The sequence below is a fragment of the Acipenser ruthenus genome, chromosome 1, assembly GCF_902713425.1.
Source record: "Acipenser ruthenus chromosome 1, fAciRut3.2 maternal haplotype, whole genome shotgun sequence".
Taxonomy (NCBI): Eukaryota; Metazoa; Chordata; class Actinopteri; order Acipenseriformes; family Acipenseridae; genus Acipenser; species Acipenser ruthenus.
In genome coordinates this window covers 8,672,365-8,924,765 of record NC_081189.1, presented here as the reverse complement: position 1 = coordinate 8,924,765, position 252,401 = coordinate 8,672,365, and the positions used below count along the sequence as shown (strand labels likewise).

The 252,401-nt window shown below is 39.9% G+C and overlaps 10 protein-coding genes and 2 non-coding genes across 16 annotated transcripts; 5 read left to right on the top strand and 7 right to left on the bottom strand.

Annotated features, from left to right (window-relative positions):
• The first annotated feature begins 25,084 nt into the window (after positions 1-25,084).
• LOC117404064 (WD repeat-containing protein 41-like) lies at positions 25,085-47,221 on the top strand. 2 transcript variants are annotated; one of them, XM_058993994.1, is made up of 14 exons: positions 25,085-25,260; positions 25,642-25,691; positions 26,279-26,394; positions 27,283-27,331; positions 28,731-28,859; positions 29,389-29,451; positions 30,673-30,784; positions 32,947-33,009; positions 34,988-35,098; positions 35,925-36,109; positions 36,401-36,522; positions 36,898-36,983; positions 46,239-46,375; positions 47,076-47,221. In XM_058993994.1, exons 2-14 carry the CDS (start codon positions 25,644-25,646, stop codon positions 47,214-47,216), a joined length of 1,362 nt encoding a protein of 453 aa, XP_058849977.1. In that variant the 5' UTR covers positions 25,085-25,260; positions 25,642-25,643; the 3' UTR covers positions 47,217-47,221. The 2 variants fall into 2 exon arrangements, with proteins under 2 accessions (XP_058849977.1, XP_058849923.1); XM_058993940.1 differs by lacking the exons at positions 46,239-46,375; positions 47,076-47,221 and adding an exon at positions 38,643-39,189.
• Positions 39,204-43,840, bottom strand: LOC131698945 (uncharacterized). Its single transcript, XM_058994065.1, has 2 exons — positions 43,237-43,840; positions 39,204-39,399 (listed from the first exon to the last, which is right to left on the bottom strand). The coding sequence occupies exons 1-2, from the start codon at positions 43,766-43,768 to the stop codon at positions 39,392-39,394; spliced, it is 540 nt and encodes a 179-aa protein (XP_058850048.1). The 5' UTR covers positions 43,769-43,840; the 3' UTR covers positions 39,204-39,391.
• Positions 47,222-48,664: 1,443 nt separating the features above from the next.
• Positions 48,665-123,805, bottom strand: LOC117973415 (high affinity cAMP-specific and IBMX-insensitive 3',5'-cyclic phosphodiesterase 8B-like). 3 transcript variants are annotated; one of them, XM_058993725.1, is made up of 23 exons: positions 117,822-117,976; positions 116,951-117,382; positions 88,920-88,976; positions 72,395-72,585; positions 70,654-70,713; positions 70,005-70,062; positions 69,035-69,123; positions 66,116-66,194; positions 64,965-65,105; positions 63,779-63,867; positions 63,298-63,352; positions 62,319-62,370; positions 60,967-61,044; positions 59,884-59,960; positions 58,735-58,899; positions 58,038-58,080; positions 57,712-57,847; positions 57,143-57,341; positions 56,232-56,449; positions 55,761-55,899; positions 55,314-55,481; positions 54,178-54,307; positions 48,665-52,756 (listed from the first exon to the last, which is right to left on the bottom strand). In XM_058993725.1, the coding sequence occupies exons 2-23, from the start codon at positions 117,230-117,232 to the stop codon at positions 52,647-52,649; spliced, it is 2,616 nt and encodes an 871-aa protein (XP_058849708.1). In that variant the 5' UTR covers positions 117,233-117,382; positions 117,822-117,976; the 3' UTR covers positions 48,665-52,646. The 3 variants fall into 3 exon arrangements, with proteins under 3 accessions (XP_058849708.1, XP_058849746.1, XP_058849674.1); XM_058993763.1 differs by lacking the exons at positions 116,951-117,382; positions 117,822-117,976 and adding an exon at positions 123,595-123,805; XM_058993691.1 differs by lacking the exon at positions 117,822-117,976 and having other exon boundaries at positions 116,951-117,759.
• A 2,993-nt stretch (positions 123,806-126,798) lies between these two features.
• Positions 126,799-126,878, top strand: LOC117973576 (small nucleolar RNA SNORA47). Its single transcript, XR_004664059.1, has one exon. It is a non-coding gene; the product is annotated as a small nucleolar RNA SNORA47 (small nucleolar RNA).
• A 440-nt stretch (positions 126,879-127,318) lies between these two features.
• On the top strand, positions 127,319-127,454 carry LOC117973575 (small nucleolar RNA SNORA47). Its single transcript, XR_004664058.2, has one exon. It is a non-coding gene; the product is annotated as a small nucleolar RNA SNORA47 (small nucleolar RNA).
• A 1,746-nt stretch (positions 127,455-129,200) lies between these two features.
• On the bottom strand, positions 129,201-146,211 carry LOC117973422 (angiogenic factor with G patch and FHA domains 1-like). 2 transcript variants are annotated; one of them, XM_058993835.1, is made up of 16 exons: positions 146,127-146,211; positions 145,940-146,015; positions 144,714-144,904; positions 143,082-143,184; positions 142,011-142,204; positions 141,055-141,186; positions 140,373-140,558; positions 134,960-135,281; positions 133,598-133,706; positions 133,076-133,163; positions 132,472-132,573; positions 131,382-131,547; positions 130,880-130,959; positions 130,635-130,762; positions 130,350-130,449; positions 129,201-129,702 (listed from the first exon to the last, which is right to left on the bottom strand). In XM_058993835.1, exons 3-16 carry the CDS (start codon positions 144,888-144,890, stop codon positions 129,496-129,498), a joined length of 2,094 nt encoding a protein of 697 aa, XP_058849818.1. In that variant the 5' UTR covers positions 144,891-144,904; positions 145,940-146,015; positions 146,127-146,211; the 3' UTR covers positions 129,201-129,495. The 2 variants fall into 2 exon arrangements, with proteins under 2 accessions (XP_058849818.1, XP_034781586.2); XM_034925695.2 differs by having other exon boundaries at positions 133,076-133,127; positions 145,940-146,185.
• Positions 146,212-178,449: 32,238 nt separating this feature from the next.
• On the bottom strand, positions 178,450-186,519 carry LOC117404114 (corticotropin-releasing factor-binding protein-like). Its single transcript, XM_058993638.1, has 7 exons — positions 186,371-186,519; positions 185,676-185,769; positions 183,527-183,684; positions 182,773-182,983; positions 181,102-181,250; positions 180,699-180,816; positions 178,450-179,356 (listed from the first exon to the last, which is right to left on the bottom strand). Exons 1-7 carry the CDS (start codon positions 186,449-186,451, stop codon positions 179,199-179,201), a joined length of 969 nt encoding a protein of 322 aa, XP_058849621.1. The 5' UTR covers positions 186,452-186,519; the 3' UTR covers positions 178,450-179,198.
• Positions 186,520-196,270: 9,751 nt separating this feature from the next.
• On the bottom strand, positions 196,271-199,572 carry LOC117403760 (protein S100-Z-like). Its single transcript, XM_058993591.1, has 3 exons — positions 199,444-199,572; positions 198,339-198,504; positions 196,271-196,523 (listed from the first exon to the last, which is right to left on the bottom strand). The coding sequence occupies exons 2-3, from the start codon at positions 198,477-198,479 to the stop codon at positions 196,371-196,373; spliced, it is 294 nt and encodes a 97-aa protein (XP_058849574.1). The 5' UTR covers positions 198,480-198,504; positions 199,444-199,572; the 3' UTR covers positions 196,271-196,370.
• A 4,829-nt stretch (positions 199,573-204,401) lies between these two features.
• LOC131740206 (cholesterol 25-hydroxylase-like protein 2) lies at positions 204,402-206,184 on the top strand. The gene has a single exon (XM_059035698.1). It carries the CDS (start codon positions 204,444-204,446, stop codon positions 205,335-205,337), a length of 894 nt encoding a protein of 297 aa, XP_058891681.1. The 5' UTR covers positions 204,402-204,443; the 3' UTR covers positions 205,338-206,184.
• Positions 206,185-211,344: 5,160 nt separating this feature from the next.
• LOC131698875 (cholesterol 25-hydroxylase-like protein 2) lies at positions 211,345-212,334 on the top strand. Its single transcript, XM_058993536.1, has one exon. The coding sequence runs from the start codon at positions 211,385-211,387 to the stop codon at positions 212,195-212,197; it is 813 nt and encodes a 270-aa protein (XP_058849519.1). The 5' UTR covers positions 211,345-211,384; the 3' UTR covers positions 212,198-212,334.
• Positions 212,335-218,204: 5,870 nt separating this feature from the next.
• LOC117403826 (proteinase-activated receptor 2-like) lies at positions 218,205-222,593 on the bottom strand. The gene is made up of 2 exons (XM_058993463.1): positions 222,286-222,593; positions 218,205-219,901 (listed from the first exon to the last, which is right to left on the bottom strand). Exons 1-2 carry the CDS (start codon positions 222,356-222,358, stop codon positions 218,820-218,822), a joined length of 1,155 nt encoding a protein of 384 aa, XP_058849446.1. The 5' UTR covers positions 222,359-222,593; the 3' UTR covers positions 218,205-218,819.
• A 15,123-nt stretch (positions 222,594-237,716) lies between these two features.
• On the bottom strand, positions 237,717-242,054 carry LOC117403757 (proteinase-activated receptor 2-like). The gene is made up of 2 exons (XM_058993367.1): positions 241,824-242,054; positions 237,717-239,310 (listed from the first exon to the last, which is right to left on the bottom strand). The coding sequence occupies exons 1-2, from the start codon at positions 241,894-241,896 to the stop codon at positions 238,241-238,243; spliced, it is 1,143 nt and encodes a 380-aa protein (XP_058849350.1). The 5' UTR covers positions 241,897-242,054; the 3' UTR covers positions 237,717-238,240.
• Between the last annotated feature and the right edge of the window lie 10,347 nt (positions 242,055-252,401).

Below are 252,401 nucleotides of genomic sequence, written 5' to 3'. Positions count from 1 at the left end.
TCAGGGTAGTTCAGCTCATATCTTGTGCGATCCTTAAAAAGGAGCTATGTATATCGCATCATTAAAAAAACTCAAGGTATAGAGACAGATATATTTGTATCACTTAAATGGGCAAAACAATACCATCACGAATTGAAACTAGAGATATACTTTCAATGTTATTTGTTTGTCAGTAAAACAATGCAATTAAAAAAAACTGGTTTAGTCAGTTTCCCATACAAACAAAGAAATCTGCAATCCCCAGTCAGACTCTAATTCAAAGCTGTCACAAATGCACCTGGATACATAATGAAAAAAGTGGGACCCCAATGCAGAAACATGTGGGAGCTGTACTTGATGAACAAGACAGTTTATTCCCAATCCAAGCCCCACACAACATGCCAAACAAGGTCTAAGAATGCTGTTCCCAGCAGAAACCCCTGCAAGCCAGACCTTAATATTAAAATAAAGAGATAGACAATTATCACATGTAAGTAAAGAATGTACCTAGGACAACCTACAGCACAGTACCTCAGAGAGACAGGGCATAGAGCTGCTAGTTCTGATCATCAAGACAGACATGCATTACAGCTTTACAAACCTAGTTTTAAATAGGCAGATTTGTACTGCTACTTTAGAAGACGCCGTTCTGTTAAACTAAATGCAATTACATGATTACCACCATCACTAAAAGTAATTCAGTTGTCTGAAAATAGTATTTAGACCATTTTGAGAGTACACCCCCCTACTTATCTTAACTAAAATTCCCATGATGCAACAGTTGCCTAGTAATACTACCACAATTACCTAATCATTACAGTTTAATAACCCTGTAATTAAACCGCTGTTTCCAATCAGCTGTTCAGTCATTATTATATACTACCCAGGTGAAAGTGTTACCCACATTTTTGCTTGACTTGGAAAGGCAACGCAATTCTCGATATTTTAAAAAGTTATTTTTAAGATAAAGCTGGACTAAATGAAAAATAAGCAATTTCAATTGCTAATTCTGTAGGTATCGGTGTCTTACATCTGCTTGGCAGGTTATTCCTGGTTTCCAATGGTAACGCAGTTAACGCAGTGCATCGCCGCATTATTAATGTGATGTTGTAGCAAAGTGGTTTGCAGTGCGCAGGTGTATGCAGTGTGTAAACAGATGACAAACAACAAAGTTCACGGTCCAAACAACCCTGTATTTGTTTTATTTGTAATGCAGGTTGTGTTGGCGACCGCAAATAATAATCCCAGGCAACACACCGCAATGTGTATTACACAGTTTAAACCACAGGGTTACAGTCCCCAAATAATAAACACAGTATAAACACACACACACAACACAAACATGATCACAAGTCCAGAGTGAGTTGTGAAATACAATTTATTAGTGAACAGTAGTGCAGTGCTGTCCGGGTTGGTGCTGGCCTTTAGCGGCAGCTCCCGGTACATGTCAGCCGTCCGTCTAACAAGAACAAACAAGTACAATTCGAAACGACAAAACAAACAAACACTGCACACTCACAGTTCTTTTATTACTCTCCTTCAGCGATTCTCTCGCAACCATAACAAAGGAGCAGTTCACTTGGCAACATCCCCTGTTGTACCTTCAGCCACGCCCCCTTGGTTAGCGAGTGCAATTGCTTTTCCTCCAATCCGCGATTGCCACATCACTTCCCCTCTGGGGTGATGACTTGGTGTACTGTGGCTCTGCCGCCTTTCTAGATGGCCGACTTCCACCTTTCCCTGGAATGAATTGCCAGACCATCCAGTCCGGGGCACACTGTTCCCTTTACACAGCGCCCTCACGGGTCGGGAGGGAGATTTATAACCAAGATTCATTCTTTCTCTGTCACAGATACGTAAACACTTTTTTAAGGTTATGCATCCCTCATTTTAGATGTGCATTTCATTTAACTTCATAGCAGTCAATCATGTAAATGCAGAGTGGCTCTTGTCACATTGTCCAGTTTAAATATTGTAGCGTAACTTAATGACGATTAAGAACATCATAACAAGGGGCTCCCGAGTGGCGCATCTGGAAAAGGCGCTCCGCGTGGAGTGCAGGATGCGCCCTATAGCTTGGACATTGCTGGTTTGAGTCCAGGCTATTCCACTGCCGACCGTGGACGGGAGCTCCCAGGGGGTGGCGCACAATTGGCCGAGCACCGCCCGGGGGTGGGGAGGGTTTAGGTCGGCCAGGGTGTCCTCGGCTCATCACGGACCAGCGACCCCTATAGTCTGGCCGGGCGCCTGCAGGCTTGCCTTTAAGCTGCCCAGAGCTGCGTTGTTCTCCGGCGCTGTAGCTCTGGTTTGGCTGCATGGTGGGTCTGCAGAGTGAAAAGAAGCGTCAGAGGACAGCGTGTGTTCATCTTCTCCACTCCTGAGTCAGCACAGGGGTGGCAGCGGTGAGCTGAGCATAAATACAATTGGACATTCCAAATTGGGAGAAAATGGGGTGGAATTAATTGGTGCCTACTAATTTAAAAAGAAAAAAAGAACATCATAACATTAAAGAGTAAGTAGCAGGGTTTCCAAAAAATATAGCACTATATGTGTTGCTACAACTGTTTAAATAACGTACCTGTAATTTTTCTTTTCATTGTTAACATTCTGACAACTTTTACACTTATAACTTTAAAGTCTGTTTCAAAGCTGATTTCAAAATGTCTGCTGTAGTGCAGTGGGGTTTGAAATCTGTCCGCTAAATCACTGCAGGAAGAGCGATAACTTAAAATAAATAAATAAATAACAAGTGCTCTGGGTTTTCTGTTCCGTACCACATCATGGATCGTTATTGCTGTGTTACCTGTTTGACAATGTGGGTAATAATCCTTACACTATCAGACATTTTGAAAAGAGCTTTGAAGCAGACTTTAAACTTTATGTGTAAACTTATAAACTTATATGTTAACAATGAAAAGAAAAATGACAGGTACGTTATTTAAACAGCTGCAGCAGCATGTGGGGACGGGGAACGCTATATTTTTCAGACTTACTCTCTAAGTTAACAGCTTGCAATGCCAGATAAGGTTAATTAAAGTAAATTATTAAAATAAAAAATCTCTGCTTTTATACCACATACTTTGGGCGCGATAGGAAAATAAATTACTTTGCCATTTTCTTTTAGTTGCCTGAGCTGTTTCATGCAACCTTTTCTGAACTGTTTTCCTCCTGATCTGTGTTAGCATACAGCTGGTCTGCCTTTCCTAAGCCTCCTTTAATTGTGTTTTCTTTTCTCTCTATACCTGCTGCCTGAATGCTCCGAGTTATTGTTGTCAGCTATGATGGAAACTCCCATTGCTGCAATAATGTTCAATCTGCTTTAGCACAGGTGCTGAATGATCAGAATGTATTACTGTTGGAGCATGGAACATGGAGGCTTTTTATGGTGGTAAGAGAGAAAATAATCTAACAAGAAAGAAAGCTTTACTACTACCGCTCAGAACATTCCTCCAGGGAGCAATATAATAATAATAATAATAATAATAATAATAATAATAATAATAATAATAATAATAATAATAATAATAATAATAATAATAAAAGACAATTGGTTAGTACATCTGTTCTGTGAAAGTCAGCCTCATTTCTTACTGTGATAAACATGACTGGAAGTCTCTTGAGAACGCATGGGCATTCTAGGTAGTCCTGTTTTTTATTGTTGTTACTATCACCTCACTAACAAATTGGGCACTATTTTAATAATCTAAACAGTGGTTGATCTAAATACCACCACTTTTTAGCTCTGCATTAATCCTGCTGTTTTTTTTAAATGTGTTTTACCCCAAAGCTGATTTGTTGACCCACTTATTAACATGACTACAGTATATACAATAAACATACAGTGAAATTAGGCTCTCATAAAATACACATTTTAGGATGGCAGTATTAAGATCCGTCATTCTTTACCCCATTATCATCATACTTTGTGGTACTCATTCACAGTATATTGTTAGCACTACAAACCTTGAGAGTGAATCTGGATGTGAAGTTGGGTCTCTGCTTTGAAACCCTGTACTCTGTGCTGTGCTGTATCTTGTAAGAATTTTTTTAAAAACCTTTAGCAATCTGAAATCTCAAAATTTGATTTTGTTCTTGGAAACAAAGGGTGAAATAAATAACATGCAATCCTGAAAGAAAGAAAAAACGTTATTGATGTTTTTCACTCTCTGCAGTGGTTTAAGGACATCAAAGATGCATGAAGATAAAGATTTTCTGATTCCTGTAACAGATGTGAAATGATATTACATAAATATAGCAATTAGTTTCACTCTGGCCCTGGTTAATTAGTTTGTGGAAATGTGCAACCCATTCTTCATTAGATCATTTTTCACACACTGATTAGGGAGCCAAAGCAGATTGTGACCCAGCGTGCTCGGGATCATTTCTCTCCAAAGGCTGAGCCGGGGCCACAGCTCTGGAAATGGGGGACACACTGCTCTTTACCTCCACTTCATCTTGTGCCAATAATTGAAATCAGTCCGTAGTCACTCAAGTGTGAACAGGGTTTTCTCTGCAGTGGAATGGGGCTTGGGTCTCTCAGATCTAGGTTATCCATGGGAACATTGACATCAGAAGAATGAAAGACTACACAATGATATGTTCCTTTTGTACAACTATTATTATTATTATTATTATTATTATTATTATTATTATTATTATTATTATTATTATTATTATTATTATTACTTTGAACATGCATTAAAGCAGCGACTTGCACCACCCAGTAGCTGCTTTAATGGAGTGATAACCAAGGGTTATCCCCTTCAGGCCCTGGGGTGATGGAAACACAAAGAAGGTAGGCCACTGACAAGCAAACTAATAAATAGCCATCCTGATAACAACTTACAGTAGAAAACTGACATTTCACAAGCCTGAACGTTTCACACAAGTAAATGAATGTTTGTCGGCAAGCAGGGTATCCGTTATTCCTTATATGATGATAAAAGATTCAAATACTACAATTAAAATAACAAAAGGCTATTACTATGGGTGTTTCGGAAAGCTACAAAAGCAATCTGCCAGTAATTAGAAGCCCCTTCACCTCTTTACATCTTAGTTCTTCTGTGTCCATAGGTGTTGCCATAGGAGAAAGTAGGGTTCCGGAGCAGCTGTTTTGTCTGTTTGTGTGTGTTTTTGTGTGTTTATGTGGGTTTTTGTGTCTGTATGTGTAACTCAAGTGTAAGAGCACTCTGTGGATGAGGATAGAGAGGACACTGAGCACCACAGAAACTGTTACCCACTGGCTGGGAATGCCGTTTCCTCACTCAATTAAATCTTAGTTAGGGATGAAGAATTCTCTAATTAAATGGTAGGATTTAGACAGCCCGGGGAACATTGAAAATGAATTCAGTCCATTATGTATTATATTTGTAGCTTGCACCATGTCCAACCCGGATAAATGCTGGGCATTGATTAATCTCATCAAAGACAATCTAAAAACATATTCCCTGAACAACAGCACACTGTAAACACAAAGACCTGGCTCAACGTAACACCCATTTCCTGACAACTGAAAAGATTGATTTGATTATTTTTAAACACATTTTAGCAAAATGATACATTTTCAGTCTTTGGTTTTCCATTTAAAGAATAATGTGTAACATAAAGGTCTGATCTTAGTCATGTATTGTGTTCATTTCTAAGTCTATTTTCCATTTCAATGTATTTTATTTATATAGCACCTTTCACTCCACACTATCCCAGAGCGCTTCACATGGCGGAAATGCTGCATTTCAATAGTCTTCGGATACAGCTGTGGTTAAAGTTTTGCATCACCCAGAATTTCAGGATTGAAAAAAACTACATGAACATAATGCTGATATTTTATTGAACATCATGCAATCAAAAAAACTACAAAATGATATCGCAAAAGTCTACCAGAAGCCATAATAGTAGTACAATATTTCATGTTAGATTTCGAAATGTCAATTTTTTAAATTTTTGTCAGTCTTTCATTAAGTATATGGAAAACTACAAAGCGGTATGCAATTCAATATGTTAACGTAACATTATTCAACAGGTTTAATTCGACTTTATGAAGCAAAATTAGTTAATTCTATAGGGCGATTGTAACAGGGCGAGGTGACCTGTACATTGTTTTGTTTTATTTTATTTTAGATCGGGGTCTCCCCCTCCGCCCCTGTGCAGTGTATTGTGCATTTATTTTGTATTATTTTTATTGTTATTATATTTATGACGGCGAAGCGCCGCGGTGTTATTGTTTTGTTTATATTTAAAACGTGTCCTGGCAGAGGTGAGATCGGTGCTCGTCCTCTGCCAGGAGAAGTGGAAAAACTCGTGCAGAAGGTGGCCATCTCCCGAATTAATTAAGTGATTAATTTTGTTGCTAATCGGGAGATGGTCACCTGTTCTAAAAAACCTGCAGCTCTCCAGCTCAAGGTGGGGTGTTTTAGGAGCGGAGAGAGAGTGATGGAGAAAACAAGTGTAAAATTAACATAGGAACAGTGAAGGCAATCTGCCCAGCCTGACCTGTGTTTTATTTATTATTATTATTTATTTCTTAGCAGACGCCCTTATCCAGGGCGACTTACAATCGTAAGCAAATACATTTCAAGTGTTACAATACAAGTAATACAATAAGAGCAAGAAATACAATAACTTTTGTTCAAGCAAAGTACAAGTGTGACAAACCACAATTCAATAATACAGCAGATAATAGTGATAGTTACATCAGGATATGATTAAATAGTGATAGTTACATCAGGATATGATTAAATACAAAGTACTACAGGTTAAACACTTGGCAGATTACAGTATTCTGAAGTACAGGATTAAATGCAGTAAAATAGGGGGCAGATAAAAGCAAAATAAAGCACATTTACATGAAGGGTGATAGTGTCCCAGGATACAAACAGAGGAGTTCTACAGGTGCTGTTTGAAGAGGTGAGTCTTAAGGAGGTGCCGGAATGTGGTCAGGGACTGGGCAGTCCTGACATCTGTAGGAAGGTCATTCCACCACTGCGGAGCAAGGGTGGAGAAGGAGCGGGCTCTGGAGGCAGGGGAGCGTAGCGGAGGTAGAGCCAGTCTTCTAGTGCAGGCGGAGCGGAGAGGTCGAGTTGGGGTGTAGGGAGAGATGAGGGTCTGGAGGTAGCTGGGTGCAGTCTGGTCAAGGCATCTGTAGGCTAGTACAAGAGTCTTGAACTGGATGCGAGCGGTGATCGGGAGCCAGTGGAGCGAGCGGAGTAGTGGAGTAGCGTGGGCGAAGCGAGGCAGAGAGAACACCAGGCAGGCAGCAGAGTTCTGGATAAGCTGGAGCAGACGGGTGGCGGACGCAGGGAGGCCAGCCAGGAGGGAGTTGCAGTAGTCTAGGTGGGAGAGTACCAGGGCCTGGACCAGGAGCTGGGTAGCATAGTTGGTGAGGAAGGGTCGGATTCTTCGGATGTTGCTCAGGAAGAATCGGCAAGTGCGTGCCAGAGTGGAGATGTGCTGGGAATAAGAGAGGCAGGGGTCCAGGGTGACTCCAAGGTTCTTAGCTGAGGAAGAGGGAGAGAGTGTGGTAGATTCCAGAGGAACAGAGACAAAGAGATCAGAGGAGGGAAAGAAAAGGAGGTCAGATTTAGAGAGGTTGAGTTTGAGGTGATGCGAGTGCATCCAGGAGGAAATAGCAGACAGACAGGTAGAGATACGGGAGGAGAAGGTGGAGTCAGAGGTGGGGAAGGAGAGGAAAATCTGAGCATCATCAGCATAGAAATGGTATGAGAAACCATAGGATGCGATGAGGGGGCCCAGGGAGCGGGTGTAGAGAGAGAACAGGAGAGGACCCAAGACTGACCCTTGGGGGACTCCAGTTAAGAGAGGGTGAGGTGTGGAGGTTGCTCCACGCCAGGTTACCTGGTAAGTGCGGTTGGAGAGGTAGGAGGAGAACCAGGCCAGAGCAGTGCCAGAGATTTGTTTTTGTTAAACCTTTTATTTTTGCTCTGCGAGCAAGTGTTTTTTTGTTTAAATATTTTATTTATTTTTTTGTTTAATAAAACGCAGCCAGCCGATTCTTTCTTTAAAAACTGCAGTACTTACCCGGTGTCAGTTTGTTTTCGTGCCTGCTTCTGCCGTGACGTCACCACTCGTCCACCCTGTCACAGCGATGCTAAACTTTTAAAGTATTATTTGTATCAATAATAATAACATTACTACTACTACTACTACCAATAATAATAATAATAATAATAATAATACTATTACACAGAGAGATATAGCAGCACATAGCAGTATCATTTCATTGTTTTACAGTGGTTTTAAAGAGCAGTCGAGTTTAACTTCTTTACAATGACGCTCTCAAATGAACAGTTTAATGGGTCACACAATGTGCAGGTGGTTCACTTGAACTCTTTACATGGCTATTTGTCTGTCACCTCTGCATGACCTGAACTAACATGCCTACCAGGTGGCAATGCCCAGCAAATCACATGACGGTGCTCAAGCATAAGACTCACTTGGTTCTTGTGTGTCATCTAAGTGTAATTTACTTCATTACATGAACCAATCCTAATGAAAAAAACAAAAGGAGTGCGGGGAGCGAGCTTGTAGCATGTGCAATATACAGTACATAAGCAAATTATAACTACAGCATAACAGGATCCGAATGCTACTCACATTCACTCAAGTGCTGTCTCCTTTGTGAAAGTAACAGCATCAAGAGACATACACTTATTACTCCTTAGAAAAGTTTACCACGGTATCTTTGCACTTTTCCTCCATGCTTATCCCATAGTTATACTGTGCAGTACCCAGTTTACCCTGATTTGCCATGTTCATTAATATGCTTGACCACACCTCGCTATTCGTTATAATGCTTAACCATGCTTTAACTGGGCTTTATTACACTTTATTATCTTTCTACTATGGTCATTTTATTTATAAGGGACTGTCTGGTGCCACGCATATCAAAATCACTGAACACTATAATAAAAAGTGTAGGAAATGGGTGCACAGCTTTGTTTTAGGCAGTCATGAACAAATTATATATATCACGAATATAATGCAGATCAAATGATTTATGTTTGATGGATCAGTCTCGCTTGGATGTTGTTTTTTTTTCACAGAACAGATCATACATCACAGAAGCACACCTGAGACATTATAGGGTGAAGCTACTTTCTGAGGTATGGTCCAGAGTTCTCCCAGATGAGTCACCAGCACATCTTCCATCCAAACCAGCTTCTGAGCTGGTCAATGCTGTGGTTCTACATATGAATGCATGCTCATTTCCAGCCAGTTATCTCAGTACTTTAAAGTGTGTGGATATGGGTTTGATCCCTGAGCAGTGCAGACCTGTTCTAGGCTGGCCATCCATTTTCATGATGACATAAATCTTACAAGATCATCCATTTTTAGACCGGTTGATGCCATGGTCATCAGAATCACTCAACAATATAAAACAGTGTAGGTTAAGGACATAGAGTGGTATCATTTACAGGCAGATCAGACACATCATTGATATGTATTTACTCTGGGTTTGTCCCCGTATCAGAGATAGCAATATTTGTAACTATAGCAGTACAAAGCCCCCTCCCTGGATTTCCACAAACCTCTTTTTGAATGTCAACAGGTTTCTTTGATCAAAGTATTTAATAAAACAATCATTTTATTCATTGTTTTGACTGACAGATAACTGCATACAATTTCGGGGAATTTTCAGCCCATCCAGTACTTAAAGATTAGATTTCAATGCTTTACTAATTTAGTTAAAGTGGAATTTATCAGCAGAGCGTACATTGACACTGACTTCAATCTATTCTGATGAAACTGACTGGCATCTTTGTGTGCTCTTCATCAGTCATAATTTAAACCATTCTTAATTGCATTAAATGTAAATTAAGACATTCAATTTTAGCCATTATTTTTCATAAAACACGGTGAACTGAATTTGAGCGGGTCATGAGAGATTATGCAGAAGATAAATAGAGGAAATACTAATCATCTCATTATCGTTCAAGTTTTACCTTAACCCAGCCTGTGCTGGTTTCTTCAGCATGCTGGCACTAGAAAGGGAGGGACCTGACCGACACACACAGGGGCAAGCACTTTAGAGGAGTCCTCATAGGGATAAGTACACTGGAGTGCCTCTCTCAGAAATACATCTCATTTTAAATGTGTCGAGCCTCTTGTATAGTGTCTCTGGTATTGTCGGGTCACTGGGGTTGTCAAGCACAGCCACTGCTATAGTGTCACTTGTATAGTCAAGTCACTGGTATAGATGATTCACTGTCGAGGCCAGCCACTGGTATCGTCGAGTCACTGGTACAGTTCAGCACAAACACTGTGCTCACGTTGTAGTTCTAATCTGAACACCCCTTCTGTTCTCTACTAGTCCTCTCTTAACCAGAGGCCAGAAATTATGTTAAATTGTATGGTGGTTTTGTGATGTGGGGGCTAAGCTGAGGCCACCAAAGCTCATTTCATTTGAGACCTGACCCAGATTTTAACCCAACCCTCTCCAGGTAAAAGGTATGAGGCTACAGAGTGAGCCTGGTGCATCCCTCAGCTCCTCAGCATTGTGACGTACTGACAGTAGTTAAGCACATTTGGATTAGTGACACAAAGTTGGAGATATTACAGATATACTGGATGTGTTTTATTTGATTTGTATATTTATTACTTATCCTCCTTTTCTACCCACTTCGACATGCCCAATTCGACTGTTCCCACAGTCACAGCAAACGCCTTTCCATTCACGAGCTGAAGAAAATGATGTTACCCATGAACCCTGGAGGCAGGCCTTCATTCCACGTGGTGGTCCCTTCACTGTGTGAGCCATGGGGACCCAGTAACTGTATTTTAACGAGAAGAAGTCCTTCTTCTCTTTAGTTTCGGGGATTATGAATATAGTGCTTGTGACATGGAATGACACAGTTCAGCACAGCAGCAGCAGGTGCTATGAAAGCTTGAGCTGGGATCTCGGAGTTTCCTCAATCTTGATCTGAACACCTCCTGACATGCAGTCCTAGGCCTCTCTTAAACAAAGACTGACAACTGTGTCAAACGAGGCCTGCAGAGTCACATAGCGCCTCTGCACATTTTTGCATTGTGATGTACTGACAGCCATCAGACACATTTTGATCACTGGCGCACAGCTGTAGGCATTACAGATCTACTATGGACCTTTATGAAAAAGTCACATGTTCTAAGCTAAAAATGCTGCTGCAAAAAACTTCATATAGTGAAAGACAACCATTCCAAATTGTAACTAATGAATTTAAAGTTCAGATTTAACTTAATAAAGAAAGCTACCCTCCTTTATAATAATAATTTTGGCGAAGATAGTCTTATTGCAAGCATTAATAATATTAAACAATGTTACAAAGCCTCATTACTCACTTATTATTTTTCTAAACTGTATAACAATGACCAAGGGATTCTACTTCTCAGTAATTCAAAAATAATAGAATAATACATTCCTAATTAAAACTAAAGTGTTTTATACTGTAGACCGGAAATGCTTCCACAGATATAGTCAAATCTTCCTGTCCTGATTTCTTGAGCTTGCCACTTCTCAGAGAATTGTATCAGGGCTCAACTAGACAAACCAAGCCAGGTGCGTCACATTCTAGCCAATTCAGTGTAAGCGTTTTGTAATGGGACTTCGATAAATAAATACAATGGAAAACACAATAAATTGGAATGAAATTTAGGAAAGAAACATTTTATTCCTGGTAATTGTCAGCATAGCCCCCATTAAGGACGTGTCAGCAATGTACAGTAGATAAACCACTGCACATGCACACAAAATCCAGACAGTTCTCGTGTTCACCGGGCAGTATGACACAGAGACGTACGGGTGGACTGACGACATGATCCGCGCATAAGGGTCCCCATTTTCTGAATGCAAGAAAAATCATGCAAAAGTTAAATGTTGACTTTAGGAAATAAACATACTTTAGTTGCTATTCTGAGATTAGCCTCAATCATCGCCTGTCCTTTCTTTGTATCTTGTACCCTTGCTATTCACCACCCTGTGACTCCTCTTAATAGACTTGCTGGAGCCTTGGCCGGCTCTAACACTGGTGGCACAGGATGACAGTCATCGTCACATTCATCTTCAGTCCCATTAGTTTGTTCCCAGCAGTCTCTAGCATTGGGGGGAAACGTCAATACAAGGTGATCTAGTTCCTCTCGACTAATGCTTAATCCTGCGTGTACTACCTGTGAATATTATAGCCCTATCAGTTAAAACAGAATGGTGAGACACCCAGCTGGATTGCAAGTGAAATCGATGATACATTGCTTTATTCAAGCAAGTAAAAACTTCTCAAACACATCATCTTCATGAATGAAGTTTAATTTGAATGCCACCACCATGTTCACTACGATAACCTGGGATAGTGCAGGATGGTTCATATAAGCTCTCCTTACAGGGATGCTTAATGATGTCTCTCTCTCTCTCTCTCTCTCTCTCTCTCTCTCTCTCTCTCTCTCTCTCTCTCTCTCTCTCTCTCTCTCTCTCTCTCTCTCTCTCTCTCTCCCTCTCCCTCTCTCTCTCATTTGACTATGCCAGATATACTTTACTGTATTTATAAATAAATAATCACGTCACAAGTGAGGATTGTTAAGCAGAACGGTTTGGTATATTTCTGTAGGTTTTTTCAATCAATTGCTTGAAGATGAGAGAGACCAGGTAAATTATACAATGTATATAAATAGCCTCAATGCTATGTAAACCAACGGACTTGGTAACAGAAAAAGATGAGGCTGGTGACACAATCAGTGTGTAGTCACATCAGCTATGTTTAGAACGAGAAACATGTTTTTTAAAAATAATAATAATCTTTGTTGAGATCCAATGATTGTGTCTTCCCACCATTGTCATCATAATAGATTTTGGAGGAGGGGAACCCTACCTAAGCTCTCTGGGTAGCTTAGCTGATAAAGCCTCATTGTCCTCATGCTGATGGTCTCTGAGCTCATCACATTGAATCCTGCGGCCCAAATGGCTCTTTATTAAGGTGCTACTCATCTCATACAGTGGTGATAGCCTTTCTTTAATAATTGTAAATCTTGTACCTGAGTGAAGTAAAGCTGAGGGTTGCATTGGCTGAGGGGGAGCCCACATCTGGTGAGGTTTATCCAGCAACAACGCCAGGTCAATTAGTAAAAAGAGGTGCACTGCGTTTCATTGACACTATGATTGACGAAACGAATACAAAAAAATACAAATACACATGCTGATCATGCTGGTTAAGACAGTACAGAACGACGCAAGTAGAAAACCAGAAGGGTGAGAAAATGATCCAGAAATATCAGAGCTGTTTCTAAAGATCTCTTTCTAGAGAGAAACACAGACTTGGTTTTGATATCAGTCAGACAATAATCAGGATTAACAGCAATAAAGAACAAAATAAATCAACACTTATATTAAACAAGAAGCATAATTCAACAAAACAAACTGCAGTGCAGTGCTAATCTGGAGGGGCGGTCCGGTACGCTCACCATAAACATGCCCCCCGCTTACACATGTGGCCTGGAAGCTGTGCTGGAGAGACAGTACACCACACTCTCCTGCAGACCATTGCTTAATTCTCCTTCTATCACAGGAGCTCTTTGTTTTCCTTTCAGAGCGATCAGATGCTTTTACCTCCTCGGTTGTTCGTTTCTCGTACCTTTTGAATCCGCTGGTCTTGCCCTCTACTTTCTTCTTAATGAGTTGACAGGAACAGTAAACAGACTGTATAATTTAAGGCCATGTTCCTTATAGTTCCTTATAGTATCCATAAAATGAATAGCACTACTTTTGTACTAGGTGAATTTAAAGGTAAAAAAATGGTATCAAAAGGGAAAAAGGGAAAGGCATTCCCCGTGCTCACATACTAATACACATTTTATCTGCACGTGAAGTGACTGTGTAATCCCTGTGCCTAAATACATATAACAACACTCATGTTACATAGCCTAATTTATATACCATGCACCAATACATACACACCAACATTAACACACCCCACACAACATAACACACAAAAAATACACACAGGGGCAGGGGCACCCTGTCACATATCTCCCCCCTTGTGCACAGCACACATGGCCTCAACAGCCACTTCCCCCCTTAAAATCCAAAATGTCCAGCACAAAGTCTCAGGCTCAGAACAGGGACTTCAAGAGGTCCACGGCCAGTAATTCTGGCAGCGGAAAGGCTGCTCTCTCCAGTCGTGCAGCCCATAAGGGTAAGGCTGGCAGTGCCATTGCTACCAATGCTGCGTGGAAAGGCCCCGCTTGCAGACATGCTGACAGCGCCAAGGCTGGCTCCTCCAACCCTAGAAAATCCACGGAGTTGAGCAGGAAACAGCCTCCAGGGCAGGCATCTCCCGGGAATAGTGCATGGGCATCACCAGGCGATGGCAAGCTGGCCTCCCCATGGCGAAGGCGAACAGGCATCCCCAAGTGTTGCAGGCTCGGCAGCCCTAGGCATTGCGGGCACGGCAGCCCCAGGCGGTGCGGGACAGGAAACCCCAGGCGGTGCGGGACAGGCAACCCCAGGCGGTTTGGGTGGGAGCGACAGGTAGTCCTCCCATGGTGGTGGAGGTGGGAGCTGCAAGTAGTCTCCCCCTAGTGATGGAGGTGGGAGCAGCAGATTGTCTCCCTCTAACCCTAGAGACTGATGCGGCTCTCCCTCTGTCGCTGGGAACTGGTGTGGCTCTCCCTCGGTCACTGGGACGCATGCGGCTCTCCCTTGGCTGCTGGGAAGTGGTGCAGCTTTGGATGCTCGTGCTCCCCCCTTCTGGGCGCTGGATGCTTGTGCTCCCCCCTTCTGGACGCTGGACACTCATACTCCCCCCTTCTGGGCGCTGGATGCTCGTGCTCCCCCCTTCTGGATGCTGGACACTCATGCTCCCCCCTTCTGGACGCTGGACACTCGTGCTCCCCCCTTCTGGGCACTAGTTCTTCCTCCTGGTATTGGGGGGGGCAGATAGCCACTGTGTGCCCATATTCACCACAGCCGGGGCACAACTCTGCTGCGAGGCGCTTGACGAATTCGTCCCAACCGTCATCCCCGATCCCGTTCTCCAGTTTCTTTTCTTCACCAAAAAACCCACTCCCTTTTTTTCTGTTATCCCTCGTTCTGACACCACATGTGGCAAGCTGGCCACCGGTGACGTCAGACCCGGAAGAGAAACACTCAGAGTGGTGAGTGAAATGGTGAATGCGCTGGTTTGCGTGTTTTATTGTATAACAGAAAACAAAAGGTTTAAACAAAACACAAAACACTTAACAAAATGGCGCGGTGGCCAAAACAGACAGACAAACACAGTGGATGAACACTAAACGAGTAGCATTTGTTATTTTTATTATACAATCTCTCTCTCTCTCTCTCTCTCTCTCTCTCTCTCTCTCTCTCTCTCTCTCTCCTCGTTCTCCACTCTTGAACACACAACCCCGAGTGAGTAAAATGTGCACCTATATATACAGTTGTACCGGGATTTAATTACTAATTAATTATACACTTGAATCCCCGTGCCTAAATACATTTTACAACACTCGTGCTACATAGCCCAATTTACATCCTGTGCATCACTACATATACACCAACATTAACACACCACATGCAACATAACACACAAATACACACAGGGGCGGGGGCACCCTGCCACAATGGGTTAAGATGATTTCACATGACATCTCATGAGATGTCTCAACTACCCAACGAGAGCAAAACAGGCCTCCATGATGTAAACCATGTTTCTTTTTTGGTTGATTACAAACTTTTACAACACCTTTAAAAAAAAATTGTTTTTAACATAATTAAGATGGCATGCTATATATTGACAAGAGAAATGTTCACATGCACCGATAAGGTAACAAGCAGGAATAAAAAATATATTTATTTTTAAAATAAACCATGTATCTGTAGTTCATCTTTTAAAAAAAACCTTATAAGAAAACATTTATTTTATAATTTTCTTTAAAAAAAAAAAAAAAAAAAAAAAAAAAACCTCTTAATTTCCCAGGCTGACAAATTGTCAAGGAAAGGTGGACAGATGTGCTGGGTGAGGATTATTCAACAACTTCAAATCTGCCATTGAACTGCCAGTCATTATAAGGCCTCTTAGTCTACTGAGATACAGATACTGTTGGGCCAGCAGAATAACAGCAGACAATTGTGTGAACTGAAGATAAATCTTGTGATACATTTTCAGCCAATTGTCTTTTGGATTTCAGTATTGTACTAACCTACCTACCTATGCTATCCACATGAATGTATATAATGGCGTCACACAAGACCAGGATAAAGATATTTTTGAAACCGAGACAGGAGGTAGGATGCTTGACACGTAGGATCATTTTTTGCATTAAGTGTCTTGACAGATGTTGACAGATGATGTGAAATTCAACAAAAAACCAAAATTATTTACATTCGTCAACCAATGTCAGCCTCGTACAATATGTGAAAAATTGCAGCATCTCAATTTTTCCCAGGGTGTTTATTCTGAATAAAGCATTCATAGCCATCATGATGGATGAGACCTCCGCCCAAAGAGATTTTACTCCTTCAGCAGAAGACTGGACATTCCTCAACAACATGTATTTCATCTGTCAACGCAGATAGTTAATACCAGTTAAGCATTGTAAAGATTTTAGACCAAGCAACCACACACAATTCTGAAACGCAAACCTGTCATCTAATGCCAATTCAATACAGTCATGATTAAAATGATAAAAACCATAACATTAAAAATACCTTAACACTATTTATCTATCTATCTGATCTATTTAACAACAGCATTATCAAGCAAACCACAGACAGTAAATGACCTCAATTCCTGGCGTTACATGAATGATCAGATTCTTTTTATGTTTGTATTAGAGAAAGTCTTTAAAAATTGCCCTGTGCTTCTCAAGTCCACTTTTCTTGTTTCTTTTCTTTTTCTTTTTTTTTACATGTACTGTAGTAATAATGACTGTGTTGATGTGCTGACTGGCTTTTAACTAAAGCAGAGGGTGGCTGTAATGAATACCGCTGATGTTTCGACAGATTTGCTTTGTACGCAAAACACACATTCCACTTCACTCCCTCGTTCTCCCTTTGTGGGTTCTAAGTGTTTTCAAGACAGACACAGAAAGTGAAGCTCTCTATTGAAAGAGCTTAGCCGGTAGCAGACAGACAGTTACACAGGCCCCCATCTGCCCTTGAGCTATTCTGTTAGTGCATGGAAAGCACCTTGCAGCCCCTGACAAGCGCAGCAGATCAGCACTAAATCAAAAATCAGTGCCAGCCAGGGATCTAAGCCACCATGAAGGTCACAGCCATCAAATGCATGCCATCTCAATCCAAAGAAAAGGACACATGATACAACAGGGGATTTCACAACCGAGAGCAGGTTACAGATGTGTGATGTTATGGTAATCCCCAAACACTTACTGAAGAAAACCAGACAGACCATTATTCTCTCACTCCCTCTCTATAAATATATTTAAACATCTGGTACAATGCTTTGTTTAGGTAGGTACTGACATGCATGCATGTATATGGGTCACCTGCATTGAGGTGCGTTGAGCTGGATAGCTAATGTGAGCTAGTTTTTGTTCAAATTAAGATTTTAGGATAATATATAGGGAGCTATTCTATTCAATGAAAAAAAGGGTGGATGTAAATATCAGCACTGCTTAGATCAATAAAATAGAACCCTTTCCGTACCGATATCTAACAGTGTACCACTGTCATTTTAAAAAGGTTATTAATACATATTTATAACAACTGAACCAACAAACGCACAAAAAAGAGTATGTTAACTGACAAAATCAATCCTATTTTCAAAAACAAAGTTTAACATGATATGAACAACAATATCAACAATAATAATAATAATAATAATAATAATAATAATAATAATAATAATAATAATAATAATGAAAATGTCAGCAATTATGTTTTTTAAACCATACAGCAGTCAATGAGTTATTATTATTACATTATTAAAATGATTATGTAAATGTAACTTAATGCACAGTTTTAAAATTCTGACTCTGCTAAACATTCTATAGTCTTTAGAAATGTTCTATTATAATTATTATAACATGCTTGATTAACTGAAAATAAGCCAATCCCTTCTGTTCATATGGAAAATGAAAAGGGTTTTTTAAACATACAAAAAAACCCAACCTTAATGCCCTTTTGGGTATACATTTTTAAGTGTCACATAATTTTTCAAATAGCTATACAACATAAGTTATATTAATCAGCTGTAGATTGACAGTGACATTGTTTACCTAGCTTGTATAAAATAATAACAGGGATACTATGTGAAGCATACACCGCATATTACCGGCAGGGGAGGTGCAGAGTGCTGTGATATACTGCCACCTAGTGCTAAGAGATGCACCTACTAGGTTTGTGGAAATTATTAGGAATCTGTTATATTTAATTTTCAAGCGATTACCTTTTAAAACATTTCTTTGCTTTAAAATATTGTATTTGATATTAAGGTGTGTGATTGTTTATTAAGGAGGTGATATAAGTATAGTCGCAGTGCAAATAATTGTGGATGCAAATTACGCAACACGCACAAATAATAACCCGCAATTATGATAATGAGGGTATCAGTGAGCGCATCGGTCTATTTAGCGGCCGCACTTGCAGAGCACAGAGAGCAGTAGTCGCTGTATGACATTTGTGGAGCACGAAAATACAAACAAACCAAAAAATATCAGAGGAAGGGCAGCAAAGTCCTCTTGGCTCACAGAAAAGAAAAGTTTTCTGAGAAGGAGCTGAGAGTCGTTACGGATGTCACTCGGCATGAAACAGAGTTGTTTGAAAAAGCCTCAGCCAATATCAGTTACGTTAGTATTTTAACACGATATGTATGGGCCTACCCTTTTTAGCATGACATCCAGAAATTTGCCTAGCACTCTGGAAAAGGTGGATTGGGCTATACCTCCAGACATTCCGACTGTGGTCTGAAAGGAACCAGAGGCTAAGCAGTGCAGAGAACACAGCACTGTCACATGTGCAGGGATAGCGGTCCCTAGATTGACACTGGGGTCTAGCTCATCCCTCTGTTCAGCTATGAGGTCAAGGATGACCTGCGGAATGAAACGATAACGCTTAGTACTGCATCCTCTGGCATCCCAAACAAAGTGACCCGAAAGTGTTCCTGCCTCTCCTCAGCCAAGTGTCACCGCATCAGGAAATGTACAACAGCAGCCATCCTGAAGCCAATGACAGGTCTCTGCAGCTGTATGTTTTTACACAGCGTTTAGTTACTCGCTTCTACAATGGATTGAACCTTGTAAGAAGAGGTGTAAAGTTTCTGGAGCGTCCGCAGTTGCCCGAGTGCAAGGCAAAATCCGTACACCTTATTATAATGTGTGCGCCCGCTTAGTATCCAGATCCCGCCCAATTGCATGTTCTTTTCTTCATTTGAATACATTTCAATATCATTTAAATTGTTTAATGATGGAAAAGTACAAATTTGATAGCGGGTGCAGAACGCCATGTGAACACCATTCTTTACATACGCCGCATTTTTAGCGGCCGGTAAAATCAGACTTTACGGCTGCTAAACATGATTTACGGCAGCATTACGGGGGTTTTGCGCGTATCCTTACATCACCCCCTATATTCATACTTCATGTAGGATACTTTTTTTAATGTATTTCCCCGAGCAGGTGGAGTCTTTATACCAAAAGAAAAAGATTCAACAAGCATCAGTCAGTTTCGCCCTATTTCCCTATTTAACGTAGAAGGCAAGATTTTCTTCAGCATTATTGCTCAGAGATTGTCAACTTAACTGCTTCATTGACACTTCAGTACAGAAAGCGGGCATTCTAGGTTTCCCAGGATGCTTAGAACACATCAGTGTGATCTGGCAACAAATTCAATCAGCTAAAAAGGAGAGGAAGGAGCTCCATGTGACATTCCTAGATTTGGCTAATGCATATGGTTCAGTGCCACAAGAACTTCTTTGGGCAGCATTTGATTTTTTCAACATACTGATGACAATAACAAATTTAGTGAAAGCCTACTCTGGAGATTTGCAATTTAGATTTTCAACTTCAGAATTCAGCACTACAAAATGCCTAGAAGTTGGAATAATGGCAGGATGCACCATTTCTCCACTGGCTTTTACCATGGCAATGGAAGTAATCATTAGGGCATCAAAATGGGTAGTGGGAGGAGAGCGCTTGGCTTCAGGAATGCAACTACCACCAATTCGAGCATACATGGATGACATGACAACCATGACTACAACAGTAGCCTGCACTAATTGGTTATTGGGCAAATTAACCAATAACATTGAATGGGCACGAATGGAATTCAAGCCCACTAAATCAAGGAGCATCTCTATAATTAAAGGTAAAGTAGTAGATAAAAGGTTCTACATTAATGGTGAGGCAATACTAACAGTGTCTCAAGAGAGTGGGACTTTATGGTAAAGGAATACTGCAGCTACCAGTCTCCGCTCTAACCGAGGAGTTTAAGTGCGCCAAGGTCAGACTGGAAATGACATTAGTAGAGTCACACGGCAAATGCATTAGGGAGGCAGCACCTGTGTTGAAACTGGAAGAAAGTGGGCGGCAAAGAAAGCCGTGGAAGATGCAAAGGCTGCCCTTCGAATCGGTGATATCATGGGGCAAGTTCAGCATGGAAGAGAGGGTCTTGGTCTCAGTTCAGCTCCTCCAAATGGCACAAGGCAGCCCCAGCTCAAGTGAGGAAGCTGGTAGTCAACGAGGTACAAAAGCAGGAGGAGAGGATGAGGTGCGTAAAAGCCATTTCCCAGGCCAAGCAGGGAGAATGGATGAGATGGGAGTGTGGAACAACACAAGATCGGCTGGCAAGACCTATGGACAATGGAACAGAGCAGGATCAGTTTCCCCATCAGATCAACATATGATGTTCTCCCATCACCATAAAACCTAAACCTCTGGGTAGGAGAGGATCCCTCATGTCCTTTGTGTTCATCACTGGGGTTTCCATTTCAGCCATAGGTCGAGTATTGCATGGTGAAGGTCTCAATGGTCGCAGGCCAAGGAAAAAAGCCACTCTTAGGAAAATGTCACAAAGACAATCGCTTAAAGTTTGTAAACTGGCATTTGAATGATGAATATGAGTTCTGGTCAAAGGTTTTGTGGAGTGATGAAACAAAAATCGAGCTATTTGGTTATGCTGATAGTCGTTACGTTTGGTGAAAGTCTGGTGAGGCGTACAAAGAAAAGAACACCATGCCTACTGTCAAGCATGGAGGTGATAATATCCTTCTGTGGTGCTGTTTTTCCCCTAATAGCACAGGAAATTTAGTTCCAATACATGGCAAAATTGATTCCATAGCATACCAAAAGATATTGGCCAATCATCTGAAACCCTCCACTACAAAACTTGGTTTAAAGCGCAACTGGACATTCCAACATGACAACGATCCGAAGCACACATCAAAATCTACTACAGAATGGTTAAAGAAGAATAGAATCAATGTTCTGGAATGGCCTCGTCAAAGTCCCGATCTAAATCTGATTGAGAATCTTTGGTATGAGTTGAAGAAGGCTGTGCACAAGAGAAGTCCTTGGAATTTGAATGAACTGGAACAATTTTGCGTTGAAGAATGGTCAAAAATCACTAAAGAATCATACCAAAAGCTCATTGACAAATATCCTAATCGTTTATATATACAGGCTACATGAGATTATTATTATTATTATTTATTTCTTAGCAGACACCCTTATCCAGGGCGACTTACAATTGTTACAAGATATCACATTATTTTTTACATACAAATACCCATTTATACAGTTGGGTTTTTACTGGAGCAATCTAGGTAAAGTACCTTGCTCAAGGGTACAGCAGTAGTGTCCCCTACCTGGGATTGAACCCACGACCCTCCGGTCAAGAGTCCAGAGCCCTAACCACTACTTCACACTGCTGCCCTTATAGAGCAAGTTCTAGTATGACTCCATATTATTACACTTTGTAACATGTACACATACAGGTTCATGAGGGCGACACATTCATATGGCACTAACACATGGTAATATAATATTGGTGTCACCTTTCATCTAAACTATATGTCTTTCCTTTTTGTGGCTGCACTGTCTATGATTCACATGTGACAGCCAGGCGCTTCCCAGTGATCCCTGCTTTATTCTACATTCAAAATCTCTCTGACGTGTTCTTACCTTAACGTGATTCCAGCTCATATAATAATTCAATAGGTCTTACAATCAGTACATGCTGTAGGGCTCATGTGTAGAGCATTTTTCTTTTAAATAATGATGTCCGGTACTATGCTAGGTTAAAGAAATCTCTTTCAATCCTTGCTATTGTTCCTTTCCTTTATCGGATACACTCAGGTTTCTTTCAAAAGTGAACTGGCTTACAAAAACAGTGCACTTCAGAAAGGGGCAGTACCAGGAATACTCAGAGTATGGCTTATGTTTAGCCCCATTTCTGCACAACATCACATAGATAAGCCAGTGGTTATAGCTTAATTAAGGACCACCTGAGATGGTAGTGGGTGGGAGTGCAGAAAGCAATGGAATACTGCTCCCTCTGCTGGTCAAAGAAGAAACTGCACGAAAGCAACAGTGGCTTGTTTTATTCACGGACAGGTCAAATGATTGTGTAGCTCCCAGTGCGTTGTTTGAATGTGACTTGTGCAGTGTTATTGGTTACTGTAACTGTACTGTTGTACTTTCCAGTGCTGCTTTTCTGCAGACATTGCTGTTGCAGGAACAAATCCCAATAGAGGCACATTTAAAAGAAGTCTGTGTTATTACAGGAGTTCTAATTGTGATTGTGTTTCTTATTCTTCACCTGCAGCCCACTGTGATGGCCTATTTTGTTGTTACGTTTTCCTATTTTGATTTAAAAAATGTATCTCTTTGTATCCTGGTTTGTTCGGGTTTCTCATTCTGCTCCTGCGGTGCAACAGTTTAAGAAATGCTTCTCTTCCTACTGCGCGGGGTGGATAACAGGTGCATACGAGATTGAATCACTGTTTGCATCAAATTGAAGCCTGCTGATTAACCGATGGCTATGCATGACCTGGGATTTCATCATATGCTTAAGAAAAAAAGCATGGCAACATAAGAAAACTGCACAATGGCACTATTATTTAGTTGAGGCCACTTAACTATATAAAGCCACATATTTACAGTAAAAGCCAAGTGCATCAACCCCTAATGATATCGGATTAAGACACTTACTGATTGCATGCAGTTGTTTTTTCTAATTTGCTTTCTTTTTTGACCTGCATCACTAGCAATTAGTAATAGGGTAGAATTGGAAATGGGCAGGTCACACAGAAAATGGACAGAGTAGAAAAAAAAGTGCCTCTGGTCAAGAAGTATTTTAACACAGCTTTAGATTTTTGACCCCTCCCATCTTCAAAGAGACCACATCAAAAGGGAACACCTGACCAAAAACCATTGAGAATGGGAGCCATTTAATACAGCACTTCTACTGCTTAGTGAGGCAGTGATCATGTCAAAGCAATTTGAAACAGAACAGCTACAGCACAATGTGTAAAAGCTATTCATATTCAAGCAGGGAACACTCCATGAGCACTGCTTTACATTTAGTCTGAAATCACATTGAAATCCCACACAATGCTGTCTTACATCACAGCTACAACAATGCAATATCTTAGGGTCTGTTTTGTAATGAAAAAGCGAATACAACTCATTAAAAAGTATAAAATCCATTATTCCAGTATAAATTTTAAAAAAACAATCAAAGGAAAGGAATAGCAGAAAAAATCTATGGTTTCTAGCAAACAATCTCTCTCTGTCTATACAATCAAAAACTGGGAGGGACAGCTAATTACCGACTCTGCAGAGATTAATGATGCCTTCAGACCATCTGGCTAAACTGCACACCTCAGAGGTCACTCAGACTGTAGCTGAAATATACGAGTTTGCATAGGAAGCCAGGGAGCTCTTAGACAGGCAAATAAAGAGCGCTATGATACTGATGGTCCAATTCAGAGAATGACAGTTAAGAGGCGATCTAAACCTTCATGACATTTTGATATGTTTTTTTTTGTTATTGATTTATATATTTTTTTGTTATTTACTGGTTTATCTATAAGAATTCATGTGAAAATGTTATATCACAACATAATTAATTGTATATAGCAAAGTAATGATCACTATACTGTAAATGAGACCTCACAGTACAGTGTGCATTACCTTACCATAGTAAGGATATCATTTATTTATGAGATACCTTCACTATGTTAGCCCTATCATGGCCATCCAAGGAATGTCCCTTGATTTTCTGAAATCCGGAAGCAAACAGTGTCCAAAAAACGTGGTTTCATCTAACAAGCTGGAAGGCCTTTTAGTCAAGAAAGATTAAAGCTTAACATTGGAGCATACAGCCAAAAGAATTCACTCTGATAAAACAATACAGGTTTAATATGAAAAGTGAGCAAGGTTGAGCAAGAATGATATTGTATCTCATTATTACAGTGTAGAGGGTTGAGAATGATATTGTATCTCATTATTACAGTGTAGAGGGTGGATAATGATATTGTATCTCATTATTACAGTGTACAGGGTTGAGAATGATATTGTATCTCATTATTACAGTGTAGAGGGTTGAGAATGATATTGTACCTCATTATTACAGTGTACAGGGTTGAGAATGATATTGTATCTCATTATTACAGTGTAGAGGGTTGAGAATTATATTGTATCTCATTATTACAGTGTAGAGGGTTGAGAATGATATTGTATCTCATTATTACAGTGTAGAGGGGTTGGGGCAGCAACACAGGTGGGTCTTTGACATGCAGTAGCAAACAGGTCTACTCAAATAAACATACAAATAAATAAACAAATAATACTAAAATGTTTAATTTTTATGTTTACCTCAGGAAAAATAGGTTTCTATGTATAAATTAACTTATGAGTAGCTACTGCCAGGAACACTGTTACAAATATGCACTAAGGAAATACAACATGCTGTAGTTATTACAAGTATTAGGCCTCCATAAAGCACATTGTCTCGAAATGATAATGACACCACATGACATTTTAAAACGTACATTTTGTTACTGCAGCACACATTAGATTTAGCTTAAATACCTATAAGCATATAGTTAGTACAGTATAACTTATATAATGTGACCTATTTTGTCCGTGAAACGCTGCCGTACTCAACCCAGTCTTTGCATTGTCACGTGAGAGAGCCAGGAAGTGCAACACAGGTTGTGTTTATAAATGAGCATACAGCCGTAGCAATACGAATGATGATGTAAACACGTTATTATTGCAACATTAAATACGTGTCCTGGAGCGCACACTGTGGGGTTGCGGCGATAAACTACTTTGCAGAAAGTAAGTTAGTACTAGTATGTATGTATGTCATAGATTTCATATATAGATGCTTTTACGATCGGTCAGCTGATCTGTCGTGTTTTATTCTAATAATACGATACATGGATATTATGTGCATTACTTAAATGCTAATCATAATCACGCAAACCTTCTTTGTGTCGTCAAAGCAGTAAAGTAGCAGCACAAGAAATGCGTGTAGCTGATTGGTCTTTGCATTGAATTTTGTACTGAACAGGTTTTGATATTCTGTATTAAATGAACACCAGCTTAAATACTTGCCTAAATATTCTTTGGCCCTCCTGCTGCGCTGTGGCTGCACGGGAAGTGGCGTAATGTTGTTTCATGTTCATTCACTTGTTGTGTTGCATTCTCACAAACCAGGGATGTTGCGATGGCTTCTTGGCGGCCGAGAAGCACAGGGGCCTGTAGAGGTGAGTGAAGTACAGACCCTGACGGTGATGTAACACACCAGCATAAACAAAGTGTGATGTTATGCATGGTTGTGTGCGTTTAAAAGCTATGCTCCCTGTGAAAATTCCCTTTAGCACTCCATCTCAGTGGGACCAAACATTGGTGGCTCGACCAGTGTTTATAACATTATGAGAAGTGGGTGAATCCAGGATTTCACCTCTCTACCTACAACAGTTAATACAGTACAGACCGTTGGGGCCATATAGGTTATCGGTTAATCACAGGTTTTTACAATATCAGTTATTAGAGTTCCATTTTAAACAATTCCAATTCCTTCAAAAGATGAGAAATGTTTTAAATGACCTTGAATTGCAATTGAAAAAAAAAAAAAGGAATTGACCTCAGCCCTGCATGCCAGCAGTACATTCTTTAGTGAATGCCGTGTAATATCCGAAACAAATGTGACAGATGGTGGCAGCATTTGAGTTAAACATTTGTAAATTGACCTACGTATTCACAGGATTATAATTAAAAACTCTTCACCTAATATAACAATTTCTGTCTGAAAAAAAGTACCATTTACCTTGTGTTTCTGATTGGTCCACAGAAAACTACAGTGTTGTTCATCGGAGAAGAACAACCGAAAAACTCTTACACGGAACTACAGGTGCTTAAAGGCCACTTTGACATGGTTCGGTTTCTGGTGCGGATTGATGACTTCAGGTAAGCAGCAGCTTCTTGTGTGGCGAGCAATCTTGCTGTTCTTTTTTGATAAGAACATGTAGAGAGCATCACCTGTTTTTGGTACAGTGAAGTATGGATTTTCTTTTAAAAATAAACATTTTGTGCTGTTTTCAGAGTTATATACCAACCTCTACCTTTCATTTCTGAATGCTGTACAGTATCTGTGCTATTTTATTTAGCTGCATCAACAAAGGAGCACAGTGGGCTCCAGTAAGTCAGGTTTTACGCCTCACCTCCCCCAGTAATCCTTTGTTATTGAGGGTTTTGCAGAAGGCTGCTCTTGTCTTTACAGTGTCTCAGATGAAAGCAGATTGCGGACATGTTTTTTTTATTGGTTTTGAAGAAAGAAAGTGTATCCTTTATCAGCCTCCACGACAGTTACTTTTATTTCTTTCCTGCAAATCTGTTTTGGAACGAGCGCTGAGGGCTGGCAGTGTCAGAGGGCGCCAGGCACCGCTACCTTCCAGCATACACATGTTTAAAGCTGGGCTGTGAAAAAGAACTCCTATCTAATGCTCTCTCATTGCTGACACATCCAAATAAAACAAGAGTTCAGAAGACAATCTTAGGAAACGCTCTGCTCCACTGCCCACCAACCTTCACCACTAAATTCTGCAGGAAACTACACAGAGGTAGAGAGTTTACAACTGGGAAGGAAGTATGTCACCCATGAAAGATCAGGTTGATAAAAACCGAACATCCACTTCTGAGTGGCTGTGTATTTAAGAGTTTTAAATGAAAACAGGAATCTGCACACCATGGGAATGTATGGTGTATCTCTGTAAATCTACCACAGTGTCTGGTGGTTTGCTGGGGTAAACCTTTTAAAAATGAACTGATAAATGCTTGTGCCTTGTGTTCCCGCAGGTTTGCTTCAGCCGGGGATGATGGGATTGTGTTGCTCTGGAATGTTCAGGTTGGTATTTCAGGGAAAGAAAGTATTCCAGTTACGGAATCCGTTTAAATTGCTGTATAACGTATATGACAAGACAAACAGCACAGTATTATCTGGCAAAAAGCATACTCTCTTATTGTATCACATGACTACAGAACATTGCACTTACACTGTGCATGGCATGTATTTTACATGGTCCATGAGGCTTTGATAAACAACATTTATGTGTACGTGAGTCTCTTTAGTGGGTCTCTTTATTTGGCTTTAAAATGAAGTAAAACCAGCATTGTCGCAGAAGCAGCATGATCTGGATGCGCTGCCGTGTTTATATTCTCTTTCTCCAGGTGAACGCTACAGAGTGGAGAAATGTATTACTCAGGCGATTTATGGCCCATGATGTGTTCAAGGAAATGTTCTGCTGATACAGAGCAGACCAATAGAGGGCACTGTTGTTGTTTGTTTCCACTGCAGACAGTTTTTCCTCTCAGTGGACAGCAGTATATCCGAAAGACTCTGATGTAAATCATTATTTTAGGGTATGAATTCTGGAGTAATGTTTATATGATGATGTATTACCCCTTCCAGATATCATGCTTGTGAGTGTAAAACACGTCTCCACGTGTTGCTACAACTGTTTAAATAACATACCTGTAATTTTTCTTTTCATTGTTAACATCCTGACAACTGTTTACACTTATCCATGATGTGGTGCGGAACAGAAAAGCCAGAGCACTTGTTATGTTCCTGCAGTGATTTAGAGGACGGATCTCAAAGCCCAGTGCACTAGAGCGGCCATTTTGAAAAGAGCTTTGAAACAGATTTTAAAGTTATAAAAAGTTGTCAGGATGTTAACAATGAAAATAAATTACCGCTTCGTTATTTAAACAGTTGTAGCAACACATGGGGCTGTGTAACACTATTTTCTTCACAATGCCTGCATTTACAATTCTGTATTTTGACACATTCATTATACACCATACTTGTCAGCCTTGTGGTCACATGATCACCAAGCTTGACTCATGGAAATCAGGAGTGTGTGTTCAGTGCCTTTTTGACCATTGCATAATAACATGAAAAAGTCTCGGAAACTAAAAGATTTAAACATGGCAATGAAGGCTGAAATAGAAAAACAACTCTCGCTTACAAATTTTCTTCGCACCCGTCAACGACCTGAAAGATTGTTAAAAACTGGGATTGAACCTGGAACCTCCTGGTAACAAGCCCCTTTCTTTAACCACTGGACCACTAAGGCTCATAAGCTTTTTTGTATTCTGTTTTTAAAATGAAAGAAAGAGAAAATAAGGTTCTGCAGAAATGTCATGGATATGTGTAAAATTCATCATGATTGTGGGACACTGCTACTTTATGTAATTCCTTTGGGCCAGGGTGTATGAAGTTGACCGTGACTATGTGGTTTCAGACAGGAGAGAGGCTTCATGAGCTGCGAGGTCACAGCCAGCAGATAACCGCCATCACCCGGTTTCAGAAGCACAGTGCGGAATCGAGCTGCCCCATGATCCTCTCTGCCTCCTCGGACAGGTCCGTCAGTGTATCCTTCTTCTTAATGAAAGCGGACACTCTTTCGAGGTTTGGTTTGCCGCTGTAGTGAAAACCACTCAGAGTGATCTGCACACGTTCGTTCTGATCTCATGAAGTGCTGGAGTCATTTTCTATCGAGTGGGGAGTTGCAAAGGAAATATCTTTAGAGGTAATAGAATTCGTCTCGTTTTTGTTTTGATTTGATTTGAAAACTAAAACTTCAGCTGCATTACAGAAGAGAAAAGCATGGCTGCAGAATTGTGTGCAGATCCACTTATTACTTTGTGTACAAAAAAAAAATCAGAAAAAGAAAATATCAAATGAAAAACGGCATGTACTTCTTTGCTGTGTTTTCTAGTGCTGCTGTTCAATAAGCCCATTGTCAGCTTCACTTCTTTGTTTCATGCGTTCAGTTTCTATTTGCAGTTCTTTAACTTGCTGGTTTAGCTGTGGGATGCAGATAATGTTACACTTCTTTAACTTGCTGGTTTAGCTGTGGGATGCAGATAATGTTACACTTCTTTAACTTGCTGGTTTAGCTGTGGGATGCAGATACTGGGAGTCGTGTCCAGACTGTGACAGACTTGCACTCGTCTGTGAAGGTAAGTGTTCCTGACTAAGAAATCTTATTATAAAAAGCCGATCAAGCCATTTTTATTGGCAAAGCAGGGAGACATGGTTAGAAAGTTGCACTTCATGTTTCCTGATATTATGAATACTACATGATAAAATACTGAAGGACCCAGTCTCCTCCCACTGTGTGTGTTCATGTGAAATAAAGACTGATAATACCTGTTTTTTTTTAATTCAAAGTGTAACTAATATTTGAAACCTAAAAAGCAGTAAAATAGATAAATACAAATTTGACAATCAGAACTCTTTCTAGAACCCTCAATATCCTTTTAAAGCAGAGCCTTGTGAGTATTGGTGGGTAAAAACCATCCTGAGCACTTTCCTGAGTCACAGACCATTCTGTATGTCCTTACCCTTTCCTGAGGACATGTTGTTGACCAATGGGGTTGTGTTGATCTTACTGATGGCATTAAAAGAACTAGCAGTGCTGTCGCTTTATAAAAACACACACTGTGTCGTAAGATCATCTCAAACACCTGTGTATCTGTTGACCTATCTACACACACACACAAACACAGAAAAGCTTCTTTGTGTACAGAGTGTCCCAGATGGCCATTTTGGGTTCAGGTTCCCATATTCGCTGCATCGTGTGGAATTTACTAGTTGATGATATAGGATACCTTTTATAGAAATGAATAAGCTGTTCATAAAGATTGCAGGTTACCAGACACTGAACTGCCAGAAGCTCCAGTAATATTTATTTGTTCCCCTTGGAATGCCGTGTCTGTCTTGTTGATAAATGGTAGTTGGTTGCAATTTATTGGCTCTTGTTGAGACTTTACCATTCATGTGAAGAGAGACTTATAGTATTGGATAATGTTGAAAGAAAAGTAACCCATTTAATACATAGATGGAAAAAACATGCTGCAGGTTCGTCAACACTGATAAGCTTCTACACCTCACTTCACCTCACTTATTAGCAGCACGAAGTTAATATAAAGTATCCCATTGAACAATGCATCAATAATCATTAGGCACTATAGGTATGGATCGTTTGTCAGATCAAACATTCTAACAAGCAAACAGCAATAACCAGTTTCTTAAATAGTATTTATTGACCCCAAAACGTCTTGATGTTGATGAAGCTGAGATCAGCCCTACTGAAGCTTGTGATCTCAAGATGACTCAGAGAAGAGTTCTCTTCTTCACAGTCTTGTTTTTGTTACAGTCAATCTTGTTTCCATTTGCAGTGCCTGCTTGTTCTGGAAAGGCTTGATTTGTGGCTGTCTGGAGGGAATGTCCTGTGTGTCTGGAATAGGAACTTTGAGCTTCTTTGTAAAACAGAGGTCTTTAATGATGCAGGTACAGTAGCAATGTAAACTTTTCACGGGGGTAGATACATGCAACAAGTTCCAGGCATTCTGATTTATAGTATGAAATTAAGCCACCAGTGCATGCACATAAGTCCTACTTTTTTTAAGCAAGAAAATTCTCTTTCTGGCAGGTTGTGATTTGTACTGACCATATTTTACAAATGTTACAAGAGCTACAGTGTGCCATACACTGGATGCATGTAATGCAGCATATATAGAGCATGCAGTATACTTGAGTGCAGTTTACATGTGTGTCATAATAAGTCACAAGCTACATGAATACTAACAAAAGCTGATGTTACAGACGAGCCTTGATTTTCATTTGAGAAAAAAATGCAGCTGAATTCAAAGATTTTATATTGGGATTGTCTGACTTTGTGTACAGTTTGCACTTGTATAACACATAGGTAATATGGTATATGTAAGCACAGTTTAAAGGATGATTGATCGTACGAAGTATTATTCCAGACTTTACCCACCCTGCTTTTAGCATGCCAGAGGAGCGCTTTAAACAAGGCCTGTTAAATGAATCTGCTCGGTCCCGCTCGCAATGCATGGGGTGTGCACACTGGACATGGGGTGTGCACACTGGACATGGGGTGTGCGCTGTTTTCCAAAATGTAGGGTTCATTGAGTGTGCGAGGGGATCGTTTTTTGCAAGCACAGGAGACGGTAAGCGATAGTTACAGTGTACATTGAACACACAAGGAGATCAGAGACGGTTGGCACTGTACACTTTATGCATCCTTTAGGTATTGCTATTATGTGGCAAGTTCTTTGGGCTTTCCTTTATTAAGGTCCTGATCTAACAAAGTTAGTTATGTGCTGCTTCCACTCTTGAGTCTGAAAGTGGCACAGCAATGTCTCCCATTGTGCATTGTCAACAGGTTCTTGCTCTGACTAGGAACCAGGTACCGTATTACTTCGAATTAACGCCTCACTCAAATATCAGCTTTTTAGTAGACGCCGCCCTTGAATAAACGCCGCTCTCCATAAAGAAACGTAAAAGTATTTTTTTTCTACCCCTGCTCAAAAAAATAAAGAAACGCGCAACTCTGCCTATGCACATGACACCCCCGAAGAGACTGCAACCTCAATCCAGCATGTAATACAAACTAATGTACACCCACCTTAGTAAGCAAATATTATTTTATAGTACAGTCCCGACAGACAACCCAAGATTAACTACTTACAGTGTTCAGTGCCAACACAGCAGGGGATGAAACAAGGGCTGTCTGTCATCAGCTTGGATGGTGAAAACTTAATCTCAAAGGAACTTAGAGCTTTGCCGGTCACTCTAAGCGCTGTCCGAAAGCTGGCTGAAGATATCTTCTTGTAGGGGGTTTAGTTGTTTTGTTTTGTTTTTTATTCAATTGGAATTTCTCAGTCCTGTATATATGTGTATATATATGTATGTATGTATATGTGTGTGTGTGTGTATATATATATATATATATATATATATATATATATATATATATATATAGGGTATATATAGGATATATTTTAGTTTTAACAGAAATCTCTCCTCTTCTTGTCCCGCCCCATAGCAACCAATACACACTCCTGATTCGCTGGTACAGTACTCCCCTGACCTCCCAACTCCCACCTAATAGGTTCTTGTTAATGGTCAATAAATATACTGTATTCAAGCCCCAAAAACACACAAGAGTATAATGCTGCAGATCGGAGCCTCTCATGGCGCTGTTTCTAAAATGCCTTAAATCATGTAATAAAATATTGCAGCGTTTGTAAAGCATAGTATTATTATTAAAGGCCTCCCTCGTATAATCGCCGCCCTTGTTTAAGGGCTGCAGTCATTTTGATCAATTTAAAATAAACGCCGCGGCACCACATTGAAGTAATACGGAACATTATACATGAAACTTCTGTGCCTTCAGGTTAAAGCCACTTAACTGAGAGACACTGGTAACTCAAGATGACAAGTACATTCACTGATGGCTTCAATATAAGCTGCAAGATAAACAGTAGAATGGTTTTAACTTGTTTTTTCAGAAAGAAGCAGCTTTGTGGTTGTAAAAATATCAATATTGTGATAAAAGCGTAACATAAACATGTAACATCTAGCCATTAAACTGTCAACACAAATTCTATAGCTAAGGTCTGTTTTTTACATTTCCCATTAACCAGGAATCACTGCCATCATAGAGCTGCCTAAGAACTGCATTGCGGCGGCGATGGACAAAGAACTAAGTAAGCTTGCTGTTCCAAGAATGCATGAACTAAACATACTGGGTCAATTGCAGCGTACCACATTGAGTCCACTTGATGTGTCTAACTAGTGGATTAAGCAGGGTTAGTCTACTTGATTGGACTAAAGTTAGCACACCTTCAAATCCTGATTGCAGCGTACCAAGTCAGATTCGTGATGATCCTGTTCAAGCGGATTACCTTAGTACTGTGAAGGATACGACTAACTCAGTATGCTTGCTCGTGCTAAGCACTTAAAATACACTTTTTAATCATGTACCATTTAATACCATTTTCTACAGAGTCCGGGAGGGGACATGAGAGAAGAAATATATATCTCATGCACACGTCTTACTATCTGGTGGCCACGAGATTCCTATGTCGTGCGCACGAGATATTATCAGTTTAACTGGTTTTCAGTTTAACGCAATACAATTAAAGTTTTATATAGTTAATATCATGCAATTAAACGTTTCTGTGCCTATGCAGCAGTGTTGGCACCTTAAATGCAAGTACAGTATGATCTGCCGGTTTGAAATGTGCACAAAAAGACATGACATTTATTTTTACTTAAATATGTTTGATGTAATAAAAATGTGTCTTTCTTGATGTGGATTAGGTCACTGGTACACTGCATTTGACCCACTGGGCTCAATTCAGTAAAACATCTTGGTACGGGCCTCAGTACAATTCCTAAACGTGTCTTCAGGTACATCGGAGTGCAACCATTAACCCGTCCCTGTGCAACAAGCTGCCTCTAGTGGAGGAAAGAAATACCACATAGAACAGATGTGCTATTTGTACATCCACAGGGGGGCAGAGTGTTGCAGGAGAACAGGTTACTCTGGGGTACGGGCTGCACTTAGAGAGGTCTGCACAGGCGTGCTTTTAATATCTCAGTTTTAAAAAGTCACCAGGGAGTTAAAAAGATGTACATTTTAATCCTAAACATGCAAATAATACATTTGTTAATATATCTGATATTCCAGACCAGTAGCAAGGTGCTCTTGAATAAAATCATTTGAAATGGAATAAAATAAATGTGACTGCTGTACATATCTTAAAGACGCACCAGAACACCCTGCAGTGCTTACAAGTAATGCATGACTACCTTTGCTGTATCTCTTGTTGTACGTACTGGATTGCAGCCATATACTTTTAAACTCAATACCAATACAAGCATCACGAGTCATAAACTTTTTCCATCTGGAACAGGAGAATTCCTATCATGAGCATCATAGTGTATCCAGATCAGGCTGCCTCTTATAAACCATGCTGGGGCTCTGATTGGAATGAATGACTTGTGGGAATAGACCGCTCCCAAGTCATTTCTACATGGCTTATGACCTGTGATGTGTGAATAAAAACAAGGCAGTCAGGATTATGTTGAAAAATATATCACTGTGATTTGGACAACACTGGATACTTGAACGGTGCAGCAACGTGTTTCTTGTAAACACTGCAGGGTGTTCTGTAACCCCCAAAATGTCTTCGACACATTCTTATCTTACACTGAAAGCTGACTTTCCACACTCCTCTAAAGGCTTCAGCCAGTAAATCAGGTTTTGTAATAACTAGATAAGTGGAATTAAGCCTCAGTTGGCAATGCTAACTTAACAAGACATCTATAACAGCTAGCTTCCAGACCTGGAATTTCACAAGCTGGACACTAAAGTGCTAGAGTTCTTATTTTCTAATAAAAATACATAACGTGGATCTCCCACATGACTCGGCCAATGAGATCGCTCTATTGCGTTATGTAGCCAATCAGCAATTTGAATTCGCCCTTCACAGTAACTAAAAGGACAACAACATTTTCTTATGTGCAGATATGCTATTGAGGTACCATATAATAGAGGAATCAAGAAATCTCAATTGTATGACGGTCATACCTTGCATAGAAAAGGCTGTAAAATGACACTTTAACACATGTATGGTTGTGTGGTTTGTTTCAAACTTTTCTTTGTGTATTGGTTCGAAGTCATATACAGACTGAAGGTGCCAGCCTCTGAATCGGAAAGCTGGGAGATTCAGGAGGTCAAGAGACTTTCAGACCACCAGGACAGCGTCCGGGCTTTGATCAGCGTGAATGGTAAGGAGATGCTGCAGCTATACCAATACTGTTGAAAGCAGCAGTGAAAATACCTGACTTTACTACAGAATAAATAAATACATAACCGCTTTACAAACTAAATGAAAGCTTCGCTGATGCTTCATTTTCCAGATCTGTCACAGTTATTTAGGGAAATGTTGCCTTTTGTCAAAACTGGATTATAAATACAGACAATCCTGAAATGTATATTTCTGGTTTACTTGAGCATATACTTTTTAGAATGAGGAAATCATAATTGTTATGTATTATTTAGATTTTACCAGGAAAAACTAGTATAAAACCCATGGTAGTATAAAACCCACAATATTTAACCCTTTGCTGCCCAGTGTCCAATATATTTGGCATTGAGAAAATAGGTATGGGAGCATACCCAGGGCAGTAAAGGGTTAAACTATGTAAGAGACCAGGGACTCCTATTAAAGCTGTATTTTTAGGCAGAATGGCACAACTGAAACAGTCTGTTAATATCTAAATATGGGGATTACAAAAGAACATGGTTTTACAAATCTGGTCATTTTTTCCATACAGACCTGGCGTTAGGTAATACAGTATTATATATGCCAGTGATGAGTCTGAGCTTGATGATGTTGTATCTCCGGTTGTTGCTTATAGCATGGCAGGCCTCATGTGAATCTCAGAGTGACACGGAGTCAGTAGTTTTAGGGTTCAGATTGCAATGTAAATGTTGTGAACAGACACCAGGAATTACTGTATTTTCTAGTTCCGTATAACATGATGTTACCAAACTGGGTCCAGGAATGCAAAGGTGTATTTTGACTGATGATGGTGTTTTCATTTGTGACAGACCAGGCCTTTGCAAGCGGCTCTCATGTGGGTGAGTTGATAGTCTGGGATTCCCTGGACTGGACCATTCAGTCATATGAACGTGTTTTCGGGGACACTGCACAGGCGGACATTCAGTCAGAAATCAAACTACTATCACCCAAGCAGAATGAAATGTCTGTACAACACCTGACTTCCGATGGGGAGGTAAGAATGGGTTTTAATTTGTGACGTAAGACCGTTTAGGTAGAATGAAAGATGTGTCTCTCTGAGAAGGTGATGCTATCTGTATGCATTGTTCTGAAGGGCACGTTCTTACTAAGAACTTCTTTGCTTTTATTATGATCACAATTCAACATCATGGCATCAAATAACTAATCCTTAACAATAAAATACAAATACTAAAATGATACTTTTAAAAGACCGTTTGAGTATGAAGACATGGATAAAGACGTTGAGATGTTGTTGGTTTGTGATTCTGAATATTTTCCCTCACAGTACATTATTGCTGCCATTGGAAGTGGTATATACGTCTACAGCCTGCTGACAAAGAATGTGATTGCGTACAGGAAAACCGCGCATGACTCGGACGTGCTGCACACCTTGAAGCTACCCAATGGGTATGTGCATTTATTTAAAGGGTTGTCTTTTTACAGCTGTGGCTACCTGAGATTGTGTCCAAAATACTCCTTCAGTGGTTCCAGCTGGATTGCCTTTTGTACTGGAAGCATTTTAAATAACAGGCACTTGGGAAATATGTGTTCCCATCGCTATGAAATGCATCTATTAAAATCAAACACATGCCTGTGATTAAAACATATACATGTTGTATCATGAAAGATCAATAGCTGGTACTTATTTTAAAACTGTATTCTTTTTTTATTTATTAGTTTTTGTTATGGTTGCATGTTGAATTAAAAGCAGTCTTTGCTAATCTTGCTCTTGAGTTAAATTCAGACACATTGTAAGCCGTGTTCTCCCCTTTGGTCTGACAGTCAGCTGATTTCCTGTTCAGAAGATGGGAGTGTCCGTTTCTGGGTGCTGCAGGACCTCCCTCCCCCTGCTGAGCATGCATCCTCAGGTTAGAGACTCTGTTTAATGATCTCAAGAACACGGCCCTTTAACTTGACCTGCTTCCTGCTGGGGTGATTTTATTGACATTGAGAGGAAGAGTTTAAGGATGGTTGAATTCATATCTGCTGCTAGACCATTGTGCAGTACTGCAAGAAATTAGTGAAACCATTATACAGATCTCTTAATATTGCTCTGTCAAAGGGGGCTCCCGAGTGGCGCGTCCAGTAAAGGTGCTCCACGTGGAGTGCAGGATGCGCTCTATAGTTTGGACGTCGCGAGTTCGAGTCCAGGCTATTCCACAGCCGACCGTGGACGGGAGCTCCTAGGGGGGCGGCGCACAATTGGCCGAGCGTCGCCCGGGGGGAGGGAGGGTTAGGTCAGCCAGGGTGTCCTCGGCTCACCGCGCACCAGCGACCCCTGTAGTCTGGCCGGGCGCCTGCGGGCTTGCCTGTAAGCTGCCCGAGAGCTGTGTTGTCCTCCGACGCTGTGGCTCTTGGGTGGCTGCATCGTGAGCCTGCAGTGTGAAAAAAAGCGGTCGGCTGACGGCACACGCTTCGGAGGACAGTGTGTGTTCGTCTTCGCCCTCCCAAGTCAGCGCAGGGGTGGTAGCGGTCAGCTGAGTTTCAAATAATAATTGACCATTCCAAATTGGGAGAAAATAATAAAAATAATTGGCAACGACTAAATTTAAAAAAAATATATATATATATTGCTCTGTCAATGTACCTCTTCACAGGAAATAGCAAGTAATACCAAGTCTAGTGACGATGACACTGCTACTAGTACTTCATGTGCAGTTTCAGGCTGTGCTGTCTTCCTGCCCTCTGTCCACTCTGTCTGCAGCAGCCCTGTGTGAAAGGCTTTCCGTGTGCTGTAGTTTTCTAGGAGATTGTGAACTTGTATTAGTTGTCTCAGTTCAGGGGATTCCGTGCCTGTTTGCTTAAATCCACATTTGCGTTCGCGCTCTGTTATTAGGGGTCACATTTTAAAGATCATGCATGTCCACGGACCCCTTATTTGAATCCCTGCATATGTGTGTTCCTTTGCTTACAGAAACTGATTGTGTTGTGTTTTCTTAAGTAAGCGAAAACAGGGCTTAACTGAGTAAACAAAAACAGAATGGTTCTAACTTCTTATGAGAAGTTTATTTTTTTAGTGTTTGTAATTTTAACCAACAGAAATCACTTGATGCTTTTGCCTCGTTTTGGGTGACCCAATGGGACCAGTAATAATGTTGCTAATGATTAGGAATGAAAACAATGGATATAAAAGTCTTGGCTATCCTCAATCGAGAAAAGAATCATTAAAGGTGGTATTAAAGAAAATGATTTCACAGTGTACTGTTGGGAGAAATGAAAAGTGATTCATTTACCAAGAAAATAAGAATAGGAGCTTGCCTGTATGCAATTGTTAAGGGTAGCACTTGTGAAGAAGTGTTTCTTGATGGTAAGACATTTCTCTCCAGCATTGTGGGCTTGTCAGTTCAGCGGATGCAGATTTACATTAAAGCGGCAGTTCCTGAGCAGATTTTCACCGGAGAGACAGCCACTGTGAATTTGCACAGTCTGGATTCCATATTAGTTTCTAAAGCTTTAAACCCCGTTCAAGAATCATGTGCATTTCACCCATCCTCTCCCATTGATGGTATGCTTGTAATGCGATTCAGATATCCCTGCACAAATCAAAGCACCAGGAGATCCACCACATCACTGTCTGATGAGAAGGCTGATACCGGGCACAAATGAACCAGGAGATCCACCACATCACTGTCTGATGAGAAGGCTGATACCGGGCACACATGAACCAGGAGATCCACCACATCACTGTCTGATGAGAAGGCTGATACCGGGCACACATGAACCAGGAGATCCACCACATCACTGTCTGATGAGAAGGCTGATACCGGGCACACATGAACCAGGAGATCCACCACATCACTGTCTGATGAGAAGGCTGATACCGGGCACAAATGAACCAGGAGATCCACCACATCACTGTCTGATGAGAAGGCTGATACCGGGCACACATGAACCAGGAGATCCACCACATCACTGTCTGATGAGAAGGCTGATGCAAGACTGTGGCAAAGTGGTTAGTAAGGAGAACAGGTGTAGCGGTGATGCGGTGCAGGAGTGACAGGCAGACAACGGTAATCCAGTGACAAATGTTTTTATTTATTTTAAATCCTGGTCTAGCGACCGTAAATAATAAGCCCCGGCGATACACAACGATGTGTAGAGCGCGGGGATGAAAAACACAGGTTTACAGTCCTGAACAAAGTAAACAAAAACACGTTCACCCGTCCCGGGTGCGTGCAGTCGTGCTGGTGGTGAATGAATACACTTTTTATTCGGTGACAGTTGTGAGGTGGTGATCCGGTTTGTGCTGGCCCACGGCGACAGCTCCGGATGTGCTTTAGCTGTCTGGTGGTTTCAAAACACAGACAGTTATTGTACAGCAATAAACAAACAAAAAACACACACACACTCAACTCTTTACAGAGTAATACAGCACTTCACAATACCGTCCTTCTCGGTCCTTGGCTTAACCCAAACGAAGGAAAAGAACAGCGTTACCCTGGCCCCTATATGTAATCCCGCATGATATCTAGGTAAACGGTTGCAGCTGCCTTATTACTTGCAGCTGCCCCTTGTTTACCTGTCAAATCAATACGGTCTTACAACAGAGTCTCGCTTCCTTCCAGGCTGACCCACTTTCCGGTCCCGGAAACGAACTGTCAGGCCAGCCCTTCCAGATACTTCTCCTCCCGTTCTTTAGCGCCCTCACAGGTCGGGAGGAAGATTTATCACCAGAACTCATTGTATTTCTGTCACATATCCCACCGCTCAGAGTGGAGCCGAAGGAACACTCGGCTAAATCTACCTTTCCCATTGCTCCCCCCTCCCGGGAAAAATAATCCGCATTTTGGTGGTCTTTCCCCGCACGGTGTACCATGTGGTACATGAAGGGCTGCAATGCCAGATACCACCGAGTTATCCGAGCATTGCTGTCCTTCATGGTGCTTAACCACTGGAGTGGGGCGTGGTCTGTGACAAGATCAAATGAGTGTCCCAGCAGGTAGTATCGTAAAGAGTGAGTAGCCCATTTAATGGCCAAACACTCTTTTTCGACTACGGAGTAGTTACGCTCCCGAGGTAACATTTTTTTGCTCAGGTACAATATCGGGTGTTCTACTCCAGCTACTTTTTGGGACAAGACTGCACCCAAACCTACATCCGAGGCGTCGGTGTGGAGGATGAATCTCTTGGTGAAATCTGGGGTAATAAGAGTGGGGGCCTGGCAAAGTTTACGCTTAATCGTATCAAACGCCCCCTGACACTCAGCTGACCATTTAATTAAATTTGGAGCACTCTTTTTGGTGAGGTCGACTAACGGGTTAACCACTGTGGCGTACTCGGGGATGAAGCGGCGGTAATAACCGGCTAAGCCCAGTAGTGACCTCACCTGAGTCTTGGTTTTGGGGATCGCTGCATCAACCAAAGCCTGGATTTTGGTGACCACAGGTTTCACCCTTCCATTTCCCATTACAAATCCCAAATATTGAGTCTCTGTTTTGGCAAACGCACATTTTCTCAAGTTAGCTGTCAGCCGGGCTGCCCTTAGAGACTGAAGAACGGCTGCAACCCTAGCCAAATGCTCTCGCCAGGTGGAGCTGTAAATCACCACGTCATCAATATACGCTGCTGCATATTCATGATGTGGGCGTAAAACCTGGTCCATCAGTCTCTGAAAGGCAGCGGGCGCACCATGTAGCCCAAACGGCATGGTTTTAAAGTGGAACAGCCCCTCTGGTGTTGAAAATGCGATTTTCTCTCTGGAGCTGCGGGTTAGAGGGATTTGCCAGTATCCCTTCGTCAGGTCCAGAGTGGAAATAAACCTCGCTTTTCCCAGTCTGTCTAAAAGTTCGTCGACCCGAGGCATGGGATACGCATCGAACTTGGCAATAGCATTCACCTTTCTGAAATCTACGCAGAAGCGGTTGGTGCCGTCCTTCTTAGCCACTATTACAATAGGACTGCACCACTCGCTCCTGGAAGGTTCAATCACTCCAAGCTCGAGCATATCCCGTACCTCTTTGCGAACGCCACTTCGTCGACTTTCCGGGATCCGGTACGGTCTCTCTCGCACTGTGACACCTGGGGGAGAGATAATGTCATATTCAACTAAGTTCGTCCTGCCGGGCACATCAGAAAAAACATCGCTGAACTCCTCAATAAGCTTACGCAGCTCTCTTTGCTGATCCGGAACTAATTGTTCCCCCATTGAAATCGCTCTTGTGCTCGGGGTCTCTGGACAGGGACCTAAATCATCCTCCATATTGCCTGGGGCTATAAATAAGACCTCTCTTGCCTGCCAGGGCTTCAACAAAGTAATGTGGTAAATTTCACGTTCATTCCGGCGATCGGGCTGTCTAATTTCATAATTTACTTTCCCTGTAGCCCGAATCACCTCATACGGCCCCTGCCATTTAGCACACAGTTTTGACTCTGATGAGGGAAGTAGCAGCATTACCTTGTCCCCTGGTCGAAAGGTTCGAATCCGTGCATTTTTGTTATAATGCTGCTCTTGTCGGTGCTGAGCCGATCTGAGGTTGTCTTGGGCCAAACGACCGACCAAATCCAGGCGATCTCGGAGTAGGAGCACATACTTCACTACATTTTTAGACGAGCCTTTGTGCTCCTCCCACCCCTCTCTCAGCAGGTCGAGAATGCCGCGAGGCTGCCGGCCGTACAGGAGCTCAAAGGGGGAGAACCCCGTTGAACTCTGCGGCACTTCTCTCACTGCAAAAAGGAGGTAGGGGAGAAGTGATGCCCAATGTTTCTGCTCTTGTGTCACAAATCGCCTCAGCATCGACTTTAAGGTCTGATTAAAACGTTCCACCAGACCGTCCGATTGTGGATGATAAACGGACGTCCTGATGGGACGTATTTTTAATATTTTGTACACCTGCTGTAACGTATTGGACAAAAAGTTAGTTCCGTGATCGGTCAAAATCTCCTTGGGGATCCCTACTCTGGCCATAATCTGTGCTAACTCGGTGGCTATTGCAGCGGCACTAGTGGACCTCAATGGAACTGCCTCCGGGTATCGCGTTGCATAATCCACCACTACTAAAATGTGCGTATACCCGGAGTCAGAAGGTAGCAAAGGGCCGACTATGTCCATTGCAATGCGCTCGAAAGGAGTGGAAATAATCGGCAGTGGGACCAAAGGGGCGGGGCGCACTCGACCCGGCGCTACTCGCTGGCAGTCTGGGCAGGTGGCTACATATCTTGACACATCAGTATGAAGACCTACCCAATAGAATCGAGCCAATATCCGTTCCCTCGTCTTCTCGGCTCCGAGGTGCCCCGCAAAAGGGATATCATGCGCCAGCCTCATGACCTCGGTCCGACAAGACGGGGGAACCAACAATTGTGTTACAGGCTGTCCTGTGCCCGCGGCTAGGTTTACCCTATATAGTAATTGCCCCTTGATACTGAAATGTGGATATACTAGCGCCCCAGCGCCGTCAACATCCTTACCTTCAATGGACCGGACCTGCCCCCAAGCGTGCATCAGTGACGGGTCATTATGTTGGCCCCACACTAGGTCCGCGCTTGAGTACCACGGGTCCGGTACATTGAGAGGGGCTGGAATAACCTCTGCTCTAGTCGGTCCAGTAACCTCGCTCTCTCGGTCACACTGCGTTCCCACTCCCTTCGACTGGCGTTTGTTACCATTGCAGCACTCTCTCACCAGACCCCAGCCTTGTCTCACAAATGCTCCCTCCCATTTCGCGGTCCGTCTCTCCTTATTTGTTTTTCTAGGACGGAAAAGAGGGGAAAACATTTCAGTGTGAAAAGGAAACACATCACCAATTCGTTCCTCTTTTTTTTTTTTTTCTGCCACGTTTACGTGTGTGGCTGAGACTGCCATTGTTTGCATCAATTCTTTGAATTTTGGCCAGTCTCGACCCAGAATAACTGGGTGTGGCAACCTTTCCGCCACCCCGACTACAAGGTGACGTTTTATCGGTCCTACCGATAAATATACTTTTAATGTGGGGTATGCCGCCGTGTCTCCATGGATACAGGAGATGGCCACCTGACCTCGTGGCCGCCACGACACACCGCCCAGGAGAGCTGTCCTAATCAAGGTTTGCTCACACCCTGTGTCCACTAATGCGTGGGTTTTCACATTCCCTAACACAACATTAATCAAACAAGGCCCCTCCCGACCATTTTCCCCACGCTTACCAGTTTCAGGTGCCCAATTGCACGCGGCCACGTCACACTCCATGGCAGCGGGGCATGACCTGGCCAGATGTCCCGGCTGGTGGCACCTAAAACAGATAGGAGGGACAGAGGGGGCATAGGTCAGAAATCTGTCCCGCTGCTGGTATGGCAACGGGGCAGGGGCAGCACCTCTACCCCAGCTGGGGGCCAACCTTGGTCTCCATGGGGGGGAGGCAAGGGGGCCCAATGGGGTCGGTGCTCTGGGAGGTCTGGGTCCCTGGAACGTGGGGGGTGGTGGTGGTGGTGTTGGAGGAGAGGGAGGGAGAGGTCGGCTGCTCCGAAGGGCAGGGGCCGACAGGATCCCGATCCGGGCAGAGGTCAGGGAGTCCTCGAAGTCTTCGGCCAGTTTGACCGCCTCCTCCAGGGTGTCGGGGTTGTGGCGCCGTATCCACGCCTGGGTTTCGGCGCCGACCACATGGCAGAATTGCTCTACCACAATGGCTTCCCCCATCTGCTGGGCGGTCTTCTTCCCGGGGGTCAGCCAATGCACCATGTGGTCGCACAACCGCTCTGCAACCACCCTGGGGCGTGTCTCCGGGGCTCTCCGGTACTCCCTAAATCGCGCCCGGTGGGTGTCCGTGGTGATGTTCAGCCGGCGGAGGATAGCCTGCTTGACCAGGTCATAATCGGTGGCGTGATGGTCGCTCATGGCTTGGTAGGCTGCCTGAGCCTCCCCAATCAGGCAGGGTCCCAACTGGCTGGCCCAGAACTCCCGCGGCCAAGCCGCCGCGGTATCCAGCCGCTCGAACGCCACCAAATACGCCTCCGGGTCATCCTCCGCCGACATCTTCATTGCCCGTGCCTTCGGGGGCGACATCAGCGGTGTTGTGGTAGGGGTCGTCGCTGCAGCAACGGCCAGCCCTACCCGTTCAATGAGCGCCGTGTAGCGCTCCTCCCTCCTTCTCTCCTCTGCGTCGCGCCTGCTCTCCAGCGCCTGCAGCAGCTCCGCCAGTGCGTTGCGGTCCATGATCCCGTAGTCTGACACCACGTGTGGCAAAGTGGTTAGTAAGGAGAACAGGTGTAGCGGTGATGCGGTGCAGGAGTGACAGGCAGACAACGGTAATCCAGTGACAAATGTTTTTATTTATTTTAAATCCTGGTCTAGCGACCGTAAATAATAAGCCCCGGCAATACACAACGATGTGTAGAGCGCGGGGATGAAAAACACAGGTTTACAGTCCTGAACAAAGTAAACAAAAACACGTTCACCCGTCCCGGGTGCGTGCAGTCGTGCTGGTGGTGAATGAATACACTTTTTATTCGGTGACAGTTGTGAGGTGGTGATCCGGTTTGTGCTGGCCCACGGCGACAGCTCCGGATGTGCTTTAGCTGTCTGGTGGTTTCAAAACACAGACAGTTATTGTACAGCAATAAACAAACAAAAAACACACACACACTCAACTCTTTACAGAGTAATACAGCACTTCACAATACCGTCCTTCTCGGTCCTTGGCTTAACCCAAACGAAGGAAAAGAACAGCGTTACCCTGGCCCCTATATGTAATCCCGCATGATATCTAGGTAAACGGTTGCAGCTGCCTTATTACTTGCAGCTGCCCCTTGTTTACCTGTCAAATCAATACGGTCTTACAACAGAGTCTCGCTTCCTTCCAGGCTGACCCACTTTCCGGTCCCGGAAACGAACTGTCAGGCCAGCCCTTCCAGATACTTCTCCTCCCGTTCTTTAGCGCCCTCACAGGTCGGGAGGAAGATTTATCACCAGAACTCATTGTATTTCTGTCACAAAGACACACATGAACCAGGAGATTGAGCATATCACTGTCTGATGAGAAGGCTGATACCGGGCACACATGAACCAGGAGATCCACCACATCACTGTCTGATGAGAAGGCTGATACCAGGCACAAATGAACCAGGAGATTGAGCATATCACTGTCTGATGAGAAGGCTGATACCGGGCACACATGAACCAGGAGATCCACCACATCACTGTCTGATGAGAAGGCTGATACCAGGCACAAATGAACCAGGAGATCCACCACATCACTGTCTGATGAGAAGGCTGATACCGGGCACACATGAACCAGGAGATCCACCACATCACTGTCTGCTGAGAAGGCTGATAACGGGCACAAATGAAATGCATCATCGTGGATGCAGCCAAACAGCTGGCTTTTCCTGGGAGCTGTCCTTGTGTGTCTGGCTCGGATTCATACAGTAGAGAATTGGGGATGTCACTGAAAGAAATACTTCCCAGATGCTTGTCTGCTTTGAAGTGGGAATTACATTTCTGAGATTCATTCACCCTCTGATATAAGGTCTTGTTTTGCTACATTTCTGTATCATTCAGTTGGGTAAAGTCTTCCCTTATTAGAACATCGCTTGGCTCATGTAAACTTGTGAGCATGTATAATACATGATTTGAAGGTTTCTAGGACTGCAGGGTCAGATGTATTATAAATAATGGATGTTACATACTGCAGTTGAGGCGCATCGTATCTCCTGACCTGTGATTAATGTGTGGACGGTACTCTGCTAGCTGGAGTTGCTGGAATGAAGTTTTCCCACACAGAAGCTGCCTAACAGCAACGTCATTGATGTGGTTTGTAACAGGGATGACCGAATTTTGTGTTATTTAAATTTCTGTATTATTAACCACCTTTATCTGAAATCCTAGCAATAGTGTGTCACGCTGCTATATGAAAACAATAAAAAAAAAAAAATATATATATATATATATATAAATATACCTTGTGTGCATAGATTACAGTAGAAGCAGGATTGTATTGCGTCTATTGTATTTTTGTCTTTATTGTTGAAATAGGGACATTTTAATATGCACATGTGTGATATGAAAAAACAAAAACAACAACGAATTATTAGCTTAACATGTTACCCTCTGGGGTGAACTAAACTGTGCAACTATTATACCAGGCTGCAACCACTGTTGTGTTCTGTGTCTTTAAGTAATTTCAACCTGGTTTGTTGTGCATTTCTTTCAGCATTCTTTGGCATGTGGGGGTTTGGAAGAGCGAATAAACAGCCGCCCAATCAGGAAGTGAAGAAGGGGGCGGACTGCTTGGTCCTGCGCTCTCTGGAACTGACCGGGGACCTCATCGGGCACTCTGGAGCTGTGCAGGTACCAGGGGCGGGGCTGACACTGGGGTCATGTGTCTAAAAGGAAGGCTTGTAGCTTGCTTTGTAGGTCACGAAATAATCCAGTTCTCTGCTTTGGGTGTAAAATCCTTCTTCAGCAACAAGTAGGGTCTGAAGAGCAGATGAACTATATATACACGTAACAGTAACATTAAAACATACTGCTAGAAACAGGTCATAAATACATTTCTGTCAACGTGCATGCAGCAGGTAAACATTCATTTTTGATGTATCCTCATCTGCGGTATTTGGGTCGTTGCTACAAAAGGTTGATCCGTATGGCAGTTCTGTGCCATTTCTTCAGCAGTGGATTGAGATGATGATTCTGTACTTCTCTTCAGCACATGGACATTGAGTTTATACACCTGCGAGACCTTCCTGCACAATACAAAACTACAGGGCTTGTGTAGCAAGCGCCTCATGCAATAGCACCCTGCTCAATAAGAAAGCAGGTACTCGCTAGTGCAAACAAGGTAGACATTTGAGATGCTCAGTACCAAAAAGCCCTCTCTCGGTGGAACATGTGGGACAGCAAGAAGGTCTGGCATCCATTGAAATATTCTTGGGGTGGTTTTTGAGGTAGTGTGGTGTGACAGCTTCACATGCTACTGGTGTACACTGGTGGAAAGTTCTGCAATACTAACACAACGCTTTCCTTTTTTGTTTTTGATTTTTTTTTTTAGATGTTTCTGCCTTTTAATGACAGTGTCCTGGTGACTTGCTCTACTGACCATCTCATCATGTTGTGGAAGGATGGAGAACGGGAGTCAAGGCTGAGAAGCTTGGACTTATTTAACAAACTGGAGCAAAATAAAGGATTATGACTGTGTGTGTGTTGGTGTACTGGTCTGGTCTCCTTCATGATAAACGGAAGGCAAAGACTCAAATACAGTATTGCAGTGTGCAACTTTCATATGAAATACATTCTGTTTGGAATTATTTGAAATAATTACCACCGATGTGTGGTTTCATTCGCAGGTGTTCTTTTAAATGTAGAGAAAAGCATGTTAGCACTTCAGATTATGTATTGTGATTTTTACAGGAATACAGAAAACAGATGTTAGTGTTTGCTGTCTGTATTTTATTAGTAAAATCCACTGCTTTAAGAGTGCGCACAGTTGGCAGTCTAGCCGAGAGGGTGTATATTCAGTTAGGATTGTGCAGTACAGTAAAGAGTGAAAGAGTTTTCAGCCACACTCCCCTAAATACAAGTTACATGCAGTTCTTTTAAAAAAGGCTTCTGGAAAGCTCAACAGCACAACAGACAAATAATGTGTACAGTATCCTGATCCTCTACTTTTTAGGTATTTTCATAACTTAATTTTGTTCTATGAAGCACATAAATGTTTTTAAGCGTGTGGCTGACATAGTGCAGTGATGTTAGCATGCAAGGTTCAGGGCAAGGGCAATGTGATGCAAATGGTTATAAAACAGTTTGGAGAATTTACCTTTTTTTTTTACTCTTCAGCAACACTTCATAAGTGTCAAACAATGTCCTGGATAAGTTCTTCTGTGACATGTCATGTGGTTAAAGGTTATCATGTGTGTATGTTTTTCATGGCTTGAATTTTTCAAGCAAGAACTGTGTTATATGTAATATAGCAGATAATAAACTATTTAATTCAACTTCTGATTTGATGATTAGATAGGTGTATATAGAATATTATGCAGATAACCATAGCACAATACGTTTTGTTTTTAATTTTCATTCACAAATACACAAAGTTTCTGAAATAAATGTGATAACAAAACAAAAGTGACACTGTTATCAAACATACAGCATGGGGATATGAGCAGTGAAATAAAATATTTCAAATCTATCAGATTTACACAATCAAAGTGGAAAGTTACAGATGTATCCAGACGTGAACGGGATTAATGTGTACACATTTTCTTTTTAACTTTTGTTTTTTTTGTTACAAACAATAAAACTTTTCAAAAATACACACAATTTAAAATTATTATACAATGTCATATTTTATCAGTCCATGACCAAGTAGATAGATGATTCTATTAAAAATAGAGCTTATATACAATTCTGCGTGGCCAGCTACATACAGTCCTAACTGAGATATAAAACGTATTAAAAAAAAAAAAAAAACAGTTGGCACAAAGTTTGTACCTGTAGTTACACATACTGTAAAAAGAACACACAAAAACACAAAGAAAAACTCCTTTGTAGACAATCCTTCTTATCACTCCTGATATTACATCATTTTAAATGTTAACATTTAGTGCTCATGAAAGTCAACGTTGCCGGGGACTGAAGTCCTCTACACAGCACCTCTCTAAGCTCCAAAGATTCCCAATGTGGGCTGGATCTTGTGCCAGAGCAGCAAACAGCGCACTATTCTCATGGAGTCTTTAGTAGCATGCCCTCCTGACCGCTAAAAACTAGGCTGATAAACAGAGCTTCTACATTAACCCATTAAGTACCAAATTAACTTCTTTGACAAAATCAGAACACAAGCTGTATTTACGTAATTTGACACATTACATTTAGACATAACTTTTGCTGTTAACAAAATTAGAGTAAGTTATCATAACAATATAGTTAAACAGAACATTAAAATAACATGTAGATGCCAGTTAAAAATGCTCCAAAAAATGACAATGTGGCCTGTCCTCAAATGAGAACAATGGCACTTAACTGGCAAAGATGGGAATCGCTTTTGGTCTCTGGTGTCATGCACCTTGAATCAATGACAAATCCCTCCCCCTTTTCATAAGTATAATGTTTCGAGTTGAACGAGGGAATTCAACATGTTTTTTAGAGTTGGTTAAAAAAAAAACTTTCATCCAAACTAAGCACTTAAACTTCCTCAAGGACAAGACAGTGTTTAACTCTTTGAAAGCCACTCTGACAATCTTTCTTGCATTCAACCTTTTAATTTCGCCTGAAAACGATACTTAAGAATTACAACCTCCACAATTGATAGGAATTATGATTAACTTAAAAGTGACAATATACAAAGTAGCCAGGCAGTTCCATTTCTTATTATGGAATGTTCCCTCACTGTACAGTTCTGATGGTAGTGTAAAGATTAATACAAATACACAACAAAGTGCTTTTGTGATTGTTTAAAAAAATACCCTGGCTTTCCCTTGATAAAACAGTAGTATTATAGCAGAAAAAAAAACATGGTGAAATGTTACCAAGCTTTGTAAGTTCTGTCTTGCAGAAATGAAAGCTGTGCTAGAATATAAACATGATTCATGTTTTGTGCTTCAGTTTTACAATACTTTCTTAAAAATGCAAGGATAAAATAACATGTGGCTGCTACTCTACACTGATGAGAACATTACTTTAGTTCTTAGCAAAGGCTTAAATCAGCAGTCATTATAGGCATGCAAAATAAATTGTACCGGGTATAAGGACTCGTCCCCACTCACACCTGACAAACACTGTGTCAGCTTGTTTTGAACAGACAGGAGATTAAAATGATGGATGGCTTTTAATATCTCTGATGCACATAAAATCAGCTAACCCTTTTTAGCAAAGGTTAAGTGCTTGTAATAAGGCAGTTTATGTAGATGACGCTTCGCCTTTGGTTGAATAGTTAATTTAGCACTTTAGGGATCCGTTATAAACGGTCATCTGCAATCTATAAACATGTTATTAATTATAACACTAAATTACAATGCACTTTTGAAATCATGTTTCTGGTACATGGTTTAAGAATATAGTATACATTATTACAAGATTCATACACAGAATATACCCACTTAGAACAGACCCCCTGGACTAAAGGGTTATCCCTTTATCATATACACAAACATGTCTTCTTACTTAACATTCTTAATAGCTGTAAAACACTATATATGTACATTAAATGTCATAATTTTACATTATACTGCATCATACTGGCTTCCCATTTGTTCAGCTGAGGGGGTAGCTAATATAGCTCCATAGGCTGGAATAACTAGCTGTAGTAAATCATTTCAATTAAAAACATAATAATAATTACAATCATAATGGTTCATCATTCTGTAACAGGATAGCACATTATCCGTGATTTGAGCTCTCTGTTATTTCTTTAATTTGGGAAAGTTTGAGTTAACTAGTAACTTGGGAGTCTACAATAAGAAGCTACCGTATTTGAAGAATGCAATGTGATACTAAAAACCTTTCTATTTCATATGATTGTATTAACCCCTTTTTGCGTTTCATATCGAGTTTTCACTGGGTTCAATGTCAGATTTAATATTGGAAAAGAAATACAAAAATAACATTTCTAACTTAACTGTTCAATCACAGACTCTTTCTAGTACTGGAGTTGACTACTGTTTGCAGTACTGAGGAAAGAAGTGTACGGCTGCTCTGTGCAAATCCAATCTGTTAGCATGTCCCGCTCGAATGATCCTCCATACGTGTCTGTATTTTAACAACGAAAACATCAAATAAAACCTGTCCAATACACAACGAGTAAAGAAAACACACCAAACTGCAGAATAAATCATAGTCGTGGAGTGTGTATACACTACATATAACAACCATACATAATGGCTTATACTGGTAGAATCTGCCAAAAAAGGCACTTTACAATTTATCACAGGCTAGAGTCTAGGCTAGTTCAACCCTGTGCTTCTATAACAGGGCTCGAAATGCGTTCTTCCATCTGAGGCACTGCTGCTCATTACTTTAACACATATCTTTCAAGTCACCTAATGCTATTGCTTGATCGTAGCACAGGACCAGTAAAGTCTCAATTTTCACATCCTAAGGGTGAAGTAACCTCAAAGTTTTAAAATCGTAAAGGTACAGGTTATTCAGTGTTGTTTCAAGTTTCCTGTTGTTTTCGATGGCACCACTAGGGGGTGGCTGTTGGCCTAAGTTCACCCTGTAAAAAAAACATCTTTAAAATGTATACTAGCATGATTTCTAAAATAGTAGTCATAATAGACCTTGAACAATAAAGTAATCATACTGCAGGCAGTTCATTTCACCTGTAAAAGTGTTTCCAGCAAGAAATAGCAGCACAGCAGGCACTGGAAGGGAGCAGTCCTCAAATATTTATGTCAAAAAGTGTGTGAAACGCCAGCTTTATGAACATAGGAAATAAGCAAATAATAAAGCGGTCACAGCCAAGCTTGCTAGGAGATTGCTGTTTTTGATTCTGAATTGATTCTAGTTAGTTGACTTCAACCCAATGCAATTTAAGACGTATTTGTTACACTTGTATTAACCCACATTGTTGACGTACCCTCCCCCTGTATCCTGAGGAGGTCCATCTTAAACCATGTGGATAAGAGAGACAGCAGGGGTCTGTGGGATCAGACTGCTGCAAAGGTTCCTACTGTGACATCTGAGCAAGGCTGGAGTCTGATCTTCATATAGCTTCTCATCTGATGGAGGCACTCCTTGGCAAATGATCTTCAATGACAATGAAGTGGCACACAATGGCAGTGCTTTGATTCTGCACATAAGAGACTACTCAGAATGACATCACAGCGGTAACACTTTATCATTCCTGCATACCAGGGCTATTCAAATGGTTTGAACCAATGCACACCGATCCATGCAGTGCCACAGTGCCATACCAGAACCACTGTGCAATGTTTCTTCCAAATCAATTGTGTTGCAATTGCTGCCACTGCTGTGGTCTGGAAATGGATCTGCTACTATTTCTTCAGTGTAATACAGTGGTAAGCCAATGGTATTTTTATCAAGTGATTTAGTGAGACATAAAGCAGTAACAATGTGTGCATTAAAAAAACTCTTAAACTGAGGGAACGCAAAGCCACTTTTTTGAGGAACAGTGGCTTGAAACCTGGTTCCAGGAGACCGGGTGATCTAGTTTGTGGCCACTTTGCTGTATCAAACCCCAAGTCTCCCCTGGTGTGTCATGCAGTGGCCTGAAACCTAGTCTCCTGAAACCAAGTTCCAAGCCACAAAGTGACTTCGTGTTCCCGCAGGTTTAGTAATCATAAATACCTAACATTATTTCTCTTACCCCACCCCTAGTTTTAAACCAAATGTCTCTACAAACATAATGTGGATTGTATTTCTGGGGAAAGGACTGATCTTCACAAAACAGCAGTTTCCAACCGCCTCTGTTGTTAAGTTGTCAGGCACAGTGTAGCACAATTCTAATGTTGCAATTGTTGTTTTTTTGCAGCCCAACTCTATGATACTGTAAACCATCTTGGCAAAATGCAGTAAAAATTCTCTTTCCCATGACAGTTTTTTCTGATAAAATCACAGTGAGAAGGAGTGAGATCGAGGGGCTGCATTCAAGATCTTGTTGATGATGTCACAGATCTGGAGGGGGTCTGAGGCTCTTACACTTCATTTCATCCAATGCTTTCCAGTACTTGTGGTTTTCAGCCAAGTGTTGCATCAAGCCAGGCAGATTGGCAAAAGCTAGATGGGAAACAATAACACAGTAAAGACAGTCACATGAAGGAAAACTGGAAAAAGCTCCTGCCAAGTTAGCTGAACCCTAGAGAAAATCCCACCCCCTTTACAAATTGCTGTAACAAAGAAAAAAAAGTTCCTTTACTGCAGTTGAATTCCACCAAAACACAGAAGCCACCCTGAACGGAAATCTCAGCTGGTACAGTATAAACTGCACCACAGAACAGATGTTTGTAGCAGTTCCTCCTAACAGCACACTTTATGGGATTGTTCTGAAACAGCTCTAAGGCAATGGCTCATTAAGTTTCCATCCTTGGCCTCTGCACGCCATTGGGGACAGCAGTGACAATCTGCTCAGGACAGTCCATCTCTTGCAGTTCAGGGACCACAATGATAGTCTGCAGCCACACCAGCCCTGGCCTGAGGGCTCTCGAGCTGGGTAGTGTCTGTTGCTTCGGTTCGGTGGGTTCAAAGAGACAGTTGGCTTGACAGAGAGAGCATAGCTCACCCATTGATCCTCATGATCAGTAAGTGGGTTGAAAAAGGGAGGGAACATTAAAATCAGGCATTTCCGATTGGATAGAAAAACAAGGTTTTGTTCTTAATAATCTAGTGTTTTTTGGCAATGTTATGCTTGAGTCAAACGAGGGCAAATTTGAGAAAATGAATAAATAATAATGAAAAAATCTATATTAAGCTTCAGCATCACTCTGTAGTCTAGAGGGACTACATAAAGGCCAAGGCCACATCTTTCTGAAGAACAAGAACTAATGCGTGTTCTTTTGTGTCTGAATGTGTGTGAGTGCCAGTGTACACTTACACCGAGCTGAGTATTATTATTATTATTTGTTTATTTAGCAGACGCCTTTATCCAAGGCGACTTACAGAGACTAGGGTGTGTGAAGTAAGCATCAGCTGCAAAGTCACTTACAATTACGTCTCACCCGAAAGACGGAGCACAAGGAGGTTAAGTGACTTGCTCAGGGTCACACAATGAGTCAGTGGCTGAGGTGGGATTTGAACCGGGGACCTCCTGGTTACAAGCCCTTTTCTTTAACCACTGGACCACACAGCCAGTGTACACTTATACCAAGCTGAATATGTGTGTGAGTGTACACTTATACTGAGATCTTACAATCTCTCAATGTGAAAAAAAAAAAAAAAGTTAAATGTCATTGCTCTTACAAAATATAATGCTAATAAGCTAAATCAGAAGTGAGTCCGTGCTGAACTTTCTCCTGCTAGCTGGCAGCTGATTCTGAGAACAGAGTCCACAGGAACTGTGTACGTGCCTCCTCCTTTCTTCAATGAAGTGGTTTGGAGGAGCATGGCTATACTGGGAGCGGGTGGGCTCCATGTTACGGACCAGTAATACTGATTCAATTAAAGTAACAAACGAATCAACCGAATCAACCAAGAAATCTCACCATCCCAGGCATCAAACATGTCGGTGATGAAGTAATCGATAAATGATATCTGAGACTTTGGAATGCTGCAAGTATTCCGATCAAACACTGGCATGACCACAGGCAGCCCTTGTCTCTTCTCTTCATCGGTCTGAAAAACAGAGTGTGTATTTAAGACACTTCCTGTCTGTCCTTTTTTTCTTAATCGTGGAATATTCCAGCAAATTGCATAACCCATACTTTAAAAAATTGTAAAAAAACCCCACATACAAATCAATTTTAAAACAAAGATAGAATCACAGTGATTAAAAACAGTTTGTGGTGTAACTGCCCTTTTGAATTACTGCTTGTAATGTAATAGTTTTGACCACCTTCTTAAATCCTGGTCACAGACCAGAGTCCAATAAAAGATAATCAGCTCCCAGTAACCGGATGAGCATTGCTGAGCTGAATGGCTTCCTCTCGTTTGTCATGCTTCTTACGTTCTTATGTATGATATCTAACCCAGTCAGCCTACAAACAGGAGAGGAGATGTGATGATATCTAATCTAGTCAATCAGTACAAACAGGAGAGGAGATGTGATGATATCTAATCTAGTCAATCAGTACAAACAGGAGAGGAGATGTGATGATATCTAATCCAGTCAATCTACAAACAGGAGAGGAGATGTGATGATATCTAATCCAGTCAGTACAAACAGGAGAGGAGATGTGATGATATCTAATCCAGTAAGTACAAACAGGATAGGAGATGTGATGATATCTAATCCAGTCAGTACAAACAGGAGAGATGTGATGATATCTAATCCAGTCAATCTACAAACAGGAGAGGAGATGTGATGATATATAATCCAGTCAGTACAAACAGGAGAGGAGATGTGATGATATCTAATCCAGTAAGTACAAACAGGATAGGAGATGTGATGATATCTAATCCAGTCAGTACAAACAGGAGAGGAGATGTGATGATATCTAATCCAGTCAATCTACAAACAGGAGAGGAGATGTGATGATATATAATCCAGTCAATCTACAAACAGGACAGGAGATGTGATGATATTTAATCCAGTCAATCTACAAACAGGAGAGAAGATGTGATGATATATAATCCAGTCAGTACAAACAACAGAGGACATTTTTTATCTCTTCCAGATTACCTGTGCAAAGTACTCCTCTGAGATGCGTCCAGCCCACTCTATGCAGAGTTCCAGGGGCCGGCAGGGGTTGGCCACATCTGCACACTTGATCAGCATGCGCTTGATGAGCAGTCGGTTCTCCGGTGAGTTCTTTATACTCGCTGGGCACTCACAGTCGCATCCTTCACTCTGTGACAGACAGACACAGTCACTACAGCAGTTCGAAGGCAGGCTCATATATATCAAAGGTACACTGACGCACAAGATTTCATTCCTTGTCAGCATTCTGTTGGCATTTCATTTCTATCTATCGCTATCTGTTACCATAGAGACCTGGTTTTCGAAGCTTGGTAAAATATCACTGAACATTTAACCCTTACTATGTTTTGAAAATAATCCAGCATTTGTTAAAACAACACAAATCTTAGCACAGCCCTGCAAAGTAGACACGCCAAATAAAATGCTTACATTGGAACTGGTTTCTTCTATAGCTGCCATCGGCTTGTTGATGCTGTTTACAAACTTGTTCACATGCTCAAAGTGCTTCGTCATCTCTGTTGCCAGGACCATGTCAATAATAGCCTGCCGCAGTGTACGATACTGTGTTCTAAACCAGTGGAGAAACAGTATATTAGTATAGCCACAGAGTCCTGAGGTCAGGGAATACCAGTACTGCAGCACACGTAGGTTTAGTCTGAGGATCTGTTGTAAGTACTTAGTAATGTGTCTATAATTGTGTTGTCCAGGATGTTCGAAACAATATGTATCAGTATTATACATGTAACTAAGGCACTCGTGAGAAGCCTTATATTGAACACTCTTAAAAGTACAGATTGAATTAGCTTGTGTATGTGTACAAGTGAGTGCCAGTGTTTGCTAACGAACAGCCAATAATACATTAGTTGTATTGCTAAGAGTGCCAGGAGTGAAGTGCCTGACCTCTCCATGTTGATGAAGACGTTGCACTGTCGGTCGCGCGTGGTGAGCTGGAAAGCCAGGGCTGCATGGTGACTCTCCAGCACAGCCATGTCGTTGTACAGCACAGCGAGCTCGCTGCCTGCGTTGCACAGGAAGGAGTTGGTGCGGCCGGGGTGATCCACATCGTGCACCGTCGCTGCAATGAGAGCAGCTACCTCATCCAGCTGGTCCAGACTGCCCTGAAGCACATGCAAGAGGGGGGAGTGTGTGACGTCACCGACATTCATTCATACAGAACCGTTGAAGTGCTTTCCATTTGCATGTGCACAGAGTGGTGTCCAAATACAATGACTGGCATACCCAATGAGAAGCTTGGAAGCGGCAGGTACTGCGATAGGACCACTTCCCAAATCTCTATAATGAAATGCAGTGTATCCATGTACCATACAGGGCATTTATCTTTAAATCTTTCTGCTTGACAGTGCATAAGAGACTGTGATGTCAAAAAAGCAGTTTCACCAGCACAGTGAAGAGTGAGGCTCTTATACTCACCTGTGGGGTATACAGAGACCAACGCCTTTTTTGTATTTGTTTTGAGCAAGTTTGATGTCCATCATATGTTACCACCCACCTAACTGGCACAATTGTTCAATGCACACATTGTAACAACGTATAACCCACAACAGCAGTGCCATTAAGACATCACCTGGATAGCATGAGGTGAAGTGCTCTGAGTTCATAAAGGAAAACACAAGAGGCTAACCTCATGGATCATGACAGCCACAGCATGTCAAAAATATTTTAGATATAATAATAATTGAGATTTTTTTTTTTATTTTGCAAAATGTAGCAGAGCTTAGCTTACCAAGCCTCTTTTAACATCTCACTACTGGGTTGATGTTTCACCTGTAAAGCAACTCGATTCTTCTTACCTTGACTCTCTCTTTCTGAAGAAAGTAGGCTGTGGCGTGTAGGACGTCGGCTGCGTGCGTGGAGTTGTGGTAAGAGTTGGACGCGTGGTAATTAGCCTCGATAACCTGGAGCCAGGATTTCAGCGTAGCCTCCGTGCAGTTCAGAAACTCACACACACCAAAGCGGGCAAAGATCTTCAATCCGAGGTAGGTGAGAGGTCTGGAAATGAGAGACAAACATGCATGTACGTTCTGTCAATAGCAATAACGATGGGATCATAAAGAGCTCCTCGCTGTGACCCAGTTAAACTGAGGTCATGTGACTTGACAACATGCAAACCGAGAAACACCTTGCTCTTAAAACTGCAGCGATCATTCATTATTGAAATGAAATCCCTTTTATTGACATTAGATTCCAATCTCAATGTTAAACTGTATTTGCAGCTAAATTTGCAAATCATGTTGGCAATGTAACTTATATTCCACGCACACACCAGTAATAAGAGAGGAATTCTCAAAGCAATCATTTAATATTATAATATGAAATATGCAGCAGTGGCCAGTCAATCAGCTTTTGATTTTTTTCTCACCGCTTGTTTGTGGCAGCCTCCAGATCTAAAATGTTGAAATCCCACATCTCTTCATTGTTCAGCAGCTGTGCTATTCGAGGAGGGATGTCATTGGGGGTGGTGGGCATCACCAGGTGACTTTGAATTTGGGTCACATCTAAAGGAAAACAGAAATATAACCATGTGAAAAAAAAAAACATTATCACGGAACATTTTTTAACTGAGCCCTGCTATTCGCCTGACACACAGTCATTTCTATAAAACTACACAGACGTGCTCAGAGCTGTTCTGTAGTGTGGGTACTGTTACCAGTTTCAGCCTGACTGAATTATTGTGTTTGTACTTACTCTTGGAGAAGATATCATTCCCAGAAGGTTTGCGCAGTCCGTCCTGTAACACAATTTGTAAAGTTATAAAAACATGAAAGACGACCGTCGCTCCTCTGACATGTATAAATCACGTAAGTAAGCTTGTCAAAGTGAACACTGGGTGCAAGGCTTTCCTAAAATGAATATATTCCCTTTATATGAACAGTAACACAATATTTTTATTTCAACTCCCACCTGCTTCACGGTAGAGTATAGAGTCACAATATCACATGACTGCTCAGGTATAACACAACAACAACAACATGGGAACACCACCCAGTTAGACTACACAATGGAGAGAACACAGAATTAATGCACACATCATTCAAAACAGGTAATAGATAGGTATAAAGTATGGCGTCTGTGTTATACTGTATGTATTATTATTATTATTTATTTCTTAGGAGACTCCCTTATCCAGGGTGACTTACAATTGTTACAAGATATCACATTATTTTTACATACAATTACCCATTTATACAGTTGGGTTTTTACTGGAGCAATCTAGGTAAAGTACTTTGCTCAAGGGTACAGCAGCAGTGTCCCCACCTGGGATTGAAGCCACGACCCTCTGGGCAAGAGTCCAGAGCCCTAACCACTACTGCACACTGCTTATGTACCATAAGGGTTAGCATCTTGAACTAAACAGCCGCAGATTCAAATGTTTCCAACTCACAGTCATGAGACCTCCGACAAGGTCACTGGTGTGTGGGTCATCATCTTTACTCCCGAGCTGGGGGGAGTACAGCTCTGTGGTTCGGAGGATTTCTAGCACTCTGTCCAGGGCCTCCGCTACTGTCACGGGACTGTTCTCCTGGGCAGCATTGATAATGTTGATAACCTAAAGAAACACATGCAATATTAGCATCTTTCTTTAAAACTACACACCCACAAGCTCAACCTTCCTAGTCATGCAACTGCAGCGTTCATCAATGAATTCCGCTACCTGGCTGCAGAAGCCTTTGCTGTTTGGTTCCACTCTTAGGACTTGTTTGTGCAGTGTGTGGTACAGCACTGTTCTTTACCTGTGAACCTTCCGTATGTAACAGGGCAGAGGCTGGGCGTGAACTGGCAACCCCATGCACCGCAAGTGAGTGTCTTTACCACAATACAAGAGCCAGGCTCGTCTGCATTCGTGGTTTCAGAGGTTTTAACCTCGTCTCATCTCAACGACTGGGGACACAATCCGTAACGGCAGTGTATCGCACAACACTGCCCATTACACTTACAGACTTGAGAGAGCCAGTGAGATTATGGGAATTTGTTGAAATGAGCAACTAGAAGGGTGTTTGCAATACAAAGCAGATCACTGCAATGTGCACTCACAAAATGCTTATGCTCATAATATCCAACTGGTAGTCTTTATGATTTTTGTGGGGTCGAGTTGATTTAATAATCTACAGTTGTGTGTGTTGTTTGCCAAACCATTTTGAAGGTGTATAAATACAACAAGCCAAACTCTAGTTACAAGAGTCACAAACAGTCATAGAAACAAACATCCACACAATGATGAAAACGTATACAAACAGTACAGTATAGAACCAGAACACACTGATTATAAAAACAACGATGCACAAGAGAACGGGGAGGTACATGGGTTACATTTGGAGTAAATGGTTTTCCTCCATGGTGTTGTTATAATATTCATATGCCACGTCTACGTTTTTTTTGTTATATACTCAATCACATTCAAATGCAAGTGTTGACCCTCACCCCCTTTATTATGTAACATTCTGAAGGGGTAATAAGAGATGCTCCTGCAGCACAGTGTGCGTAACTCCGGTTTCACGTTCTTCCAGTATTCAGGTTTGCCGAACTCTCTTACCTTTGTAATGGGAGCCTCTATTGTCATGGAATGGATTTTAGCCATTGACGAGTACCTGCGGTTCTGTAAACTTGGAGCTGGTACAAAAACACATGCATATTTATATTAATGACATGACTTCAGAAACCTCTAAAAGCCCATCAAGAGTTCTCTGTTTTAATCTAAAGTACAGTCTTCCTGCTTGATAACAGAGCACAAAAATCACACTTACAGTAGGAGACCAATCAAGGAGGATATCTTTGCTATCATGTAATGGAAAATGCACTTTTTGTACATAAATGCAGACATTTTAAAGTAGGTTTGATGTCTTTTTTCGTGCTGGATCATATTTGGCTGTTTGTAACTAAGTGACCGTGAGAGTGAGATTTCTGATTCTGAAGTTCCAAGGGTGTACTGACCACTCATTGGCTGAGACACTCGGTGAAAAGGATTATATCTCTTATGCAGGAATATAAAGAGGTTTATATCTCAACAGAACTAACATCCAATCTGCCACATTCAATCAACCATGTACTGCGATCAAAAATTGTATTTCACTTTGTTTTGTTTTCGTTCATAACTTTCCCTGTGTTTTCACTATTAAGCATGTGCCTCAGACTCTATTTGCATGTTATCTGTTGCTAAATGTTAGCAAGCTTTTAATCCCATACAGTTTTATGACTATAGATCTGAGTGTATAGGCTAATACAGTGGTGCCAAATTCTGGTGCTGGAGGGCCATTGCACACCAGGTTTAATAGAAACAATTAAATAGGCAGAAGGCCTTAGGGCCTGGATGGAGATTTAATAAGTTCCATTGAACACATCAGCACATGGTGAGAACAATGAGCTGCAATTGAAGAGCCCACCTTTGATCTAAAAGATGATTAAAGAGGTGAAATATGAAAATAACTGTGTAAGGTATGTGAAGATGTGTCACACATGTGTGCTCTTTCTCACTGATGCTTCCTCCTGGGTTACAAGACTAATTGGGCTGAGTCAGTGCAAGTGTAATTGCTACAGTGTCAGTTCTGGGAACATGTCAGTGCTTGCTGTCCGCGTGAGGAACTGGAGAAACCACAAGCTGTTTTTCAGTTGCTCTTACCGTCACTGCCTCGAGATGTTATCGACTTGACGTCAATAGATTCTTTCCTCCTGTCCTTGTGCCTGGAAGACAAGGACTCTGGGAGTAAAAAAAAGACAAGGCAGAGAGGTCACATACTCTGCCAAACTGCACTGAACCGAACAGAAAGGGTTGTTACTTTGGAATTTGAGACAAGTTCTCTAACCTGCATTTTAGTTATAATTACACATTCAACATAACGTGGGTTATCTATAACCTGGAATGTGACAGACTTGTAGCACTGGCTACAGCTAGACATGGGATGGGTTGTAGGTGTAATGCTGTCTTCCCATCAGACCTCAGTTCTGTCCAGAATGACTGCTTTAACCTGCTCTGTATTCCCTGACCATTCCCAGTGCAGTTATGTTTTTATAGTGCTGCCAAACTGTTGTTGAGTAGCAGATTAACTACACTGTACAGCAGTTACAGTATTTTTTTAATGTACATAAGAACATAAAAACATAAGAAACATAGTGACTCATGATGAATCTGTTCAGCTTGTTCCAAGCTGAACACATTCACTCTTTCAACCTGTCTTGCTCATTCCTTTAAAGAGTGAGCAGCGGGGTTCCGGAAAATATAGCGTTCCACTTCCCCACGTGTTGCTACAATTGTTTAGATAACGTACCTGTCATTTCTCTTTTCATTGTTAACATCCTGACAATGTTTCACACTTATAACTTTAAAGTCTGTTTCAAAGCTCTTTATAAAATGGCCGCTCTAGTGCACTGACAGTGTCAGGATTATTGTTCACATTGTCAAACAGATAACACAACAATAATGTCGTACAGAACAGAAAAGCCAGAGCACTTGTTGTTATGGTTTTTTTTTTTTTTGCTTTTTAATCTTCCTGCGGTGAGGAAAGATCTCAAACCCCAGTGCACTAGAGCGGCCATTTAGAAAAGAGCTTTGAAACAGATTTTAAAGTTATAAGTGTTGCCCTTCTGGTTTCTCTTCATTGGACTCCCTCCAGGGCCACAATGTCCCTTTGGTACTGTGGTGACCAGAACTGAACACAGTACTCTAAGTGCAGTCTCAACCTCAGCATTGCAACTTTAGGATTAATCTTTCATGCTGCGCTTTGTCAAAGGCTCTTTGGAAATCTAAGTATATGATTTTTTTTGTGTGTGTCCAAGCCTTGCAGTGGCTTTTCAAGGAAGTCTAAGAGGTTTTCCGAATCCACCCTGGCTGTCTCCCATGATGCCCTTGCTATATAGATACTCCTCTAGTTCCCCTCTTATTATTGATTCAATCATTGCGCATGTGTTGGGGGTCTGTGGTTTCCTGGTTCTCTCCCTTTTACAATGAAGAAGATAAGCAGCAGATATTTGTACCTGTCTGTGAATTTTCTCCACAATATTTTTCATCACGGTGTATCTTGTATACCTGACAGTAGAATAAAAAAAAACATCAGTTATTGTTAAAGAGTACAATAAAGAAGCGACTACACATAACACTGGATTCTGCTGTAAAACCACTTGCTGAGGACAAGTCATTTAATGTGACACAGGGACCTCCTTAAAAATCCTTACCTCCATATGAAGGGCATGAAGACACTGACCCAGGACAGATCTACTAATGACGCAACATGACATAACATTTTCCAATATCTATTACTGATACACTGTCATATTACCCCGAGTATCAAACGTACTGCAAAATGAAATGCAGCCTAAAGTGGGAGAAAGAAATGCACACAAAGTGACTGCAACAATCAATCCGAGTGACTCAAACCACCTTGAATGCAGACTGCAAGAAGAGAGAGCAAGAACACTGGCTGCTTAATTTAGCCTCTGATCTGACACCCAGCCTTGCCCAAGATCCTCACTGTAGACTTGTACCATAGCTGGGTCAAACCAAATCATTTTCAGGGACTTCATTGAAACTCTTATTTGTGTAACAGGTTGCAATGGTCACTTCATGTGATTTAATTTAATCTTCGTTTTTGACCAGCTGTGTCTGCAGGGTGGGACTATCCCAGGACAACCAGCAAACGTCGACCTTATCCAAAACCTGCCTTTCCTGTTACAGGGAATCAGAAAGACATGCGGCAACCTGGTTACTGTAGGAGTCAATCCGATTCGTTATTTTGTGATAAATCAGGATTCAGAAGGAATCAGAGCAGCTCCTATTGTTCCAGGATTGCTGCCCCTCTTTCTGGTTCACTGTGTCAGAGAAGGGGGGTGTTTGCCTGGGAGCTGTTTGGGGTCCAGCAGTGGGGAGGCACCAGACTAATGCTTAAAAGAGAAGAACAAGCAACATCTCACCTGTTTATTATTGTCACTGCAAAGAGAAGAACAAGCAACATCTCACCTGTTTATTATTGTCACTGCAAAGTCGCTTGATAGAAACAAAATGTCTGATCTTCCTGGGGACAAAAAAATAAAAAGATTGGTCAAACTGAACTCATTATAAAAGCACAATCTAAATATACAATAATGCCCAATCCGTAGTCAGTTTATTTTCTATACAAATGCTTGTTATTGTTGTGTATGTTTTTAGTTTGTGAATCGGAACTTACAGTAAACATAAGACTACAATCATCGCTAAAGTAGACGTAAATATAACTATGGCGTGTCAAAGTGTCAAAGAGACTCAAGCACTGTATTGTGCTTTAATTCCCATCCTTTTGAACCCAAGTAGTGATGCATGCAGGCGTACATGCACCAGACATTCTACCAAGATACAGCAATTAAATGCCATGATTGTTCTTGCATTGACTCAACAGTGCCTGAAAGAGGAATTAACAAGATAACTGAAGATGATGGTAAAAGTTAGAAAAGTGACCTCTCACCCTCCCTGGCCCATCACAGGTGTGATTTTCACATGCTGCTGTATGCTGTCCCCTGATTTCCTCCTGGCGTAGTACATCCCCTGCCATTCCTGAAGCAACATGAGCGATCAGCTTCAGGGGAAATTCAGCAGCTCGGGTTGGAGATCATTTTTATTAAAGAAATCAGAGTTTATTGCTATATGCAGTGCTAGTGGGGTGTGGGGCATGGAGCAGGAGCCAGGAGTCACTCTCAATGGAGGTATAACTCGCAGCTGTCAGGCTGGGAGATGGAAATCATTGACCCCTAGAAAGGGAGCTCCCAGGAACGGTGAAATTCTAGATCAGCACTATTTTATTCCTAGCTTTTGTACCCAAAGTTCTTTTTAAAGCGGAAAGATGGCACAGGATCAGAAGCATGTATTTCCAAACAGATTTATTTAAAGGACAGAAAGGTTTGCTCAATTGGATTACCACCTATCACAATCCCGTATAGATGGTTTGAAATTAACATGGCCTGATGCTTTCTCTAACTTAACTGCGCTTTGGAAAATGACAATAAACTAATACAACCCCCATAAAACAGTTCAGAAAGGGTTGTTGAACTGCAAAGTAAGTAATCAGGCAAAAATAACAAAACAAACACAGTCCTTAATAAAACATTCTTTAAAACAATTCATAAAGTTTTGTGAATAGGGTCCGGTGTATTCACATCAATTACTGTAGGCTAGAATTCTATCAGGATATGTTTTATATCAATAAGAATAGTCCTATATATAATACAGTGTCCAAGATTAAGTTCAGTTTTACAGGCTGTACACATGTGTCTTCCACTCAGTAGCAGTTCAATAAGAGGAGATAACAAGTGGCATCTTCTATTTTACATGCCCTGTTAGATAGATGTTTATTTTTTTATTCCATAACTTTGGTGAGCAAACTGACCTATTTTATTTATCTAAACCGTATTTAGATAACACTGTGCAGATCAATTGAATAGACCACATTGTGTGGCAGATTTCAAAAGTTTTTTACTCTATTAGAAAAAAAAAAACAATTCCAAAAGAGAAAAAAAGGTTACATTTTTTAAAATGGCCCTAAAATAAGCCCCTAAAGGAAAGTGAGTGAGTTGCTTGTGGTTTGGTAACGTTATTGGGTGATGCCAGCCCTGCCTGTCTTGCAGATTGTCTTAACTGCAGCCTCCTGCACTCACCTTTCCCTTCTTGATGCACATGTTGATGGTGTCTAGGAGGTCCGCCCTGTTTTTGTCACTTTTAGGTAACACAGTCAGCTCTTTTCCTATCAGCTCTCCTTTACAATAACCCATCATCCGCTCAAAGGCTGGATTCACATACTGTAAGAAACAAACCTTTTTTTGTTATTTTGAAATGTAATACACATGCGCTGTTTCACTCTAAAAGAAGGTGCTTTATTATGAATAGGAAGAACAATAAACAAACAAATAAATTAAATAACAACGTGAAAGTACGAATATCCATTTTCAGACGGTCAAGCTGAAAACTGTGAACCAGTATTGAAAAGTGTTTTGATAATGGAATGCTATATTGAGCTGAGTGGCTTATTTTAACATTACAGAACTCTAGACGCTGTGGTTGACTTATGATGTTTGAGACTTTAAGATGAGGGAACACAAAACCACTTTTTTACAGTGAAACCTGGTTCCAGGAGACATGGGAGACCTAGTTTGAGGCAACTTTGCTGTATAAAATCCCCAAGGTCTCCCCTGGTGTGCCATGCAGTGGCCAGAAACCTAGTCTCCTGAAACTAAGCTCCAAGCCACAAAGTGGCTTTGTGTTCCCTCTGCTTTAGTCTCCAGAATCCAGAGTTCCAGGATACTAACGTTAAAGTGCCTTTGTGGTCCAGTGCATAGTAATTCATTCAGAAACACCCACACTGTGTCCTGAGTCTGTGCTTGTAAATGGGCAATGAACCGCGAATGGTGCAGGCTCCTTTACATACCATATTGCATCTCAAAAAAATAAATGATAGAGTCATTGCATATGTATTGTAACAAATATATATTCTATAAAGACAACTGATTCCCAAGATATAGGCTTCACTTGCTCAGCCAATCAGGTGTCAGTACAGCTAGGTCACTGTAACCTACATTCACAGTGCGCAAACAAGTCAATAGGTTTTCTGATTTGAAAAACAAAGTCAAATGACCACTGGCAAAAAGGATTTTGTTCGACCCATAATAGAATTAGACAAAGTGAATCATTCAAGACATCACAAGCCAATATCTTAAAGCATCATGACAGCAATATAACAACCATATTATACGAAGTCTGTATCTACAATACTATCAGCTGCAATAAGAACCCATGCTGCCTGTCACCATACCTGTATGATGTGGTCTTCACTGGTTATTTCTACTGCTTCTTGACAGTGCTCCAACGCGATAAACACGGAATTACAGGCTCTGGAAGTAACAAACAAACCAAAAAACACCACCATCAAATCAAAATATTCATCTTTATGACCCCTATCACAAAGGAAACAACGCTTCATATAAAACATGTTTCATACTTGAATGGAACCAGAAACTGTTAATCATACTATGGGAAATTCAATAAGCCTTTTACTTCAAAGTGTCATTTTCATAGACTTTTTTTTTTCTGAAAAGAGAAAAGGACCCGTTAATGTTACAAAACTAGAAATAAACAATTTAACAATACCTGGCCCGTGAATATTTTCATTGTATTTCAAAAGTCTTGAAAATTTAGTGTGCGCCTTTCCTATTTCAGAAATAATGGTGCAAATAACACTGGAGTAAATGGAGTTGGGACTTTTGAACCCTTATCAAAATGTTGACGTTTCATGTTGAAACAGCTCTAAACTAAATATTGTTGTAAAACAAATAATACATATATAGGCATTGGAGATATCAGATATGTGATAGGGTGCTGCCATTGCTTACCATTGTGACATCATTATTATACATCCAGCTCCTTTGGCAGCGGGTGCTTTGAGTAGCCTAACTTTTTCTGCTCGCTCGGGTCACTAGTGAAATCTGTCTTGCAGAGCTCTAAGCTGCTCAGGGGGAGTGGAACTGAACATGCCGTTAAGAGGGTTCACTCACTGAGCTGCTCTGAGCGGCTCACTTACTTAACACACCCATTGAGTTTAATCTGATTAATCTTTGTGATTCTTTCCATATGTTGGATAAAAAGATACTGCATCGTTGAGTATGTGATAATAACTTCTACCATATTAGTGAGAATGTACTGACATAACGAAAAACAGCCCTAACTACAGAAATGTGTGAGATTAAAGGATGGCAGTAAGTCTCCTACAAGAACAACATCCATGTTTTTTTTGCTGTTGGCAAATATTTATCACAAGTAACTGCACTAATATACTCTGGCAGGTCCAGTTCCATTTTAGTCCATTTACATCACTGACTCACTCGCCATAATCTAATGGTGTTAATGTGTGTGTGAATTTAGCAATGCTAACAAAAACACACTGTACAGTACAAATGATCTTACAGGCCAGTTTTTGCAGCCAGTAAAGACTTAGGGGTAGACATATTAAGATGGGCCAGTCGCAGCACAAACATAATTTGCATTTCAATTCGCAAAGTATACATTTTGTCGTATGCACTAAGAGAAAATATGTTACTGAAAAGAGCTGCAATATACAAATTTAAATATTTATCATGTCTTCCGAGTGAGATCTCTAGCATACATTGCGAGAGTTGTGCGACATTGTTCAACTAAATAGCGGGAGCTGAGTTTGGTTTGCTGCAGCAGAGGGGGCCCGAAGGATAACGTCTATATGGGTGCAAGAATCCAAATAACATTGCTTTTGTTAAATGTAAACGTCATCTGTACAATGCATTCTGTTCCGTCTTCATTTTACCTATTTTAATACTGTTATATATATATATATATATATATATATATATATATATATATATATACAAAATGAAAGGCAGTTTAATCCCATCAAATTCTATAGTGGTGCCCCAACCTTCACCCCCAAAAAGCTTTTCATAATCATACAGTAGCTCCTCGCTAAACCAGACATGTTTGTCCGACATAAGGAGATGTCCGGTTTAAAAAAAATACAATAAAATTGTACACACATACAGTACATTTACAGTTCTTGGTGTATTTTAAATATAAATCATTGCACTGAAATAACACTAATGTGTTTTGGGTAGGCTACACATTACATTTTGTAAAAATATGAATCTGTACAGTAGGCCTATAGAGTATACAGTACAGTAGTAAAATCAAATGAATACCTAGCACACTTTTCTTTTTACTTTAGCCTACTTGTAACACAAAATAAATCATGCTGCTGCATTGTACACATTGGTGTACAAGGTGAATAAAAGATTATTTAAAATTGTGAAATTAAATGATTTTAGGTTTTTTTTAAAATTTTATTTTCATTATTATTATTTTTAACTTGGCCTACTTAGTAGCCTAGACAATTAACACACAGTAGATCATGGTCCTATACAGATGCTCACAATGGGCTGGAGGGGTTAGTGGCACATGTGTGCAGTCTATTGCTCCCAACATGCTGGGAAAACCAGAAATGTCATAGAAATTTGTTTTCGAGTCTTGTAAGGACACCCTGACTTCAGTGAAAATTAGGTACTTGGGTGTTCGCCTCAAAAATGCATTGAGCACAACTGGCAACGCATGAGAGAAAGCGGACTGGGAAATGCCAGCAACAATTGCGACTGTTTAAAACTGCTTTCAAAAGTTCTTAACAAACTGATGCAATTGTAAGTGTCGCAACTGTCGGCATTATAATATTTGTGAACCCTCATTTGCACTATCTCTGCCCCATTTTTGCAAATTTATGCAAACACACCCATAATTACATATTCATCTAAGGTTGAAAAGCAAAGAAAAACTGCTGTCGTAAAGCATTCCCTAAAAAGTCACTAACAGCATTGCGCATGTTTAGTACATTTCACCCAGGACTTCCGACTCGTTTGCAACTGGTTTGCGACTATTGCGACAGATGCAACACTTTAGTACATCTACCCCTTAATTTTCTTTTATAGAAAATATACGTTTACGTGCACAAATCACTAAGCATTAGCAAATGGTATGTTGGCTTAATTATGGTAATGCTATTTCTCTGTTCTGCTGGGTAAGTCTTTCAGACAGATACTACCATAAAGTACCATGAGGAACTTGCTGAAAACAGCATGCTGGTTCTTGATCTGTACATCTGGTTAACTGCAATTAAATAATCAAATGAAAGACAACACATGGCTAAGTAAATTGTGCATACCGTAGCTTGAACAGAGAGCGCACCTCCCCGTGCTCTAACTGAATCAGCTCATTGTAACAAGTTGTGGTACTGCTGTTCTCAAAGAATCTCTGTGGGGGAAAAAAAAGAAACATGAACAGGATTAGAAAAAGCTGTAACTCCTTCTATAACTGGGAAATGGGAGATGCAGGGTCAGAAGCCCGAATCCTTCTATAACTGGGAACTGGGAGATGCAGGGTCAGAAGTCTGAATCTGCATGACTGCTTGTTTGTGTTGGACTAAAAGGGGTACTTGTAGAGAATAAGGGAGTCACTGGGATATATATATAGGGATATATATATATAGAGAGAGAGAGAGAGAGAGAGAGAGAGAGAGAGAGAGAGAGAGAGAGAGAGAGAGAGAGAGAGAGAGAGAGAGAGAAGCTTGGTGCAGAAAATGCTGTCTAAAAAACTTTTTTGTTTATTGAAAGCCAAATTGTACTGTAACAGTAGATAACTCAAATTCAACCCCCCAATGGGGCATTGCCTTTTTAGAAATGATATTGCAGAAGAAAAAAAAGCATTATTTATTATCATTGATACGCTGAATTTAGCCACTTCTGGCACTTATGGTATAAGTGGTATAGTATAGGAGTCTGTGCTCTATACACTTCTCAGGTAGTGTGCAGCAACAATAACAGAGCATTCTTGCTAACGACTCGCAACTAGAACAAGCTGTGTGACTCTGGAAGAAGTCAATTTACTGTACCTGGAGAAAGAGCTTCTAAAGGGCATTTCAGAATTCTTTATATCTGGCCTATTTTCATCCATAAACTCCCTGCAATTTTAGTTATAGTTTGGGTTGGAGTCAAAGACCTAAACATCAAGACTGTGAATGTCACATAGTATATTTAATACGTATATGTATGTTTGTTTCCATATCTACCTACAGTATTAGAAACATTCACATGTGATGATATGAAGGGTTAATGGCAGCATCTTTAAGTGCATACCCTATTGAATCCAGCGTTGAGAAGTGGCAGGACTGAAGACTCTTCTTGACCAGGTTGTCTACATAGAAAAACATATATATAAAATAAATACTCTTATTCCACCCCCACCCAAAATACACTCAAATGAAATGCAGTGAAAAATGTCAGATATTCTGGGGAAGGTGTAAAACATTGCATTACTTCCAATACAAGGTAGGAATATGCTGACAATAAAACAATGGGATGTGAAATCTCATAATACTACATCAGAGAATGGTCAAAATAAACAAGAAATAAAGCACTGGCACTTAAAGGGATGCCTCGTGTAATCTACAGCTCTCTGTTCTTGCTCAGATCGTTATTCTTGTATGCTATCTATTCTAGACAACTTGCTTCTGAAAATAACGCTCAAGGCTTACTGTATGGAAGTGAGGTTGGGAAGCATATCAGTGTTGCACCATGCCCCACATATGAGCTTCAGTGCACAGTGCAACAGTAAAATACTGCCCCATGCTTACGAGAATAGTTGGTAAGCATGGCAAATAATGTTACCATCAGAAACAACAATATTTAATCATGGACAACACACATAATAGGATTTTAAACAGGTGAAGAATTATATATTAGGAAAATGTTGTAGATGATATAAAATATCCCTTGAAGGACTTACATTTGTGGTACCACAGCTAGTATTACAGTGTGTTCAGAAGGTTTGGTAGCGCGGATTGACCTAAGAAATAGTAACAATAATACAATAATTACAGTATGCGGTTGTGGTGAAAGTCCACTGTATAACAAGACATACATATTAAAACAGCATTAAAAGTATATTCATTGGTTTACCAGTAATATTGTATTACTTAACAAAACACAGTCAATTCGTCTTTAAAACACAAGTTAGCTTTCATCTGAAAGCCTTTCAATCATATTTTAACATTTTTAAAATGCAATGCAAGCTCCAGTATTGCTTTTGAAGTTAAGTGAATGTTTGTTTTTTAAATCTTTATTTATCTGCTCAGTGCCCCTTGTAAAAGTTTACCACAGTAAAATCTGAAAGGTAATTGTGCTGTTTTCCAAGGTTTTGCCATGGTTAGACCACAGTTTTCAATGTCTTGCCATGGACAGCAGTGTGGAGTAGTGGTTAGGGCTCTGGACTCTTGACCGGAGGGTCGTGGGCCCAATCCCAGATGGGGGACATTGCTGCTGTACCCTTGAGCAAGGCACTTTACCTAGATTGCTCCAGTAAAAAACCCAACTGTATAAATGGGTAATTGTATGTAAAAATAATGCGATATCTTGTAACAATTGTAAGTCGCCCTGGATAAGGGCGTCTGCTAATAAATAAATCAATAAATAATAATAATGTTGTTTTTTAACATGCTTTCCAATGTTTACCTATAGTTTACCATGCTTTCACTAAGCTTGATTACACTTTGTTATGCATTTACAATTGTAATCTTTTGCAAGGGCGTAAGACTATTTACAAGTACCGGTACAGTATATCTTTCATGCGTATTGCATACTGCAGCAGTTCAGGTATCAGGCACACCAGTTTTTCCTGTGCAAATTGAGCACCTCCCTTATGGCAGCCACTGACACTGGCTGAGAACCTGAATGCTGTCTGAGAGAGCTGGAGTTATTTCCACCCAGTCTTGCATACCCTTCCCCCTGTTGATATTAAATCTATCGCATCATCCAGTAACTACTAAATAAATCATTCACAGCCGCTCAGCACAAAAAAATACTTACTGGCTACAAAACCGAGACGCAAAGTCTAAGCGCAGACCTAAAACAGGTGACAACACAAGAGTCCCTTTCATCCTTTCATAAGTGCTATTACAGAAGCTCATTACTGTTTCAAGTCCCGTTTAGACTGGCCATTAGCACATTAGTACTAAAAATGCTTATTTTTCCTCCTAAAGCTTTTAAAAAAAATATTCGTGAATATGTTTAAAGAAAACCATGAAATGGCTTGGCATCTCAACCCATTACATTGAACAAAGAGTAAAGGGCTGGCAGGAAACCGCTAACCTCACAGTAGAATGAGACACGTGTTTCATATGCTGATTTCAGTATTATTTGCAGGAGATTCATTACAATGATTTACAGGGCTGCTATACTGTAAGCCTTAAATGCTCACAGAGCTACAATTGGTGTATCTGTGCACTATTTTCTTAGTATGACCGGACAACCTGTCATGTGTTACTGTCTGTGTGAATTGTACTACAATGGGAAGAGAATTACATACTGTATATGAGAGTATAGCTTTAAATACATTTAACTTATTCTTGAACAAAACCGGGTATAAATGATCAACCCGAACTGAGACAAATTGAAGTCATGTCTCCCTTTAAATCTATATTATCCTGCTGGTGATTTCTGGACTTTCTTTACAAAAGGAAGACTTTTACCTGCAGACAGCTTCTGCATCGAAGTATCTGGCGTGCCTGGCATCAATGACGATTATCTCATGCTGCTTGTCTAAAAAACACTCAAGCGCTGACTCTGGGGTGCGTGCAACGCTGCACCTGTACCCCGCCCGCTCACACGCCCACCAGAAGCCATCGCTCTGGCTGTCCTCTTTGGCAAAGATAAGCAGCACCTGTGGGATTGAAGAACAGAAACAAAACAGTGATCTTGGAAATTGCAATGCAACCCATCATATTCATTTATTTATTATCAGGCATTCACACCTGGACAGCCCATGTTACTGGTTTGTCTCTAAACAGCACGGTATAAATTCGCCTGGTTTGAATACTACTGGCAGTTTAGAGTTTCCTGCCTGCAACCTTGCCTAGCTTAACATCTGTACTGCTTACGAAAAGAGTAGCACTGTTTTAGCAATCTCGACCTGACATCTGCCTTATTAAGTTGTGAAAATGTAATTTGGGAGTGAAATATGAAACAGGTGTAATTAAAGAAAGTGTGATTATAGAATACATTTTTGACCATACTACAGTCATCATTTCAGTACCTCATCATGTCCTGTGCAGTTGGTCGCCAGATTCTTTGAGCTTCTTTGCAAAGTCTTAGGAACAGTCTATCAGTTTAGACTACACAGTTAAGTTTCATGGAGTTAATGCACACATTCATAAATATCTGTAAAAGTGGAAGCCCTAAACCTGGCATGCATTAATAAAATGTCAAAGTAATTCAGATCATTTTGATGTGTTGGGGTGTGGCCACCACGTTTAACAGAGACCATCCTAATCAGCATGTACTGCATGATGTGGTCTAACATTCCTGACTCGTGAGGCTTGTGTCTGACCTGTTGCTCATCGCTACGGGCAGGAAGAAAGATCTCATAGGCTGTGACATAATGTTTCACGAGGAACAGACTCAAAAAAGGTCTTTAAGATATCTTCGAAATATATATTTTTCACAAAAGAAAATAAAGGATACAAAATATTTTGAGTAATAAAATACACAGACATCTTCCTCAGACGGAAGAAACCAATAAAATAATGATATTGTAATAAATGTGAATGCTGGCGCATTATTATGCAATTGAAAGACGTCAGTGTCTAAAAAAAGAACTTTGTGCCAAATACCATATCTGCGACAGCCAGGAGACTGAATTCGTGAGAATACACTTATTTGCACAGCAGTTTATAAATAAGTGAACTTAGCATTGTTGTTTAAATATACAGCACTTGATAAAATATAAATTATAGTTTGCTGGCAGATCCTAATCATTTAAAAGATTCTCAGCATGTACCTTTCTGCCAGCTCAGCACCACCTGACTAACTTGTTGTCACGCCATATCTGGATTTTACTGCTAAATAAATTTCAGCGAATCAGAACACACGTTTCACCTTCTGTATTCCGCAACACATCACAGGGAAACCCTGTTCATGAATAATAGAGTTATAGCACGGTGCACGTCTGTGTGTGGGTGATATCAACAGACCTCTGCTTTCAGGCTTGGTGTGTTCACTTCTACTCCGATAATACTCTGCCATACACATATGTTTGCCGTCCTATAATCCTACAATTGATCACATTTTAAAAATACCACGTTCAATTACACAAATCAAATAAATGCAGGACTGTCCATTATGCCCAGTAAGATCAAATGAACAGGCAATGTGAGTTAGTGTGAGCAATCTAGTACTGTCGGAGATACTGTGAGTTACTGTATAAGCTACACTAGTGATGGTTTTAGGAATGTCACTTTGAATAAAGTCAACTCTTAAACTAAAGTCTCATTATTTTCAAAGTTTTTATTTGGGTTTGAGTGGTGTTGAACATTTAAGTTTGATCTAAGATACTAATTACTGTGACTTTGTTACTTGTTACCTAAGAAACCCCATGTATATTGTATTAATAAACTTTGTTTTTACACTATGCAAGCTTTACCTTTAAGGTTCATATATAAAATACATGGATGAACACCCACAATTCATGGTTTTTAGGCACTTTTAACATCTGTCTCTGTGAAGATTTACAATCATCCTCTATCAACAACAGCACCAACCAAGCGGACAAGAAAAAAGAATCTTCGACTCTGACAGCGACTGAAAAATAAAATAAAAAGCATACCCCATTGACACAGCTTTTCCTTAAACATACATTTACAAGTACGGTATTAAACACTGCATAGTGTAGATGCAAATTGTACTTAGGACTTTTAAGCCGGCTTAAAGGCAACTAACACAGTTTAAATGCATAGTGTGGACATAACCTAAAAGAGTTAGGAATCTGAATGTTATATTGCAGAATAATTTGTCTCAATTGAAAAGACTGGGTTTGAACTGGGGAGACTCCCTGTACTAAACACACCTACACCTGGTGCTATTCTGCAGTTGAAAGGACCGTGCTTAAACCTTGAACATACGATGCCTATAACCTAATCAATACATTCACTACCAGCAAGTGACAAATGCTTATTTTATCTATGTAAATGTCTATTAAAGAAAGGTTAATGTAAGTTAACATCAATTAACCAGTTATTACACAAGACAGCTGTTGCTCTCAGCAGATCAGTCCAGGAACTCGTTATCTGTGAACACTGTATGGGACAGGAGACAGAGGAAAGCTGTCTGCAGGCAGCTGGCCCCAATCCAATATCAACATGCGTGTTCGCTGGTAACTCAACTCCCTAGAATCTCACAAAGCAGTAGACAGAGATGTCCAGGCAGGCATGGCAGAACTTCAAACAGGAGTAAGCTATGGGAAATTACGGAGAGGCTAAGATAGGAACTGAGACATAAAACTACAAATCAGGGTTGGAATTTAAAAATCCAGAAAAAGGACTTCTGTAGAAATCCCACAGAACCATCATATAAAAGAAGTCTGGGAAATGTAGAGTAGGAATACAATTGCCAGAAGGTTTTAGTGCACTCACGTCTCGATGGTGTGCCTCTCATTACTGGGAGCCTGGGTTTGTTTGAACCCAGATTAGGTCACCGAGTGAAGTGAATGTGATGGTCTCAGCTCAGCCCCCATGGATATCAGTGCATGTCACGACAGCAGCACACAATGTGGCTGTCTTTGAGGTCCAGGATTGCATGACAGAGATGTTAAAGAGTGAGCAGCGGGGTTCAGAACAATATAGCGCTGCACGTCCCCACGTGTTACTGCAGCTGTTTAAATAACACACCTGCAATGTTTCTCAAACCCCAGTGACTAAGTCTAAATGTAACTGTTTATTCTGCAAATATAGCCCTTCAGATGTTTTTACGACACCTCGATATAAAATAAGAAACTGAAGCCTAAAAATGATAAATATCTCAGCGTTTTTCTACCCATGTGCTCAGCGTGATATTTCACTGGTCTGATTATGAGCACGTCTAACATGACTGTCCTCAAAACAGGACGCAGCAGTTTGTAGCCCAAACGAAAAAAAATTGCATTTTTTTCTGTTAAGAAATGCTGATTTAGAATGTATCAAATTAAATAAATACAGCTTGTATTTTGATTTGTTCAAAGAAATGAATTTGGTATTTAATTGGTTAAGGGAACAATGAATACCTGCTGCTGTTCACCACCTTTGGAATCTAGGCAGACATGTATGTGAAGCTAAAGCTTGTCTGCTATATACACATTACACAGAGAATCTAACAACCAACACATTGACATGATGCTTCCTTACCAAGGAACTTGAATCGGTTCTTACTTAACCACACAGCAACTCCGAGCCTTTGTTTAAAACTGACCACATGCTAACTAACATGCTAAACGTGGTGGATGTTCATGCTTCACTCTTAAGTTTGCATTGTTTTAGTATAGCAGGATAACATGGTTGCTGCATTTGCTTTGCATCTGATCCAAGCCGCTCTGCTATTCTCAATGGCAAGCTAACACATTTTGTATGACTCTCTAAAAGAGACCCCATGGAGTTCAGAGTCTGCTCTAACAAGGTAGGCTGTCAGCGAAGAAGCCAGGGTGATATATGGGATGGTATTTGTATGCTCTTGTGAAAGGTCAATACTCTTTCATCTTCAGCAGGTTGTGTAACCATGGTGTTACCATGTGAAATTCAACACACCCATTGCCCCCAGAGGTGCTCTATGTTTGTGGTGGTGTCCAAAGCAATCCCTGTCCTTGTTTGATCTCTGCTGTCTGCTCCATCACTCACTCACACACCTAGTTGCCACGGATGGACACGGCCACAAAAAATCCTGTCAGCAATGCCCTCTAGAAATCCATCACAGGTTTCAGCACCATGTCCCTGGGCAAGGACACTGCTGACTCACACATTTATTGTAGGTCTTCCTCAGGAAGAAGTTCAGTAAATAATTTAGTCATGCAGAGGATACCATAACAATGCCAGCAATTGATACCAACATGGTATTCAAGCAACCTCACTAATAAACTAGTAACTTCATCAGCTACTCATTGATTTGCACATGCCAGTGTCTGTGAGTTTGTAATGCTTCTTGAAATACCACTGCAAATTTTCCCATTTGTTAGCAAAAGTGTATCGCTGGTACGCTTTGTGCTGAGAGAAGTATTGTCAGAATATCATGAATCTGCATAACCATCCGCTCAATGCACAATAAGATTAGAAGCACAATAAAATACAATCACTAGCTGTCTACAACATTTAACTTCCACAAACTCTGTTCATTTCTTACAAAGTAACTTTCGCACACAGCTGCCCTGCTTTGTCAAATCAGACCAGAAATCAGGAACATTTCTACCAACTTTATTCTGAGCCCTGCTCGAGTCCTGGCCAAGCTTGGAATATGTGCAGAAATGTGGAATACAGTCATTTCAAACCACTCTGCCATTGGCACCCCACCAAATACAAAGCTTAGTTGAAACATTCATCTTTTACTGTACATGGCAGAGCACAGGTCTTGAGAAACTAACACACAGTAAGTGTACTCCCTGCAAGCAAGATAGATTTTATTTATAAACCTGCCCCAGCAAGAAGTAAGAACCATGGTAATATAACTGGAGAAGGAATGTGTTAGGAGTTTACACTATGACTACAACACTACAGTACAGATGATTTATCAGGAGATAAAGTGGAAAGATAAAATATGCAAGGAGAAACAAAATGCTAGGATAAATAATTACACTTATAGACTTTAATTAACCTGATATAAACTGTCATAATATTAATATTTGATGCCAATTAGAAAACATGGGTTTGGGCTGCTGCTATAGTAAAGAACTGTTTACATTTACACTGTACTGGTGGGACTGAGAGGAGTCTGGGAAGTTAAAATCAAGCATAATAAATTCTGTCACACCAAAACCAAAAGCTTTCATGCTGTGATGATTTCCATCTGTCACCTACACTGAGAGTTAGTCATGGAGCCAATACATTGTCTGAATTATGAGAACAATGTCTCCTTAAGATAAACTGCAAAACATAAGAATAAACTCCCGCTCAATATAAAACAGTCCCCTACACTACGCAGCTTTCGCTCCTCCCTTAAAACATATCTTTTCACCCTAGACCATCCCACTGCGTGCCCTAGCCCCTAACCCCCCGGTCAGGACCCTGCCTGTTTGCCCAACCCTGCCCTAGCCTCTGTTCTCACTGTAGCAACACTCTCTACTTCCTCACCCTTGCCCAAAAAACATACCTTCTTCCTTCAGCCATTTTCTCTTGATTGTACCGTTTAGTTTAAAAATTGTTAAGCGCCTTGGCTAAAGGCGCTATATAAATATAAATAAATAAATAAATAAATAAGAACAAAAGAAAGAGCCCTGTTAAATCATCCAAAAAATGCTGGAGTTGATGTTTCAGAAATTGAAATTACTGAGCCAGCCACCAGACCTTTTCATGACTGCATTTTCTTCTCTTGAGTACTTGATTTTGTCTCTTGGTGGCTGTAGAAGGGTGCTTCTCTCCAAATCGCTCCCAATGTGCGCTCGCACATGATTACGTTCATCTATTGATAGCCAGCGAGGAGGTTTTCAGGGTTTTGCTGGAAGACTTTGTTATAACAATCTGCAACCTTACAACCATTGATGTATGCATAAGGCCCAAGGAAAACTACAATATACATTTATTAATGCACACATTCCTGAATAATAATATGAACACAATGTAAGCTGGTGGACCAAGCACTTTGGGCAGTATTTGTTTTTGCCACCATGGCTCACAAGGCCGCCATTGTCCTATCCAACCGATTGGGTCTTTCAGAAGATGGGGCTGATTCACATCTGGGTCAGGCTTCCACATAATCCCAATTCTCTAGCCACTGAACAACTTGTTGCCCTTTGAGTAGAGGTTAACTCTTTCATTTATTGAATAGATTTCACATGGACAAAAACCCATTGAGATGAGCCATCTGGTTTTCAAGGACACCCTTGGATAAGGAACATGCAAAGGCAGAGGTGCTCGGTTATGCACTACTCAAAAAACAAATACATCAACACACATAACGTACATTCTTAGGATCTTGGGAGCTGTACAAATCATTGCCTGTGATTTTAACAGAATGATTTGTATAAATCAGTCAGGAAACTTATACAATAGATTATTTATTGAAACAGACTGGACACCACTACTACATTATACATATTTTACACTACATTCTTTCGCCATTCGAGGTACCCCTACCCATAAATTAGCTCACAGGTAAGTGGAGAGGCTGACCGTAAGGAAGCCATGGGCAAGGGGCAGGACAGCCAACAAAGCAGGTGGAGGCTGGAGAGGAGAAAGCAAACTCTGCTGCACAGAAGGGGCATAGTAGATCGAGATGAATAAACCCCTTCCTTGCCAATTATTGGACCTATTGTTTATCGAAGGACAAAAAAGATACTAGCTATTCGACTGACAATTTTATCCTAAAATATGCTTTGATATTTTCGTGATTTGAACTGAGGTTAAAGTGAGTCCCCTGCCAGAACCATAATTAATTTGCTTAATTAAGAAGAGCCAAGGTAACAAAAGGAAAACAAAAAGTGTATTGTATCCTAATGTGTGGTTGCATGGATCTGAGATGAGATTTGGTTTTGCTGAGCAAAATCAATGAGCACAGTTACTGTATTAAGTGTTTTTAAATGCAAAGCTTCATGAGTTAAGCAAAGATAAAGGTCTAACCATGAAAGTTCATGAGATTTTTTACACTGCGTCTCAAACAAAAGAAGAAAAAAAAGTCAATTGATTAAACAAACCTATGCATACATGACATTTGCCCCAAATTCAAATGAAGGGAAAGTGAAGCAAAATGCCTTCATTTATGGGCTCTTACTATCCACTTGCACCTTGAACATGATACCAGTGCCAAGGGAGTGCCCAAATGAGTCTCTATCACTGGCAGCCTTACAGATAGCCATTCATATAGTATTAGCTGAACAAGAAAAGCCATGATAGACAAACACGATATATGTAGGCTAGTTTACAGCTGCGGAAAAACCTTTCAGGTCAGGCTTTGAACTTTCTTCAATACAGTACTGTATGTTTAAGATAACTGGCACACGGACAATCCTTGTGAATGTATAACTGTTGATAAGGGGCTGTGTAAGATGCGATTCCCAGCTGCTGGATCAGAAGCTGCTCTACTTGCCGGTGCTTTGAAATATGTTGATTCATGAGAATATAATAAAAGTGCCGGTGAAACTGATGGGATGTAGTTTCTCATTTATTTAATATCTTTACAGATGTGTCACAGATCTCCACCAGCAAACTGGAAATGATTGTCCTTGTTTCTTTTTAAAGACTCTTGGCTAGTGTCGGTGTTGAGAGCCCCCTACCCACTTTGTACTTCTATTTGAATCACACTAAATGTATTCAGCGTAGCCGGGGGGCTGTCTGTGTCGTGGGACATGATATCGATGTCCTCCCTAGTGAAAACCGATATAAAGTATTCATTTGTTTTCGCCTTCTCATCCTCAATGCTTCCCCTGTTGGGTTTCCTCATATATGACCCCAATATCAGAGACAGGTGTCTGCACAAAGCCTGAACAGCTACACTTAGTGTATGGTTTTTATCTAACCTGAATCCCGGGTTATGCATATTCATGTTTATAGAAAAACAGAGACTGACAGAAGGAGAGAGAGTAGACAGCCTTTCTGAAAAGGTTGGCTCGTGTGTAAATACAACTTCATGACACAGTTCAGTAACTTATAGGATTTTTGTTTGTTTGTGTTTGTTTATTTATTTAGTAAAAATGCACGTTCCAGGATTGGCCAATTATAAATACCAGGCCAGTTTTTAAAGCTTTTGATCCACTATGCTTTGCATGGATCAAATGGTTTACAAATAGAACACACTGTCCGTTTGCCAGCTGAGTCATGCATGAGCATAAAGCACCAGATACAGACTACACAGAAAATGTACAATACAAGCAAACCCCAATAATTATAAAGTGATTCAGTACTGTCAGCCAGGCTTCTTTAGGACGGTAGAAGCTGCATTGCCAGAGCATCAGCTGTGACTCAAATTAAAATTCAACCTGCCAAAGAAGCCACTTTTTCATTTTCACTTTCCTGCTTCTCAAGCCCAGAAGGGAAATGGCTTCCATATGATACTGCAATAGAAGCGCAAAAACAACTCTGCGGTTGGGCAGAGAACCTACTGAAAACTTCACCCAAAAATATAACTAGAAAACAAAAAGATCTTCTGTAAACGACAAGGGACTTTCCAGGTCGTTGATATAACAACGTTACCTTTAATTAAAAATTAACAATGTCACGGTATTAACAAACAATGCATATTTAATGCCTTACAAGTGACTTTAAAAAGCATAAAAATAAGCATATTGTTTCCCTGTGAGAACAACCTTTCCCATGAATACATACCTTATGTGAACTCAGTCCTTCTTAATATCATTTGTATGGTGACTGCTGTGCTCTAATGTTCTGTGTATACTGGAACTGTTTATCCATCTTTTGTAACAGACTGTGCCAGGGACTTCTCTCTATAATAAGAGAAGGAATGCTAGTGTGCGATTACAATTTTAAACATGCATCTTGATAAAACTTTGCAGTGGGATAGCGAATGCTTTATCACTTTTTTGTTTGCACCGATCTCTTACTTGCAGGTGGCGCAGCCGCTTTGATTAAGCAAGTTCAACAGGGTTTAAACAAAAAACTGTCTCACTGGAGACCCTGAAGTTGCTTGCCCGGCTAACTCAATTACCCCCGTTTTTTTCTCCTCAGTTTAGAATGTCCAAATGTGTACACACATGATGTCGCAATAGAAGCTCAGCAACAGCAGCGGGGCATCCCGCCGATCCTACGACCGAGCTGATTGGCTCTTTACTCCCAGAGGCCATGTCGAGCTACCGCCCCCTAGAGGACAGGTGAGAAGAAACTATTCCTGACGATTCTGCCACGCTAATCCTCTGGATTACCAAAGCCAATGCGACGCTCCCGCCCTTAAAACAGTTCAGGGCAGTGTGACTGTTATGTTTGCTGTAATTTAATACTTTGCCTCAGTTTTTGTGGTTTCACAAGCCAGATTGGCGCCTTAGGCAAGTTAGTCCATTATTAGTGGTGATCGGGGTTTGTGAAACCAGACATTAGTGTCTGAAAGTTATGGAGGATCAATTAACAGAGGAAATAGCTTCAAATAGCATTTCCATGGTTCTTTTTCTTATCCTTTAACCTTTTTAAGATGTTTGCAATCATGCTGAGTGGTACTTAATGCAATTACTCAAATACTGCATCGTGTTTTTACTGTGTATAAGAGCTGCTCTTCAATTCTACTTTCCTGTCATAGACTTCAGTGACCCAAGCTTCTGTACAGCAGATCAAAGTGTTTTGTTTTAGTAAGTGGCAGCAGCTTTTGTTGTACAGCTACAGGGTAACACTTTAGTTTAGAAATCAGGTATAAGTGATTATAAATAAAGCTACGATTTTGTCACAGAGGTCACGGAAATCGTGAAAATTGTGAATTTGAAAAAGAAAAGTCTGTGAAATCTTAGAAATGGATTTAAAAACACTTGATTAGGTGTTGATTAAATGCAGTATGACATGCACTGAAAATACATATCTGCGAGTATCTGTACATTGTTTGGTTATGGATGCATGTAGCACTTATGTGTAGCTGTGTAGGTCAGCGAATGAGATAGAAGCAAGCATGTAAATCGGTGACAGCTAAAATGCAAAAAAAAAAAATTGTGAGTGACCTGTTTTCTGTAAAGACAGAAGAACAAATGCATCGGAGAACAGAAGTTTACCAACTTACAGAGGCTTTTTTTACAACACGCTGTTTGTTTCAGTCATGGAAAACTCTAATTCAGCACGGAGAATCCACAATGTGGATGATTTAAATTGCAGTTGAACAGACAAATTATTGATGATAATGAATTTGTCCAGAGATCTTATCCGTGGGTGCTGACAGCTATCCGTAGTGTAGCGAAAAAACGATGACATCATGTAGCCTAGTGCCGTGGATAGGAGGAAGTGACTCGTAGGTGACATGAAAGCCACATAGAGTTTTTATGACGCGTTGATTAGTGGGCAGATTCTCCTTCCAGAAATACAACCAAGTTTTCCCATTCATACAGTATTTATGTTGCAGATGAATGCGATACATCAAGCGCAGACAGCTGGGGGGGGGGGGGGGGTGGGCTGATGGTGATGGCTCGAGATTTATGCACATGGCTGATATATATTTTTTTTGTCCCAGTGTTAAATAATTAATTTCGGGGAGGGGGTTCAAATCCCTAAAACCATCCCCTAGCTACGCCACTGCCTGAATTACAGTGTTAACAGCTACAGTATATATTGCCGGCAACACGAAGGGAAAGTTGATCCAAAGTCGCTGATCACCCGATGGCGCTGGATCTTACTCTAACTACTGTACAGCTATGGCTGAACTAGAGCAACTGGGTTACAGCAGTGAATTGCAGGTACAGTACATAGAACTAGAGCGCTTAGATCATTAGAATATATGTATCTTTTTCATATATTTGTGTATTGTATGTATACACGTGTGTATATATGTGTTTTTATTGATATTGCTTGGATGTATAATTGTTGTATGGTTTATTATTGAGTATGGTCTACTTAGGTCTTTGTATTAGTGCTGCACTATTGAGATGTACCTGTGCTGGCCCAGTGAGCACAAAGTGAAGAAACTAAACTAAACTGTTCTGTAGCTATAAATCAGACTTGTCTTAAAGTATACTGGTTACCATTTCAATCCTTTCTTCTTACAGAAAATCCAGTAGTTTATTTCAGTTGAGTGATCATGTATTTATAAACACTAACATCAGCCATGAGCATCCGTTTACATAAGCATGACAGCACCAATAACCAGAAGTAGTGAGAAACATCTGTAATACTAAAGCACTAAACAAGCTTGCAACAGGGTAATGTCTGCTACTTTTTAATGGATCAGTTACACATACACAGGGCAGCAGTGTGGAGTAGTGGATAGGGCTCTGGACTCTTGACCGGAGGGTTGTGGGTTCAATCCCAGGAGGGGGACACTGCTTCTGTACCCTTGAGCAAGGTACTTTACCTAGATTGCGCCAGTAAAAACCCAACTGTATAAATTGGTAATTAACACACACACACGCACAATCCTAATACAGCAATGCTACATTGAACTGTAATCGCACAGCCCTTGATTTGTTTCACTGGTAAACTTCAAACAAAACATGTGACATTCCAAAACAAGCAATACAACAACATGCACTCTAAATCCTAGGAGTATGTGTGCCTGTTTTGTGTATCAGGTTATCACCTGAGAGTTAAGATCTGGAGAAGATAAGTTGTTCAAAACATTATTTGTCAAAATGTGTATTCGTTAAAGCTGTAGTGTCCCAAAAGAATGTTCTTGAAACACTTGACATGGTTAAGACTTTAAAATGCTGTGACAGTGTAGCGTCACGGTCAAGCTGTTACCGACAGGAAGAGAGACTCAGAGACAAGAGAGCTGCAGTGAAGCGCTATCACCCACATCTAATCACAAATACAGTACTACGGGCAGCAGTGTGGAGTAGTGGTTAGGGCTCTGGACTCTTGACCGGAGGGTCGTGGGTTCAATCCGTGGGGGACACTGCTGCTGTATCCTTGAGCAAGGTACTTTACCTAGATTGCTCCAGTAAAAACCCAGCTGTATAAATGGGTAATTGTATGTAAAAAATAATGTGATATCTTGTAACAATTGTAAGTCGCATTGGATAAGGGCGTCTGCTAATAAATAAATAATAATAATAATACGCACTTCTAAAAGCACACAGTGAGACCAATTCATAAAGCTTTAAAAACGTTTTTAATGTCATGGATTAAATAAGGTTTTGTATGCATGAAAGTGTTATAAACAGTTCCATGCATGTGTTTATCTTTATTTAATCTATCAAACAGACTTGTATTAAATAGCATCTTAAGCTTTGGGCCCATTGCAACAACAGGGATAGAAATATGAGTCCACGGGCTTGAGAATGCAGTACATGTAGCGCTGAGGGTTTCAATGGTACAAGACATTCACACCAAAAGTTCACAGGTTGAATAGTACATTTCACATCTTTAATATTTACAATTTTCAAAGTCAAATATAGTACAAATATATGAACACCACAACCAGATAATTGTTAGATAGGCATCCTCATCCTCTTGCTTACATACAGGTAAGTTCCTTACAACAGTCCTGTCTTGAATGTTTGTTGTAACTGAGTGTAGCAGGGCAGCCAAAAAGCCCTGCGTGTAAACAGCGGGCAGGGCGAAGCTCTGCATATAAATGTATTGTGTTTATTATTATTTAAGAGACAAGTATTGTTTATGTTTATTAAATTAAATGTTTTGTTATTGTTAGTATTGGTGTGCATGTGGTATTTTGTGTTTATTTAAAAGTGTTTAGTTTGTTGCTGTTTGGCAGCGTGGAGGGGGGATGGGAGCCCCATCCCTGTAAACACTGTGCAGAAGGTGACCATCTCCAGATTAATTAATTGATTAATTTATTGCTAATCTGGAGATGTTCACCGGTATGAAAACCCTGCAGCTGTGCCTGAGGGGGGATTGGAGTGTCTAGGAGTAGAGAACGGGAGTAAGAGGAGGTAACTACAAACTGAATTGATTCAAATTGTTAATAGAATATCATATGCTGGATATGGATTTCATCTTGACATTTGTTTTACTGTTAGGAAAAACATAAACGCAAAGGAAAAGGATCTCAGCAAATTCAAACCTTCAACAATGGTCTTGTTTCCAGTATCAGTATCTGTTTTGTTTTAAGCCTGAAGAGAAGGAATGCATATGGAACCCCAGAACCGCCTCACGATTCCATGTGAATGAATCTTGAATCACATGTGACCCACAGGCTTTCCTGCGTGTGATAAGCTTTAATCTCAATTACACCAGCTCCCAGGGCATTAGTCTAGAGCACATTTAAGACCAGGGGTGTGGCACCGCTGCACCCTGAACTTGGATTTCTGAAGCCACAGTCCTCAATGTTACTTTAGCGATGTTGCAGTGACTTTTCCTCTAAAGTATACCCTTTTCAGATGGTAACACACTTTCAGTGCTGCATCTCTTTTAAGAAAATCAGGTGATGAAAAAGGTTATCAATACCTGGCATTCGTGTGAATCGCTCTGATGACTACAAAACTGTCATATACTGAGCTTCAGCACAGCATCACTGATTCTGGCTCTGATGACTACAAAACTATGAGTGTTATTCATATTCAGAAACGACTGCAGTATTTTTTTTCTTTTTGTTTATTTTTCTTCCAACAGGCACTGAGTTCCTATGCATTCGGAAACATGTTTCTTTAAGTGCACCCGATCAGACAAACAGACGGACAGACAGCCTCTATTTAGACCTATATTCTGATCTATCAATAACTTGAGTGTAAAAGGGTAGACATGCCTCTTTGTTGACAGAGGGGATTTACACAACAGCAGCAGGTAATGTGTACTACATTACTGTAACAGCTAAGCATAAACCTGTTCAGCACTGAACACTCTCCATTATACTGATTCTCCACGGACACCTAGCAAACGCACAGCCAGACCAGGACAAACAGCCAGAACAGGACACACAGACCAGACACACAGCCAGACCAGGACACACAGCCAGACCAGGACAAACAGCCAGAACAGGACACACTGACCAGACACACAGCCAGACCAGGACATACAGCCAGACCAGGACAAACAGCCAGAACAGGACAAACAGCCAGAACAGGACAAACAGCCAGAACAGGACACACAGACTAGGACACAAAGCCAGACCAAGACACACAGCCAGACCAAGACACACATCCAGACCAGGACACACAGCCAGACCAGGACAAACAGCCAGAACAGGACACACAGACTAGGACACAAAGCCAGACCAAGACACATAGCCAGACCAGGACACACAGACCAGACACACAGCCAGACCACGACACACAGCCAGACCGCTAGACATGCAGCCTCCATATCCTTAGCAAGTTTCAGCACAAGTGCTTACTGCTTTAATGTGCAGCCACCTGTCTTAATAAATCATAAATCTTGAGCCCATTTAAGATTTTATTTTTTGTTGTTGTTTGTTTGTTTCAGTGAGATAGTTGCTACAAAACCTAATCAATCTGCTGTATAACTTTGAACCCCAAATTATAAAATCTGACTAAAAAAGAAAAAGATGTCCAATGTCTGAAAACAGCACAGGTCTGTCTACTAGACTCATCAGTTGCTATAAATAAACTACAAAACCATTGTAAAATGTATCCTTTTTTAAAATATGAAGTATAAATCTGCCCGCTCTTTATAATGTTATTCTAATGTTACCTGACCCCGTGTAAAACAGCTGCTGACCTGAAGAAGTCCAATGTCATTTCTGAGGCCAAAAAAAATGATGTAAATCAAAATATTCAGGCTGAGCGAGTCATAAATTGCCCCAAACTTGGCTAATCCAGCTAATAAATTGTCTCAAATAGCAGACGGGACAAGATCTACAGAGTGGTTGGTTTTGTTGTGTTTGGATACCATCTCCACAGGACCTTTGCAGCCTCATATTTTGCACTTTCCTAAAATGAAGACGTTCCACAGATTGTATTCTGCTCTTCCTCTTTCAAAGAGAAAAGCCAGAAGACACACTACAGACTGTAGGAGAATGCACTTCTTCTGAGTACAAATTAATTCTAAGAATTTTTTCTTTTTTTGTAACAGAGTAAACAAATTAATTATTAATAAGGCTGAATTTTTGTTGTTTTCACGGCTAACACAGATTTCACGTTGTACGTGGAATTTGCCCATTGTCGTGTAATATGCAGTTCCCTGTGAAAATTCTGATATCTGAAAGAATAATGTAAATATAGATTTTATTAGCACTTAAAAAAGATATAGCAAACGTTTGCTTTACTGATGCACTACCTGTCACATTTAGGAACATGGCAGCCGGTTTAGTTTGCTTCCAGTAAGTGATTGAACATATTGCATTGAGCTGCATAATTTCTTTAAAATGTCTTCAAAATACACACCAGCTGTTCCGAATACAGTAAATATTTCTGCTAAAGATCGCTCTGTGCAGGGGACGATGTTTTTTAATAATAACTTTTAATTTTTTCAATGGGCTCATCCAGTTGCTATTTCCCGTAATAACTGCACGGTTACTACGGGAAACACGTGCTCTTTAACATCAGCAACAGAGCGCGACCCCAGCGAGAGTCAAACTGAAAGCAATTCCAACCCTACCTCACATAGTTGAACTCTGGAAAAAAAAAATTCTCACCAGAGATTATAAAAATACTGCATGGGGTAGTGTGAAATAAGTGTGGTAACATTTATTTGTATGTAAATCTGCTCATCAGTAAATAATGAAAAACCCATTCTACAGATGGAATTCAGAATGTGTGAAGTTACAAATTGTTGATTACAGAAAGTACATAATGCTCAGAAAACTACTGACTTAGGTGTTGCTGAAACATTCAGTATACATATTTCTGTCTCAACTGTGGGAGAAACATGGCCGAAGCATGACTTCAGAGATACAGTACAATATATATTACTGATGGGAAACTTTCAAGTTAATCCTGTGTTTAAGTTTCAACATCATCTTGCCAGAATGTCACTTAACATGAGGAATATTTAGTAGCCAAGTGGGCAGGTGATCTTGTGAGTCCATGTTATACAAACAAGATTACGAGATACTGGCTAGCAACCAAAATAAACAAACAAAGATGATCTTAACAGAGTTAGGGAGGGGTTTGAATGTGATATGCGAAACAGTTGCTGTTCAACTCCGTGCTCATTTTGCACATCCCCATGCCTGTACAATGTTTATACCAGGGATTTTACCAGGCTTTATCATTCTGGGGGATATCTGGCTCTTCACATGCTTGCCTGTGCTTTCAGTATGCTGTATAATATGTTGCTATTTCACTACATTATACTGCAGCAAACATTTACAAAAACAAACATTGCATCTTTGATATTCAAGGTAACATTTCTAATTTCCATAACCTTGAAATAGACAAAAACATTCTGCTACAAACATACTGGCTGGGAGGAGATGTTCTGAAAAAGAAGGCGTGCCACATCTCATGTAGCACCTACACTACCAAATGCACACAGAAGAGCCTTTGCTTACCTGAACAGGTTCTTGTGTCAGTTTCATGGGTCCAAAATGTACTTCTGTTGCTGAAACCTGTAAACAAGAACAAAAACACATAAGAGCTCAGTGTCCATACCAAGATCCAGACTGGTCAGAATAAGAAGTGTAACATTGAATATCTTGATCATTTACCGTCACTCCAGACACCTCCATCAACATTGCTGGATGTACTACTGCAGACTCACCACTGCTCAAATCCTTTCAGGGTTTTTTTTCCTGTTCATTTGTACCACTTACTATAGTTGGCTATAGTGTAGCCCATTAGACACATTCAAAAGGCATTCAATCCAGTGAAAGGGATGTGAAGCAAAGAGATTTGTGTTTCTACACGCTTCACTCCCTACACTGTAATATTTAGCCTTATTTCAGTCAAGAAAGTTCCCATTATTCTGCACTTCTTGCCCTGTACATGTGAGGCACCGTGGCCAGCAGGCTGACACACATTCTGTACTGTGAAGACTGATGCAATCGTCTTTACTGACATTCTGTACTGTGAAGACTGACGCAGATGTCTTTACTGACATTCTGTACTGTGAAGACTGACGCAGACGTCTTTACTGACATTCTGTACTGTGAAGACTGATGTCTTTACTGACATGCGTCACTGAACATCTGTTTAATTTCCTTAGCAGGGGATCCAGGAATGTCACAAAGAGGTCAGAGCGCACCGCTACACCACCGCTATGAATCCTGTCATCGGAGACTAGACTGCATTGCTGTTACGCTGATAAAATCATAGCATGATGTGGATGGGAATGAAATGAAAAGCATAAATACTGGGACTCCTTCATGTAATGTATTTAAAGGCTTGCTATTCATTTAAACCTTAGATCAGCCTTTTGACCTTTTGGAAAATTCTCTCTAACCATAGAGAATGTTTTTTAAAAAAAAAAATTTATTCTAATATGTAGTCGTTGCCAATTATTTTTTATTATTTTCTCCCAATTTGGAATTGCCAATTATCTTTAGGCTCAGCTCACCACTACCACCCCTGCGCTGACTCGGGAGGGCGAAGACGGACACACCTGTCCGTCTGAAGCGTGTGCCGTGAGCACAGACGTTCTGAGGACGTGTGAGCGTCCTCCAATCTAAAGCCACAATCGCTTTTACACCAAGCAATCCAGAGCAGAGGTGGCCAGTAGGGTTCGCTGTTGCGCGATTAGGAGAAGCAATCCCTGCTAGTTTCCCATCTCCCACCCCGGGGGTGTCAAAGTCCCCAGCAAATTTCGGCCTCTTTGCATGTCCTGGATGTGAACTGGCGCCGTCCAAGCTGTGTGACTCATCCTGCACTCCCAGTGGCAGCGCTTTAACTGGATGAGCCACTCAGGGACTGGCTGTGTTCTATCTTGACATGGGAAGCGATAGGTTGGTATGGTGCGATACCGCTCTGCTCATGTGTGTCCACTGGCGCAGCTACCAAGTAGTGAAATGAAGTGAATGGCATTCTGAATGTCACACCACCCAACACAAATAATCTGCCCTTTAAGGGTTTCTTGGTTTTAGCAAACACATTATTCCAATTGCTTTCCAAAGAAATCGCTGCTAGCCAATGTATTAAAGAATCATTTATTTGAGTAATAAGTATTTATCAAAGTGAATAAAGATTTTATTTTGAGTACTCTAACTAACCTCCTGCTGCATATTAAATACAAAACAATGGTTTTGCAATTGAATTGTCCATTATACTTGACACAGAACACAGTGGTACAGTGTATGTGCTTAATCATCAACACATGTGGTCTGCCTGGTGCTGTTAGATGAAGCGCAAGCTCTGTATTGGCCAGGGGAGAAAGCCATGTGTTTGATCCTAGAATGAATTCAGGTTGGATTCAATATAAACAGTTAACCGCAACCCTATCCATATACTGTAGCAGCTTTCTTACACAGCTAATAAGGGGATCCCCTTTTCATCCAGGGAATATAAAAACTGCTGCACTCTGCGGTACACTGGACTGTCATCTTCGACAGCCTGGACTATGTCAGTCTCCACGTTACAAACAAAAACTGCAACTTATTATATTGTTTTTTCTCTTTGTTTTTTTGGCCAGCCCGAATATGCTTTACTGGAATTTGCAGGGATTGAAGCCCTGAACAAAGTAAAAACATTTCTCTAACGGACATATTATCAAAGTCCTTTTTCCCAAAATCTGTTTCATTGATAACAGGAGTACTGTACTGATCTTTTTTCCCCAAAATCTGTTTCATTGATAACAGGAGTACTGTAAACTACTGTATTTAATCTTCCTGTGAAATTCAAGCAAAATAAATACATTTCTTCAAACAAGACAATGCAAATCAAAGCAACCAAACCCCCACTTATATATACAGTGTATATATATATATATATATATATATATATATATATATAGATATATATATATATATATATATATATATATATATATATAGATTTTAAATCTTGTATGCTGTGAACATGATGCAAACATTAGATAAAAAAAATGTGTTGAACAACAGAACAACAAAGCAATTCTCCAGTGACTTGTCATCCTTCCTTCAATGCATCTCCAACAATAAAATGCTTTTGATTTGTATTTTAGATTTGCACTCTGGTCCTGCTTTTCAAACTCAAGGATAATAAAAGGTTGCTGATGCTGATAAAAGGTTACAGGGCTCCAGTGATGCTCTCTGATAAAAGGTTACAGGGCTCCAGTGATGCTCTCTGGTAAAAGGTTACAGGGCTCCAGTGATGCTCTCTGATAAAAGGTTACAGGGCTCCAGTGATGCTCTCTGATAAAAGGTTACAGGGTTCCAGTGATGCTCTCTGATAAAAGGTTACAGGGCTCCAGTGATGCTCTCTGATAAAAGGTTACAGGGTTCCAGTGATGCTCTCTGATAAAAGGTTACAGGGTTCCAGTGATGCTCTCTGATAAAAGGTTACAGGGCTCCAGTGATGCTCTCTGATAAAAGGTTACAGGGCTCCAGTGATGCTCTCTGATAAAAGGTTACAGGGCTCTAGTGATGCTCTCTGATAAAAGGTTACAGGGCTCCAGTGATGCTCTCTGATAAAAGGTTACAAGGCTCCAGTGATGCTCTCTGATAAAAGGTTACAGGGCTCCAGTGATGCTCTCTGATAAAAGGTTACAGGGCTCTAGTGATGCTCTCTGATAAAAGGTTACAGGGCTCCATTGATGCTCTCTGATAAAAGGTTACAGGGCTCCAGTGATGCTCTCTGATAAAAGGTTACAGGGCTCCAGTGATGCTCTCTGATAAAAGGTTACAGGGTTCCAGTGATGCTCTCTGATAAAAGGTTACAGGGTTCCAGTGATGCTCTCTGATAAAAGGTTACAGGGCTCCAGTGATGCTCTCTGATAAAAGGTTACAGGGCTCCAGAGATGCTCTCTGATAAAAGGTTACAGGGCTCTAGTGATGCTCTCTGATAAAAGGTTACAGGGCTCCATTGATGCTCTCTGATAAAAGGTTACAGGGCTCCAGTGATGCTCTCTGATAAAAGGTTACAGGGCTCCAGTGATGCTCTCTGATAAAAGGTTACAGGGTTCCAGTGATGCTCTCTGATAAAAGGTTACAGGGCTCCAGTGATGCTCTCTGATAAAAGGTTACAGGGCTCCAGTGATGCTCTCTGATAAAAGGTTACAGGGTTCCAGTGATGCTCTCTGATAAAAGGTTACAGGGCTCCAGTGATGCTCTCTGATAAAAGGTTACAGGGCTCCAGAGATGCTCTCTGATAAAAGGTTACAGGGCTCTAGTGATGCTCTCTGATAAAAGGTTACAGGGCTCCATTGATGCTCTCTGATAAAAGGTTACAGGGCTCCAGTGATGCTCTCTGATAAAAGGTTACAGGGCTCCAGTGATGCTCTCTGATAAAAGGTTACAGGGTTCCAGTGATGCTCTCTGATAAAAGGTTACAGGGCTCCAGTGATGCTCTCTGATAAAAGGTTACAGGGCTCCAGTGATGCTCTCTGATAAAAGGTTACAGTGCACATTTTTATTAAGCTACTCTTAGATTTGCTTTTTTTTGTTTGTTTTTTTACCCTGAAACCTCTATAAACTGCTGTATTATAATATTTGACACAGTAAAGGTTACATTGCATGCAAACCAACAGAAGAGAACACTGAATGCAGCCAATTCTCTCAAGTATGTCAATTGAATGACTTCCAGGCTCACTCAAGGTCGTAATTAAAAACAAGGCTGCTAGAATAAGATTTAATCATCTTCTTCTTCTTCTTCTTCTTCTTATTTATTTCTTAGCGGACGCTCTTACCCAGGGCGACTTACAGTGGTATACAAAATAAAATACATATCAAGAATTACAGTACAATTAAGAGCAAGATACAAAATACAGTGACTTCAGTCCTAATAAGACCAAATACAAAACACAGTACGATTTGATATCGGGGCAATTCAAGAGTTGATAGTTACATCAGGGTTAGATACAAGTGCAAGTGAAATACAAAGTACTACAGATTGGGTTAAGTGCAGGATTAAATACAGTAAAATAGGGAGCAGATAAGTGCAAGTTAAAGTGCAAAGACAGAGTTATATTTTCCAGAAGGAAAGAGTTGAGTTTTACAGGTGTTGTTTGAAGAGGTGTGTCTTGAGGAGGCGCCGGAAAGTGGTCAGGGACTGGGCAGTCCTGACATCCATAGGAAGGTCGTTCCACCACTGCGGGGCGAGGGTGGAGAAGGAGCGGGCTCTGTAGGCAGGGGAGCGTAGAGGAGGTACAGCCAGTCTTCTAGTGCAGGCGGAGCGGAGAGGTTGGTGGGGGTGTAGGAAGAGATGAGGGTCTAGAGGTAGCTGGGTGCAGTCTGGTCAGTCTGTATGGCTCAATATTCACATTTTACACTGCCTTGGGGCAGTACTGGATGTGACTATATACAGTATGATAAGATAATAGTGGAGAGTTACAATGGCCCAGCCCTAACCCTATATGAAAACAAATACTGTTTAATTGTAAAATGAGAAAAACTAAAATAAAAAGCCAGTTTGTGAAAATAGAACAATTCAATTCAAATGTCTATTAAAAAAACATTGGAGAAGCAACCAGCTGCATGTGTCCTCGGCTGCTCCACTATGAATTGATGTTTACGGTTCACTCAGTGTTTGTGCATTCAGTGGTTTTTGTGTGTATTGATCGATACCTTTCAGATATCATAATCCTAATGCAGCTGACAGCTTTCTCAGTCACCAGTAGCTTCCGACCACACACAGACAGATCAGATGTTGCTGGGACTTTTGCCATTTCTTAAATGCGTGGCTGTTGATTTTATGGTCACAGCTGCAGTCTGAGATGCAGGTGCTCAAAGTAATCCAGCATCCACTAGCATGCTTCTTTTAAACTCCCAGCAATCTTTTGCTTTATTCATTTATTACACTTGTTTGAAATCTGCACAATGGAGTGGAAATATTTGCACTGGAGATTTCACATTATTCAAGCTGAATGTATTCAAGCCAACAAATTTCTGAAAAACAATAAATTCATCATTCATATAGCTAAACTTATCTTTTAGATCATAAACTGTTAATAGTGGAGCTTTTAAAGTAAAAGTCAAACTCCAAGCCGACCACATTGACTGAGTGTGGGGTTGTAATTATATGTTCAAAAGATAGATTTTCCCATTGTGATGTAAGAATAACATACAATGTAGTTAATGGTAATGTAGAATACATTTCAATAAACAAAAATATGAAGAGTAAATGAATGGATCAATGAATAATTAACAAAGTGGTTGCAGTGCGCAGGTGTAGGGGTGATGCAGTGCTCAAGACAATGATAATAGTCCCGATATTTAAACACTCACACGTAACACAAACACGATCACAAGTCCACAGTCAGTGCTATAGTGCTCAAATACAGTTAATCGTGACACAAGTGCAATGTTGTCCGGGTTTGGTGCTGGTCTTTAGCGACAGCTCCAGATCGTGTTAGCCGTCTAATAACAAAACAAACAGTTTTTAGACACGACAAAACAAACACAACACTCACGATTACAATACGGGTCTCCTTCCGGTTTAGCGTTAACCATAGCAAAGGAACAGATCACCTCGCTACGTCCCCTTATATACCGTCAATCACACCCCCTTGGTTAACGATTGCAACCGCTCCTCCAGTCTGCGGCTGCCACATCGCTTCCTTTCCGAGTCAATGATTTAGTGTACCGTAACTCCGCCCCCTTTGTAGATGGCCGATTTCCGTCTAACCCTGGGAATGACTTGTCTGGTCATCCAGTCTAGAGCACTCTGTTCCCTTTACACAGAGCCCTCACAGGTCGGTAGGGAGATTTATCACCAAGAAGCATTCTGTCTCTGTCACACATGTCATTTGTCATAAGCCTTTTGTTGCTCATATTGTTACGGACGCACTTGCTGACCAGTAGCATGTTTTATTTTGACAAAAATAAGCACAGTTGTTTTATTCTTTTTGTTTGTGTTTCATTCACGCAAATAGGTGCATTAACTTTCTTAGAAAACAAAACAATTTATTAGAATTCCAAAACAATCTGTTAGAATTCCAATAACAGTCTATTGGGCTCTGGGTTAGGGCTCTGGACTCTTGACCGGAGGGTTGTGGGTTCAATCCCCAGTGGGGGACTGTGGCGGAGTGTCCCGCCCCTATTTATTATTATTTGTATTTTTGTTTGCGGCGCGGGTAAAAGCGCCGCGTCTTTTATTGTTATATTTAAAAACCTCGTGAGGATGCATGGCTGATCAGCTACTGATTATTTAACTAGCTGACAGTCATGCATCCTTACCAAACGCGTGCAGACTCTGGCCGGGGGATAATAAGATAATTACCAACTAGTTAAATCCCTCGGCCAGAGTATATAAACCAGCAGCACTATGCACTCGGGGTGTGGAGTGTTCGAGTTGAGGAGAGTACGGGAGAGCGGAGAGAGAAAGAGCGCAAGGAGAATAAGAAAATTAACAATTGCTAAAGCGTGCTGGATTAGCCAGCACGACACTTACTTGTTTGTTTGTTTATTCGTTTGGCCCTTGTGCCTTTTTGTTTTGTGTTTTGTTTAAATCTTTTGTTTATTAATAAAGACGCTGAGTGCCATTACACTCAGCTTCAACCGCCCATCCACTGTTTGGTTTCAGTTACTTCCTGGTCCGTGACGTCACCACTGCGAGCCAGTCTGTCACATATGGTGTCCTGCGTGGGACAAACAACGCCTCCAACAGCCGGACCAGGATTGAAAAGTGCGTTTTTTTTTGTTTGTTCGTTTTTTTTTCAAATTAAAAATGGGGAAAAGTAGCCGGAGGAGAAAGCAGCAGCAGCAGCAACAACAGCAGCAGGAGGCGCAGCAACATCAGCCTTACCTTGCCACACTGGATATCTGCCTCACCTGCCTGAAGGGTGAGGAGTGGTGCTTCGCGGTTGGTGAGGTTGGGCACGTGGCACCAGACCAACCCCCTCCATGGCAGGAGAAAGAGGAGCCAGAGCGTCCAGTGAGGGAGGACCTGCATCCTCCAAAGAGGACGAATGCACTCTCCTCTGAGGGAGTCTGGGACTGGCTGGTGGAGCCGGGGAGGGATTATGAGGAAGCCCTCCCTGCAGTGATCAACCTCCTGTGGGCAAGAGATGGGGAGCGCTGGGAGGCCTGGGAACAGCAACACCACCCAGCTTCCCTCCCAGACATCGCAGCCATGGTGTTCAACTACCTGGCTGCGGATATGGGAGAGACCCTGCTGCTGCCATCTCCAGCATCAGAGGGAGAGGAGCCATCGCTGCCGTCTCCAGCGCCAGAGGGAGAGGAGCCATCGCTGCCGTCTCCAGCGCCAGAGGGAGAGGAGCCATCGCTGCCGTCTCCAGCGCCAGAGGGAGAGGAGCCATCGCTGCCGTCTCCAGCGCCAGAGGGAGAGGAGCCATCGCTGCCGTCTCCAGCGCCAGAGGGAGAGGAGCCATCGCTGCCGTCTCCAGCATCAGAGGGAGAGGAGCCATCGCTACCGTCTCCAGCATCAGAGGGAGAGGAGCCATCGCTACCGTCTCCAGCATCAGAGGGAGAGGAGCCATCGCTGCCATCTCCAGCATCAGAGGGAGAGGAGCTATCGCTACCGTCTCCAGCATCAGAGGGAGAGGAGCCATCGCTACTGTCTCCACCAGCAGAGGGAGAATGCCTGCTGGTTTCGCCTCCACAGCCTGGGGAGGAGCCCGAACGTCCTACGCCCGAGTGGGAGGAGCCCGAACGTCCTACGCCCGAGTGGGAGGAGCCCGAACGTCCTACGCCCGAGTGGGAGGAGCCCGAACGTCCTACGCCCAAGAGGGGGGAGTCGGTGCGTCCACAGCCCAAGAGGGAGGAGTCGGTGCGTCCACAGCCCAAGAGGGAGGAGTCGGTGCGTCCACAGCCCAAAGAGGGGGGAGTCGGTGCGTCCATAGCCCAAGAGGTGGAAGTCTGCGCTTCCACAGCCTTAGGACCCAAGCTGCAGTCCCAAGAGCCAGAAGGGGAGGAGTTACAGGCTCAACCCCCTGAATTTTTCTGGGGGGGAGAAGGGCAGGATGCTGGTGTTCCCCAGCAGCCTCTATTTATGCTGCTGAAGGGAGCACGGCACACACCAGCCCAGCCGCCACAGCAGAGGGAGCCAGCACCGCCACAGCCTCCCTCTGAGTGGCCAGCATCCGCCCCATCGCCTCTGCCTCCACCACCACCAGGAGCAGAGCAGCAGGAGCTGCCTCTGTCTCCACCACCACCAGGAGCAGGGCAGCAGGAGCTGCTTCTGTCTCCACCATCACCAGGAGCAGAGCAGCAAGAGCTGCCTCTGCCTCCGCCACCTCCACCAGCAGAGGGTGAATGCCTGCTGGTTCCACATCCACCGTCGTGGGAGGACTGCTTGCCCCTCCCACCTCCACCAGCAGAGGGTGAATGCCTGCTGGTTCCGCCTCCACCGTCGTGGGAGGACTGCTTGCCCCTCCCACCTCCACCAGCAGAGGATGAATGCCTGCTGGTTCTGCCTCAACCGTCGTGGGAGGACTGCTTGCCCCTCCCACCTCCACCAGCAGAGGATGAATACCTGCTGGTTCCGCCTCAGCCGCCGTGGGAGGACTGCTTGCCACTCCCAGCTCCACCAGCAGAGGGTGAATACCTGCTGGTTCCGTCTCAGCCGCTGTGGGAGGACTGCTTTCCCCTCCCACCTCCACCAGCAGAGGGTGAATACCTGCTGGTTCCACATCCACCGTCATGGGAAGGACTGCTCCTGCCCTGCCTCGCACCACCCAGGGATGCCTGCCTCGCATCGCCTGGGGCTGCCTGTTCCACATCGCCTGGGGTCGCCAGGGATCCTGCTTCGCCTGGGGTCGCCAGGGATCCTGCTTCGCCTGGGGTCGCCAGGGATCCTGCTTCGCCTGGGGTCGCCAGGGATCCTGCTTCGCCTGGGGTCGCCAGGGATCCTGCTTCGCCTGGGGTCACTACACTGTGGTCGGAGCCCCACGGAGGGGAGCTGCCGGCCATGAAGAAAGGGGGGGAGGTCAGGAGACCAGCTCCCCCAGCCGCACTTTCGCGGCCGGAGATCATGTGGTCAGAGCCCCACGAAGGGGAGCTGCCAGCCATGGAAAAGGGGGGGGAGGTCAGGAGACCAGCTCCCCCAGCCGCACTTTCGCGGCAGGAAATACTGTGGCTGGAGCCCCGTGAAGGGCAGCTGTCAGCCATGAAGAAGGGGGGGGAGGTCAGGAGACCAGCTTCCCCCGCAGCAATTTCGCTGCAGGAGAAAGGGTGGCCAGAGCCCCACGGAGGGGAGCTGTCGGCCATGAAGAAGGGGGGGCAGGTCTGGAGACCACCCCCAAAAAATTTTTTGGCCAGAGGAGCTGGCCGGTGCGCGGGCCATTGGAACACTACGGCTGTTTGGGTGGGAGGAGGACATCCCACCGTGGCCGCCACCTTTGGCCCGTTGCTGCCCCTGTTCCTGCGCCGGGACTGCTGACCGGGACTTTGGGGACTAAGGGGGGAGGTGGCCGAAAAGGCCATGTGTGCTGCGCACAAGGGGGGGCATGTGTGGCGGAGTGTCCCGCCCCTATTTATTATTATTTGTATTTTTGTTTGCGGCGCGGGTAAAAGCGCCGCGTCTTTTATTGTTATATTTAAAAACCTCGTGAGGATGCATGGCTGATCAGCTACTGATTATTTAACTAGCTGACAGTCATGCATCCTTACCAAACGCGTGCAGACTCTGGCCGGGGGATAATAAGATAATTACCAACTAGTTAAATCCCTCGGCCAGAGTATATAAACCAGCAGCACTATGCACTCGGGGTGTGGAGTGTTCGAGTTGAGGAGAGTACGGGAGAGCGGAGAGAGAAAGAGCGCAAGGAGAATAAGAAAATTAACAATTGCTAAAGCGTGCTGGATTAGCCAGCACGACACTTACTTGTTTGTTTGTTTATTCGTTTGGCCCTTGTGCCTTTTTGTTTTGTGTTTTGTTTAAATCTTTTGTTTATTAATAAAGACGCTGAGTGCCATTACACTCAGCTTCAACCGCCCATCCACTGTTTGGTTTCAGTTACTTCCTGGTCCGTGACGTCACCACTGCGAGCCAGTCTGTCACAGGGACACTGCTGTTGTACCCTTGAGCAAGGTACTTTACCTAGATTGCTCCAGTAAAAACCCAACTGTAAAAATGGGTAATTGTATGTAAAAATAATGTGATATCTGTATAATGTGAAATAATGTATATTGTGATATCTTGTAACAATTGTAAGTCGCCCTGGATAAGGGCGTCTGCTAAGAAATAAATAATATTAGAATTCCAATAACAATCTATTAGAATTCCAATAACAATCTATTAGAAATCCAATAATGATCTGTTAGAACTACAATAAATATGTGAAACCCACTGTCATGGACCATCTAAAATGCTACTGTAACATCCCACAGCAGGGTTTCACAGATGCAGACATCACTCCCAGGAGCTCCTGTATCCAGGTTACACAAGCAGAACTCTGTGCCAATAGAATCTGTCAGACTTTGACGATAGAAAAAAATGTCTTGAGGACATTTCCATTTGTGCGGAAAGTACAAAAAGCACACGCTGTTCTTCTCGAAATACACACTGCTTGCTGAACTGCAGGTTTCTTGTGTGACCTTTCACTGCACTGAGTCAATGGTTACCAGAAATATGTTATCATTGACGCACTTGAGGGGATCAAAGTGAGCTCTAATTGGTCCTTGCAGCACTCAAGGTCAGGTAAGTCAGTGGGCTTGTTTATTGAAAAAAATAGTTCTGAAATATACAACAGCATCCAGTATCATCGTCTGAACGATTTTTCATTAGTAATCACACTACTAATTGAAAAAGAGGAATACGCGAGACTGCATTCTGATCTCACATCTGTGTGTTGGAAACATTTACATGATAATGAACTAAGGCTACTTCAGTAACAAGGGGGAGTTATGACCTACCTCACAAAATTCAAATTCAAATTCAAATTCAAAGGGCATCACTGATACGTGTATTCAGTAAAAATACAAATAGCCTCTTCCTGGTGCAGTTCACTGTGGGTGAGGCAGCAGGTCGGCCACACTGTGATAGCAGCTCTCAGTGTCCAAGGCTGTACACATCACTCATGTTGCACAAGGATACGTCTCAAAAGAGGACCTCCACCCCACATTCATTGAGTGGTCACTTATCCTTCCAGAACCATTCCCGCACCTTGCACACTTGTCACTCCAGATCAGTGCTGACCTGGCTGTCTGAGGCTGTCCTACATCCTATTGACAAGCTCCATTGCACTCCAGATCAGTGCTGACCTGGCTGTCTGAGGCTGTCCTACATCCTATTGACAAGCTCCATGGCACGCTGATTTTAGAATAACCTTATAAAAGTGTCACACAGTACAAGCATAGTAAAGTTTAATAAAGCACAGTGAAAGCACGGTAAAGCATGCAGGTAAGTGTTGTAACATACAGAGAGGGATGGTAAAGTATATTAAAAAAACATGGGCAATCTATGATAAATGCATAGTATAACTATGGGAAAGGCATAGGAAACCTGCAAAATGACAGAGCAGATTTACTAATGATACACTGAGATGATATTTTAAAAACATATTTTGAAAAAAACAATTCAGTAAAGTATGTATGGGACCTGAAACATTGGACTGCACATGCACAATGTCAATACATTTACATGCTGCAATGTACTAAGATATTACGTTCACATAAAAATCAGAAGACCAATACAGGCCTATATCATTTGTAAAACGTGACAATTACTGTAGATTAGTTTAAGAGTGACCTAAAACTAAAAGGCATCTATTTTGCTCAAACAAATATTGTTTCTTATTGCAAAGTCAATAAAGCGAAATTCATTTACAGTTCTGTTACACAACACACTCTGTTAAATCTCAACGCTTACATTGTATGTACAATACAGTGATGAATTAGCACAAAACATTTCAACCTGACCTGACCACGAAGGGCTTTTTAAACAATGGTTTGTACTGTTTCTGAGAGTTGTAACAGAACACTGCAGTGCATATTTGGCCATGTGCAATGCATACAGCTGTTTAGACTGTTTTCTGGACTAAAGGACAACAGTAGCTGGTAAAGCCCCATTAGTCTTAATTACAGCTGCCAGGTAGTTCTAATTGCATTGTTAATTCTCACAGGATGGCAGAAGCATTCCCTGGCCTGGGTAACCAGAGCTGTAACTTCGGAGTGTCAAATGCATTGCCTTGTCTGAGGAAGCATTAAGGAGGTACTCAAGAAATCATAAATCATGACCCAGCATTACAGAACACTCCCACTGTTTAAGAATGCTGCTTCTGAAAATAATACAAATTAATTATGTTTAAAATTTGATCAAATATATCAAAAAATGAAAAAATGCATGTACAAGTGCTGATTCGCACAATATATTTTTTTATTTATTCTTTAGCTTATAACGTGTGGTGTCTATATACAGGGACTGTATCAATCAGGAACTAAAAGCAGAGCACTGACATCCCTTCTATAAAAGTGTAACAATGTGCACGGTCATTTTATTGAGTAGAATTTTTACACTATGCATTCACTATGCTTTATTCCACTTTGCTAGGCTTTTCAATTGTTAGCACAGCATACATAAGAACATAAGAACATAAGAACGTTTACAAATGAGAGGAGGCCATTCGTCCCATCTTGCTCGTTTGGTTGTTATTAGCTTATTGATCCCAGAATCTCATCAAGCAGCTTCTTGAAGAATCCCAGGGTGTCAGCTTCAACAACATTACTGGGGAGTTGGCTCCAGACTCTCACAATTCTCTGTGTAAAAAAGTGCCTCCTATTTTCTGTTCTGAATGCCCCTTTATCTAATCTCCATTTGTGACCCCTGGTCCTTGTTTCTTTTTTTCAGGTCGAAAAAGTCCCCTAGGTTGACATTGTCAATACCTTTTAGAATTTTGAATGCTTGAATCAGATCACCGCGTAGTCTTCTTTGTTCAAGACTGAACAGATTCAATTCTTTTAGCCTGTCTGCATACAACATGCCTTTTAAACCCAGGATAATTCTGGTTGCTCTTCTTTGCACTCTTTCTAGAGCAGCAGTATCCTTTTTGTAACGAGGTGACCAGAACTGAACACAATATTCTAGATGAGGTCTTACTAATGCATTGTAAAGTTTTACTTCCCTTGTTTAAATTCAACACTTTTTCACAATATATCCGAGCATCTTGTTGGCCTTTTTTATAGCTTCCCCACATTGTCTAGATGAAGACATTTCCGAGTCAACATAAACTCCTAGGTCTTTTTCATAGATTCCTTCTTCAATTTCAGTATCTCCCATATGATATTTATAATGCACATTTTTGTTGCCTGCGTGCAATACCTAACACTTTTATCTATTAAATGTAATTTGCCATGTGTCTGCCCAGTTTTGAATGCTGTCTAGAATGACCTTTGAATGACCTTTGCTGCTGCAACAGTGTTTGCCGCTCCTCCTAATTTTGTGTTGTCTGCAAATTTAACAAGTTTGCTTACTATACCAGAATCTAAATCATTAATGTAGATTAGGAATAGCAGAGGACCTAATGCTGATCCCTGTGGTACACCACTGGTTACCTGGCTCCATTTTGAGGTTTCTCCTCTAATCAGTACTTTCTGTTTTCTACATGTTAACCACTCCCTAATCCATGTGCATGCATTTCCTTGAATCCCTACTGCGTTCAGTTTGAGAATTAATCTTTTATGCGGGACTTTGTCAAAAGCTTTCTGGAAATCTAAATAAACCATGTTGTATGCTTTGCAATTATCCATTGTCGATGTTTCATCCTCAAAAAAATCAAACAGGTTAGTTAGACACGATCTCCCTTTCCTAAAACCATGCTGACTGTCTCCCAGGATATTGTTACCATATAGGTAATTTTCCATTTTGGATCTTATTATAGTTTCCATAAGTTTACATATAATGGAAGTCACGCTTATTGGTCTGTAGTTACCTGGTTCGGTTTTGTCTCCCTTTTTGTGGATCGGTATTACGTTTGCTATTTTCCAGTCTGTTGGTACAACCCCTGTCTCAAGAGACTGTTGCATGATCTTGGTTAGCGGTTTGTAAATAACTTCTTTCATTTCTTTGAGTACTATTGGGAGGATCTCATCCGGTCCAGGGGATTTATTTATTTTAAGAGCTCCTAGTCCCTTTAACACTTCTGACTCTGTTATGCTAAAGTTGTTTACATGCGGGGCATGTTGTCCGTATCCTCCTTTGTAAAAACCTGTGAAAAGTAATAATTCAATATATTTGTATTTTTTTTCTTCACCTATGATTTTGCCATTTGTATCTCTTAGACATTTAACCTGCTCTTTGAATGTTCTCTTGCTGTTATAGTATTGGAAAAACATTTTGGAATTGGTTTTAGCCCCCTTAGCAATGTTGATTTCTATCTCTCTCTTGGCCTTTCTAACTTCCTTTTTGACTTGTGTTTGCAGTTCCAAGTACTCTTTCTGTGTACTTTGTTTTTGGTCCCTTTTAAACGCTCTTTTTTCGCTGAATATTTTTTTTAATTGATCTATTAAACCATTTTGTTTTAGATTTAGATTTGTCTACTTTTGGGATGTAATTGTTTTGCGCCTCTAGTACTACATTTTTAAAAAACAGCCACCCTTTTTTATGTGGATGTGTTTACTCCAATCTACTTCTGTTAGTCTCTGTTTCATACCTTCACAGTTCGCTTTTCTAAAATTGTAAACCTTAGCTTTAGTCATTACTTTTGTGGTTTCAAAAGCAGTATGCTATTATACAATAGCAGTATGCTGTTATAACAATTATCTTCATCACCTGCCTCAGTTGGCATTCAATAGGTCTTTCAAAGCAAGCACAGAAATGCAAAATCTTGTCAGTTGACCTCTTTTTTTTCACCTTAATAACAATGACATAACTCTGCTTCATCCTTAACAGCGTTTGCAACGGTAACAAGCAGATCACCGTGACATGCAGTACTGGTCAAAAGTCAGATTCCAAAAGTAAAATAAATGTTGCTATAAAATCCTGCGAGGATGGGAACTTCTGGTGCCAAAGCAATACAGCAAAAGAAACTGTTTTTTATTTGTTTTAGTTATGACAAGTATTTGATTTATTTATATTAAAAACAACTATATTGGAGGCTCTGATTGCAGAAATGATCTATTTGGTGCTGTGTAGGACGTGTTATATTAAATAAGCAGAGTAAGGTGAACATCATGGTCTGTAATGCCTATAAAAGGCAGGTGACGTCAATGCCGTCCTAGCAGGAGACACATAGCTTGTGTTCTTTGCCAGAATCATGATAGATCTGATTTCTCTGAGTCTTAATTAGGAAGGAGTTCCACCAGCAGTGGCATTGCAGTCCCTGTCCTGTCAGCAAGATCACAGGCAGCGCACACGTACCCTTTACACAGCACCTCATTAAAATGAAATCACTGCAGGGCCTCTTCTCTTCCACTGTCTTTGATGCCCTGTGAAAGGGACACAAGCAGGTCTTTGTTTGATATCTTTTTGTCTGTTAATTTCCTCTTGGGGTGATAGCTGGGTTACAACCGAATTTATAAACATCAAATTCAGTGTGGCTGTTACCGTCTTTCCAGATATCCCAAGGTGTGTACACCCACGTACTGTACTTCATCTTCATCTATATTTAGATGCCCCATGATAGCGTGGAGAGAAAGCATTTATTAATAAAGCATTCAAATGACTACTGCCCTTGTTTAGTTCAGGAATAATAAACCTTTAACCTGCAGCACAGCAGCATACTGACCTACTTTACTATACTGTACTGCAGATGAGCGTCCCAATGAGTCCCTATCGTGGTGCACTCTCATACTATTAAAGCAATAGAAAGCCAGATTTCAGACTGTACTCTGTTATGCTTCCCAACGATCAGCTTTCAGGAGTCTTTCCAGAAGCCATTTTTGCTGGGTTGGCTAGTAAGAATGGCAATCTGAGCAGCTGCTTATAGAGATACTTATATCATTCACATTTACTTATTTTAAATTTCTTACATGTTTAATTATCATTATGGGCTTTATTGTCAAGGCTATTTACTCCAAACTACAATATAACATGTATAAAAACTTAAATGGTATCGATAAAGTTAAACCAAGACACTCCTTCAAACTCAGCACAGACAGAAGAACAAGTGGAAGCTGAGTGAAAGTAAGGTTATAACAGTAGGTAGAAATCAAATACACAGAGAGTTTTAAATTCATGGACCAGCCTACCAGGCAACATAGTAAGTTCTAAAACACTGTGAACATTAGATCTCCCTAGGAGGTGAGAATGGTGTGCTAACAAGGGACAAGCCTTCTTGTTCGCAAACTTTTCTAATGATCTCACTTAAGACTCCTTGCAACCCCCAGTATTAGATGTCTGAGTTGCTGTTTGTTTTTTGCTAGTTCGTTAACTTCATTAGATGTGCTAATGACAGTTTGGAGTGAATAGCTTTGAGAATGTAGTCACTAATATTGTATTGAACTGGTGGATATGTAAGTAAGAGATATAAGTATATGATATATCTCATGAGGCACTTGTCAAACAGCTCCAATAGCTGCAAACAAGGTACGGTATATCAGTAATATTCATATCTCCGCTAAGGATATAAACAGCACATTAAGTGTGACATACACTGTGTCTTGTTGCCAGGGCAGAAAAGAGAGCAAGACATTTAATTGCAAATGGATAGGCTGAGCAACAAATGACATAGAACTCATCATGCAAACAGTAGGATTATAATACAATTAATCCTATTTGGAAGGTTCCCATTATTTTTATACTGTATTTCTAGTTCCAATTGAACTCACCCGGAACGCTGACCTACAGCTTTTTTAAATAGATTCAGGAGAACAGAAAAGGATGTAACTGGTACCCGTAGCAACGGCCCCAAAAAAAACAAAAAGGGTACCAGTGCATCACAGAACTCTTCACATTCAGTCACCTAGCAACCACATAGGTACACAGCGATCCAAGCCTTTCATCTGAGCAGCACTTGAAATCACTATAGATAGATTACTAACCTTATAACCGATACATGCTGTCCAGCTGACGTTTCTGTTCTTTCAATGATTGAAACACATTTTTTTTTTCATGTTTTAGACGACTTAAGATCCCTGTTTTATTGTAAAAGTTCTGGGCCACAGTGCACTCTACTTGATCAAAAAAGGTCTTGTTGATTCACCAATGTATTTACATTTCCTAAAGATAGTTCAGGTATCTCTACAGACACAAACAGTACTTCCACCCTCCTTGAAGCCTTGTTGTACTCTGATACACTCAGCTCCTGCCACTACAGTAGAACCGCACAGTAACAGGGGGAATGGGCGATGTTTGTTCTCTGCATCTTTAATATTAAGAGTTAGCTTAAGATTACAAGTTGGTTGACTGGTCAGTTGGTAAGTGTGGGCTTGGTAACATTGAGATTCTACTGTACCTGCAGCCACAGCAGGTTATGAATGTGACCTTCAAGTTCCACTGAGCTTGATGATCCAGAAATGTTAACTCATTTAAATATTGTTGTTAAATTGCAATCTTAAAGTTTTATCACATATACAGAGTTGGTTTTAAATTGACCACCATTTTTGTTTCATATGAAACATTGGCCATTCTTGAGGTTTTTGCAGCACCTTCCTTGCATTTGCCCATCATGACTGAAGCTGTCGTGCAGAAGGATCAGTTATCTGAGAAGCCCATTTACACAACAGTATGTCCGCAAAATAAAAAAAAACTGCTGCTGTGAGATCAGCGTCATCTCACCAGTCTGAAACACACATAGAACAGCTCCTCTTAGAATGGCATTTAGAATGAGAAACACATATAACAGCTCTTCAGAGTGGCTTTTAGAATGAGAAACACACAGAACAGCTCTTCAGAATGGCTTTTAGAATGAGAAACATACAGAACAGCTCTTCTTAAAATGGCTTTTAGAATGAGAAACACATATAACAGCTCTTCAGAGTGGCTTTTAGAATGAGAAACATACAGAACAGCTCTTCAGAATGGCTTTTAGAATGAGAAACATACAGAACAGCTCTTCTTAAAATGGCTTTTAGAATGAGAAACACATATAACAGCTCTTCGGAATGGCTTTTAGAATGAGAAACACACAGAACAGCTCTTCAGAATGGCTTTTAGAATGGCAAACACACAAAACAGCTCTTCAGAATGGCTTTTAGAATGAGAAACACATAGAACAGCTCCTCTTAAAATGGCTATTAGAATGAGAAACACAGACTAAAGCAGATAACTGCATTTCCTCTGAATCCTTGAAGTGTCTTGTCACTACAAGGAGTAGAAACAGGCGATATTCTCTGCTGTCCGCCAAAATGTAAATCATAGATGTATCGCTTATCAGCCACACTGATCACAAGCCCAGAAGACTGAGCAGGAGACCTGACCCTGAACCACGAGAGACGGGTCGATGGCTGTGTGATTCATCTTTATAATGCCTCCAGTTGCACCTCTTCTACCAATCTGTGGTAACTGTTTACTCAGCTGGTCAAATATTACTGTCCTTCAGAACCCTACAGTATGGACCTGCATGGCTTATCCTCTGCTAGACACATAGAACTATGTGAGGGTTAGGCGCAAGCAATCAGGCAAAAAGGCAGAAAATCAGGAAGCCGTTGAAATAGAGATTCTACTAAGCATGTTTATTTAACAAAAATATCTTTAACCAAGTAATAACAATATTATTAACACATATTAAAACCACGATTAAACTAGAGATAGTTTACAGTAAAAAGCTAATTGCAAACAATCAGTTCAGTTTACCCGACAGCAAGGGCAGTGCTGCAAGGTGTGTGTTGAGTATAATTACTCAGAATATGTTCTGTGCAACTACAACACATTTCTGCAAAACTGAACTTTGATTAAACCAAATACTCTCCAAAACAAGCAGTATCCGTCTTCTTTACAGTCTAAAAATAAAGCAATACTGATCTTCCAATGCAAATAATAACTGCAAGGAAAAATGAAAACACTAAATAGCATGCTTATAGAAGAACCTGAATACAATCACATTCAATCACGTCCACATTCTTCAAATAAACAGGTACTGTTAACACAGCAACAGAGAACAGGACCTTCTGCAAGAGCCTCCATCTCTCCCCAGCCCATGAACAAGAAAACACACACACACACACCACTAAAATCATACTCTTACGAAGGTGGGGTTGTTGAAATGCATTGACAAACCTACACTTTGTTTTAATTTTAAAGACTTCATGATTGAGTTTTTTAACTTATGGATGAACAACATTTTTGTAGTTGAGTAAAAAAGTTTTTTTTTTTCTTCTTCCCCATGAAATGAGTTCAATGTATTTGCAGAGCTGGTTACTTTCAAAGGCTCTGTGTTGGTGGGGAAACTTGCCAGCCTGACATGAAGGACAATGACACGGTTAAACAAAACAAACATTATTTACAAACACATTATCTGGTTATCAGGGTGGCCCATTATAAAGTAATGGAATTGTAAAAATATACAGCTGGCAGTCTTGATAAGATCATGTAGTTACCAAGAGATTAAGAAACACAGAACCTGACATTTAGATTGAAGTGTGTTCATAAACTCAAGAAGGTGCCTCCCCAGACACAAGCCATACAACCCCCAAGGGCATTTCCACTTCACTTACTCACAGTGTCTTCCGCTGGCTGTAACTGTGCATATGAAAAATACCTGCTGTCAAATCCAGCGAAATGTCTTGAACATGTTGTTAGACTGTAGTTTAACTACCCTACAGCTTCAGTTTAACTGCACTGTACTGAAACTGAAATTAAATGCACCTACAATGATATAAACGGCTTGTTTTACAGCATAGTCTGCAGGTAATTTGCAGTTTAACAGCAGTCAAACCGTTTAAATGCACCGACACATTTTGTTTGTAAAGGTCCTTGCTTTCAGTAAGTAAGCTGGACTGCCTCCACATCATCTTTACAGTATCCCATCAAACTGGAGAAAACTTTGTGGGACAGAGTGAAAATCCCTCACATATAGAGCGCTTGTTTCTGTGGTTTATTTGTGTAAAAAACGTACTTTGTACCACAGTCTACATTATTCCACTTAATTCCTCCAATAACAGTATTACCTTTATATTCCTATGTAAATGTGTTTATTTTATAAATGTTAAACAGAGTTAGTTTCTGTTATTATATGTGTATATTAACTGACCCCAGGGTTAATTTCCATGTGAGAGTGGATAGAATGGAGGAAACTGTATCTATTGATTGGCTGGTCAATCAATCAATTAAATGTTTAATTTGGTTTCAGTGATGCAACTACATAGCCTAGTATGGGTAGTCCTTTAGAGGCTGGGGCTTAGGAAGGAGCTCCAGTGGGTTGCCACAAAGAAGCCAAAAAAAAATTATTTGTTTTGTTCGGATGAGACGTAAAAACCGAGGTCCTATTGTAAGTGACTCTGCAGCAGCAGTTGTGATGCACAGTTCACCCCCTAGTCTCTGTAAGTTGCTTTGGATAAAAGTGTCGGCTATATGGCTAAATAATAATAATAATAATAATAATAATAATAATAATAATAATAATAATAATAATAATAATAATAAATGTGCTTACTGGCATTGCTATTTCAAGCTGCCTGTCTTTTTGCTGATGGCGTTTGCCTAACCCTTACACTTTGTTAAGACTATTACACTGCTTCCTCATCTTCAAGTCAATTCCATTCCAGTGCTTTAACTGCAATGACCTAAAACACAGAAAGTGATTAAGAACCAGGAAGCAGTTTCAATGTATTTTTGTATCTATATCATTGCATTTGAAATAAGTATACCTGATCCAGGGTAGTGTCTCGATGTGAACATGCCGAAGTCCACTGGGCAGTGTGATAGCGCACAGGCTGTTAAACACAACTAGACTCACACATGAACAGTAAGTCGAACTGTGTCTCAAAAGGCCCTAGGCAAGTCCAACACAGACAATCAGCAGCAATTTACTAACTGCTCACAACTGCACATTCTCATGTGAAACCAGATCAACCTGTGAATGTTCACGTGGAGACTGGCTCCTTAATATTGACTCACACATTAACAAATTAGTCAACCATTACCTGCATGTATTTCTTCTCATTTCTAGAGGGGAGGGCAGCTCAACAGTGCACTTGTTTATAGGAGGGGTAGCTGTCACACGCTATACATTGGCACTGCCTATTTCAGAAAAAATATTCTCAGCAAATTCTGCATCTGGCTGCTATGTCAACTTTAAGACACTAAAACACACCTTACTCAAGTACCACATTTTACTAACAGGAAAATTAAGACATAAAAAGCACTACTTATTTTCTAGCCCATAGTTCCCTCCTTGCTTGCCATGTACAGTACTAAGAAATGTAGGCACTATAGAGCAGTCTCTTAATGGGAATCACTTCACTGCAAGCATGTTTGATGTCTTTAATTGGTTTGCTTTAACATCAAGCAGTTACAGAGCATTGCTGAGGTGCAAACACTCAGTACAGCCACTGCACACACCAGGAAACACACACAACATTATTGGTAGATTATAGGGCACCTAATAGCTTAATGCACTGCAATTGGAAAATACTATGCTTTATTACAATACCAGAGCAGAGAAGAACATATCTGGATTTCAAAAAGCAGGGATGGAAATAAGACTCTACACAGCAGTTTGATCTATTCCTTGTTTTACTATGAGTTTAATAAGACAAACCTGTTACCTATACACTGTGGCTGATAAAGCTTGTAGTAAAACCTGGAGTGGGTAAACTGCTATGAAATATTTCTCTTATTTCCATTCCTGAGAAGTCACAGCCAGCAGTATTGCCCTTGGATTTTCTCTACCTACAATTTAAGTGTGATTCATTATTACCTATACACCAGGTTTTACTGGAAGCGAGCACCAGGTCACGTGGTAAACAAAAATGATTTGGACCAGATAAAATTGAAATAGTGCTGAAATCCCTACTCCAAAAAAACAAAACATAAAACATGAAAAAGGACTAAACAATCAATGATAAAAGGTTAAAAAAACAACAAATGAAGCACGGAAAATTAGCTACTACTAGTCCTTTAAGTGATCATTTTGAAAATCAAACCCATGAATAATCAGCCGACACAGATCAGATTCTGTAATTAAATTTGAAAGAAGACACTGTGCTGTAATCGCATTATGGGTCTGATATAAGGATAGGCGTAGTGCAAACAATTGCGGCTGCAAAATCCAAATTCCATAGCGGCCAGGCAATTTTTTTGCACTGCAGCCCATGTAAGCTTAAAAGCCATGCAAATTACTCAACACACACAAATAATGAGCTGCAATCATGACAATGAGGGTCTCAATGCGCGCTGCCTGTGCATCGGGCTGTTTATCAGCCGCAGTTACAGTCCAGAGGTGAGGTGGGGTGAGTTAGAAGTACAAAGAGGAGTAAGCGCTGTATGAAACGTGTGGAGCACGAAAACCAACCCAAACAAAAAAATGTCAGACGAAGGTCAGCAAAGTCCTCTTGGTGCACGGAAAAGAAAAGAAACGTTTATAGTGGAGAAAGTGTTACCAGGAGGACAGTCAACCAGGTGACGAACAGGTGAAATTCAGCTATTAGGTCTAGGATGACATGCGGAGTGAGACAATAATGCCTTACCACCGCATCCAACGGCATTCCAAACAAAGTGACCCTGGGTTTGACTATGCAGGGTCTTCTCCATCTTGCCCTTCTCCTCTGAAGGTTTTCCTGCCTCTCCTCAACAAGAGCCAAGCAGTGCTGCATCAGGAAGTGTACCACAGCAGCCATCCTGAGGCCAATGACGGGTCTCTGAAGGTCTGTGGTTTCATACAGCTCTTAATTATTCGCTTCTACAATGGTTTGCACCTTGTAAGAGGAGGTGCAAAGTTTTTGGAGGGTCAGCAATTGTTCAAGTGCAAGGCAAAATCCTTACATCACATTAGAATGTTTGCGCCCGCTTAGTATTCCAGACTCTCGCCCAATTCCATGTTCTTTTCTTAATTTGAATACATTTCAATATCATTTAAACGGATTAATGATGGCAAAGTGTACTAATCTGAAAGCAGGTGCAGAACGCCAGGTGAAAACCATTATTTATATGCCCCGCATTTTTAGTGGCCGCTAAAGTCCCACTTTACGGCTGCTCAACGCGGTTTGCTGGGTGTTTTGCAGCTGTAAATCACTTTGCACATATCCTTACAGCCCTATGTGTGCAATTGAAATAATCTGTTTTTTTTTCTGTGGGAAAATAACAAAAACTGCTTGATGCATGTTTACAAACACTGCAAGCCACTTATACGGACTAATCTCTCAGATAAGCATTACATTGCTAACACATTTATTGCTTTTACAGTAAATTTCATTAAGCAAACTGAAATACTTAAAGCCAACAGTCTAGCAGAAAATGCAGTTCATTATACATTTTCTCAAAGGCTCTCCTTTTCTTTACATGTATTTCCTTTTTCAATAACAGAAAAAACAAAAACAAAAGCCAGTAAGGAGAAATTGGGAATTGTTTTTCTATGAAGTACAAAAGGAATAAGAAATGTTCATTACATGTGTTAACTTATTTTGTGGATTAGCACAGAGAGATGTGTTCAACACAGCCCTTAGTCATGTAGTACTCATGCTTTATTAAACTTCAATTTCAGGATGCTATATGAAAAAGCATTCACGTGCATAGTTACCCATTTCAGAGAAAACAGAGTGTGCAGTCTTTATTTCTGTCTCTGCTCTAACAAAAGATTTCTAAATAAGCCTTTTTATACCTAACCTGTGGTGACATCGTTCTTGAACAATTATTTATTTTTGTAACAGTATAGCTTGGTATGCTCTTGGTCCTTCTAATAAACATACTCACAATTCATGCATTTGACACACACACACACACACCCTACTAATAAAAGAGATTACCACAAGAGATTACAAGACACAGAAGAGTACAGGACACCGACAACCTCCATATATCATACTCAAATAAGGAATGTGTCCTTATCAGCAACTTGGTACAAGCTTGCCTTTCCATTGAGAACAAAATTCGAACAGAAGAAAAAGAAAATACACAGGCAAAGCACAGCAACACATAAAAAAGAAAAACATGATCAAAACATCAGCTTATCTTCTCACTCACCAGTCACAGAGATGTGTATTTAAATCTGCAGGATTCTAAAGGAAGGCTGTGTTCCCTTTGAGTTTGCAAAGCATCGCTTCTTTTTCTCTTTTGTTTTCTTTTCCCATGATAGTGTTCAAAACTGTTTATTACTGGGTCTGTACTTGAGTAAGAGTTAATTTCTGTAATGAGGTATAAAAATGGCTTAAGGGTTATGCACCAGTAATAAATCAGAGATTTTTCATTAAAATCTCTAACAAATGAAATCACTCTTGCTCACCCCTAGTGGTCATCTGTATACTGGTGCCATTATTTGCTCTTTGAGAACAGCCTCCCACCTCCCCCTTGTATCTCTGTACACCTGTAATAAAATATGGGGCCCGCCCCCTTTCCTACATTGAAAACTGGTTTCAGATATCTTTTCACAAAGCACAGCAACAGAACATTCATAAAGTCCAAAATGTGAGTGTGTTGGCAATTGACTAAAGAAACAACAGGTTGTAACTTCAACTAATAGGGCTGTAAGTTAATCTGCAGTGGACAATGTTAGCTCAGGGATGGAAATAAGACTCCCATTGCATAGCGGTTTGATCCATTCCTGATTTTACTGAGAGTTTAATAAGACTCACCTGAGCTTGTTACCAATACACTGTGCTAACCAAGCTCATATTAAAACCTGATATGGTTGTAACTGCTATGCAATACGAGTCTTATTTCCATCCCTGAGCTACAGTAACATTGTCCACTGCAGTTTAACTTTCAGCTAGACTTTAACAGTTTTGTTTCCTAGGTCGTTTCACCTCAGCAGTGTCTTCAGGGTTAAATCATGTCAGTCACTAGACAGAAAAGAGGGTGCTGAAGGGGTGGAGACAATTTCACTCTCTGGGTGAAATGACCAAGGATTGGAATGTTGTCTGAAAATAAAAAAAAGCATGCAAGCAAAGCTTTCTGTATCCTAGTATGGTATCAGATTTCACTGATATCATTGATTCAATGACTTACCAAGTCAATAATGTAATCAGACATCCCCTCTAATAATTCACGCACTTCCAGACGTCATGATTGTCGTGTTAGTCAATAACCCTGATAGCATGGCACCAGCAACAGCTTCTTGTATGCTTGGGTGTTTTGACTAAATAAAAAGCACTCAACATCTTTCTGCTTTCATGCTACAAGTTGCAAAGTTGCTACAAAATTACAATTTATAGCCAATATTGCTGTTTGCATATCAAATTCATCAGTCTTGTAAGGGATCAAATTAATTAGTCTTGTAAGGGGCAGGTCTGTTTTTTTGGCCCCTCTCCATTTAAATGTGTTAGTCTAGTCCGACTCATATACAGCAGATCTTCAAGCATCTGCATGTACCTCAATCAATCGTATTTTCATATGAATCTGGCACTTTTCTAACAGTGTGTTGCATATTCCATGTTTAAGTTATGAGTAACTAGAAAAAAAAAAACACCTTTCAGTTTTATCACTATTACTTGACAAGAAGGGTAGATACTTTTAAATTCTGTTTTAGGGGGGGAAGAGAACACTGCATGCACCTTTACTGTTTTAAAGAGTAAAGCAGAAAGCAGGTCTACAGTGGCCCTACATACTATTCTTGTTGTACTCCAACACAAAGCAGCTGATCATTTTGAAAGTTCTATTGAAACTCTTTCTAGCATTCAAAAGCCCAATCAATCAATTGAAACCGTAACATGGGGAGGTTATTTGCCTGCAAAGTTCACTGAACAAATTTAATTAATGAATACCAATGGGAAAGCAAAACTGGAAACCTGTGCAAGCCAGGCGGATCAGGCTCCAGATCACAGAACTGCATCAAAGGTGCGTTCCTGGCAATGATTTATGTGATGGAAGAACATTATGAACCTTTCAGAAACTAAAACAGATTCATCTCACTATAGCGGTGCGATCATGCCCTTCATTTTATATTCTACTGTATGGAGATAGTTTGAAAAATACATTTGCAAAGTCATATATATGGTGACTCCCTTTAACTCTCTTAAATGCCTTGATTATCAAATACTGCAACTCCTTCTATCAACTTACTGTAGCAAGTACTGTACACAGAACCTTTATACACATGTACTGCATAGCTCAATCAGAAAGGGTGAATTGCTATGTATGCCACCACAAGAAGAATCTTTTTAAGGATACGGTACAATTGTGTTTAAAAAAAACTAACATTAAATACTACCATTTACAGCAGCAATGTTCTGTAAAAAGCAGTGCATTGCAGTAAACTGTAGTGTACTGCAGTTATGTGCTGTAAGTACTGCTAGGTGGTTATGGTTTACTACAGTATGCTACAGTTTTTACAGCAGAACACTGTAATAAATCAAAGTAACCATAGTACATACTATTGATACTGTACTAGCTTGCAGTACTTGCAGCACACAGGGATGCAATTTATTGCAATGTACTACCATTTACTACTGTGATTCTCAGCATTTACTGTAGAGTAATGGAATACTGTGGAACTTGCATTATTATTATTATTATTTATTTCTTAGCAGACGCCCTTATCCAGGGTGACTTACAATTGTTACAAGATATCACATTATACATTATTTCACATTATACAGATATCACATTATTTTACATACAATTACCCATTTATACAGTTGGGTTTTTACTGGAGCAATCTAGGTAAAGTACCTTGCTCAAGGGTACAACAGCAGTGTCCCCCAGCTGGGATTGAACCCACAACCCTCCGGTCAAGAGTCCAGAGCCCTAACCACTACTCCACACTGCTGCCCTGCATAGGAAGCTTCAGTCCGTTGAAGGTCTGGTGATGTCAAAGCTCAACCTTCTAAGTCATCTCATTCAAAATGTTCCTGAAAATGTCTGTTTAGTAATGAATACGAAGTATAATTCAATCCAATGCTATACTGTAACTCAAACCGTTAATAGCCCTTGATCATGTGATAATCCAGCTGGCACAATGCTATAGATCCCCCTGAGATTTTCATTCTGTTATATTTTGTCAAAACTGTGTTATCAGGCAACACAAAGGTGCATTATGGTGTATCAGTTTTTAATTGATATTCCGCTAATGGAGTACTTTATTATATTTGCTGTTAGTAGCATTTTGCTCATGGTAAATTAGTAATGATTAACAATGATGATGACAATAAACTTTATTCAACCGTTGCTATATTACTATACCACTGAAAATAACGCTCTATCATTGATAATTGGGTAACTATGAAAAGGCTGTCCCATTTGGTAGACACTGCTCCTCCCTGAAGTAATTCACCCCTTTAAAAATGTACTTGCTGTGCATGTTATGGACCAGAAAGCTTTGTCCCCACCAAGCTATAATAGAGCATTACAACAGAAAGGACCATTTGGTGTATCCATTCAATATTGAACATTATGATGGATGAATCAGTGGGTACCCAGCAGATAACTACACTGTAACGTAGTTTTTTTTTTTTCTTTGCTTATAATTATTATAACCACACATTGCTTTGTATTTATCTTTTTTTTTTTTGGGGGGGGGTAGAGATACCTTGACGCTGGTGTGGCTCGTCTGAGTCTCGGCCTCAATGCAACACTGTCCTCCGCTGTTGTCCCTCCGGTCTCGTCGAGAATTGGTACGTGTGTGTCGGCTCTGGTAGGCGAGGACAGAGGGGATGTTGTCAGCTGCGTCGGTCTTGATGAAGAGGCCGTGAAGGGTGGCCGCGGTGCCCTGGGAGATGGTGGTTGTCTGGTGCGGGGAGTTGGACTCGTCCGAGTCCCTGCAGTAGATAACCCCGCTTTGAGAGACATGGATACTGGGAGCGCAGCCCATACTTCACACCGCTCCGCAGCCCGGTGCTAAGAAAACCAATGCTGCACGCTGCTCGCTAGATTTCTCGCTCTTTTCACAGCCACGAGACTCTCTTCGCTCTGCTTTTTGCTGCTAATCAGTCCTCGTTGTAGTCCCGCCACATCACTGTCTCTACACCACCACATTTAGTGAAATAAAACAAGACATCGAAATCATCTTTCTATTATTTCACCTCCACTTTGTTTTTGACAATTAGCAATTCTATTCTACGATCCTTATGTTTTCCCATTCAGCGCCTGCTTTCCTTCTCACGCTGTATTTACATTCTAGTCATCTCCGCTAACACACACACACACTCAAAAGCTATTAAGTAGTAATAGTACAGTCAATCACTGTGGGATTGTAGATCGTGTATTACTACTTGACTCGAGATTAAAATATTTTTTTGAATCACGAAATTAATTATTGCTCTCATTTTCTTGATATCTTCGTGCATAAAAGGGTTCATTTTTGCATAACTGTCCTACATGAAAACACATTCCTCTGAGAAAAAAGATATTACATAGCCGTCGGTTTCCAGCCCTTTATTCTCCAATTAAACCACACTCACCGGCTCGAATGTACGACTCGCCTGTGTGTGCAGGCTGCTCAGCCGGAATCTCTCGCGTAACAAGGACCTGCGACTGACTCCTATCCACAGCTGCAATATGGTACCGGCTAATTCATTAGAGATTTCTCCTTTTGGGCACATTTTCCACAAGCCACTAATTATTTTTCATTTCTTGATATTATGGGATGGCTGTTCTGCTGCTTATCCGTGTGATCCCTCAACGTCAACTGAGTCCTATTTGAACACCACTTTATGGTTGAACTTTGCTGACCTCATCGCCCCTTCTCCACTAACACTATAACAGTACGTTTCTATGGTTTCAGTGCTATCAATACTGTCTGTGCCTATCCACACATAACAACACACAACCAAAAACAGTTATGCATATACTGTACTGTATTTAAACCCCTTCATGTTGCATAGAAGCACAGTCTGCAACACTGGAAATATACTGAATAAATGAATTATTATTATTGATGCACTGGGACATTTCTCTTGCTCATCATTTTCTAGTTTCATATTCTGATCATCTTATGAGGCCATCTTATCATGTGATTGTATAATCAATCTAGTATGGCTTGATAAGAGACTTTTACACACATAATGTATTACGTATCTCATAATTACAACCTTAAATCACGGAATAAAAGTCTAATAAAAATACTAACAATGACTCTTTTCTGTTACACCAAAGACAAATATCTGAGTAACTACAGATACTGAAAGTAAAGATGCTTTGAGCAGCAATGAGCTGTACGTTACTGAAGACATACCCTGGTGCTGTTACTACTGCCCTTGAGCTTGTCCAATGCAGTACCTGACCTAAACAATAGCCCTGCAACGTGACGCGCTACTCGCATAATTCAACAGATACAATCTCTCTACTTAACCATTTTATTAACATGTTTTTATGCATACAGCTATGGCCAAAAGTTTAGCATCACCCAATAGAATGAACACATTTTGCTTCATAAAGGTCTGCTGAATAATGTTGCGTTAAATATACTGAATTACACACCGCTTTGTAGTTTTCCATATACTAATAAAAATTGAAAAATGTGACATTTCAAAATGTAACATGAAATACCAACTGTACTACCATTATGGCTTCCGGTAGACTTTTGCCATATTATTTAGTAGTTTCTTTGATTACATGATGTTAAATAAAATATCTAAATATAGTGTGGATTGGATAGCAGATCCCTTTGAACAGAACATGTGCATTGAAACACACAAACACACAATCTTAATACAGCAATGCTACATTGAACCGTAATCGCACAGCCCTTGATTTGTTTCATTGGTAAACTTCAAACAAAACATGAGACATTCCAAAACAAGCAATACAACAACATGCACTCTAAATCCTAGGAGTATGTGTGCCTGTTTTGTGTATCAGGTTATCACCTGAGAGTTAAGATCTGGAGAAGATAAGTTGTTCAAAACATTATTTGTCAAAATGTGTATTTGTTAAAGCTGTAGTGTCCCAAAAGAATGTTCTTGAAACACTTGACATGGTTAAGACTTTAAAATGCTGTGACAGGGTAGCGTCACGGTCAAGCTGTTACCGACAGGAAAAGACTCAGAGACAAGAGAGCTGCAGTGAAGCGCTATCACCCACATCTAATCACAAATACAGTACTATGGGCAGCAGTGTGGAGTAGTGGTTAGGGCTCTGGACTCTTGACCGGAGAGTCGTGGGTTCAATCCTAGGTGGGGGACACTTGAGCAAGGTACTTTACCTAGATTGCTCCAGTAAAAACCCAACTGGATAAATGGGTAATTGTATGTAAAAAATAATGTGATATCTTGTAACAATTGTAAGTTGCCCTGGATAAGGGCATCTGCTAAGAAATAAATAATAATACTAGACAAAAACAAAACACATTAACAAAATAAAAGGGCACAAGGGCAAAAAAAAGGTCTACACAAAAACTCACACACAGCAAACACCTGTGATTTTCATACACCTGTGGCTGGAGCCTCATTACTGATTAATTCATGCAATTATGACCCCAGCCACATTCCCACGTTTTTTGTGCACACACACACACACACACACACACACACACACACAAACACACCTTATACCAGCAGGGCTTCCTCCTCCCACAAATGACCATGGAAGTCCAAAAACACAGATTAATTTGAACATTATTGTGATCACGATTTTAGTGGAATGCCATAAAAACAGGTGGCAAAACCAATGTGTCAGTGAAATTATTAATTATGTCTGAGCCCCACCATGGTGACTAACACATTTAGCACACCGACAGGAAGTCCTTGCCTCAAACGGTTTCTGGGACGTGCAGTTTTGACACTATGTTCCCCCCAGTACGAGAGGATGGTGTGCTACAACTGACGAGCCGCGATGGGCCGAATGATCTCTTCTTGTTCCCAAACTTTTCTTATGTGCTGTGTGAAACTCTTCATACAGAAATAAGCATTAACTGTTGCATTCAATGATGTTCATCAATACGTAGAATAAAATCCTTATTCTAGTCCTTTAATAAATAAAAAATAAAAGGAGTACCAGTACAACACTGAGCAGCAGTTGATTCAATGAAAGTGTGAAACTGGCAGAACGTGCTGGCTAGAAGCAGGAAGCACGTAAAGGGTGGTGTCTTGGGTCACAGTTTGGCACAACAAGAGCTGAGAGAGTCCAGCATGTCCACCACAGCCTCTGTCTCTGTACACTGCTCCTTTGTCTTGCTTTGTATTCTAGTGCTTGTCCAGAAGGCATTTTGAGTAGTTGTATAAATTGCATCCTGTGTTGTTGGTGATTATGCTCCCGTATGTACATACCTGAAGAATCTCTCCTTTTTCCATGTCAGTGCCACAGAACAGCTGAACTCCTAATTCCAATACCATTTTAATCTCATTCACAAAACACAGACAACATTGCTTTTACATTTAAATAATAATTGGATATTCTAAATTGGGAGAAAATAATCTAAAAAAAGGGCAACTACTACATTTTTAATAAATAAATAAATAAATAAATAAATAAATAAATCGAGCAAGTATTTATTTTGGAGTTCATTGTTTTTTGGTATATGACATCTGAATGAAACAAGCCATTTTGTCTACAGCTATGGCCACAAGTTTTGCATTACCTAGAATTTTTGGACTGAGACATAATTAAAAAAAAAAGTATATATACATGACATAATTTTGATATTTTATTTAGCATCATGTAATCAAAGAAACTACAAAATGAGTGTGGCGGGGACAGTGTTAATGTCTCTAGCAGCAACCACAGGTGTGGCCACTCTCCAGTCAGTGCAGATTGGTGCTAATTGAGGAGTGACCACCTGCATAAAAGCAGACAGAAATCCTCCGTCTGGGAGAGGCATTTGTGCGTGTGCGTGTGCGTGTGCGTGTGCGTGTGCGTGTGCGTGTGCGTGTGTGTAACATTATTCATCAGGTTTAATTTGACTTTATGAAGTTAATAGGGTGACTCAAAGCTTTTGGCTAGAGCTGCACATGTTGTAGATCCTTTATTTTGTACTAATCTCACTGCTAAATGAGTGACTGTTCAGTTGTCACAGAAAGATGTTCAAAATGCTATGAAATTGGTTTCACTGGGCTCAATTCCAGTGCAAAAAAGTCACATTATCAGAGAAGAAAAGGTGACATTGGAAAATGTCTTATCAAGGGCACGCAAGAATGTTGTTATGACTCTGAAAAAGTTCAGTACGTGGTCCAATCTGACTGACGGCTTGTTTTATAAATACATGTGCCTGTGTGAGGCTTCATTTTGCTCAAAAATATATAATTTATTTAATATGTATTTTATGTCCTTTGTGATCATTTTCCTTCTTGTATCTATGTTCATTTCGATTAAAAACTAGCAAAAGCCCCACACCCTGTAGAGTTGTCATTTATACAAAAAAGACAAATTCGACCTGTTTTATATTCACTTTGTATATCTGCTCAAACTCCCAACAAAGAGCAGCAAAGAATGTTATGGCACTTCATTATTTGCCATGCTTACTAACTATTACAGAACAAAAGGGTTCTGATAAGACTGCTCAAGGTTGGCTGTGGGGAAGCCTATAGGCTTGCACTGAGGCACAGAAGTGATTTATTGTGTAATACTAATATGCTTTGCCACAATCAGCCTTGCAAATGCATTTTATTCTGGAATAGTCGGCACGGCAAAAGGGGATCTATGCAATAACAAAACAACAGAAGAGAATCATACAGAACATAGTTAATAAGATCCTAAGAAAATAAACATTAGGACAGTTTAGGTAATGTAAAGTAGGCCTATATACCTACTATCAACTAATTCTCACAAATATAAGTATTAATAAATAATTGTAATTGATGTGGCAGGGTGTGAGTAAGCTGCACTGAATCTATCTGGAAAAAGCCTTCTAGCTCATTGGTGACTTCACCTCTGGGAAATGATCAGGTCATCCATCAATCAATGAAACAAACCAGCCACCTCTCTAACACTTTATACATCCCTTTCTCCTGTGAACTACTTTCTCTTATGCTTTGCAAACTGTTATCTCTGAATGGAAAAGTACACTCATTTCACCTACACAGAAGTAGTACATCGCTGTCGTTGAAGTTCAGCATTTATGCAAATAAGCGCTGCTTATCTCACCTCCTTATTCAACTTCCTTGTAATTCAGCTTTCTAGATTGCATTGTAAATGTGTGGGAATAACATTTTGACCATAGCTGGAATGCAAGGCTTCATTTATAACCACTTGCTGAGAAATACCTTGTATATATCTTGACCTGGGAGCATACTCAAAACTGCTGGATCAGTAGTTGCGCATGACACCAAGACCCGAGAGCAGCAACCAAATTACTGATACTTTCAAAAATTAAACTGCCCTGAAGAATTTTTGCAAATAGATCTGGAACTGTCTCTATAGCAGAACGCGTGTGCACATGAGGGTCGAAGAGCAGAAAAGCTGCCGAATTTCCTATCTGCCGGCCCGGTCTATTTGAGTTCAGATTGTATTGACACAGAAAGCTGTTCTTTCAGCACCACGAAACGGACCTTGAGAAAGTGATCATTAATATTGTCTTGGTCCGGAACCATTAACATTTATTTAAATGCCTGAATGGTAATTATTTGGGTTATTTGGACTGTGGGGAGGGAGTAATAATTTGATGTAGGTTTGAAGACAATCAGACCCCTTTTAATGTCGAGTCTGGACACTTGTCTTCGTCTGTCTTTTACCCACTGGCACATTTTAATTGTTAAAATATATATATATATATATATATATGAAAAGTCATATAAATATAATTATTTTTAATTTCAAGGCTATGGAAAAGGAGTAATAGTGTGGTATGTGTTTTTATACGTTTCTCCATCAGGCAGTGTTGTCTTGGTCCGGCTTTCCTCCGCAACTCCATGAGAAAAGTGAATGGATCTTGCATGTACTTAATGTAGAGTATACTTCACAAAGTAAGAAATATATAAACTACACACAATAATATACATGGACGAATGTTAGTTACTACGAATCTAGCCTACTGTAAATTGAATTACTGTATTATAAAGTAGAAGATCGTATTAAGTTATGAGCCTGATAATATAGTTACTACCATCTGAGATGTGCATTTAGAACGAGCAAGATAGTGTAACCTTGCGCTTTATAACCCAGTGTCAAGGTTTACATTTCGTTGAATTAAACATCCAGAAGTGAAATGCGGGCTCCATGTCTGCACGACACACAGCCACTATTGGATGATCTTTCCCAACCCTGAGTTCACAGAAGATTCATTATTAAGATTCCTCTCACCTCACAAGGGGGTCCGTTTCTGAAACACGTCTCACTCTTCTTTCTTTCATTCATTCTAATGTCACTTCTACAAAAGAAAAACGTTTTCAACAGACGTTTATTTCCTCATTGTGTGTTTTTTATATTCCCTAAAAGAAAAAGAAAATAAGCTTTACTCAGGAATCACTTCTGAATCAGCACTTCCATACGCGCTGTGGTTCACTTCGATCACACTTTACAACTCTGGAGATTTGTGTAAAACTGTTCACCGTCCAGCTTTTTACTTTCAAGACCAACGAGCAAGTTAGATCTTCGTGCCAGTCAATTTAGAACGCAGACAGACACGCACGCACACGCGCGCGCGCGCACACACACACAGCACCAGCGAAGTAGAATTTTGATCGGTCATTAATAAAGCTGCAACACAACGTATTGTTTTGGCACATAGTTGATTTGTACATGACAAGACACCACGTTATTCAACGAAAGGATAGAAAACGAAGAGGTGCTGTTGATACTGTATTCTAGTCTCAGTCGCTTGTATTTATAGTTTCTTATCCTCCCTGCTAAAAGTTAATTTCATTGGACTTTTGAGCAGTTCACAAAATATAGAAAATGTTGTATACCACCGGTCTGAACTGTACTTCATCAGCAACTAGACTTACTGGCTTTCTAGTTTGTTTACAGTCTAGATATTTCAGATGCGGCACACACCCACCTCCCCTTTCCTTAAAACCTTCTTACCGCTCTGTGAACTAAACTGGTAAACTCTGCTGTAAACAAATAATGTTTCTTGAATATCTATCTTGATTTAATGATTCAAAACAGACTTTGAACAAACAGTCTTTTACTATATTCCCTCGTGAAATGTATCACCATCTTAAAAACACTCCTACGAGTATTTCCTGTTCAATGGTAGTAGCAGTGTATCTGTAGAACAACAGATGGGCTGCGGTGAATTACAAGAATATAATTCCATTGAGGGGTTCTGTGGGATTACAAACCACAAGAGCAAATTATTGTCTTGCAGTTCCGCAGCCCATGCATTTTCTTTCTTTTTTTTATAGTACATGGATTAAAATGTGGGAAACAGGTGTTTTGTGTTTATTTTCTGTAAATTATTGGTTTGAATTAAAAATGATTTGAATAATTATACTTTTATGAGTTTTTGATGTGATTGTGATAGTTGTTGTATGGGTCAGGCTGCAACTATAGTAATTATCCACGCATTTATTCCAGTTATATTGCTCTCGTTAAACAAACGCATGCATTGCAGAACACAGTAAACAGGAGCCCTAGTTTATTTAGACACTCCTGCTCCAGTTTAAAGGTCTCCACAGCAACCCTGCTACCATCTACAAGTCATTGTTGTCATTCAGTCTTTATTGGTTTCTATGTGAGTCTCTCAGAGCCACAGCCAATATTAAAAAGTCCCAATTGCTGTACAGGTATATGACCCATATAACTGACTGGCGGACAAAGTCCTGAATCAGTTGACAACCAACAGGCAAATGTTCAACAATTTTACAAAGTGATTTTACAACTTTAACTTCGTAGTTAAATCCCCAGTCACAGCATAGCAACCTTTATATGTTCAGTCAAATCTGTGTACTTCCTGTTTTAGCCACACCTCTGTGTTTATCAAAAGTCTCTGTAATGGTTTTATTTTTCTTGTAAGGACATGCCTTCCCATAACAGTAGAATAAGATATAAATATTGAAACAAAAAATGACACTCATGCAATTTAAAGGGCCTCCTTTTACCAGAAACTGACCTGAGTCACACGTGCACCATCACATCAGTTAAATTGTAACCCAGGTGACTCACAGCAGCTCCTAGCAAAGAGAAATGTCTGTATGATGGGATCATTACAGTTACAATATAGCCAAACACCACCCATGAATTCGGACACCTGATTTGATTGTTATCATGCACTGAATGGCAGAATCAAGCATGTCCGATCATATCATTTCTGCTCAATCATTTTATTTGATAATTGAAACGCCATTATGCAACAGCTTGCAGCTGGTCTTTTGTGTCTATGAGTGTGTTAGATTAGATTACAGTTATTATTGTGGTGTTCCATTCCATGTATACAGCTATGAAGAAAGGATTTGCATGCTGTTATTGCCTGGGGGTTTAGATGGCACACTGGAATTACCATATATTTGTAAAAACATAAGCAGTCCTTGTCAGAGTAAATGGATGTTTCTATGAATTACATTAACAATTCTCTGATAGCTAATGCTCCATCATGTACTGTAACCTAACTGGCGTGCCTTCAGTATTTTCAAAGAACTAAAACTAAGAGAAAACAAACTTGTACTGGTTAAATGCCCAGCAAAATAAATCAAGTTCTGAATTTTGCTTTTGTTGATGGTTGCATATTTAAAAAAAAAAAAAAAAAACGATATTTTTATTGAAGGCAAATTATAAATGTACTTTATATATAAATGACAACAACAAATAAATGTGATATAGCAGTGGATTGACCTCACTGGGCGTGTTTAAGAGCCTGTGGGAGTGACGTAAAAAGCATGTAAAGTGAAGCATTTCCGCTTCCACAGGAGTTGATGCACTTTTTGCAGGAGAGGTTACACGTGGGTAGGAGCACATGAAATAAACTATGGAATTATGTAATGTAAAATATGCAATTTAAACGTTATATTACAGATACTGCTGTGTGTGTATATATATACACACACAATTATATATAATACATATATATAAGACGTATTTAAAGATACAGGAATCAGAATATGTACAAGGTATGTGATCCTGTGTGTCACTCTTCATGGCGTACTTGTGGGGTAACAAATACCGTATTACTTCAATTTGGCGCCGCGGCGTTTATTTTAAATTGAGCAAAATGACTGCGGCCAGAAAAAAAATCATATTACTTTCTTTTAAAATGACAGAAAATACATGTTTTGTCAGAGAACCACGTGTTCTGAATAGTAATATTTTACTGTTTGTTCCAATTTTCAGGTGCGCGATGGAAGCATAAAACGAGCTGGAGAACAGGTAAACAGATCACCCGAATTTTAACCACGTATTGATTTGGCGGAGTTAAACTTGAAACCCCTGCTATATGAAGCTCCCCGGTGACGTCACAGCACAGAGGGGTAGAAACACATGGGGATTGGCAATGCGCTTTCTGATATTGAAGAGTCTCGCCATGAAGAACATTAAGCACGCATTACAGGTTGATACAGCAGCGTCGTGTGGAGGATTGAGAAGGTTTGGCAGTCGAACTTGTGCTGCATGAACTGGTTATAACCTCCTAAAAGAGACTCCCACAGTTCAGTAGCAACAGCGAGCTCCATGGAATCGCAGGGGGCAGGGTTGCTTCTGAATACAAGTCTTTTCTTATGTTCATTGCATTTATTTTACTTAATGTGTAAACTGACATAACTATTCTCTTTTGCAGATACAAATCCAGTGTCTGACTTCTTCACTTGCACTCCAGATGATGTAATCCAAGCTCTGCTAATGAGACTGCCATTAACATATTACTTTAAATATTATTCAGGAGCATCATTTGTTTAAAATATAATAGGATGGGTAAGTATAATGCCTTGAAATGTATCGATATTCACAAATTAAGCTATCGTTAATAAACTAATGTTTGAAATAAACACCTTGTATTCCTTTTTTTTTCTTGGTCATTTTAATATTGTGTGTCCTGACTGTGGAAGAGTGAAAGTAGGACCTTGCCCATGAAGTAACCTCTGCTATACAGATTTGGAGGATTGAGAAGGTTTGGCAGCTGACACTGTGCTGTTTTAACTGGTTACAACCTCCTACATTGAAAAACAGTTCAGGATCAGTGGTGAGCTCCATGTGCTTGCAGGGAGCAGTGCTGCTTCTGTATACATGTCCTTTCTTCACATGACTGCCAGCAGTACCGTATAGAGGTTGGTGTGTAGCGGACACTGAAGAACTGGGATACGGTTTGTGATTTACTGGGATATCCTCCTGCGGCAAATAAGCCAGACAAAATGTTATCTGCTGAGACAAGCAGACATTCTATACAGGTTTGAGTGTACAGGGGATTCATTATCACCTCCATTGGTCTGACACATAGTAACACAGTGGGTTGCTGTTGCATGACGTGTTACTGATTTTGTAGCATTAGCATTATTTTACTTCCACTGAGCCCTGCATTCAAATGCCACTTTAGTGCGGATTTATTGTCCGTTATTATTATTATTATTATTATTACACCGTGTAACAAATTTTTTATTTTTTTTTGGTTCCTGGGTAGTAAGTGTTATTTCCTAATTGCTTATGCCTCAAAAGTATAGAAAATGGCTATTATTCCCCACAAACTTTGCTTTTGTGACCAGGACAGTGATATTTTGAAATTTACCTATTTTCCAGAACATTCCAGATAGATTCAGTGCTGAGTAAACTTGGAGTAACTTCTAGAACTTTCCAGTAATATAAATAGTAGTATAAATACAGGGGCCTTAAGCCCACCAGTTCAGTTTAGTTCCAGCTGCCTAAGTGGATACATATCTGCATTTTTCTGAGATGGCATCAAGGTCATAGGAGACTTCAAAATGGTGGCATTCCTGATGGGTCTCCAAGGCGGTTTTACCAAGGTTTTACCTGAGGCAAAGCTCAAAGCCGGTGTCTTCGTCGGACCACAGATAAAGAAGATCCTGGAGTGCAATAAATTCCCCAAGAAGCTCACTAGGAAGGAGAAAGCGGCTTGGAACAGCTTTGTCGCAGTGGTTCGGGGCTTCTTGGGCAATCACAAGGCCGAAAACTATGTGGAGCTGGTTGAGACTCTGGTGAAGAACTACGGCACAATGGGCTGTAGGATGTCCCTCAAAGTCCATATCCTTGGTGCTCATCTTGATAAATTCAAGGAAAACATGGGAGCATACTCGGAGGAGCAAGGCGAGCGCTTCCACCAGGATATACTGGACTTTGAATGCCGCTACCAAGGACAGTATAACGAGAACATGATGGGAGACTATATTTGGGGGCTGATTCGTGAAAGTGATTTACAGTATAATCTTAAATCTCGAAAAACTACTCACTTCTAAATCTTTTGTAGTCATTTTTGTATTACTTTAGTATAAATACATGTTAATTTGGATTCATATGTTGTTTTTTCTGACTTTATGTGAACGAAAAGACACAAATTCGCCCGTTTTCTCATTGGAAATAGGTAAATTTCAAAATATCACTGTCCTGGTCACAAAAGCAAAGTTTGTGGGGAATAATAGCCATTTTCTATACTTTTGAGGCATAAGCAATTAGGAAATAACACTTACTACCCAGGAACAAAAATTGTGTTACATAGTGTTATTATTATTTATTTCTTTAGCAGATGCCCTTATCCAGGGCAACTTACAATTGTTAGAAGATATCACATTATTTTTACATACAATTACCCATTTATACAGTTGGGTTTTTACTGGAGCAATCTAGGTAAAGTACCTTGCTCAAGGGTACAGCAGCAGTGTCCCCCACAAGGGATTGAACCCACAACCATTCGGTCAGGAGTCCAGAGCCCTAACCACTACTCCACACTGCTGTCCGTTGTCATTGGAAGACTGAGTACGGGTGTTTTAGTATATTTTACAACTCACATTTGATATTATGACACATACTTATATTTCAGGTTCTAATTAGTAGACCGGTTTTAATACAAAAGCAAAAATAAATGTAAGCAGCTTCTACACACAATGAAAATGATCTCAGGCATAGGCTGATACTGAACTGTTAGATACCAACAAGTGACAGTGTCAAATTCAGAATACAATCAATGCATGTCCACTTTCCTTTTACAGCTACTTATTGGAAGGCTTTTTTGAAAACAACTTTTTTATTTTATTTTTTTAAAGAAAGAGATAAAAGCAACTTGCTTAAATAATCTACACCAGTCCATCGTAGGACCTGGCTTTCCTATTCTGCTTCACTTCGGACCCAGGATTTCACTTTGGGCTTTTCTTTCTTCTTGGGGGTACCAGTAGTTTGGCAAGTGTCTGCAAACCTCTCCCTGGCCTTCTCCCAGTTCTTCTGGTTCTTGGTTTTGAGTGTCAGAGCTTCTTCCACAGAAAGTGAAGCATTGGTGCCCAGACCAGCCTGGGACTTACGGATTTTCAGCTGGACCTGTGAAATAGTAGCAGCAATCCTTGTGAATTCATACCCACCCCAATTAATATTACTGAAGTAAAACAAAGATTGTAAATTCTAATATTGATATAAACGATAAAGGCAGCACAAAAGGTGTGAGTACTGGAAACAAAAGGAAACACTCATGTTTCATAACTATTACATTCTGTTGTACCGGTCCACATAACAATTCTGCAAACAAATTATTAAATATAAGAGATTAGAGATACTGTAGAAGTATACTTCACTTTTTAAAATGTGTAGCCGTTCAGAAATGTTTTAAAGAGATTGCAAGTGAAGCACCGCCTTACTATAAACAGTACAGAAAAGATAATAAAGGAGAGTCTGTTTGCTTCTAATGCTTATTTTGTTAACATCACAATGCCCCATTCATTACAGACACTTATTGTTCATATTTGTTTTGTTTTTTGGAAGTTAGACTACTTTCTAATACACTTCATTTGATTGTTTCTAAAAACCTTAATAGTTTTTACACACACACACATTATATATATATTTGATGTTTTGATTCAAACACAGGCTCCCTTGAGAAAGATATGTACAACATATCGAAACGTTGGGCAGCTGGCTCTTTGAGCTAAAATATATATATATATATATAATTTCCCATATGCAGTACTTACTGGTTCCTTCCTTCCTAAACCATCCTTGCCCAATCCATCCCCTTTCTTCCATCCCATCTTCTCAAGCATTTTCCGTCCTTTGTTACTATTGTCGATTTCACTGAAAAGAAAAAAAGTGGTATTGTTTTCTTCTTGGGTCCAGTATGTACTAAATACACATTTTACTGATGATTCACAGCAGCTACACAAATCAGTTCAAACACAACATTTACTCAAATAAGGTTTCGTGAAGTTTTTTTATGCAAATGTAGTGAAGAAAATAGAAGTTGTAAATGTTTTACTTACACGTTAACTGAAGCTGGAGCATCATCCCTTTGAAAAGTCCCTTCACTGCCGACCGTCTGTCTTCTTTTCTGTGCCCGGTCTTTGTACTTTGAGTTTTTCAGAGCTTTAGCACCTTCATAATCACTGTTCTAAACAGATTCAACAGGACAGAAAGTATAACATTTCAGGAACCATTCCGAATCCCATAACACATTTAAAATCATGACTAGAGCATTCAAAAACAACAAAAGGGGTTGTGCCCTTACCTTCAGTCCATACTTGACTTTAATGTGTTTAAGCTCTTTCTGTCTCACTACCTCCTTCTCTTCTTTGCTTAGCACTGGTCCTGTAACAGTTGAGACATGCAGCTACAGAAAACAACTTGGGAAGCAATTACAAAGAACAATCGCATGGTGTGCAAGGTTAATGAATGGTGGTTTTGCAGTGAAAATAGAATCTGCCTAAGAAATGCAATGCACAATCAACACTGGATGTGACGCAGAAGGTGCATCACGTGAGCACATACATTCGCATTTCAGACTGCAGTCTAATTTCACTTATATTCTCCAACTTTGTGACCAGCCTGTGTACATCTGGCTGGTGGATAATAAACATTATTTCACATGTATAACTAAATAACAAAAACTCTTCATGTTTCTAATTGTAATTAAACAATAAAAAAGTAATAATGCTACCAGTATGCAATTTATGATGTAATCCAATTCTTCACTAAATTTAATGCTCACATTAAGAGAGGTGAATACATACCAGCCCATTCTTCCTTCTTGTTAAGGCTCAGGTGTGCTAGAACCTGACCTGGCTCACACCCATCACACGTGTCATTACCAGTGTGGATGTGAAAAGATAAGACCGTTTCACCCATCTTTATTTCATCCCCGTGTTCCAATATGCAAGGGTCACATTTAGTTTTGGGCTGAAACCAAGCAGATTTACAAACTGGCCATTAATCAGAGAAACTTAGTATAGTAGACATCAATGTAAACAGTGTTGCTCCTCCCAATTAACAGTTCTTTGCCTAACAAGAAAAACTGCCAATGTGGGCTTGCAATGCTAACAGATTCAATTATTGCCAGTGGTAGGTGTTGCAAGTGTGCACATTTCATCCCTCCACCATAATTAAGACATTTAAAAGATTTTTAAAGAAACAAACATGTGAACACCCAAACAGGACAAGTTATGAAAACAGTATGTGCGCTACAAGCTCTCACACATAATAAATAGTCTATATGCTGCCTGATATAAACTCTGCCTGTCTTGGTGCACTACCCTATTGCATATTTCCATGTAAAGAATTATATTAAGCTTGATTGAGTGCAACTCCAAAAAAGAATGCAGTTTACGTATCTTTAAGCCTTTTCCCTCCACAAATCAAAACACAGTAAACCAGCATGGGCACTGCCACAGTCTGTCACGATTAACTATTAAAACATATGTAAGCAGAAGCATTTTTAGAAGACATGCTGGTTTCCACAGTGGCCATGTGCCAGTGCAAGGGTGGGGAAAACTACTTTCTGAACAGCTCTCCGGTGGTCTGCTTTGTGTAGACAGCAGAGTTCACCACAGTGGCAAAAACTGGAGTCTGCGATTCCATGGGCACAGAGAAGAGAATAAGCCACCAACACTCAAGTCTGAAGTCCAATATCATCCAGCTGCAATTCCATGAACATGAACACTTTGAAAACAGATTAGTAACCAATCGATTCGATTCCATATTTTGTACAGTTTGGATCTGGATTGTTAGTTGTTCTGTCAGTCGAATTCTTTTTTTTTTTTTTGCCATGGGACAGGGGATATCACAGATTGTTATTAACATATATCTTTTCATGTAAACCCTTACCTGTAAAATTCTGTTTCCATTGATGACTGTACCATTCTGGCTCCCCTGGTCTACCAGTACGTAGCTTTGTAACTCAATGTCAAAGTATACTTCCGCATGGAACTAATTTGAAAAGAAGCAAATTATTTTAAGATAGTTTTAATATAAAACATGGAACTGTGTAAGATTTTCTTTTAACTTCTAACGCTGAATTCCTATTTTCTGACCGGCCCGTAAAACGCCAGTGAATGCCGAAAAAAGGGTTGTTCAAGAGGTGGCCAATTAGGAAGTGAGTTAGAAAGAATCGCTTTCACAAACACTGTTAAAAGATCCACAAGCACTGTTAAAAGACTCACAAGCACTGTTAAAAGACTCACAAGCACTGTTAAAAGACTCACAAGCACTGTTAAAAGACTCACAAGCACTGTTAAAAGACTCACAAGCACTGTTAAAAGACTCACAAGCACTGTTAAAAGACTCACAAGCACTGTTAAAAGACCCACAAGCACTGTTAAAGATGTGTTGCTTGGTAGTTTAGATGATTGCTTCCGTAAGCATTCCAGCACAATGCAATATGCTCTTGTTTGCTAAACTGTTCTCCGACCTCTTTCCTTAAAAAGCTTACCTTACTAACACCAAGTTCAGGTATTCGTATTGCATGCTGCATGTCCTTCTCCCTGCAGAGGAAATGTGGACAAATACACAATAGAATACTGTTTACATTTCTAAAACATCTTTCACTCAGGCACAGTGCAATTACCTACAGCAGGTAAGGTCAACACACATTTGTTAACAGATTAAAATGTGTAATTGAGCTGGTGCTGCAAGTGTCCTTAGGAATCAAGTTCCATAATATAGGTGCATATTAACTGAAAGCCTGTTCTCAGCCAAGCAGCAGACACAGAAAATATGAATTCATATTTGCGCCTATAGCTAAGCAGTGACAGCATTTGAAATGCATTTTGAAAGTACAGGAATACATTAAATATACAAACTGTAGCAAATAAAGAATCTAAATGTAAAAATCCAACAAATGAGCAAACTTTAGCAGCTGAGACAATTAAACACACCACGACTGAAAACAGAAATAACATGTAAATACAATGAAGAGATATGCATAAGAATAGTTATCAGCATGCACTGTTACCTCCCAATGGTAGCAGGATTATCTGCAGTGATAACAAACAGTGTTCCTGTCTGCAACACTGGGGAGCGAACCACAGTCACCCTGACACATGGAGGCCATACTTCTGTGTCTGCAGCACAAAATGAACAAAACAAAAAATAATAATTAAAAAAATGCACAGATGACTGTTTGCTGGTATATATGTTACAGTAGAAGTCAGAATCTGGCAAATATTAAGTTTTACCAGTCACTGTCAACATTTACCAAGTAAATGTCCGGATAATGAAGAAATATAGGGCTTTTTGGACACTTACCAGTTAATCTCATGATTTACCGACACATATTGGTAAATGCCCAAAATTATGAAGAAATATATGGCTTTTCGGACCATTACCGAAGCTTATTTATTCTTTGTTATTCTTGAGATTTGTAGAGTTATGTTTATTTTGGACATTTACCGATTTACCAGTAAATCTTAATTTGCTAATATTCAGACTTTTACCGTAAAACATGACAACAATGGAATATATAGTTTAAGCTATGTATGCTGGGTAGCCCTTTGAGTCTGCATTAGTTTTACCAAAGACAATCTATCCTTAGCCTAGGTTTTAGAAATTAAAATGAACTACAGTATTAGAAGTTTATGCCGCTGGCTGCATGTTCGTCACTAATGTCATTCTAGGGTACATCTGTTGTGAAAGACAGTAGGCACCTCTGGAAGCAAAACTTCCAATCCACCCTTCTGGGATATGTAGGTACATGTAATATGACCTGGTTACCTGGGATATGTAGGTAGATGTAATATGACCAGGTTACCTGGGATATGCAGGTAGATGTAATATGACCAGGTTACCTGGGATATGCAGGTATATGTAATATGATCAGGTTACCTGGGATATGTAGGTAGATGTAATATGACCTGGTTACCTGGGATATGCAGGTAGATGTAATATGACCTGGTTACCTGGGATATGTAGGTAGATGTAATATGACCAGGTTACCTGGGATATGCAGGTAGATGTAATATGACCAGGTTACCTGGGATATGCAGGTATATGTAATATGATCAGGTTACCTGGGATATGTAGGTAGATGTAATATGACCTGGTTACCTGGGATATGCAGGTAGATGTAATATGATCAGGTTACCTGGGATATGTAGGTAGATGTAATATGATCAGGTTACCTGGGATATGCAGGTATATGTAATATGACCTGGTTACCTGGGATATGCAGGTAGATGTAATATGACCTGGTTACCTGGGATATGTAGGTATATGTAATATGACCTGGTTACCTGGGATAAGTATGTAGATGTAATATGACCCGATACAAAGCCAGCAGTGCATGCAGCCACCATTCAAATATCTGTCCGGAGCTCACCTTCCTCTTCCTCCAGCTCACTGCTTTCACTGCCTGTCGTCTCAACAGCAGACCCATCCTCTTTTTCAGACTCTGTGATTTCTCCCTCTTCTGGCTCACTTTCGCTGTTCACATGGTCTCTCTGTACATTTTCCTTTGAGAGTGCTGCCATTTCAACATCATCCTCCTCTACAGCACAGTGTCCAGTGGCCACAGACCTGACGGTCTCCATCTTAGTTCCAGGATCCAACGTGGCTCTCTTTCGCTTCTGTTCACACTTCTTTTCATCAGCAGCTTCTTCTCGAGTAGAACTAGGTGCCTTTTGATGGTCTGCTTTGTGTTCCTTTTAAAACAATATTATACAGTTTAGAGTAAAAAAAAAAGTTCTTCAGCTTAATCTGCCTTGGTTTTAGAACTTAAGAATTAAGAAAACATACGTTTCTTGCAGTTCTGAGAATCCCTCACTATTGCTAGTGTCTCTTTTTTCAAGATGTACAACCTCTTAAATTCTCATGTGCACATGAAAAAAACAACATGGCAACCTTTCCAAAACATCTATTTAAAAATTGAAAAATCTAAACAAAGAACACACCACTAAACTGCTTTCTTTCTGTATCTCTGCATTTGAAATTGGAATTCATAGTTTGTATTTCACTTTCTGGATTTGAAATGATGCCACAGTATGTCGATCAGACCTAGCAGTAGTGTAACACCACACAGCGTAACCTACTGTTTACAACACCAAGGCCGGCATTGTACATGCTATCTTACTAACGGTAGCAAATCTGAAATGAAAGAACCATCTGCATTGCCAGTTTAGAGAAGAAAAACAACTGTTACTCCCAGATTTATAAAATGAGCACATTTAACTACTGCATAAAGGTTTTTTTTATCTTAGTTGCTGCTGGCTCTGTTGCAAACTGGACAAAAGCCATACCCTAATCAGTTGCAAAACACATCCTCACATAATTTCTTAGAGACATTTATAGCCCTGCTGCTACCACATAGAAACAATGGCAACTATCTACCACACTACAAGCAAATACCATACTATAGATAACATAAATACCATTGTTTTTAAATGGAAGAAATCTGTTAACACAGCCATTCAGCTTTATTGAAAAGTTCTTACAATGTCTTATTACTAGATCCACTTGGGGTGTAACCACATCAGAAGATAAGCAGTGCCAATTCCCTTGCAAGATGTACAGTGTGTTGAATGTGTGGTATCAAGGTATCAGCTGAGATTTAATGGCAATTTTCAAGGTGCTAACCTTTAGGTCTTCATTCAGCCATCTGCCATAGATGGGGTCTACCAATACTCCTATGTCTAGGCAATCAGTGCTGGAAGATTAGCGCGTAGCAGAGAGAGAGAGAGAGGTCTCACCTTTTGAGGTATTCAGTGCTTGATTTGTGGGAGTTAACTCCCTAGTCCAATCTTTGCTTTGACTTTTGTTGATGGTAACAAGGATTTGAGAGCAGATTTCCATCCCAAACCTTCTTGAATTACTTTGAGATAGCAATTTATCTTTCAGTCCTGGTTTTGTTGGATTCCATATACATGGGACCCACAGGCGATATGCTCATCAGTTTTGTTAAGAAGCTTAATGTTTTCGGTTCACACTATGTACACGTTCATGCATGAAAGACACTTGCGTGGGTTGGGAAACCTTTTCCAAACAATGATTGTGTGTGCAGAGTTTTAAATTAAAATGAAAATCAAAATATTAGAGAACTATAACACAGGTCGACATGGGTAACCTAGGGCGGATTCAATCATAAAAGTAAAGCGTAAACGTAAAAAGTAAGCCTAGCCATTTCCCTGTTCCAATAGCGCTTTTCAATCCAACTTCCATTCACACGATAGGCGAACTCACCACTGCATACAAATTGCAAAAATGGAACTGAATTTCAACATGATCTTCTTATATAAGCTACATTTCAGAATTAATACCTATTCTCTATTTAATAAAAAGAGCAATACAAAGCTTCCAGTGATTATTCCAGTTCTTCGATTTACAATCTTCACCTCACATTTTCAGTTATCAAAGACAGACAGGACTGCGTTAGTGTCATTGATTCACTTGGTTTGAAAAGCATGCAATTTTAATGATGAGTATGAATGATTACCTGCCGTCTCCTCTGGTTCTTATGGAAACAAGACAACACACAAGACTAAGCTAGCAGGTTTCTTTAACTTTTGAAATTGTACCAGTTTTGTTCAGCTTCAACGGTGACGCTCACATATTTCAAACTAATCTAGGCTTGAAGGTTTATAACATAATAATTTGTGAAAGTTTATGCAACCAATGTACCTTTACTTGAGGCTATGCTCCCAAAAGATGATATCTCTGTATTAGCCATTGATTTAGTCACTTATTGCACTTGGGCCAGGATGAACATCAGGTAATCAACTCCACACCATTAAAATTATCCATATTTATCTTGGGTATCTTATTAAAAAGGTTTTAATAATGATTCATTTTATACTATATAATATTTTGCGAATTTAGCACAAGATTCAGAACAAAACATGTTGAGTGGGGATAGAGCACATGGTAATGAGATTATGTTTGCTCCTTATGCTAACAGTGGTGCTAAAACCAAATCCCTGTAATAAATATAAACACCAACATTTCATGCAAAACATATAAACATAATAGATAGACAGACAGATAGATAGATAGATAGACAGACAGACAGACAGACAGACAGATAGATAGGAGATAGCCAGAGTTACATTTTATTAGGGCAATGCACACTCCGTGTTTGTATTTTTTTTAGACTAATAATTAATCAGTTTTGTATTCACCCTAAGGAAATGTGCACTTTATGGACCAAGTCTTGCAGAAAGCTGTGAAATCATAAGATCCACATTTGTTTCTGTAACAGACTCAACAGGGTTTTTTTTTCTTTTCATTTTTTTATATAAACACGCTGATCAAAATTAGACAGGCCGAACTTGTTATTCTACTGTGTAACAGTTTGCACACTATACAAAACAACAAACTGCCTGTTGTGATCTCGTTGGAAAGCTGAAATCTTATGAGATATGGAGACTGCTTTAAAATACGTGCAAGTTTGAGGATTATATTCCAGCAATCTAAAAAAAAACAGTACCATTTGTAAACCAAGACACGAACAAATAATTAGACAACAAGAGACACGTCATAAAACACCGACTAGCTCACCATGAGAACTGCTTTAAAGTATTTGATCACTTTTTAGATACAATATCATACCCAACAGCCTGGAATCAAATGTAAAGCATAAAAATACACATAGCAATTTTTCTGCACAGCTTGTCTGCCTCCCCTAAAACCTCCACTAACAACTACATCTCCCAGAATACAACGTCTTCTGTTACTAGGAAACTGTACACAAGAAAAAACAACCTAACAAAACATTATCCAATCTCTGGCTAGCCCTGTTGTCTTTGCAGCCAATCACAGGAAGAATAAGAAAAATCCGAAGGTACACAGGTTGAAGCTACAAATCCAACTGGAACCATCGTCAGAGGCAACCGCTATAAAAAGGTGCCTATAATATTAAAATAACTGTTTTATAGCTTATTAACTTTATCTGTATGGCTTTATATTGAAGCTTTAACATGTTCACTGAGTTTAAGAATGTAATGTTAAAATATAAGTAACGGAATTAATTTGCAGACAGTAGCGGTTTTAGCCACACGCAGCCCATGCAATTGCATGGGGTCCTGAGGCAGCATGGGGCCCCCTGTTGACGTGGCTCAGATACTACATAAAAAATAAATAAACAAATAAAAATTATACTCCTCAAGTCTGCACCAAAATAAATGACTTTAGCCTTTTTAGCGTTCTTTTTATCTATACGCCACAAGCAGAAAACACACAGAGTCGGGGTTTAACGCCATGCGCAAGTTCACGTCAGTATTTGCAGCGCAATCACGTAACATACGATTTAAAAGAAAAACACAAGACATTTCAAAATTAACTAATTTCCACACACAACAAACAAAGTTTGCTTGCGCGTGCTGTCAATGCTGCAAACATGAGGGGGAATACATGTATAGGTGTAGAGCTGCGTGCTTGAATGAACCTGGAAACAAATTCAAATAAATGCGTTTCCATCCAATGTATCGTCCTCACCTCTTGCTATCCTCGACTACATCTAAGGAAAATGTGCTGGAGCTGTATCCTAACCTCAGTATTGCCTTGCGTCTGCTTTTGACTGTGCCTGTCGTGTCAGGGGAGAGAAGCTTTTCATACCTGAGCATGAAATGAATCAAAAACTATTTACTTTCTACAAGGTCGCAGAACATTGTGCACCAAATTTGCCAAAAACTCGATTATTCAGCTATAATTGCAGACTTTGCCGCTGCAATAGCACGAAAAGTTAATTTTTAACTGTCTTTGTGAGTGTTTTTTGCGATTGCTGTAGTAAAATGCAATGCAAATAGTCGTCGTTGCCCTGTTTGAAAGTACTGGTAATAAAATAGGGGCCCCAGTTTGTACCGTGGGGACACCACGGTACAAACACTGCCACTGTTTGCAGAGTCACTGAGATACCGCAAAAAAAAAAAGCGCTGAGCTCATAAAGAACCCTGTAGTTAAAATGGAAGGCTCTTTAATGCCTAACCCGTTACCATTAAAAATGTTACAGTATTTATCGAGATTACTCATGACTTCAAGGTAATGTTGCATTTTACTCCAGACCCAAAACCTCATGCGGAGCACTGCTCGTACTTCTAGACCCCTTCATGTTTACAAACAACAGAACTTACGGTTTGTGCTAATGGCATAAGGAAAACAGATGAAAACGTTGTGCCATAAGGTTAAAAAGCCCAGAACTGAACTGACTGCAGACATTATGACAAAAATGTACTCCTAGCGATTCAAAAAGTTACACTCCGGAAAAAACACTGATCTTACCGACGTGTCTTTGGTTTGCAAATTTGAACCAACTTGTTTCAGTTTGCCTACATTTCGACATTTGTCTTACCTCTCATTAGCATAAGCCCCTTACAGACTTTATTTTCACTTTGAATTGGGTGAAGCTCATGTATCCTGTCACAACACTGTAGATTCACTCCCCTGTGCATTTTGTTTGTGTACACTCAGAGACCACAGTAAAGAGTTCACAAAATCCACACTTAATTGGCAGCAGAGAAGTCTTACTGCCACCAGCACTTGATGATGTTGCTAAATAAAGGGTTCCAAAAGGATAGCTTCTCCAACACTATACAGGTCTGGGAATGAACTGTCTACTGTATATCTGTACAGTCATGCCATTTTTTTTCCAGTACAAGACACTGAAATTCATTAATAAAAGTTAGCCAAGAATTAGCTTTCATTAAAGATAGTGTTGAGTAAAGCATGCTTCAGCTACACAAAACATAAATTCAACTCCCTGACACAAGACTTTAGCACTTGACACAATAGTAATGACCCGGTACCTTGTCCTCTAGTGTTGCTGTTTTTTCTGCCCCTTTTCTTCTCTTTTTTCCCTTCTTGTCCTGGCTCGGGTCGGTGTTAGCTGGATAGGCCTGCACATCCACTCGAGAGTGAAACTGATACCGGCCGCTATCACTGTCGTAGTAATAATACATTCCTGTGTTGGCGTCGTAATACAGCTGACTTGACTGGAAGAAAATCAATGTACAACCATTCTTATTTATTTACAGCTTTCAAAAAATAAACAAGCGTATGAAGAAAAAAAGGGTCACCTATTGTAGGTGTGAAACTGTTCTAGGGCAGAACGGAAAGATGCTTAATCTTATACTAAAACTGGCTTCTACTCTCATCTATTTAAGTGGGGACAGATTTTAAAGATACACCACTCCAGTTGCCATTTTCCAAACCACATCCCTCCTGAAATTCCGCTTTTACAAATGGCTGAAAATGCCATTTTTGCTGGATTAGTTGACATGGTAAATAATGATCAATGAGGCAGAAGCAATAGAGAATTCTAGAGAACACACATAGCAGGATATTAAACAGGTGCATACTAGAAAGAAATATATTTCTGAATTGCTACATTTGCCTTCGATAAATCTACTGAACATAGTCTACTTATCAGAATTCAATGTTAAAGACAAAACAATATGTTTTTTTTTGTTATAAATGGAGGGTTTTTACCGAGTCATAGTAGAAGCCTGTGCTGTGATCATAATACATCCCTGAATTTTCATCAAAGACAAATCCAGTCTGTGACACTACTGCTTCAGCTGTGGCTCTCAAAAGATCTGCAATGGAGGTGCCGTCTGACTCCTGCTTAAAAAAGTACAATGATATGAAATGCTCAATCGTAAAACGATTCTAGCCAATTTGTTTCTTTTTAAATACTTCATCAATATATAACACACACACACCGTGATACTCCACAGGTATGCAGACCCATGCACAGTTACCGAAACCAGTTCACAAAAAACCATCACATGATGCACTTCTTTATTTAGCAGCCCCCTTTTCAGATAGAGGTCAAATTAAATAAAATAACACAAATCAAGAGCTGGATTAGGTTTAGGGTATCCAGTATACACAAACACACACACACACAATGGGGAAAGTGCTTACTAGTACTTGATAAACAGAAAAATGCACATCAATAAAACACAAGCTTTGCTTTCCAATCACTTAGAAGACAGTGGCATCAGATGCTATACTCATGGTTTAGCCACAGGTACTCCTCTTAGATTTATGATCAAAGTGAAGAGTCAGCCTATTCAAACACTAAACAATGTTACACTAATCAACTAAAGTGAAACATGAAGACAATTTCATATACAATAATAAAATAAATTAAAAAAAAGTGTGGGTGCTTTACATATGTGACAGAGACAGTCACATATCTGTTTATGGGTAGCCATGTGGCTCTGGTAATCGGCTTAAACTGTAGAGATAGAACAGAAGCTTCACAGCACGCAGATCAGCATTTATAAATCAGAAGCAGATCAAAAATGTGTGAAACCTTACTACAATCACTCAGTAATAGTGGGACTTACAAAGCATCATGCTCTAATGAGCTCAACATGCAGGCTTTATTCCCAGTCTACCCCATGCTATTAAAAGCTACTCCAGTAGACTGTACTTGCCTCCTGGTTCGGAGATGTGCCCTCACTGTTGCGTACGCTGACTTCTTCAAGGACTCCCTCTGTAGCAGAGTGCTGGAAACCATCTACACAGCCTGGATTCTGTGAATCAGACTCAAAGTGTCCATGTGTCTGCAGACTGGGCTCTGTACCATCCGTATTTGTGCTTTGATAATTTTCATAGTAGTGGTAATAATCTGTTACATGGAAAAATACAGCACAATAACATGGTTATTATCAGTATTGTAGTAAACATGTATTCTTATTATAAAACATGCTATCTGCTACGACACTTCCTTAAAGACATATTTGTGTGCAAGCCATGCTTTCAGTTAGTTTTGAACTTGCTTGATCATTTTACATGGAAAGTGAAATCATCTCCATCCCTTTTAATGGCTTCATTAAACAGCTGATTCCCCTACTGACTGACATGCTTTTGACCCAGAAGACAACCTTGAGGTGAAATGACTCAGGAAATGCTGCATATTTCAAAACTGCACATTTGGGACCTATGTAGTTAATGGAAGTGTAAAACAATATTTAGGCAAATATTCTGTGAGCTACAATTATTTTAAATGGACTCCTGTTCCACACAAGTTGGAAGATATTTTTGGGGGGGCGGCAGATCTAAATTATTATTATTATTATTATTATTATTATTATTATTATTATTATTATTTATTTCTTAGCAGACGCCCTTATCCAGGGCGACTTACAATCGTAAGCAAATACATTTCAAGTGTTACAATACAAGTAATACAATAAGACAGCATGCTCATCGAGAATGGCGTTCAGAACAGCTTTCATTGGAACAGCATGCTCATCGAGAATGGTGTTCAGAACAGGTTTCATTGGAACAGCATGCTCAGAGAATGGTGTTCAGAACAGGTTTCATTGGAACAGCATGCTCAGAGAATGGTGTTCAGAACAGGTTTGTGGCAGTGGAAAGGCAGACAGAAGGCTCACCATTCTATTACACAGTGAAACCTTGAAAGGTTTTGAACATGCTCTACTACAAAACAGTTTGATCTTCCGCACTGCTGTGGTCATCATTATCACAAACACAAAAGCCACCTGATTGAGCACATGAAGATGAATCTTCCGTCTGAACTTCTGCATCTGCTCTGTTTTTTTCTCTCTTCTTACGGTCATGAATTTCCTTACTGAGTTTATCTACCTACATAAAGAAGAATTTGACAATAAACATTTTCATTTTTAATACTTAGGTCAGCCAAGGTGTCCTCGGTTCACCGCGTACCAGCGACCCCTGTAGTCTGTCCGGGCGCCAGCGGGCTTGCCTGTAAGCTGCCCGAGAGCTGCGTTGTCCTCCGACGCTGTAGCTCTTGGGTGGCTGCATGGCAGGCCTAAAGAGTGAAAATAAGCGGTCGGCTGATGGCACACGCTTCGGGGGACAGCGTGTGTTCGTCTTTGCTGCTCCCGAGTCAGCGCAGGGGTAGTAGCGGTGAGCTGAGCCTAAAATACAATTGGACATTTCAAACTGGGAGAAAAACGGGGTAAAAATCAATTGCCGACTACTAAATTTATAACAAAAATAAATAAATAAATGTAATTATGCAAATATTTTAATTACAGTAGATAAAGGTACCAGGATAAAGCCATTTACAATCAAGAGTGTTATATTTTAAATATTTGTAGTTCAATGTAAAACAAACCTTTAAAAAAACTGATAAAGAACTAACATATTCTCAGCATGTGGGGGTCCTGTGATAATGTTAATAAAAGTAATGAGGTGAATAAATAATTAAAAACACAAAAAAAGCTGCTATTAAATCCCCAGGAAGGTTTGAGTAGGCATAGATTATGGATGTATTAGTTACTTGTGCAACCTAACAGTAATGGTTTGATTAGGAGAAACTTAGTAGGCCTCTTCATTTACTTTTAAATACAGTAGTCTCCGCGTACAGAAACACTTCCTAAGAGAACACTTCAGCTAAGAGAACACCCATTTTTTCCCATTGTAAATGCACCGGCTAAAGGAACAGGAACTTCACTTAAAAGAACACCTTCTTGGCACCGATAGCGATTCGTTCACAACAGACACAGTACTGTTTTGTAACCTGATAACTCGCCATCATCAAACTTAACTTTAAATAGTTTATTCAGTCTTTTCAAAAGCAACTTGTCAGTGTCTTAAGGCATGCTGATTGGTTTATTAAATCTTTACAGAACAGACGTAATATCATTGACTTATTTTGTATTCTGATTTCCACAAGTGCATCTCATCGCCTCAAAATGGCATGTAAACAAATGGCAAAATGCACAGCACTTTCTCTTGCTACAAAAAGTTGTAAATTGTTCAAGCTCTTGAAAAAAACCTTAATCGGACACAAGTCGACAAATAACTTGGCGTTTCCCGTTCTGGTGAGTTGCTTCACCATTCTGTTAAATAATGTTCATGTCTTGTATATTGCTGCTGCACTTTTTAACATGTGTAGGGGTGCAGTGTTAATTTAGTTTGACAGTTTACTAATGTTAGTTTGTCTGTTACTTCATTATTATAGTTTATTAACATACACTTGCCTATTGCTTTTCCTTTATTTATTCAGTTCATTTCATATGTTGATGCACGTGGGTCATGACAAGTAATACATATGTATTTATTGATTCATATTGTAGCTGGTGGCTAACTCCGGAGAGTACTGTATACATTCTCAATGAATGTTCTTGAAATAACTTGTTAAATACCTGTTTTCTTAAGTCCTCATTGTAGCTCTCTGTGTTTTTATAGATCCTCTCCGTCTGACTCAGTTGCTTCTGCAGCTTGTGGAGCTCACTTTTACAAGCCTTCAGCTCACCCTCCAGAGTCTTTACTTTTAACCCAAGTGCTGAAAGCTCAGACTCTGTGTCTCCATTTGACTCCATGTTGCAGACTGGTGCTGTGAAAATGTACAATCACTTCACTAGTGTACATAATGATGGATTTAATTCCCTCCAATATTAGATTCAATCCTAACACCTGCAAAACCCTTTGGTATAAGAGACACGTGTTCCACAAACAAAATGATGCTCTTATTTCTGCAACGAGGTGCACGAAACAAGGGTTAAATGTACTGACTAGGTGGGATCTGGTCATTCATATTGTCATTTTCCTCATGATACTTGAGTCACTCTCAAATGTATTTTAAGAAATCTTTTAACAACCGCTCAATTCCTTGTGTACCCGAAGAGATTAAACTTCTCAATGTTCAATTAAATACAGGAAGTACACAGTGTTTGGCCAACAATTAGAAACATAGTCAATGGGGTGTAGGGCCACAATGTGCAGCCAAGACGACATTCATTAGATGTGACAAATTTACAAGCCACTACATTGGTAAGGAGGGATACAGGACTTGTCGTGGAACTATACTAGCAACAGGGAGAAGTAGCTTTTATATTAATTAGTCATCTAGCAGACGCCTTTATGCAAAGCGACTTACAGAGACTAGGGGGTGGACTAGGTGGTGAACTATGCATCACAGCTGCTGCTGCAGTCACACCTCGGTTTTACGTCTCATCCGAAGGACAGAGCACAAGGAGGTTCACTGATTTGCTCAGGGCCACACATGAGTCAGTGGTTTAGCTGGGATTGAACCTGGAACCTCCAGATAACAAGGCGCTTTCTTTAACTACTGAATACACAACAGAAGTGTGCATGTTTTTTGTCCACCCCTGAGATTCTGAGTGGTTACAACAGACGTGTAGTTTTGCAAATCTAATTTAAATAGGGCCCCTTTTGCCACGTTTTAATGTAACCAGAGAAATTAAATGTATACTAAAAACAAAAAACGTTTACTAAAAACCAAGTACAAATTAAACTACATAGCCTTTTAAATTAACACAGTTTACCTAAGTATATTACACTGTACATATATTTTTAAATGCATAACGCAACCTAGTAGTAGTAATGCAAAAAAAATCCTTCCCCAAACCTCAGCTGTCTTTACGACTTCCTCATCATAGGCTCTCCATCATCTGTGTGCGCTCGATTTGTAATCCGGGATTAACCTGAAATATGAAAAGAAACATCGCATAACTACCTTACATCATTCGCTTCCTTTGACAGGTGTGTTGTTTTATTATAATCAAAAATAATGTTTGCAAAGTGGAGATGTTTACAATTCGCACAAACTGCAACGGTGGCCGCCATATTGGTGTCTAGTGTTGCTAATGCTACGTAATAAGACGTCAGTTCCTTTGTTAAAAAAAAATGAATACACGTGTTCTCGACACACTTGCCAAGTCCGCGTATAATAAACGGGATTGGGCTTGTTTTTTTATTGAGAGGCTTTCATATTTTGAGAGTCGCGTTTTTTGTTTGTAATAGGTGAAATGGTTGTAGGAGTGGTTTCTGGTGTCAATGTATATGCACGTCATTAAAAAATGGAATTTGTATAAACACCCCCACCCCTCCTGAAATGGGACTGGCTTGTTTTGGGATTGTTTAGGCACTTCCGCTTTTTTTTCCTCGTGAGACTGGGCAACAGTGGTGCTCGAGCTCCGCTGCTTTATTTGCATCCGACCGTAGAAGTTGTTCGTATTGGTGAAGTGTTAGTATTGGTATGACAGTTGCGTTGTTTAAACTTTAAATCAATACCGCAACGAAGCATGTTTGTGGACAGACCAGACCATTGATGTAAAGTATACACATATGGAAAAAAAAAAACCCAGATAAAACAAATAATAATAATTGCAATTAATTTACAATGTGAGCATACATTTTATTCCATTTATTTATCTTTTTCTATGCCATTTAAGTTTTTTTTTTGGTAAGAACACCCCCTATCCTCAACCCCCATTAAGATTCTCATGTTATTGACGCTGGAAAACATTTCCCATTTACTTAATCATAGTTGACAGGGTGCAGGAATGTAGTGTCACTGAGTACTGATTTCTGAACTTTTGGAGCGTCTTGCCGACTAGTTGAAATATGGATGATTGACATCGGATGTCCATCTGAAACAGAAAGGTTTGTCATGTGTTCTTGTATATCATTATCAGAGTGCATTGACGTGCATTAAAAAAGTAACATTTTGGTTGAAGTTTGACTATGGATAATAAATACTTTTCACCACTAGAGAGCACCAATGTACCACAAGCACAGTAACAAAAATAATAATGATAGCGTCAGAATCTTCCGCTGTGTAATGTGGGTTTGCAAGGAATACACGTGCACTGTAAACATGACAAAGAAGATAAATGAAAGCAATTATCAAACATTTCCCCTGAATGTCTTGCTAAGAAAGAAAGAAAGAAAGAAAGAAAGAAAGAAAGAATGAAAGAACGTGATCAGTCACCAGCAGATGGCATGCAAGGCTTGCGTCACCTCAAGCAAACAGCAATCAACAATTTCAAATCCTAACAAAAACACACTGTAGTTACCATCCAAATGTCTGAGGGGAAAAGGCATGACTAACGCTGCAACTGTTTTTATATGAATATTGGTAAGATACTCAGTTGCTCTTGTTCATCTGTCTTGTAACAACCTGAAGACCTTTTATGTGTTGCTGGCTGTCCATCACATCTCCAGAAAAGATGCAGAAACGCGTGGAGCATGAAAACCCTCCTTGAAGAGTACAGCCCCCAGCTCTGCTAACCATACACTTCTTAGTGGGGGCTGTTATGTGTTAACAGGTTTTGAAAAATGAATATCTGAAATAGCTCTGTACTTTCAGTTCATCAGTAGAACGGTGTGTGGGGTTCGCCTCTATAAACGCCTACAGGGTCATCAATAGGATATTGGTCAAAATTAGAGAAGGGACCAATGAATGCTTTGACTTACATTTTAAACAATAAAGACCATTTGTGTACATTTTAGAGATTCTTCGTTTGCATTTCTTTTCTTACTGGACCAGGGGCTGTGACATAAGTGCGTTCGGTAATTTTAAAACCTTCAACATTTAATATGTCATTCATTCATTCATTCAACTTAAACATAAAAGCTGGGTAAAACTATAGAAATGTATTGGAGCCCACTTAGCATTTTAGGAAAATAAAAAGAACTCTATTTACATCATGAGTTTGTATTTTCTAAATTCTGAATTGGGCCCTTTGTGTAGGACACTGCACTTGGACAAGTGTCCTTTCCTGTGATGAGGTAGCCTGTGCTGAAGGGAGGCTGGACAATGTAAAGCCTTGGTCATTTCAAGACTGCAGTCTCAGTTGCACAGTGACGTGTTTTAAAGCCCCATTCAAGGTATTGTATTGCTTTAAAACTGCTAATTGCATTCGCAGTGTCTTCTATAGGGGACATTGACAAAATAATATGAAGAACGAAAGAGTGAGCATTTTGGTGTCTTTTGTGAAGTGCAGTGCTCAATTAACTGCTGGGTAATTTGAGCACTTTCGATGAAAGACTTTAATTACAGTTGCATTGCTTTTGCAAGTGGTGGGGTATCTTTGGGGCTTAGCCTTGTGTACTCTTCTTTTAAAATACACATAATTGCTACTCAGTTCTGTATTCATCAGGCTTCTTGATAGTGCGTTGAGAGAAAGAACGAGATGTATTTTGAAGTTTAACTTCATATATCTGCAATTTGATGACTCGCTTCGAAGGAGGAAATGAAGTCTGGATGATGTGATTAAGAATGTGAAAATGAGTAGTAAAGCACAGGCTTGGGTTACTTGGAACAAGTCAGCATGGGGCTGAACATACACGCACCCCCTGTGATAGGGGAGCAAGTGAGTGTATCCAAGTATGAACAGAAAACCAGTCGCATTACAAGAACAACAGGGTCCTATCCTCTAATTCCCTTCTTGCCCCTTGTGTGGCATGAACATCCTGAGCAATGGAAGAACATTTCTTCTTAAATGTATGACTGAATCTTGAGAACTGCTCACCAATTGTGATGGAGCATGTACAGTAATGGCTGTTTCTCAGCACAAATGATCAGAATGCAGTTTTAAGAAAGCCAATTGTTCTTTTTTGTAAGATGAACGTATTGCTTTGTTGATAGATAGACAATTTCATTTCCACTGTTGTTTTTTTATTTTCTATTTCTTTAGAATAGTGTTGGCGTTTTAATTTGTAATAATTGCATGAACAAATAATGCATGATTCAACCCAACATGAGAAAATACTGGATTCTGACTGATTTAAATTATTGTGACACAAATTCAGTTTAGTAAACAGTGTACCTCTGGAACGCAGCAAAACCTAAGAATTATGGACCCAAATTCTGTAAATCAATTACAAGTATGTGGAATGTTGAAATACATTTTCAGTATGAAGTGTGTAGCCTTGAGTACCTCATATTGATCAGATGTGTTATACAGCAGTGTGCACATTTATTACAACACCCCATTGCTTCTGGAGTTTTCATTTGTTGTGCATATGAAATCAAACCACTGGAACTGAAAATCATGAAACATTTTTAGAAGTTGTTTAAGATGCCTAATTAAAGCACAAAGTGGTCTAACATTTTCACACATGAGTACCTAGTGTTTCTATATCGTTGATTACTGACCGGTAATTAAAATTCTCACAGCCAGAGGTTTTTAATGCAGGTTGGTACATAAAGGATATGCATGATGAATCTTGAGGTGCTCTAATAACCTTGCACACTACTGTATGACGTCATCATTAAAGGCTGTCAGAGAGCTTCTCGGAAGTCTACTTGACAGCAAAGAGAGGAAGGCTCGTCCATCACGTCAACCCAAGGCTGATGCAAACAACTCCAAAGCTGCAGTATTGATTTTGGAGGAGGCTGGTCCACCTCAGGTTAACCTTGGAGGGTAGGCCTAGCGTACATTGCTCAACCTTGATAGATGGGAGGCAGCCAAAAGCAAGGAAATGATGGAAGATTAGCAGTGTCACTGGATTGCTGTTTCCACTGGATCATTCCTTTTTCGTTGATTTAATTGATTTGATTTGATTGTCTTGTGTGGAAAGCCAGCAGTGTGGAGTAGTGGTTAGGGCTCTGGACTCCTGACCAGAGGGTTGTGGGTTCAATCCCAGCTGGGGGACACTTCTGCTGTACCCTTGAGCAAGGTACTTTACCTAAATTGTTCCAGTAAAAAAAACCAACTGTAGAAATGGGTAATTGTATGTAAAAAATAATGTAATTGTATGTAAAAATAATGTGATATTTTGTAACAATTATAAGATACCCTGGATAAAGGCGTCTGCTAAGAAAAAAATAATAATATGAATGGTACTGAGATCTTTTGAAATGAAAACTACAAACAGGAGACAGTGTGACATATGACAGGTATATTCGACAATACGTATAATAATCTGTGTATGAACCAGGGAAATAGAAAATCTTTAAAATATATATATTTTTCTTTTAGTTTTTTTAAATAAGACAGCCTACAATGTAGATTGTAATAAAAACAAGTATCTGTTGAGAATCAATTAAACAATTATCTTTTAATTGTGCATCATGAGTTGAAGTAGACTGCAGCACTGACTCATAACAAATAAGGGTGCATGCAATTGAGGCGTTAATCAATGTACTGTAATGGAAATGCATTGAAGAAAGGATCCACATGAAAAACCCAGTACAGCCATGGAAGTCACGTGCGGTGGACTTGAAAAGGTGATCCAATATTGGAGGAAGATTCTAGGCAAAGTGGCTTGCAGTGCGCAGGTTTTGAGGTGATGCTCAGTAATAACAAACACAACAGTGTTCGCGGTGAAAAACAGCTCTTTATTTGTGCTGTAAATAATAATATTTGGCCCTACACAACGATGTGTGTGGCTCAGTTAAAACCCACGGGGTTCAGTCCCGAAATAAAAATAACACACACTATACACAGACACGGTCACGAATCCCAACAGTGAGTGCTCCTAGTGCAAGTGATGAATTATACAGCAACAGTGAAACAGTAGTGCAGTGCAGTCCAGGTTTGATGCTGGCTGATTAGTGACAGCTCCCAGATTTAGTCTTCTATGAATTACAAAGGTGACAATTAATAGACAAACAGATACAATCACGGTTACTTTTTGCAGGTACTGTCCTTTACAGGTCTTTTCACAACCATAACAAAGGATTGTTTCGCCACATCCCCTGATATACCCTCAGTCACAGCCCCTTGGCTACCAGGTGCAATCACGTGTCATCCAATCTATGACTGACACATGGCCTATCGCATTAAGGCGATGACTTCTGGTATTGTGACTCCGCCCCCTTTCTGGATGGCCGACTTCCAACTGACCCTGGAATGAACTGCCAAACCATCCAGTCCGGGGCACACTGTTTCTGTTATACCGTGCTCTCACAGGTCAGGAGGGAGATTGTTGACTAGGATTCATTCACTCTCTGTCACAGTGGAAAACCTGCTTCAGGGTCGTGTTTTAAGGACCACCCTGACTTCTGAGTGAGGCTTTGAGAACAACCAGTGGAACATTTTAAGTCAGGTTAATGTTCCACTCCATCAGACTAAAATATCAAGTACTATTTTGAGACATAAACTGAGGGACATACTGTAAGAGTTACACAAGGTCTAACCTGAAAGAGTGATTAACTGTGTTCAGAAATCAAGAAAATCAGAAAAATAACAGCCACCCTGGATAGTCATTAAATTGGGACCTGTTTTCTATTGCACCATTGAAAGGGGGTCCTGAACAGTGCCTAGAATAATGGCTATTGTTTTAATGGTTTAAGGGCCTTTTCACAAATATGCAACATTTTGTGATATCTATATTGATGGTTTGAATAAAGATGTACATTCATTTAACCTTTTTTTTTTATTAGTTAAGAACTGTTGTTTTTAGGGCAGCAGTGTGGAGTAGTGGTTAGGGCTCTTGACCGGAGGGTTGTGGGTTCAATCCCCAGTGGGGGACACTGCTGTTGTACCCTTGAGCAAGGTACTTTACCTAGATTGCTCCAGTAAAAACCCAACTGTATAAATGGGTAATTGTATCTGAAATAATGTATAATGTGATATCTTGTAACAATTGTAAGTCGCCCTGGATAAGGGCATCTGCTAAGAAATAAATAATAATAATAATGGATATCCGACCTAATTTAATAGTTGTTAGTTGTTAAGTTGTTTAAAAAAATCAGTTTTAGAATTATTCATAAGTATATTATTTCAGTCAGGACATTTTTGTGTTAAATAACCACCTTTATTATAATACAAAATATTATAGATTTCCAAAAATATTCAACCCAATGACGAAAAATAAGTACAGTAAAAATAGTTGGAGCACAGCATCATGCTTCGGAGCATCCCAGTGACGCCTGCTAAAAAAATAATAATAAAAATAAATCTATGCGCTGTGTTCATCCCGGTGAACAAAAAAATATTAGGCAGAAGAGCATCGTATACTCCCCCACTCCGGACGAGGCTGGGAGTGAGGTGGTGGTGGTTGGGGACGTGGTAATTCGAAAGCACAGCAAGGCTGAGTTTGAAAAGTAGGTTTGTTTACCATAGGTTTATGGGAACTTGCCGAGAACAGGCTTGTTGATTAACTAATGAATGTACCAAGCACTTGTACAATAGATTTCCTGCCTGAAAACCTTGCAAGCTTCATAATATTATCAGACTAAAGGGGCGTTCACACCGGACACGGCACACATGCCGCCTGCTTGCGCGCCGCGCTGCAGTACTGTTCACACCAAACGCGGCTGCAAAATGGCTACAGGAAAGCAAAAGCGAGTTGTGCTTACAATTAAACTTTTGTTTTTTTTTATCCTAAACCTATGTATTTGCTGCTGTATAAAATTACCCGACACTAATGTAAGTGTATACAGCACAGTCAGAGGCTGGTCCGTTGTTACGTCACGGCTGTAGGTACAGTGGCTTTTGGTCACCAAGCAACAAACAGTAAATGCAAGCGGGAAAATAAAACTATTTTGACAGAACTGAAGACACTGACAAAAGACAAAACTGAGGAGAGAAACATTATAAATATATTTTTTATAAAACTTAATTGTAACCACCACACCCCCCTCCTTTTGTATTAATTTTGTTAAAAACTGTTAAAATATAATATCTGTACACTAAATAAAACGTTTTGCTTAATCTTTTAAAAGTCTGTCTGCAGTTAATTTATGCAAAAAAAAAAATGCTTACGTTATGTAGCACCACAATCCCACCTGACCCAACCCCCCCCCCCCCCCCCCCCCCCCCGGTTGCTTTTAATTTTATATATATCCCATTTGTACACCCACAGACCACCATTCTACATCTTTTTTTTATTAATATACAACGCCGGGAAATCTGAAATTAAAGCGAGCAGCTTTTCCTCCATTTTATTTTTTTATTTCTTCTTCGCAAAGTAACTCCTACTTTTCCCTGATTGGCTGTTGGTAGGTTACGTCACGACGCGGCGCGGCAAAAATTGAAAATATTTTATCTCTGGCGCGTCGCGCTGCTCGTAACCGCCTTCATTGAAAACCACTGCTTTTGCCTCGTAGCAGTGCCGCACCGCGTCCGGTTTGAACGCCCTTTAAGAAGATCAGAAGTGTGCTTCACTTCATTCATTTGGAAACAATTTGAAATTAGCTCTGATGTCTTCCGTGCTGCATATTGAAGGCATATGCATGGAGTGATAACACCGTGTAACAAATATATTTTTTTTTTTTGGTTCCTGGGTAGTAAGTGTTATTTCCTAATTGCTTATGCCTCAAAAGTATAGAAAATGGCTATTATTCCCCACAAACTTTGCTTTTGTGACCAGGACAGTGATATTTTGAAATGTACCTATTTCCAATGAGAAAACGGGCGAATTTATGTCTTTTCGTTCACATAAAGTCAGAAAAAAACAACATATGAATCCAAATTAACATGTATTTATACTAAAGTAATACAAAAATGACTACAAAAGATTTAGAAGTGAGTAGTTTTTCGAGATTTATGATTATACTGTAAATCACTTTCACGAATCAGCCCCCAAATGTAGTCTCCCATCATGTTCTAGTTATACTGTCCTTGGTAGCGGCATTCAAAGTCCAGTATATCCTGGTGGAAGCGCTCACCTTGCTCCTCCGAGTATGCTCCCATGTTCTCCTTGAATTTATCAAGATGAGCATCAAGGATATGGACTTTGAGGGACATCCTACAGCCCATTGTGCCGTAGTTCTTCACCAGAGTCTCAACCAGCTCCACATAGTTTTCGGTCTTGTGATTGCCCAGGAAGCCCCGAACCACTGCGACAAAGCTGTTCCAAGCCACTTTCTCCTTACTAGTGAGCTTCTTGGGGAATTCATTGCACTCCAGGATCTTCTTTATCTGTGGTCCGACGAAGGCACCGGCTTTGACCTTTGCCTCAGACAGCTTAGGGAAGAAGTCTTGAAGGTACTTGAAGGCTGCCGACTCCTTATCTAGAGCTCTGACAAATTGTTTCATAAGGCCCAATTTGATGTGCAGTGGTGGCATCAGCACCTTCCGCGGGTCCCAGCCGTACTCATCATACTTCAAGGCGTCCAGCAAGGTCTTGATGCTGTTGTAAACCTCTTTGAGGTGCACTGAGTGAGCCAGGGGAAGAGACGGGTACTTGTTACCATTATGGAGCAGCATGGCTTTGAGGCTCCTGGATGAGCTGTCAATGAAGGACAGTATAACTAGAACATGATGGGAGACTACATTTGGGGGCTGATTCGTGAAAGTGATTTACAGTATAATCATAAATCTCGAAAAACTACTCACTTCTAAATCTTTTGTAGTCATTTTTGTATTACTTTAGTATAAATACATGTTAATTTGGATTCATATGTTGTTTTTTTCTGACTTTATGTGAACGAAAAGACACAAATTCGCCCGTTTTCTCATTGGAAATAGGTAAATTTCAAAATATCCCTCCTGGTCACAAAAGCAAAGTTTGTGGGGAATAATAGCCATTTTCTATACTTTTGAGGCATAAGCAATTAGGAAATAACACTTACTACCCAGGAACAAAAATGGTGTTACATAGTGTAATGAAGTTCTGCCTCGCTGCTGTCCACTGATGAGAAAAAACGTGGTTAGATTTGGGGAGGACTGAGTCACAGCACAGTGAAACTCAGGCTCATTAATTATATGATTTATGAAAAAATAGAAAGTGGAAATTGCTGATAACTCTCCCACCTAATTCACATTAAAACCCAGCAACCAGAAGCAACTGCTAAGACTGGTTGGGCGCTCTCGAGTGAGATAATAATTAAAAGCTTTAGGAAATTAAACAGTTTCAATAAGTAATGTTAATAACATCCATTAACAGGTTTTACAAAATCAGGCTGTCATTTTGAAAGCCAACCTTTTTAAATTGACTTTTAAATTAATCATCTGCTTTACATATTATGGAAGGTGATTAACATTTCAGACAAAACCAAATCATATGAAAAACTAAATAATATTAACTTTCAGGAATGATACAATATTCTGCTGTGACCTGTCATGAACTCAGCACCAGAAGGAAGCAACAAGTATCTTGTAAATTGCCTTCAAGCAGCGTGAATGTGAAAGCAAGTCTCGCTTATACTGCTCCCAATGCAATCCCAGGATGCAAAGGGTAGCATGGCCCAGCATTCATTGAGTTGCCCTTTTGATTAAAGGCAAGAGGCTCTTTTGCTGTGTATACAAGACTTGGAAATAGTTGGCCTCAAACACATTTTAAGTACCAGTCATGCATTTACTAATAGCTCATGTGACTGTAGGGGCTTGCAGTGCTTTTCTTTTCTTATAAGAACACAGTGACAGATATTTAACTCTACATTAATCCTGCTGGCGTTTACCTCCAGTGGGGTTTGTTGACTCCCTTATTAAAAATACATTGAAATGAAGTCTGAAAAACTGTTCTACAATCTTTAGGGTGGTGGTGTTTCCATCTGTCTCTGTTTGTATCACCTGTATGCACAGGACTGTGATGGGGTGCCCACCCCTTGTGTATATTTATATGTATATATAATATTATTTTCATTGTATTATCATTATTATTATTATTGTTATATTGTGTTTGTGAGCGGGTGGACGAAAGCCGTCCAAAATTATTATTTATTATTTGAGAACGGCGAAAAGCCTGTCTTATAAAGTGTAGTCGGCGTGGATGGGGTTCAATCCCCAGCCCTATAAACCTTGTGGGAATGTGGCTGGAGCCTTAATAATTATTTGATTAATGGGTAATTAAGGCTCCAGCCACAGAATATAAAAGGACCCACTCTGGGTACATTAAAAAGAGAGCTAAGAGAAGGATAGTGGAAAGATACTGTGAGTAAGGGAGAAAGAAAAACGATTGCTACCAAATGTGAGACATTGTCGGTACTCGTTCGGTTTTGAAACATATTAGTGTTTTGTGTTGTGTTTTACTTTGGCCCGCGTGCCGGTTTATTTTCTGTGTTTGAAAGTCTTTTGTTTGTGTTCTTTTCCTTTATTAATAAATGTACTGCTCAACCACGCAGTTTCAGCCCCGTACCTCCATTTGATTTTGTACTGCTTCCCTGGTTTGATATCACCCCTGCAACCGGACACTTTTACATATATCTAGAGAACTGCTTCTCCAGTAGTGATTAAACTTGCCAAGGACACTCTTGAGGGTAAGATATTGAGACAATCCGAATCTTGGGGTGTATACATTGTCACACCTACATTGTCACATGTGCACATGGTGGATGGAGGTCATGATAAGTTACGTTTTTCACAATAATGAAAGCTCTGTTTTGTGTTTTCCAACTGTGGTGGGGTTCTGTTTCACTGACATAGATTGTACTATGATATTGTAGCAATATGTTCTTTTAGGATATGACATTAGATTCCATATATTAATCAACGTTTGTCCTGTGCATTCAGAGATGATATTTCATATATTAGTCACTGTATGCAGAAAGCATACACATTCATAGATGACCTTGAAGGATGTGCCCTTGTGTGAGTGCAGGAGTCAGGAGATTGTTTGCAAGCCGGTAAGAATATCAAGATTGATCATTGTAAGTGGCAATGTGATGAAATGGTGTAGGCATTATCTTTCTGATGACAAAATGTGCTTGCTGAGAATAGCCTTGGGTAAGCTAATGCCACATAATCTGACATTAAAGTATATTAATTAAATAGAGCTGACAAGATCATACTCCATCACCCCCTTAATACACATCTTTGTATATTATATCACCAGTACAGACACTGTAAATAAATACAGGCACTCAACCATGTTGAATACATGAAAGGCAAATAGAATACTAGTGGACCCTATTCTCAAAGTCTAGTGCTGGTGCACCACAGGTACTTGGAGGCGAGTCAGGATTCTTAGAGCTCTGCTGGGGCTGCATGGGTGCTCCTGAGGTAATATAATCTGATGACTGAAACAGTAAAGGATACAAATAGCATAGAAATAACACATGAGTTAGAAATAGTACATTAGTTAGGATAACTCTGCTATTTCACATGTCTCTTTAAGATACCTTGAATGATATCCCTTTGCAGTTGGGGAATTACAGATGGATCAAAAACACTTTCATAAATGCTTTTAATCCAGCTGCGTTTTATCCTAGCTGGGTCATTTACCATTAAAAAAAACAACTTGCAAATAAAATGTATCACATTCTGTTTGTGTCAGCTGACTGTAGCTTATACTTTATTTGGGGACATGCAAATATTTGAATATACAGTAAAACACAACTGATTCCAGCAAGTCACCACTTCACATTCTAGTTTAAACTCACTCCAGCAAGTCACCACTTCACATTCTAGTTTAAACTCACAACAGCAAGTCACCACTTCACATTCTAGTTTAAACTCACTCCAGCAAGTCACCACTTCACATTCTAGTTGAAACTCACTCCAGAAAGTCACCACTTCACATTCTAGTTTAAACTCACTCCAGCAAGTCACCACTTCACATTCTAGTTGAAACTCACTCCAGCAAGTCACCACTTCACATTCTAGTTGAAACTCACTCCAGCAAGTCACCACTTCACATTCTAGTTTAAACTCACTCCAGCAAGTCACCATCACATTTGGTTTCTCTTCCAGTACTGACTTTGGATTGCATATGCCTCTTTTTCTCTTTGCTTACATTTGTTTTTTGCTTCCCTGAGCTATGTACTGCAGCGCTTGCAGATTACATGAATAATCTTCTGATGCTGTTGCTGCTGCTTTCAGTACCAGGAGCATGCAGTGTGTCTGCTTAGTCCCCAGAGAAAGGCTACAAGGAGTTAAAACTACCTTTAGATCATGTAAGAAAAAAAAATGCTGTCACTATGTCTGGTTTCTGATAGAGAGGAGCACAGAATAAAACATCATGAAGGAATGAAGCAATCGTATGACTGTATAATTATGTGGCACACTGAAGCTTGGAAATGGCATCGAAAGGCATAACTAGAGGCTGTGCACAGCCAGTGCATATTAAAAGCTGAAAATTATACAGCACATTTCATAGCTCTATGAGGCTCAGTACGGTATAAGTCAGTTTGCAGTCTAGTTGTTTCATGCAGATGATTGCTACGTTAGTCAACTGAGAAACAATACATATTTGCTTACTTAGGAATGGCCATGCAGCAAAACCTTCAGTGTTACTGCTTGAGTTCCAATTGTCCTCTGAACAATGAATTATCTATATGTGACAATCAAATTGCCTTCATAGAAATAGTTTCCTTTAATGAATATGCAATTCATTTTAATGCTAAATGTCACTTTCAAGTGTGATGGCATTTTTTTTTTACACAGAACAAGGTTATCTTTAATTTGCAGTGTGAATATAATTAATTAAAAAGCAAGACAGTTTCTACTCTTTGAGCATCTGGTTTTGTTTCATTCAAGATACCTTTTATTTAACAAATATGTGAAAAAGCCTTGCGCTTCAAATAAATGTTATAAAATCAACCAATAAAAATTGGTTTTTAATTATCAAGCTTGAAGTTTCTACAAGTCACTCACCCCCATTAAACCCTCCTTACATGTAAAAAAATCTGTTTTTACGGTAAAAAAAAAACTGACAGCTGTGTTGCCAGTAATGTACCGTAAAAAAACGGTATCATATACTTCATATTACCATAATCCTTCCTGGAAAACCGTAAAAGCTACGGTACAAAAATGTAATCTGTTGCTGGTTAATTGCTGTATAAATAACAGTTTAAATAAAAAAACATACATTTTACAGTAGAATACAATAAAAATAAGATTTGGAAAGTTTAGCAAATTAACTCTTAATAATAAGTTTAAATGCACTTTAATCAGCTGCTACAGCAATTTCGATTCATGCTCTTACAGAAGCACTACTAGCACTGAACTTTGCAAAGAATGGAGGCACAAACGGGGGAGAAAAGAAAAAACAAAAAAACAAGAGGGGCAGCCCACTGCAAGACCTGACCTACCAAAGGAGTGGTGAGCACACAAAACATGAAGACAACACATAAATGGTGAAGAAGGAACACAAAGGACATGCCAATTCAGATATCATTGTGCAACCGCACAGCACTAACACATAATAACACAAATAACACTGTTAAAACACTACGATTTGCAATCTGCCCACAATGGAGTCTTGGATTCCAGTTTCAACGTAATTAGATGTAATATCTGCGGTATTTAATCATAAACTACACATGATTTTTTTTAAATAAATTTGGTCCATTAAAACAACAGAAAATATCCTTTTTTAGTTTTTTAATGTAAAAACCTTTTTTTTAAGGAAACGTTCTGTAAAAATAAACCTATTTTCTTGTTTTTAGTATGATGGTAATATGCTATTAAACTTAAGGTAAATTGTCATTTTCTAAGAGAAGGCATTTTACCTGCACTATTTACCATATTATTACTGTTGAATTTATGGACATTTTTACAGTAAAGGGATACTTTTGTTGATCCTTCACATTTTTTCTTGATGGTTGTAAACACAGTAAATCTGTGTTTTCTCAACATTTGTAGGTGTGTTTTCTCTTTTTGGGGAAAACTACAAAACACACGTGAAGGTATGAGATTAGCAAATGTGCTGACATTGAGCAGAGAAAGGAGACTTAAACTAGGCAGAGGGTAGGTGTACCAAAATCAAGTTCTACTTAGAGCTAAAGGTGTAAGTCACTTAGAATCAAACATGAAATGCCTGTGTATAAATGCCAGAAGTACCAGAAATAAATGAGTAGAACTAGAAGCACACATGGCAACTAAAAAGTATAATGTTGTTGGAATTACAGACTTGGCTTAGTCCTGAAGGTGGAAAAGGGCTACACATACAGGGGTATAAACTTTGTTAACAAAAGTTAACTTTGAAGGGATGAGACAGGAACTCAGAGAAATCGGCTGGGCAGGGAAATTGGAGGATATGACAAATATAATGCAAGACATGCCGAACAAGAATATTCCTAAAATGAAAAAGAGCAGCTTTAACAAGCATTCAGCAAGATGGGTAAACATCTATAAAAAATAAACTTAGAAAAAATAAGTGTAAATAAAAATATGACAGGAAAGAATGAAGAGCAAAAAAGTGGGAAGAATATGAGTATTCTTGGGGTATATCCAGCACGAATGTAGAGGCCTACAGTGCGTATCCTAGCAACGTACTGATGTTGTTTATCAACCGTAATAGCACTAAAAGAAGCGCACTCAAGGTTTTTAATGCAAACCGGCAACAGGAGACTTCAAACTGGGTTCTAATTTGATGCATCGATTCACCAATGTGTAATCGAAGCTCGGGAAATTTAAGGACAGATGATCAATAATCGATGCACCACTACTCTCTACATGAAAACATCTGGGTGTGAGAATTTCAATTCTCGAACAATAATCAGTCATTTAGAAATAATAGGCACTCGTGTGAACATGTTAGACCACTTTGTGCTTTAATTAGTCATCTTAAACAGCTTCTACAAGGTTCCATGCATTTTACCATTTGTGGCTATGTGTTCCTTCTCTCTTACTATTTCAAATTAATTGCATGTGTGGCCTATTAAAGTCATCAAATCAAAACTACAGAAGCAATGGGATGGTCTAATAAATGTACACACTACTGTATAAACTGCATGCTAAATGTGTGGCTGACTATGAAATTGACCTCTGACCTTCCTGAGGTCATGTGATGTTCTTGCTTGTACCCAATCCACCGTCTTTGTTCAAATCGCTGAAGAGGAGAGCATTAAAATGAGCTGCAGGGACGAAAACGATTGCAGCTGTGTACAGCAATGACGTCTCAGTCACTTCTAAGAGGATGCCAAAAGAATTGTACAAAATCACAGCTTGTGATTGTCTCTGATTGCTTTTTTATGCAGTCTACGCAATTTGACCCTATGGTGTAATTACGATGAGGAGTTCATGAACTGTAATCCACATTGAAAAATGCACATACTTTTTAGTCAGCAGTTTCTGCACACTTGCAAATTACACATTTAACAGTACATTGAAAGATGGCCTATGTCCTTTAAGCTAAGTAAACATTTGTGTTTTCCACATAAAATAACATCTGCTGACGTAATAACATGATCATCTGCATTGCATGTTTCTGATTACTTCCACAATAACAGCATGGAAGTGATAATTAAAAGAAAAAAAAATCAGTCATTTTAAACCAACTAAGTTCTATCCACTTACGATAATTGTTAATAATTTCAATTTCTACCAATTATCACATCTTTGGTTGTTTTTCTGTTCAGATGACATTTACAAAACTGCAGGCACAAGGTTGGAATAATTAGAAGAAGGCCTCTGACTCAGCCTGCTTGGTTTATGTATTAAATAGCATGTAGATTAATCAATATACTAATCAAATCTTACTAATCAAACTAAAGTGCTCCACAGGCCAAGCACAATAAATTAGAAGCACACATCAATGCATGGTCATCTGCATTGGATTGTGAAAGAGAAAGGGGTAAAACAGCAGGAAGTATGAGTCCATAAACAACATTACAACTCTGAAGCAAGGATGGAGTGGACTCCTTAGAGTGCGTGACACTGTACTCATTTAACTACATACTTTACAGTAAGGTCAATAATCCAAACCAGTTGAGACCAGACCCTGTCCACAAACTAGTGATTAGTCCAGAGTCCTGGTAGTAATCTGTCCTATATGGAAAATGCCTTGTTTACTTGGTATTTACTGGGTTCATGTTTGACGATTACCACTTCAGTGTGATGGTGTGTAATCTTTTTATTTACTCAAGAAGAGTCAGTACAGTGGGTGGTCGGTGCTAGATCCCCCTCCATTGATTTCTTCTCTAAACAGTGCTTGTTGAGTCCTGGGTCCCAGTTCAAATGCTCTAACCCTGCAGCATTGGCACTACATGGGAACCATACATGGGAATCCTTCAAGCTTGGGCTGACACATGTGAATAAATGCCAAGTCAAGCTTGGGCTGACACATGTGAATAAATGCCAAGTCTTTCACATAGGGTGCAAAAACATTAGAGGCAAATATAACAGGAATAGTAATGAAATAGAGGAAGCTATGTACAAAAATGACTTGGGGATAATAGTGGATGAAACTCTTACACTAACTCTTACACTAAAAGCTATTAAAACAAGGCAAATATGTTATTTTATATAGCCAAGACAGCTGAATTCAAATCTAGAGAAGTTATATTTAAATCAGATAATGTACTGGGATGAGGGCAGCAGATAATGTACTGGGATTAGGGCAGCAGTGTGGAGTAGTGGTTAGGGCTCTGGACTCTTGACCGGAGGGTTGTGGGTTCAATCCCCAGTGGGGGACACTGCTGTTGTACCCTTGAGCAAGGTACTTTACCTAGATTGCTCCAGTAAAAACCCAACTGTATAAATGGGTAATTGTATGTAAAATAATGTGATATCTGTATAATGTGAAATAATGTACAATGTGATATCTTGTAACAATTGTAAGTCGCCCTGGATAAGGGCGTCTGCTAAGAAATAAATAATAATAATAATAATAATGAGCACACCTAGAATACTGTGTACAGTTCTGGTCCCCATATCATAAGAAAGACATAGAGGCATTGGGAAGAGTACAGAGGAGAGCAACACGATTAATTCCAGGATTAAAAAGCATATGAAGATAGACTGAAAGAGCTGAATCTGTAGAGCCTAGAAAGAGGCATTTAAAATTGTCAAGGGTGTTAACAAAGTAACTGCTGAGAATTATTTTTCACAGGTCACAGAGAGTAGAATCAGGGGTCATGGGTGGCAAGTTGAAGAAGGGCATATTCAGAACCGAGGGGAGAAAGAGCTTTCTCACAGAAGTGGTGGTGAACAATTGGGACAGGCTGCTGGATAGAGTTGTTGAAGCAGAGACTATCGGATCCTTCAAGAAAAGACTGGATGCTGTCATGAACAATATTATATAACCCTCTCTGTGACCTCAATAAGACTTTTAGCTAGCTGCCTGGAGGAAGGGCAGCCCTTCTAGCCAGGGATTCCCAGAGGTTTCACTTCCTCTACTAACCTGGTTAGGGTTTTTTGTTTTACCTCTTCTAGTGGACCACGCTGGCACCGAAGCGAGCGAGCTTAGGTGGGCTGAATGGCCTTTTCTCGTTCTTGAATTTCTTATGTTCTTATTGCTTAAACTAAAGAACCATTTCAGCAAACTGCTAGTGTTCTGGGATCCATTGGTCACTCAGAACTAGACCAGTAAGTACAGGCTTTACTTTTCTTGTTTGTAACTTTTCTTATGTTCAGGCAGAAAACTCATGCGATAGATTATTTATTAAAACAGACTGTACAACACTACTGCATTATATATATTTTACACTACATTCTTGGACCTTTGTCCTCGCCTTTTGAGGTACCCCTGCCCATAAATTAGCTGGCAGATAAGTGGAGGGCAGGGGAGCAGGATAGCTGCCCTCCCCCATTAGACAAAGCCAAAAAAAGCAGGAGGAGGCGAACTCTGGTGCACAATGGGGACGTAATGAATTGAGATAATACAGAAATGCTTTCCTTGCCATTGGACGTATTGTTTATCGAGGGACAAATAAGAAGCTAGCTATTCGACTGACAATTTCATCTGGTATTGGAAGAGCCTAAAGTAGGCTTGATGTTTACATGATTTGATCTATAAGGTTAATGTGAGTTCCCTGCCAGAGCCACCACAAAAAAATGAACCCAATTTCACACATTTCCCCCTTCAGAGATTCCCCCCTGGTGGATACAAATTCTGAACAGTAAAATTCCAAACAGTAAAACATGTCAACAGAAAATCAGAACCCCTGTACTGCAATCATTTTTCTAACATTGAAAATGACAAGCAGGCTGCAGTGTCTAATTGCTTGGTATCGTTATGAATAAATGATTGACAGTAATGGGGACTGGAGGGAATTTTTCTTTGTCTTACATAACAGAAGTCAAGTTGTCTTATTTCTGTTCATCTTCATTAGAGGTGTTGTACATGTTGTCAAAAGTAAAATAATGTAAATACAGTACCCGGTAACCTTCAAATATTGGTTTATCAAAGGCTATGTTGCTAAAAAAAATATCTCCTCATTGATTTGTCATTTAAAAAAGCCCTCTTCTTTTCTTAGTGTTTCTTTTGTCATGTACCTTTGTAGATTTACTTGTAATAAAAGTATACTGTTTGAGTTCAGATGGTCGTATTGTGCTGCTGTAATTGTGCTGTTGCTATTCTTAGAGTGTGTGGGAGGATGGAACAATGAAGCAGCATGATTATTTCTGCAGGCATTGTCTTTAACATTTGCTGCCGGAGGACTTTCAGGTAATACATATTACAGTGCTGTAAAAAGCATGGTAAAGCACTGATAGCCTTGTAGTGATACTGCATGCCTTTCACCACATGCTGAAGACTCATGTAAAGTGATATTAAAGTGAAGGCAAGGAGAATGAGCCTTGCATCACCCTAGCTGCTGCTGTTCTGCATTGGTAGTGAATGGACAGCATTTGGGATACAGCTGCTTATAAAATATATTTTAAGCACTGTAGCCAAATATATTTAGTTGACAAGGAGTTTGATTTGGATTAAATGGATAATGTCCAACTCCGAGTCATTCGACTTTCCCAGCAGGTTTGGGATATCACTGCATTTAGGGATGCCGTTTTGTGTTCTACACTCACTGGTCTAAAAAAAGAGAGAATGCAATCTATTCAAGTGTACAGCTATGGCCAAAACTTTTACGATATATTAATGTAGCAATATTCAGCAGGTTTCATTCTTTATGAAGAAACATTTGTTAATTCTATAGGGTCATGCAAAACGTTTGGCCGCAGCTATATTCAGCAACGATAATGGGAAAGCAGAAGGATTGTGTGTGCCAATGAAACTGTCTGCATTGAACAACCTCCGATTGATCATTGAAAAGCATCAGCAGAATGCACAGCTCCACCCGCCAGCAGATCATGATGGCACTAACCCTGTGCAAAGTGTTTGGACAAGTATGTACAGAGGACCTCCAACACTGGAAAAGACACTTTTCTCTGGAGCAATGCAGCGGGAGCAACATTCTCCTTCCCTCTTATATAGGTCATTGTGTAATTTTGTGGCATGTTGGCTGATTATCAAAAAGCTAACAGCATCCATACAATAAGTGCCCTTGTGATTCAGCCCAGTCCTTTTCGTTTGCAGCTTGATGTAAGCTTCTTGCACATGTGGATAGCTTAGTACCACAGTTTTACCTGCTTTATACAGGCATAAAAATGAACTGAAAACAATCCTTGGTGTCTCTCCCTGGGGTCATGGATTTAGCAAAATGGAGTCTGTTAACATTCTTAAACCATTTCCATCATTTGGAAAGCATGCCCGCCGCGCTAGATATTTGCATATAAATGTTTTAACCTCCTTGATCTTTTGTCTTCCAGGCATAGGCACGTCCACATATCACAAATGTGTACTATGGTCTGTAAGAGGAATGTGCAGTGTGGTGCGTACATACATCAACACCAGCGATGCCCTGCTAGAAAATAAGGTCAAGCTCATATTGCCTTTGGAAAATTAGATTACAGCTTGTTGGAAATTTCCATTCTTGTCTTTATAGACATCTGTAGCAGGGCGAGGTGCCCTGTGCATTGTTTTGTTTGTTTGTTTTTGGATCGGGGTCTCCCCCTCCGCCCCTGTGCAGTGTGTTTTTGTATTTGTTATTGGTTTGTTTATTTTTATGTCGGTGAAGCACCGTATGTTATTGTTTTTGTTATTGTTTGTATTTAGGACGGCGTAGCCGATTTGTTTGTTTTGCACTTTTAATTAATAAACTCGTGCAGATTGTGGCCGAGGGGTAATAGGTTAATTAATTAATTAAACCCCTCGGCCACGGTATAAAAAGCCTGTAGCTCTCCATGTTCCGGGTGGGAGTTCAGAGGAGGAACGAGAGAGCAGAGAGACGGCGAGTAAAAACGAAAATGAAACTTAATCAAAGAAACATAGGAACAGTGAAGGCAATCTGCCCAGCCTGACCTTTGTTTATGTATTTTTGTGTTCGTGATCTTGTTTTGTTCAAACCTTTTATTTTTCGCTCTGTGAGCAAGTGTTTTTTGTTTGAACGTTTTATTTATTTTTGTTAATAAAAACGGCGCGAGCGCCTTTACCTGCAGTACGTCCCTGGTGTCAGTTTTGTTCCTGCTTCTGCCTGACGTCAGACCATCGGTCACCCTGTCACAACATCACACAGTTATTAAGAATTATTATTGCTCTAGTACAGTTGGCCACAAACTTATTGAACAAGTGAGGTTTGTGAGAGATAACCCTATCTTTGCTTTTCTCCGTACTGTACACAACACAGAGAGCCCCATTAGGACGGCAGCTACATCATTCATTGTGCATTTTTCAGCCTCTTTGTTGAAGGAAATTGAAAGGAGTAGAAAGATATTATCAGAAGAATTGAAGCTACTTTATAAGAGCGATGCACTCAGAAGGTTGTGGTTTCATTCACACCTTCATGACATGATGTAATGGTCAACAATAAGGACAGCAGATTTACAATCACATTTCCAGTCTTATCGTCTACACTTATCGAAGCAATTATCCATAGATGAAAAGGGGGTTGAGCTTGTAGGTTGGTAGCTGCTTCATCAATTTGTTTTACCCTCTTTCCTTGCTCACTCTCTCTCAAGTGGAAATTGAAATGTTGGCTGTTCTCTTGCTACACGTAGCATGGCAGTAATAGTGTTATGTTCCTAATTGTTTATGAAAGAGTTCTCATTAATTTAATTTCCTCCAAAGCTTTTAGAACTGAATTTACTGTATGTGTTGCTAGTGCATATTGTATTTGCTGTTTGTGTCCACCCCAGTGCATTCACAATAACTGGTTACTTGTATTTAAGAAAGAGATCACCATCTATCACAGGATTTGCTTAATCCAAGAATAAAAAAGACACTATTTCAATGTATTCTAATGTTCTCATTGTTAAGAACGCTAAAGCATTTTGTGTTGCTTTTAATGTTGAGGCGATTTTTCATGCGCAGTTTAGGATTTCACTTTACTCAAATAAATAAGCTATAATTCATTACTATTTATTTCTTAGCAGATGCCCTTATCCAGGGCGACTTACAATTGTTACAAGATATCACATTATACAAATATCACATTATTTTTTTACATACAATTACCCATGTATACAGTTGGGTTTTTACTGGAGCAATCTAGGTAAAGTACCTTGCTCAAGGGTACAGCAGCAGTGTCCCCCACCAGGGATTGAACCCACAATCCTCCAGTCAAGAGGCCAGAGTCCTAACCACTACTCCACACTGCTGCCCAATATGTATTATATTTGTAGCTTGCACCATGTCCAACCCGGATAAATGCTGGGCATTGATTAATCTCATCAAAGACAATCTAAAAACATATTCCCTGAACAACAGCACACTGTAAACACAATGTTTTGCTCATGAAAAATGCTAGTGATTACAAGGATGGAACAAAACGCACAAAGACAGTGTCATTAAAATGCATCCATTGTTTTATTCTTCTAGCATTTTAACAGATAATACTTTTTAAAGAGTAAGTAGCTTCATATTGTTTTTAAACTGAGCAACTCTTTAGTAGTATGCAGTGACTGCTGCTGTTCTAGATTGTCCTGGCTCTAACACTATACAGATATTTTCTGTTCTAGATTGGGCATTCTCTAACACTATACAGGTATTTGCTGTTCTAGATTGGGCTGACTCTAACACTATACAGATCTTTGCTGTTCTAGATTGGGCATTCTCTAACACTATACAGGTATTTGCTGTTCTAGATTGGGCTGACTCTAACACTATACAGATCTTTGCTGTTCTAGATTGGGCTGACTAACACTATACAGATCTTTGCTGTTCTAGATTGGGCTGACTCTAACACTATACAGATCTTTGCTGTTCTAGATTGGGCTGACTCTAACACTATACAGATTTTTGCTGTTCTAGATTGGGCTGACTCTAACACTATACAGATCTTTGCTGATCTAGCCTGTATTACGTAACAGGAACTGTTAAGAATAACTGCAAACATCATACAAATGCAAGAGGCCAGTAAAAGAGGAATGTTCTCTGTGAGTAACATAATATAAAATGTGTGCTTATATAAACAAGAGTTACAACAGTTTTTAGGTCATTTTACTAAAGTTATGTATAAAGAATTAGTACAACATTCATTTATTTGTCTAAATAACTTGTGAATCTTATTCTACCCTTTGGTTTCATTGTTTTTTTTGTTTTTTTTATCAATCAGCAACTTTTCCTATGTTCTCATGCCCAAATAAATCAATGCCTATAGGCATGACAGTGCTGTGTGCATTATGACCGTTGGCAATTCCCAGAAGAACTTGATTTTGTTTGCCATGGAAAGTGTTATTCTTAGAAATAAAAACAGGATCAGGTGTGAAAGTAACAATGCTTAGCTTCTGAAACTCCCTAAGCAATTGCGCATCAGAAATTAGGACAGGCTCTACTAACATCACTGTTAAAGTGATAGTGTTCTCTTTTCCTCTAAATAGATATACTGTATATAGGAAACAAAACATAATAATATAAAAGCTGTTTCAAATACCAAGTGCAGCAAAATTGCATTGTATGGAGACAGCTACAGCTATGGCCTAAAGTTTTGCATCACCCTAAGTTAACTAATTCTGCTTCATAAAGTCGAATGAAACCTTTCTGAATAATGTTTTCCATATACCGGTGCTCAACAAAAAACTGACAAAAATTGAAAAATGTGACATTTCAAAATCTAATACTGTAATACTGTGCTGCTAGTATGGCTTCTGGTAGACTTTTGCGATATCATTTTGTAATGTCTTTGATTACATGACGTTAAATAAAAGATCACAATTATGTTCACATAGTTTTTAATTAAGTCTCAATCCTAAAATTCTAGGCGATGCTAAACTTTTGGCCATAGCTGTCTCTTTTACAGGAAGAAACAGTTATTGTAAACCCCATTAGACTCATAAGGCGGCTACATTTATGGAGCTTGTGTCTTCTTTTATTACTCTTACTGTTGTATCTGAAGCCAGCACTACAGGTGCCAAGTGCTCCAGTAATATCCATTGTTCCCCCAGGAGGAATGAATGTACTATTGCAATCTGATAGTACATTTAAACTTTGAGTTCAGTTTAAGGTTTGGGTTGCAGATTTGATGGCTGGGATTAGAGTCCTGTGTCCTGTAAACTCTTGCAGAAGGTGACTGTCTCCAGACTGAATAATCTGGAGACATTCACATGTATAAAAACCCAGAGCTTTAGCTGAACGAGGTTGGGTTGTTCAGAGGCAGAACGTAAGGTAAAGAGAACTAGAGAAATACCATAGCAATTGCTACTCATGCTGGCTTTAAAACCAGCACGATACTTGTTTAGTCACAGTACGTGTTTATGTTCTGTCTGTTGTGGCCAACGTGCCGCTTTGTTTTATAAAAGTGTTTTGTTTTTGTTCAAACTTTTTATTTATTATTTAAACATGCAGCAGTGCTTTCAACCCCAGTACCGTGTGTGTCTCTTCCTGGTCTGACATCACTACCAGCCAGCCGGGTCACAAGCGCCTTTTGTGATAAATCGCCTCAAAGCGCTTTACAGAAAAAAATAACATACAAAACAATTTCGAGAAATAGTAAAAGATAAGATGATAAAAACACCCCTTTATATTTCGTGCATTCAAACAATAAAAATGCATTCTTTAAAAAGCAGTGACAAAAATAAGTAGTATAAAAAAGGATGACACATTTTGTGTTTAACAGTTTCAAAAATATCAAAATGTATTTTATTGTGACCTTGGTATATTAAGGTTCATATTAAATAATTTAAATGCCCCGGGTGTTTAAGAAAGATCTTACGGACTAGTCAGGGAGCCTCAGCAACACAGGAGTGGAAACTGTATTTAACTGTGTGAAGTTTTAAAGACACTCGTTGTAACATTGTTATACCAAATGCATTGGTCTCTCACTGTTTTAAAATACAGGTTTTTTTTATTTATTTATTTTTATTTTAAAAACGTCAGTTACCTGTAAGTGCCTCTTGTGTTCTGAGTGTGACTGAATCACTCAGATTTTGGACGACCCACTGCTAATTAATACTTTTATACAGCAGTATATTTGTTGCACTGAATACTGGCTCCAACTCCCAGTGTGGACTAATTATGGGTTTAGTACTTAATGTAATATGCTTTTGGTCAACAATAGCCACTGCTGTTATTAACAGCAATTGAAATAGTAAGATGTTGCAAAATGTTCCTTCAATAAAAACAATACAAAATAAACCTTATATGACCCCTGTGCCACCATGTCTCCTTCTGGGTGGAGAGGGACATGCTTGAGAGAGGAATTGAGGACAATACCTTGATGGCATTGGTTCAATAACCGTATCTCAAGATGCAGCTATTAAATTAGCATGCCATTTCCTTTTTGCCTTTGACACTTCTCGGGGGAAATCGTTCTGATATATACAGTGCCATTAGCAAGCTGTGGCATCATAGAGCATCATACGCAACATCTCCCTCCTGAAAACTCTTTCATTGATGTACTGCCAGACACATGTGTCTGCTTGATCCTGGCTTTGTTAACTGTAAAGTGTCTATATCGTAACTAAGCACCATTGTCTAATAGATTAGTGATGCTGTGTTAAACACAGTGGGCTGATTCCAGGGAGGTCCTTAAAGGGGTTCACTTTGGTTTCCATTGGCTTCTAGATGCAGTCAAGCAGGCTGTTGTCTTCTGAATGAAAAAACAAGTCATTGAAAAAGAAACCATTGCTGTTATCTGGATTCATTGAGAAGCATCCCTGTGCTGTGCTTACACTTAACAGTTGTTAACTATAGCTAAACTGTAAGAACAGGGCAAGATTGCATTTAATGACCTCCTTATAATATAGCCTGTTGTTAAGGATTAGTTTCTGCTTTTTAGTCACACATGGGCTTGTCTAAGGTGTTGATGCATATCAAAATATTTCATCATCAATGCATTTTAAACAGATACCAACTATGGATTTAAACGAAAGGTTTCATTATTGTTGTTAACCTTGGAGACCATCTGTCTGCAGTGGCAGAATAAGCAATCAACAGCACACACCTGCACATTAAGGATGTATACAGCATATTTTTACATTTTAAAAAATTTAGAGTGACCAATTATTATTATTATTATTATTTCCCCCAATTTGAAATGTCCAATTATGTCACCACAGCGAGTTCCCACACAGCACAGACATTCTGAGGGTGTGTGAGCGTCCTCCAATCTCACAAGCCTAAAGCCAGAATCGCTTTTATGCTGAGCAATCCAGAGCTATCGATCCTGGAGAACAGAGATCAGTCCTGCTTTTTCATCCACTCTGAATGTGCTTGATGTCTGGCCAGTAGGGTTCGCTGTTGCATGATGAGGAGAAAAAATCCCTGCCGGTTTCCCATCTCCACCCCTGGGAGCATCAGAGCCAATGTGACGCCTCCTTCGAGTCCACAGCAAAGTTCGGCTTCTTTGCACAGCCTGGACGTGAACCGGCGCCGTCCAAGCTGTGTGACTCACCTTGCGCTCCCCGGAGCAGTGCTCCTCTTCTGCATATTTGTTTGATATTGCAAGCTCTCAATGTGTTGATCAAACGTATCCCCAAAAAGTATACATGTATGTTGCACGTACAGTATGTAAATGCATATAATGAACGCAACCTCATGTGAAGGCAGTTGAAACGGCCCCCTTTCAACAAAGAGCATACCTTACTATTTAGTGGGTCCACCTGTTTGATGATGGTGTCCCAATACTTGCTAGTTAACGCTAACTTACACTGTGCCCTGTTAAAAAACACGATGGATAGTCCAAGGTTGGATGTCTGCCTGACTCGTTGATAGCACAAGCACTTCACCAAATCCCCTTCCAACTTAAACTACCTTAGGAAAATGTGATTGTGGACACTGTAGATCACACTGCACATTTTTAAAAACAACCAGTTGTGTTTTGTTTTATAGGGCACGGCAGCTGGGGTGCGGATCCCTGACCAGCAGGTGGCAGTGTCCCGGCCGAGCGTCTTGCTACAAAAGGGATCCGCTGACACACCTGCAAGCTGATGAGCCAGAAAGTGCATGGAGCCGGGGCCGTGGTTTTAGTTATTACGCTGCAGTATTTAGTTAGGCTGTGTTAATATCCTGCACATGTTAGGGTGTGGCTGCTTAGGTTCCAGCAGCGGGACCTCCATTCTAGTAAGAGCAGTGCTTGGCAGCTTTTTTGCCAACTTTTGTTTTTACCTCTTTTCCCACATTGTTTTATTTTGTAATTTGTGTATTTCCTCCCATGAAGTGTACTGTTGTTGGTACAGTAATGTGGTTTGTCCTGATTAGTGCTGCCCTAGGCAGTGTCATTGGTTGTACCCTAGTGGTGGTTTCAACACCATCATAGGCACCTCTGCAGCGTTGTAACATTAGATCCTGTGTCTCTCCCATTCTGTCAGTGGACACCCACAGCTCCCCTTTCACACAGCCATTGTTCATATCAGCAGTACACACAGGCAGAAACATGTTCATGTGACATTGATCGAGTATATTATTTAAAGTGCTCATTTCGTGCTGTTCTGTATTTACTTTGGGTAAACGTGAACATATATTACCAGCGATAAGATGTTGAATTTAAACAAGGCGTCTCTTTATTCTCATGGCTTGCTCAGACCTTTAGGATTTCGTCAGAGATGGAAGATAAGAGCACACAAGGAGATGAATATAAACTGTAGACAGCAAGGACATCTGCAGTCTGACGTTCAATGGAGCAGTTCATAGCTATGGCTGATTGCTTGAGATATATAGAAATATAATTGGGGGGGGGGCAACAAAGTACAAAGAAACCAAATAAAAATGCCGAGTTACAGAAAGGAACAACTTCAAACATGGAACTGTTAAAAATATAAGAGTCTACTGGCTATTTGTAAAATACTACAGATACTTGAATTTATATTGAAAAACATGAGTGTATTTTTTGTTGAAAGCAATGATAAAATATTACTGGTACCACTATTAAAATCTACAATATAACCATCCTCTCTTTTCAACTGTAAATGGTGCTGTGTCATATAATGCACATGTTTCTTCTTAAGATATTTGAAGTATGCTTTATACAGCATGAATCTAATTCTGCTGCTCTGTTTTGTAAACCAACCACTACCTCTGCTAAAATATCCTCAAGCGTTTCAGATGCTGAATTCAGATTTTCATACTTCTGGAAACTTCTCAGTCAAAATCTAATGGTACACTTCTTTTTGACCTGTGGCCTAATGGCTACCATACTGTGACTTGTAGATTTCAGAGTGATAAATCTGTCATGCTTGGTACACACATGTGGTTCTCCAGTGATAAATCTGTCATGCTTGGTACACACATGTGATAAATCTGTCATGCTTGGTACACACATGTGGTTCTCCAGTGATAAATCTGTCATGCTTGGCACACACATGTGATAAATCTTTCATGCTTGGTACACACATGTGATAAATCTGCCATGCTTGGTACACACATGTGATTCTCCAGGTCACGTTTGATTGTGGGTCTCACTGCCATAGTGTCAACCCCACCTATCTCTGAGGTTGTGACTTCATATTTGCAGTGTTCTATTAACCCTTCATTCATATCTGCCATTCCCTTTGTTCTTATGTACATAAACTTCCATTCCTGCTTCATTTTGTATTGTTTTGGTTTCTGGATACAGGACTGCTGTTTTTATGCAGAAGCTGCAAACAGCCATCTAAGTTACCAGTGGCTACATCTGAGAAGGTGGTCACAGAGAAAACCCTTGGACTCGGACAGCAAGGAAACTCACAGGAGGAAGGACAGGAGCCAGCCTCAGCATCCATCTCCTTTATTAACTACTGCATTGCTGTTTGACGATTGTTGAATTGATGTATAACATGATTTGGATGGTATTTTATATCTTTAATCAAATTAAACCCCATCATTTACCAGTTCTGAACGGTGGAGCTGAACAGATTAGATACCACCCACTGATAGGAAAACAGGTATTTGAATTTCCTTATGAATTGTATTTGAATATTATGTGGATGTGCAAGATAGAAGTCATGCAGATTTTTTATCTGTACAGTATATTCATTTTGCCATTGTGACACATGTTGGTAAATGCAAAATGGCTATAATTACCATACCTGTAATATAAACTAGATGCACAGCAATAATACATTACAGCCCTCTCCAATGACTCTATTGAAGTGTTATGACAGTACCCATGTAGGTGTAATGATGATGTATATGTATCATTGACATTAGAAAACGGAAGCTAAATCATAAATATGTAATCACATGATATCTTCACTTATTTATTTTTATGAATAGAATCTTGGGGTTTCGAAAGAGGACAGGCACACAATGAGTAGAAATCTTACTGCCTTACATTAACTTTAGTTAAAGAGTAAGTAGCTGGGTTACTAAAAATATAGCGTTATACATCCCCATGTGTTGCTACAACTGTTAAATAACTTACCTGTCATTTTTCTTTTCGTTGTTAACATCCTGACAACTTTAAAGTCTCTTCCTGCTGATTTAGAGGACAGATCTCAAACCCCAGTGCACCAGCACGGCCATTTTGAAAAAAAGCTTTGAAACAGTTAAAAGTTCTAAGTGTAAAAGTGTTTACTGTGGGTAGTGCCATTTCAACAGGATCATAGCTGATGCTCAACGAGACATAGATTCCACAAGGTGCCTGTATACTATTTTTTACATCTGTAATGGGTAATGCAGACGTAAACAATGGGTCCAAGAATTTATATAAAACCACGCCATTATGACCTAGATTTAGATTCCTTCAAGGAATGCCCATAGTAGGTTTTATCACATGTGGGTGAATTGTTCTTCACACGTATAGTAAGTGAGACATACATATATATATATATATATATACAGAGGGACTGGTGCATCCATATCCCTGATATGCTTTCTTTCGGGAGTGAAGGGTCTGCTGCAAGTGACTTCATCAGCGTTTGCTCTATAAAATATTACAGACAGAACCTGATTTATGTGGAGTTGTTACTTTTGCTCTTGTGCACACACCTTGAAACCTTGAAGGCACCTTGATGACTGTGTGGCAGTGGCGTCGCCATGGTGATGATGGGTATTCAGGTGCACAGCGAGCCCAGGGGACTTTGCAAATGCTGTGTGGCACAGAGAAACATGGCTTTTGCAAATGTTGATTGTTAGTGGCACTGGCAGAGAGTATGTCCCTAATTACAGCACTGCTGTTCCTCTTCACACATTAAAACCTCTGTTAGGAGAGATAGACGACACAGGTGAGGTGATTGGGTGACTCATGGAAACACTTTTAATAGGCCTTTCTGAAGAGGTACTGTACCATGACAGCTGTGAAATAATATTTTAAAGATGAGGTATTATTTGGTGGATAAATGTGCTAGAAAATTAAAATAAACAATTTCAGCGACTATTTTGGTTCATTTCAATTAATACTGTGTAAAATATAAGGTACGCGACATCTGAACGACATTATATCATCACTCTTCTAGAGAAATTACTGCATTACTCATGCTCGTGAAAGCTGTAATTTTGTTACATTTTTTGAATAGGACAACTTGAGATATTTAATGACAAGCTGTAAATCATAAGGCGTTTTATCTTTTTTAATTTATGCAAAGAGCTGTGTGACGTGAACTTCAAAGGACTCCTGTCAATGCATATAATAACTTTAAGCGGGTAATTCATTCTTATCAGAAACAGAACCAAAAAGTGTGTTATTTAGGATCTGAATTTGATTTTACACTGAACTTATGATATATATATATATATATATTTGTTAAATAATTAATGGTAATTAGCAATCTTTTCTGGATATTTACCCATGATTAAAACATCAATGCAATGTCCTTAAAAATGTCAGTGCTGTATTTCATCCTCTCTGGGGTCATGTCTATTCATGCTGTGTGCTCATCTGCCACATTACATAAAACTGGTTAGATAGCAGTCGTAAACAGTAATAGACCTTTCACTTTAGGTTGGAATAATTGCAGGAGTGAAATTTGTTTACAATGGGTTCTTAAAGTGATGACAATGGTAAAACCTGTAGCTTTTTTGTTGATTTAGTGTGCCCAATTATTTGACTCCCGATTTTCTCCCCCAATTTGGAATGTCCAGGTATTTTTTCTCTTCACCACAGCAATTCCCCACACAGCTCAGGAGATCCGAAAGTTCAGTGGGAGTCCTCCAATCTCACGACCAAGCCAGCTCCTTCTTTTAGAGCCAGGAACTCAAGAGCAGATGTCAGTAAGCTACCAGACTCTGGAGATGTCTGCTCTGAGCTCACTGGGCACCTGAAGAGAAGAAACAGTCCCTGCATCCATTTAGTTAAGTTAACCACTTTGATTTGTGTGACCCCATGGAAATCCACGGAATCGAAGTAAACACACATTAGACAGTGGATTGAATTTGACTTCAGCAGTCTTTGTTACTATGTAGAGGCTGTGCAATTAGAGAGTGAGGGTGAGGATGTTTGCAGAGCGGGACGCGAAGGGCATGACAATCCGCTCTCCATGATGAACTACACTTCATATCAAGAGAGGCTTTGATTATCCTCCACAGAGTGTGTAGAGTGTGGTGGAAATGTAGTGCTGACGTTGCCATGTGCTTAATGTTTATAAATATCTGAGCCAGTCATCCAATTAGGGTGGTTATGAACATTTATTTGCATATTTATTTAGAGTATCATAATATAGATACAGCTATGGCCAAAGGTTTTGCATCATAGAATTGAGACATAATTAAAAAAAAAAAACTACATAAACATAATTTTGACATTTTATTTAACATCATGTAATCAAATAAACTACAAAGTATATGGAAACCTATAAAGCAATATGTAATTCAATATGTTCTTGTAATATTATTCAGCAGGTTTCATGTGACTTTATGAAGCAACATTAGTTAATTCTATAGTGTTATGCAAACCTTTTGGCCAGAGCTGTATTGTTTACAACAGATTTCTCAGAATCTACAGTAGCTCACAGGGCTGTGCTTATACAAACCAGCCACTTCACATGCATGTACCCCAACATGTGTTGGTGCAGTCTGTTGAATGCACAATAGCTTGAGTAACAAATTTGACAGCGGACGCAGGTTTTGGGGTTTGAAACAGCAAAGTCACCTCAGATTATGTGTCCCGGTCTCCTGGAACCAGGTTTCAAACCACTGTTCCTGAAAAAGTGGCTTCGTGTTCACTCAGCATTGCAGATGCTTGAAACGCAGAACTGTTGTAGAACTCAGCATTACGAGGATCCCAGTGTTACTATGCTGTTTTTTGTATGTATAGAGCCACTCTAATTACCCCAACAAAGATTACCATTCATCGTTTGTTCAACTTGCAACTGGTGTACCGTGAACAGCCATTCTGTAATAAATATGTTCTCCTTGCTGTTTATGGCAGGGGCAATGCTTTTCCCTGTAAAGAAGGGACCTCACACTTTAAATGGGGCTCCGCTATTTTGCAACCACATGAAAGTCCTTCTCATTTGAATTTAGTCCACGTAGAAAATAAGTGGTGAGCTGAATTTAATGAACCACCGCTTTATAAAAGAAATTCCATTTCTCATTTATCAGATGAAAAAGTACAAATGCAAGCCTTGACAAACAAGGTTTGAGCTCTGCAATACCAAGGCACACTTCAGAGATCTGATGGAACAGGTGCAGGACTGCCTTGAGCTGTCGTTCTTACTGATCCTCTCCACACTGAAGGGGCTCCTGGCTGCAGGTTACTTTAAAGCATTGCTTTCCAATACAGTTATTTACTGCTGCATTTCCATGTGGCTCTGACGCCTGGGTTTTGTTCAAAGTATTTTTGAATGCTTTTAGTAAAGCAGCAGATTGAAAGCTCTACTGCATGCTATTGCAATCTCTTTTGATCAAGGGTACGAAAGGGACATTGTAGTGCTATAGTACACCAGGCATGGACAGTATAATGCAACAGATGCTAACCACAGTATCTGTCATGCTTCTCGCCTTTATAACACCTTTAACAGGATCCAGATGCCAGGAGAGGCTTGTACAACATCTGGGTTTATTAGATTGATGAATTGGTTCTGAATCATTTCACCCTCACATTTTTAATGTAGGTGCCTAGATTTTGCAATGTACATCAGGAGAGGTCTTCTTCATGTATAGAAGGGCCTAGTTTTTTTCTTAACTTAAGGACACACATTGCACAGATGAACTTCAGAACATGTTTGCCATGCAATTCAGTTTTATTAAAAACAAGTTTGATACAAATAAATATTCCGAGGTAAACAAACAAAAAACAAAAAAATACTGTTGATTGCGTTACTGTACATTTAATGGCATTTTTGGGATGTCAGATATCATACTATCAAAATACCAGAATTTTATAATCACTAAAAACTAAATCACACCAGTAAAATTTACTATGATTAGCTGAAGTACATTTGTACAGCTTTAACCCTTTGTAGCACTGCGTCCAGTATACTGGACAGTCAGTGAAGTTATCCAGGCCATGGAGTGTTTTTCTACAGTTTGATTTCAGAACAAGTTTTTAAAGTGTTTCTGTTAAGATATGCTGAATATCCTTTCATACTAGTCATCTTATTGTGTGTTTTTGGTAGTCAAATGGAAAGTATTTATTTGGTGTTTTATGTAGCATGGAAATAAGAAAGGATAATATTGTATAATAGTGCACACAAACACAAGCATGTTTGATTTTATTGAGCTTTAACTGTCAATGATATGATATACACAGAGATCAATAAAAGACAAAACAATGAACAAATAAAAAACATTATTCATCCTCCTGTATACAGTAATAGACATGAGATCCAAAATATGAAAAAGCAAAAACAAAAACAGTTTTTCTTGAAGCGTCTTTTCAGTGGTCTTGCGTAATCAAGAGCGATGTTAATGGGGTCTCATCAGTCATTGAAAGGTAAGTGGGGGATTTGTGTCCATCACTGCAGCTGGGCAGGGCCCGTGTCTCAGTCAGTGGTATAACAGAAGTCTTCAACACTGTTCCCTTTCTGTTTTTCTAGCTCGGGACGTTCAAGCAGCCGGTATTCAAACACAACACGGTTCACAAATCTGCCACTGGACACCATCCTCACAACAGTGTTGTCACACCCAATCTTCATTTCAGCTAAAGACACAATATACAGACTTTATTCCAATACTAGGCTTACATTAAGAGGGAATTACTAACTCATTTCAGTTGAAGAGCTCACAAATGAAAAAAGATGTAATGGCATTTATTAAAAATGTTATTTTAAACAAATAATTACCCTTATAAAGGTGTACCATGGTATTGCATGTTTTTTCCTATGGTTATGCTATGCATTTACAATAGTTTACCAGGGCTGCTGTGTTTTTTTCAATATGCTTGACCCTACCTCTATAGGCTTTACAATGCTTACCTATGCTTTACTTTGCTTTATTACACTTTCCTGTGCTTGTGGTGAACTTTTATAAAGGTACAGACAATTAATCCTTAACAAAGAACTAATAAACCCAAGCTGTTTATCAGATATTGAAGTCTAACTTGTAGATTATACATAGTCATTCATAGGTATTAACATCATTAATATGTTATCTAGTTGGTGTGGTAAACATAGTAAATGTGTAGTAATATTAATCATGATGTGTTAATTCAGTTCAAATACATAATATTCCACATTTGATTAGTTTTATCATTTCCTAGAAAAAAGTGATTCACACTACCTAAACAATGCACAAACTTCACATTATGAAAACGTTACTGAAAGTGAATGCCAATCACATGCTTTAAACACATGTTGATCGTCCATGATTTAGGTAGTGTGGATAGGATATAAATGATGCTCAGGATAAATGTTTAATCTCCTTCAATGTGAGTTACATTATCCTGTGAAATGAGAGAAACAGAACTCTCACCTGGTCTGTTAAATGAATAGCAGAGATAAGAAGAGAGAACTCACCTGGTCCATTAAATGAATATCAGAGATCAGAACAGAGAACTCACCTGGTCCATTAAATGAATAGCAGAGATCAGAACAGAGAACTCACCTGGTCCATTAAATGAATAGCAGAGATCAGAACAGAGAACTCACCTGGTCCATTAAATGAATAGCAGAGATCAGAACAGAGAACTCACCTGGTCCATTAAATGAATAGCAGAGATCAGAACAGAGAACTCACCTGGTCCATTAAATGAATAGCAGAGATCAGAACAGAGAACTCACCTGGTCCATTAAATGAATAGCAGAGATCAGAACAGAGAACTCACCTGGTCCATTAAATGAATAGCAGAGATCAGAACAGAGAACTCACCTGGTCCATTAAATGAATAGCAGAGATCAGAACAGAGAACTCACCTGGTCCATTAAATGAATAGCAGAGATCAGAACAGAGAACTCACCTGGTCCATTAAATGAATAGCAGAGATCAGAACAGAGAACTCACCTGGTCCATTAAATGAATAGCAGAGATCAGAACAGAGAACTCACCTAGTCCATTAAATGAATAGCAGAGGTCAGCCACAGGAAACATCTTGGAGGGGTCGACACCACTGCCTCCCAACAGCTCCACAAAATCCCCTGCTCTCCCACAGCCTGTGACGGGTTTCTAAAACAAGCCCAAAGAGAATACTGTCAATAAGATACTGGCTTTTAAAAGCCAAACAACTCAGCTCTGATTGTGACATTCCCTTTTTTTGAGACATCTTATGCTAAATTACCCTGCGACAAGCATAGGGAAAGTATTGGGACACTTTTTTTAAGGAAGTGCAATTGATGGCTTGCAGGTTTATTTGGAATTGATGTGAATGTGATCACATTAAAAGTGGTCTGGGCCAAACCCACTCTGAAGTATGTGTTGCTTGGTCTGCCCATCACAGTGGTGGATTCTTACCTTTACTTGCAGGTCGTTGAAATGCCCCAGAGTCAGTTCCGATATTTTGATCTCCACTGGGTAAATGATGGAAAAGCTGCAGTTTCTGTGCTGATGAGGGATGATCATAGTGAAGCTTCCCTCTGGGGTCTGGGAGATGACATTGCATGCTATTGGAAGACAAGAGTGTGGAGAGGCAAACAAGTTGAGTCACACATCACAGCAGGTGAAGATGATCACAAAGTAGTGAGCAGTTGTTTCTTGATGTGACCTAGATGCAAAGAAATGCACAGAGTCCCTTTCTTCAGCTATTAGTTTGGTTTATTCAAGCAGGGAATCGTTTTCCCAGTACAGAGCAAGCAGATTCAAAAACGCATAGAGAAACAAGCTCTAATACCCATTTGCACCCGGGGTCTTCCCTCCCCCGTTCCTTTGTAGGTCCAGTCACCACGGGACACCCTGTGGGTACACCTGCGGAGGTGACGTGTCGTGTGCTAAAGTGATCTAAAGGTTACTATTGCAGAAAGTAAACTGGTTCTGGCTTGATTGTGTTTATGTTTTGTACTTGTTCTTTTGTTCTTTTGTGTTCTCACACTGTACCTAAACTATGCTGTCTGTGTGTATCGGTCCCTCCAGCACTGGGCGATTGTGGTTAGGGTTAGGGTTAGGGTTAAGCTATGTTGCTTGAGTGTATCAGTCCCTCCAGCGCTGGGTGATTGTGTTTAGGGTTAGGGTTAAGCTATGCTGTTTGGGTGTATCGGTCCCTCCAGCACTGGGTGATTTAGTTTCTTCAGGTGCTAAACTGCCCCTGTTGTTTTATGCACAGGCTTGTGGGTTCGGCTGATTTCTGCCCTCAGCACTTATTTCATGCAATCTTGCACTCATCAGTTTCTTATATCTTCTCTGCCACTTTTTCTGCAAAACTACAGAGTGTACAAAACTGTAAATGCTTGCATCTTATATATCGTTAATTCTTTATTTTCCATGTTCTCCAACAGCAGGATATTACAAACTTACTACGTAGCGTAATTACTTGTAAAAGCCCATTTTAGTACTTTGTGGTTATTGTTGTAAATGTTGTGATATAGCTGTGATCAGTCTCATCATCAGGTAAATATGCGCACTCCAGTGTAAACTATTCTAATCACCAATTAATTAACCCTCTTTTATATACCTGTACCTCGGGCATGTTTTGCATTGCTACTATAGTATTGCTACTGTTAAAATATTGCAAAGGTAATGAAAAAACAAAAACACAAAAATCTTGAGTAAATCACAATTATCTGACCATATTTGATCTAAACTGACGCTTTTAAATGAAGACTAAATCAAATACATAGGATTTGATCCAGGCTGAATTGGGGTTTTAAATCAATTTAACCTCAGGCAAAATGTTACCATTTTGTAGGTGATCCATATAGCCTAACTGTTTTTACATGTATGTTCATTTTACCATCATATAGCATTGTATCTGATTTTAATTTTGTTAATAATTCCTGTTGTAAGGTATTCTGAACAGGATAGACACAAAGCACTGTTCTTTTAGACACCATGCATGCAACATCAGGCATAGAATATCTGTACTTCAATACAATGAATGGGGTGATGCAGGGAGCTGTGACTTTAAAATGCAATGCAGCTAAATGCATGAATGCATTTCCTAAATGATTGATTCTGTTCTGCTGCACTTACGGAAGGGGTTGCTGATTTTCTTAATTGTGACGGTGAATCCACTTCCTGGTGTGTGAATCCTGAAGAAGAGCATCGCCACATTCTGAGAGGACCTCGCTGCCTGTCTGAGGCGGTCTGTTTCACAGTAGTCTATGTATCGATCATAGATAGGTAGTGGGTGGTCCAAGGAACTGGGGAATGTTTCCCCTTTCATTATCCAGCCATCAAACACCTACAGACAGGAAACACAATTTAACACCAAGTTAACCAAACAAACAGGGTTAGGCTGCAGTGAAATGGCTTCTATTTAGAAGGAACTCCGCCTTTGAAATGATATACTGGACTGCTTTTATAGGAAAGTATTGTATTGCACATTAGAGAATGTTTGCCATGACAACGTTTATTACTGGAGCTTATTAGTATTCTCTTTGCCAATAACAAGTTCAACAATTATTGAAAATGCATACTTTTATGAATGTTCATTAATACTGTACTTTATTATTTGTAATGCAAATTATTATTTCAGGCTTAAAAAAATTAAAAAATAAAACATCCCACTTGTACAAAAGAGCTAAGTTACAATGACGAGACCTAACAGCATCAAACCTGCACCGTCTTAAATGGGAGCCGAGTTGGTCCCAATTGTATTTGAGTTCAGTTGCTGCTTAACCATTAATCTCGACGTGTGTAGAGTTCTGTTAACATCCTTTTTCATTTCCTCCATGTGTTGCTCAGGGGCTCAGTGCTGATGTACGGCAGGGGGGTGATCACTTACCTTTATAAAGTCACCTCCATTACAGTCTATATTCACAGAACTGTATTCAATGCTAATGATCTCTTGCGGTTCACCGATGAAAAACACTGCACAGTGAAGCTGTGGGTGATCTGCAGTGAATGTAAACTGTCCTTCCATGGTCAACATGTCTATACATCCTGGAAGAAAAACAGCAAATGTTTAGGAGGTACATACAGAAATAACTACTGGGGATGTGCAAAACCACTCCCATATAACACAGTGTCACCTGGTGGCAAATTATTAATACTGCATTGGTGAAGAAAATGTCAACATTTCTCTTAATGTAAAATTGTGTTCTGGGTAGTATTGACCACGCTGCTTATTGATTTGCATTCTGAGTTCAAAGGCTTATTAGAGTTGTAAGGGACATGATGGGTGCCCTGATCTAACATTCCAGATGGTAACTTCAACACAACTGCCTCTTTTAATTGCTTCAAGGTTTTTTTCATCTTTACAAAAAGCAAGCATAAACTTTTCACTAGAGTAGAGGAATCAGACGCATTGTTCTTTCCAGTGAGGATTACACATCAGTCTCAAGACTCTTACTAATATTTAGAAGAGAAACTAGATGCTTAGGAAACATGCAGCATCTTTAAGAAAATTCTTGAGTTTATTTCACTGTATTTTTCCTGAGTTTATTTCACTGTATTTGTTATTGTTTGTTATATGCTATTAAGTGCATACAACGTTCAGCTCTGGCAGAAAACATAAGCAGGATTAATACAGCATTAAAGAGCGGCAGTATTAAAATAGGCCCTTAGTGAGTGAAGCAATGTTAGAAACAATGGAAGAGCTAGGGCTGAAATCCCTTGTATGAAAATGTCATTTAAATGCATTCATTTATTGGGCACTTTCTCCTGACGTTGTACCATTCTAGGCTAAGTTCAAAGTGCCTCATTTGCCATGTGTTAACACATTGAATCATGTTAATGTAGGTAAAGTGCTTCAGGACTGGTAATAACCAGGTCTATGAAACCAGCAGTTTATGTGAAGCGACCGAGTCTTGAAAGCAAATTCTCTTGAAGATAACCAGTTAGCTCTCACTGAACTAGTGCAATATTGGAAGGCATGTTCTAATGTTTTGGCCAGGTTACAATATTTGCACTATTCAGAATATTTCATTAATGTTATTAGTTGTTAGAATTAAACAGAGATATAATATTTAAGTTGCTATTTGATAAGTGTTTTTTTTTTTATATTCGGAATACAGCACAAGCACGGAATTCCGTTTTGTATTGCGCAGCCAATGCTGCTGTAGCTTATGACGCTGCTACACTACTGCTAGCGTTACCGTTAGGTTGTTTCTTTGTACCAGGGGGAGAGAGCGTTGCCACGGGGTACTGGAGCACGTTTCATTGAGCTCTATATTCTAATCCTGTAACCAAAAGGAACAAACCTGTGCTGAAGGAAATAAAGAACGAAGAAATCACGTCTTGGACATTGTTCCTCCGAAGAGTAAACTTAAACATTACCGCCTTACTCTAAAGCATTGCGTTTATTACGTTTCACTTCATGCAAATCTGTGATGGAGCTTATTCATTTGATCCATACTGTATATATATATATATATATATATATATATATATATATATATATATATATATATATATATATATATATATATAATCAGATTCCGATGTTGTTAACTGTTGTTAACATATGCAGGTATGTATTGTTCTTCATAGTGCGAGCATATACAACTTTATTTGCGTTCAAATTTCAAAAGTGTGATATTGACGTTATTCCGATATATAGAATACTGTATGCTACAGGTGCTTTTGAAAATGTCTTATGACTATATGATAGTATAAATAATAATAATAATAATAATAATAATAATAATAATAATAATAATAATAATAATTTCTATTCATTCCTTACACAGCAATACTTTCTTTTCACGTACAGTAAGACAAAACAACAATACACTAATAGGAATTCCTATTAATAGCAAAATTTGCAAGACTGAATATATCTATATCTATATATCTATATCTATCTATCTATCTATCTATCTATCTATCTATCTATATATATATATATATATATATATATATATATATATATATATATATATATATATATATATATATATATATATATATATATATGTATATAAATTACTTACTGAGTGGCCGACGGTAAAGAAGTCCTTCGGATAATCCTCTCTTAATTTCCGAATTAAGAATTGAAAACATCCCGTCTTGTGTAATATCATTGTCCTAAAATAATAACGTTTAAAAAAAAGTTTTGCGGAATTGCACAATCTCAATGGATGTACAGCAATAGTCAAACATGTTTCAGCATTGCATACCACATACGAAAAACAACATTTAATTTAAACTTTTCTTCTTTGTAAGAATCCAGATAATATCCATTAAATACCCTAAATACAGTAAGCTGCGTTCTAATTAAAATTAACAATACTTTTAACGTTACACGTTTAAAAAGAGGCAAATAATTTAATTTCAAAATAAGAAAAGAAAACCCATTAGAACACACTTGAAAATCAGCCAATTCGTCGTGTAATACATTACAAGAAAGGCATTGTCAGGTATTCCTTCATTACACTTTTTTTCTCTATGGGATCTCTTGGTTAAAGATCAAATATAAAATAACCCTTTTTAAGAGACACAACACTGTTGAAATGTGAGAGATGGCTTGGGTATGCACACGTGATGGATAGAGATATATACCAAGCCAACATGCTTTGTTTTGTGGTTGATCTATGATGATTGACTCGATGAATGGGAGGGTATGGGGAATGAATACATGAATGGATGGATGCATGTTCAGCACTAGTATCACAATGCACTTTCTCACCTCGAGGTACCTGCTTTGTCCCTTGAGAGCCGACAGGCAGATCAGGAAGAAGTAAATCTGTACTCTAAACGCCACAGACATTGCAACCTCTACTGCTCGCGACAGAGAGACGAGACTAGGGGGTTTCAATCAGCGCGCCCCTTTTATAGAATTTGATGCTACCTCTAAAGTAACGCAGTTGGTAAAACTCGAATCACGTTACCATAGGCTACTCCCTCGTGCTGCCAAAGGTACGTGGTTATGACGAGGGTAGGACACCCAATCCTAATGATCATATAGAGACGTGTTCGTCCCTAATGCCTCAGTGTTATTTGACTCCTAAACATTTTTCCGAAGCTGTGAAAATTCAACCCTCTTGAGCATGCAGTTTTTTAAAAACTATATAAGTTTTTACACAAAATAAAGTTCTTCCGAATGTATTGCATTCAGTTAAGCATTGCATTAATATACAGATGTTAAGCGACTACTTCAGTTTTATAATAATGATGTAATTTTAATCAACCTGGTCATATACAAACAATATATATATATATATATATATATATATATATATATATATATATATATATATATATATATATATATATATATATACTGGTTCTTTCCTGACACTAATGAATTAAAATAATGACGTGTGTTTGTGATTTATTTATTTATTTATTTATTTATTTATTTATTTATTTATTTATTTCACACTCATTCATTCAATAATTAATTTATATTTTACTATTGGCCAGCAAATGGCCAAAGACAGTATATGTAAATGGTATAGATAAAAACAGGAAATAACAATAGAAATGACATTGGATTTTACTGTCTATAGGGCAAGACTATCAACACGTACTGTACAGTTACACACAAGACACTTTGTAGAGAAGCCATTTTCAGCACCACACCTCGTGGACAGCAAAAACAGAGTCGGTAAATAGATGAAATACAAGAAGCCACAATACTATACAGCACAATACAGTACGCGTTTTAAACAAACTGCTTCAAAATGAATTACATTCCAGTACGTCTTATCACAGTAACGGGTAGTACGAGCCAATTTTCAACAAGGCAAGGTGGCTGGAAATCAGTACCGTACCATACCTTCAGACTAGGGCTTGAACCTTTCGGTTTTTATTTTGCAAATCTACTTAGCAAACAAAATCGGCTATAAAATAAGTTTAGGAAAATTTGAAAACGTCGACACTATTTTACAGTAACTACACACAAGCTGTCATAAATAATTGTTTTCCCTTCTCTCCTAATAGAAAGCTAATAATATATAATGTGATTTTTTTTATTTCAACACCTTGTTTTTAAAAAAAAAACTGTTCCACGTTTATTATTATTATTATTATTATTATTATTATTATTATTATTATTATTATTATTATTATTAGTAGTAGTAGTAGTAGTAGTAGTAGTAGTAGTAGTAGTAGTAGCAGTAGTAGTAGTAGGAGGAGGAGGAGGAGGAGGAGGAGGAGGAGGAGGAGAAGGAGTAGGAGTAGGAGTAGGAGTAGGAGTAGGAGAAGGAGGAGGAGGAGGAGGAGGAGGAGGAGGAGAAGGAGTAGGAGTAGGAGTAGGAGAAGGAGGAGGAGGAGGAGGAGGAGGAGGAGGAGAAGGAGTAGGAGTAGGAGTAGGAGTAGGAGTAGGAGTAGGAGAAGGAGGAGGAGGAGGAGGAGGAGGAGGAGGAGAAGGAGTAGGAGTAGGAGTAGGAGTAGGAGTAGGAGTAGGAGTAGTAGTATTACAACAAAAATATAAAAACATACATATAATTTTAATAATACGTTGAACAACATACCCTACTGTACCTTATTTATTTCCTTGTCACTTAATACCTGATGGTAGGATAGCTGTGTTAAACAGTAACCCTCTGTGGGGCCATGCTAATAAAATGCAAATGCTATAAACGTAATCCCACACATAAGACACATGAGGCATTGTTTTTATTGACAGCATTTAACAAAATAAAAATCCAACAAACAATCCAGGTGCGCTCCCCGGGGCATTAGTGTCCTGGATTGTTAAATCACGTTTTAAATGTTCACTGATACATGATGCTGTCAGACATGTAGGACATAGAGAACAAAACAAACACTTGATGAGCAGAACTGCACGTGATCAAATGTGCCAAAAAATAGCTCATTGGTGCATTGTTCCAGTGTAAAAAGATGAGAGGGTTTCTTTTAATTGGGCCACAGTAGCAGGTCTATTCCTGGTCACTGCAAGTCTGTTGCATGGGCAGCCACCTGCATGGGCACCCACCTGCATGGGCAGCCACCTGCATGGACACCCACCTGCATGGGCACCCACCTGCAAGGGCACCCACCTGTTTTCCAATGATTGTTGCTGAATCGTTGCATACAACATTCACGTAGTGTGATGGATCACAGTCACATGATCACATACATGTCCATACATTGCACACAAGGGGGTATGACAGTAAATCTTATTTAAACATTTTTTAAAACATATTTTTAAATTACTTAAATTAACTGAAAGGGGTAAAAGAAAACACACTTGTTTTGTTTTCTTGTTTTGTTGTTGCTGTTATAAAATTTCAGTTTGAACTGCATGTTTTTATTCTATACACTTGGGTCATATCTGACCATATCAGTAATGCAGACTGCACTCTGAAATTGTGTGATTACAGCTGTGTTTTATGATTCTCTCAATAAAGTTGCACAGCAGGCATATTTGTCCAGTAAAAAGTAACCATTTCACTGCTCCGTTGTTTTAACCTTTGATCAATGGTACAGCTCTTTTACACATCAGGAGATCTGTTTACACCCCATTCAATCAGAAATGCATTCCTCTTGCATTCTGTCCCTAGGAGTGCTCCTATTTCTACCTTTCACTGTATCTGTGTTATTAGCACTGCAATGAATGGGATTTTCTTTATTCAGTTTAAAAAAGGGTTCATTATATTCCAATGACTGCACAAGCTGTGGAGGATATTTGAAATGCAAATACCGTTATGACTTAGTAAAAGGAAGCAAGCGATTCTTTTTTACAGACCCTTGATCGTCTAAGTTTTGTGTAAATATTTTACAGAAATGTGTGTCACCAAGAAATACCAAGCAGGTCCTCAGGCTACTCAACATTGTGTAAATATGCATCATCAGCACACACTCGATAGCTCTACATGGCCACTTCTGTTGTTCACATCTATTAACATAATTAGACAAGACACCCATCCAAGTATCTTTGCTAAAGGCAAAGTACCATTTTATACAGTACATGCATACAACTCCCTGGTAAAAGTTATAATGCAACCAGATGGACTTGTACTTTGATAAACAACACTAGAACAAAACTACTTTTTAGATGTGTGTGCGTGTGTATATGAATATGTATATTTATATGTATATGTATACACATATATTCATGCATTTGTGTGTACATGTAAAACCCTTAGGTTTGTTTTCCCTTATTCTCCTTTTTTTCACATAATAATAATAATAATAATAATAATAATAATAATAATAATAATAATAATAATAATAATAATAATAATAATATGAACTGGAATACTCTGGTTCCTTGTAGAGACGGTGGGTTTCACAGGAGGGTTTTGGGTGTCTTGTGGTATAGTATAATTAAGAATGAAGCTTGGTTATGCAGCACCAAATGAGGCCTGTCTGAACATCAAGTTATCTGCTTTGGTCTTGGAGCAGTAACTCAGAAAGCAGCTGCACAAGCTTCCTTTAAAACTATTTACAGGAATGACATAAGAATACAGGGAGATACTGACATCTGTAGTGGTTCTGAGAAAGGGCAAATTATAGAGAGACATCTGGCAGAATTATGAGTATATTGGGTACATTCAATAAAAATGCAGAAGACTAGTCAGGCATCCACATTTGATAGGGACCAGCAAAGCCTAAGAGTCCTGTTCTGTGCTTGACAAGCCACTATTCTAAGCAAAGCTCTCATTCCAAGTGCTTGTGGTGCCATTCACTGAGAAAAAGTGATCCAAGGTCTAGAAAAAAGATACAAAGTGCTGCTGTTGAGATACATAGAGAACACATTGCTGTCTGTGGTGTTGAGATACATAGAGAACACATTGCTGTCTGTGGTGTTGAGATACATAGAGAACACATTGCTGTCTGTGGTGTTGAGATACATAGAGAACACATTGCTCTCTGTGGTGTTGAGATACATAGAGAACACATTGCTGTCTGTGGTGTTGAGATACATAGAGAACACACTGCTGTCCGTGGTGCTGAGATACATAGAGAACACTTTGCTGTCTGTGGTGGTGAGATACATAGAGAACACATTGCTGTCTGTGGTGGTGAGATACATAGAGAACACATTGCTGTCCGTGGTGCTGAGATACATAGCGAACACATTGCTGTCTGTGGTGCTGAGATACATAGAGAACACATTGCTGTCTAACCTTGCTGAAGTGTTCTGGGTGTGCTTGGCTTCTGAATGAACATATCTCCTTCAGAAAATACTGTTCTGGATGGGATGGTCATTCAGAGGTAAAAGTGATTGAGAGACTGAATGCTGAGAGCTTCACATCAGATGTGATAGAGCTTTGAACTGGCCTGAGGATTCAAGCACTGCCACACAACAGAAATGCCTCTGCTCTAATGGGTAATGTTGATGGATGGGAACTGAATTCACTTTATTACAGATACCTATCTATGTCCAAGATCAATCCTGGATGGTATTTTTGAAGGAAATCTTTTCCACATTTGGTCGCACTCATGGGTATTGACAAAAAAATAGTTGCACCTACAGGGCATTTGTGATGTGCTGTGTTGTGTTTCAATATAACGTAATGTCATTTGGTCTCTGTAAATAATGACCCAGGTGCATTTCGAAAGGTTAATGGAGATGGTATTGCAAAGACACCCGAGGGACAGCTCTTGATTACCCTCGTTGATGCTATCAGGTTAAGTGGGAATACAACAGAGCTTTTTAAGCAGCTCAGATCAATAAGTCAATCTGTTAATTTATTCTGGACTTATAATTATTTATTATTATTATTTATTTATTAGCAGATGCCCTTATCCAGGGCAACTTACAATTGTTACAAGATATCACATAATTTTTACATACAATTATATTATTTTTTACACATTATTATTACCCATTTATACTGTTGGGTTTTTACTGGAGCAATCTAGGTAAAGTACCTTGCTCAAGGGTACAGCAACAGTGTGCCCCACCTGGGATCGAACCCACACTTTGGTCAAGAGTCCAGAGCCCTAACCAGTACTCCACACTGATGCCCACTGCAGCCCACAATGAACACATGTGTGATTAACATCTCATTGAGACTGCCTGAGAGCCGCAGTGGTACTTTGACATCGGTTTAGGATGTTTTAGGCTGGTTCTCTTCCCTGGGTCCTGCTGTTTTAGGCTGGTTCTCTTCCCTGGGTCCTGCTGTTTTATACTGGTGTATGCTTGCCCTGGGTTATATTAACTAAACTGCATCTTTCTCTCATTAGTCCTGGCTGGCTATAGACTACTGAACACAGCTGGCTGTTCCCCTTTATTCCTGCTCTGGAACTTCGTGAAGACTATCATCAAAATGTGACCAATGAGGTAATAACTTCCACAGTTCTACCAGTTTCTGGTGCTTTCCATTACATATAAATCAAAGCACCAGGCTTATTACATAGATATAATACATACATAGTGGAACTTTCTAATACTGAATAGAAATACAATGCATTCTAACTCCAGAATGTTTTAATATAGAAATAATACCTACTGTAATTCACAACAGTTGCATTAAAAATGTACCACAAAAAAAATGGTTTGGTTTATTTTTGGTCTGTTTTTGGCAGATTTCAGTTGGCGTTTTGAGTTACAGCTTTTAAGGGTGCAAGTGATAAAAAAAAGGTGTTTTTAAAGCTATAACAATGATGTCCACCTGATGTTACTGAATCGTAACTTCTGAGGTTACGACCTCCATAAACACTCAATTATTCATTACATCTCCCAAGTGGATCGTATTAGAGAGATGACCGTGCCATACAAACAAAGTGAGCATGTTTTATTATGAGGATGCTTGAAACCAGATGATACTGTAATAACAACTAATAAAGTGGGTTACTAAGCATCGTTATTTCATCCTATCCATTTAGTTAGACACACTTTTAATTCATAAGGGTATGACCTCCTGAAATACTACTAGCCACTTAACTAATACAGTCTGGATATCTGTTTCTATATTCAAAGTTGATTGACAGAAATGTTAATATATTCTTAAAGGTGCCAACACAACCTGAGGTTGCTTCTGAACAGCATGCATTCACACATACCCACATGCTGACGCCCCCCTTCCTCGCCGGACACAGAAACCAGCGACTTGTGCTAAAATATAATCAATATTAAAGGGACAGGATAAAGTCCTTGCATATGAGGGCTTAACTCTTAATCAGGCACCAATCAGGAAGGTGTTTCTGCTGATCTATGAAATAGCCTTTGTCCATATTTGCATGGGCATTCATATATTCATACATTCATATATTGCGCACACCCACACGCCTGCACTATACTGTCTTAAGAAATGCCAAGAAGCTAAGGGACTTGCTTGTGTTGATTACTGGATGAGAACCCTGATTACAGTGGGGGATCCTAATGCCATTGATCAATGAGATTTTTGAATGCCATTCATGTGGGCAGGTTTCTTTACACTCTTCACCTCACAAGTGGGTGTTGAGAGCTGGAGGTTTACCTGGGGAAACACATGTGTCACTCATGTAGGCTGCTATAATATAAAGCAATGCACTTTGAGCCCTGTAATGCCCTAGCCACATTTCAAAGATTAATGGAGTTGGTGTGGTAGCGCTGGAAGACACAGGCCCATTGAAGTGTGAAGGCGGAGGACAATTTTTTTAAGGTGTAGAAGTACCAAGAAATTACATAGAACAATTATGAACTGCTTCTTCATGCATAAGCTTTGCAAAGATATAGAAAACTACAATAACAGGAGGTGTTTTTTAAGGGAGTTATATATAGTTTATGAATAGCAGCTCTGTAGAACACTCAGCAGCCTTTTCATTATATCAGGCCGGTGAGATATATTTTTGCTGTTACCTCAGGCTCACGATATCCTGTTTGTGATTTATGAGGTCTGACATAAACCGAGGATCAGTTTCATATTCTTTATTAAATGAACCACGGCTTTTGGTTATTCCTGTTTAATGTCTAATGTTTACAATTCATACGTCACATCGGGCCCTGTTTTTCATGAGACTGTAATGATAAGGCAAGACTTATTCAATCTACTAAGCTCCAAAATAAAGTAATAATGGAACTTTCTGTAATGATGCTGTTTTCCTATTTTTGGTTTTACTCTTGAATGAGTAAAACTTTGTATTAGTTGCCCCTTAAACTCCGTTATTTAACCTTAACCATGAAGCGTTTTAAAGTAACGCAGCCTAGTAAGGGAACCATAGTTACTGAACACCCTCGATGTGTTATTAAAGTGACACCATTTAGAGATATGCTGCACAAGATGGATATGATCTTCACAGCACCATCAGCCCATTTTATACGGTTAATAGTTATTCATTTTAAGCCTCATATACAGTAGTGTGCACATGTATCAGAACACCCCATTGCTTCTGTTATTTTGATTTGTTGTGCATATGAAATCCAACCACTGGAACTGAAAATCTGGGAAAATTGTAAAAATAGGCAAGTTAGTGATTGTCTCATTTAATCAATTACTTTAATAGGCCACACATGCAATTCATTTAACATAGTAAGAGAAAAGGAACACATAGCCACAAATGGTAAAACACATTAAGATGCCTAATTAAAGCACAAAGTGGACCAAAAATTGAAATTCCCACACCCAGAAGTTTCCAAGGTTATAAATGATAAATCGTGAGATGCTCTAATACATTTGCACACTACTGTACAGCAGGCTGATCAGTGAAGACTCCATGTTCCATGGATTATGAGACATGATGTTTCTATTGGTCCCTGAACCATGTGGTTTTCAGAGCTGGGATATTGTTTTGAAGCTCCAGACCAGCCCTTATTGGTGGGCATCCTTTGAAACTATTTCACTATCACATGATTGTTCAGTCTGGATAATGATCCACCCGCTGTGCAGGTTATTTGAATTTCTTCAGCATGTTGTTATGGACACGTTGCAGTCTATAGAGCCCCTGTGGTATTGCCACAGTCCCACACGATTTACACGGAGGCTGTTTTTTTTATTTCAAATCGGATCATCTTGCCTTTCCAGGAAGCAGGGGACATGATTAATAATACTTTTAACCTTTTCGCTTCTCCCACTTAGAAATAATGAAGTCGCACTTCAGCAGAGACAGAGTGAGGGAACATGCTGAGGGAAATGTCAAATTTTTCAAGCAACGGATCTTAATTTAAAATTACATCTTGATTCATTTCCATGCCTGAGAGGCATTTGGCATTAGCACTTGGGGTTGTATTTGACCTAATATAAAATACAAACATTATTCATGCACAGTATGTAAATATTAGAAAATGCATTGAAACATATAACTAAAAGTACACACACACACACACACACACACACACGCACGCACGCACACACACACACACACACACACGCACACACACACTCACACGCACGCACACACACACACGCACGCGCGCACGCACGCACACACACACACACACTCGCACGCACGCACGCACGCATGCACGCACGCACGCAGACACACACTCGCGCACACACACTCACACACACACACACACTCACACGCACGCACACGCGCGCACACACACACGCAGACACAGACACGCACACACACACTCACACGCACGCACACACACACACACGCACGCACGCACGCACACACACACACACACACACGCACGCACACACACACACACGCACGCACCCACGCACACACGCACACACACACACACACACACACACTCAAACACAGGTTTGTACTGATGCAATAGCTACCTGGACACATTCAAACCCCTCCAATGCTGTGGTTCTGCTTGTACTTGTGTCATGACACCAGGCCTTGTTTTGTTTTTTTACCCCACTCCAGCCCACAACTTTTGTTTGTCTCATTGTTTTTTTTTTTTCCCCGAGTCACATTTTGAAACCAAAATCTTTGCTTAATAGTTAGTTTATCAACATTTTAGGGCTGAGCGTAGATAGATATTATTTTGAGAAAATAAGACTTCTTTTTTTTTTTTAGGCACTTTTATCCTGACTCAAACACCTCTGCTCTGGCCTAATAAGCAGGTTTGAGATTCCAACAAATTGTTTTGTTTAATAATGAACTGGGCTGGACTGAAATCCAGGACTCCCAAGGTGAAAGGCTTGTGAATGAAGCCACAGCATGGCATCGTACACAATCCTCTCGGGTTGAACCAGACATATTCTGTAGCTTTCATGAAATGCTAGTGATGACATCTCTGTGCTTCTACATCCAACACTGCAGACGTTACCAATATTTCAGGACTTTGCTACAGGTTTACACCGCCAAGTCCTCTGAAGGAATTAAAGGCAGAATTCATTGAGATAGGGCCCTATATCTGTCCATAACAATTGTAACAATCAAAGCTGGTTTGAGACATTTCCACTTGGGGGGGAGTGCAGCTATAATTTCTGTCCTCTGTATCTATGAATGTGTATAGGGATTTTCTGTTTACTACCATAGTAACTGGAAATGTAAGTACAGAGATTCAGCTTTAGGAGTCTTTTGAGAAGCTGCTCTGTGGCTGATACAGGACAGCAGTTAGTAAGTTAGGGAAATCATTATCTGAGCAGAACCAGCAGTAGAGAAGTATGCAAGACATGCATCATATGAAAATTAAACAGGTAATGAAATCTTTTGAAGGTGCAGATGGTATAAAAACATTCCCTAGAAGCTGAAGACGGTGCAGTAATAAAATACAAATGAATAACTGGAAACCGTGAAGAACAAATTCCTTATTAGCTTTATTAATTCATATTTAATATATATCTATAGGTTTACAGATAGCTAAAAGCCTTTCCATACAGCCTTCTCATTCCGATGCTGGCGTGTTATTTTCCCTTTTTTCTCTGCTCGAAGAAGTCGTTGCAGGCGACAGTCAGAGCTGCCACCAGCACCACATACTCGTTGAAATCCACCTCGTTGTCTTGGTTGGAGTCCAGGTCCTTCATGATCTTATCCACCAGTTTCGGATCCTTTTGGGACTGAAACAAAAGAGAGAGGAAAATGGAATCAAGCACTGTACAGCACACGGGCCCTCGTACGCACATGCATTTGAATCAAGCACTGTACAGCACACGGGCCCTCGTACGCACATGCATTTGAATCAAGCACTGTACAGCACACGGGCCCTCGTACGCACATGCATTTGAATCAAGCACTGTACAGCACATGAGCCCTCGTACGCACATGCATTTGAATCAAGCACTGTACAGCACACGGGCCCTCGTATGCACATGCATTTGAATCAAGCACTGTACAGCACACGGGCCCTCGTATGCACATGCATTTGAATCAAGCACTGTACAGCACACGGGCCCTCGTATGCACATGCATTTGAATCAAGCACTGTACAGCACACGGGCCCTCGTACGCACATGCATTTGTGTGGGCCATGGCCTATTAGTTCCTATTTTGAAGCAGGTGATTTATTTCTTTTTTACAATTAAATCAAATATTGACCAAAATACTTTTAATGGTAGTCTAGCAAGAAGCTACACTGCAGGTAAGGGTATTGTATCCTGAGACTCTGGAGCACAATAAAGACTGACTCGTCTTGCAAACACTGCAGGTAAGGGTATTGTATCCTGAGACTCTGGAGTACAATAAAGACTGACTCGTCTTGCAGACACTGTAGGTAAGGGTACTGTATCCTGAGACTCTGGAGTACAATAAAGACTGACTCGTCTTGCAAACACTGTAGGTAAGGGTACTGTATCCTGAGACTCTGGAGTACAATAAAGACTGGCTCGTCTTGCAGACACTGTAGGTAAGGGTACTGTATCCTGAGACTCTGGAGTACAATAAAGACTGGCTCGTCTTGCAGACACTGCAGGTAAGGGTATTGTATCCTGAGACTCTGGAGTACAATAAAGACTGGCTCGTCTTGCAAACACTGTAGGTAAGGGTACTGTATCCTGAGACTCTGGAGTACAATAAAGACTGGCTCGTCTTGCAGACACTGTAGGTAAGGGTATTGTATCCTCGGGAGGCAAAGCTGAGCCTCTGGAGATGCATCAGCAGTCGCAATAGGAAGCTATTATCAGTTCAGATCCTTGGATAAACAGAACACAACAGTGTGATCACCTCCTATAGTAAACCCCAGAGTAGCTATCGCTGTAATATCTATGCATGGGGATTTTATAGAAAAAGCATGTTTAGACTGGAACACCAAAAGATAATCGATGCCAAGCATTGACAGCACAATGGTACTGTATATATATATCCTTTCAAATAATATATATATTATTTGAAAGGAGGTACATGTAAGGTTTAAAAAAAGGTTTAAATGATAAAAAAATATTTATTTTAGGATGTTTTGGACAAACGCCCTTCTTCAGTTATATATATATATATAACTGAAAATATATTCCTTGTTATCGTTTTTTTTTTTTTTTTTAATGATAACGAAGAATAATTTCTTGAAATAAATGTCCATTGAAAATATAATGAATCAAATCTAAGCAAGCTATTTGTAAGATTTTGCATTCAGTAGATCATCTAATGACAAATGTGGATTTTTTTTCAAATTTTATTTCAGGAACTAAAACGTTCCAGATATTCCTTTAAAATAACAGGTCCATTAGACACTCACTAAATTGTTTCAATAATAAAATAAAAAAAAAAAAACACTCAAACCCCATTCACAGGACTTAATTAGGCGTTTTTGCAAAATGTAAATCCTGTGGCTGAAATGCATAGAGCTTGGCTTCCGCTTTCCAATGACTACACTGTGTCTAGCTATATCCCGCAACACAGCAGCATTAGCAGGGCATTCACGGCCAGTCACAATGGCTTACCGACAGAAAGTCACTGAGCTCGCTGCTGAGGAGCTGCTTGAGCTCCCCCTTGTTGAGCTTGAACTGGTCGCCCTCTTTGCCGGAGTAGTTGTGGAAGACCGTGATCAGGGTGTCCATGGCACTCTCAAGCTGGGTAGGCATAGTGAAGAGTGAGATCTGAAGCGAGCTGAGGAAGCACCACAAATACTATATGAATACACAAGCCTTCTTCAATATACAACACAGAGTTTAACAGTGAAACCTGAATCAACGTAACCTATGTGTCTGTTTCAGATAGATGTCTGCTGTCATTCACTTCCCTTATAGAAGCATAGCAAAGTGTAATAAAGCACATAGAGGTCTGGCAAAGCTTAGGGAAACATTGTAAAGCACATAGAGGTCTGGCAAAGGATAGGGAAGCATTGTAGAGCACATAGAGGTCTGGCAAAGCATAGGGAAGCATTGTAAAGCACAAAGAGGTCTGGCAAAGCATAGGGAAGCACTGTAAAGCACAAAGAGGTCTGGCAAAGCATAGGGAAGCATTGTAAAGCACAAAGAGGTATGGTAAAGCATAGGGAAGCATTGTGAAGCACAATTTGGTATGGTAAAGCATAGGGAAGCATTGCAAAGCACAGAGAGGTATGGGAAAGCATAGGGAAGCATTGTAAAGCACAGAGAGGGATGGTAAAGCATAGGGAAGCATTGTAAAGCACAGAGAGGTCTGGGATAAACTATGATAAATGCAGAGTATTAATATGGGAAAAGCATGGGGAAAAACTGCAGACACACAGTGCAAAAACTACCGTGTTAACTTTTCAAAGGGCTGTATTGAAATATACCATCAGAAGCTGAGAGTTTCTTAGTACAGGAGATTAATATAGAGTTTACTTTACTGTTTTCTGGTAGCCCTCTTGAAATAAACTTCAGTATTAAATATCTGCCCATATATGATCATGGAGCACATGGGATAAAATAATTTGCAACAGAATAATCATAAACACCAAGTAACAGGAGAAACAACATTGCTAATACTGTACAAGGCTGAAGAAGGTAGTGACCCTGCAAAAACAAAGAGCCGAAATATCTGAATAAACAGTGCTGGAGAAAATGAACGTGATAGACTTACCAAGGCTAGAGTTCAGGAAAGAGCAGCAGATTTGGGAACAGCTACGACACTACCTGTTTATAAAGGGGCTTCTGTTGTAAAAGTCCCACCCAGTCTTAGATATTTTAATTAATTCCACAGGTGACTCACCAATAGCAACCATGCAGTCGAATGAATACTGCTCTGTTCCAGGTAAACAAGGTGCTCTAAATGCTGTCCCTTGACTCTTTGCCTCCTGTTTGTCATCCAGGTGTAAACAACTGTCAAGCTAGAGTTATAGTGTGTCTATCCTGTCCAGGAGCATACAGGATACTCAGATTTATAATTGCTAGAATATCTGATAGGCAATTAAATTACTTCATGTAAAGTGTCTGAATATAATTAGATGTAATAATATCGGACTACCCACACATCCTCATTGTGCTAGCACAAGACCTTAGAGGCCTAATTAGCTTTTGTTTTCTCCATAGCAACCCACCCCGCCACGCTTTTTCCTGAATGGAAAAACAAGGTAACTGTTAAAGATCTTATAAGAAGCGATTTTGGTTCAGGAAGTCCTGGATTCATTTTGTGAGCTTGTGTTTATTGCTTTTGCTACCCGCTACAGTTACAACTTAAAAGCATTCATTAATAAAAACAGTGGCAGTTTCACCAGAGCAATAGGCTAAAGTCCTCATGTGAAAGAAAGAGGTCTCCAGCATTCACTGGCTGCTCATACAGTAGACTGCACAGCTTTTAAGGTAAAGTCACAAGGATGTTTTATTTGGATTGGAGAAAGCACTGTTTGCATGTAATCTTTGGGGGTAAAATGTTATTGCATAAATGAATCCTTGAGACTCACATGCACGGTTATATGTTTGATTTCATAGCCCTGGTACACAAGCGCCTCAATGTTAATCATACAGTGCAGCCCTAGTCTGGAATGGAGGCTGTGTGGTCCAGTGGTTAAAGAAAAGGGCTTGTAATCAGGAGGTCCCCGGTTTAAATCCCAGTTTACTCACTGTGTGACCTTGAGCAAGTCACGTTTTTTTTTTTTTTTTTTTTTTTTTATTTAGTCGTCGCCAATTATTTTTACCCCGGTTTTCATGCATGCCCAATTATTATCTGTATCCCCGGCTCACCGCTCGCAACCCCCCCGCCGACTCGGGAAACGGAGGCTGGAACACGCGTCCTCCGAAACGTGCTCCTGCCAAGCCGTCATTTTTCGCACTGCAGATCCACAGCAATGCCACCAGACCTATAGAGCCGGAGGACAACACAGATCTGGCGGCTCCGCTGCAGAGCCACAGGCGCCCTATCGGCCACAGGGGTCGCTGATGCGCGGTGAGCCGTAGATTTCCCTGCCGACCTAAGCCCTCCCTACCCGGGCAGCGCTCAGCCAATTGTGCGCCGCCCCCTAGGAACTCCCGGTCACGGTCAGCTGTGACATAGCCTGGATTCGAACCTGCGATCTCCAGGCTATAGGGCACATCCTGCGAGGAGCGCCTTTACTGGATGTGCCACTCGGGAGCCCTTTGAGCAAGTCACTTAACCTCCCTGTGCTCTGTCTTTTGGGTGAGATGTTGTAAGTGACACTGCATCTGATGCATAATCTATGTAAATTGCCTTGGATTAAGACAAAACCAGCTCAAGACATATTATTGTGTGCTAATATATTCTGATCCATATATTATTCGATTTATATTACAGTAGAAGGATACGGAGCTACAGATCACTTGAGAGCTAACACAGTTATTATTGTGTATTTCTCCCCTTTTGCTCTTTACATGACCTTGCTTGAAGTACAAGGACAGAGGTCAAATGACAGTTACCTTTAGACTGATGTTGGTTGTGAATCACAGCTGTCTGTGTTTTATTTTTCTCTGTATTTCACACAAGATACTTGTCTGCCACCTGGTGGTATTATATGGTACTGCACGAGGTAAAGGTATAAACACAATAGGTGCAAATATGTGTAACTATAATATATGTTATATGTTGATAACTAATCTGTTATCAACATATAAAAAGAGTAGCAGGTCCTGTATTTAGAGGGACCTTTTTAAGTTTACTGCACTATACCATAATAAAAGCATAACAAAAGTGAATTCAAGAAAAGTAAAAGTAGATAGTTACATCACATGGTAAAGCAAAGTAAAAACAACACAGATAACAGTGGTAAAGTGTGGTAAACGCTAGTATAATTATGGGAAACTGAAAATGTGGTAAAAGGGTTTATCAAAAAATGGCAAGAATAGAGGGATCAATCTCATTGGCTAACAAGCTTTCCAACCTCTAGATCTTTGTCACTGTACCAGCACAGCACAGAACCACTCTGCCTGATTCACTTGACCAGCAATTCCCAATGATTGCTTTCTTATTAACCCAGAAACTGCAGTATTGCATTTACCTGCAAGGGATGTCTTTACCTTCTGCAGGTCCTCTGCAAGCTTGTCTTCTTCCTGTAACCAGCAGCTAACACAATGTGTCTTCACCATCAGCCACAGTGCGTCCTCCCAGGGGGTTTGTCCAACAGGTAATATCTTCATGGAAGTCTCTGTCACAGCTGCTTCAGCTAGCACGCCTCCCTCCCCAAACTGGATCTCTCTGTCACAGCTGCTTCAGCTAGCACGCCTCCCTCCCCAAACTGGATCTCTCTGTCACAGCTGCTTCAGCTAGCACGCCTCCCTCCCCAAACTGGATCTCTCTGTCACAGCTGCTTCAGCTAGCACGCCTCCCTCCCCAAACTGGATCTCTCTGTCACAGCTGCTTCAGCTAGCACGCCTCCCTCCCCAAACTGGATCTCTCTGTCACAGCTGCTTCAGCTAGCACGCCTCCCTCCCCAAACTGGATCTCTCTGTCACAGCTGCTTCAGCTAGCATGCCTCGGTCCCCAAACTGGATCTCTCTATCACAGCTGCTTCAGCTAGCACGCCTCCCTCCCCAAACTGGATCTCTCTATCACAGCTGCTTCAGCTAGCACGCCTCCCTCCCCAAACTGGATCTCTCTATCACAGCTGCTTCAGCTAGCACGCCTCCCTCCCCAAACTGGATCTCTCTGTCACAGCTGCTTCAGCTAGCACGCCTCCCTCCCCAAACTGGATCTCTCTGTCACAGCTGCTTTAGCTAGCACGCCTCCCTCCCCAAACTGGATCTCTCTGTCACAGCTGCTTCAGCTAGCACACCTCCCTCCCCAAACTGGATCACTCGCTCTCTGGGCAGGAAAGACATCACTTGTTATCTAAAACTGTTGAGGAAAATAATATTCTTCAACTGATATTCTCCAAAACAATTACACTAGAAAATGCGCCTTTACAATTCCCATGAAGAATGTTTCCAAGGCCACAGAGGTCCCTTCATGAGAAATGAAATGGGCAGCAGTGTGGAGTAGTGGTTAGGGCTCTGGACTCTTGACCAGAGGGTTGTGGGTTCAATCCCAGGTGGGGGGACACTGCTGCTGTACCCTTGAGCATGGTACTTTACCTAGATTGCTCCAGTAAAAAACCCAACTGTATAAATGGGTAATTGTATGTAAAAAATAAGGTGATATCTTGTAACAATTGTAAGTCGCTCTGGGCATCTGCTAAGAAATTAATAATAATACATGAAGTAGTTTGGCTTCACATACAAACATTTCAGCCAGTGCCCCTATCAGAGAAACATCATGTCCTGCTCACTTTGGCCAAGGTTAACTGGGGCTTTTGATTCAAAAGCCAACACATGTTTCATCTTCTGACATACCTGCATTGCTCATTTCTTATAAAGATGCTGACATATATGAATTTGTTATTTTCCTCATCTTGGTTTGACAAACTGTCTGGAAACTAGTAGCCATCGCACTGATAAATCAGTGAAATTGGCAGGGTATGGGATTTGTAGTTTTTAATGTGTGATTAGCAGTGGGCAGTGGACAATAAAATAAATCACATTCCCAGAGTACATTACGATTGAGCTATGAGTTTAGATCCGACTGTGAGGTTTTTTTCTTTTGTTTTATACTTTTCAGCTGAAAAAATAAATCACGTTTATTGGTTTATAGTCAACCTTTAGGAATGTCTAGTCGCATACGTGCACCTAAATTAAAATGTACGTTCACACAAGCATTTTGTTAGTCTCATATGCAGAAACTGTTGAGATATTTTCATCTGTGCTACTGGATGACACAGAAGACTCTGTCCATGGGCTGAAACAAAAACTGTTGCATGCTTATATGCTAGTGCTTGTTCTTATTTGTCCCGAGATCCACCGATCTTTTGGATCCACCCGTGGATCGCGATTCACGTATTGGCCACCGTTGCATAAGGTATAGGATTTATATTTTGGCTGTAGAGAGTGATATATTGAATGTTCTAGAACATAGCGGTGGGTACTTTAACTTTTTGCATTTTATAGCCTAAGAGCTAAAAACATGTTATAACCATAAATGTATTAAAGTACTAATGCTATTAACTCCACCCGAGCTCTCAATTACTTAATTGGTCTAATTATTTGATTAATTAATTGATTAATCATTTAACACTTCTCTTTCATAGGTAGTGTACCTTGAATCAAGTGTATTTTTAAAACCATCAACTGGAAAAAAAACCTTGAAAAATATGAAATATGTCAAATTCAACAAATAATTAGATCAATTATGTTAATTGAGAGCTTAAGGTGGAATGAAAACCAGAAGACCCTGCAGTCCTCGAGGGCTGGAGTTTGACTCCCCTGCCTCACTATTTTACAGTTTTTTTTGTTTTACTGCTACTCCTTTATAAAGCCAAATCAGCCTCCAATTGATTTTTTTTTAATGAACTCATTATCTGTATTGAATATCTATAAACTGCATTACTATTTAAGCATAACTTGTGAGACACGTGATGTTCCAAAAGGGGATCATAAAGAACTGTTGGTGATATGTGGAAATACCTGGAAAGAATTTCAAAAGGGTGGAGGAAGTTGCAACTGAACTCCTATTTAATGAGAATAATGTATGCTAATATGCCAGTTTGTTGAATACACACTGCAATAACTTAGTGACTAGATTTGCTGTGCTTTAATCAAATGGAATCACTAAATACAATAGAGCTATTTTGCCAATGCATCAAGTATATTTCTAAAACCAACATATCAGATTTCATCCCAGAAGCACCTGTACTTCAGCCTGTTTGGGACTACCTCCGAAAGAACCATCAGGATGCGCTGAGATCTCCACTGTTTCCTGTGATTATATCAGTTTCTACATACTTTATTCTTTGCCTGTTCTACATGACTCTGGACTTTCTCTCAACAGTGTCACCAGCCCTTAACAGGTTCAGGATACACTCTGAACACCCTGTGAAGCTGCAAAGCATCCTGAAGGCCGTTCAGCTCACTCTTTTCAACCATGTAGTCTTTGTCTTTCCAGCAGCGATTGCCCAGTGGTTCTGGAGGCCACTGCTCCCTTTGGAAGCAGCAGCCCCAACTATCCTGGAGTTCACAATGGGAGTCCTGGGTTGCACCATCCTGTTTGATTTCCAGTACTACTTTTGGCACATGGTGCACCACAAATTCCGATGGCTCTATGTCACTTTCCATGCCATCCACCATGAGTACTATGAACCGTTTTGCTGGGTCACTCAATACATGTCCGTCTGGGAGCTGCTGAGCGTTGGCTTGTGGACCACTCTAGACCCCATCATTCTCCAATGCCATGCCCTCACTGGCTACGCGTTCATGGTGTTTAATATCTGGATCTCGGTGGATGATCACAGTGGTTATGACTTCCCCTGGTCTCTGCACAACCTCATTCCCTTTGGACTCTGGGGAGGCTCTGTCAAGCACGACACCCATCATCAGAGACCCACCACCAACTTTGAACCTTTCTTCTCGCATTGGGACTGGCTGTGTGGCACCAGCTCTGACCACAATCACTCATCAGCTATGACTGTACAGAAGAGGGCACTTTACAAATATTAAGTCAAGTTTCTAAAAGTAATTATTAGTTATAGGCAACTATATATCAGTGCTGTTATGTGTCATAATATTTTTAGTATGTCATTTAAAATTAAATTTAGCGCTACTATTCCTGAAAAAAAAAAATCCACTGGACCCTGTTCTTTTTTTAATTATGCCAAGGATTTACAACAAACCATTCTATAGTAATTGAGGAGGGGCTATGCTAATATTTTATTATAACTGTATCATTAATGAAATGCAGATTGCATTAAAAAGGGTGTTTAAAATGATATTACAGAAACATTCCAATTTGACTTACCTAATCATGGCCACCCGGGTTTACATCAGATGTAACTGGAGCGTTCTACTTGTCATCTCTACCACTGCTACTGCTCTTAATTATAGCTACTACCTGTATCTTGTATTTCATTTTACTCTTGTAGGTATCCGTAGTGACGTTGTTTTGTAATTGCTCTTATTTGAAATCATTCTCATCCATTTATCGTACTTACTATGTGCTCTTACTGAACTTCACTTGTATAAGCAAATATTTTTACTATACGTTAACTGCTCTTAGACAAACTTGCTCTTATTTGAATTTGATATTTTATGCTACTGATTTTATTGTACTTTATAACGGCTCTTATCTGTAATAGTATACTCTGATATTGTACTTTATAATGGCTCTTATCTGTATTATTATACTCTGATATTCTGTAATGTGATCATTAACAATGTGATATTTTGTATTGTGATATTTTGTAACAATTGTAAGTCGCTGTGCTGTTTCATGGGGTGTTTGATAGTGTTTATTCAATATTACTTTGGCACTGCATGTATGATGTTGTTACTGTATGGTTCCCTGTAAATGATCCATCTTTTATGTTTGTTCTCTTGTGGTTAAGTAAATCTGTTATCAGAACGTGTTTCGTGTGATTCTGTACTGATGTCTTTTATTGTATTCTACTGCTTCATGTCCATGATTAACCCACACAGGGGTTCCACTGTCGCTCCATGTCGTCTTTTGAGGATCACTGTGTCTGCAGGTTGTACTCTCTCATCATGTTTAATGTTATATTCCTCATTGACATCTACTGTCGAGCTCCGAGGTGTAAAGAGGCCATCAGGCATGTGTGTTGATGAGGGAATACTGAGGAGATAAATCGGTGTAAAATAACTGGGTATACTAAACGGTTGATTACTTATATTCCTTTGTGGCTGCATTTATCCATATCAACTTTCCCATCATACTGAGAGAATAGTTCCATTTACTGGCATACTTGTTTTTCATTTTCATTCAGTATTACCTGTGTTAAAAATGTCTATTGTACAACCCTGACGGTTTGCTAGTTATTGCAAAATAACTTAAAAGTCCCAACTCCCAACTGTGATATTTCTTTTCACTTTGTTTCAAAACCAGCTATTGGTACAGACAACCGCTACAGACACAACAACAAGATCCTCAAACTGCATGAATAAGATGAATTGGGCTTATTTCAAGTCTTTAATGACTGTAGCTCCTATTTCTATACAGAGGACTTTCTACATTAATGGGTCCCATTCACCACATTGTTTTGTTCTAGTTTTTTTTTTTTTTAAATGAATTTTATGAAATAGTAGTTTAGTATATAATGGAGTTCCCATATTTTATAGTAGACGAGTATAACAAGGTGAAGGCTGGGTACAAGTCAGTTACCCTGCACACTGCAAGTGAGCATCTTAACCACTATGCAAAAAGCACACAACTCTGCCTGTTACACTAGACACTGGTGGAAACTGAGTGGAGACAGAACTAGGACAGAGGGTAGGAGACACTTCTTTACACAGAGTGTAGTGAGGGGATAGAACGAGTTACCTATCAGTGTTGATGCTGCAGGGAAATAAATTTGACAAATGATTTGTTTATCAAAAATACTTTATACGTATAAAAGAAAATAATGTTAATACAATCGCATAAACATTCGATGACAAGCAAGCAAAGACGCGCGGGTCACAGCACACCCTAATCTATACGGTTGTATCATAACACAGACGTCCGTGGAGTCAAATCAAAGAATTGACTGACGATTCAAACAAAAACATTACATTAAATACTATGAATATATTAACATTTCCACCCATTTCTTATACTCTCTTCCAATCAGTATGGATCCACCCTGCTATCACACACCTCCAGGTAAGGGGGGAAACTCGCCCAAATCTATCACATTCTATAGTGCATCACATTTAAGCATTTTACAGACTATTTTAACCTAAGCTGTTAGAAACTGTTTTAAACTAGTCATTTGTTTGAGGTGTTTTGTTTCCTTCACACATCTTGATTAGACACCTGCTAACTTTGGCCAGATGCCAAGATACGAGAGACTGCAAATGTCTTGCTTAGCTAGTTACACGTGCTTTAAGCTGTATCAAAATATGAAAATAAAACTTTAACATAGAAGTAAAAAAACTTAGAATCAAGTACATAATTAATACTTTATGCAGAATGTCATCTCCTACGATGCTAAATTACTGGGATGGTTGAGATCAATCATGAGTTTTGAGATCAATCAGAAATCTAGGAACCGGAGGAGCATCGATGGATCGATTGGCCTCATTTCATTTGAGTCAGCGCATGCAGGGTTGTCTGTTAAATCACTTAAAATGATTGGGTTGTTGTAAAGCGCAGCACCTGGGTGCAAACTGTTCTGACAGCGGAGATCCAGCTAGTATTGGCACTTGAGCAGCTGGAGCCACACCTTCAGAGACAAAGCTGTTCACCTCACATAACAGATTAAATGCTCACACGCAGCCTCAGTGTCCATTACTGTGCTCCGGGTCTTGGTTACCTGTTCACCACAGGACACCACTGGCTGCTTATGAGACCCACAGGTTACAGTCTATGTCTGTAGTTGGCTTGTGGTAAAAGACTTATAGTGTTAAGTTGATAGTGGTTAGCAACTGAATTTCGCAATAGTTTCTCTACAACACTTACTGATGTAATGTATACATAAGATACACATAAAATAGAACTATCTTGAGCCGCTTAACCAGCTCCAGCACATATCTTTCAAAACTACTGATTTCAAATGTTCTAGTGCCCCCTTGTGGTAATGGAAGACACTAGCTGCATAGTGCCCTCATTTCCACAAGGTGACACTACGCATATCAATTTAAACCAGGCTCACTGTGTTACTGTAGATGAATTGCTTTTAAGTGCATGTATGGGGGTTCACAGTACTCACTGATTTGTATCCATTTGATTTTTACTGAGGACGTCAGGGAGCTCTTCATTTCTAGAACGTATCATTAAAACCTTCAATGGACTACAAGCAAAGCAAGTCTGTGATACATCTGTAACAGTTCACCTGATAGTGAAGTGATTCATCAGTGCAGAAATAAAACAAACACTGTGTATACTGTCACAGACGGTTCAAGCACATTATGTGCGAAAAGTCTTTAGATCCTTTTGCATGGAAGGCCTTTAAATGAAACTAATTGAACTGACCACGGTATGCTTATTCAGAGGCAGTCTTTGTCAAATACTTTGTTAACACACATTTGTATATGAAGTTAAACTGACCCATTGACAACACACTGAAAAGGTAATGGAATATGCGGCTAAGAGGGACATATAATTTTTGACTAAATAATAATATAATTTTAGCTAAATATAATCAAATAGAGCTGGTTTTACATATTAAAAACATCTCTCATATATACACATATACTTGTATTATATTATAGCAAGGATTCTGTGAACTTTGGTCCACCTGACTTTTCAGATAAAGGAGGAGTTGGAAAAAGAGAGCGATGAAATCATGTTTCAATGTTTTTTGGCAAGAAGTTATATCCAATCAGTTTTGAAAAAGAAGTTGAACAGATCCTTCTAGAATGTATCATTAACTTAAATATAAGAAATGTCAAGGCCGAGTGATGATTAGATTTACTTGGGACCTGATGTATTCAATGGAGGGAAAATCCTATAAAAACCAAGGTAAAACCCCAGTCAAGTATCACTCAATTTCCTAACCATAAGCTGATGTGATCCATGCTCTGATTGCTGTTTGGTGGTATTCACAAGTCTCTGCCTTTTGAAGACAGTTCTTATTTTTCAATATATCCTACACTACACTTCCATATACTGGAGGGTAAGCATATATTTGAATTTAATATCTCTTTTATATTGATGCATTGCTATAAGGTATAGAAATTATGTTTTAGTCTTAAGAGAAGTGATACACATTGAATGTTCTAGAATTTAGCGGTGGGCGTTTTCGGCTTTTTACATTTTATAGCCTAAATATATGATAACCATATTTGTAAATAAAAAGAGTATGTTGCGATAATTCTTGACACTACCTATATTGCAAAGTAACTATTGAAAAAAAACAACCTCAGACAATTCTAGCGGTGGTATTCTGAACAAGCTGCACACGTTTTGGGACACCAGAAAAAAGTGCATTACAATAATCAATTCTAGATGAAACAAAGGCATGCATTAGTCTCTCTGATACAGAAATAATAATTGGTCTAATGAAATGATGGCTATTTTGTCTACCCATGTTAAAAGTAGCACCTATTTGGACTGGAAGAAAAGAACAGGAATCGGCTTTACAAAAAACTGTGTAGCAGCCCTTACTGCATGAATAGCATGCTACTGGATTCAGGATTATGTGTTACCACCTCCTTAGCCAGGCAGTATAAAAAGACCACCACTAGGTTAGCGGGTATAGTCGGCATACGCCACCCTTGTATAAAACAGTGAATTGTTACACAGAAGACGTTCCTTATCACACAGGTTGTTTAATTTGGTAGGAGGAGTACGCTCTTAACCACCACACCAAATGCATACAAAAATATGCAGAATCAGTGAAAACAAAAAAATAGAACATTTAAACAATGGACAACAAAATGTGTCGCCTTCCCAAACAAAAAGCCCACAATGAGATTGAAGCAGGAGGGAGATGAGTACAGCAGCAGTATGAGAAGAATAGTCTATTACTACTGTGAATCAATGAGAACAGGGGCAGCTGCAAATCCACTGTTATTGGTACAGGTCATTCTTCTAATCTACTTCAGGCTTGTGTGGGGAGAAACTGCAGATTTCTGTCTCTCTGAAAAAAGGAAAGCATCGTACCAAAGAATCCAGTAATGGCATGTTAGTTTTTGATGAATCCAGTAATGGCATGTTAGTTTCTGATGAATCCAGTAATGGCATGTTAGTTTCTGATGAATCCAGTAATGGCATGTTAGTTTCTGATGAATCCAGTAATGGCATGTTAGTTTCTGATGAGTCCAGTAATGGCATGTTAGTTTCTGTTTGATTTTCTGGTTGTGATTGTATTTCATGGCTTTTATGTAGATAATCTACTTTTTATTGATGAGTTGTGATTGAGTTTGCAATGCCAGCTCGAAAAACTTTTAGCAAAATGCTCAGCTCTAATATTTATATCATAAAATGCACTCAAATAGTATCTTTAGCCAATAAACCCAATAAGTGCCATTGTCCTCGTTTGAGAACAGGCTACGTTTTTTGGAGCATTTTCAACTGGCATCTACCTGTCATTTTAATTTTTATTTAACTATATTGCTATGATAACTTTAATGTTGTTAACCTCAAAAGTCTAAATGCAATGTATCAAATTACATACTTTTCAAAGAAAATGTTATTTGGTACTTAATCCCATAACTTGTGTCCTTCACAGAAACTGGAGTTTTTAAGCATCATTCAGACTCTGCTTACTATTTTCTTAGGTATGTACGTTTGGAATGAAGTACCCAAATTCAAATATACGGAGGTTCTCTCTGGGAAGAGTGCAAACCCTGTTATGAAGAATCAGTGACAGTGCAAATGGTTTTGTTCCAGAAAAGAAAACAATAAATCAAACTAGGCAGTCATTCTGACATAGAGGAGGTGGTGCCTAAATGGGTCTTTAAAAATCACACTGTTTAACCAGCTTCAGTTTGCCAGTTAGACTACTTGCAACTTGTCTGGGATATAAATTAATTAAGCAGTGTTTGAAACAAACGCTCTACAAAGGATGGCATCAAGCAGTGCTTTGGCATGTTACCATCAGCTCATTCAGATGGCCAACATCACTCTCTGCACTCTGGAAGAGCCTTTACTGCAGCCGTTTTGGGACTACCTGCACACCAATTACCAGGACACCTTGAGATCTCCTCTCTTCCCTGTCATCATCTCTGTGTCCACCTACTTCATCCTGGTGGCTCTCTATACAGTTCTGGATTTCTTAGCTCAGAAGTGGCATTGCATTAACAAGTACAGGATCCACCCAGAGAAGCCAGTAACCTGGAAGAAGATCTGGAGAACCCTGGGCCTCACCACCTACAACCACCTGGTCTTCATCTTCCCTGCCTCAGTGTGTCAGTGGTACTGGAGGCCACCAACACCTCTGCCTAAAGAAGCACCGAGCCTGTCACAATTTATGTTTGGCATCCTGGCGTGCACCATCTTGTTTGATTTCCAGTACTACCTGTGGCATATTCTGCACCACAAAATAAAGTGGCTCTACAGCAACTTCCATGCCATCCACCATGAGTTCAGTGAGCCCTTTAGCCTTACCACGCAGTACCAATCTGCCTGGGAGCTGATCTCCGTGGGCTTCTGGGTCACGGCCAATCCGATCCTCCTTCACTGTCATTGCCTGACTGCATGGGTGTTTATGATGTTAAGTATCTGGATCTCCACGGAAGATCACTGTGGCTATGACTTCCCTTGGTCCCTGCATAACCTCGTCCCATTCGGCCTGTGGGGAGGCGCTCTCAAACACGATTTGCACCATCAGAAGCCCACCACTAACTTTGCACCTTTCTTTTCACACTGGGACTGGCTTGGTGGGACCAGTTCAGATGCTTTTACTGCTAAATCAAAAAAGTGAGAATGAATCCCATTCGCCCTTTAGATTTTAAATTTGCTAATGATTATGTAATTTCTAAACATGGTTTTGTATTTAACACGGTGTTGTATTTAACATGCTTTACTTTACATTACTTCTCCGTACTACCATGCTTGCAGTGGGCATATAAATTGACGTGTTTAAAATTTGCCATTAACTACTGTTTTAGTATTAGTTGATTGAGCTTATGTTTGCTGCTCAACTTACTAATAGCAACCAAAATGATGCACATCGTGTTCCAAAAAACGCAGGAAGCTTTTGTCAGCCCGATTTCAATCGCTGTACAGTTTTTGATGGCTGTCCAATTTTTTTAATTTATTAAAAAAAAATTTTCATAATCACATGGATTGTTATTAATTCTGAAACACTGTGGCGGTTGAAATATTTCCAAGTACAAAATAACTTGGTGCCAAAGTTAATTAATCATTAATCTCTAAACATTTTTATTTATTTATTTAATATCGCCAGCCAAATAACAAAAGACATAAGTGGATGGCAGAGTTATTGATCCTACGGCTACGATTTTGTCACGGAGGTCACAGAAATCGTGAAAAATGTGAACTTGAAAAAAAGTCAGTGAAATCTTAGAAATGGATGTAAAAACTATTTTGATTAGGCACTTTCTTTGTTTCCTTTAAAAATGCAGTACGCCATGCACTGAAAATACAAATCTGGGAGTATCTGTACATTGTCTGGTTGTGGATGCACGCACTTATGTGTAGCTATGTAGGTCAGCGAATGAGACAGAAGCAAGCATGTAAATCGGTGACAGCTAAAATGTTAAAAAAAAAAAAAAAAAAAAAATGTGAGCGAGCAGCAGCAGCTGACCTTTGGGACGGGTCCCAGGTCCAAGACAACCTCGGAAGTTGAGCTTTCCCCTTTTCCAAGCTGGATCCCTTATGGAGCGGTCCTATGGTTTGCCTCTCTGCACATTGCGTGCCGTTTTTAAGCACTGTATAATAATACAATTTTTGCTCAAACGTATTGTTGAATATCTACAGATCTCTTTTTCCTTCCTTTCTTACATAACACTTGCCTGTTGCATGTTCCTCAGAATGTGCTGCTTGCCGTATGGTAGCGGGATGTTCTGCCTCTCTGTACATTGCGTGCCGTGTTGAAGCACTGTGTTTATTATATTTTCATGTTTTAACTTCTGCCGGATCCCTGTTAAAAATGCAGTCTTGCCTGCCATCAGTTCCCCTGCATCCTGATAAAACGTGCAAAACACGGATTTTTTTTTTTTAACATTGTCAAACTTAAGCCAGGGGAAATATTTTAGTCACTGTTGGTTGAACGTGTATTTTACAAATCTGAACACGCTGTAACTAACTCGAAGTTTGTTTGCTGTTCGCTTTCATCTTCTGACACACCTGCATCGCTCATTTCTTGTAAAGACGCCGAGATATATAAATTTGTTATTTTCCTCATCTTGGTTTGACAAACTGTCTGGAAACGTAGCCATGCGCACTGATAAATCAGTGAAATAGGCGGGGTATGGGATTTGTAGTTTTTAATGTGTGACTAACAGTGACAGTGGACACCAATAAACTACATTCCCAGAGTACATTACGATTGAGCTATGAGTTTAGATCCGACTGTGAAGTTTTTTTTTCTTTTGTTTTATACATTTCAGCTGAAAAAATAAATCACGTTTATTGTTTATAGTCAACCTTTACGAATGTCTAGTCGCATATGTGCGCCTAAATTAAAATGTACGTTCGCACAAGCATTTTGTTAGTCTCATATGCAGAAACTGTTGAGATATTTTCATCTGTGCTACTGGACGACACAGAAGGCTCTGTCCATGGGCCGAAACAAAAACTGTTGCATGCTTCTATGCTAGTGCTTGTTCTTATTTGTCCCGAGATCCACCGAAAATCTTTTGCGATCCACGTATTGGTCACCGCTGATATACAGGCTCATATACCCCGCCCCCAGCCCTTCACAGTGTTCCCTGACTTCTTGGAAAAAGTACGGTCCACTTGGAACTACCCGGCCTCGGCGCAGAGTGTACTGAAACGGGGAACCCCACTGGCGTCCTTAGAAGGCGCAGGGGCGCTGGCTTGGCAGGATTTCCACCAGTGGGACTCGATCATTGCGGCCTTGGTGCGAGTCCCTCCAGTAGGGGGTTTACCTAAAGACCCTGCATGCCCTAATTGGTCAATGCAGGGTAACGGAGAACCACTTAAAAAAGACCTATGTGGCAGAAGCGAAAGTCATGATGCTGTGTTTTAACATTTCTCGTTCATGTACACTTCACTGGTTTCCTTTCAGTTTTAGAAAATATTTTAGAAGTATTCCTTTTACCTTTAGAATTGCTTGCTGTATCAAGTTTCAGTGTTGGTATCATGCATTGAAATCTACAGATATCCCCTCTTTGTCTCAGGTTTCAAAATACAGGTTGCAAAGCTTTCATGACAGGCAATCTGAAAGTCTGCAATCTTTCAGAAAAATGCGTTTCCTTGGTCTAGCTGCTTACATCAACAGAGCCGGAGCCTTTCGAAAAGTGTAGGGGGGGTAGGATGAGGGTGTAGCCCTTTATTTGGAACAAACACCTCAAAAGGCAAAGTATACGCAGAGTACAACCGCAACTAAACATTGTGTGCTATACAAAGCACCTTTATTTTCCCGCTGTGCACATGTTTCTTTTCTCAAAAGCCCCAGGCTTGTGTGTATATACATCTTTTGAAAAAAGAAACAAACCAGTTCTTAAAGTAAAGAGCAACTACAGAAATCAAGAGAACGTGATTTCTCTTTTTTTTTAGTCTCTTGGCTATTTCACAAGATGAAACCAATGGATTACTCATTGATACCTAAGCCTGGGATATCAGCCCAGAAAGTTATAGAAAAAAACAACACATAGCATTATTTCCGAATGGGGCAAAAATAAAAACATCTTTTAACAGCTTTTAAAAACGGATGCTGGTTACTATAAAATGGGTCAAAAAAGGGTAACCAACAACATTTTGATGCGTCTCTTTTATCTATATTCCACTGTCAGAAAAAAGAAACACTAAGCAACCTTGCATTGCCTAATACAGTGTCAAAATACAAAATTAGAAATGATAAAACGGGGCACATAAAACAATCCTGCATTGAATCCTGGATCCCCCCTATGGTTTTAATGGGTGTTACACACCGTCTCAATTTATATGGCATAGGCTCAATCGCATTAGGATAAAAGGGTTGCATTTCCGCTATAAACTCCTCTGTAAAATATGACAAGTAGATGCACCCTAGTACTTAACATGGAATTCAGAAATCCTGCACTCTGATTGGCTGAATTGGTCTGTACATTATCTGTAGGAACCTTTCTTGCTATTAACCCGATTATATAATTTATGTGACTGTTTTCACCAGCCCTGATTAGCACTAGTCTTGGACTGCTTAGTGTTCCCTTAGGGCAGGTAGTCCGATGTTCCCTGATAACAGAGAATACTGTGAATGCCACCACCGTTCTGTATCGCTGTGCTCCAGTAGTTGTTTCAGATTTTCATACTATTTGTTACGAAGGCTGTTTATGAAGGAACTCATCTTAAGGAAAACGAAATGCATATTTCAAATGAAACATAACAATGTCCTTGAAGCTGCAGTGACCCACGATCCTGTTGAGTTTTACATTTCATTCTTTTAATAGTTAGCCAGGTAGCCGCTCCCCGCTATTTGCTACATCCCTACATCACTCTGTGAGCCAGAGAAGAGGTGATGAAATCAATCCTTCAATTCATGAGCGATTGCCATTTTACACGAAATTGCTTGTGCAAAATGTGTCACAGGATTAGTGCTGGTGGCAGCTCGTTGCTAGGTAACCAGCAGTTTTTACTTTCATCAAATCTTTATTTACTTTTACCAACAAGCTGCTCTGTGATTCGTTAGCTTGGCGTGCCGTTGTTTTTATTGGGTAATAAAAGCTTATCTATGTATGTATCCCGATTGACTGCAATAATGTCACTTGGTATAATGTGACGTATTAAAGTGCATTTCAACACACGGTAATTGAGCAATCATTCATTATGCGGTCGTGTACAATCATAAAACATGACTCCAGAACTGTATGTTTCACCAGCGTTTTGTAAATTGATTTGATTCTGTTTACTCGCCATTATGTGACCAAAAATATACTATCGTGTTTTCTAAGATAGGGCTTTGTATTACAACAACCAGTATTTCAAACTTAAAATAGCCATTTACAATGTGTACGGGTCAAACTGGGTCTATTAAGTTCCTTTACCACTCGAAGCTATTCTTTCCACGCTGTGGTTACGTAGCAGTAAAGGTAACGTCTCTGTGAATCTATTACAAGCAGCCAATCCCTTCTTCTTATCTGAAAGTAACCCAGATTGGCACAGTGCTACAGTGTACATGTGCACCTTTGTAATCTGAGCCTTCTGTCTGAGGCGTGTGATTAAAAAAGGAACCCTGCTGTATGATTGTTCTTGCAGGTTGCCTGACAAAGTCTGTCTTCATTCTGCACATATACAAAGAACCTCTTTTGCAAACATGTATATTGTGCCCTGCATGTCACAGCTGACAAGGAATCATAAAATTGTCAGAGTAAACACTGCCCCCCCACCCCACCCCCCCTCGGAACTATAAACGGGTTCGGGAGATATTGATTGCAACAGTTTTTCTCCACCCATCACAGCTTACCTAAGTTTTCATTTATTAACAGATTTAGTAGTTCCACCATTCACTGGAGGCAGAGTGTTGCGGGGGGACAGGTTAATGGTTACACTCTGGTGTACACACTGTACTGTATGAGAGCTCTACATCAGCCACAGGGTTACTTAAAGAAAATGATCTACAAAGGTATTCTAAAGAACACAAAGAATACATTCACTGAGATAACTGGGATATCCCAGCCATGTAACAGGTAGTTCAGTAATGGTGATGAAACTGAATATGCATTGTTCAAAGTGTGGAATAATACGCTGCCCCCAAAAACATGACGACAGCTCAAGTTAAAGCGGTTTGTTGCTCAAAGGACTGCGCAGCGTGTCCCATGGTGTGCTGTTTTCTGCAAGAATAGGCAAGCACAGTGGGAATTTGTTGAATGCTAGCCTTAGGGATTGGTCTAATCAGGTGACTCACCACAAGCTTAACTCAACGTAACTTCAAATAGAAGTATTAGTATTACAGCCATTACAGAGTTTTAACCAAAATCATTTACACACCAGAGCAAATCCGTTACTGTAAAAAAACAATTGTAAATCCCCAAATGTTTGTGTTTCCGTACTAATATTGTACTTGAATGTTGTAATTGTTAAAACATTTTAAATTAAAGCACTAATTAGAAATGAATAAATGCTTGATAGGTTCACTGTTGTTGCAAACCCAATCATTGGGCTATACTCAGTAAATGATGTACCCAACATCAATTTAATGAATTTAAAATAATGACCTCATTATAAATATAAAGAACTATGAGGAACTGACCCCATCAGTAAAGTCCCATCTTGTTAACACTGCTGCTGTAACAATACTAAATAAAAATGCTTTGTTTTAACATTTCTCGTTCATGTACACTTCACTGGTTTCCTTTCAGTTTTAGAAAATATTTTAAAAGTATTCCTTTTACCTTTAGAATTGCTTGCTGTAAAAAGTTTCAGTGTTATCATACATTGAAATCTACAGATATCCCCTCTTTCTCTCCTGTTTCAAAATACAGGTTGCAGAGCTTTCATGACGGGCAATTTGAGAGCCTGCAATCTTTCAGAAAAACGCGTTTCCTTGGTCTAGCTGCTTACATCAACAGAGCCGGAGCCTTTCTAAAAGTGTACGGGGGGTAGGGTGTGGGTGTAGCACTTTATTTAAGTATACGCAGAGTACAACCGCAACTAAACATTGTGTGCTATACAAAGCACCTTCATTTTCCCCGCTGTGCACGTTTCTTTTGTCAAAAGCCCCAGGCTTGCGTGTATACCTAGCTTTTGTTTCAGCATGTTTGAAAAATAAACAAACCAGTTCTTAAAGTAAAGAAGCATATATGAAAGGTTGTATAATCTGTTTAATATATATAAAAAAAGTTAAAAAAAAAACAACTCAGTATCACTGCCTAAAAAAAAAAAGTAAGTACACAAAATGCTTAATGAAACAAACATTTTTAAAAATTACTAATATAACAAAAATGAGAGAAGGTAAAAGCATAGAAATGGTCATGGCCAGTGCATATCAGGACATTTGAGTTTGGTTTATGCTTTAACCCTTTCATATTTGGCAACCTCAAAATGGGGACGGATTTAAAATAAATAAAAACAATTAATATGGGCACATAAGGGAGACACATGCATGACAACCTCACATAATGATCCCCCCCCCCCCCCCCCCCATCACACATAAAACAAACAAAACTACATTTCTCGCTATTTCAAGATTTCATGCATGAAAGGTTTAATAACCTCTTAATATACAAGTCAACATATTAACAATTCACAGTTTAAGAAGGTCACATTTACTGTAATATTGCATAATCGCACTTTAACCTAGATAAAACAGCATTATTAAACAAAAGTCAGTTTCATAATCCTGTTATCCTGTGAGGAATCTGGCTCTTTCTAAAATGATGTACAATCCCACATACAATCCCAAGTAGAAATCTGTCTTCTCAACAGTTAGAAGTCCCAGTTGCATTTGAACTTGAATTGTAAGTATTGGTCCTCTTGGAATATTTCATTGAGCTGAAGGACACTCGCAGCCTTTCCACGGTCCGGTTGCTCCTGCAGAGACAGGTATTTTTCACATGGTCTCTGAAATCTTGTGAAACAAAGTAATAGATAAACGGGTCAATGCAGCTGTTCAAGCTAGCAAGACAGAGTGCAGTGACGTAGAATGCATAGGCCTTATCGATACCACTCCCTCGGAGAACAGAGTAGTGCACAACCAGCATGATGTTGCTGGGGGTGAAACACACCAAATACATGACCAGAACTGTGATGATCAGCATGATCGCCTTCCTGCGCTTCTTGCCAATGTTCTCGTCAGTTATTGATGCCGTCAGGGTCTTGATCATTAAAACGTAAGCCGTTACAGTCAGCACAGCTGGGAAGAGAAAAGCACCAATAGCCATGGAAACAAAATAACCAAACATGTTGTACGCCAAGTCCTCTTCGGGCAGGACATCGTGGCAGGTGGTTATTTTGGGGGATGTAATATTGAGAGTTTGGTTTGAAACGTACAGAGGAATGGTGCTCAGTGCAATGAGAATCCAGATGGCAATGCAGACGCCCACTGCAATCTGCGTGTTCTTTCTGTGGTGGGACATTGGGTTGACAATGACCCAGTACCTCTGGACACTGATGCACGTCATGAACAGAATGGAACAGTACATGTTTCCATAGAAGAAGCTCAACATCACTTTGCAGAGACCTTCTCCATAAATCCAGTTGTTCCCATTGATGTGGTAGGCGATCTTCAAAGGGATCCAAATGACAAACAAGAGATCTGCCAGGGCCAGGTTTGCCATGTAAATAGAAGCCGGGTGTCTCTTTTTGGTCCTGAAGAGGAAGACCCAAAGAGCCATCCCATTGGCGGGCAAGCTGATAACAAACACGATAATGTAGACTATTGGGAAGAAGACTGTGGTCAACTTGCTGGTAAGAGTATACTGGGCAAAGTCATCCACCTCATAGCTTCCTATGTTTTCTTTGTCTGGTCTGCCAATGAATCCTCTGCCACTTTTATTGCTCCCTGCAACACAGAAACAGATGGGTTACTTTCTATGCAAATACTGATCTTTGTTTTTAGTTTTAAAACCTAGCTCCCAACAAAAGTACAGAAGAACCTAAAAAAGTTTACAAAGGAGAGGAGGCCATTCGGCCCATCGGTATTGCGGTATTGTTTCTCCATTATCATAGCCATGGTGATGTTTCTCGTCTCTCTCCCAGTGCTACTCAGGTTGCTCCTGTACAGCTCGATAGATTGGGACCTCGCTTTCTTGCTCTAAGTCTACTGAGATATGTGGAGTGAAAAAAAATAGCTTACTTTACTAAAGCGCTATTTCAATAAGTGTTTCCGTTTTTCCTTGCTAGTTATAGTTGTGTTAATATAATTTCTTTTAAATTTTAAAAAAGCTCAATAACACATTTAAACGAAATAGCCACCCAATCATGTATTTAACAATATTAATGAATGTTTTAACGTATTATCGATATTTATCTAATAATAATAATACCTACCGTCCTTTATTTACATTGTCTGTATTCAATTAGCATACAGCTTGGCCTATATACTTAAAACTCGCAAAACATAATAAAAGTGTACAGTTTAGTGTACACCGTAAAATTAGTATGACTAATTAAATCGCTTGATGTAATGTAACATTTTTGTTGTTACCGTGTCAACATACCGTCGCTATTTACAGAGTTTATCTTTCACTGAAAGTTTCAGTATCACCACAGCTTGCCTCAGGCACAGGTGATACTGCGACACTGTCACTGTCAGTTTGAGTCTCCTGCTGGCTCAGACAGACTCCACTCAATCGAACTAAGCATATCGCCGATTCCGCGGTACAAAAGAGCCGGCTCCTTTTGCAAGGAGCGTATGCTATCTTTCCGTGCACGCCACACTATTGTTAATAAAACAATTAATAATCCTCTCCCTACACCGAAACCCTAACCTTAAGGTCACTAACCTATACTGCAGTCATTATACATCTAAAGTATGTTTGGCAGTGAATAAGCGTTTTTCTATGTTTATGCAACCTGCCCCAGGACTCGGTCAATCTACCGTTCTGGACTAGATCGAGAAGGGTTACAGTTTAGGTAGAGTGTGATCAATATAAAATACTGTAATACTTCTAATTGTACTGTTCTTGTTACATATCAATTAGAGACAAAAAACAAAGTATGTTGAACAGCAATAAGAGAATAAAATAGAATTACCAAATAAATCTAACACCAAAAGGACAGTAAGTTTCACACCGTCCCTCACGTGTGAAACAAATACAATTACGCGACAAAACCCTAAAATGTTCCAGTCATTGCGCCATTTGACATTAAGACAGTTTTAAACTTTTAACTGAAGACGCAACCGGTTAAAGAACAAACACGGAACCTTTGCAGTAGTTAAGGGCTAGGATCCTATGAAATTGCTTTTGTTAACGGTGCACCGGAAAATGTCCTCTTGTACGAAAAGTATGCAAAACCTGCGTAGCACACTTGAAACTCAAAGCAGCCATGAGTCACTTGTACCTTCATTTGGGTTCAGTGCATTCCCCAAAATACCTGTACTGCAATCTGACCCATGCTTCGGGGATTGCGTAATCGAAACTCCAATGACGACATCTTGTGTCGCATTGAATATCATTCTATAAAAAACGAAAGAACTTGTATTCCTAACGATGAGGAATGTCTCAATAAAATATAAATATTCCAATAAACTGACAGCAATATGCTTTCTTAAGTACAATGTGGCTCCAAATGTTAACTTGAAGTTGTGTCGCTATTTGATTTCCATTACACGAGAGTAGATGTTAAAACTTCATGCTGATTTGAACTCGGCTCTCGTCAAGATAAGCACCAACTAAGACGTAGCTTTACAGTAAACTAATGTGATCCATATGTGTCTCCATCCATTTACGTTTCCTTCCATATGATGATGTAGATATCCTTCTCTGGTGTTAACGGCTGAAGTGTAATGCTGGCTCCAGGGATCATCTTATTTTGCCTCCCTGGCGCATCAGCACACACAACATTAATATTTAAAACACACAAACTGTGTAAGCATGTATTTTAGTTAAAAAACAAAGCCACTCAAATACGAGGAACTTAATGTGGTAAAATACTGAGTATTTTTTTTTTTTTCTAAAACGGTTTAAGTGTGCATCGAAGAGTATTTAAAAAAAAAAAAAAAAAAAAAAAAAACATAACCATGTATTTGAATCACAGACGTACATCATGCCCAATATTCGATTCCATATGTATTTATCCCACAGAAAAAACTTGTTAGCTCATTAATGACAACTTTCTGTATGGATTTTTTAATTTTTTTTTTTTTTTAAAGAAGAAACCGAAGATCACCCAACATGAACGCCTGCGCACCTATTCGTCAGGTCATGTTTGAATTATTCTTACCTTTTTCAGATGCCATCGCAGGCACAGCAAATATGCACGCCACCAGGCATACAAATTCAGCAAAAGCTCTCATTGTCGATGTTTGTCTTGACGTTTCTATAAAACAGCTGTAACCCTGGTTTCAATGAAATGGTGTGTCCCCTTCTTCTTATCCCAACTTACTCAGAGTCCGTTTCAAAGTGTGTAAAGCGCAGCCGCACCCACAACATAAAGCAGAAGACCTTCCTTCAGTCAGCCACCTGAAATACGTCACCCGCACGTGACCACGACCGCCTGTCCTCCTGGTTGGTTTAATCTGTGAAACATCTCCTCCCGGCCCTGAGAGAAGAACCTAAAAGCTGAGGACGCGTTTTCATTGGGTGCTAGATAGGTGGTAGGGTTAGAACGATTTGTAAGCATTTTTGCATTCTTTGTTCACATTATTTATCTATCCAGTTTACACATGCATTGTTTTAGGAGGTTTAATATGTGTTTTTACTTGTTTTATTGTTCCAGTACATTTGTGTATTACGAGGTACGTATGACTTTACCTGCCACTGTTTTGTGCTGTGTTTTCCCGTTCTCTGCTATTCCCATTTCAGAGAAACACGCCTCAGTTTTAGGTTACTTGAACCAATACTTTGTGCATTTTTTTTTGTTTTCAAGACCTGTGGTCCTGTCCACAGTCGAGAAAAATAGGATAAATATGAATATAAAATCTGAAAGATACTGTGTAGTCTACACTTACACTAATGAAACTATTCTGCAGTGACAGCTCAGAATGATTTGGTTCTGGGTAGGAACAGGGTGTGTGGCGGCACCCTACTGTAACACAGGTTCTGACCTTACCTCACAGCCAGAACGGTCTTGGTATTTCATTTATGACATACAATAGCGAAATTAAAAAAATGACGTTTTAAAACATGTCTAAAACCAATAGGCCATTGTGTTCATTCATCCCAGCTGACACTGCTGCATGTGACGCCAGACAAACCTAGCATATTATTATTATTATTATTATTATTATTATTATTTATTTATTTATTTATTTATTTATTTATTTATTTATTTATTTCTTTATTTCTTAGCAGACACCCTTATCCAGGGCGACTTACAATTGTTACAAAATATCACATTACAAAATATCACATTTCAGAATATCACATTACAGATAAGAGCAGTTGTAAAGTACAATAAAATCAGTAGCAAAAGATCAAAATTAAGTTAAAAAAAACAGAGATTACAGTAAACAGTTAGATGTAAGTGGATTGTTAGTGGAAGACTGAATGATAGAGGGGAAGTTGGAGTGTTTAGCACAGGTGAATGCAGAAGAGAAGGAAGCGAGGAGCGAGCGATAGAGATCCAAGGCAGCAGTGTGCAGTTCGGTACGAGCCGAGCGGAGCACGGAGGAGAGCCAGGGCTGGGGCTGGGAGCGGTGGGCAAGTATAGGGGTGAGAGGGCAAAGGGAGTCGAGGTGGGGGTGAGGGACAACAAAAGGGTGGAGATAGCCGAGTCAACTGAGAGTTGGGAGGAGTCGATAGAGGGGAGGTGCTAGAGAGCAGCAGAGCAGCGTTTTCTGTCGGTTAGAAACTCATTTCAATGAGGATTTCTAAGAAGAACCAACAGAAAAACTGCAAAAGGGCAAAGGCCATAGTCTAGTGGATTGAGTATTTGTATACTTACAGCCTACAAACAAGAGACTGGACGTCAGTTAAGATGAAGTGTAATGTAACTAAAACATAGTCATGTGCTAGTTTGGAAATATCTTTTTTATTATCTCTCGATCCTCCCTTTATTTTGTAGGGAAAATCCTGAACTCAGTGTGAAATGACTGATGACTCCACTCGGCCGCAGTTTAAAAAGCTTTATTACAATGCACGCAAGGGAAGAGCAGCAGTGACAACTCACTCTCTCTTGGTTATTGACATAGCAGTACAATATTTATACACTACTAGCGTAGCAACAATAGGCAGATTAACAGGTCAGCATGGTTATAGAACTTTCTTGAAGATGAAGATTTCCTTATAAGGGGTTGTTTCCTCAAGACTTAATAAGACAGTTCCACAATCTTAACCCCATCGCTGTTAATCTTGGCAACCACAACCACATCAAAACCCAAACAGTCGTCTCGTACTAGAACATTCTGTGTTAGACAACATCACACGATTCTCTTTAACCCGGTAGATGCCGGCCTGGGTGGTGGCTGCCTCTTCACATTCAGCCCTATTTCTGGAGCTCTGCAGTAACGTCATGATGAAACTGTATGGATGTAAATCAATGGCTGCACCCATTACATTCAGAGCAACAGCAAGACAGGCTCCCTCCCCCATAGACTGTTGTCTGGAGTCAACTGGACTAGGCTAGACTGAAATCACAACCTCCTCCTACTAATGTGTGGTTTGATAACCACAATACAGCCCTGGACTTGTTTGCTAGGTATCTGTGGTGCACAAGGCAATACATTAAGACAGAGGTGTAGTAACAAGATAGGACCCTGGTACAAGTTTAAGTAGTAAGTATACACAGTAATGTAGCAGTTTTCCCATGCTTTTCCTGTTATTATTTATTTCTTAGCAGACACCCTTATCCAGGGCGACTTACAATCGTAAGCAAAAACATTTCAAGCGTTACAATACAAGTAATACAATAAGAGCAAGAAATACAATAACTTTTGTTCAAGTAAAGTACAAGTTTGACAAACCACAATTCAATAATACAGCAGGTAATAGTGATAGTTACATCAGGATATGATTAAATAGTGATAGTTACATCAGGATGTGATTAAATACAAAGTACTACAGGTTAAAAACTTGGCAGATTACAGTATTCTGAAGTACAGGATTAAATGCAGTAAAATAGGGGCTGATAAGAGCAAAATAAAGCACATTTACATGAAGGGTGATAGTGTCCCAGGATACAAACAGAGGAGTTCTACAGGTGCTCTTTGAAGAGGTGAGTCTTAAGGAGGCGCCGGAATGTGGTCAGGGACTGGGCAGTCCTGACATCTGTAGGAAGGTCATTCCACCACTGCGGAGCAAGGGTGGAGAAGGAGCGGGCTTTGGAGGCAGGGGAGCGTAGCGGTGGTAGAGCTAGTCTTCTAGTGCAGGCGGAGCGGAGAGGTCGAGTGGGGGTGTAGGGAGAGATGAGGGTCTGGAGGTAGCTGGGTGCAGACTGGTCAAGGCATCTGTAGGCTAGTACAAGAGTCTTGAACTGGATGCGAGCGGTGATCGGGAGCCAGTGGAGCGAGCGGAGTAGTGGAGTAGCGTGGGCGAAGCGAGGCAGAGAGAACACTAGGCGGGCAGCAGAGTTCTGGATGAGCTGGAGCGGACGGGTGGCGGACGCAGGGAGGCCAGCCAGGAGGGAGTTGCAGTAGTCTAGGCGGGAGAGTACCAGGGCCTGGACCAGGAGCTGGGTAGCATAGTTGGTGAGGAAGGGTCGGATTCTTCGGATGTTGCTCAGGAAGAATCGGCAAGTGCGTGCCAGAGTGGAGATGTGCTGGGAATAAGAGAGGCAGGGGTCCAGGGTGACTCCAAGGTTCTTAGCTTTTCCTGTGGTTATACTATGTGTTTACCATAGATTTTTAATATGATTTACCAAACCTCTCTGGGTTTACATTGCTTACATGTGGTTTACCATGCTTCCACTGTGCCTTATACTTATACCATGCTGTTATGGCAAACTTTAATAAGGGGAGCTTCCTATTTTTATTATTATTATTGAGTCTCTTCAGCCTGTAACACAGGATACATGTCAGCTAAGACTCCCTTCTGTTTAATACTATAGTCAATTCAGTGCTAGGGTCATATAAGGTGAAATATGACCCTAGCAAAGTGAAAAGCAACTCGTGTTTTTTTAGGACTAACAGTTTAACCTTTTGTTAAAATACCATTGGAAATTCTGCACCCCACCCAGGACAGAAATGTTGTTATGTGTGCCTCCTGTGTATATATGTATTGTAACCCTGAATTGCCTGTCTGCAGCACAGCTGTAGAAGTGGTTTGTCAGCTTTGTCATCGCTTTGTTGACACCTGATCCCCGTGGCAGGCAGAAACCAGTGGAAGCGTCACAAGGAAGGGCTGCTCTGTTTGTTTTCAAAATAGGCATATCAAGCCGTTCATACATAGCCCAAAGGTTACCTTCGTAATCATCACAAGCCATTTGCTGTAGAGTTTGATTACTTACATTTCAACATTGAGCCCTATTCTCAAGAGAGAGAAAAGCATTGTGCAGTGACCTAATAGAAAGTGAAGCAACAGTAAAAGTACATGTTGCTAGGGTTCTCTGGCTTACTTCAACCTGTTTTGTAACTTATTAACATATAGTATAAGGAGGTCAGAATAACAGGTAAATCTGTATATAATTCTGATGTGTGACTCACCATTCATGAAGCATGCCGATAGTGCTGAACTGGGGACATGGTGGTTTGCAACTGCTGTATTAAAATGAAATATTATATTATTATGCTTGAGAACCTTACCCCAATGCATATGGATTTTAGACAACAGTAACTCTTTGGTAAAGAATACACAGAGCTGGTTGCAATAAACTATACGAAACCATGTCTCTTAAGTGTCTGAATCCAGAGTGAGAGCAAACCTCAGCTCTTGAGCTCTGATTATCATAGAGATCTGACATGAGAGAGGTAGCTCACCCTGGCTCTTAATACACCACTGTCATCTTTTCCTGTTCAAAGCCCTCTGTCCCCTGCTAGGTGTCGTCTTGCAGTAGTTCATCGGTGCATCAGTCCCATGCTTTAAAACCCTGCTCTCTGGGTTCGGTACTGGGCTGGACTTCAGTCCTTGTTCTTCTGTGTAATCAGGTGCAGGCTGGCGAGTAGTGGGATTCATTTTCATGCATATTATAGGCGATCCCCTGCAGTAACCGATATTGAGAGCTTGTAGGACTTCATGATTCTAGCCTTTGTTTAGTGTCTAATATCTATTAACTATAATGTTTTTGTACCTTTAAGTCATTGCATTTAGAACTGTCAGATCAGTCAGATGATGTCACTCGATGGCACAGTGTGAGAGTGGGAGTGGCACCAGCTTCCTTACGCAGAGCGTCTACAATCACCTGCTTCCACAGCTGATCCCTTTTCTTTTGAGTTCAGCCCTTGCACCGCTACGATAGGTAGCCCACTGTGTCTATACACATCTATGCACATCTATACACATCTTTTTACACAGTGGTAAGTGTTGCGCAGCACTAACAATGCTGCATAAAGGTGAGTGTAAACAGGGCTTGTGACAGTGTTGCTAGGGATCTCGGTTCATTCCCTCCTGGCAGCTCCACTCCTCCCCTCGCTAGTAATTTAAGTTAGTAAAATAATTATGTCTGCCTCCTTTTGGATAGGTACACAGTCAGTGTAAAAAAAAAGTCCATCTTGAGGCACTTTGGAATTAGTTGACACTTAGATCTGGGAATGAGTCACTTGCTTATTGTTAGGGAGAGAGCAGAGGTCCTGTTGCCCCACCCCATACAGAGGGGAGAGGAGAGTGGGAGGGGACATAGAGAGAGGAATTGTGTTCCAAACCGATTTGCTATGTTTCCTTCAAATCGAAGGGATTAATCAAATTCTTTTTTTTTTGTTTAAACAAGATTTTGTAAGCCTTTTCACAATAAACAATTAAGACGTTTTCTGTCAGTTAGAAACTCATTTCAATGAGGATTTCTAAGAAGAACCAACAGAAAAACTGCAAAAGGGCAAAGGCCATAGTCTAGTGGATTGAGTATTTGTATACTTACAGCCTACAAACAAGAGACTGGACGTCAGTTAAGATGAAGTGTAATGTAACTAAAACATAGTCATGTACTAGTTTGGAAATATCTTTTTTACTATCTCTCGATCCTCCCTTACTATTTTGTAGGGAAAATCCTGAACTCAGTGTGAAATGACTGATGACTCCACTCGGCCGCAGTTTAAAAAGCTTTATTACAATGCGCGCAAGGGAAGAGCAGCAGTGACAACTCACTCTCTCTTGGTTATTGACATAGTAGTACAATATTTATACACTACTAGCGTAGCAACAATAGGCAGATTAACAGGTCAGCATGGTTAGAGAACTTTCTCGAAGTTGAAGATTTCCTTATAAGGGGTTGTTTCCTCAAGGCTTAATAAGACAGTTCCCCAATCTTAACCCCATCGCTGTTAATCTTGGCAACCACAACCACATCAAACCCAGTCGTCTCGTACTAAAACATTCTGTGTTAGACAACATCACACGATTCTCTTTAACCTGGTAGATGCCAGCCTGGGTGGTGGCTGCCTCTTCACATTCAGCCCTATTTCTGGAGCTCTGCAGTAACGTCATGATGAAACTGCATGGATGTAAATCAATGGCTGCACCCATTACATTCAGAGCAACAGCAAGACAGGCTCCCTCTCCCATAGACTGTTGTCTGGAGTCAACTGGACTAGGCTAGACTGAACTCACAACCTCCTCCTACTAATGTGTGGCTTGATAACCACAATACAGCCCTGGACTTGTTTGCTAGGTATCTCTGGTGCACAAGGCAATACATTAAGACAGAGGTGTAGTAACAAGATAGGACCCTGGTACAAGTTGAAGTAGTAAATGGGAGGCTGTGTAGTCCAGTGGTTAAAGAAAAGGGCTTGTAACCAGGAGGTCCCCGGTTCAAATCCCACCTCAGCCACTGACTCATTGTGTGACCCTGAGCAAGTCACTTAACCTCCTTGTGCTCCGTCTTTCGGGTGAGACGTAATTATAAGTGACTCTGCAGCTGATGCATAGTTCACACACCCTAGTCTCTGTAAGTCGCCTTGGATAAAGGCGTCTGCTAAATAAACTAATAATAATAATAATAAATATACACAGTAATGTAGCAGTGTTCCCATGCATTTCCTGTGGTTATACTATGTGTTTACCATAGATTTTTAATATGATTTACCAAACCTCTCTGGGTTTACATTGCTTACATGTGATTTACCATGCTTCCACTGTGCCTTATACTTATACCATGCTGTTATGGCAAACTTTAATAAGGGGAGTTTCCTATTGTTTTATTATTATTGAGTCTCTTCAGCCTGTAACACAGGATACATGTCAGCTAAGACTCCCTTCTGTCACTTGCTTACTGTTTTAACGAAGATTTTTTTTTTTTTTTTTTTTTTGGGAGGCCTCTGTAATAATAATCCTGTGCAGTTCTAGTTGTTAATTTTGTTTCTAAACACTAAATCATGAGAATTGGATTATTATCCTCCCTAAATTCAGGAATGCTCAGAATAACCAAAAATTCTCATTTCCCATGTTTAAATTTTTCGGAATCTGTCAAGTCATGTCCCTAAGTAGACTAACTTGGAAAAAACAAAGTAAACAAATAATCCAACATACTTATCAACATCCACATAGAAACTGTGCATTTAGATAGATTTCTCTATCTCTGTTGTGAAAACATGCCAAGAAAGGCTGAATGCTAGAGATCTTGTGGATTTACAGTGAATCAGAAAAGAAAGTATTTAACTATCCCTGCTGGTTTGTGCTGCTTGGGACCACTTCTTTACACAATGTGTTGCTAGATAATCATTCATCACATATATGCAAATGATTGTAATGATTAACGCAAACGACCCAATATAAAGGTTTCTGCAATGGTGACTGTTGTATGTTGTACTAGTTTGGCAGTCACTGTTGCATAAACCATTTCATTTTCTTGTTGTAAAACAGATAACACGTATCAACCCAGTCAGTCATTAAAGGTTCTCTTTTGGATGTCTTTCTTACTAAAATGAATGCTGTATGTTGGACACAGTACAATTTGAATGCAGTAGGCAACTCCTGCATAAGATTAGGTGTATTCTGCCTTGCTGTGTGGTCCAGTGGTGGCTTGTAACCAGGAGGTCCCCGGTTCAAATCCCGGCTCACTCACCGACTCATTGTGTCACCCTGAGTAAGTCACTTAATCTCCTTGTGCTCTGTCTTTCGGGTAGGATGTAGTTGTAAGTGTCTCTCTAGTTGTAAGTGTCTCTGTAGCTGATGCATAGTTCACACACCCTAGTCTCTGTAAGTCGCCTTGGATAAAGGCGTCTGCTCAATAATAATAATAATAATGTGACTTTTTGGTTTCCAAATGATAAAGATCTAACCCTTTCAGATACTGGCTTCATACTCGGTACACCGCTGTATTTTGTGATTCCCTAGGTCAAGTTTGAGTTAAAACGAACCCTTATGTGACTGTTTGCTGGCAAAGCTGCCCCTGCCAATGTCAAAGTCTTATATCTTACAATCCATTTGAGATAGTGACTTCATGTGCTTAATGTGTTGCTGTGACATTGACTGCTGACCGAATGTGGCTGCCATATTGAAGTCATGTGACTTGTGTAGTTACAGCAGCACAGAGACAGTACACTTTGAGTTCTGGTCTTAATGTTTGGTATGCAGCTGTATTCATTTCTTTTCACTGCCACATTTCTGACTCCTGTATTTCTGTTTACAATCCATTCTATCTGGTTTAACTCCCCCCTCTAAGATTGTGCTACCGGGGATGCTTTGTTGTTGTTCACAAAAACTCCCATTTCTAGTTTTCATCTTATATTAAATAATCTAATAATAACTATGAGATAAACCCTGAATCTTAACATTCCCAAGTTAAAATGTTGACATGTTTCTTTTTAGTGACTCTTAAGTGTAGATAGGAGCACACTGGAGTATAAGTGAGATTCTACATGTTTTTGTTTTTTTTAAAATGAGGTTAAAATGGGCAACAAATCCCACACCCAAGCACAGCAAGCCAGCCAGCAGATTTTCCTTTTGGTCACTGGTGAAGTTGCATACAAATTCTTTTAGTTAACTCTTTTGAAAATGTTATTGTGACTGAAGCAAGTGAGTCTTCAGGAGGATGTAAAGAAACTAGATTGTCAACAAGAATTCAGGTAAACAGGCATCTAATCCTAACCATCACAAGATAATATATTTTATAAAACTAAAATTGATTCATGCTTATTTTACTGTAGTGCAGGACTTAACTACATTTTAAAAATGCACATCTCTTTATATTTGTGCTCAAGGTAAAAGTTAAAGCTTAACTTTTTACTGCAGAACAGGAAGTTGACACTTGCTGCTCAGTTTCAAAGTTGTTACGGCCGAATGGTTTTATTCACTGCTGTTGATTTTGACTCATAATTTCTGTTTCATTCATCAGAGATTTCAGTTCTTCTCAAACACCTAAATGTATATAGTTTGTAAATGCTGCAGCCAGTTCTAAATGGAGCTTGAACATATATCTGAGTATTCAAAGACAAGACACTTGCCTGTTATATCTGAAAATGCGGAGCTTCCATAGTTCCACCTGTACTGCTGAACTACAGCTCGGGTTTTGCTTTGCACATAAATGTCCTAATTAACATACCTGTGTAGAACATGTCCAGATGGCGTCACTTTGAATCTTTAAAAAGGTTTAATCCTATTTTGACAAAGCCGTTTTTTTTTTTTTTTAGAAGCAGTTTTGAAATTACAATTATAATAAAAAGGCGATTTTATGTGGCACTAGCACAATAAGCAACGTTGAGATTTCCAAGAATTTTTTGCATTCATTTAGTTTACACCAGCACCACCTGCTGACACAAAAAGCTACAAAACTAGAAGCATGTGACCTACTGGCTTTTCTCTGACTTTGTTGTGGCCTCGCATACACTTTAATGCATGTATTTGAAAATGTTTACTGCTTTTTATTATTTTTTTTATAAGGATTTATTTTTATGCTTTTTATTTAAGTTTTGAAACTGTGCTTCAGGGGATCTGGATCTGGATGCATTGTTATTTGACATGGGTAGTGCACGCAGGAGTTCAATACCAGCACAACAGATTGAAGTACATGTTGCTTAACAGCAGATGGAGCTGAAGGATCAGGGCTGCCTGCAGGTCGTGTCCTCTTGGCAGAGGTTGACAAGGGGTTTTCTTTCTGCTTTGCTTTGGTAAAATGTGTAAGATGCTTTGGTTCCAATGTAATTGACTGCAATGGGTACAAACAGAATCTTCTGCTTTCCAGGGCTGAAACGCTCTCTTGCTACAGATGTGTGTGGAATTAGAATTACTGTACAAAGCAACAGAAAATCTTTGCAGGTAAATCATTGCGGGCACTGACCGTATTCTCGCAAAGCCAATCTGTACAGAAGCAATTGGAGGAAAGGCAGCAGCACTTCCCAAGGTTAATAGAATCTCCTACTGTTATTCAGTTTAGCATAAGCATTAGTGTAAGCGTAAGGCTTTAAATACGTTTTAGGGTTGTCATTTGGCAGCAGTACTGCTAAGTATTGCTGACTGTTTTAAGTTAATTCTTTTCTAAACTCAAATGATAAATTCAAGGTTAAATAAGGATTAGCTGCAGATGAATAATATATTGTTGGTATTAGTGAATGGATGATAAAACATTTAGTAAGAGAAACTGAAGTGTCTAAACGTGACAGAGCAGCAATATGAAGTTTCATGGTCAAGGCACCAAACGTTCATTTTCTGTTACAGATTTTTTTTTATGCTCCACCAGGGGTCAGTGTGAGACTGTCTTAATGCCCTCAACGCTGCCCACCCTGCTCCACACTGTACCTGCTGCTTGCTTATTTTAATGGATCACTCTCCATACAGTCAGGATCCAGTTTGATGTTCTGACTTGTTTATTTCAAATACCCCCCCCCCCCCAATCTGCCAGCTTGCAATTATCAACTGCATTGATTGACTGTTTTCCTCTTGAGTGACTGCCTCTAGGAAAGAGAACAAAGACTTGCACACAGCACTTTGCTCTAGATCTCTTAGCTCATATCTTTAGGAAAGAAACTGGTCTCCCCAGAACTGAGATTTCTAGCTAACCTTGTAATGCCCAATACTGTCGTCCACTGTAGCACATTGTGTTTACAATACAGCCTCAAAAACCAACCTTTTTATATGTAATGCACAATGTGTCAGTAGCTTCTGTCCATGTATAAAAACGTGGACATTACAGGGTTAACACCTAATTGCAAACTCCAGTTCCATGCCAAGGTCTGATAAGCCAGGAGTTTCATATCAGTATAAAATTCTTTACAGTATGCTCTAAAATTAGAAACATGAGATCCTTCACACTGCACATACCATACCAAGTAAAACAATTTAATTACTTCCTGAAACATTTTTATTATTTAACAGTGGTGAGGAGGATGGTGGTGGCTCCATTAATAACTTAAGTTGAAGTCATTGAGACGATTGCGGAGGTGCCAAACCTTTATGCATGGCAAAAACGAAGAGCCAACTTCAGTGTCACAAAAGCAGAGATGCAGATTTTTCTTGTTCATTTCTGGTTATGTCCCACTGCCAAGGCGAAGGGTGTTCTGGGAAATGAAAATTATGTTAGAAATCAAGCTGTTCCCAAAGGGATGTCCATTAATCGATTCACTGTGCTGACAACACCAAGCTTCCACAAGGATTCCTACCCGGATCTGGATCCTGGTTCTGGCTACCCGGGTCACAATCCCACATAGTGTGAAACCACATACCTGGGTTGTACCCAGGTTGACCTGGGCCCCAGTGACCCACCTTAGGATGTGGGAAGACAAGAAGATGTGCTGCTTGCAACAAAAACACAGTGTTTATATGCATCAAATGCCAAGTTGGGCTTCACCCATGATTCTGCTTCAAATTATTTCACCTTTGAACTGGCTGGAGAATGTCAAAGATGTCAATGGGAAAATAAGTTTAAAGTTCAAATGTAACCCTATGCTGCATTTATGACATAAGCTATAATATTTATGTTTCTTTATTGATTAAATATATAAAGCCATAATTACAGTTCTGTTTTAACCTTGAACTAAATGAAATGTTATGTATTGAATGTTTAGATGTTCTGAGATTTATTTTTTAATAAGCTGCACTAAATTTAGATTTTTTTGTAATGTATTGTTTTTACCTATTTGTGTGTTTATTTTATATTAATGTATGTCTCATTTAGTTTTAATTGAGGAGAAATGTACAATTTAGTTTCTGTTTGTACTTTTGCAGTTTTAGAGTTTCTGCTATTTTGTATCATAAAAGCAACAATTAAAACAGGTTTGTACATTTCTATATTTAAGCTAATGTATTTTTGCTGCTGTAAATTAAATCTATAAGTGATAAGAATATGAATGCATATTTACTACAATCTCCAGGAATCTTAGCATTTTGATCTTTGACCTCAATCAGCCACGTATTACTTTAAATCATTTATTATTGACAAATGGTAAATTTAAGGATAAGTAATACCTGAAAATATAAACTATGTGAGAACATTCATCACTAGATACCAAAAAAAAACCCTTACGTGGTGCATAGCGTTTCAAAATTAGAACGCAAGGTTCTAATAACTCTAATAACTGGGCTTGGCAGGATTTCCACCAGTGGGACTCGACCATCGCGGCCCTGGTGCGAGTCGCTCCAGTAGGGGGTTTACCTAAAGACCCTGCTTGCCCTAATTGGTCAATGCAGGGTAACGGAGACCCATTTAAAAAAGACCTATGTGGCAGAAGCGAAAGTCATGCACCTGGCCAACACGGCAGGCCTCTTGACCGCGTACTTAGATAGCATACTGCAGTCGGCGCCCCTCCCTGAACCGGTGGCTTCGGAGATGCGCCTGGTTTCAAGCATACTGCTCCAGGGCCGGAGTCTGGCAAGTATGTAGCCTGCGAGCCACTACAAGGCTGGTTCTTCAGAGAAAATGGCTATTAACACATTTTTAAAATATGTCCTTTACAATATTTTTTTATCACAGGGATAACATTATTGAAAAACTGCTATTAGTTTGCCCAGCAGATCTTGCAGGTGGTTTTAACTTAGCAGGGATTGTTTCACAGTGACTGGGGGGGGAGGGGAGATGCTGTGTTTTAACATTTCTCGTTCATGTACACTTCACTGGTTTCCTTTCAGTTTTAGAAAATATTTTAAAAGTATTCCTTTTACCTTTAGAATTGCTTGCTGTAACAAGTTTCAGTGTTGGTATCATGCATTGAAATCTACAGATATCCCCTCTTTCTCTCTGGTTTCAAAATACAGGTTGCAGAGCTTTCATGATGGGCAATCTGAGAGTCTGCAATCTTTCAGAAAAATGCGTTTCCTTGTTCTAGCTGCTTACATCAACAGAGCCGGAGCCTTTCTAAAAGTGTAGGGGGGGTAGGATGAGGGTGTAGCCCTTTATTTGGAACAAACACCTCAAAAGGCAAAGTATACGCAGAGTACAACTGCAACTAAACATTGTGTGCTATACAAAGCACCTTTAATTTCCCCACTGTGCACATGTTTCTTTTCTCAAAAGCCCCAGGCTTGCGTGTATAACCAGCTTTTGAAAAAAGAAACAAACCAGTTCTTAAAGTAAAGAGCAACTACAGAAATCAAGAGAACGTGATCTCTCTCCTTTTTTTTAGTCTCTTGGCTATTTCACAAGATGAAACCAATGAATTACTCATTGATACCTAAGTCTGGGATATCAGCCCAGAAAGTTATAGAAAAAAACAACATATAGCATTATTTCCGAATGGGGCAAAATAAAAACATCTTTTAACAGTTTTTAAAAACGGATGCTGGTTACTATAAAATGGGTCAAAAAAGGGTAACCAACAACATTTTGATGCATCTCTTTTATCTATATTCCACTGTCAGAGAAAAAAAAGAAACACTAAGCAACCTTGCATTGCCTAATACAGTGTCAAAATACAAAATTAGAAATGATAAAACGGGGCACATAAAACAATCCTGCATTGAATCCTGGATCCCCCCTATGGTTTTAATGGGTGTTACACACCGTCTCAATTTATATGGCATAGGCTCAATCGCATTAAGATAAAAGGGTTGCATTTCCGCTATAAACGCCCCTGTAAAATATGACAAGTAGATGCACCCTAGTACTTAACATGTAATTCAGAAATCCTGCACTCTGATTGGCTGAAATGATTGTAAGGGGGGGGGGGGAGCTTATCATACAGCTCATTGAAGTATAGCTGTGCTCATAGAGTTCCAATAGGACTGCACAGCTCAGCAATACCTTAAGTTAACTGCAACTCAAATAGTTCTGAATTATACTGCTTTAGAGTTTCAAATGATTTAATAGCAATAATGAAAACTTGGGCCTGTACATTATCTGTAGCAACCCTTCATGCTATTAACCCGATTATATAATTTATGTGACTGTTTTCACCAGCCCTGATTAGCACTAGTCTTGGACTGCTTAGTGTTCCCTTAGGGCAGGTAGTCCGATGTTCCCTGATAACAGAGAATACTGTGAATGCCACCACCGTTCTGTATCGCTATGATCCAGTAGTTTCAGATTTTCATACTATTTGTTACGAAGGCTGTTTATGAAGGAACTCATCTTAAGGAAAACAAAATGCATATTTCAAATGAAACATAACAATGTCCTTGAAGCTGCAGTGACCCACGATCCTGTTGAGTTTTACATTTCATTCTTTTAATAGTTAGCCAGGTAGCCACTCCCCGCTATTTGCTACATCCCTACATCACTCTGTGAGCCAGAGAAGAGGTGATAAAATCAATCCTTCAATTCATGAGCGATTGCCATTTTACACGAAATTGCTTGTGCAAATGTGTCACAGGATCGGTGCTGGTGGCAGCTCGTTGCTAGGTAACCAGCAGTTTTTACTTTCATCAAATCTTTATATACTTTTACCAACAAGCTGCTCTGTGATTCGTTAGCTTGGCGTGCCGTTGTTTTTATTGGGTAATAAAAGCTTATCTATGTATGTATCCCGATTGACTGCAATAATGTCACTTGGTATAATGTGACGTATTAAAGTGCATTTCAACACACGGTAATTGAGCAATCACTCATTATGCGGTCGTGTACAATCAGAAAACATGACTCCAGAACTGTATGTTTCACCAGCGTTTTGTAAATTGATTTGATTCAGTTTACTCGCCATTATGTGACCCAAAATATACCATCATTTCTAAGATAGGGCTTTGTATTACAACAACCAGTATCTCAAACTTTCAATAGCCATTTACAATGTGTACGGGTCAAACTGGGTCTAATAAGTTCCTTTACCACTCGAAGCTGTTCTTTCCACGCTGTGGTTACGTAGCAGTAAAGGTAACGTCTCTGTGAATCTATTACAAGCAGCCAATCCCTTCTTCTTATCTGAAAGTAACCCAGATTGGCACAGTGCTACAGTGTACATGTGCACCTTTGTAATCTGAGCCTTCTGTCTGAGGCGAGTGATTAAAAAAGGAACTCTGCTGTATGACTGTTCTTGCAGGTTGCCTGACAAAGTCTGTCTTCATTCTGCAAATATACAAAGAACCTCTTTCTGCATACATGTATATTGTGCCCTGCATGTCACAGCTGACAAGGAATCACAAAATTGTCAGAGTAAACACTCCCCCCCCCCCCCCCCATCACACATAAAACAAACACAACTACATTTTTTTTGTATAAAAAACTCAGTATCAGTGCCTAAAAAAAAAAGTAAGTACACAAAATGCTTAATGAAACAAACATTTTTAAAAATTACTAATATAACAAAAATGAGAGAAGGTAAAAGCATAGAAATGGTCATGGCCAGTGCATATCAGGACATTTGAGTTTGGTTTATGCTTTAACCCTTTCATATTTGGCATCCTCAAAATGGGGACGGATTTAAAATAAATAAAAACAATTAATATGGGCACATAAGGGAGACACAAATGCATGATAACCTCACATAATGATTCCACCCCCCCCCCCATCACACATAAAACAAACAAAACTACATTTTTTCTCGCTATTTCAAGATTTCATGCATGAAAGGTTTAATAACCTCTTAATATACAAGTCAACATATTAACAATTCACAGTTTTTAAGGAGGTCACATTTACTGTAATATTGCATAATGGCACTTTAACCTAGCTAAAACAGCATTATTGAACAAGTGTCAGAGTTTCATAATCCTGTTATCCTGTGAGGAATCTGGCTCTTTCTAAAATGATGTACAACCCCACATACAATCCCAAGTAGAAATCTGTCTTCTCAACAGTTAGAAGTCCCAGTTGCATTTGAACTTGAATTGTAAGTATTGGTCCTCTTGGAATATTTCATTGAGCTGAAGGAGACTTGCATCCTTTCCACGGTCCGGTTGCTCCTGCAGAGACAGGTATTTTTCACATGGTCTCTGAAATCTTGTGAAAAAAAGTAATAGATAAACGGGTCAATGCAGCTGTGCAAGCTAGCAAGACAGAGTGCAGTGACGTAGAATGCATAGGCCTTATCGATACCACTCCCTCGGAGAACAGAGTAGTGCACAACCAGCATGATGTTGCTGGGGGTGAAACACACCAAATACATGACCAGAACTGTGAACGCCTTCCTGCGCTTCTTGCCAATGTTCTCGTCAGTTATTGATGCCGTCAGGGTCTTGATCATTAAAACGTAAGCTGTTACAGTCAGCACAGCTGGGAAGAGAAAAGCACCGACAGCCATGGAAACAAAGTAACCAAACATGTTGTACGCCAAGTCCTCTTCGGGCAGGACATCGTGGCAGGTGGTTATTTTGGGGGATGTAATACTGAGGGTTTGGTTTGAAACGTACAGAGGAATGGTGCTCAGTGCAATGAGAATCCAGATGGCGATGCAGACGCCCACTGCAATCTGCGTGTTCTTTCTGTGGTGGGACATTGGGTTGACAGTGACCCAGTACCTCTGGACACTGATGCACATCATGAACAGAATGGAACAGTACATGTTTCCATAGAAGAAGCTCAACATCACTTTGCAGAGACCTTCTCCATAAATCCAGTTGTTCCCATTGATGTGGTAGGCGATCTTCAAAGGGATCCAAATGACAAACAAGAGATCTGCCAGGGCCAGGTTTGCCATGTAAATAGAAGCCGGGTGTCTCTTTTTGGTCCTGAAGAGGAAGACCCAAAGAGCCATCCCATTGGCGGGCAAGCTGATAACAAACACGATAATGTAGACTATTGGGAAGAAGACTGTGGTCAACTTGCTGGTAAGAGTATACTGGGCAAAGTCATCCACCTCATAGCTTCCTATGTTTTTTTCGTCTGGTCTGCCAATGAATCCTCTGCCACTTTTATTGCGCCCTGCAAAACACAGAAACAGATGGGTTACTTTCTATGCAAATACTGATCTTTGTTTTTAGTTTTAAAACCTAGCTCCCAACAAAGTACAGAAGAACCTAAGAAAGTTTACAAACGAGAGGAGGTCATTTGGCCATCTTCCTCGTTTGGTTGTTAGTAGCTTATTGATCCCAGAATCTCATCAAGCAGCTTCTTGAAGGATCCCAGAGTGTCAGCTTCAACAACATTACAGTAAATAAGCTTCAACAACATTACAGTAAATACTGTTGATATTATAAAAGCCAGTTAGAAACAAAGGGGTACATTTACAAAAAAAAAAAAATGTGTTCCCTTCACATGAAAGTGTCCCAACTTCTAAATTTGAAAGTTTTGTTGTTACCGTGTCAACATACCTTCGCTATTTAACAGTTTCTCTTTCACTGAAAGTTTCAGTATCATCACAGCTTGCCTCAGGCACAGGTGATACTGCGACACTGTCACTAACAGTTTGAGTCTCCTGTTGGCTCAGACAGACTCCACTCTCTCACCCACCGGCAATCCTAAACTTCGGAGATTCCTCCCCAAACATTTAAATAACCAATTCTGTGGTTCGCTTCACCTTTGAGGAAGGTCCTCTTGAAAAAATTTCTTTTTTAGCATCTTGTACCATATTCTTACATCGTTTTTGTACGTCTTTTTGACAGACCGCAAACACAGCGGGTTAACACTGTTAACTTTCTGTTATTTTTCTTACGCCTTGTGTTTGAGTGCGTTTCAACATTTCAGAAAATTTCCCTTAAAGTATTGACTTTTCTGCATTAACCTCCTCTAACAGGCACACATTTTCTGTTACTGTAAACTGAGTACATCGGCGGTTGAAGAAAGCGTCGGCCGTGTTTGTTTTTTCGGCTGACCTTACAAAGCTAACACGAAATTCTCCTATCAGGACACTGCGCTCTGATTGGCTATCATATTGTCGCGATCTCGGTTAACTCAGGCAGGCGCATCGCGTCACAGAGGGCGAGGCAATCCATACACAGGCGGTGAGCAGGCGCGAACCCGGGACCTCTCCAACTAAAGCATATCGCCGATACCGCGGTATAAAAGAGCCGGCTCTTCTCCCCCGTGCACGCTACACTACTGTTAATAAAACAATTAGCCTAATAATCCTCTCCCTACACCGAAACCCTAACCTTAAGGTCAGTATCCTATACTGCAGTCATTACACATCTAAAGTAGTTTATGTTTGGCAGTGAATAAGCGTTTTATTTTTTTTTTAGCCTACTTAAAAAGTAAGGCCGGTCTAACGAAAGACTATTTTATGCAACCGTTTTAACTGCGTGTCTATCGGTGGTCTAACTTAACCAACGATAAGCCAAACATGTTATTCTATGTTTATGCAACCTGCCCCAGGACTCGGTCAATCTACCGTTCTGGACTAGATCGAGAAGGGTTACAGTTTAGGTAGAGTGTGATCAATATAAAATACTGTAATAGTTCTAATTGTACTGTTCTTGTTACATATCAATTTGAGACAAAAAACAAAGTATGTTGAACAGCAATAAGAGAATAAAATAGAATTACCAAATAAATCGAACACCAATAGGACAGTAAGTTTCACACTGTCGCTCACGTGTGAAACAAATACAATTACGTGACAAAAAATGTTCCAGTCATTGCGCCATTTGACATTAAGACAGTTTTAAACTTTTAACTGAAGACGCGACCGGTTAAAGAACAAACACGGAACCTTTGCAGTAGTTAAGGGCTAGGATCCTATGAAATTGCTTTTGTTAACGATGCACCGGAAAATGTCCTCTTGTACGAAAAGTATGCAAAACCTGCGTAGCACACTTGAAACTCAAAGCAGCCATGAGTCACTTGTACCTTCATTTGGGTTCAGTGCATTCCCCATAATACCTGTACTGCAATCTGACCCATGCTTCGGGGAGTGCGTAATCGAAACTCCAATGACGACATCTTGTGTCGCATTGAATATCATTCTATAAAAAACGAAAGAACTTGTATTCCTAACGATGAGGAATGTCTCAATAAAATATAAATATTCCAATAAACTCCCTGACAGCAATATGCTTTCTTAAGTACAATGTGCCTCCAAATGTTAACTTGAAGTTGTGTCGCTATTTACATTAATATTTAAAACACACAAACTGTGTAAGCATGTATTTCAGTTAAAAAACAAAGCCACTCAAATACGAGGAACTTAATGTGGTAAAATACTGAGGTTTTTTTTTTCTAAAACGGTTTAAGTGTGCATCGAAGAGTATTTTTAAAACAAAAAACAAACAAACAAACAAAAAAAAAACATAGCCGTGTATTTGAATCACAGACGTACATCATGCCCAATATTCGATTCCATATGTATTTATCCACAGAAAAACTTGTTAGCTCATTAATGACAACTTTCTGTATGGATTTTTAATTTTAATTTTTTTTTTTTTAAAGAAGAAACCGAAGATCACCCAACATGAACACCTGCGCACCTATTCGTCAGGTCATGTTTGAATTATTCTTACCGTTTTCAGATGCCATCGCAGGCACAGCAAATATGCACGCCACCAGGCATACAAATTCAGCAAAAGCTCTCATTGTCGATGTTTGTCTTGACGTTTCTATAAAACAGCTGTAACCCTGGTTTCAATGAAATACTGTGTCCGCTTCTTCTTATCCCAACTTACTCAGAGTCCGTTTCAAAGTGTGTAAAGCGCAGCCGCACCCACGACATAGCGAAGTTAAAAAATGACGTTTTAAAACATGTCTAAAACCAGTAGGCCATTGTGTTCATTCATCCCAGCTGACACTGCTGCATGTGACGCCAGGCAAACCTAGCATATTATTATTATTATTATTATTATTATTATTATTATTATTATTTATTTCTTAGCAGACACCCTTATCCAGGGCGACTTACAATTGTTACAAAATATCACAGTACAAAGTATCACATTATAAAATATCACATTTCAGAATATCACATTACAGATAAGAGCAGTTGTAAAGTACAATAAAATCAGTAGCAAAAGATCAAAATTAAGTAAAAAAAAACAGAGATTACAGTAAACAGTTAGATGTAAGTGGATTGTTAGTGGAAGACTGAATGATAGAGGGGAAGTTGGAGTGTTTAGCACAGGTGAATGCAGAAGAGAAGGAAGCGAGGAGCGAGCGATAGAGATCCAAGGCAGCAGTGTGCAGTTCGGTACGAGCCGAGCGGAGCACGGAGGAGAGCCAGGGCTGGGGCCGGGAGCGGTGGGCAAGTATAGGGGTGAGAGGGCAAAGGGAGTCGAGGCAGGAGGTGAGGGACGACAAAAGGGTGGAGATAGCCGAGTCAACTGAGAGTTGGGAGGAGTCGATAGAGGGGAGGTGCTAGAGAGCAGCAGAGGGGGAGAGGGAACTGAGGAGTGAAGAAGGGATGGAGAAGTTGATGTTGAAGTCACAACAAGGGTGGAGGGAGAGGGGAGGGAGGAGAGGAGGAAGTCAAGCTCATCAAGAAAGTGAGTAAGGGGTCCAGGAGGGTCATAGAGAACAATGAGGAGGAGGTGACAGGGGGAGGTGATTTCAACAGCATGAAATTCAAAGGTGCTAACAGAGAGAGAGGAGGAGGAGGAGGGACAGAAAAGAGCAGGGAGGGAGAGAGCAGAGGTCCTGTTGCCCCACCCCATACAGAGGGGAGAGGAGAGTGGGAGGGGACATAGAGAGAGGAATTGTGTTCCAAACCGATTTGCTATGTTTCCTTCAAATCGAAGGGATTCATCAAATTCTTTTTTTTTTTTAAACAAGATTTTGTAAGCCTTTTCACAATAAACAATTAAGACGTTTTCTGTCAGTTAGAAACTCATTTCAATTTCTAGTCTAGTGGATTGAGTATTTGTATACTTACAGCCTACAAACAAGAGACTGGACGTCAGTTAAGATGAAGTGTAATGTAACTAAAACATAGTCATGTACTAGTTTGGAAATATCTTTTTTACTATCTCTCGATCCTCCCTTACTATTTTGTAGGAAAAATCCTGAACTCAGTGTGAAATGACTGATGACTCCACTCGGCCGCAGTTTAAAAAGCTTTATTACAATGCGCGCAAGGGAAGAGCAGCAGTGACAATTCACTCTCTCTTGGTTATTGACATAGTAGTACAATATTTATACACTACTAGCGTAGCAACAATAGGCAGATTAACAGGTCAGCATGGTTAGAGAACTTTCTCGAAGATGAAGATTTCCTTATAAGGGGTTGTTTCCTCAAGGCTTAATAAAACAGTTCCCCAATCTTAACCCCATCGCTGTTAATCTTGGAAACCACATCAAAACCCAAACAGTCGTCTCGTACTAGAACATTCTGTGTTAGACAACATCACACGATTCTCTTTAACCCGGTAGATGCCAGCCTGGGTGGTGGCTGCCTCTTCACATTCAGCCCTATTTCTGGAGCTCTGCAGTAACGTCATGATGAAACTGCATGGATGTAAATCAATGGCTGCACCCATTACATTCAGAGCAACAGCAAGACAGGCTCCCTCCCCCATAGACTGTTTTCTGGAGTCAACTGGACTAGGCTTGACTGAAATCACAACCTCCTGCTACTAATGTGTGGCTTGATAACCACAATACAGCCCTGGACTTGTTTGCTAGGTATCTGTGGTGCACAAGGCAATACATTAAGACAGAGGTGTAGTAACAAGATAGGACCCTGGTACAAGTTTAAGTAGTAAGTATACACAGTAATGTAGCAGTTTTCCCATGCTTTTCCTGTGGTTATACTATGTGTTTACCATAGATTTTTAATATGATTTACCAAACCTCTCTGGGTTTACATTGCTTACATGTGGTTTACCATGCTTCCACTGTGCCTTATACTTATACCATGCTGTTATGGCAAACTTTAATAAGGGGAGCTTCCTATTGTTTTATTATTATTGAGTCTCTTCAGCCTGTAACACAGGATACATGTCAGCTAAGACTCCCTTTGTCACTTGCTTACTATTTTAACGAAGGTTTTTTTTGTTTTTTTTGGGAGGCCTCTGTAATAATAATCCTGTGCAGTTCTAGTTGTTAATTTTGTTTCTAAACACTAAATCATGAGAATTGGATTATTATCCTCCCTAAATTCAGGAATGCTCAGAATAACCAAAAATTCTCATTTCCCATGTTTACATTTTTCAGAATCTGTCAAGTCATGTCCCTAAGTAGACTAACTTGGAAAAAACAAAGTAAACAAATAATCCAACATACTCGTCAACATCCACATAGAAACTGTGCATTTAGATAGATCTCTCTATCTCTGTTGTGAAAACATGCCAAGAAAGACTGAATGCTAGAGATCTTGTGGATTTACAGTGAATCAGAAAAGAAAGTATTTAACTATCCCTGCTGGTTTGTGCTGCTTGGGACCCCTTCTTTACACAATGTGTTGCTAGTTAATCATTCATCACATATATGCAAATGATTGTAATGATTAACGCAAATGACCCAATATAAAGGTTTCTGCAATGGTGACTGTTGTATGTTGTACTAGTTTGGCAGTCACTGTTGCATAAACCATTTCATTTTCTTGTTGTAAAACAGATAACATGTATCAACCCAGTTAGTCATTAAAGGTTCTCTTTTGGATGTCTTGCTTACTAAAATGAATGCTGTATGTTGGACTCAGTACAATTTGAATGCAGTAGGCAACTCCTGCATAAGATTAGGTGTATTCTGCCTTGGTGTGTCCAAAATACTAGGCATTTCTGTAAGGGTTGCATGAATAAATGTATAAATAATGAGAAATGAAATCTTACACATTAATTATAGGATTGTACACAACACATTTTAAAGGGTTTGACTATATATTTACTATACATGTAAGATTAGTATAGGGTTTGCTATTGAGTCATTTAAAAAAAAAAAAAAAAAAAAAAAAAAAGGATACAATATCTGTCACAAAAACCCAACACACCCTTCACTCTGACCTGTGACCTAGGATGGCCAGCATATTTGGGAGGCAGTGTGGTCCAGTGGTGGCTTGTAACCAGGAGGTCCCCGGTTCAAATCCCGGCTCACTCACCGACTCATTGTGTCACCCTGAGTAAGTCACTTAATCTCCTTGTGCTCTGTCTTTCGGGTAGGACGTAGTTATAAGTGTCTCTGTAGCTGATGCATAGTTCACACACCCTAGTCTCTGTAAGTCGCCTTGGATAAAGGCGTCTGCTCAATAATAATAATAATGTGACTTTTTGGTTTCCAAATGATAAAGATCTAACCCTTTCAGATACTGGCTTCATACTCGGTACACCGCTGTATTTTGTGATTTCCTAGGTCAAGTTTGAGTTAAAACGAACCCTTATGTGACTGTTTGCTGGCGAAGCGGCCCCTGCCAGTGTGAAAGTCTTATATCTTACAAGCCATTTCAGATAGTGACTTCATGTGCTTAATGTGTTGCTGTGACATTGACTGCTGACCGAATGTGGCTGCCATATTGAAGTCATGTGACTTGTGTAGTTACAGCAGCACTGAGACAGTACACTTTGAGTTCTGGTCTTAATGTTTGGTATGCAGCTGTATTCATTTCTTTTCACTGCCACATTTCTGACTCCTGTATTTCTGTTTACAATCCATTCTATCTGGTTTAACTCCCCCCTCTAAGATTGTGCTACCGGGGATGCTTTGTTGTTGTTCACAAAAACTCCCATTTCTAGTTTTCATCTTATATTAAATAATCTAATAATAACTATGAGATAAACCCTCAATCTTAACATTCCCAAGTTAAAATGTTGACATGTTTCTTTTTAGTGACTCTTAAGTGTAGATAGGAGCACACTGGAGTATAAGTGAGATTCTACATGTTTTTGTTTTTTTAAAACGAGGTTAAAATGGGCAACAAATCCCACACCCAAGCACAGCAAGCCAGCCAGCAGATTTTCCTTTTGGTCACTGGTGAAGTTGCATACAAATTCTTTTAGTTAACTCTTTTGAAAATGTTATTGTGACTGAAGCAAGTGAGTCTTCAGGAGGATGTAAAGAAACAAGAATTGTCAACAAGAATTCAGGTAAACAGGCATCTAATCCTAACGATCACAAGATAATATATTTTATAAAACTAAAATTGATTCATACTTTTTACTGTAGTGCAGGACTTAACTACATTTTAAAAATGCACATCTGACTTTGTTGTGGCCTCGCATGCACTTTAATGCATGTATTTGAAAATGTTTACTGCTTTTTATTATTTTTTTTATAAGGATTTATTTTTATGCTTTTTATTTAAGTTTTGAAACTGTGCTTCAGGGGATCTGGATCTGGATGCATTGTTATTTGACATGGGTAGTGCATGCAGGAGTTCAATACCAGCACAACAGATTGAAGTACATGTTGCCTAACAGCAGATGGCGCTGAAGGATCAGGGCTGCCTGCAGGTCGTGTCCTCTTGGCAGAGGTTGACAAGGGGTTTTCTTTCTGCTTAGCTCTGGTAAAATGTGTAAGATGCTTTGGTTCCAGTGTAATTGACTGCAATGGGTACAAACAGAATCTTGTGCTTTCCAGGGTTGAAACGCTCTCTTGCTACAGATGTGTGTGGAATTAGAATTACTGTACAAAGCAACAGAAAATCTTTGCAGGTAAATCATTGTGGGCACTGCCCTTATTCTCGCAAAGCCAATCTGTACAGAAGCAATTGGAGGAAAGGCAGCAGCACTTCCCAAGGTTAATAGAATCTCCTACTGTTATTCAGTATAGCGTAAGCATTAGTGTAAGCGTAAGGCTTTAAATACGTTTTAGGGTTGTCATTTGGCAGCAGTACTGATAATTATTGCTGACTGTTTTAAGTTAATTCTTTTCTAAACTCAAATGATAAATTCAAGGTTAAATAAGGATTAGCTGCAGATGAATAATATATTGTTGGTATTAGTGAAACTGAAGTGTCTAAACATGACAGAGCAGCAATATGAAGTTTCATGGTCAAGGCACCAAACATTTTCTTGTTACAGATTTTTTGTTGTGCTCCACCAGGGGTCAGCGTGAGACTGTCTTAATGCCCTCAACGCTGCCCACCCTGCTCCACACTGTACCTGCTACTTGCTTATTTTAATGGATCACTCTCCATACAATCAGGATCCAGTTTGATGTTCTGACTTGTTTATTTCAAATACCCCCCCCCCCCCCCCCCCAATCTGCCAGCTTGCAATTATCAACTGCATTGATTGACTGTTTTCCTCTTGAGTGACTGCCTCTAGGAAAGAGAACAAAGACTTGCACACAGCACTTTGCTCTAGATCTCTTAGCTCATATCTTTAGGAAAGAGGAAGGAAACTGAACAGGAATGTAAGCAAATAAACATGAGAAAAGACATGCTGTTACTTACTGGTCTCCCCCGAACTGAGATTTCAAGCTAACCTTGTAATGCCCAATACTGTCGTCCACTGTAGCATATTGTGTTTTAAATCCAGCCTCAAAAAACAACCTTTTTATATGCAATGCACAATGTGTCAGTAGCTTCTGTCCATGTATAAAAACGTGGACATTACAGGGTTAACACCCAATTGCAAACTCCAGTTCCATGCCAAGATCTGATAAGCCAGGAGTTTCATATCAGTATAAAATTCTTTACAGTATGCTCTAAAATTAGAAACATGAGAACCTTCACACTGCACATACCATACCAAGTAAAACAATTTAATTACTTCCTGAAACATTTTTATTATTTAGCAGTGGTGAGGAGGATGGTGGTGGCTCCATTAATAACTTAAGTTGAAGTCATTGAGACGATTGCGGAGGTGCCAGACCTTTATACATGGCAAAAACAAAGAGCCAACTTCAGTGTCACAAAAGCAGAGATGCAGATTTTTCTTGTTCATTTCTGGTTATGTCCCACTGCCAAGGTGAAGGGTGTTCTGGGAAATGAAAATGATGTCATAAAGCTGTTCCCAAAGGGATGTCCATTAATCGATTCACTGTGCTGACAACACCAAGCTTCCTCAAGGATTCCTACCCGGATCTGGACCCTGGTTCTGGCTACAATCCCACATAGTGTGAAACCACATACCTGGGTCGTACCCGGGTTTACCCGGGTCCCAGCGACCCACTTCAGGATGTGGGTCGACATGCTTTGACCCGGGTTGAGCGAGACAAAATGCATGACGGCCGTTCTTAAGCCGATGAAATAACAAACAGCCACGCCTGCGAGAAGGTTTCACTTCCACAAGGAACGTTTTTGTTTATTCTGTTTAGCCATATTTTTGTTGCTTGAGACACACCATGAGCCAGATTGCAGCAGGGATGAAGAAACATTTGCTCTAATCAACATTTGAGCCGACGGTTCAACCCAGAAAAGCTTGGATGGAAGCGTCAGTAACAAGCTGCTTCTAGGGCATTGATACACGTATTGTTTACTTGTGTCTGCCACCCAGGTCAACCCTGCTTCATCAAAAGCAACGTGAAATCGCATAGCCAACCTGCATGACACCAGGTCCTGACCCGGGTAGAGCATGCCAGTGTGAAAGGGGCTTATGTTAAAGGACCTCAACTATTGGTTATATTTCAACACCTTTTTTTCTCTCTATCTTTTTGCTGTGCTACACAGTCAACAAATTCCTGCCACAGGTACTATCAGAGCCAACAGGATTAAACAGTTTCCTGAAGGCGGCTGATGCTATGAAAAAAGAAGAACGAGGAAGCTTTGACTTCAGGAGAGAAAAGTCTGATTCTGATCTTCTGTGTAGATGGCGTGACCACAGTGTTGTAACAATTGCCAGTACAGCCCTTGGAATGAACACTACAGACAGGCAGAAGATGGTCTCACATAAAAACAACACACTGAAATTGTTCAGCCACAGTTGTTGTCTTACTACAACACATACATGGGAGGAACTGATCACATGGATCACAACATTGTCAGCTATCGAATTAGCACTAGAAGTACAAAGTGGTGGTGGACGTTTTTAAAATTTTTACCTGATGTTGCCATGCAGAATGCTTAAGCTGCTTTATTGCCATACAGCTGCTCACAAGACTTAAACACTGTCACTTCTGGGTTTTCGAGAAGACAAGAAGACGTGCTGCTTGCAACAAAAACACAGTATTTATATGCATCAAATGCCAAGTGGGGCTTCACCCATGATTCTGCTTCAAATTATTTCACCTTTGAACTGGCTGGAGAATGTCAAAGATGTCAATGGGAAAATAAGTTTAAAGTTCAAATGTAACCCTATGCTGCATTTATGACATAAGATATAATATTTATGTTTGTTTACTGATTAAATATATAAAGCCATAATTACTGTTCTGTTTTAACCTTGAACTAAATGAAATGTTATGTATTGAATGTTTAGATGTTCTGAGATTTATTTTTTAATAAGCTGCACTAAATTTAGATTTTTTTGTAATGTATTGTTTTTACCTATTTGTGTGTTTATTTTGTATTAATGTATGTCTCATTTAGTTTTAATTGAGGAGAAATGTACAATTTAGTTTCTGTTTGTACTTTTGCAGTTTTAGAAAGTTTCTGCTATTTTGTATCATAAAAGCAACAATTAAAACAGGTTTGTACATTTCTATATTTAAGCTAATGTATTTTTGCTGCTGTAAATTAAATCTATAAGTGATAAGAATATGAATGCATATTTACTACAATCTCCAGGAATCTTAGCATTCTGATCTTTGACCTCAATCAACCACGTATTACTTTAAATCATTTATTATTGACAAATGGTAAATTTAAGGATAAGTAATACCTGAAAATATAAACTATATGAGAATATTCATCACTAGATACCAAGAAAAAAAAACCCTTACTGTGTGGTGCATAGCATTTCAAAATTAGAATGCAAGGTTCTAATAACTCGGCAACCAAAAGATAATTAAAAAAAATATGAATATTATTATTTATTTCTTAGCAAACACCCTTATCCAGGGCGACTTACAATTGTTACACAATATCACATTATTTTTTACATACAATTACTCATTTATACAGTTGGGTTTTTACTGGAGCAATCTAGTACCTTGCTCAAGAGTACAGCAGCAGTGTCCCCCACCTGGGATTGAACCCACAACCCTTCCGGTCAAGGGTCCAGAGCCCTAACCACTACTCCACACTGCTGCCCGCTATATAGCTACTCCTAACCTGCCAAATGCAAACAAAATTTTACGAAAAAAGTCCTGCAGTAATGGGTTAACTTAACTGACTATGGGATCTGTATTGACTTATGACTGGGTGGAGACTGTTTGATTTGGAGCAGTTTGGGATTTTAAATGGAATTCATTTGGGTTTCAGCTTCTATGCCGAGCCACGAGTGGGAGCCTTCCTGTTTTGCTGCCGTTGTCTTTGCAGTGTATATTCTGTACCGTTCACTTTGCCACTGGCTCCTCCATTTCGTCAGTCACAAGCCTCTGATGGAAGCCCCTTCTTTTTGTTGGCAGTGATTAAAGCAGTGAGTAACACTTGCAGCGTTAGCAGTTTCCCCTGCTGATTGCTGTAAAACATACCCAACCCTGCCAAAGAGAAAAACTCATTGTAATCGAGTGGCTCTTGAGATTTTCCTTATAAAAGTGTGACAGCAGATTAACAGCTAGACTGGCAGAATATAGTGAGGTTCCTTCCTGCAGCCTACCCCGAGAAGTCAGCAGCTATAGACAGTGCTGATGACAGACAGACCTGTTCTACTCTACAGTAAGAAGAGCTGCAGCACTTTTGACCTGGTTTCCCCCTGGTGGTGTGTCTTCCTGAGTAGATGACTGCAGCTCCCTCCCTGTCCATTGGGCCTCCCAGCACAATCATTCCAAGGTTACATTAAAAACCCATTGAAAACTCAGCAACCCACACATTGACATGAACCAGACTCACTGGAACAGTTCCACCGCCCCTCCCTTTACTCAGACTCAGTTTCTTGCCATTTTTTTGGCTGCTTCTTATTTATTTTGCTTCAATTGGAATGTATCGTCATCCTCACACTGTTGAGACATGTGGAAACCCTATCTTGTTGTTCAGTAGATTAGCCTCCTTGGTTTAGGAGAGGCGCACTTCATTGACCAAAGACCCCAGTGCAGTTGGCAGATGACGTACCAGACATTCCACATTGTTACTGGAAAAATCACGTTTAGGAATACCACCAGGGAGCTGTTCATTACAAGGTAAATATTCACAGGAATGCTACTGTCAGCTCTTTCACAGAAGTGTAACATTATATAGAAGGTAATAAGACTCCCCTGAGGTTTCCTGAGATTAAGCAAGTGGCTGACTGGCAGACAGCTTTAAAGAGAGTAGAACAGAATGTGCAGAAGAGCCAGGATCACAGTCTTGTACTCTTTAATTTGAGTATTATATAATGGTTACAGTAAGCAACAAAGTGAAAATGTTGTGTGTCCAGTTTAGTAAAGTAAGATATTCCCAAGAACAAGGGGTATTGTGTTGTGTTGTGTTGACCTATACTTTCTATTAAACACAAAAGAAGAGTCTAGCAGTTTCAAATCTAGTGTCCCCCCTTTATAACACTGTAGTCGGGAACCTCAATTGAGAAAACCGTCTGTTTGTGTTCTCCCAGAACAAGAAGAAGAGAAGAGTAGCAGCCAGTGGAAAAAGCCACTCCTGCCCAGGTACAGTGCCTTGCAAAAGTATTCGGCCCCCTTGAACTTTGCGACCTTTTGCCACATTTCAGGCTTCAAACATAAAGATATGAAACTGTAATTTTTTGTGAAGAATCAACAACAAGTGGGACACAATCATGAAGTGGAATGAAATTTATTGGATATTTCAAACTTTTTTAACAAATAAAAAACTGAAAAATTGGGCGTGCAAAATTATTCAGCCCCCTTAAGTTAATACTTTGTAGCGCCACCTTTTGCTGCGATTACAGCTGTAAGTCGCTTGGGGTATGTCTCTATCAGTTTTGCACATCGAGAGACTGACATTTTTGCCCATTCCTCCTTGCAAAACAGCTCGAGCTCAGTGAGGTTGGATGGAGAGCATTTGTGAACAGCAGTTTTCAGTTCTTTCCACAGATTCTCGATTGGATTCAGGTCTGGACTTTGACTTGGCCATTCTAACACCTGGATATGTTTATTTGTGAACCATTCCATTGTAGATTTTGCTTTATGTTTTGGATCATTGTCTTGTTGGAAGACAAATC

Excerpts from the sequence above, each read along its gene's own strand:
- LOC117404064 (XM_058993940.1), top strand. The coding sequence starts at position 25,644 with ATGTTGCGATGGCTTCTTGGCGGCCGAGAAGCACAGGGGCCTGTAGAG. Across the intron at positions 26,395-27,282 it reads GTGCGGATTGATGACTTCAG|GTTTGCTTCAGCCGGGGATG; the intron begins GTAAGCAGCAGC and ends GTGTTCCCGCAG. Across the intron at positions 30,785-32,946 it reads AGAGGTCTTTAATGATGCAG|GAATCACTGCCATCATAGAG; the intron begins GTACAGTAGCAA and ends CCCATTAACCAG.
- LOC131698945 (XM_058994065.1), bottom strand. The coding sequence starts at position 43,768 with ATGGTGCATTGGCTGACCCCCGGGAAGAAGACCGCCCAGCAGATGGGG.
- LOC117973415 (XM_058993725.1), bottom strand. The coding sequence starts at position 117,232 with ATGGGCTGCGCTCCCAGTATCCATGTCTCTCAAAGCGGGGTTATCTAC. Across the intron at positions 63,353-63,778 it reads CCTGTGATGGGCCAGGGAGG|GAAGATCAGACATTTTGTTT; the intron begins GTGAGAGGTCAC and ends TTTTGTCCCCAG. Across the intron at positions 62,371-63,297 it reads GCAGTGACAATAATAAACAG|GTATACAAGATACACCGTGA; the intron begins GTGAGATGTTGC and ends TTCTACTGTCAG.
- LOC117973422 (XM_058993835.1), bottom strand. The coding sequence starts at position 144,890 with ATGGAGTCAAATGGAGACACAGAGTCTGAGCTTTCAGCACTTGGGTTA. Across the intron at positions 130,763-130,879 it reads AAGTCAAGTATGGACTGAAG|AACAGTGATTATGAAGGTGC; the intron begins GTAAGGGCACAA and ends GAATCTGTTTAG. Across the intron at positions 129,703-130,349 it reads GTTTAGGAAGGAAGGAACCA|GTCCAGCTGAAAATCCGTAA; the intron begins GTAAGTACTGCA and ends ACTATTTCACAG.
- LOC117404114 (XM_058993638.1), bottom strand. The coding sequence starts at position 186,451 with ATGTCTGTGGCGTTTAGAGTACAGATTTACTTCTTCCTGATCTGCCTG. Across the intron at positions 180,817-181,101 it reads TCAACGACCTGCAAGTAAAG|AAACCCGTCACAGGCTGTGG; the intron begins GTAAGAATCCAC and ends GGCTTGTTTTAG. Across the intron at positions 179,357-180,698 it reads CTATTCATTTAATGGACTAG|CTGAAATGAAGATTGGGTGT; the intron begins GTGAGTTCTCTG and ends TTGTGTCTTTAG.
- LOC117403760 (XM_058993591.1), bottom strand. The coding sequence starts at position 198,479 with ATGCCTACCCAGCTTGAGAGTGCCATGGACACCCTGATCACGGTCTTC. Across the intron at positions 196,524-198,338 it reads AGCTCAGTGACTTTCTGTCG|TCCCAAAAGGATCCGAAACT; the intron begins GTAAGCCATTGT and ends CTTTTGTTTCAG.
- LOC131740206 (XM_059035698.1), top strand. The coding sequence starts at position 204,444 with ATGGAATCACTAAATACAATAGAGCTATTTTGCCAATGCATCAAGTAT.
- LOC131698875 (XM_058993536.1), top strand. The coding sequence starts at position 211,385 with ATGGCCAACATCACTCTCTGCACTCTGGAAGAGCCTTTACTGCAGCCG.
- LOC117403826 (XM_058993463.1), bottom strand. The coding sequence starts at position 222,358 with ATGAGAGCTTTTGCTGAATTTGTATGCCTGGTGGCGTGCATATTTGCT. Across the intron at positions 219,902-222,285 it reads TGCGATGGCATCTGAAAAAG|GGAGCAATAAAAGTGGCAGA; the intron begins GTAAGAATAATT and ends TCTGTGTTGCAG.
- LOC117403757 (XM_058993367.1), bottom strand. The coding sequence starts at position 241,896 with ATGAGAGCTTTTGCTGAATTTGTATGCCTGGTGGCGTGCATATTTGCT. Across the intron at positions 239,311-241,823 it reads TGCGATGGCATCTGAAAACG|GGCGCAATAAAAGTGGCAGA; the intron begins GTAAGAATAATT and ends TGTGTTTTGCAG.